The sequence below is a fragment of the Acipenser ruthenus genome, chromosome 1 (assembly GCF_902713425.1).
Source record: "Acipenser ruthenus chromosome 1, fAciRut3.2 maternal haplotype, whole genome shotgun sequence".
NCBI classification, from domain to species: domain Eukaryota; kingdom Metazoa; phylum Chordata; class Actinopteri; order Acipenseriformes; family Acipenseridae; genus Acipenser; species Acipenser ruthenus.
In genome coordinates, this window is record NC_081189.1 from 104,460,761 (window position 1) to 104,749,118 (window position 288,358).

A 288,358-nucleotide genomic window follows, 5' to 3' on the forward strand; every position below is an offset into this window, starting at 1 on the left:
CCCCTACATTTCAGCATTATTGGTTTTAATTAAAAACCAACACAGCACAAGTCTTTCTGACTCGCAATACATTGTTTCCCCTATGCTGTAATTCATTAGACAATTAATTGCAAAAGAAAGAAAGCCAGTCAAGAAGTTATAGGCCATGCGTTAAGCTTAAACAGCCCTGAGCCAGTGATCGTTAATCCATGAAATGGATCACGATACGATTTTTAATGATCATCTTTGACAAAAATTTGAAGTAAAGTTTCATTTAATAAATCTTTCATTTGTCTGTACAAGGCATTTGCTACTGTAATACACCTAACACTTGTTATTGAAAACATTTACTGAAATAAAGTTTTGAAATCAATATAATTTATGGAATTTATCCACAACTTCAAAAGCACTTGATTATAAAGATCTTGTCAGTGCAGACAGACCCGTGGCTCTTACTAACAGTCATAACAATTTAAAGCACTCCATGGTCATCCGCTCTTTCACAACAAAAAGATTGCACAGCTCTAGTTTAGGGGGTCGCCAACTGGTAAAATACTACTTATTAGTTAAAACTGGCAGAAATGTAGGGCAAAACCTTTTCAACTCCTTTATAATGATTACTAATCACAGGTATATTATTAAAATTAGACATCAAAATAAAACAGTCCTTTGGAGATCAAATGTAAGGAGTTAACCTTGAGAAACACACCAAATAAAATTAGAACAGTCTTGATCAAGGTGCTACAAGGGGCTTAACAAACACATAATAATGATTTTCTGTTAAACAGCTCCTGGGCAAATCTTTTGACACTTGAAAGAGAATCATTTTTCCCAATGTTGAATTACACTGAAATCTCTCCTTCAAATGGCATAACATTATTGTTTTTTTCAATATAAATGTGTCCAGCACTAGAAGACAGGCAGTATAGTGCTCCTTCTCAAATGTTGTTGGGAGAAATTATATATATATATATATATATATATATATATATATATATATATATATATATATATATATAATATACACACACACACATTTTTTAAACTACTTAAAAGAAAGAGAAGTGTGCATTTTTCTAATTGGAAATTAAAAGACATTCAGTAGAAATGAAAGTTTGAATATGCAGTAGCAGTTAATAAACAGCTATTTTAAATGCTCTCTCCAGTGGACAAAGCCTGAACTACATTCCTCAGAAACACCAGTAGAATTGCAAGTTCAGTAGCATACAGTAGTGCCTCCAAATGCTTGCACATCCGAGTAGAATGGTCCAATGCACTTGGTTCAATTAATTCTGGCACCTGCATCTACTGTAATGGTAAAAAGCTGTCACTGTCAAGACTGATGGGAAAGGAAGACAGGATGAATTTGCAAGGATCCATACCCTGGGGCACCACTTACTTCACAGTACAATGGTCTCAATTCAAGAAAAGGATACAGACCCAGGGCTCTCTACTGTTAAACAAGAGATTCTAAAAAGACTGCATCATGTTTAACAGTCAAGGAGGGGTGTAATTGGTTTATAAGTTATTTATAGCAACCTTTAAGACAGGCTGCTTAGAAAGCTTGAAAACATTATAAACAGAGTTGATTCAAAGATGCATTGCTTGTGGGTGATGAACAACTTGCAAACTGATTAATATCAGTCTATGACCAGCTTGAGATCTGTTTTAAGCTCAGTCTCGGCCATTAAAAAATATACAGCAAGGTGGCTACTGTACTAGTCGTTCATTACATTTACTTGCTTACCAAAGACGAAACTCAAGATTGACCTTTACTTGAATGTGTGTGTGGCTGACTAACGACCATTTTAAAATAATCAAAAATGAACATCCTACTTAGAATCTGCTATTACATTTTTAAAAGTGTTGTTGTTTTAACTTTAGAATTGTGCCTTATGTTCCATGGACTTCATGACATCTAGACAGGATAAGATATAGTGGAACCTGTAAGTGACTTATAATGCAATTTGTCTTACACTGGAATGATGTATACAATATAACAAAACTGTAAGCTTTATAAATGAAATGTCTAGTTTTGCTGCCCTGGTTTGAGCTAAAGATAACCAACACATTTTCTTTAAATGCAATGTGAGCTGTCAGAACTGTTGCCAAGGCAACAAGAGCTCTCAAATCACGACTCCTCCCCCACATTTGAAAATTCCCGTTGGATTCAAAAGGAATGTGTGCACCCTCTTCTTTGTAAAAGGTGCGAGTCTGTGTGGTTCACTTAAACACAAAACGAAGAGTATGCAGAATAGGAATCTGTATGAGAGTCTACATCACTTTTGATTGTTGGAATACATGAAATCATGACTTTAGTAACACTGTGCCAAGGGTTATGCAAATATTGTTGCCTGGTTCCCCATCTCCGGTACGTGGGCTACTATAGCCTGTTCTATTTTCTGTTAGAGCGGATTTTAAAATAACATGCTCAAACTATAAATCCACAAAATGGAATACATCTAAACACAATGTTGTTTCGAAGAGTTCAGTGGCTACCTCTCAAGTTGGGTGTATTTCTCACGCACTTTACTACGTCAGGCCCATGGTTCTCAACTTGAATAGAGGCACTGTAGGCACTAAACACAAACATATTGCAAGTCACTGCTAAAAGGTTCCAAGGGGTTGTTAATTATAATGCATCTTAAAAGGATTAACTGAATTATCATGCTACATACATACACAGATAGAGTACATACATTTATTTATTTAAATTTTTTTAAAAGTACACTCAAGCACCTCAAACAATGCGATAGACAGTGCTGCAACTGCCCTCCAGTTGAAAAGTACAGCGTGCCTGCGACAGGGTAGCACCAAAGCCCAGGCTGGGTACCGGCAGGAATTAGACCCAGAGACAAAAAGCTGCAGTTTCAAGTGCATATGCACACAATTCTGTAACAAAATAAGACCAAACAGAGAACAAAATAAAAATGGCACAAAATAGGTTTAAACAAAGACTAGTGTAGGCTGGGCATTAGCCTTCACTATCACAGCACAAACGCACACCCACCCCAAAACGCCTCCAGTAAACAATGGATTTTGCTTCCTTTTATACATGTGGCCAGTCTCCAATTAGCATCAATTTCCTAATTGATGCTAATTGGTCTTGATAGCTGGCAGGGATAGATTTAACCCCATCCCTGCCAACCTTACATTCCCACAAACACACTGACTGTATACATTAAGGGCTTTCGCCTTGCCACAGTGCCCATTTTTTTTCCAGTGTCAGTCCTGCTGGTAGTTTTGTGATGCATATCACTGTTCACAGAGATCTGATCTGGTGATTATGATATTTTTTTTAATAATAGATAATGATAATTATCTATGACTAAGCATTTCATTATTACACAACACTAGTATAGTATTGTACATAGTATAGAGAAATGTAATGCAGTTTTAACTACTCCCCCAAAGTTACTCACTGGAGAAAACCAAAGCTTTAAGCCAGATATCTTTTCAAATGAATTCTTAGGGAGTAAGAGTTAATGTGTCCATTCAGGGGTCAGCCATGCCAAATCACAACCAGCCCGCTAAACCTTGAATAAGATGGGCCACTGTGTTAAATGAGTCCTCAGCAACCAGAGTACATCTTGAAAGCAGTGGATGTCCTACATTTACCACTTCATTTCCTCCCACATTAAAGAAACATGAAGCGACTGAATGGGTAGAGCAGAAACAATCCATACCTTGGATGCCTACATAAAAAAGCTGGGACCAGATTACACTGATACAGAAATAAAAAGACTAAAATAAGACACCATTCTTCTATTTAAAACCATAGCCTGTGGCACATTCATTCAAACACCTGATGATATAATGTAAGCTGGCTTCAGGAGCTTTTACTTTCATTGCTTTTAAGTTTCTTGATTCATTTGTGTCAGCATACTGTAAGTGGCTCAATTGAAGAAGTATACATCACATGGCACACTGATTCTATTTCACCACGACTCCAGCAGATTCAAGCACAGCAGGTGATGAGAAGGCAGCAAGTGCCTGGGAGAGGTGCTTGAGATACAAATCACAGTGCTTTATTGTACGATGTTGAGTTCAGCTCAATTATCTGTAGTTTCACCCTCTCCATACAGTAGCGAATTTTTTTCTTACAAATTTAATCTGCCCCCATGACCCAAAAAAAGGTTCCCAATGTGATTAAATATATTCAGTATCAGAATTTGGGGATATGTGAAGACAGCGTTCAACCCTTTATTCATGTTTATTTTCTTCCCATACAGTAAATGAGGCTGTGTGGTCCAGTGGTTAAAGAACAGGGCTTGTAACTAAGAGATCCCCGGTTCAAATCCCACCTCAGCCACTGACTCACTGTGTGACCGTGAGCAAGTCACTTAACCTCCTTGTGCTCCGTCTTTCGGGTGAGATGTAATTATAAGTGACTCTGCAGCTGATGCATAGTTCACACACCCTAGTCTCTGTAAGTCGCCTTGGATAAAGGTGTCTGCCAAATAAAGGTATTTTTAAATGCTCCCACGCCCAGCTGAGCCTCTTCAATGGCATTTTGATTTTGTCACCTGTATTCTCAAAATTCAAGGAACTGGACAGCCCTGCATTGACCTTCCCAATGAGGCCATCATCCCACTTCAAATAAAATATGTTTTTCTGACAGCTGCATTTACTTTGTTTTGAGGGAATTTGGGTAGTGACATCCTTTGACGGTTTGGATTTTATGATAAAGTACTGCAATTGGTCAAAACAGTGAAAAAATATAGGTCTAAAACAATGATTTAAAGTGGAATCATTGGTTTAAAAAACAGGTCACAAAGCCTTCTATACTGTTTGATTGAATAGCTGAAGCAGATCAGGGAAAGAAGTCAAATAAGCCACTTTTCCCCTTAGCTCCTCAATTATCAAATTTGAAGCCACTACAGTGCGACGTTTTGATGCTTCTAAAACAAACGTGCACAACCAAACTTATCACTGGCCGCATAGCAAATTACTGTTCATTTTATTTAGTACTGCACGTACGCATCAGAAACAAAGATATACAAAACAATTAAAAACAAAGCATTAATATCGTACTCATACTATATAGACACGCATTACATAATAATGCAAAGCAAAATAAATATCTACTTGCTGAAGCGGTTTTTGTTTTAGCAGACAAGTTGTTCAGTTGTAGCAGCCAGGCAGCAATGTAGCAAAAGTCACAGGGCAGTGACGTCACTTCCCTAGCAACAAGCCTCCTATGTTGGGAATGGGTCCTTTCAAAGCAGCAGGTTTGTGCATTTGAGAAAAGAGAGGAAGACTCATGAAATGAGTTGGAGCTGAAGTTGATGAGAAGCAATTACCCTCCACAGTGCTAATTAAAACGGTGTGCTGTTTTTTATGCGAAAAATGAGAGAAAGCAAGTCAACAAAGTTTTAAAACAATATTTTCGATATACATTATTCATAAGTAAAATGGAATGAATACACTGGGCCGCAGTCAGACGATAAACAGGCCGCAAGCTGCCTTTTTGTTGCACGGTACATCCTTCCCCAGACCAGGACTTGGCCTATTTGAGAAATCTCTATTTTTTTATAGAATAATGTATATGATTTTTGTGGCCCGTTGATGTTCAAATCAATTACTTCCCTCTCTGTTCAGAGAAAATAAATAAATAAATAAATTAAAAAAATCACAAAACACTTGCTTTCTTGATCATTCTTCTGCTGTTCTAATATGAAAGGACAGAAGACATTACAGTAACATTTATTATAACATCTACAACGAGACTGGAGTCTGAACCAAACTGGAATACTAAATTAGCAGGTCAACTACGAACACTAAAACGCAAGCATACTTATTTATATTCCAGTTCGACATTAAGGGAGGGCACAGTAGTCTTAACCCCATATTTAATCCAGCATACCTGCTGGTATTTACACTGCAGAAACACTCAAATTGCTTGCTTCAGTTAATTGCTCACAGTACACTAAGAGTGCATATATATATATATATATATATTATATATATATATATATATAAAACACAAGTCAATAACTGTACTGCTCCTTACAAAAAACATTTAAAAAGGCAATACGTTACATATAGTGTGAACATCTGAAATTAACTGCAACTCAAATTTCCTCATTTAAATATTTATGGATATATTCTTTTAGACACAAACATAGGCCTACAACACATTGTAAATGTAAACCGGAATGATCGACTGTTTTATGCTGTAAGTGCAAAAACTATAACAAATACAGAAAAGTTCACATTGCATACTACACCCAGAGTGCTGCAAAATGCATGATAGCATATCTCTGTATGAAGCAACAGTCTGTGCAATATAATGTTCCTGATAACGTGGGTTAGCACAGACCATTAAAACCACCCACCAACAAGCTAGCATTTGTTTAAGTTGTTTATTTTACTTTCCCCAAACAGAGATCACAAGGTTAGTCGCCTCATTTGCCATGTGGTTGCAATTACTCCTATCACAGTAATTGATTTGCAGTAGCACACTCCATTAATAATATTTCTCTTGGGCCACAAAAAAACAGAAGTAGCTCTGTAATGACTTCCAGGTCAGGGGCTGCAATGCAACAATAAATTTGCCATAATCAACCATTGCTTCAACATAGTATAGTGCAGGCCTGATTCTGTGTTGATTTGGGTATTTTACAATGAACTGTATCGATCCTTGTAGAAATGGTCTACAATGTATGAGTTTTGAGGCAATGGGAATCGGCATCACAGCTTCAAAAACACTTCTAAAGCATCAGAAAGCAACCGAGCCATGTGCAATTAGTGTTAACTGGAACAGTCTTTAGTGAATTAAAAACAAAAAGGGTCTCAACAAGGAACTGGAAACAGGCCAAAAAAAACCCAAAATAACAAATCATTCCACCCAGGAATGTAAAATTACAAATCATTCCACCCAGGAATGTAAAATTACAAATCATTCCACCCAGGAATGTAAAATTACAAATCATTCCACCCAGGAATGTAAAATTACAAATCATTCCACCCAGGAATGTAAAATTACAAATCATTCCACCCAGGAATGTAAAATTACAAATCATTCCACCCAGGAATGTAAAATTACAAAATCATTCCACCCAGGAATGTAAAATTACAAATCATTCCACCCAGTAATGTAAAATTACAAATCATTCCACCCAGGAATGTAAAATTACAATCAGTCCACGCAGGAATGTAAAATTGACCCTTTATTTCCCTCTGAAACTAACTTAAGAACTACCATGTGCAATCAATAAGATGACTCTGAAGACACCGATACCATGTATAGGACTGAAGGAATTTCTGTTCTGTGAAACACTGGATACCTTTCACAAAAAATATTTTAATTAAAACAAATTCACTTCAAAATAGACTGGTTTAATATAGATTTTAGTTAAGTTATGTTGTATATTCCCCTTCCTAAATTGTTCACCAGAAAGCCCTGCTACAGTATATCTGCATGAGGGCTAGACACTAATAGTCTTTCCTATTCGTATACTGCATGCAGACAGAAGGAAGTCATTGATCTGCTTACACAACAGATTTATCAATAAAACCTCACTCTACTTCACATGTAGCAAATCACTCATCTCCTTTGCATGTCTTGTTAGCTGTCTGATTCTGTACTGTAGTCTTTTACTAGCTTATATCGAGTTTGACCCATCGACAGCAGCAGTAGGCTTCAAAACAAATGCAACCAATGTACATTTTCACAAAACCCTGTACAATTGACCTACACCCCGAGTCAATCCTGGCTAAGAACTAAAACTATCAAAATGGGCTTTTTAACTGACAATCATTGATTGTTTTCAAATATTTTCATATGCTTGGCATTTGGATCCCATATGTACTGTTCATTTTCAGTATCATCTTTGATTTTCCAAGTTGTAGGTCATAAAAAAGGAATTCTGCATTTCCTGTCCTAACATTCAGCCTTCAGTGTTCAAGCAATTATGATTTATTGTCAGTTTGATGCTTACATTTTGTATGTGAAACAATGTACATCAATTATGCATAGCTCCAACCTGGAACATCACGACTACACTAAAGGTATAGAGTCCAATTTAACACAAATTGTGAAGTGGGCACGTGGTGCTGTGAAATGGCAATAACAAGGCCTAAACCGTTTTCTGCCAGTTACTGGCCAATTAATACCACTACTGGGGTCTATTTCTGCACCCTTCAAGCAGTTACATTTAATGAGAAAGTGTTTACATGGTCTAACTGTATTGGCTTGTGAGCCGTCACACTTTGTCATAAGGTAAGGTTGGTCCCTGAAGGAAAATAATTTATTGCATACAGTTAATGGTTTCTATGGTGACAGAAAAAGTGAATGTAAACCCAACTTTTACTTTTTCAGATGTATTATGTTGCATTTTGTATGACTACAAATAACCTCTTTGCCTACCGTGGTTTGATCAAGAGTTGTTTTCATCTGTGCTCTGTGACTTCTACTATGGCAGTTTCTTTATTATACTGTACTTTCGGAATCATATTTTTAGTGGGGGTGGGGGGGAGCACTGTACTTAAAAAAATAAAACACTTAGTTTTTTTGTTAAATCTGTGCCATTTTATAGAGTCTTTTTATGGCCACACTGCTATTTTGTACGTGTCTTATGCAGAGGTGAAAGTAACTAATTTCTCACCGGTACTGTATTATTGTTCAGTCCCATCCTCCACCTCACCCCCCATCTTGACTTAAATATAGATCAGGTATTAGTATTACCATTTTAAAGTGATAAACAGTCAGAATGATCAAACAAATAATCCATAACATTGTTTTTATTTTTGAATGGAGCTAACACAACCTAAACAAATACTCTGCTAATATCTTGATGAGCACACCGATGCAATTTTGTACTTTTAACTTGTTACGATTTAACAAGCTTACTGTTTCTGACCGGGTCAATAAATGAAGGTTGTTTTTGCTCTACTTGTTTCCTCAGAATATGAACCAAACTACGGGCGAAATGTTTACTTCCGAGTGGTGTTACCTTGTATAGTTCGTTTTGATTTCCGAAGCATCTCATGGTTGTTTTTCTGTTTATATTTTTCCTTTTTACTGCAAGTTCTTTTGCTTAAATAAAAGCTAAAATGATGTAGCCTAAACAATCGTTTTGATAAGTCGAACTATAAAATGACCTTGACAAAATGTTTTGGCTTACTTTCACCTCCATTTATTTTTATAAGGTCTTCAAATGTTAGTCATTGGAGGCCACAAAAAAGGCACAATTTCAGAATCAAATGGTGTAAGAGTTATTCAAAAAGCAACCCTGCTAAAAACCTGTGTTACAGAGATTTCAATATTTTAAATAATAAAAACCCTGAGAATCACTAGCATCTGCAGACACAGGCTCTCACTGATCAAAGACCAAGATAGTGGTATCCCATCAGTAAAAAAACAAAAGCAACTGATGAGCCTGTTGAATAATTCAGAACCAGCACTGAACTGCCATTATACAACAGCAATAATAATAATAATAATAATAATAATAATAATAATAATAATAATACTTTATAAAGTGCCTTCATGACAAGTCATCATAAAGCGCTGTACACAAGAACACAAAATAAAATACAAGAAAAATATCAAAACATTAAATCTAAAAAAGTCAGTGGACCACAAATTGCATCTAGGGGTACAAATAGACAAAAGGTCAGCTATGTAAGGGGGAGACACACCCTTCAAAGCTTTAAAAGTCAATAGCGAGATTTTAAAATCTCGCTTTTTCCAGAACAGTGGTAATATGATCACCAGATCGAGACCGAGTCAGAACCCTGGCTGCTAAGTTTTTTGCAGGGCATTACAGTAGTCAAGTCTGGATGAGACAAAGGCATGGACCAGTTTCTCTGCAGCAGGCACAGAGAGAACAGGGCGTAGCCAGGCGACATTCAAAAGATAAAAAAAGGACATCTTGGTGATATTATGTACATGAGGCTCAAAAGTTAAGCTAGGGTCAAAAATGACCCCCAAATTTTTCATTTTAGAGCAAAACTCAGTCTGTACGCCATTGATAGGCATGCTTAAAATGTTAGATTTACGCATTCGGTACGGAGAACCTAGTAACATGACCTCAGTCTTATCACAGTTCAATTGCAAAAAATTTTGTTGCATCCAAAGTTTAATATCAGTTATACAATTAGTAAGCACGGAAACAGCCACTTCAATTTCAGGTTTAGTTTGCGAGTAAATCTGAGTGTCATCCGCGTAGAGGTGAAATTTCACACCACGATGTCTAAGAATTTGACCAGGGGGGATATCTATCTATCTATATATCTATCGGGGAGCCCCCATGAGGAAACTGTCCCAGTAAAGAACCTAAACACACCCAGAGAGAGAAAATGCTTTCTCTCAGAGAAATATGACCTAAACCAACTAAGGACAGTGCCAGAAATGCCAAATAAGCTCTCTAACTGAGCAAGTAGAACTGTATATGCACACTGTACCTCTTCATAAATAATTAAATCAGCAATGACATTTCCCTTTACTCCATAAACCCGCAGAACTGTAGCATGCACCATCCACAAAAGACTGGTTGATATTACTTTACACTAGACTGAGAGCCATTTAAGAAGAAAAATAAATATTAGGCACTAAACTGAATTACAATTTAATTGTGAAAACATTCAATACAAGATCAAGGAATGCTTTTAAAATGTTAATCGTTGAGCAAATAGGATAACTTTTTATGGAGCTTTGATGGAATATACAATGAGCAAATACAGTAAGCAAAACCTTGAATGATACTCTACATAATAAAGGAATTGGCCTATTGAAACACATTTTTCTAGCCCCTTTCTATAGTATTATTTAATTAAATAAAAAAACACATTTCAAAAAGGTGTTTATTTGACAAATGTGTGTATGCACAGTGTGTGTATATCAATCAATACTGTATTTATATAGTGTATACATAAAGTATATCAACGCACTGTACAGGACAAAACAGAAGAAAATCAAAATACAATTCATATGTATAGAAATTAAGGAAAAACAGACTTTAGAATTCAGTTAAAAAAGCAAATATAAAAACAGAACAAAATCTAAACAGAAGGACAGCGATATGTTTATTATGGCCAAGATAACTGCACTCAAATCATTGAAAACTGCTTTTAGAATTCTGGTTGAAATTGGATCCAACAAGCAAGTGGAAGAATTAATTTGCATTACCAATTTATTGAGATCTTGTACTGTAGTCTGAGGGAAAGATTCCATAGCAAAACTAATCTGATTACACTGCATATTCAAAAGGACAGCCATCCGTGGAAATGTGATTCCTAATATTAATAATTTTATTTTGAAAGTAATTCAGAAATTCCTCACGTTTAAAAGTTGAGGATTGATGTTGCTTCCAGATTTCATAGTAATATATTTCATAGCTTTCCAGTTTATGACCTTCTCTTTTCATTTAGCAAAAATCTGGATTTACCCAAGGTGAGGGAAGCTTTAGGGAGTTTTAACTGGGGCCACTTTGTCAAAGAAAGTTATTATTATTATTATTATTATTTATTTCTTAGCAGACGCCCTTATCCAGGGCGACTTACAATCGTAAACAAATACATTTCAAGTATCACAGTACAAGTAATAATACAATAAGAGCAAGATAAATACAATGACTTTGGTTCAAGCAAGTACAAGTGTGACAAAATACAATTCAGTAATACAGCAGATAACAGTGTCAGTGATAGTTACATCAGGATATGATTAAATACAAAATACTACAGATTAAACACTTGGCAGATTACAGTACTCTGAAGTACAGGATTAAATGCAGTAAAATAGGGGGCAGATAAGAGCAAGTAAAGCGCATTTAAGGAAGGGTGATAAGTGTCCCAGGTGAAAAACAGAGGAGTTCTACAGGTGCTGTCTGAAGAGGTGAGTCTTAAGAAGGCGCCGGAATGTGGTCAGGGACTGGGCAGTCCTGACATTTCAAGTGTCTGCTACCTCATCAGTTGACTGCGAGTTCGTAGCTGTAGGCAGTATTAATCTTAGCATATGAGACAGTGAGAAGGTCCTTTAAAATGCTGAACAGGGAATCTAAGAGCCTTAAAAATTCCACTAACTTTGGATCAGAGTCACTATCAATATGTAGATTAAAATATCCAAGTATAATAACTATCATATTTAGCAGAGAGCATAGCAAGGAAATCAGCAAATTCTGTGATAAAAACTAGGTTGGATTTGGGTGGTCGGTGACTGACCTTTTAAAGTTAAGGTTAGTACTAATGATTGAAAAGAGGAATAGCTTTCAGTAATGTTGCCGGTACAGTGGTATCGGCGCTATGCTTTATTATTATTATTTGTTTATTTAGCAGAAGGCGACTTACAGAAGGCGACTGTATTTGCTTTATCGAAGGCGACTTACAAAGAGTATGGTGTGTGAACTATGCATCAGCTGCAGAGTCACTTACAATTACGTCTCACCCAAAAGACGGAGCACAAGGAGGTTAAGTGACTTGCTCAGGGTCACACAATGAGTCAGTGGCTGAGGTGGGATTTGAACCAGGGACCTCCTGGTTACAAGCCCTTTTCTTTAACCACTGGACCACACAGCCAGCCTAGTAGTTCACTGCTTTTGTGTGAGAGGTCCCAGGTTCGCACCCGCCCTCCGCCTGTGTGTGGATTGCCTCGCCCTGTGTGATGCACCTGCCTGCGTTAACCGAGATCGCTACAATACTATGTGTTGTACTGTCATGTGTGTTTATATATATTTTTTCTCTTGAAAACTGTAACCTGGCTGCTGTTCTCATAAGGACGCCGTTGTAAACAAGCTTAGTATAGCTCATATGGTTTTTCTGAATAAATAATTAAAAAAATAATTTTAAAATAAAAGAAACAGTCGACTCAATATAACTTTAAAAAGGGACACCACGTGACCAAAAATAAAAATCGAAAATGAAGAGCCCTATCCATCATATAAAACTTGCTTGAGTCATTTCATCAGCTTCTTCACTGAACACCAAAAGGAGCATCTGCTGACTGCAGCAACGTACTTTAAAAAAAAGCTACTGTAGCTTGTTTCTCCTCAAGTCCTGGAGGATATTCAGTTGAAAATTTGTTGTGATTTGTTTCATAATGACGTTTGAGGGTGCTCGCCTTTTACAGACTACAGTGTGTAAGCGATTTGTTGCAGATGAGACACATGTTTAACACTGTTTACTCATCCTCCCATTCTGGCTTGAAGCATCATTGCCATGGTCTCCACGAAACGAACAAGCGCTTAATTCAAAATTATGAACTGCACATCCGGCTTTCACTTGAAGTGATGCAAATACGTATGCGCCAGTGCGCGGTGTCGAAGGTCATCAAGTGACAAAATGTCCTTGCAGTGAACATGCAGGCTCAAAGAAACTGAAGACAGAGAAGGGGAGAGAAGAAAGAATAATAAAATACAAATTAATACAGAAGTAAAATAATAAACTTGTGTTTATTTTTACTTTCTTTTCATTCAGTTCATTCGAGCCGCAAATTGTGCGTCACCCAGCATTTCACTGGGAGCCACATGTGGCTCGCGAGCCGTGGTTTGGCCACCTCTGTATTATTGCATTGACTAAAACTGCTTTCAATGGACTGCTCATTTGAATAAATGCCTCTTCATGTATGAAGTTGTCTTTCAAGAGAAGCAATCTCTCTTCCACCTTTCTACAGGATGTGCAAGCAGTTAACAGAGCAGCTGGTTACTGTGCAGTGAAAGTTGATCAGAGCTGAAATCCAGCTCGGGTGCTAACCAGCAGTATACCCCATTCCACACAAATACCTCCCTGAAGAGGGAGTTCTGAGGCAGTCAGGCATGAAACTGTCTGGATCTGTCCTGCAGGCACAGAGGCCACAGGGCTACAGGACAATCTGGAGTGGATTAAAAAGACCATAGAGTATTAGACCTTAATAAATGACTTCACAGCAAACACTTCCCCTCGGTCTTACTATAAATCGTGGAATGTAGAAGAATCATATTACTTACGAAACAGTATTATACAGTATTGTGGGAGATCGTATATTGTGATCCATGAACAAAAGCAGTGAACTACTACTAAAAATGGCACGGTCGATGTCATGAATGGGGTTTGCCTGTGATGTGTCATGGAATACAGAAGGTAAAATATGCACTCATACTGGCTGAAAGAGCCCAAGCAGTCTACTGTATAATGATGAATGATGTGAAACAGTATACTGTTGGTAAAATGATATGCTCTCCATTTAATTTAGGTTTTGTATATCAAATTAGTCCATCAACAATACTTTAATTTTATTACACATAATGCAAGTTGTAGTCCTTCAAATATATACCGTGACCAGATCATCACGTTGTATTGTGACCTTAACAGTACAAGCAAAACGGCAACATTAATTTCCTCTCCGAATGCTACAGAGCTAAAGTAAAAGTACAATAAACAATGAGGTCTATGATCCATTCAAGTAGCTGACACACTGCTAGACACCATTAACCTTCCACATTACACTATGGCCATACTGGTAAAAGTGATAAATGGAGCACTGCAATTAACATCCTTGAGATTGACAGGAGTTTCCCTGTTACGTATAAAGAAAAAGGGCGTCATAAAATGTGTATTTATTGGTTGGAAGACACCAGGTCTTCAGACATATTATGTCATTTATTTACATTCATTAAAATGAATGTAATGCATCTGCAAAGCAGCTCAGATACAGAACTGCTAAAGGGGTGGCATTTAACAAGCTCAGCACTCTACATCACAGCATGAACCATTTTACATCCCCCAAGCCTGCACGATTCTGGTGAACACTATTCTGAGGTCTGCTCCTAGAATGCCATCCAGTTGCTCAACAGTAGATTGAACTGGATATATACAGTCATTGAAAGTCTCCCGGCAGTGTCTATACATCAAAATACTCAGCAGGAAATGTAACCAATTCAATCCAATAAAGGCAAACAAAACATTGTACAGCCTGCAACGTCAAAGAATCATCACATCTCAAGTCCCTGTCACACAAACTACCAACTTTTCTTCAGCTGAAATATCAATTGTCAAATTTAGCTACACTATAGCATTACCTATTTTATTCATTGCTACTGCTTCTGTTATAGAAACATCATTCCTCTCCTATCTAAAGATAGAAAATCATCTCTACAATCACATAGCATTTTTTAACACACAGACAAGCAGTGGGCGTGCTCTTCTTTTCCTGCTCGTGTTAACCAGCATCCGATTTGCTGGTCCCATCCTACCAGCGACTCAGCTTTGAAAATGCTTTGCAAGTACGCACCTTTGTGCATTCGATGTAAACAAACAAAAAAGCGTGCCACCTTGAATCCATAGCAGGACGACTGGCTTGTATTCCTGGCAAACAGCCTGTAGATACATTGCGCACATTGAAAAAAACTGACTGTATACAGTTTGCGCTTCTTTGGGGTTTCAAAATGAACTGTTATACAATGAATATTTAACAAATATCCAATAACGTTTAAAAAAAAAAAAAACCTATCAGTGATATTAAACGGAATTTTGGAGTAACAATCAGCTTCCTATAGCGGGTGTGCATGTTGTGGTAAGTAAATCAATGTATTATTATTATTATTATTATTATTATTATTATTGTTGTTTTAAGCAGGGATTTCCACATTGTGTGTTTCACAGATAGTGAAGGTTAGGTGGTACAGTACTAACAAGATGCAATGCAAGATGCTGCTGCTGTCACTGAATAAAAAAATATGTTTTTCATAAACTTGTGTCTAGTTTATATAGATTATATTCCAAAGTACTGTAATCTGTTTGGAATAAATATTTTAATAACAACCCTGTAGTAGGTTAAACTTGCTTTTAGGTTTGTTGCGAATGTTTTTTTTTTTCCACCCCTGACGCTACCAAGGCGTAATTACCCCAAGCATTCAATTGTTGTGCACAAGCCTTTACTTAACAGCAATGATATTAAAATAATCACATCAGGGGGAGAGGAATGGAGCAAAAATGTATGTGGGTGGTACAATCATCGATATTTATTCAAACGATGGGATTGTGTGCTTAATTAATCGATTGCTATTTGGAGGCTTAACTGACAGCCCTACTATAATATATGGTTTCTGTTAAGAGAAAGAAAACAGAAAAAAAAAAAAACACAGTGCCGCCTGACGAACCTTCAAAGTTTTAAAACTACCTTTGAATTGCTGACTAGTGAACGAACCTTCGAACACAGCCTCAATGATCCCTTTATGACAGAGACGTTCCCAGTGTGTGTTTACAGAAAAGCTGTTATCAATATCTAACACACAGGGAGGTTCAACACTTCTACAAGCCGATAGTGTATTAGGTCAACAGATTGACCTTTCTGAGTTTGGCAAAGGCTAAATGAAAAGTACAAACTCTGCATGTGAATGCTGTAAATAGTAAACTGAAGCATCACAGCACCAATCTACCCAGTCCCTTTGTTCTCATGCTCATTGTGCTCATCTCCAGAAAGACACAGCTTCTCCAGTCTCTGACATGTTTCCTCATTTCAAGCTTTAGGGAAAACCTGGACTGACTTTCAATTTTTCAATGGTATTCAATTTTCTTTAACACTGTTTAGCCTCACTTGAGTCTTGAGATACTGTAAAATGGGATTCCAAGCAATGTTAAACATTAAGACATAAAATACACTCGCTGTGTGCACACTAGCAGGTTTTTGAGTTGCGTTGCAATCGCACATTAAATGTCACTCATTCAATCTTTTTATTTGTATAATGCATATTAAACAAAAGTTGTTGTATTAAAATCCAACCAAATCGTTATAGGTAGCAACTCTAGGGTTTATTATCCAAAGCACTGGGGCAGTTTTAGTGCTTCAATAAAATAGGTACTGAATACCTAGTGTACAAGACAATGTAAGAGAAGTGCTATGGTAGAACATGTTTGAAACAAAATATACGCTAACACTAATCATTTTAATTTCGAAAAAACTGAGCACCGTCCGTCCCTCCCCCCTCTCCAGCTCATGTTAACCAGAGGCAAATTTCTTCATTCGCCATCTTGACAGCAAAGCGCTGTATAGCGTAAGCTGTACTGAAAGAAATGTCTTGAAACCCCTCTGCTGTTTGGGATTTTTTTAACTCAAGATAGATAATACAGGTTTGCCAAACCCCACACAGCCAGCTTCTATCATCTGGAAAAATAAAACTGCAGTTCAAAGACTACTGCTGCTTTAAATGACAGTTTAATACATTAAACAGCTTAGAATCTACAGCGACTGAAATGTAGAAGAATGTGTTTTGAGCTTTTATTTCTATATTGGTAGGACCACAAGTAACTTAAAGCCAGTAAGATATATTTACACCAAGACAAACCAGAATCTCACAACAAATATACATGCACAGGTCTATCAAATTGGGAAAAGAGGCTCCCAATATATATCATTCGATAAATCAAGTTCCAGTATCTTGAAAAATAATGTCACCAAGGTCAACTATCCACAGGCAATAACCAGTGCAGAGGTTAATAATGGAATTTAAAAGTGACGTCCATTTGAGCCAGCAATGTGTTCTAAAAACTTACAGTATTCAAATGTCAACTGTGAGAAAGGAAAAGAGTGGTGCCCCAGGTTGCTGCTCAGAGAAATATAAATCAGTTTGGGGAATTAGTAACTTGGCCCTGCTGCTCTTCCTGTACCCTGCTGAGTGCCTACTGTCTGACTAGGATTGTTGCCGGTAATAGAAGTCTTTTAAGGATACCAGCACATCTCAAAATACGGAGAAAAATATGCCTTTGATTGCTGTCTAGATTCATTCATAAATAAACTGTCTGACATGAAACATTGTTTGTAGGAAAAAATACACTCGCCTTCCTGCCATGTATGCAATAACTCTGAATGACCTGTAATACATAAAATAAAGACAATTACTCTCCCTGTTTACAGGTAAGAACATAAGACAAACGAGAGGAGGCCATTCAGCCCATCTTGCTCGTTTGGTTGTTAATAGCTTATTGATCCCAGAATCTCATCAAGCAGCTTCTTGAAGGATCACAGGGTGTCAGCTTCAACAACATTACTGGGGAGTTGGTTCCAGACCCTCACAATTCTCTGTATAAAAAAATGCCTCCTATTTTCTGTTCTGAATGCCCCTTTATCTAATCTCCATTTGTGAGCCCTGGTCCTTGTTTCTTTTTTCAGGTCAAAAAAGTCCACTGGGTCGACACTGTCTATACCTTTTAGGATTCTGAATGTTTGAATCAGATCGCCGCGTAGTCTTCTTTGTTCAACTGAGATTTAATAGATTCAATTCTTTTAGCCTGTTTGCATACGACATGCCTTTTAAACCCTGGATAATTTTGGTTGCTCTTCTTTGCACTCTTTCTGGAGCAGCAATATCCTTTTTGTAACGAGGTAACCAGAACTGAACACAATATTCTAGGTAGATCATTGCAAGACAAAATACAAATATGAGGGAGTCTATTTCTGCTGCTGAGCATCTGGCAATAACTACGTTTTTTTGGCAAGTTAGATTTTGGAGGGGTAGGCTCCATGATCCTATCTGGTACTGTAGCTCTCTAAAGGCCAATCTCTGGGAGGACTGTTATCAGATGATTTCTGTATTTGATGTCTAATCTGTGGACACTAAAGATTTCTTGGTACTCTATCGAAAAAGACAAGGCTGTTTAGCACCTGTGTCTCCTGGCTTAATTCCAACAAAAATACATTCTGCATAAATGCCCCGTGCATAGGCAGAGAACATGCGCTAGAACTAATCTTATTGATTTTACTGATTTTACTGTACTTTAAAATTGCTCGTATCTCTAATGTGATACTTTGTATTGTGATATTTTGTAACAACTGTAAGTCAACTGGGTAAGGGTGTCTAAGAAATAAATAACAACAGCAATATGTCAAGTTCTAGTTCTTTCAGATATGTTAGGCACCAGTCTATACACCATTGAACAATTCTCAGGGAGCAATCTCTCCAAGTTCATAAAAGAATGTGATCCTCAAGGGCCAGTAAACCATGGTGAATCATGGTGAGCTTAGGGCCACTACCCATGAGATCACCCTTCTCAATTTAATTGAGCGCAATATGACTCTTGACAGTCTAAGAGGCAGCCCATTGTAACAGCTTTGCCATTCTGAAAAAAAATGTGGTTATTTTTAGCTGCTATCTACGTTAATTTGTCTGTTGATTGAATGCAAAATTAATTCACTTTATGCTTTTCATGAATTTGACAATGTTTGTTTTAGCGCTGTTTTAATTATTTCTGCTTTTCAATAACATTAATAAACAAGTTAAATATAAAAAAAGGAGAACATTACGTGTATTCATTCCAATATGTAGTCAGAAACAGAAAAGCACAAGCAATACAGTAAAGGTATTGAGAAAATAAATGTGTCCGGGGAGCAGCCCAAAGAGCTGTCTATCTAATTGATGATTGGTGTATGGAGTATTGCAGTAGTGACAGGCAACTTGGAAGGTACGATCTCCAATGGGTGACCTTGACTTCGATTGCGTCTCCTGCTTGAAACTCAAAAAACTTTTGTTTGGTTAAGGCTGCTACACACCAGACGTGATGCATTTTTCATTGGGCAACAAGATACTTTCACAGCAACATGACCATACACACCAGAAGCGACACAGAGGTTTGAAAACTTCCAGATCTATACAACTATTACAAATTGCTATTGACAAAACTATGATCAAGACTGGTACATATTCGTCAACATGATGTGGAAATTATGAGTGTCTTCTCAGACGCTATTTCAACATATATGGCAATAAATCATACATACCAGGCTTATCCAGTTCCTTCGAAATGGACTCCCATTAATTGTCTTTCAAATCTGTATCTTTATGATTGCGATGACCTTTGTCATAAAGCTCTGGGTATTTTTTCAACATTCTGGATACTGCTTCACCTTGCTGGACCACGTGCATTGAAGCTGTTCTCTGATTGGTTAATTCCAGGTTGTCACACGACAAATCGCAAAAATAGGATTCAATTCTATTTATTTTGTGTCGCCCTGGTGCCACTCCTGCGTCACCTGTCGTGTCGCGTGTGGTGTGAAAGATACTTATCGTCGTATCGCATCCAATGTGTAGAGGCCTTTACTATGCAGTGGTTTGATTGTAAAGCAGGCCCCATCTGAACACAAAGAGGTTTGAAAGCAGCAAGACCTTGGGAGGTTTTTACCAATGCTCCATTACAGGAACAGTACGAGACACATATCTCAATCATTCAATTTTCACAGTGAAAGTAATGCTTTACAGTGCTGCTAAATGTAACTGTATAACATTCAATTCATCGGTACACATGTGATTATATAAAGTGGAAGGTATGTATTCATTAAACATCAAAAAGGATGTCAATGATTGATACAGTATATGCTTTTGATTCAATTAGCTGTACTAAGCATCCATAAAGAAGTCAGTATCAGTTTCATTGTGTTTGTTTTTTTGCCAAAGCCCTCCCACTAAAACTGGCAACAGAAATAGCTTGATGGACCAAACTATGCATTTTTATCCAAAAGGGCTATAAATAATTACTTGCAGTAAATGCTTGTCAAGAAAGACAGGCATTCTCATAGAGGCAGCTAATTGGATTCATTAAAATCAAACCAGCCACGACACTGCGCAAACTAAATTATGAATGTAATTTAATTATGAAGCGGTAATGTTCTCTTTATTACTGCTGTACTGTAAACTTTGTTGCACAGCCCACGTGATGGTGCATTTAATCTGTTTAATTTTTTAGACCATGGAACCCGAACCCCACCCCTTTCATACACAGTCTTGCTGCACCAGATCCTAATGCAAATATCCTACTGCCTTCCTTCCCTTCATTTGCATGCTGCTGTGCAAGCCTGTCTAATCCCAGAGCACCATCCTTAGTGCACTACAGTAATAACATGCCCTATGCCAAGACAAAAGCTTTCAGTCAATAAAGTTTAAATGCAAAATCAATGCTTACAGAATTAATTTTACTGGTTGAAATATTCAAAACTACTTGTGATTCCCAAGAATTCAGGCATGGATCTCATCTCAGTAACCAATTAAAGCACAGGCAACCTTGCCTTTTCCTTCCAGTCATGCATGGATTGCTGTTGTACACAGGTAGTTCATATACCAGTAAATGTCAATAAACATGTAGATGTCGATTTAAAACATACATCTGCATCTCCGGTTTATTCAGCGGTCATTAGATGCTTTTTGATGTTATTTATATTGATGCTTCAATTGTATTCTACCACACACTCCCATGAAAATCCTTCATTTGCCACAGCTCCACTTCAGCAATAGAGCCCAAAGAAGAGGGCTTTACCGCCTGGTAAGGCTTTCCTCATGCAGAGCCCTTTTATGAGGAGGGTCCTATTGCTACGAGAAAATGGCTGTGTTAAAAAAAAAATAAAAAAAAGTTTCAGTTTTTCCATTTCTCTTTTGTTTCTTGATTCTCTGTAGCACTAGTTGAATTTTACTCAATATTCCATGAGTAATGCAGTTTGCTCAGAATTCAATGCATGCTCTAGTAGCCTTCAGGCTTCTTTATTTCAGTTGAAATGGTTAATTTTATCTACAATTTAAAAAAAAAGGACCTAGACAATGACTTTTACGGTGCTTTGGAAAAAGTACTAAAGCTTTTTTTTTTTTTTTAATATCTAGTAGCCTATATGTGTTAACACTGATCGTGCTGTTTGTTCAGTATCTTGTTCACAGTGTGTTTATAAAGTTTATTCAAATCCTCATTGAAAGTAATCTGCAATCTGCATCCAGTTGTTTGATTTCCACAACTTGTCATTCAATCCGGTAACTGGTTGCTTTTGCTGTTCTGATTACTGTATTGCCGCTGACAGCAAACACTATTCTCTTTTTTTTTTTTTAAACTTTATTTGCAATTTAAATAGATACATTCAAAGGGTGGTATGTATTTTCACATAGATTATTTTGGAGCAGATCTTAAAAACATAGTTTGAAAGAAAACATTTGTGTTCCTATACCAGAGATCAGGGACCTCATACTGACCGACTAGATTAGAATTAAACTGGATTTGCTTGCCTCCTGTGCTCACCACTTTGAATGCTGGTTCTAAATCACGATTTTATACAAGTAATTTGCTGTCAGACAAACATCCAAAAACATACAGTATTTTATTAAAATCAACACTTACAGTAAACTGAAGACTTTTCTTTGGGGGTATAAATGTTTTTTGAAAATATATTGCTCCCTCCTAACATCTACTATACATATGTACTTGTTAAACAGGGTCATTTCTAGTTAACTTTACTGTAGTACAATTTAATTCTGACATTAATAATCAAAGCTCAGTAGATCCCAAACACTGTGCTTTTGTTGACTCATCAGTCTCCTGCACCCCTAATGACATGAAGAATCAATCAAGATAACAACTGATGCAGGTCCTGTACCAGTGAACACGTGGGTTATTAAGGAATCTTCCAAATCTTTTCTTCTGTGAAACTACGATTTCCAAGGTTTCAAGCCGACTATACTAAAATATATATTATGTATATATATATATATATATATATATATATATATATATATATATATATATATATATATATATATATATATATATAGGTTGTACGGAGATATGCAAATAAAGCATTACAAGAGACAATCAAATCGCGTGAAAGTTGCCTAACGGCTTCTACATTCACAGCGTTTTAAAAGTCAAAATACAGTAGCTGCATACATGTTTCGCCCTTTTTGGGGCTCATCAGTACAGCGCAACTGTATTTTGACTTCAGAAAGGCTCAGGAGTCTAGGGGCTCCCGAGTGGCGCATCCAGTAAAAGCACTCGCTAGAGTGCAGGATGCGCTCTATAGCCTGGACGTCGCTGGTTCGAGTCCAGGCTATTCCACAGCCGACCGTGGACGGGCGCTCCCAGGGGGCGGCGCTCAATTGGCAGAGCGTCGTCCGGGGGGAGGGAGGGTTAAGTCGGCCAGGGTGTCCTCGGCTCACCGCGCACCAGCGACCACTGTAATCTGGCCGGACGCCTGCGGGCTTGCCTGTAAGCTGCCCAGAGCTGCGTTGTCCTCTGACGCTGTAGCTCTGAGGCGGCTGCACGGTGAGTCGGCAGAGTGTAAAGAAGCGGGCGGCTGACGGCACACGCTTCGGAGGACAGCGTGTGTTCATCTTCGCCCCTCCCGAGTCAGAGCAGGGGTGGTAGCGGTGAGCTGAGCCTCAAAATATTTGGGCATTTCAAATTAGGGAGAAAATAATAAAAAACTCATTGCCAACGACTAAATAAATTAAAAAAAAAAAAAAAAAAAAAAAGAAAGGCTCAGGAGAGTAAGTAAAAACAAGTAGCTTTCGAGTTAAGGTGAGTGAAAGCAATAAATTCAAAAACAAATGGGTTGTAGGGAGATATGCAAATAAAGCATTACAAGAGCCAATCAAATAACAAATATAAAATGACATTTTTTTTGGTATCATGATAAAGCGTAGAAGATGACAATGACCTACACACTCCCATATACTGTAGAAATAAAATATTTCTAATACTCTCAATACCTCGTGCTAAAAAAATGTCCCAACAAAAGTCATGACTAAGAGGATATCTGCATATCATAAGAACATAAGAAATTCTAGAACGAAAAACAGCCATTAGGCCCACCTATGCTCGCTCGCTTGCAAGCTTGGTCCGTTAACACTCAGGAGAGGGAAAAAATAAAAATAAAAAAACTAACCATTTAGTTAGTAGGGGAAATGAAACCTCTGGGAATCCATGGCTAAACGGACTGCCCTTCCTCCAGACGGGTAGCTAAAGGTCTTATTATGGTGACAGAGAGGGTTATACAGTATTGTTCATAACAGCATCCAGTCTATTCTTGAAGGATCCGATAGTCTGCTTCAACAACTCTGTCTGGCAGCCTGTTCTAATGGTTCATCCTTAATATTTTAAAGTGCGTCATAAAGACATACATACATGTGCCTTCACTACCTTGCACTGTGCATCCCCAACAGGTGGTGAATAAAGATTGATGCAATCTTCATAAAAAATAGCTGTTAGCTATTAGCTGTAATTGGAAAAATTCAATTACAGCACCTCCGACAAAGCACCTGTGCTGTATCTTCATATTACTTTAACTATTACAAATTGCATTTAATGAGTCTGATTAATAATGAATATTTAAATACTAGTTTACAACTACCAATCAATGTACTGTATCAACAGCTGCTGCAAACCAAGACAGCCATTATCCTTGTACTGTTCACTGGGAGCTTGCTGATGAGTAAAAGCCTATTTGGACTGATTAACAAAAAAAGAAACATAATTTAGTTTATTTGGTCAACGCTTTTAATTATGGGAATATAGGACTCAGCTAGTTTCATCATGGATAAGTAGGTAAAAATGTGAGCCGGATTAATTGCAGTGGATCTCAGTCTGTGGTCCGCAGACCACTGGTGGTCCGCCAGCTCCCTTCAGGTGGTCCGTGTTAGGGTTACATAATTATGGAATGGAAGCGTTGTGTTGCACTAACAAAGCTATGGTTGGGTTGGAGGCATGAAGCTAAGCATCGTGCCTTCAACCAACAAAGCCGTATGTCATTGCAACACAACGCACAAGCCCTGGCCTGTTATCCCGCTTATAAAACAGATACAATTTAAAAAAAAATGTGTTTTCCTTTTTCAAAAAAACAAATTGTATTATATATCCTTCTGCTTTGGAGAAAAATAGTCGCTCCAAACAAGGTTCTATTTGTAGTAAATATTAAACTGGAGGTTTTCATCGTTTCCATTTATTGTAATTAATTAAAATGAATGAAGCCCCCGTGCTGGTCTCAATCACTCCGTAAACAGAGCTAACATAACCTGCAATGTTAGCCTTGTTAGGGACCAAGCATTTCAAAATGCCAATCATGTATTTTGGTTGATAATGAAAAGATACAGAAAAGGAGGCAAAAGACAAAGTTCACTATGCAGGCATTACTACCGCTGACCCGGAGAAGCCAACAATACAAAAATACATGACTGGCATTTTTAAACGCTTGGTCACTAACAGGCTATTCATTGCACTATTTACAGAGCGACTGAGACCAGCACGGAGGCTAACATAACAAAATTGAGTACCCCTGACCATCCGAATTATGCATTGAAGCATAGAATTATCTTAACAGACCCTTTACATTTTCAAGACAAACTGTTTTAAGTCAATTATCATTTCTTTATGTTTCATCAAATCAATAAAAACACCAGCTGCCCAAGAATTTTTGTTTTCTTCGACTTCATTAAGTTGTTTACTTAATCTTCACCCCACCCCATCTTAAACTCACCCCAACTACTGAGTGGCAGCAAATTCTAGATTTCTATTGGAAACTTGACTACAATTACAGTAGGCTTGTTCGCAGGATTTAAAGCTACATTATAGTTAGTGAGAATTTACCCAGAAGAACTGTCTGTGACCATAAGGATTTTGGTGTGGAAGACAGCAAAGTAAAGAAGGTGACTGGAGATGCAACCAATCAAACTGCAGTATGAATGTAAATGCATGCAGCAAGAGACTGTACAAGTGAGCGGGAGTTTTAATTTCTATTGAAGAGTCGTGATTAAGAAGACTGGACTGGACCATATCAGGTGATATAAACTACTCCAAAAGAAAATCGGTAAGTTTTTTTTAATTGGTATTATCATTCAGTCCATTTTTTGTCATATTATTGTACTGTAAGGTGATATATAGTACATAATAGCTATACTTCTGCACCAAAAAAAACATATTCCTTTTGTTGTGATATCGTAAAGATATGTACCCAGGTGCTTGTGAGAGATATTGGGGGATCATGCATAGAGGCTGTACACCTTTAAGAAGAAAGGTGTGATGGGATATCAGCTGAAGACTTGTCAACTGACATACAAATGCTTAAGTGTACAGGTGCTCGATTATTACACTGCGGTTCCATGCAACAGTTATGATGGTGACCTAACATGTGCGAGTACTGTTGTGTAAATAAAATGGTTAAAATGAACAGTTGCATTCAAAAAATGCAGAACAGCAAAAAACAAAACTAGATAACTTAACAAAATGCCCTGAAAACTTAACATAAAGAAAACAATTTAAATGAAGCAATACTCTCAATAATTAAGCTAAAAAGGAAGTGAAAAGGTTACCTTTTCTTTTTTTTGTGATTTCCATATAAACCTACGTTATCTTTCCCCAGTCAAATCGTCAGAGTGCCTAAATAAGCACGGTAATTTACCATAATAATAAATCATGAAAAAGAAAATGCAGAACATAAAAAAGCACAACCAGATATAGTCAACAAAAGACAACACATTATTTAAATTATCTGTCGTATTATATATATTTTTTAATTTAGTAGTCGCCAATTAGTTTTATGTTGTTTTCTCCCCAATTTAATAGTGTCCACTATCACCCACGCGCTGACTTGGGAGAGGCGAAGACGAACACGCGTTGTCCTCCGAAGCGTGTGCCATCAGCCGACCGCTTTTTTTCACACTGCAGACTCACCATGCAGCCACCCAGAGCTACAGCTCTGGGCAGCTTACAGGCAAGCCCGCAGGCACTCGGCCAGACTACAGGGGTCGCTGGTGCGCGGTGAGCCAAGAACACCCTGGCCGCCCTAACCCTCCCTCCCCCGGCTGGCGCTCGGCCAATTTTGCGCCGCCCCTGGGAGCTCCCGTCCTCGGTTGGCAAAGGAATAGCCTGGACTCGAATCGGGAGCCCCAATCTTATTATATATTTAAGATAAGGCAAATTTATTTTTCTGTTAAAAGTGCTCCCAGCTATAATGTTCTGCCACCCAGCTGTATAGAATTCCTGGGGAGAACCATGCACTAAGAAATTTATTATTATCAGAAGATACCTGGCACCATGGCAAAGTGTTGAGAGCAAACTACATTTAGGGGCATACTGTCTATTGCTCTGTCACAAACCATACTGATAATACACTGTAGGACCTATACCATTTAAAAAAAAACAAAAAAACAGAGATGTATCCTCAGATTTGCACATATAGAAATGTTCAATGGTCACAGCAACTCATAAAATCTCATGGATACCGCTTTCATCACACTGTTTAACTGGTATAAAATGGATTTGCTGTTGTGTTGATTTTTCTGGAAGGGGCATAAAATAGATGAGAATTGTTTCAAAAGAGTTTTGTTTTCTTCTGTCACTGGGCCATGTAAGTTAATAACACTACTTCCATACTAAAATATGTTCCAGGCTTCAACAGACACTGTCAGCTAGTAGCACCCATGTTCAAGTTGGAAAATGCTGAAGCCAGAAGCGGTGAGGCTTATTTATTAAAAGAACAACTCCTTGGCTTTTGTACAGTATATGAATACTGATTCCCAATTTATGAGGAAAACCCTTTTCTTTTCATGGTAGAATGAATGTGATCATTGTAGATGATGACCCAAAGAAAGATCCACTTCGAAGGTACAGAATACAAACAAACTAAACTAAGCTTGAAATCGTTTACCACTGGATGTCAAGGAAACCATGATTTTGCACAAATGATTCCTCAGTCGCATGTGTTCCGCTGTATTATAGCTTTACCCCAATCTTCTTGTACCACACACAGCAGCACTCATTGTTGAAATGTACTGCACCTGCCGAAACACTAGATGGAGCCTGTGCTGCCTTTTATTCTTTTAACAGTCAAGCAGAAAGGTCACCTTAGTTGGATTTTGAAGAGTCCAAATTAAGCGCTAATCCATCATTTTAATTGTGTTGTTTGCTTCGGGCCATATTACAATTATTATTTCCCTAGTGTGCACAGAAAAGATCATGGATAAACCTCATTTTAAATAGTGATGTTTCTCGTGTTTTCAAGATGTAAAGAAACCCTGCTCACAGTACTGGCTTTCATAATAACACCTTGGGGTTTTTTAAACAGATCTATAACCAGAAGTTCAAAGCACCAGCCATTTTGTTGCCCCGGCTATTTACTTTATTCAAGAGAACACGAAACACCTAAACTTTACAAGAGCTGAGCTGCAGGGATACCTAACTGCCTTCATTTGTATTCAGACATGCTTTTAAGTGTGGTTGCTCAGGGATTACTGGTTCTTCATGTTACTGTACTTCTTTCCTGATAATTTCTGAAGTCATGTTGAAAATACTATGCCGAAAACTACCAAACACTCGAAAAAATACGACACGCGAACAGGAATTTCAAGAACCTTTACTGTCATTTAAAAAGCATGCTTTTAAGGCATAGTGAACTCTGTCACACATATAGTGATTTTCAACAAGTCGATCAATAAGATTGGTATTATTATTATTATTATTGCATGGATCCATTTGGGCAAGCAGTGGGATTCCATTTCTAACTACCATGGTGGTTTTAAACAGAGCTGTTACACTTGAGACAAAGGTACAGTAAAAAAAAAATTATATATATATATATATATATATATATATATATATATATATATATATATATATATATATACTAGCACTGGCACCTGAAAGCCAAAGTTAATAGGCTTCTTTCACAGCCACCCTTTTCACTAAGGGGTTCACCAACACTGCTGAAGAACAACTGACAGATGGCAGATTAAATCATCTTAAAACCTTTCTAAGATACCCTTCCTTAATCATTAACCTCCCATTGTGGAGGCACAGCGCATAGATATGCATTCCAGAATGCACCTTTAGATGCAGACTGTTTCTCTATTGTATCATTAGCCTCATACTCTGTACTGTAGGCCAGATCCTAAACTAGTTTAGGAGGTTATGTTCTACATAAAGCAAAAGAAACAACTTAAAACAAAAAGACACTGAAACTACTCTTTAAAAAATCTCTCAGTTGAAGCTCATTAAGATAGTTCTGTAGAACAGCTTCAAACTTTTAAATGGCTTCCTCTTGGGAATGTTTTCAATGTTTCCTTCCTGGGGTTAATTGCATTTACTGTGATTCAGGATAGACCATATAGTGGCAAATAGGACCAATGACTGGCTTTTAATCATCTCAGTCATAATGGCCAGCAGCTGATTCTCAGAAAAAAAGAAAACTAGATTTCACTAAGCAAGGTCCCAAAATACATTCATGAGTTATATAATAAGCAAAGAAGGACTTCCCGCTAGGAAGTTTGAGTAAAAAGTACTACTGTACACTCATGTTATCAAATTACATTTTTGCCACTACACCTAGACCTGTATATTTATGGTGCCATCATAAACTACCAACTTAAGAGTGTAGGTAAGGAGGTCACATTGTCAAATTATTTGAATACAATGAGGCAGGCTGTTCAGTGCTGGCAATTAGGATTCTCTGTAGACTTTATCTACTGTAATTGTAGGTATTTGTGGAAACGTTATGGAAATCTGCTTTATTTGTCATACCATGCTGTATTCGGCTTTATGGCCAAAATAACTGTACCAAGCATGGTTTATACCAACTGCAGTACATGTTTGAATGGCTTGCCCTCCAAATGCACACATCTTTATCAACCCTGTGATTTGTAAGAGACCCATATTGTTCTTTATAAGAGATCAATAACTCAAATTGCATTTCCCGCCTGCAGCACACCTGCAACAATGACCATTCACATACAACAGTGCTATAAAAGGAATTTGGTAAGCCAACAGATTGCTAGACCATGGCACCTCAGCATTTACCAACAATGAGAAAAGTACACACAAGATTCCCGAATACACATCCTTGTTTACTGTACGACAGCAGATGTTAAATAACAGGGTTATTATCTTTCCTTGTGTAGTTCTGCTGTCATATCAGGCTGTCATACATAAGCAATAAACAAAGTAATAAAAGTCAATGGGGTAGCGAGGGGGGTGACATCCTTAACTCATGACTTGTGCGGAACCATACCTAATCCTAATTGTTTCATGGTGGTAGCAAGATACATGCTACATACAATCAAGTGCTGCTAAGTATTACCTTCTTTTAGGTCATGAATAATGATTTTAATCTGAGTATTCAAGTATTTAAAGTACTCTAAGTCACCCATACCAGTAAGTTAAAAGGCAGATAGATAATGCAGTTTCTCAATACCAGCTTTCCACATTGATACCAGTGATTCTCCTGACCTGCGTGGGCTGCTTCCCACACAAGCACCCGCCTTGTTGTTATATTAACAGTAGCAGGCATATTTTACTGGGTTTTTTTGGGGGGGGTTTGTGGGTTTTTTTAGGATTTAATGGCAGTAGTCTCATTTCAAGTACTATCGCCCTCAGTTAACACAGCACACACCTCTCTTGACTACTGGTTGTGTTACTTTAGCATGTAATTACTCGGAAAGAAAAAAAGGAAATTGCAAAAAAAAAAAAAAAAAAAAAAGCAGCTAGTAACTAGCATCCTTGAATTAGGCCTGAAAATAATTTAGGGACTCTAAGCAGCTCTCTGATAAAATAATAATAATAATAATAATAATAATAATAATAATAATAATAATAATAATAATGTATAAATATAAGAATGCATGGCAGAATACTGACTACACTTATACAGCATGGTGAGGTTATTTCCCTTTTTTCTCCCGAATGTATGTAATATTTTAATTGTCTGCAATTTTCCATCTGATTTTGGGACGTTTGAACATAGTCCCAGTTTGCCTGAAGAACAAGTGCATACTGAAAATATGTCCACACTTATAATCAGATGAAAAATAGCAGACATGAGATCTGCATCTCTTGGAATCTGGACAAACGTATTTTAGTTGAATAAATATATACTGATTGATATAATAATGCGTAATTCACCGATGACATGTCTACATTCTCTCCCTTAAGTGCACTATTCAATTAAAACTATGACGAAACACAAATACTATATGTATATGTGTGTCAAAATATATATATATATATATATATATATATATATATATATATATATATATATATATATATGAGCCTGTGAACTACCCCTATCACAATTTCGTTCACTTGTAAAAGCTGCTGAGTAACAATAACGATGTGTCAAATTCCGCTAATTGTGCTGTAATTGTCAAAACAGAGTGGTTCAGCTTCTGTTGTCTTTACTGTCGAACCCCACCCTCCTTACAGCCTGCAATATATTCAGCTCTGCACCACAGACCACATGGCACAGGATCCGCTACTGTCTGAAATTAACTAATCTCTTACACAACCAATCTCTACTTAATTCCGCCTTTTTTACAACAAAGCTGTGCAGGAAAGCCCACTTATCTAACTAAAAGGGTTAGGTAAGTGGGGGAAAAAAAGGTAAAAGCTGCAAACACTAAACCAAACACCTCCATCCGAGTTTGACGTACGCTGTGGAATGCTGAACTTGTAAGATTGACAGGTTTACTGTAGTCCTTAATCAAAGCACGTTTAGCGCAATATGATCCGCACACATTACAAAGTGAACGTTAATTGAGGTTGACAAGGGAAGCGCTGAAATCTGTCGTGTACCTGGCTGCAACAATTGAATTACCACATCTTAAAAGATATGATCCACCCAACACACACAAAAAAAAAAAAAAAAAATTGCTTTGACTGTGAAAGCATGGGGGAAAAAAATAAAAACAATAATGTGGAGTCAAGAATTGGATAGTCTGCATTATGCAAACCTAAATTACACACAAATGACTTAAGTTAAAGAAACAACTGTGAAACGTATGCACTTTAAAAATACACGGAGTGCTAAAACGAATCGCTATTACTACAGTAATAATAATAACAAACTACATTTAAATAACCCTACTTTGTTACATTGACTTACCAATGGTGGTCTACGCGCTCTTCATTTGTGCGACGGAGATAACCTTTTGCAAAGGAGATTATATTTCCTTTACCGTACGGCCACGTATGTTTCTGTCTGAAAAAAATCTTCGATATGAAAGCACACCTCAGCCCAGGATGCTTCCTATATATTTTCGAGTCCAAGATGAAGACTAGATTGTTGTCAATTGCCAATGATATGACACTTAAATGGGTCTCCGTGTGTGATTGTTTACGTTCTGTAAAGTTTAACACTAATTTAACGAATGCTAAAATGCAACAGTCACATACGTGGATGTATGTATGGACAGCTCCTCGCTCTGAAACACTCTCTGCAAACCGGTACTCAGCACTCCGCCCACACACAGCGTCAGCTATCTACAGACAGCGCAATGCTTTACAGAATGCATCAAGCCTTGTGCTTTAAAGATCCAGCGCTGCATAGAAAAACGAGGCCACAGCCATCAAGCACACCTGACTTGACAATATATAACAACTAAGTGGTTTAGGCCACCCCACTAGAGGGAGTATATCTGTATTCTATCTAAAATATATGAAGAATTGAGTAAGAGTTCAAAGGTGATTCAATACAACTGCAGAACAAAATAAGTTGTGTACAAGGGTTGAATTGTTTTCATTATTTCTGAATTCAAAATAACAGTACCAATTTCCCCTAGAAGGCAATGTCTGCAGTTTGTATCATAGTGTTTGGTTTAATAGAATATAATAAAAAATAGTTTTTCTTGAAATCTAACTCAGAAAAAATAAAGAACAGCAAATGGCAGTTCATTAATAAAGTATGCAGGAGCCCACTGTTTTGTCTTTTAATTGGGCAGCTTTTTACAAATCATTACAGACCAGATGTGCCATATGCGCTGTCTTTTTTTTTTTAATAAGCTTTTATACTGCCCTTTGATGGTAAAAATACCATTACCGCTTAAAACATTAAAAAGCAGACAATTACATTTACTTCATATTGCAATACGTCAGTCTGGACAGCACAGATCCAGTGTCGAGTCTGCAAGGTGTTCAGATTGTTCTGGAGGGCTGTGGTCATTCCACAGTATTACTGCCTTAAACAGATCCAGTGTCGAGTCTGCAAGGTGTTCAGATTGTTCTGGAGGGCTGTGGTCATTCCACAGTATTACTGCCTTAATATTTCCGCAGGGGATGTGAAGAAGGATGTCTGCAGCAAAGTCTGTTCTCCGGAATGACCCATAGCGTCATCACGTTGGAGACTGATCCATGGAAAACATTTCGTTTTGCAGCTTTTGCAGCCTCATAAATGCTGTCATAATATTAGTTGTCAACCAAATGTACTGTAATTGAGCGTTTATCATTTCAAGTACATGTCGCATGTCGGTGACTCAGAGCCCTTAACACTTTCACTGTACTTTTAGAGATTAAATAATATGTATTATATAACATATTATGAAATGAAAACTAATGAATAATATCATTTTGTGATATATATATATATATATATATATATATATATATATATATATATATATATATGTGTATATATATATATATATATATATATATATATATATATATATATATATATATATATATATATATATATAGTAAAACAACACATTTGGTGCAGGAGCACGTTTGCTCTGGAACAGCCCATGTTTGTGTCCCATACCAGGCAATTCTTGTCACAATACAATACAGTTCTTGATTGATTGTGATGGATTTAAACAATTTTTGTAAACTAGGGTTGTTTAGATACATTTTCCTCATTTTTTTAACCTAAGCCTGCTTTTTAAGTTGTCTCTGAATGACCCTGAAATGAGTGTGTGTGTGTGTGTGTGTGTGTGTGTGTGTGTCTGCGCACGTCTTGTGTCTGAATGACCCTGTAATAGATGTGTGTAAATGAGTGTGTGTGTGTGTGTGTGTGTGTGTGTGTGTCTGCGCACGTGTTGTGTCTGAATGACCCTGTAATAGATGTGTGTAAATGAGTGTGTGTGTGTGTGTCTGCGCACGTGTTTTTATCCAGGGATTTATACTCTCCTCCTGTCTTTTACTTGACTGGTTCTGTTAAACTACATTTGTTTCTTCTTGCAAACAAATTCCTGCTATCTTTATCTACAGACACTCAAAAGGCTTTCTCAAATTGTATCTGAATAGGCATTATTTGTTTACTCTTGTTGTATTTATGAAGATAAAACTTGATGTCACGTTTGGAACAAAACCTGTTGATTTCAAACATGCTAATACTAACATTAAACTACAATGTTATAATGAGCCACACAGACCATAAACAAGCCAGGGAGGCCAAAGTACTGGGGATGAAGATGGGACACAAATGTATTATCCCAAAACTGTATTACCTGACAGTAACTTTCATACATCGATACTGATTTACAGTTGATGTAAGATTTTTTTTTTTTTTTTTACCATTTTCTGTTCAATCTTAAATTCTTATGGTTTTGGATAAATAATGTTACCATAGCAATGGACTTCAATTCAGGTGGCAATTCCATTGATATGGATGATGGGTCACACAGCCCCAGCAATAAAGCAATGTAAATTGTAATGGTTGGGAAGAGCTGGAAATGACCATTTGCAAGCTCAAGTGACCATTTGTTATAACTATGACCTTGTAGCAACTATTCAGCCCATTTAGTCAATTATGTTTCTAACTGTAGAAAATGATCACTATCACAATGGCCCCATATTCCCAAAGAAACCCACAACCGTCTAGATTAGTTTAATGAACTTCTTATAGTCCACCAAAACATTCTTCAAATAATAAACGAGTTAAGTAAGCAAGAACACACAACATAGAGGACTCTTTTCAGGGCTGAGCTCTTGGGATTGCATGGCCTCATACTGGAGGGAGTCTGATTCACTTTTCTTTAGGTGCATCCAAAACTTTAGTGCTCTTTTCTTTATATTTATGAGTGTTGGGTAACAGCCTAATTCTGCCCTGCATGCATGATTTGGTGTTTTTCTTTGCACCTGTAGGATGTTTTTGTAGAGTTCAGCATGCAGGGTTTCGATTGGGTGTTTGTCCCATTTAGTGTAGTCCTGTTGACTGAGTGGACCCCATATCTCACTACCATACAGCGCAATGGGCTGGATGACACTGTCAATTAATTTTAGCCATATTTTGATAGGAATATTTATTTTATAGAATCTTCTTTTGATGGCATAGAAAGCTCTTCTGGCTTTTTCCTTTAGTGCATTCACTGCTAGGTTAAAGCTCCCTGACGCACTGATAGTCAGGCCCAGGTAAGTGTAGTCTGAGGTGTGTTCTAGTGTAGTGTTGTTTAGGGTGAAGTGGTATCTGTTTCCCTGAGTTCTGGCCTTTTTTTGAAAATTCATTATTTTGGTCATTTTAAAGTTTACTGCCAAGGCCCAGATCTGACAGTACTGCTCCAGCAGTGCCAGATTCCGCTGCAGCCCCTGCTCTGTGGGCGACAGCAGGACCAGGTCATCTGCATAGAGCAGGAACTTGACTTCGGTGTCGTGTAGAGTAAGGCCGGGGTCTGCAGACTACTCCAACATCGTAGCCAACTCGTTAATATAAATATTGAACAGTGTTGGACTCAGACTGCAGCCCTGCCTCACCCCCTGCCCCTGAGTGAAGAAATCAGTTCTTTTGTTGCCAATTTTGACTGCACATTTATTTTCTGTGTACATTGATTTTATTATATCATAGATTTTACCCCCTACACCACTTTGAATAATTCTGTAATATAAACCTTCATGCCAAATAGAATCAAATGCTTTTTTAAAGTCAATGAAGCAGGCGAAAATTTTGCCTTTATTTTTTTGGTGTACGTTTGTTTATTAGGGTGTGTAGGGTGTAAATATGATCTGTTGTGCGGTGATCTGGTAGGAATCCAATTTGACTCTTACTCAGGACATTGTGTTCGGTAAGGAAGGCCAGTATCCGGGCGTTAATGATACTGCAGAATACCTTCCCCAGGTTACTGCTCACACAGATGCCTCAGTAGTTGTTGGGGTCGACTTTGTCTCCACTCTTGTGAATTGGGGATATAAGCCCTTGGTTCCAGATGTCAGGGAAGTAACCAGTACTTATTACCATGTTGAACAACTTAAGCATTGCCTCCTGTAATTTAGGGCTGCTGTGTTTGAGCATCTCAGTGCTGATGCTGTCAGGGCCGCAGGCTTTTCTGGTTTTCAGTGCCTGCAGCTTCTTAGTTAATTCTTGTAGGGTGATTGGAACATCAATTGTGTTTTGGTTATCTTTAATTGATTGTTCAAGTAATTTCAATTTTTCTCTAGTTTCATTTTGTTTATCTGTTGGATCTTTTTGTTGAATATCTTTATAAAGGTTTTCAAAATAATTTTTCCAAACTGTTCCATTTTGTATCGTCAATTCTTGTTGTTTTGTTGGGTTTAAATTGTTCCACATTTCCCAGAACTGATTTTGGTCAACATATTTTTCAATGTCTGTGAGGGTTTTGTTTGTGTGTTTTTGTTTTTTCTGTTTGAGGGTGTGTTTGTAGTGTTTTAGAGTCTAAGATTGATGGTGTTTTTGATTAGATATTTTTCTTAGATTTGTTCGTATTGATTTACATTCATCATCAAACCATGACTGTGTGTGTTTTTGTTTCCGATTGATCTTCTTTTTGGTCTTTTTAATATTTGCCATTATGGCTGCTTTTTCAAATATCTGATTGATGTCATTAACAGACAGATTTAGTCCTGTCATATTAGGTTGGTACAGAGTGTTGAGTAAAGTGTTAATGGTGTTAGTCATTTCAGTGGAACTGATTGCTTTGATATATTCCTCAGTGCTGTTTGGAGTCCATCTGTATTCAAATTGTACAGCTTACTGGGCTGTGTCTGTGTGTTGCTTGCCTGACTTCCTCTTTTCAGGAACACAGTGATTTGATTGTGGTCCGATAGGGGAGTTTGTTGCCTGACAGTGAATGCACTTAGAAAGGAGGGGTCCATGTCAGTGATGGCATAGTCGACTACACTAGTCCAAAGAGCTGAGCAATACGTGAACCTCCCTAAAGAGTCCCCTCTGATCCTGCCATTAACGATGTACAGACCTAGGGCTTGACAGAGATACACTAATTCTCTCCCATTTTTGTTCACGGCACGGTCAGGGTTGTTTCTCTGGATTGTGGTGGGTGTGAGGTACAGAGGGGCCTGTCCAAATACATGGCTGTTTCCCCGGGTGTTTATACAGTCAGGCTCTGAGCCTGTCCTGGCATTGAAATCCCCACAGAGCAGCACATTCCCCTGGGCCTGGAAATGGCCGATCTCTGTGTGGAGGGTGTTAAAATACTCTTCGTTGTAATAGGGGGATTCAGAAGGGGGGGTGTATGCTGCACACAGGTATATGTCTTTTTGACATTGGGCTATTCCCTTGTTAATTTTGAGCCATGTGTGTGTTTGGCCCTGTTTGACGGGGCTGATGTAGCTGGCCAGCTCCTCTCTGTACCACACTATAATCCCCCGAGTCCCTGCCGCGCCGGACTGTGCTCAGTTTAATAGAGGGCACTATCGCCTCCCTGTAGCCTGAGGGGCAGTGTGTGAGCGCGTCTGCACGGCACCATGTCTCCAACAGAACTATCACATCTACATCCTTTGTATTTTTAATAAATTCAGGGTCTGTGCTCTTCAGCCCAAAAGCAGAGGAATACAGGCCCTGAATGTTCCAACAGCTAACAGTAAATTAACTCATGTAATCCAACCAATATTATTCTTAATGAAATAAAATGTCTAACAATAACACAACCTTTTATCATTTTAAGTTTCCTTTAAACAGTAAAGTACAAATATAGTAATTATTTTAATAGTACTAATAAATATATATATATATATATATATATATATATATATATATATATATATATATATATATATTTATTTTTACTTTATTTATTTATTTGTAGTTATTTACATGTAGAATTTTTCTTCCCTACCCGAGTGTTGTAGGTCTCAGTTCAGCAACCTAGAGCAGAGGATGCTGAGGAGCTGTTTGATCTCTCCCAGTTCGGTGGGGGCTGGGGGGGTGGGCTGGGACAGAGTTGCAGCATAGCTGAGTTGCTGCTGGTGGTTGCTGAGCCTGGCGGTAGTGGGACGAGTGGGGGGCCGGATGGCGGGCGGCTGTACGGTGCTGCGGGGGCGGGATGTGTGCGCTGCAGTGCGGGGGGGGCTGCATGCTACGCTGGCCTCTGCTGGCACTCTCTCTGTCTCTGTGTCTCTCTCTCTCTCTCTCTGATCTGATGAAGTGCCAAGTAACAGATGCAGTGAACATAGTGGGGTGGGCAGATGTTAAAATAAATAAATAAAAAAATACACCACACATGCAGACACATAAATACCCACACAGGCAGCTCTCTGTAATGACACAGAAATCAAGCAAATTTATAATGCTAATTAAATGTTTTTTTACAAATAGATGAAGCACCTACAGTAACTGTTCTCAACATTATGTTAACAAGCATACACATAACACATGGCTGTGGACACATCAGTTTCTGTAATGACAGAAAAGTGTGGCTTGTGCATTTCCTAACACTATTTTCCTGTGATAGATTATGCAAAAGGTACAGAATAACACTGCATTTGTTTTGAGTCATCTTTATTTTCTCAAGTCAAAATGGGTGCTTTAAATTGATTGCAATACATTTGTTTAGAGGTTGCCAGTTTCCCTATTCATACTGCTCCTAATTATCCACCTAGTTGCTTTAATTTTGAATGGGCATTTTAATCTTGTCATGTCTCTGTTTTGGCCCAGGGAAATGCAGCAGCGAGGTCAATGACATTACTTTGAGAGGAATCCTCTGGCTGATTAATGTGCAAGAGGATAAATTATCAAAACAACTGTGATTTTGTAGCAAGAGAAAGTAAAGAATCATACAAAAAGTAGGAGAGTGTACATATTAAAAGTGTATTCACATCACCTCCAGGAGGCCCCATCCCTCCTAGGATTTGACAAACTAGAATTGTTTTTTTACTCTGCTAGCAGAGTCGCATGCCTTAAAATAACTGCAGTACAATTTTTTTCTTTATCATCACGTCCTGTATTCTTAACAGATCCCTAATGCACAATGGTATATTATCTATTCCTCGGGGTGGATGTCTTGACAGACAAGCTATTTTCAAATAGCTTTTCATCTCTAAATACTGACATTCTCACTAGGCTACAAATTCAGTTGTCACTGTCTCGGCATTAATCTAGCAAGAGGTGAGGCATTCCACTCCTTGAACGGCCTCAAAATTCACCCACTATGCAGGTTATTTTTTATATTACAAATCATGAAGCCACTCTCAGGCAATCAAAAGGCCAGATCTCAGATCATACCTGTACATATTATTTTGCCACAAGGGTCTTGTCTTGTGCACAAAAGACTTTACTGACACAAATATAATGGAAATAACTAAGTATGGTTTTCATTTTGAATGAAATATGATTTATAACAAGTTAATATGTCCAGTTGACCCTGTCTCTTATGGTAAAACAGTGTCTTCTCTTTTCACACTTTGGGTGACAGGACTCAAACTGCTCACCTCTTGTCATAAAGGGCACTGAAACGAGTATGCAAGTCTTTTCAGAGAAATTCAGTTTTGTTAAGCTTGTAAAACTTAAAGGAGCAGTATTTAGATCTGCTGGCACTTAAACCAACTAAACACAATAGAACCCCATTTTTATTTAAATGCAATGGGGTAATTTTTGTGGATGATGGAATAATGCCTTCTTGCAACTCTATTTCAAGCAACTCATATACAGTCAATATAGAACAATCAATTGACGTGGAATCTGTGATACGGAATCAACACATGAAGACCAAAGCAACTTCAAAATAGGGGCTATGGAGTTAGTTAAGCAAATTCAAAAATCAGCCTTGAACCACAAAGTGATGTGCCAGTATACAGTGTCTTGTACTTGTCTTGTATGTAAATCACCAAAGCTGATTTATATGCCAACAGGCACATATAAACAGGTTTTCTTTCAATACGTTTGTGAACAAAAACATAAAAACATTTGCTTGATCACAGTCCAATGATGTGTTTTTTTCCAAGTCTATAGAGACTTTTCACCAGTGCCGTGTCGCAGTTCTGCATATAACAGGGAATATCAAATAGCCATACCCATAAAAAACAAACTTTTCATATACATGGATTTTATTTGAAAGAATCCAAGCAAAATAATATAACAGAGATATGTAAATCAGCTGGCATGAATCAATTACATTTCAACTATGTCAGATTTATGCAAACAAGGCTAATCAGCAACAAAAGTAAGAAATACATTCCAGTTTAATTACATCTATAAAACATATTTTTTTAAAATGTTTGTTTTTATAAACATCAAAAGTGCAGCTTTCCTTCCTTTGGACTTTAGACATTATTGACATTCCCTCTTTAGAGGGATGAAGCTTCTGCCCTGTTTAGCAGCTCAGAGACAATGAAGAATGATAGTTGAACAAGGTCCAACAGTCTTCAAGATTTTTCTATGGCAATTGCTGTGAACCATGACAAATAGTACATTGTCACATCCCTTCCAAAACCCAACTTCTTTTTACACATGTAAGCAGGAAAAACTTACATTTTTATTATCACAATAAATTTAACATACAATAATTTGGTTCAAATTGAATGCATTTACAATTGAACAAGTTGGGGATTTGGATGTTAATAATTGCAACATGTTCTCTGTAAGAATTGTTTCTGACTGTATTGTATGTATTTACATTATAATAGATCTAGTGAGACTAAAATGGGAGTTTGACTGTGGACTGAATGAAAATAAAAGACCCAAAACATAGAACTGTTTATATATTCATTATTTTGGAAAAGAAGAAAGTCTAAGATGACAGAATAGACAAGACATCCATTAGTATACTGTACAATTAAAATGCCAGGATTATGTAAAAAATGCTCTTTTTAGAAATTGTTAATATTGCACAGTCTGCGTCAATTAGATGACATACCCAAAATCTACTGTTTGGAAAGCTCCAATAAGCTTAGTAACTAAGTAGGACACAATGTCTACTATTAAGCTGAATACAATAAGCGAAGACATATTACCCACTGTCATTCTTTCCAATGTCACAGCCTCCTGTTAAGAACTGTAGTCCACCTACTGCACAAAACCAAATGTTCCCAAACCCTTATTTTCAAATCCCAGCCCCTACTCCTCTTCAGCGGTTCAAATGTAAATCTCATATTTCATGGGAATAGGTGAATTCTTTGTATCCATGCAGTAACTCCAATGTGCCACAGCCCCACCTTGAAAAAGAACCACCTCTTGGAGGGTAATTGGGTATTTTGGTTTTCACTTGTCAATGGGCTGAGGCCACCAGAACTTATTTCAATAAGCCCCTTTCTAGGCACCGTTGGGCTCTAATGGACGACTGGAGCTGAACCAGTGGCTAAAACCCCCAAGTACTGTATCTCACTGACCATGGAGCTGCCTTTTCTCTTTCCCCAGTTATTTTGTTCACAATGCTGCCCTATATGAATAGTATAATAAATCCCAGCTGTGTGCCTAATCACTGCCCTGAATTATATGTAGTGAGCCATGCAAACTCCTGACATAATTCTTCATGACTCATCAGGCATTCTTCACTGTATATTTTCCAATTCTGAGTTTCTAATACTACATCACTTGATTGCTAATGATTACAAATTGGCTGTTTTACAAAACAAAAAACTTTGGTGTTGGTAGGAGCAGTTAGATTAATGTATTAAAGAGGCCCCATCAATGCCAAATTGTTCTTTTCTAGTATCAGAGAAATGAAAATGGCAACAGATCCCTGCAACACAACATAAATTACTTATGCAACTATGGTCATTTAAGACTGGCTTGAATGGGTCATATTCACAAGGCATTTACCCCAGTGCTTACATGTTAACACCAGTTGTTTAATTGGACATCTCTAGTAGTTTGTTTTTCCCTGTCACAAAAAATGGTGTAAACTTGCAGGGGTGAATGTCTTGTGAACATTCTACAGTGGGTTATAAAGGGCCACGCATTGGGCATTACCAAGACATAGAAAACAACCAAGCAGCTCCTTCAAATACTGGTTGACATCAACAATACACAGTGCTTTTCAACCAAACTCCAATTAACAAAAGACATATACTATTTATAATGTCGCATAAAGTGCAAAAAATACTCTCTCTTACAGAGCACGTGATAAATATATACTAAATTAACACATTCAAAACTGCTACACATGTAATGCATCAGCCATTAGCAGCTGGATGACATACGAGTGCTGTTAGAGGTATTAGCAGGGCCTGTAGTCTGCATCAGCAGTATTTGTGGGGTGATTCTCAGGTTGACTTCTAGGGCAAAACACATCTAAAGACAGTCAGGCAAATAAGATATGTCAAAAGCTAACCAGTCCCCCATCTCGGGGCTCCTACATTCTTTTCCTAAAACCTTTTGCAATGTAAGGTGCCAGCCTTCCTCTTCTTCCTGAATTCAATCTGTTGTAGCATCACAGCGTCTGTCCAAGCCTGTACAATACATAACCAAACATAAGATTTAGTGGTCAAAACCAGCATGTTTCTGATATGAACCTCCTGCTTTAAAACTAAGAGTCTAACAAGAAACTGAGATTGGAACTGTTGCACCACCCCATTCCAGATCTTAACAAGGGCAAAGTGTTGTTTTTCCTGTTAGTAGAGAAGATGCAATTTCTCTAGAAACTTGCGATGCAGGCATCCTACAGTATGTTAGCCTCCATCGGAGCAGTGAAGTCCTAGGGATAATAAATGGCCTAAGGATAACTCTTCCCTTATGTAAAGTTAGTGTAACAAATCTGTACTGCTTTGCTGTGTTCATTTTCTATCTGGTACATACTTTAATTATTTCACGTGTCTTACAACTGTATGATTACTCAAAGCTTTACTACACTTTTACAATAGTACTGTATACTGTTTTACAAAAACATATACAGTAATATGCTTTGTGGAACCATACAAAGGTTTTCTGGTTTTGTGAGGTCTGATTTTGTACTGTAACCATGCGAGTTGTCGTAAGTAAACCAGCAACACAGAAATTGGTTTTAATGGAGAAGCAGGTGATTACAGGCAACGATAAGATAGAAAACTGAAAATTATTAAAACAGTAAACTAAACTAACATAAATAACACCAGATTTAACCAGGTAAACGAACTGCCAAAACAATCAAAACTCTATGGCAATCAATTGTTGCAAGAAATTCTATATACCTTCGTATTTATTTTTTTTTTCAATTGACAGCCCTTAATAGAAAGAAATTTGCATAAAGTTTTTTTTTTTATCATTTTGAAACACTGAGCAGGCGTAGGGACATTAAAATTGAAATTTACAATAAATTAGCCATCTTTTTAATATATCTGCATCCTTCAGAACCTATTATCTTTGTCTGTGCTCACTTGCCTAATTTTAGTTGTATTATTCTTTAATGCAGTCATAGTCCTGAACAGAATACCAGAGCTTTCAAGGTGAGGAGGAAAGGTGCAATGGGGTCATAATTAGGGCCCTGTGTTTTCATCTAGTCATCAATACAGCCTCCACAGTAAAGCCACATAATGAGCAGTCATTAAACAATCATCCCATTACATTACTTTAACCATTTGAAATGCTCATCCCATTACTGCAAAGCACGTAATTGCATATTAATAACCAGAACGCTGTAGATAGCTACTGACATTTATTTAATCTTTACATCCCTGTGAATACGTATTACAGGATTTTAAAAGGACGTTTTTTTTTTTCAATATTATTTCAGAGAACTCACAAGTATAAATACATTATTTATAGGTTTTAATTTATCAGTACACTTTTACGCAAATCATTTGTTTAAAAAATGTATTACATATCCTTGATATCTGGATCTCACTGGGCACAAATATGTAGTTCATCAGCAGAAGGGGAGATCTTTTTTTTAATGGATTTCCTGTTTCTGGCACAGATCCCTGAACATTATAGTTAATATAACATTTTATTGGAATCTAGGCATTTCATAGATTATGTAACATATATAAACTGTGTTTTTTTTAATGTATTAGTTTTGCTTTGTTCTTTGAATACAATGTAAAAAAAGGTTGTTCATAAGGAGCCCATAAGTGTTGCTTTTGTTTGCATGAAACACAAAAAAATCCATTCTCAGTTCTTGTGCATTATATTTTGCTGTTAATCTTAAGCATAGTCACTTGGTTAAGCTGGTCTTTCATGGATTGACGTTGCTCTGTGAAAATGTGTCCATATGAAGAAACACTTCTTTCTGCATCCACAGAATGGGTAACAACTGACAAATATCTTTTAGCCTTTCTTGCTAAATTGGGAAATAGTTATTTGGCATTTCTCCAAAATTCAGTCAAAGGTTATCATCATAACCCCTTTTCCCTGAATTATAAATGTAACCATTACCTAATGGGTAATTACCTCCTAAAGACCCTGAAACCTGAACATTCTATACCAAAGCTCCTCAGTCGAGCCTGTGACACAGTCATGCCCGCCCCCGAGGGTATAACGGACTGCGCACACAGATCTCAGCGACATTTCTCCTTCAAGTCTGCTGCAATCATGGATGCAGTGACCTTGAAGGTTAATGGTTACATTTCTATTTCAGGGAACCAGGTTTATGATCATAATCATAATTTATACTGTTTGAGCAAATGGACACTACTTGCAGTTGTTTTTTCTCCATAAACCTATACATTTAGCCACTGTGTAAATTAGGGATTTAGGGAAGCTCCCTAATAAAATCTCAAAACAATAATTGAGTGAATATAGCACTTGTTACAGCTGTGTATTTAAAACAGGATTAATTTATCTGACTTTTTACATATCCACCCTTACTCTGGAGCCACTGCCGACGGAACTTTAATACTTCAAATGTTATTGTGATTTTTTTTGACATTTCCCTTGCTTTCCTATGTTGTTTGAATCATCCTGAGAGTCTGGATTCTGTTTCTGCAATATTAAGTTATCATTGTTTTTCCATATCTGTTATTACCAAGCTGAGGCTTACTTTGAGCTTGCTGGAGATCCTAACTGCCTGCAATGAACAGTCAACGTATATATTGAGAGAGAGAAGGAGGGGCCAGCAGAGCTGAAAGGTCACACTGTCACCTGGTTTACATGGAATAAGGGTGTTCAGTACAGGCACTTAGAATTCTACGGACAAGCTTAAAGCAAGCTCAGACCCAAGTAAAGACAGAAGAAAATCCCATTAACTCATTACAGTGCAAAATTCAGAAGTACTGTAGTAAGGAAAATGTACAAAAAAATTATTAAAACGACATCTGAAGCTTCTTACTCTTTGACTGGTTGCCATCAGGATTTCCTAGAAGATAAAACTCGTCTCCAGCATTTTCTTGGTCATGGTTTGTATCATGAATATTTCATCCAGTAGATAAAAGGTCCCTGACAAAAGTGCTAACCACCTAAACCCCTTGTGCTGAAAATTTAAAATGAATGTTGCGAGGCGCCAGCTGTTGCTAAGCAGCCCAGCACACAAGGATACATTCCAAGTTAATTATTTAGTAATTCATATAATTTCATAGTTTTAGATTAAAGTGTAAACATCTGCCCTCACTATAGTACTTCTTGTAACTGGGGTCACAAAAAGCACTTTCAATGAGGGAATCTGATAACAGCAAAAGCAACATACAATATAGTTCAAATTCAATCCTTTGGATCCATAATGGAAGTGTTTCTAGGAGATGAGCATGGTAGGTATTGTAGTTAGTTTTGAATTGTTCCTTTAGTGTTTGCTTTATTAATGCAAGTCATCGGGTCTTCAATACAGTATGGTTGTGAACTGTAAAATTCCAGTCTTTCTAGTGTCTTAAAAGAAATGTTTTGTGTGTCCATAAGCCAAAACCTTACAGTTAGAACAAGAACCTGTTAATTCTTATTACAAGTGCATCCTGTCAGAGGCATGGTTGTTTCCACAGAGCTCTACTTTCAAGTAAAGCTCTTCTCGTAAAGTATTCAATCCAGATAGCTCTTCTGGGTAACTTGGAAGCCAATGCAATAGACTCAAACACCTCAACTGTTTTATAACCTATCAAGAAAACCAGTTATTCATTTCCTATAGGGCTTGGAGATGCCTGTGCCCAATGGGAAGGATATGATAGTCAGGCCTTCCCTGCCCAAGATAAAGATAGGAACTACATTTGACACATGTCCTTATGACAAACAATTGGAATACCAAGCAACATAACTCACAGGAGTAAGTTCTATTCAAACAAGTATGTTACTCTGAAAGCAGTTTTCAGCACAAAGGCCTACCTGCAGCTCTTCCAGTTGCCTTTTTAAATTGTCATGCTTTTCCATAGCTTTTTCCAAGCTAGTGTTTAATTCACGGAGTTCAAATTGTCTCACTATGCAGACAAAAATAAGACAATAAATAATTACATTGACAGAATGTAAACTTGAAGGTGTAGAAAAAATGCACAGTGCCATATGGAGTGGCTGTACTGTCATGTTTCTGTTTGGAAATGGCTCCTGAAACACTGCAGAAGCATATGCAAATATATGGGAAGACACTATCATTTGATCTGCTGTTTTATTGCGGATGGATTTGATTATCTCTATACATTAATGGTGCAGGTGGCAGTACTCGAGCTTCAGATAATTCCCCCAAAAAAGGAGAGTTACTATATGATGCCTGATCTTCCACAACTAACACTCATTCATAAAAAAACCCCTCTTGGTCACAACAATTAATACAATTTATATTTGGCTTGAGGAGTTTGGGGGGGGGGGGGGGAGAAAGAAGAAAAGAAGAACAGGAAATATGAAGTCAGTATCTTAGATGGTTCATAAGCTTTTGTAAAAGCAGTGGTGACACATACAAAAGCCCCACCCCATGGGCATATTTAATGAGACCTTTAGTAGGCAACACCCTGACTCTGATGGCACATTACCAGGTGATATGATCCACTCCATGGGACCTTGTTGCTGAAGAATGAAATAACCTATACAAGAATCAACCCCAGCTTCACACAAGCACCATGGCTGTGGTGTCATCTCAGCTTCCATTTCCACATACTCACACGTCATCTGTCTGAACATGAACTCCTGCAGGAAGCCGGGGTCCAGTGAGGTGAAGCTGTACTGGGAAGCAAGTCCACAAAGCTGGTCCTGCTCTGCCACTGCAGCTTCCTCTTCATCATCTTCCTCCTCCAGGTCTTTGTCCCTCGCTTCCAGCATCTCCTCAACCTCCTGCTGCTGCTGCTCCTTACACAGCCCCACAGTCTCCTTCTCAAACTCCTCTGTGGACAAAAAAGGATGGATTCATAGGAAATGCTGCCTTCTAATTGTATTGATAAAGTGTGATTATAAAGTGTTACACATTATACACCCCTGCCTAATCCTAGCAGCACCCCATGGGCTGAGATAAAGTATATACAGGGATATTAAAATACAAAATGAATGGACACAGGAGAAACCCAAAGCATCACAGAAGCTTAAGTTAGTTTAATTCTGTGATGTAATTACCCATTAGCAGAGCAAATGTCCTTAGGGGAAAAGTCTTCTACAGTTCTGAAATGATGTGTTAAAACAGGACAGTGTAACTGACAGAGGAGCACCCACAAGTCCCCAAGCAATAAGCTTATCACTAGATTCTGTCAGAAATGCCCTTGGATGTAGAAATGTTGGCTGAGGACTGCTAGTGTAGTACTCAGTAGAGTATCTCTTATGTATGTAAAATAAATAATAAATGATGCGATGCAAAACAAACATTTTTATGTACAGTAATTGTAACTCTGAATCAAGCAATGCTTAACCAACCAGTGATTTCCCGTTGATAGACAGGCTTTGCAGCCTCTAAAATGCTTTCACCCTGAAGACACTACTGTGTTGAAATGAAGCTAGAAATACAGCAGTAACAGACCTCCAGGAGGAAGGCAAGCCAAGGAAACTGAGAGATGTATTTAACCCAGTGGAATATATATATTTTAGAGATTCCTTGATCCTAGATGCACTTATTGTTTGTTATGGGAAGAAATCTTACATAATTTATGAAAAATAGAACCTTAAGACTTTTAATCCTAAACTGCATGGAAGCCAGTATAACATGTAATAATTCAGTTGCAATAGAATTGTGAAAAAAAAGAAAAATGGTTTTAAGAACACGCACACATTTAGCTGCCCTACTGGCATAATGTAATTCGGAACTGTAGTAATTCAGCAGTGAAATGCTGCCATCTGTTGGTAACCTAATGGCATAGCATCCTTTATAAGCCTACATACAGAGCTGTCACAATCAGTAATGAATGCAGTTCACTTGGACTGACATAAGGTAGAAAGATGATTGCTGACATTCAATGCATGAGTCAGAAGTGTGTCCTTTAGTGACATGTATACAAAATTAGATAGTTTTTGTTTGTTAAAGACCACAAGTGACACTTAGTCACTCCCAAAGAGTTGGCAACAAGTCTGAAATACAGTTACAACTAACCCACACTGCCAGCTATATTGTGAATGCCAAAGCAAGATCATTGAAACAAGTCATGTTACTCAAAGCTAAATTCAAAGGAAATATAATGCAATGAGAAGTGACTGCAGCAATGCCAAGGGTGGTTTAGACAGTAGGGAAAAACAAGGGGAGGTCTGTGAAAAGTATAATCCCCTGCTCCACTCTGCTGAAATCAGCCAGGTCCTAGCTGCTTACTCCACAAAAACACTGGGGATTGTTTATAACCTATTTAAATGAATGGCTTGTATGTAAGCTATAGTCAGCACCGCCTAATCGGGATACTGATAATCGGGATATCTGCTTAAACGTAAACTGTATTTAACATGTAATCATAATGTGATGTGATTTCATTAGTTTTCTTTTAGAAACAAAAAAGTGTGACTAAGGTCGTCTCAAATGCCTCTCGCTTAATTGGGACAACCGCTTATTCGGGATATTTTTACTTCTCCCGATGCAGCACAGACTGTATTTACAAAGATATGCTTGTCTGTCAGATTCTGAGGATATACAAATGCAGGATGACCACTCCCCTTTAAAATACTGTATGTGAAGAGACGAGGTATTTGCTACAACAAGGTCCAAGTCAGGTAAAGCAGTAATGGAATGTTTAGTGATTAGTGATTACTTACATATTAAAACAGGAAAACCAGACAACTATAGCTGGCATGATTACTATATAGACGTTTTTCAATCGTATTACATATGCTGTTCTGTATTTTTCGATAGTAAATTCTCACACCCTTTGCCACTTTCAAATGTACAGTAAGTTTATGACTTTTTTTCAGTTTGCTTTGAGCTGAACTGTTTATTGATATGCAATTGCCATATTCTACCAGTAATAAAACTGCTTGGCCGAGTGCTTTGGAATTAATACACACATTTACTTACAGTAACTCTTGCTTTCAACAACAGGCTAATGGGTTCTACTTTCTAAACTCCTGCTCAGGTGACATCGTCCTGAAATAAGGAATTTAAAAAGTTGTAGATATAACCAGACCCTGAGGAAGGCAAACTAGACAGCCGCCTAGGGTGGCAAATTTACCGGCACAGCAAAAAAACAAAAAATGAAATTAAAGAATCTGCATTATGTGCAAAGCAACCCTCAGGTGAAGTTTAGCACCACAGTAACTAGCATCACACTGAAGAATCCTATCCAGCATGCTCTTTCACGTGGCATGGGGTGATCGGTAGTACATTTCGTTCGTTCTATTCTATACTAGACTAGAGGAAATGGCTTTATGACTGACTTAACGTCATCCGTCATGAAGTTTCAAGTAGTAAGACACAAGATGGGCATTGAACATCTAGTCAAAACTTGTTAAATGTACAAAAAGCCAGATTTAAAAAGATAGATCAGAATGATTAAACAAATAATCCATAATATTGTTTATTTTGTTTTTGAATGGCGCAAACACAGCCTAAAACATTACTCTATTAACTTGGAGCACACTGATACAATTTTGTACTTAAAAAAATAATAATAATACAATAGCAAAACTGGAACTATTAACAATTTTACTGTTTCCGATCAGGACAAAAAATGAAGGCTGAAAACTGTGACAATCCAAGTTTTCCCAGGACGTCTGATAGCCCTAATGTAGTTGCCCGAGACATTTTTTGTTTTTTGCTCTACTTGCTTCCTCAGAATATTAACTAAACTACACATGGAATATTTACTTCCTCGTCAGGTTACTGTACCTTGCATAGTTTGCTTCCTATGTGCAAAAGGACTGATGCAATACCTTTTACTTGACTAACTAAACAATAATTAACCACAAGCTTTCAAGACCTCAAAGGTATCTTCTTCATGTGAAAGTAGAGACCTTTGAGGTCTTGGAAGCTTGAGATTAATAATTGTTTAGTTAGTCCTTCTCATGTTTTTTTATTTGTCTGAAAATCAGCTGAAATTTCACTTCCGCCTACACAGCTGATGTACCAGTAAAAGACGTTCTACAGCAGATTGGTATGTGTGAATTCATTACAAACAAATGACCTATCAAACAAATGCAATCCAAATACAGCAAAAGAGCTGTCTCCATGGCTACGCTCTAGGGAAAGACAGACCACCTATTCCAGGTACTCCACAGCTGTTATTAGCAAGAGCGTGTATAAACCATTCACATAGAAAGACTTGTTCACTTGTTCGTTCTGTACCTGTATGTGTGATTCAGGTGCATTCTGCTGGCATTCAGTCTATTCCAGGTACTCCACAGACCTGTGTAGGGACAAGGTCACCTCCATATGGGAATTATATCAAGGGACACCCTGACAGCCAAAGCTCCTACACTAACCACTCATACTTGGTGAGCACTGTTCATATGTGACTCTGTAACATGTTTTATTTATTCTTACAAACATTCTGTCTGTGTCAAGCAAGCAAGATGAAAAGGGGCCATTACCTGTCAGATTCTGTAAATGCTGCTTCCCCAGGAGATGCTCCTTCTTATTATGCAGAGAGCTGAAATACTGATTGCACGTCCTGCAGTACAAGTCACTGGTGTCACCCCCTTATTTGAGAGATAAAACATAAAGGGAGATAATATAATGATGTGCCTTGTTGGATTGTTATGAAAATTGTGCATACTTCATTATGGCAAGGGAATGGAAGAAGCACTGTTAGAGACTAGAGGCAAGCACAAATTGAAATTTTGTTATTTTTCATTGCAGTTCAACAACTGCACAATTCAGAAAGGCATGGACGGGACATGTGTGTATATATTCATGCTAGGACAAATATCCAAATATTCAAACAAATATTTTTTGACATGCATTCGGATACAAAAATCAGACATTCATATATGGTAGAAATGACAAAAACACCTTGCACTTATTTACCACCTCTCCAGAAGTTGCGTGACAATTTAAAAAATGGCAAATAAAAGAGTTCTGTGTGATATGTGAGATTTTATGTATATATATATATAAAACACAGGATCAACAGCAGCTCTTGAGCCTCTATTTAAACGTTTTAGACAGCAAAAACTAAACAAACCAGATTATGCGCGTGCACGCATAGTGATCTCTATGGAAAGCCATCTGGGACAAAAAACGCGCTGTGCTGCTTTAGAGCAAGTCAGAATCTCATGGGACAGAAAAAAGGCAAACACATCATTCTGAAAGGCCTCGCTTAAACAGCGCCCAACTTGCTGGAAATGTTGTGTAGTGATTTTTATATAGATTTTATATATATTTTTTGTTGTGACTTTTTGTTATGTGGAATGTAATAAACGAGAACCAAAATGGTGAGCTTTATCCCCTTAATAATAATAATAATAATATTTATTTCTTAGCAGACGCCCTTATCCAGGGCGACTTACAATTGTTACAAGATATCACATTATACATTATTTCACATTATACAGATGTCACATTATACAGATGTCACATTATTTTACATACAATTACCCATTTATACAGTTGGGTTTTTACTGGAGCAATCTAGGTAAAATACCTTGCTCAAGGGTACAGCAGCAGTGTCCCCCACTGGGGATTGAACCCACAACCCTCCGGTCAAGTGTCCAGAGCCCTAACCACTACTCCACACTGCTGCCCTTCATTTTACAATGCCATTTCCACATTTGTTTTAATTGAAGTGTTTAAAGTTGAATTTCAGTTTTCGTTTGCTTGTTCAGCTACAAAAAGGCACAAGTAAACCTCATGCTATTACTTTATGAAATCTTGTCTATGGCCACTGTTTACTGTGAAGAAATGGCAATGACAAGGAATAAAAAACAAAAGTAAAAAATAAATTAAATGTGGTGTCAACTTTATGTACTATTTATTTCAGGAATAAACAACTTGAACTGCTATTTGGCATCCTTTGTTTTGTAGCTAATTCACTGGGGTAAAGTAAGGCAGCTAACCGCTAAGAAAAGGTGCCTATAATATTCAACAAACTGTTTTATAACTTATTAATGCATTTCCTTATTTATCTGTATGGCTTTATATTGAAGTGTTAACATGTCCACTGAGTTTAAGAATTTAATGTTAAAATATAAGTAACTGAATTAATTTGCAGAGTCAATGTGATACCTCGAAAAAATGTGCTGAGCCGATAAAGAACCTTGTAGAACACATGAGTGATTGTACAGTAGTTCAAAGTAACATTGCAGTTAAAACTGAAGGCTCTTTATTAATGCCTACCCCATTACCATTATATATTGTACAGTATTTATCAAGATTACTCATGACTTCAAGGTAATGTTGCATTTTACCCCCTGAAAATACATTTCATTCTCTCAGTGTTCAAATTAAAGGTAAGTTACTCCCAAACCCCAAACCTTATCTGGAGTGCTGACAGTAAGTGAGTAATCATGCCTGTTGAGATTTTTCCTCTTACTTACATCCATATGTGGCAGAGCAACAATCTCATTTTCAAACTCAGCATCCACCATTTCAACACCTGCAAAAAGTTAAATAAATGTTATTTTTAGAATAGGTAAAATGAATACCCCACATTAAATTAACACCTATTTTGCTAAGTAAGGCAGACACCTTGAAATGTTTCAGTTTAGTATATTACTAATAGTTATTTAGAAATTCCATAAACTACAACCCAGTATTAAGCAGCCGATGAGTCGGAGTCATTTATAGTCTGATTCATAAAGTAGGAAGCCAAGATTGTCTGGACTTGAGCACTTCACAACGCGATTAGAACTATAATTGAGAAAATTCTCCCAAGAACCAACCCTCCTGAAAATGCAATTCAAACTTACCTCAGAGGAGCTTCACTTTATGAAGAGCTTTTCTTTTCAGAAAGGCCTTGTACGCCTCGGAGTTCTGATAGGCCTTCAGCTCCTCGATGAAGCGCTGCTTGTCTTTCTCTGCGGCATCATTGTACTTCTGCAGATCGGCAGGCAAAAACAAACACAGGTATTAACAGCATTGCTTTTCTCAACTGAATTCAATCTTTTACCAAATCTAACTACATTGGATTACTGGCCCTTCCATGTGTAAAGGGGGGTGCTGGGATAAACCGAAGCTGACAACTTTGTCGCTATGTCAATGACAAACAAATATGCTTGGCTACAGATACTATTCTTGAGCAGAACTGCGGGCATGGATTTAAGACAAATAAAACAACCACACTGACACAAGTCATTTAGTCAGGTCACTAAGTTTGCATTACCTGTTTTTCGTCCTGGGATAGTTGAGACCACAGAGTGCCCAACATCTTGGTGATTTCAATAAAGGGAATATCAGTGTTCGGCCTTCAGATGGACTTTCATTGACAAATATTACATATCTAGCAGGGAGGATGAGAAGAGAAATGAGGTACAGAGAATGGAGAATCAATATTCAGGGTGTAAATTAAGTCATTGGAAAGATGCAAAGTCCCAACTGTGTAGCAGATGCAAAGAACATTTATTTGAGTATTAGCCTGTGGAACTATAGCAGGGAAGCTATTCCAGCCATTTTGATGCTGAGGTTTAGATACCAACAAAAAAATTATAATAATTTAAATGATACAATAATTTAAACTATCACATTTCCCCTGATTAGCAGTAATATTGGATAACCTAATGTTGAGTTTTATAAAGTAGTTTAAGATTAATACCAGTCAAGCCACAGATTGTTTCAGTCTTTGTGGGCCCCATCTCTTGGCCTTACTCAGTCACAGAGGCAATATGGGCTTAAATGTTCTTATTGATGCCAGGAACTGGAATTATTTGTTGAAAGTGATGTAAAAGTTATAACACAACATTACAAAGTGGTCTAGCCCTTTTTCCTTCAAAAGTGTATTTCTTACCCTGTAGTAGGAGGGCGAGGAGCAGAAAATTCCTTGGTCGGTTTTCTTTTCTTTCCTTTCGGCCAACCACCTTTCCTTTTCTAAGAAAACAGATAACTATTTACTAAAGGTTGTGACAAGAAGGCTACAACTAATAGCTAATGGAGGAAGACCTATTAGTGGAAGTACTGCACTATATTCTGAAAAAAAACTTTCAAAACTAGAATACCTTTATTATCTGTCTGGAAAATGATAAAACAAAAAATTGAAAGGTAGTGTATACACTATCAACAATCAATGACTCATCATGTCATTAGTATAGTGATACGTGGACAAATTAACCAAGGGAGGAAGGAATAGAGGGATTCTCTACAGGGTTGTACCATGAGAGAAGTGAAAAAATATATACACAGTAGTTATGCATATGACATGCCATTAAGGATTACTTTTTAAAGGAATGTTTTTAGCAATAGGGAATCGGATATTCAGACAGCAGGGTTTATAAAATGTTAAATGACTACAGAGTACCTTCGGCTCCTCTGTGTCAGGGTCCTTTGACTCCAGTTGCCCATCCAGGATTATATTTTGTAGGGGCTCCAGTGTGGCATTTAAAGGGTGTATAGGAAGCAGCTGCACTCCTGGTGCTAAGGGCGGTACCCTATCCTCACACTGCAAAGACGGGGAGAGCTCTTTTAATGTAAGAAACAAAAATCATCACTATTCATGATAAATGGGAGTTTCCTTGGTTTTATTTAAGGCATGTGAAATGCACAATTAATAGGCTGATTAGCTGGTAAGCATTGCTGGAAGGTGGGACCACAGATGAATGTAAGGTTATTCATGCCATTGTCGATATGCTGAAACTACACAGCAGGCTTTTGCTTAGATTTGTATTTGGGTTTTTTCAGTTTAAGCACCATTTCAAAATGCAGTATTTTCATAATCCATAATTTCCCATGATCCTTGAATTGTTTTCAGGAGAGGAATGGAACTCAGGTGATGAACAGAATTCATGCGAGGAATGACACAGTTCTAACTGTATAAATGTAGTGTGAAACAACTTTTCTGAAAATGATGAGCAGGCAATTTGTTATTCGGAGCAATATTCTTTGACTTGACTTCAAGACCTATGATCAGGAATCAGAAGATGGGTCAGACCAAGCCAGGTTTGCATGTTGTTCCAGTCAAATTGATTAATTTGCATCTCAAATGAAATACTGTAGGTGGTAGCCATAAGTCACCCTAAGAAATGTGATCTGTAGAGCTGATTCTGGATCGACCCATACAGGGTAAGTTAAGCAATTTTCAATATCACTCATTACCTACTATAATTAATGAATTTCTATGCTTTCTTAAGGCAGTCCATATACTGCATGAATAAATTAAATCACCAAGACCTTATAAATGGATTTAAACATCATCTATATTTATTTCCATTAGATGGCAGTATTTCCATAAGATGGCTTATGGAAATACTGCATTTTGAAATGGTGCTTAAACTGCAATAATATTTTATTCCATTGTCTCACCTTCTGCCTGGAGTTCCAGGTTCACATCTGAGTTTAGCTGTCCCACGTAGGACTCCATACTTCCACTGGCATCAGTAGCCACACACACAATTCTGAAAACATTTAAAAGCAATGAAGTACAGTCCAAATTCAAGCCTGGGTGGACAACAGAATGGCCCTTTATTAAGAAGGTACTCACGCAGCATCATTTTTGGTGTGAGATTTGCAGAACTGAGAATGTTTGTTACCATATGGGCCATGCAGATGTGGAGCGTCACATAGAGAGCGAGTCATACCAGAGGAAGGTCAAGGCAGTGGAGCAATCGCAGCAAATTACCAAATTTACAGTGAACACAGCTCCAAAGGTGGATAACATGACACAACTTGAGGCAAAGGTATGAATGAATAACTTCTTTAACATTTTGTTTTTCCCAAATTATTTTCTTCTTGTACAGAAGATATTGGCAAAGACATTTGACTGGTACTTTTCCCATTTGTTACACTGGAAGACTAACCACAGAAACAGCTTTTTGTTCTGACTGTAAAAGTATTCTTTTTTTATACTTTGTTTTCAGGCACGACGAGCTGAGATCAAAGTTGCTGTGACGATGGTAAATCACAATGTCCCCCTTGCAGTTGCTGACCACTTCAGCCCACTGATGAAAGAGTGTTTTAAGGATTCAGATGTGGCACAGAGATATGGTGCTGCAAGGACCAAGACTACTTGTATTATCAACAGGGCTATAGCACCATACCTTCATGATGAGCTGGTCAAAAAGATGAGAAACAGGCCATACACCTTGTCAACTGATGGATCAAATGATACAGGTACATCTCATTTTAGAGAAAAGAAGGACTTTTAATGATTTTCATTAATCCTAGTTTTTGATTAACTGAAGCACAATAACTGTAATGATTGTATTTATCCACAGTTTATTTTTTTTATCAATTCATTTTTTTAGGAAGGGAAAAGATGAACCCATTGACTGTGAAGCTGTTTGATGTAGACAGGGTGGAACACATGTTCCTAGATATGTGCATCACAACTGGTACTAATGCTGCCACAGCAGAGACCATTTTTGAAAAAATGGACAGTGTCCTCAAGAAGGATAACATCCCATGGCAAAACTGTGTAGGTCTGTCAGTGGACAATGCCAATGTGAACATGGGTGTCTGTAACTCTATCAAATCAAGGATATTAAGCATAAACCCGACTGTTTATGTCCACGGTTGTCCTTGCCACATAGTTCACAACAATGCCAGTGCTGCTGGGACTCATTATATTGAGGTTTGTACCGACACTTTATACTGATGATATGCATTAAGTTTCAATTCCTTCAAGTTTCACTGTATCATTTAGAGGATTCAAATCAGTGTAAACAATCTAGTTAGAACCTGATAATTATAGAGTGATCATTTTCTGATAAAACAAAAATAACTATGCACAAGAAAATACAATAATTTAAAAAGATATGTAGATAGAAATCTTTGGCTGAAATTAAATTTCCTATTTCAGTTGTCAGACTTTGATGTGGAGGATGTGGTTGTAGATATTGGATACTGGTTCAAAGCGAGCACAAAGAGAAAATGTAGACTGGATGGCAAGAGTTTTTCATAATATAATAAGCCTTTTTGAAATGATAACAATAAATCATGAAAAGTCTGTCTATACCAGCACACAGTTTCAGGCAATAGAAAAAAGTTTTTTCCTAGTTGTATAAAATGCCACTATCACAGCATTTTAATTTTTCTTTTTTTTTTTTCAGAATTCTGTGTGTTTTGTGATACTGAGTACATGGCTGTCATAGACCATGTTTCGACATGGTGGCTGAGTCTGGAGACGGCAGTAGTCTGCATTCTATGGCTGTATCGAGCACTTGTCAGCTGATTCAAGTCTAACAGTGAGTACTGATTAGGCTTGCCACCCATTCTAGTTTTGCCTGGATTGTTCTCTTTTTAAGGCTGCTGTCCTGGGAAATCTCTAAGACTTCCCGGGACATTAAATATTAAATATACTTAAAAGTATACTTTTTGTTTTTTTTTTGTACAAAATGACTCTGGTGGCAGGTGACAACCCTAGCTCATCCACCTAGATATTTAAAATGCCAGTTGCATCGTGCTATAATGCTTGATATATCTTTGTCTCTGTCATTTACAGTTGAGAAACAAGCCTGCTTTAAGAGGCTTAGGAAGCATTTTGAAGATCCAATGACAGAGGTACACCTCTTATTCTACCAGGCCACACTGCCTGTCTTCACAGAGTTTAATTTACTCTTTCAGCGCCAAGAGCCATCTGTGTATCTTCTCCATGGACAGGTAAATATATAATATTCTTCACTTCTTTCCACAACATTATAATTAAAGTTGTATAATTAAATAATGATTTGTTTTGAACATTTTACCATTGTATTATTATTAATATAGTTTGTGATTTTTTTTTTTTCCAGATGAGGTCTTATGTTTAGAAACTCATGTCCAAGTTTGTTACCACAACTGCAATAAAAAATGCTGATGTGTGTGAAGTTGAGTATAAAGACAAACAGAACCAGGTGGCAGGTATGTGCTAAAAATAGAAATCTATGTAAAAATAATTTTAAAGATGTGGAATTCAAAGGTAGGTATTAAAAATATTTGAAAAGATTAATTTCTAGGAATGTTTACTGTTGATGTTAATTACTCTTTTGGATAATCTTAAACTTTGTAAAACAACGTCAAACTGAATCTGACTATATCAAAATAAAAACTTGCATTGCATAAAGCAATAAACACTAAAGGGAACAACATATTTATTCGAAGTTTTGTTATTAACTAGATCACAAGCTTAATGTTGGCTGGACAACAAGAACAACCCTCAACCGTCTGCATGAAGCTGGTGAGATCAGTCAGTACCAGGCAGACAACTTCCACAAGGCTGTGAGGGCATTCTTTGTTGCAGCTGTTGACTATGCCTTTAAGAAGCTGCCCTTCAAGGAGCCAGTCCTTGAACATTCACAGTTCATTGACTTTCAACAGAAGATGGACTGTGATGTGAATGATGTCCTATACTTTGTGTACAGGTATGCTTCTTAGATTCATGGTAATGTATTTACTAAAGATAGCAACACAGGAAACAGATACAATGTTTTAAAAAAATGATAAAACATGTGAAAGAAACGGAAAAGTAAAGGTTTTTTAATTATATAATGTCTTTCAATCTAAATATTTCAGGTTTAGTCATCTGCTTCCGTATGGAGATCCGAAAGAACAGGACAAGTTGAGTTATGAGTTCCTGGACTATCAACTTATGGAGGAAAAGGACATTCCCAGAAGCATTTGGGAGCAGGCGGTGAGCAGAGTCAGTGAGCAGGAGGTGTACCACAGGATGGATAAGGTGTGGGCACACATGGCCACAATCAAGAGTCCAGTAACAGGAATGCCTAAACTACCCAGGCTGAGCAAGGTGGCACAACAGATTCTAACCCTGCCACACTAATGCTGATGCAGAAAGAGTTTTTTCAATGACTGGACTAAACAAGACTGACACACGGAATGCTCTGGCCTTGGAAGGCACACTGTCCTCTATAATGACAATAAAGATGTCCGGTATGGAGCCCAACTGCTTCAAATATGAGCCCCCAGCAGAAGTAATCAAGGCCTCCAAGTCAGCTGCTTCCAGCTACAACCGTGAACATGCAGCAGCTTCAAATGCTGGCTCAGAACGCACCTAAGGTAATGATTTTCCATCTTTTTTAAAAAAAAATGTCTATTTGTTTTGCAACTAAGTCACTCACAGCACTTCACCGCGCGCTAAAATTGTACTTTTTCAAAAGTCTCACTCAAACAGTTTCGTGAAAGTTGGCAGCCCTGTGTATATTATTAATACATCTACCTACCTACCTATGCTGGCCATCGACATTTTGCACTGACACCGTCACATGTATACCATCTACCAAAGCAGCAGGTGCGGCAGAACCACCGTCCTCGACGTCGTTAGTACAAGCCCAAAGCCAGCCCCTCCCCTCAGACTGTGCTGTCACAAAGGTGATGAATGATAGCGAGGTCGAACCCAGTAACCGGTATAGCTGTGACCACAGCCATTATGTGTTGTCAAAGCTCTATATAACACTGTCCAGGTTCACCACGAAACGGCCATTTTTCTGTCTGCACAAAAACACATGAAACACAGTCAAGTGTCGGTGCACACAGGGCGAAACAATCAATCGCAGATTTCAGTGTACGCGCGCAACAACCGAATTTGTGATGCAATTGTTACCAGAGATTCACTGGACAGAAAAAAGTACGGTAATCCCTGCAAACATATTTCACATCCTATTACTGCATCTTGGGACTTGGCAATATTTATGTCATGACGATCCAAAGTAAGGCGAACTATTTTGTAAACCAATTTGCATCATCATTCACAGCATGCGAATTCAAAAGGGTTGGTGGACCAGTAATAGCTGCTCAAACATAATATGTTTTGGTTTTTCGTGATTAATAAAATATAGTATGGCATTTGCAGCTTATTTAAAAAAAATAAAAACGTAATAAATCAGCAGTTCATCATACATTTAAACTTGTCATGTATTTAACGATTTGTGACCAGTCAGTTTTTGGTCTGACATTCACTTTGTTTTAATTGGTTTCTGTAATGGTATTGAATACTCTGGTAAATATACTGTCAGATCACACAGTCGCAAAGGTGTCCGTTGCGTAACACAAACAAGCAAAGATTGATTAGCCATGCCTTGTGTATTGCTCTGGAAATGTTTCACGCTGGTTTAGAGATGACATAAACTTCCTTTCTATCCAAACCAATCATAAAGACAACAATTTATGACGTTTAAAGATCGACGTCTACCTTGACCATTCATGTAAAAGGCTTGCGACTTAGCGTGGGAAAATGTAATAAATCACCAATCAGAATAGAGCAGAGGAGGGTTTATGTTGATGAGGGTTAGTCTGCTGAATGCTGAGCTTGCTTTATCACTGCAGAGTTTGAAAGCTATGGAAGCTGTTTATGGAGCACCGGTGGTGTTTTAAAGTGGATGAAAAACGTATTGCATCGATTTCTTAATTTTCTGCTAGCGTAAGTATAGAATATGTTTACATTGCTAGATACATAATAATTTAGTTGTAAGATTGACTTAGGGTGTCGAATCATATTTCTAAAATTACAAATTACAAACGTTCACTTTATTTTGACGACGTGTGATTAACACTACCAATGGTCTGCCTGTGTTTTTTTCTTAAGTTAAATTCGGTATTAGATACACCCACATCACTCGTAGGGCTCTGAATCATTTCAAAGTTATTCTTCAGTAAGGTTTTCCAAACCATGTTTCGTTTTCTCACTGGTCGTGTGCAGACAAGCACAGTATTGATTGTTGGCAATGGCATGGAAGTATGAAGATGTTTTGTGAATACGTGTTTTAATTCCTGATTTTTCACACAATGAGAAATATTGTTTTCTAGTGTCAGTCATTTTAATCAATAGTAATATTATTGTTAATGTTGTCTTATGAAGTGAAATCTGTAGTCATGGCTTGTCTATCTGTTAGTTAGGTAAGGGTTGCTTTGAGCATGTTTCAGCACGAGAATCACCACCGTTTGCATCAATAACTTATTTTTAGGGTTAACTCGGAGTAAGCAAGGACAGGTTGGTGCAATCCAGAATGATTTAGTGCTGTAGGCTGTAAAAAAAAAAAAGTAGCTGTAGCTTATTCGGGCGTGGTAGCCTAGGGGCTGATTGAAAAACTGCCCAGTGATTTAAAAAAAAAGAAAGAAAGAAAATCAGTTCAAGGCACTTGTCTCTTCTTATTTACATACAGAATAAATTATGGAAAATCTGGGGTTTTGGGGTTGGCTGGCTGTTACGGGAAGGCACCCGTTTAGATGAGTTTTTACTGTTAATGTGTTGATGCCCTGCAACGACTCAATTTGTTCTAAAGAGATCAGACTACGGGACTACTAAAAATGCTAACCTGAATCTATGTATTAAACTGTTGAAAGAAATCTGAAGGGAAAACGATTATTTAACCAATTCAGACCAGATTTAGCATGGGCTGGATCATTGCCATCATTTATGTATAGTCCCATAATTTATAGGTAATTAAATCTACTGTTGGTTATCCAAAAACAACATATAACCAGGAGCTGTTGTTTACTATTCCATACAATATTAAAAACAAAAGTTATTCAGATTTCAACAAATGAATATCCCTGCCATTGGAGCAGGAACAGCCTAGGAAATTAATGTATACAAACACATTAAAGAAGAAATGGGACCGTGTTCTGTATGCCTTGAAGTTAAGACTGAATAATGTCTACAAAACACCTACTCGACCACACACACACAGAACACCCACCCTTTGTACTGTACAGTAAATCTCTTCACCTATTACTAATCTAATGCTTTGGATGTCTGCTTGTTTTTTTTTTTAGCTGAGATGGACGTCAATCCCCCATCCCTGGTCCCACAGCCCCTGCCTGCACCGCCTCCTCCCGCGCCACCTCAGCCTCAGCCGGGCAGGTCTCCGCCTCAGCCGAGCAGGGCCCAGTTGAATGTGGGTAGTGCCTTCGCGGCTGCTGCTGCCGCTGCCATGCGGGATGAGAAAATGAAAAGTGGAACGTCTGCTGCCGGCGACTTCCTCTCACGATCCTCCGAAGGCATCTCTTCGGTGAGCGGGGCCCTGCCAGGAGAAGCTGGTAAGATGGATTTGCCTGGAAATACTGTGCCAGCACACCATCATCCACAGTTAGTACGCAACCTTTAGCTTGTTACAGTTGAGCAACTGCTGGTACAAATTAAATGGTCAGTTAGTTAGTTATTTTAAAGTAGCCATACTGTAGATATTTTCTTATTTTAGTTTATATGCGCAATTGCGAATGATGCTCTCGGTTCTTGCAAAGTTTTATGTTTAGTAATGCATGCTTCTCCCTACCATGGGGCCGGCTTTATGCAGTGTGTGTCTGATGATAGTGATCGGATCTTCTTTTATTTGACTTGCTGACTTCAAGTCGGTTGATTTATTGGTTGTCTTGCTATTGTGCTATTAAATGTCCTTTCAGAAAGGTTGTGTCCTATTGTCATACAGTATGTCATTGAGATGCATACTAAAACTGTCCCAGGACTTCATCATTTAAAGTAACTGGACTAACTTTCACAAAGAGTTTCTCTCTCAAACGCAAAACATTTACGTACAAAAAGAAACAAATATGACTTGCAAAAAACACAGACCTAGCTAAATGAATACATTTCTGTACAGCATTTCAGTGGCAGACATACAGTACGGTTCCTGTGAATGCAGAAGTGTTTTTACCTGGCTTTTGTAGTTTTAAGAATTTGCAACACTGGCAGAAAAAAAAAATAAAGATCTGATAATAAATAACAAATGTGCTCTGTATATAAAATAGTCATTATAAGACCCTCCAGGCTTGGCCCCTGCAGTATGTGTGATTATTTTTTATGATGGCACATCCAGGAACACTGGTGTTTTCAAGCACATGAGTCAAGCAGCTAAACAGAGTAACAGCCTTGAATGACCTGAAGAGGAGAGAAAATCCTGTTGCTTGAATTTAATAAAAAATAAAAGGTCACATTCATGTCTGAACTGAAAGCATCAATTCTGTTAGAATGCAATTTTCTTTGGTCCCTTTTAAAAGTCCTTTAATTTGGCTGTGTTAGTCACTTTTTAATCAAGTCCATTTATCTTGCTACCACACTATACATTAGCTTTACATTAACTTGTGACCCTAATGTGAAACTATAGCATGGTAGCATTATACTGTAAATAGACCACCAGAGATCAATCTCTCTCTCTGTGTGTGGAAAACTTAATCAACAGAATTACTTGTTTATCATTAGAAGTGATAAGACTTTTTTATTTTATTTAAGGACTGGTTACTGCCCCCTGTAGGTTACACTTGTATACTGTATCTGAAGCCTGAAAGTGGTTATGTACTATACATCAAACTTTGAATACTGCTCCTTGGTTTGCAGATTTTTCTGAAAGGTAACCCTTGAGTTCCTGCACAGAACTGTATTCTAAACCTCTAGTGTTATTTCTGGAGGGACTTTGATTCCTTGTACTTTAATTATAGGCATGTAGTATGAGTCATAATGGTGTGGAAACAATGAGGCGTGCATTCCTCTTGCCCTATAGTCACAGTCATGGGAAGCAGTGACTATGAACTGCAGCACTGCACAGAAATACAAGTGCAGTTTGGGCTATTTTTGGGGAAAGAGTAAAATTTCCATTTTAAGTGTTGCAGAATTTTTGACACATAAGATTCGCTTAAATCATTAAGTGCCATTGTCCTCATTTGATGACAGGCTACTTTGTCATTTTTTTGGAGCATTTTAAACTGTCATCAGCCTGTTATTTTAATTTTCTCTTTAACTATAGTGTTCTGACTTGCTCTAATTCTGTGTATCGCAAAAGTTACGTTTAAATGTTATGTATCAAATTGCATCAATAAGAGAAAATATTTGGCACTTAATGGGTTAAGGTTACAAAAGTTATCATTTATAATGCCAGACTTGCTAACTGCCCACCCATAAGAAAGAATAGATTTCCTCCAAACTATTATTATACTGCCACACTATTACAGTACTTTCAGACTATTACTTGCAAGGAAAACTTACATAAATCTCTCCCGTTTTCTCAGATCAGAAAGCAGCAGTACAATGAGGTGTAAAATCACATACTGTACACTGTGATTAAAGAGTAAGTAGCGGGCTTCCAAAAAACATAGCGTTACATGTCCCCACATGTTGCTACAACTGTTGAAATAACATACCTGTCATTTTTCATTAAGTGCTCTGGCTTTTCTGTTCCTTACCACATCATGGATCGTTATTACTGTGTTACCTGTTTGAGAATGTGGGCATTAATCTGTCTCATTCGTGTACTTCCTTTATTCTCTAGTAGAAGCAGGAGGAGGCTATACAGGAGGATGTAAGATAAAATAATCTCCTACAGTGATTTGTTCATGTACTGGCTTACAGATTTCCACACAGACAACAGTTACATCAAGAATAATCACAGAGATTCGGTTATTCAAAGTTTAATGAATCATTAGTACTTTTTCGGTTTATTAATCCTTAAACGGCTCGAGCGATCTCAGATCCACAGCAACCTAGCATGAAGACATTCCGGGCAGTCTGGTGGCTTTGCAATATGGTTACAACACCCACCTCTGGGCAGTCCAAGGCACCCAATTACACTAATGCATACACTATAACATTATCTCCAACGATGATAATAGTAATAGTAATAATAATAATAATAATAATAATAATAATAGTAATAGTCTTTAACCTAATAACACCATGCTTCAGTATAGGTGAGATATAATACCCAAAATTATGCTTACCCCCTTAGAGAAGTAGGCCTATATCTTGAAATATAAATCAGGACAAAGAAAGGACAAGTCATCCGAACAAGAGGTTCCGAGTACAACAAACAGCAGTCAGCTTTGCAAAGTGGCCTTCAAAGGATGGATCCGTTAAACCTGTGTTAACAAACTCAACTGATGAATAAAATGTAGTTTATGCCTTTCTTTTATAGAATTTTTTCTCTCGCTTCGTGTGTCAGAAGGCTTAATTAAGCCTAAACATCTGGTTCGTTAGACAGCCTTATCTGTAAAATTAATTCTTTTTAATAAAATAATTATATACAATACCATGCTGGCTTTTCTTCTAATACAATTATATGTGATGTTTTCTCCAAAACTAATAATTGTATCTTCCTGTACCATGAAACTCCTCTCACTTTAAGGTAAGAATATAGAAGCGAGGGACCCTTAAGTTAAAGCAACTGTTCTGTCAGTAAGTTTTGCCTCGGTTGTTAAAACATAGTTTCTTGTTGATAAGCTTATGTCAGGGTGAAACTCTCCATCTTGAGCTAGAGGTAGTCGGTTACAGGCACATTCAGGGGACCCTATAGGGTTATCTAATTATGTTGGCATTTTGAGTATGTCTTAAGCTAACACAGAGTTTTTTGGCAATAATATTTATACTTGTAGCTTTTGAACCTATCCTAAACTAGTACAGAGCTTTACAATAATATTCTTGCCTTTCAATGGTCTCTGAACCATAGTACCCACTGATTTCCCACCCCCCACCCCCCACCCCCCAAATCTCAGTCCTCTCAGCAAGGCTGGAAACCTTTGTCTGGCTCTGCTTTGAAAGGCTCCTTTGAAAGCAATCGCAGGGTCAGGAATCCAGCGCTGTGCATCGCAAGTGTGGGTTACAGTCTCACATACTTCATACCTGCAGAATACTTGAACTCTGGTAACAGTTTTCCTATCTTTGCATTCTAGTTTCTATTTGATGTGCTACATCACATCCCATACATTCAGTTCTCTTCATGTTGTCTTTTTATAACATTCAAATGAAAAAAAAGGATAATCCTTGTCATTATGGACACATTGAAACATTATTCCACAGTGCTTTACCAGATGTGATCAGGCGGGACATGGTTTAGGTTCTGCTAGTGGCAGCCCAGTTCTACACCTCCTGACATCTGGGTGTATGCAAATATGTCATCATTTTCAGGGAAAGTTTCCCACGGTGGGTAATAGTCCTGCACTGATAATATACAGTCAACCTCGGTTAACTCGACACCTTCACTTCATTCGACAGTCTTAGTCCTGAATTTTCTACATATAAAGCATATGCATCCTGCATCTTGTAATTTTTTATTTCGACACCATGCTTTACTTGTAACTCAGCACTTATTACTGGTACCAAAGGGATAAAAACTATTAAAGACTAGTGGGTCAATCTGTGTCAAATCAACCAAAATCCAGGAATATCCCCACCTCAAGATTTAGATTTTGCTTATATTTTGTGTAGTGGAAGATACAGGTCGGGTATGAAACCAGGCCAAATATTTAAGCTCAGTGATGATTTGCTGAGATACACCCTCTTTTGTGGGGGTGGGTGGAGTGATTTTGAGGATCTAAAAATGATATTTAGAATGTCGGTAGCCCTATGAATGCTTCTGATAGCCACGTAGGTCTTCTGTAGAGTTCATGCAAAATAAGTACCACCTCTTTAGTATTTCTGTGTTGCTGGGGGCCTTAAAATTGAAAAAATGGGTTCTTGTAAAGTTCTGAAACAAGCATTCATGGGTTATAGATGAGAGTTTGAAGAACTTGTGGTGAAATAATTGACTTGGTAATCTGTTCAATAAGTATCTGTCCAGGTGGGGCACTATATAAAGACTTTAATCAGACGACAGCAAGTCACAATCCATCACAAGACTCATTCAGAAACATGAAAAAGAAAAATAACTACCCCCCCCCCCCACACACACACACACAAAAGGGGGGTGGTGTACCTCTGCAAATCTTCATCATTGAGCTTAAATATGTGGCCTTGTTTCATACCTGACCTGTATCTTCCATTACACAAAATATGAGCAAAATCTAAATCTTGAAATGGGAAGCTCTGGTTGAGTTGACACGGATAACTCAACACTGTCGTTTCATGTGACTGACCTCAGACTGGAATCGGATCGTTCTTTCGTTCATTCATTCATTCTCAACTACCAAGTGCAGCTGCTTACAGTGTCAGTTCACAGTGAGTGAGAAGCGGAACATTTGTTTGCATTCAATTGGCTTCAAAGCTCGGGTTATTCAGGATACAAGCTTGTCGGCAGAACTTTCAAAGCATGTGTTTTTGCATGCAAAATAATTGACGTTTTGATTTCTGTGTGAAATTGTAAGTCTATTATTTTTTTTGTTCACCAAGTTAATTCTGTGTAATGGTACATTCGTTAACTTTTGCTATTTAAGCTGTCAAATTAGACAGTACAAGCCAATACCTAAAAGTATAGTCAACAGTTTGTGGTTGGATTGTTTTTGTAAAAATAATGCTGAAGTTATTTTATGCATTCTTATTTCAATCAAACATGAGTTGTACCGAGTTTGTACAGTACTGTATACTGTAATTTATTAATTTACTGCAGTTCTTTCAACTGTTTTCATAGGGATTTAACTAAAAGTAAACTTGTAAATGCTGTAAACGTGTGAGTTCTGTTACTTATATGTATGTTAACACCATGGCCCATGTGCACCTATGGTTAATTGAGGTTGACCTATAGTTTTAGTTCATGCATTTCAATTTGATCACAGAGGGCAATTTTGTTAGGTATCCCTTTCATCCAAAATATCTGAGTGCGCCAGCATTCACTATTTTTCATACTGGACGTTTCCCAGACCCCCTGAGAAATGAAGTTCGTTCTATCGATGGGATATATACGTTAGCAACATAAGCCTTCCATTCAAAAGGAGCCAGCACCGTATACAAAAGAGAAGGGGTTTGAGGATCACTTGTCAATCAATCAATCAATCTTTATTTTATATAGCGCCTCATAGTGGACCACCATCACAAAGCACTTTACAAAAAAAAAAAAAAAAAAAAAAAAAAAGTTATTTAAATAACAGAGATCAGGCTTAAATAGTTTTGGAGAGAAAGGGAGATTGGAGATAGGTCAGTAATTAGTGTGGAGTAGTGGTTAGGACACTGGACTCCTGACCGAAGGGATGTGGGTCCAATCCCAAGTGGGGGACACTGCTGCTGTACCCTTGAGCAAGGTACTTTACCTAGATTGCTCCAGTAAAAACCCAACTGTATAAATGGGTAATTGTATGTAAAACTAATGTGTAAAAAATAATGTAATTGTATGTAAAAAATAATGTGATATCTTGTAACAATTGTAGGTCGCCCTGGATAAGGGCGTCTGCTAAGAAATAATAATAATAATAATAATTAGATAAGTCGGGTCGATGGAGAGTTTTTTGAGTACCGGCGTAACTCGGGCAAACTTGAGGGTAGCAGGAACCGAGCCTGAATCCAGGGACAGGTTGAGAGTGTACATAATGGAAGGAGCAGGATCAGAAGCACAGAGACAGACAAGATTAGTCAGCAAGGGGTACAGGGGGCATGTGCCAGTAGTTGATTTCAACAGTAGGCCCGAGACATCAGTAATGGAGAGATGAGAGAAGGCGGAGAGAGCAGGAGGGGTAACCGGGGGCGAGTCAAGGTGGTCAAGTAGTAAACTGGGTTTGTGGTGGGAGAGCGTAGAATAGATGTTGTCAATTTTGTTTCCGAAAGAAAGAGGAGAAATCATGACAGGTAAGAGAGGAGGATGAACGGGAGTTGGATCTGTCGGTGGCTGGATGTAGGATTTGGTCGATGGTCTTAAAGAGAACATTGAGATCTACTTCACCCTGGCAGCAGCGAGCGCACGCCTGTAGCTCACGAGATGGTGGGTCCAGATCTCTCTGTGAACCGTTAGTTCAGACAACCTCCACTTGCGCTCAAGCTTGCGGCAGGCAGACTTAAGCAATCGGACGTTGCACAAAGCGCAACGCAAGAGAGCGCCACTGCATTCAATGTTAATTTGTTTTAATGTTTTTTATACGATGTACTGCTCAAGGAAAAGCTTTAGTTAACATGTTTTCTTTTGAAATGCTTTTATATCAATTAGCATTACAGTTCCCCTTTTAAGTATGTTATGACACAGATTCTACTGTATACACGATTGGTTATTGTGCCCTGTTTTCCAATGCTCCCCCAAGCGGCTGAGCGCAATTATCTAGTCAGGTTTTGTCTGCCATACGCCAAGTTGCCAGAAGGTGTTTGTAGAGAAGAAACAGACAGGGAAATCGCAGGCGTTGTGGCTGATTTTCTTTCATATAGGTAATGAATGCATATAACATTTTCTTTAGTGTGTGTTTTGTTGTGTTTTGTTTATTGTAAGCTTTTTATATTCACCGAAAGCAGACAACAAATGACAAAACCTGGCTGTTTGTTTTGGCTGTGCTCTCCTAACTAGATTCCTTTTTTATTCGTAATGAGCCTCTGGTTAAATTGATTTGTTACCTCTGGTTTCTTTCAAACAAAACCCAATACGATCCCACAATCCCCCCCCCAGACCTTTGATGCACAGCAAGAATTTTCGAGGCTGGCCAGGTTTGTGGGTGAAAAAGCACTGAAACGCTCTTCTGATTTCGGTGGCTAACCGTGACCCGCCAAAGCCTGTAACACCAGGCAGTGAAAACGAGGCATTGGATGTAACCTTGTGTGGATAGGAGTGGGTTACAGTAAACGTGGAACAGGTGTATCATGATCTTCTTATAAGTGGAAAGTCCTTGCATTGTGGAGATGACTTTTCAACTCAGGAGGGCAACATAATTAAACATTCATCAAATCAATTTGTTTCCTGAGCTGATAACCTTTTTGTGGAATGTCAGGAAAGTAATGGATCCCATCAAAAGTTTCCTGCCTGTTACCCTTGACTTTTCAGAACAAAGTTTGGAGGCTTCTCTCTTTATTCAGAATCTGTCTCCCTCAGCTTGATTAATGAAGGTAAATGACTGTGGTGAAAGTTATTATAGATGACAAGAATTCTGTGGAGTTGTAGATTTGGCCTGAGATCGGTTCTTTGTTTACCAGAGCATGCTTGATTAGCATTGCTTTGAGGTATGGATTGACATTAAATCTTTTGTCTCTAATTTAGGTTTATGTATGGCACTGTCCTAAAGCACATTAATCCTCAAAGACTTACCATCTGTTTTCTTCAATTTGGTTATGGCAGTATTGTAGACTACCTTAGGCATATCATTATGCAGCAGCACCAACATGTTTCTGTTTCATCAATAGTGTGTTGGAGGAATTTGTCTTCAGGATTTTAATAAATGTCGGAGTAAAAAGGTTTGTTTCGTATTGTACAAACGAAAAAAAAATTCTACACTCGGAGAATGCAAAACGATTCAAGATATTACAGGCTTGATGTTACTGTTCTGTTTTAGAATTCCTGTTTATAGATGTTTTTGTTTTTAATGAAGGTGTTGCTAAAACTCCCTGCCACTCACTGGAGAGCAGCTCAGAAAGCCATCATTACGCTGAAAGTTGTGTTTTTTCTGGGGCCCACGAATCCAGTCCTCGGGGTCTGGAACCCTTCTGGTCTTTGTTACACCAGTACCCATTTGTATTCTTTACATTCTGAAGTGTGCTCCAGGTGAACGCTTCAGAACATCAGTAAACCAAGAGCAAGATTCAGGCAGGATATAAATCGCTTCTTCACAGAGGACTGCCACCCAGTTCACAAGTGCTTTAGAGAGAGAAGAGACACTATCTGCACGATATCAAAACACACAACACATTCACATATCACATAGGAAGGGCTCAGATCATTGAAGTTTAACATTCAGTTGTCTTGCCCTGATAACAAAATAGTAAATAACTAAATAAATAAAGGAACAAAACAAGTTACCAGCCCGTACTGGATTATGATACATGTTCACTTCAACAAGGAATTACACAAGAACGGCAGTCTGTTTGCAGTGAAGAAAAAACATAAATCAACCAACCCAGGCCTTCAGGACAAATCGAGTTGTTTTTCCTTAACATTTCAAACTGACTACATAGAGTTAGTTTCTGACTAAAAAGAGTTAGTTTCTGCCACATCCCTTCAGACCATGACGGCTTGCAGACATCCATTCTACTTTTCATAGTCCGAGGAATGTAGGACTGAAATAGCCGTATGAAATGCAGAGAGTTATAATTCAGTTTGAAAGTTTTTAATTGTATCCGGGTTTGGTAATCTCCGACAATACGCAACAATGTGTAGTTCACACAGTAAATAACAACAGGGTTACAGTCCCAAATAATAAACATGATTATCCGTCCCACAATATACTAACATGTTCACCAGTCCTGGGTGCATGCACAAGTGCTCGTGGTGGGTGATGCAGTTTATTTCGTGACAGTGGTGAAGTGCAGTTCCGGCTTTGTGCTGGCCCAAGGCGACAGCTCCGGAATCGTGTTAGTTGTCTGGTGATTCACAAACAAGACATTTACTAACAGACAGAACAAAACAAACAAAAACACTCACGATATTGGTCACAATCCTTTTGGGGTCTCTCACTGTCCTTCTAGGTTTAAAAAACACAAACCAAGCGAAGGAGTAGATTGTGATTCTCTGTCCCCTTTTATGCTATCACGCATGACCCCTTGGTAAATGAGTGCAGCTGTCTCTACTGTCTGCAGCTGCTACATCGTTTCCCTTTCGGGTCAATACATTTCTGCAACGGAGTCTCGCCTTCTTCCAGACTGACTGACTTCCCGGCCCAGGGAAAGAACTGTCAGGCCAGCCCATCCAAAGAACTGTACTTTCTCTGCTTAGCGCCCTCACAGGTCAGGAGGGAGATTTACAACCAAAACTCATTGTATTTCTGTCACACCGTATCATCATCTAATGGTTCCCTTGTACAGGTTGCACTATCCACTGTGCATGTAATGTCCCTATTGATCTCCACTTATTCTGTACTGCCTCACTGTGCATGCTTGATTGGTCTCTGCCATGGAATTGATTCTTCTACTGGAAGTTCAGGTACGTCATTGCATTGTGTTATCACTAAGGTACTGTGTCCTGATGAGACAGATTTAAGCAAGACTGAACATTGTATAGAGATTAAAACAAATTATAGAACACACTCTTACAGCCCAGTTTGCAACTCCATACATTAGTAACATGCATCCCCTTGACACATCTGTAAACTCAATTAGAGCTATCAGTATGACAATTATGTTTAACAGTATGTACAGAACATTATAGAATAAGAATTGGCAATGAATAGTATAATGAGCATATAAAAAGTGATATTTAAAACCTAGACCTAGGTGCAGCGTTCCCTCTAAAACTAAAACATGCATTTTTTGCAATAACTGGCAACAGCCTTCACACTCTGTTTACTAACTTTCTCAAGTTATACAAATCAACCTTAAATCGAGACTCCAACATCTCGAGGTAAGCCTATCATTTTGAAAGCATTCTTAAAAAGCATTAACATAAGCATAGTTGCATCTGTCTTGCAGCTGATTCTCTGATTTCACTCTGTAAATGCACGTCACATTCGTGCAGAGCTCGCTTCTGCACCAGTGAATCTACTGGTACAGTTTTACAGGCATGCAGTGTAATTGCAAGAGTAGCCAATCACCTTCGGGATAACGTTTTTTTAATTGTAGACATGAAATACACTTAAAAATAAAAATCAAGAATTCAGCATGGAACACACTGCCCAATGCGACCATCGCATCTCAATGGCCGATTTTAAATCGCTGGAAGGGACGCACAATTTGTAACTTTTTTTTTTTCTGATGTTTGACCTGCCCTGAATGCATAAAGTACAGCAGCATTGGGGCAAATCAATGACAATATGCAAAAACATAAGGCTATGACACAATTGTGGCTACAAGGTGATTGATCGTGAAAACCACATATGACTGGAGACATGCATACATTCTCTATTAAAAAAAAAAGAAAAATAGTAATAATATATATATATATATATATATATATATATATATATATATATATATATATATATATATATATATAATACATACACACACTGCTGTGCAAAAGTCTTAGACATTTTGTTTTTCTACTCTGATACATTGAGCATCAACAATTTACTCAAAGCCCCCACTAGTGTTTTCTACTATTAGAACAACCTTGACTTGCATAAAGAAGGAAAACATTGAGCGAAATAGCTAGCATCACTCGATTTTCAAGGTGTGATATTCGAAGCATAATCAACAAGTACAGAGAAACCTCCTCTGTAATTGACAAACCCAGAACTGGAAGACCCCAAAAGCTGTCTAACAAGGATGAGCAATACTTGAAGATAATATCCTTAAGGAAAAGAAAGAAGACAAGCATTGAATTGACAACAGAACTGGCAGAAGGCACAGGTGTCGTTGTCCATCAAATCAACAGTACGAAGGTCACTCTTAAAATCAGGACTTGAAGGATGTGTTGTAGTAAGAGTACTAGTGTGGGTATGAGTATCTGTGGCAGGGTGAAAGCCCTGCCAGTGTGTGTGTGTGTTGGTTGTTGCGGAATATTGGGGTGGCAGGGAGGGGGTCGCATTTTTCCCTGTCAAAACACATGGGAATGTGGCTGGAGCCAACAAGTTAAAAAGAAAAGTAATTTGACTCAAGCCACTGGTGTATAAAATAGGTGTTCACGGGTGATGATGAGAATTCAGGTCGTGTTTGTGATGTTCGTAATTTAAATACAGTATTGTTGGTGTTTAGGGGAGTTCACAGCCATGTTTTAATGGAAATGGCTGCTCAGCCTGAAACCACACGGTGTTGTAGATAAAGTGTTCATCTTGTTTTGTTTGAACCTTTTCTTTGGCCACTGTGCCTATTTGTTTGTTCCTGTGTTTTGTTTTGTTTTGTTTTGTTTGTTTTATTATTTATAGTTGAAGTGCGCAGAAGCTTTCATGTCTCCGAGTCTCCTTCCTGGTAGAAACAGCCTTGCCAGTGACGCTACCCTGTCACAGTATCACATGCAACCTTTTTGGATGTCTTAGGAAATGCATTGCAGTTTAAATCGGGCCGTCTGATTTCTGAAGTGCCTAAAATTAACTTGTGTTTGACCTATTTGAATTGTGCTTTTTCTGTTGAATTTATTTATTTATTTATTTATTTATTTATTTATTTATTTGTAGAAAAAGCAGAGGAAGAAATAAACTTCAAAGAACAGGAAGAGAAGGCTAAGGCTGGAGACTCAAAGGCCCAGGCTGCGGTAAGACCTGTCTTATTTTCTTTGTTCTTTTAACTCTTGATACTTATGTATTTTAAACCTAATGTCTTATCACAGAGTTTATTTGCATTTAAATCCGGTTTTATTTTACTTGAAAGACCCCATTGATGTACGATTAACGACCATGTGCTTTTTAAAACTGTTCTTTTGACTGCAGACACCCGTTTCCTGGTGCAGTTAATGAGATCATATTGCAGTCTTGCTGAATCATTTTTGCTGTGTTGAGAGACATGTTGGGTTTGTAAAATGAAAAAAAAAAATAAATATTGTAGTTACCCGAATCCATAATATGTTACAGAAGCTAGACCAGCAGCGAGCTCAGTCTGACCCAGAAATGTACGGTTTGTGAGACTTGTTTTGGCGTTTGGTATTTGGACTCTGGTCTTTCTGGAAGAAATTCCTGGCTGCAAAACATTACTCATCTGCCAAGGCTGAACAAGTGTAAGTGCTTCAGACAGCGACTGTAATGGCTACTTCAGCGGATACGACTTGTTAACTGTGTGCTTTAACAAAAGTGTTTCAAATGATAGAATTGCTCCTCTCTGATTTATTCCTGTATTAAAGTGTGCACACACTGTGTCAGAAATGGTTAGAGCCAGACTAAGAAAAACTGCTGCTGTTATAACTTAAATGCATATTATTGTTTGCTGTATTTCCTTCATGTTACAGAAGATTGCTATTTAGGGCAAGCCAGCTCATTTTCTAAAATGCATTTTGCTATAAGGCAGTAGGGCCTACTTGAGCAACCAGTAAACATTTTGTTAACCCTCTGTCAATTTGTGAAGCCTAATAGCTACTGTTCCTACAACTCATACCAAAATAAAATACCAGCAATAATACCAAGACATCTATTTTCTTATTGTACAATATAGAAAAAAAAGCATGTTAACATGTTCTAATATGAATTTCTGGATGTATTTCTACATTCTCTACAGTAAGTACCCCCTTAAACCAAAGAAACAAGAAATACTTCCTCTATTTGTTTGGAAAAAGCACTGTGATTTTTATCATACATATTTGTTTGGAAATATCAGTGTCAAAAACTGCACTGAAAAAGAAGCAGGAAACTCTAGTGGTTTGAACTAAAGATTAGGAGCTAGGAGATCATGTGTTCCATTCCCAGTCGCTGATAATTCTCTGTCACATTTCAACTGACAAAGCCAAGGGATAACCACAAGGGCCATTTTGGTCCAGGTCTTTGGTCCAACCAAATTGTAGATTTGTTTTATTTACCTATTAAACCTTCATCCATGTTCTAAGGTTGTTCATTACTCAACCGAATGAGTTGGGTCTAGGCTGAAAAATAGAACCAGTAGGAAATACTTGTTTTTGTTTTATTATTGCAGAAATTTACAAGGTAGGTACATCAGAGGGCTTGTGTGAGGTTTAGCAGGTGTTTCTTCTGTTCATGTAGTGCACGTTTCGGAGAGGTGTGTTATAGTATGGTGCTGTATGCAACCAGAGTAGTCGGTTCCTGCTGTTAGTATGTTTTATTTTGTTTTTATTGTCACAGGTTGGCAAGTGTTACTTGAAGTTAGCTGAGCAGCAGGATGAGGAGTTGAACAACTGCAATGCTGTGAGCTGGCTGCTTCTCGCAGCAAAGCAAGGCCGGCGAGAGGCTGTTAAACTGTTAAAAAGATGCTTTGTGGAAAGAAAAGGTTTGTGGGCACTGAAAAAAAAAACACAAATGGCTTTACAATCGAGACATGATCTGCTTAAGAAGCTTTTCCTAGTATACGTTGGTGTTCAGCTGAATTGAAACATTTAACCACATTAACAGTTTAAACAGTAAACAACCATTTAAAAGGTTTAAATATGTAATCTAGTAGATTTGCAGCCTATTTACTACAACCTGTAAGTACTATGTATGGAAAGTGTTGATACTATTGACTGTCAGCACGTACATAGAGCGAACTCTGATTTGTCATTTAAATAGAAAACACGGTGCTTGCAAGCTGTAGTGTTTGTGCTTTGTTTAAAAAATGCATGCATCTGCTATTGTATTACTGTTCTTAGGCATCACCACCGAGAATGAAGAGGAAGTAAAGAAGCTGTGTTCAGAGTCTGAGTTTGAACGCACTGTGAGGAAAGCAGCGCTGGTCATGTACTGGAGATTGAACCCCCAGAGGAAAAAGAAGGTAGCCGTGTCTGAAATGCTGGAAAACGTTGAGCAAGTCAGTGTTGATGGTACGTGTGCGTGTGAGTCACATGCCGACTGTAAAAATATAAATATGTAAATTAGCAGAATCTATTAGACTGTGATTGCAATTTAGTACCTTTAGCCAGATATTTGTGTGTATAGATCTAATGTCATGCAGTCCCCAGACATTGCGTCTCAGGGACTGGGGGACCTGCAATTACTGCTAACTGTAAAGTAATTACTGCAGTGTTTAAGACAGTCTGTAGTGGAGTGTACTACATACAGATTATGTAGCGTCATCTAGTGGATGAATGGATAAAAGATTGTAATAGTGAAAGTAAAAAATTTCTTTCATTTCATGCATAATGTTATTGTTTAGAACTGTATAGTTGCTTTTTAATGCACTAAGGCTTCAAAAATGTTTTCATATTTCACTTCATAATTTGAAATTCAAACATATCATACAAAAGATCTTGGATAACTGTTTTTATTTCTAGATATCCACATTTCCTAAGCTGTAATCATAGCAGCCTGAATTTGAGCATATTACATTGAAAGGGTGAGGGATTGGATTGAATAGATACCACTGTGTTTAGATGGAAGATATTGGGGGACTGAAATCTAAAGGAGAGAAATTAGCTACTTTTGTAGGATGGCATTGCCACTAAAGGGAGTGTCGTCTTGTGCAGACGGTGTCGATGGAGCCTCTAAACCAGGGCCTCTACCTGCATCTCTGCAGAAGCAGAGAAGAGTCCTGGAGCGGCTGGTTAGTAGTGAACGTAAGTATTTTTACATTTCATGTGTGTGGTGTTTTGGTTTTTTTTGGCTCTCATGTCATTGCCCTTGGAATTGCAAACATCCCCACATCTACTAACTTAAATGTATAGGATTTGCAAAAGAGGCATATACAAGCAACACCTGTACATTTAGGGGCGCACATCCTGCCAAATCTAGAGTTGCACAGCAAGCTGATCCCATGCATGTTCTCTCGGTTTGTTACCTTTCCATTTTCCTTTCTGTAAGGGATCCGTAGATCATGGTATGCAGTTAAAATGTTTATATTGTGATCTCGGCAGTAAGAAAGAAATGCATTTGTTGTTTGATATATTTCAGCTAGCAAGTATGTTGCTGTAGATGATTTTGTTGAAATTACAAAAAAATATGCGAAGGGCATTATCCCGTCGAACCTATTCACAAGCAGCGATGACGAAGACGACGAACTTGCGGGGAAGAATCCAGAAGACCTGCCCCTAAGGCAGAAGGTATGATCAGTTTTACAAGATAATGCACTGCTTCGTGTTCACTAGCAACAGCTTTTCTTCCCAAAAATAGTGTTCTTTAATACAAAAACTGCTTTATGTTCATGATCTTTGTGGAAACTTTAAAACACTAACAATATGTGTCAAATATGTGTCGTCATAAGGCCTACATACCAAGCAGGGCTCCAGACAAACTTTTTGCCTTAGGAGCCAATGGGTTCTAGGCCAAGAATTGTGGGTGCCAAATCCAATTGTTGGGCGCCACTTTTAAGAGCAAGTTAATTGCGTCCATATTCAACTGCTTAAAATACAAGAAAAACACGAATGCTACAAAAACAGAAATGTAATGTTTGTACTAATTGGTTTGTTGCCTCATTGTTCATCTATGCTTCCTGACACTGACTTGCTCTGCCTTGCCTGTCCTCCATGTGATCTGCTGTTCTGACACTGCTCCTGTCCTCAGAGTGATCTGCTGTTCTCTAACACTGCCCCTGTCCTCCGTGTGATCTGCTGTTCTGACACTGCCCCTGTCCTCCGTGTGATTTGCTGTTCTTTAACACTGCCCTTGTCCTCCGTGTGATCTGCTGTTCTCTAACACTGCCCCTGTCCTCCATGTGATCTGCTGTTCTCTAACACTGCCTGTCCTCCGTGTGATCTGCTGTTCTGGCACTGCCCCTGTCCTCCGTGTGATCTGCTGTTCTGACACTGCCCCTGTCCTCCGTGTGATCTGCTGTTCTGACACTGCCCCTGTCCTCCGTGTGATCTGCTGTTCTGACACTGCCCCTGTCCTCCGTGTGATCTGCTGTTCTGACATTGCCCCTGCCCTCCGTGTGATCTGCTGTTCTGACACTGCCCCTGTCCTCCGTGCGATCTGCTGTTCTGACACTGCCCCTGTCCTCCGTGTGATCTGCTGTTCTGACATTGCCCCTGCCCTCCGTGTGATCTGCTGTTCTGACACTGCCCCTGTCCTCCGTGCGATCTGCTGTTCTCTAACACTGCCCCTGTCCGCCGTGTGATCTGCTGTTCTGACACTGCCCCTGTCCTCCGTGTGATCTGCTGTTCTGACACTGCCCCTGTCCTCCGTGTGATCTGCTGTTCTGACACTGCCCCTGTCCTCCGTGTGATCTGCTGTGATCTGGCTAAGAGAACACCCCTCGGAAGCAAGCAAATTGTTGTCTAAGATAGAGTTGACCACCGGACACAATATGCCAAGGCCAATCATGATGTGAATCAATAAATACAAATGTATGTATTACTTATGTCATGACGCATGTGCATCAACATATGAAATGAACAGAATAAATAAGAGAAAAGCAGTAGGCAAGCATATGTTAATAAACAATATTAATAAACTGACAAACTAAAGTTAAAAAACTAACTGACCAGCTAAATTAACAAAGCACCCCTACGCATGTTAAAAATGCATCAGCAGCTCAAACAGTAATTCTGAATACGAGAATTCCTTTGAACAGAATGGTTATTAACATAGCACCCCTACACATGTTAAATGCAGCAGCAGCTCTAGATTACTCTTGCGATGAGAAGTCAATTTTGAAAAGATTGAATAAACTATTTGAATTTGAGTTTGATGATGAGTTATCAGGTTACAAAACAGTACTGTATCAGTTTTGAATTTGTTAGCAACAACTCACTATCGATGCCAAAAAGGTGTTTTTAAGGGAAGTTCCAGTTCCTTCAGATGCAGCATTTACAATGGGAAAATTCCATTTCACTCACAAGATAATTCCCTGAACTGAGGTGTAGAGACTACTGTACTACTAAAAATATGGGTAAAAAAATTCCTTTCAGATGGTAAATTACAAACAAAAATACAAACCCGTGCAGGCAGAAAATGTCTGACAAAATAAGACTTATTAGAACGTCTCTTTATAAAGTAAATCATCTACCTAAGTATTTATCGATAAGCAATCAATGACAGGTAATTTTATATATAAATACCGGCAAACATAACACATTCTAAATAATATTACTAATGTCATGGCATATTAGTAAGGCATATGTGAGCAAGAACATAAATAAAATAACAGATTCAAAACTAATAGTCCTACTTTCCATGTCTACAGTGAAAATAAACTCTAAATCAGGATCCTCGCCCCCACTGGAGTAATCACAATCACTCCCATTCTCCAAAACTAACTGGATTGCACCCTGTGCATTTACCTTAGATCTCTGTTTTCACTCGTAACTACAATCTCATCTGGGTTCAAAGTTCATCGAGCCTTCCCTTCAGACCATGTGGCTTTTTAGCCTATTGGTACACACAGGTCACATTTCAGCGCCTTTTTAAATGATGCACTTGGAAAACCAAACAGGCAGTGCTGTGAAAGGGTGGGGCCCAAAATATTCAGGACTGACCTTGAAAGGGTTAAAAGGAGTGCACTGGCATCATAGTGCATCATGCTTATTGTAAATACACTATATATATATATATATATATATATATATATATATATATATATATATATATATATATATATATATATATATATATATATATACATACAGTACTGTGCAAAAGTTTTAGGCAGGTGTGAAAAAATGCTGTAAAGTAAGAATGCTTTCAAAAATAGACATGTTAATAGATTATATTTATCAATTAACTAAATGCAAAGTGAGTGAACAGAAGAAAAATCTAAATCAAATCCATATTTGGTGTGACCACCCTTTGCCTTCAAAACAGCATCAGTTCTTCTAGGTACACTTGCACAAAGTCAGGGATTTTGTAGGCATATAGTCAGGTGTATGATTAAACAATTATACCAAACAGGTGCTAATGATCATCAATTCAATATGTAGGTTGAAACACAATCATTAACTGAAACAGAAACAGCTGTGTAAACAGCCAAACTCAGCTAACAAGGTGAGGTTGCTGAAGACAGTTTACTGTCAAAAGTTATACACCATGGCAAGACTGAGCACAGCAACAAGACACAAGGTAGTTATACTGCATCAGCAAGGTCTCTCCCAGGCAGAAATTTCAAGGCAGACAGGGGTTTCCAGATGTGCTGTCCAAGCTCTTTTGAAGAAGCACAAAGAAACGGGCAACGTTGAGGACCGTAGACGCAGTGGTCGGCCAAGGAAACTTACTGCAGCAGATGAAAGACACATCATGCTTACTTCCCTTCGCAATCGGAAGATGTCCAGCAGTGCCATCAGCTCAGAATTGGCAGAAAACAGTGGGACCCTGGTACACCCATCTACTGTCCGGAGAAGTCTGGTCAGAAGTGGCCTTCATGGAAGACTTGTGGCCAAAAAGCCATACCTCCGACGTGGAAACAAGGCCAAGCGACTCAACTATGCACGAAAACACAGGAACTGGGGTGCAGAAAAATGGCAGCAGGTGCTCTGGACTGATGAGTCAAAATTTGAAATATTTGGCTGTAGCAGAAGGCAGTTTGTTCGCCGAAGGGCTGGAGAGCGGTACACGAATGAGTGTCTGCAGGCAACAGTGAAGCATGGTGGAGGTTCCTTGCAAGTTTGGGGCTGCATTTCTTCAAATGGAGTTGGGGATTTGGTCAGAATTAATGGTCTCCTCAATGCTGAGAAGTACAGGCAGATACTTATCCATCATGCAATACCATCAGGGAGGCATCTGATTGGCCCCAAATTTATTCTGCAGCATGACAACGACCCCAAACATACAGCGAAAGTCATTAAGAACTATCTTCAGTGTAAAGAAGAACAAGGAGTCCTGGAAGTGATGGTATGGCCCCCACAGAGCCCTGATCTCAACATCATCGAGTCTGTCTGGGATTACATGAAGAGAGAGAAGCAACTGAGGCTGCCTAAATCCACAGAAGAACTTTGGTTAGTTCTCCAAGATGTTTGGGCTAACCTGCCTGTCGAGTTCCTTCAAAAACTGTGTGCAAGTGTACCTAGAAGAATTGATGCTGTTTTGAAGGCAAAGGGTGGTCACACCAAATATTGATTTGATGTAGCTTTTTCTTCTGTTCACTCACTTTGCATTTTGTTAATTTGATAAATATAAACTATTAACATGTCTATTTTTGAAAGTATTCTTACTTTACAGCATTTTTTCACACCTGCCTAAAACTTTTGCACAGTACTGTGTGTGTGTGTATATATATATATATATATATATATATATATATATATATTTTAAAGTGGTAGATTGTACTTTTGGTGTTCTCGCTAGTCTCTTTAAAAGCTAGCGAGAGGCAGTATTTTGGTGTTACAGGTGCCAATGATGCCCAACCCAAAACCCACATTTTAGTCACAGTCTGGAGCTCTGCCAAGGTTGTTAAATGAAGTATGTGCAGACATTGATATATTTCATAAAATTTGTCTTCACTTATTGTTAAATTTGTATTTAATATTCCTTAATACATGAAATGGCAATTTAAATGACTTACCTCTGCTCCTAACATTACTTTTTTTTTTTTTTTTTTGTAGATTGTAAAATATCCACTTCATGCCATAATGGAGGCGAAAGAGCATCTTATTGACATAGCCTCCAAAGCTGGCATGCACTGGCTGAGTACCATCATACCCACCCATCACATCAACGCGTTGATTTTCTTTTTTATCATCAGCAATTTAACCATCGACTTTTTCGCCTTTGTTATCCCTCTGGTCATCTTCTACCTGTCCTTCATTTCCATGCTAATCTGCACTCTGAAGGTCTTCCAGAACAGCAAGGCCTGGGATAACTTCAGAACGCTGACTGATTTACTGATCCGTTTCGAACCCAACCTCGACGTTGAGCAGGCTGAGACCAACTTTGGCTGGAACCATTTGGAACCGTACTTCCATTTCATGCTTTCGGTCTTCTTTGTGATATTTTCTTTCCCCATTTCCAGCAAAGAATGGATCCCATGCTCTGAGCTTGCCACCATCGCCATCTTTTTCACACTCGCAAGTTATATGAGTCTTAGCTCTTTCGTGGAAACCTACACGAGAAGAGCTCTGCTGATCGAAGTGGCCTCCTCTGTATGTGCCATGATGAGTGATCTTCCAGAAAGCTGGGCTTTCCTCCGGTTCTTTGGAAAAACCTTTGTGTCAGTTCCTTTGGGCAATTTCATTATTCTAAACCTGAGCATCCCGTGCATGCTTTACATGTACCTTTTCTATCTGTTCTTCAGAATGGCCCAGTTAAGGCAATTTAAAGGCACTTATTGTTTCCTGGTTCCCTATATGGTGTGCTTCATGTGGTGTGAGTTTTCTGTGGTGCTGCTGCAGAATTCCACCGGCATTGGCCTCATCCGCACCTCCGTTGGGTATTTCCTCTTCCTGTTTGCTTTGCCAATCCTAACGCTGGGGATTGCCACCATGTTCGTTATCCAGTTTATTAAATGGTTTATCTCTCTGGAGTTTATCAAGATCGTTGTGACCTTGGTTCTGTGTGCCATTCCCATTTTCCTCCGTATGTGGACGAAGACCAGCATTTCCGTGGTAGACATGGTCAAATCCCTGACCAGAAGCTCTATCGTTAAACTTATTTTGGTGTGGATCTCTGCTATCATGCTGTTCTGTTGGATCTACGTGTACAGGTCTGAAGGGATGAAGGTATACAACTCAACCTTGACCTGGCAACAATACGGTTTCCTGTGCGGGCCACGTGCTTGGAAGGACGCCAACATGGCACGCACTCAGATCCTGTGCAGCCATCTGGAGGGTCACAGAGTTACCTGGACTGGGAGGTTTAAGTATGTGCGAGTTACAGAGATCGAGAACAGTGCAGAGTCTGCCATCAACCTGCTGCCCCTGATCATTGGAGATTGGATGAGATGCTTGTACGGTGAAAGCTATCCAACTTGTGACCCCCAGAATGTCACACTAGAGGAGGATGAGCTCTGTCGACTCAAGTTCCTTACAAAACACGAGTGCCACCTCAAAAGATTTGATCGCTACAAATTTGAAATAACTGTGGGCATGCCCTATAAAAATAAGACTATGGAGGAGGATGACGCCACCAAAGACATAGTCCTGAAGGCCAGCAATGAGTTTAAGAGAGTGCTGCTGACTCTGGGACAAGGGAGCCTTGTGGAGTTCAGCACTATCCTCGAGGGTTGGCTTGGCAGTAAATGGCCGGTGTTTGAACTCAAAGCCATCCGTTGCTTGAACTGCATGTCCACACTGGTTCCAGTTGGCAGGCAGTTCAAAATAGAGTACAACTGGAGGAGCACAGTGAAGACTGCATTCAAATTTGCGTTTGATTTCTTCTTTGATCCTTTCTTATCTGCAAAAGCATAGTATAATGGTAATGTATGCAGATTAAGGTACTACAGTGAGTTATTTCAACACCTATATATTTCAAACTACTTTATATATAAGTATGGCATGGTTTTGCAACTTTACATGGAGTTCATACTTTTTATTATCATTTACAAGTTGAGTATGTTAACAGTGTCTAGTGTGGGACATCAGATTATTAAAGTAGTTATCAGTTGCTGTATTTGGAATCAAGCTATAGTATAGATAAATTTAGAGAAAGGGAGAGCACATTCTTTAATGATATAAAATGTTCTTAAATACGCACAATATTACTCGCATTGTTATAGCTTTGAAACTGCACTTATTAAAGAGACACTCTTTAGTTTTAATTACTACTGTTTTCTACCAGTGATGTGAAAGAGTTTACCATGCAGTACTGCAAAACTGTATTTACTGTTGTTATATATATATATATATATATATATATATATATATATATATATATATATATATATATATAAACGGTTGGAGCTTCTTGGTGAAAGACTTTCTAAAAGACAAGGCGACAGAGAACTTTAACTTCCTGTTGTCACAGATGTAAAATGCACACTATAATGTTGTCCTTTCACAGCTTGATATTATAGACCTATATAGTAAATGGTGCACAATGGTGAAGATTTATGGAATAACAGATAAAACCTAGTGGTTAGTAGTAATTTCCCCCTAGGTGTATAAGTAGATGTGGCGTGCATACCAAAGTTTAAGAACTAAAGTGTAGGACATAATTTGTGTGCTGCATGCAGATATTATATAAATAAAGATTTATACTGGGCTAGCTATATTAATATTTACAGTACTATAATATATTTTTTTGTGTGAGGACATCAAAAGACATGAAGCTATACATTAAAAATAGTGTATCCTTTTTCTGAAAGAGCTGCTAAAACGAACATGACACACGAGTAATTCGGACCTGCATGTTTCTCAGCAACTACTTAATGTACTTAGACATTCACGCGTTGCGCTTATAAAAGAACATGCGTGGACCTTGTTTTCAGCTTTATGTATCTAAAATTACTTTACTCTGCCAAAGTGCAGTAAATGTCAGCTTTGCTAAAATAACACTAAGGTGGTGAATAACTAGCAAGTAACTGTTGCCTTGAGCACCATCCAAAATACTAATATGTATTTCTAAAGGATGCTAATACAGTATTGTTTGCCACAATAAAAAGTGGATCTCTGGGATTGATAATTAATCATTCTGAAATTGAACTTGCTCAGTTGTAATGGTAACATTTTCATACGTATGTTCCCATCAAGAAAAGTAGCACACATAAAATGTGATCGGTGTAAAGGGGTAGTGCAAGAAAGTAAGGCTTGCAAAGTGAGGTTTTAAGATAATATTGCTATAGGTTGTTGTACACTGTTGTTGTTGTTGTTGTTGCTGTTGTACACTGTGTTTTTATTTTTATTATTATCATTTATAATAGGCAGTGCAATGTAAAATAAAGGTAGCCCTTTTGATTTGTCATCATGGGAAAAAATAGGCCCAGGTAATGCATTCAAAGACTTCACAATTCATCATGTACATCTTCAAGATCCTGTTTCCACTTCTACTTGTTTTTTTGAAGTACTTGGGATGGGGGTGGGTGTACTAGTGTATGGATTGATCTAGATACAGTAAGTGGGATTCAGTTGTATGTTTAATGATCACTTTTTGCAATGCTGAAGTGCCTTTTCTTTTTTACTGCCTTATACCGTAGGTGAATTAATGCTAAACTTGCCTTATGATGTGCTTTTATTGACCTTGCTGTTTCTCACCACTGTGACTAATAAATATGTGTATCCATGAACTGGTTGTGTTTTTATTCAACAACTGACTTTGTTATTTTGGAGGTGTGCTACCACAGTTTTTGTACATTCTCTTGTTTGCCTGTGTGTTTGTTACTATGAAAGCTTGTGAGGCTTAGGTAGAACACAGTGTTGGAATCATCTGAAAGTATGTGTGTGTGTAGCTTCACAATGCTGAGGGAACAAAACAGGCCACCTTACACAAAAAGACCAGCTAATAAATAGATCTATGAACATTCTCTTGAAGAGCACATGTGTGTGCATTGTTATCTTCGGTAAGCTCCCATCCAGTTGAAATCCCCTATTCTTACCCGAGTGACTGTTGGTAGAGGTAGAGGGGTGTTGTCGAGGCCACTGAAGGCAGACTGCACTCTGACCTTCACCACTCTTACCTATTCATCACTGTTGTCTTTCACTTGTTAATCTCTGATAGTCTTGGAGTCCTTAAGGCTGAGGAATTAAATGTAATGGTTCAAGGACGTAATGAAAACTAAATAACAAGAAGGTTAATTACATTTTTATTTATTTATTCGTTTTTTGTTATGTACTTTTAGAGAGAGTAGGTGCTTATTAACCGTTTGCAAGTAAAAGTTGGGGGTAATATGAATAAGGGCGGACAGTAAAGACTGGGCGCTATATCAAGCATATGTGGAACTACATAAAATGTAATACACATGGCAAAAAAAGGAGTGTGGCAACCGGCAAGTTCATTTCTGCAAATATTGCTATGGGATTCCATTAAAAACTTTCATTAAAAAAAAAAAAAAATGATTTTTTTTTTTCATTTTACATTTATAATCTATTTAGCCACTCATAATAATTGTATTTGTATTGAACATTTTCAGAATGATACACGGAGAAAGGTTTTACAGTCATGCTAGCTGTGGTTCATTAAATAGTTCTTCAGTTTCATACAGTGCATCCGTTTTACAAAGCAGACCCGAAATAAATTAATCACTGAGAACAAGGTTGCTGTTTGTTACTTGTTTCCATTTTGGAGATTTCATGTTTTTATTTTAAAGAATAGACTTGCATGTAGTAAGGCAGAATTACAATTTCAAATGTAATGTTCTGTATAGGGCAGGGTAAACAACAATCCCTGTTCACACCACTTGGTGGCACTCAAATCTTAAATGGTTAAATCAACGTGTCAATTAAAATGGATGCTGTGGGTTTTTTTTTTTTCTTTTTATAGATAAAACAGCGTGGGGGTGGAGGTTGGTGCTGGAACATAGAATGTACAATGTCTCAACATTAACGCATTCCATGAGCCAGTACCAACATTGTATGCATGTATAATTCATAGTAAACATCCATTTAAAAGGACGGACGGTTAAGGAGGATACAGAGGGAAACTGTAAGTCATATTGAACATGTAAAGCCAGAGGTCACATGTGTCGGATTGTTGTATTGCTCTGCTGCGGTGATGAATTTTTTTTAATTTTTTTTTTCCCCCAAAGAATCTGTGTAAAGTGGTGAAGACACTATACTTTTATAGGTTTTAGGAATTAATATGTGAACAGCCATACTGTAGACAAGATTCTAATGGTTTTATTAACAAGAGAATCTCATTCTGAATTTTTTTTTTGTAATCAATTATTTTCTTGTACCTAATTTTAAATGTTGCCTCACCACTATAACTGACTAACTGATCATGAGACTGAAGAATCCCTGATGTCAAATTCATACAAAAAGAGAAATCTAAAGGTTGGACTACAAATATTAATACAATAGTCTTACTAAAGATAGGATGTTGGTTCTTTCCATGATACAACAGTTACTGTAGATGTGCTTCAAATATCAGTAGGCCTCTGTGGCGGGGTACCCCGCCCCTTTGTGTCTTTTAGTGTTTTATGTGTTTGCTGGTGGTTGTTGTGGTTGTTTGTTTGTGTGTGTGTGTATAGATAGATAAATATATAAATGCTGGTGCACGGTGTATAAATGGGGCATGTATATTTGTATTTAGGCACGGGGAGTGCACAAAGTAGTTCATGTGCAGACTATGCCGAGATTCAGTTGAGTGATTGATTAGCAATCGAGTCTTGGTACAGCTGCATAAGTCAGTGTTTCACACATGAGGTTGGGTGTTTGCAGTGGAGAGAGAGGAGAAGAATTGAAATCTGAAGAAATAAACAATTGCTACTCGTGCTGGAAGGACCACACGGTACTTGTTTAGGGTTTGTCCACTGTTTGTTTTGGCCAGTCTTTTGTGTTTTGTTAAATCTTTTATTTTCAATAAACTGGCGCAACAGTGCATTCACTCACCAAACCGTGTCCTGTCTCTTCCGGGTCTGATGTCACCACCCGAGCTCCGTGACATCCTCAAAAAAGTGATTGGAATATCCTGCAATGTACCTTTTTAAAACCCACTGTTCATTTCAAAAGCAACAGTACAAACGGGCATATTTAATCGCATTTCACACCCAGATACAAAAGAAGACTAGAGTCAGTTAACATCATATACATTATGATGTTAACTGACTCTAGACATTATGTATGCTTGCACATTTCAGACATCCATTGAAACTTTTAAAGGCAGACTTGTTGTCTTAAGATAAGAAACAGCCACATCAAACATATACCCAAGAAATGCATTTTACAGCTGTTGATAAAGATTAGATTTCAATGTATTGGTGATTAATAGATTATATGTGTTGCACAGAGGTCTCTGTCTTACAGTACCTATAGTAAGTGTTCACCCTCCTTGGACGTTTTCACAGTTGGTTGTGTTACAACCTATAATCTTGATGCATTTAAATGTGATTTTTTTTCCTTTGATTTACACAACCTACTCAACACTTTCAATGTGTGAAGAAATTTTGGGGGGGAAACAAATCAATTAAAAATAAAAACCTGAAAAGTCTTCATTAGGTAAGTACTCACCCCCTTTGCTATGACACTACTAAATAAACTCAGGTGCAACCAATTGCCTTCAGAATTCACACAATAAGTTAAATGGAGTCCATCTGTGTGCAATAAAAGTGGTTCACGTGATTTCCGATTAAATACACGTATCTCTGTAAGGTCCCACAGTTGGACAGTGGATTCAAAGCAAAGTTACTACCATGACGACCAAGGAGCTTTCAAAACAACTCCGGGATAAAGTTGTGGAAAGGTACCGATCGGGAGGGGTATAAAAAGATTTCAAAGGCATTGAATATCCCTTGGAGCACAATCAAGTCAATCATTAAGAAGTGGAAGGTATATGGCAGCACCCAGAATCTGCTTAGAGCAGGCCGTCCTCCCAAACTGAGCAGCCGGGTAAGAAGGGCATTGGTCAGAGAAACCAGCAAGAGGCCAATGACAACTCTGAAAGACCTACAGCGTTCCATGGCTGAGATGGAAGAAACTGTCCATGTGTCAACAATAGCTCAGGTACTCCACACATCTGGCCTGTATGGAAGAGTGGCAAGAAGGAAGACATTTCTGAAAAAAGCCCATGTAAAATCCCGCTTGGAATTTACAAAAAGGCATGTGGGAGACTGAAAAGATGTGGCAAAAGATTCTGTGGTCCGATTAAACAAAAATTGAACTATTTGGCCCAAATGCAAAGCGTTATGTCTGGCGCAAACCCAGGTAACACCATCCCTACTGGGAAGCATGGTGGTGGCAGCAACATGCTATGGGGATGCTTTTCATCGGCAGGGACTGGGAAGCTTGTCAGGGTAGAGGGCAAAATGGATGGAGCTAAATACAAGCAAATCCTTGAGGAAAATCTGCTTCAGTCTGAAAAAGACCTAAGACTGGGACGGAGATTTACCTTTCAGCAGGACAATGACCCCAAGCACACAGCCAAAGCGACACTGGAGTGGCTTAAAAACAAGAAAGTGAATGTCCTAGAGTGGCCCAGTCAAAGCCCGGACTGGAATCTGATTGAGAATCTGTGGCAAGACTTGAAGATTGCTGTCCACCAATGATCCCCATCTAACTTGACAGAGCTTGAACAATTTTGCCAAGAAGAATGGGTGAATATTGCATGATCCAGATGTGCAAACCTGACTTACCCCAAAAGACTCACAGCTGTAATTGCTGCCAAAGGTGGTTCTACCAAGTATTGACTCAGGGGGGTGAATACTTATCTCACCAAGACATTTCAGTTTTTTTTATTTTTCATTAATTGTTGTTTCACAATAAAAATTATCTTGCCTCTTCAAAGTGTTGGGTAGGTTGTGTAAATCAAAGGACAAAAAATCCTATTTAAATGCATCAAGATTTCAGGTTGTAACACACAAACTGGTTGCACCAAAGCCTACAGAACTTTACCTATATGGTAACAATATCCTGGGAGACAGTCAGCATGGTTTTAGGAAAGGGAGATCGTGTCTAACTAACCTACTTGACTTTTTTGAGGATGCAACATTGAAAATGGATCATTGCAAAGCATACAACATGGTTTATTTAGATTTCCAGAAAGCTTTTGACAAAGTCCCGCATAAAAGATTAATTCTCAAACTGAACGCAGTAGGGATTCAAGGAATGCATGCACATGGATTAGGGAGTGGTTAACATGTAGAAAACAGAAACTACTGATTAGAGGAGAGACCTCAAAATGGAGCGAGGTAACCAGTGGTGTACCACAGGGATCAGTATTAGGTCCTTTGCTATTCCTAATCTACATTAATGATTTAGATTCTGGTATAGTAAGCAAACTTGGTAAATTTGCAGACGACACAAAAATAGGAGTGGCGGCAAACTGTTGTAGCAGCAAAGGTCATTCAAAATGATCTAGACAGCATTCAGAACTGGGCAGACACATGGCAAATGAAATTTAATAGAGAAAAGTGTAAAGTATTGCATGCAGGCAATAAAAATGTGCATTATAAATATCATATGGGACATAGTGAAATTGAAGAAGGGAACTATGAAAAAGACCTAGGAGTTTATGTTGACTCAGAAATGTCTTCATCTAGACAATGTGGGGAAGCTATAAAAAAGGCCAACAAGATGCTCGGATATATTGTGAGGTGTTGAATTTAAATCAAGGGAAGTAATGTTAAAACTTTACAATGCATTAGTAAGACCTCACCTAGATATTGTGTGGTCACATCGTTACAAAAAGGATATTGCTGCTCTAGAAAGAGTGCAAAGAAGAGCGACTAGAATTATCCTGGGTTTAAATGGCATGTCATATGCAGACAGGCTAAAAGAATTGAATCTATTCAGTCTTGAACAAAGAAGACTACGTGGCGATCTGATTCAAACATTCAAAATCCTAAAAGGTATAGACAATGTCGACCCAGGGGACGACTTTGACCTGTTGCTTTATCTCGACAGCAAATCCTCTACAGTTAGCTGACATAAAACTGCCTTGTGTTTCATTGACTTCATGCAGGTGTTATATGATTTTTAATATTATGTATAACATTGTCATGTGTCACTGGGATACTTCATGTTGCTGAGCAATGCAATATGGACTACTGACACAAGTGGCACTGCTGCCAGCATCTCTGTTATTGTTTACTGCTTGACAGAGCAACTGTATCTCTCTAGGAGGCCTTGGGATAATATTGCTAATGGCAGAACACTTTTTTTTTTTATAGGGACACTCAACATCTTGTCAATTAAGGTAGTGTTGTAAGACCATGGCAGAACACACAAAATGGACAAATACTGAATTGTAATCTAAATATTCCTATTTGGGACCCTATATCAACTAACGTAGCACAAACAGGAATGGACTGCAGTCTTTTCCGGGTCTGTACAAACCCCAGCACAATTTTATTCTTAGTTGAAATCTACATTTACTAAGACAAATAAATGGGCTACACATCCTCAAAACTGTGGGATACAATTTTGTTGAAATCTTTATTTGAAAACTCATATTAACATATTTATAATCTTTTATTTGACAGATTTTGTACTAAAAATTACAAGAACAAAACACAAAAAGAAAAACAAAAAAAAAATAACATGAACAAAAACAGGAAGAAAGTTTCAAACATAAATCAGTGGTTTTACAAGCTTTTATATGGGATAACAAAAGGGAAAAGGTCTGAGACCTGAGAGAACAATTCATTCTCTCATTGCCAGTCACCACATTGCAGTTGCTGCATACCAATTTATTTTGGACAATACCACATAGAATACAAGTTGCAACATAAATTAAGGAGGCAACTGGTCAGGACGTTGTAATATTACTTTGAGTAACACTAAAGACACAGCCTGGAGTTACACTACTATATCTGGCAATAGCATCAATGATTCACATGTGCAGATTATGAAATCATTTTATATCTTATTGTGTATACTGGAGCTCTTCAAGCAATCTTGAGGGAGGTTCGTTTTTAAATTTAAGTTAATTGGCAAAATATTTCAAAACCACATGGATGAAGGTCAATGGTTTTAATATGATTGTACTGTCTTGCGCTATGTACAACTTACCATATTCCTAAAAATGTATTTCATTTTGTTACAGAAAAAAAAATCTCATTAGGTTACTGTAAAGACAATAAACAATATATACATATAGTTAAATTCACCCTTTTGTATTTATTTATTTTTTTTGAGTACAGTATTAATAAACATTCCTCATTCTCTTTTTTCTTGTTACAACATTTTTAGGCATTACAAATTTACATCGTAATACTGAACAATGGTAAACATGCTTCTGTGTTTCAAAACACAAAAAGTATATCAATGGTTAATGGTAGTCTGTGCTGAGTGTGTATTCTCCAAGCCATTGTACAGCATGTTCTTATGAGTCAAAGAAAGGCAGCCAAAAGTCTAAAAACAGATCTATCATGCAGCTTCGTCTTGCGATTGTTCTTGTTGCAAAGTGGGACGGCTTATCTGTCTTAATATTGTGTTTTGACCTTTAAAATACAACCACTGATCTTGCCTTATTTAAAAGCTTTTGTGAAGGCTGTGTGTTAAGAGTGCAATATTACTGTTGAATATTCAATTACGGTTCATTTACTGTTAAGACTAGTGTCATTACTTCCTGCTTAAAAACTTCATTTACATACATTTGTATCTAAGACATACATTCACACTTTAATCCATACAGCACCAACATGTGTTACCTCCTGCATTAAGACAATCCTCTTCCTGTGAGATATTGCAGACACTTTAATGTCTCAGCATTGTCATGATATAATAAAAAAAAGCCTGATGGTAATTGTCCTAAAGGAGATGGGAATGGATGTAAAGTACCAAAGGAAACTTTAATCAGTTTTAATAAATTAGGCGTTTTATGAAAACAATGGTACTGTATACCATAATAGCAGCTGGAATCTGCATGTTCCAAGACTGATCTTGGGACTTTCAATTTCTCTAGCAGCTGTTGAGCACTGGCATACAGCAATCTAAAGGCTGGACTACACATATTAATACAGTAGTCTAACTAAAGATAGGATGTTGGTTCTCTCCATCGTACAACAGTTAATGTAGATATGCTTCAGAGGATGTCAGTAGGCCTCTAAAAAAGGGATTTGGAGATCCTGCTGTGTACCTTTCATCTTGCTGCATCCACTGTTTATTTCAAAGTATCAGTACGATCACATTTCACACCCAGATACAAAAGAAGACGAGGAGGCAGAACCTAGTTCAGTTAACATCGTATAAAGATGGTACAGTATGTAATGTAGAAAGCACACTGGTAAATGAAGGGCCAAATAGTGAATACTAACTCTTTGTTTTTTCCACTCCATTTCAAAACATCAGCAATAGGTGCAGATTTTGTTGCATACATACTGTACCTAAAAGATGTAGAGACAACTTTACAGGCTGCATTAAGGAGCAATTGTGGTCGATACAACTATTTTGAAATGAAGGTCATCTGCTTTTCTGATTCTCAATTCAAATATTCAGAGTACTAAAACTGGATTTGCATTTACATACTGATATTTACTCCCACACAAAGTCTGTGACTGTGTACTGTGTACAGTACTTTGAAGATTTCCATATTCAATTTCTGTTTGTCATGCTTTGTGTTCCACTGTATACAATGCAGAATCATGTACTATGATGTGAATAGACCAGCAAGAGTTCTTCATTCACACCAGGGTAATTGTCCTAGACTAGTTTACTTTGGTGCAAAGCGTGATTAAATATGGGCCCCTGCCATTTGATAGCAAAATATACAAAAAAAAAATGTCAACTTATACTTACAGAATAAAAAAACTAAGGACATTAAAAAGAGCTGTGACTAGGACTTTAAAACAATAACCACAAACATGAAAAAGATGCATTTATTTGTAACATTATTATTATTATTATTATTATTATCGTCACCATTATCATCAATATCATCTGTTCAGCACAACCCTGTTGGCTTTAAAAAGCCCATAACTACCAATAGCAATACACACTAGTGATGAACCACAATCCACAATTCCAACACAACGATAACACACCCTTGAGAAAGGTTATCGGCAGGTACAGTACAGTGCTCAAAAAACCAGAGCACGACAGGAGAGAGAGAGAGGAAGAGGGAGAGAGAGAGAGGGAGAGAGGGAGAGAGAGAGAGAGAGAGAGAGAGAGAGAGAGAGAGAGATTCCGAACATGATCCACACATTTAGATACCTAATGCATCTCTGAGCTGACTTTATCCTGAAATATGTACAGATTGTTTGTCGCTGCGATGGCAATTATGTTCTCTGCCGGGTGCCAGGCTGTATGCAAGATCTTCTTGGTAAAGTCTAAGCTGTCCACGCTAATATCGTCCTTCCTGCGCTTTCCTCCAGTGCAGACACGCCGGGGCTTCAGCACAGCTCTGGGCTTGCTGCTCTCCCGGGAGGCCTCCAGGGTCACATCTCGCTTCGTGTTGCGGTCAAACATCCTGAAGAAATTGTTGTAGGCGCCCGTCATAATTACACTGCAGGGAGGGGAATAAAAAAAAGTGAACAGGTTTTTTTTTTTTAATTGCAGAATAAGTTAAAATCTCCAAAGACTAATTCAGACATACAGACCAAACATAAGACACTGAGGGATTTCTACCAAATGTCCTTGTGGAACATTGAAGCATACTTCAAATGAGTGTCCTGTGAAAAACATCTGAAATATTTTGGCATCGACTAACATTGACAAAAAAACAAAACAAGCGTGAGAGTATCTGTCAGGGCAAGGTAATTCCGGTCTCAGAGTGTCATTTCATTCCATTAGGTATAAATAGTAAGGAGCAAGTTACATTTTCATCTAATGAACCCCTCTATATTGCCAGCAATACAAACCTGATTCACAGTACAATAGCTGTTTAATAGATGCTGCTGGCACCAACATAGAAAATATGCTTTCATTGATCTACTGTTATGCACATGTCTATGGCCGACAACTATAACTGAAGAGAAGCTACTTTCCTCAGATAGAAAAGCTCCTAGCACAGATGGTCTCACAGATCTCGGTGTGATTTTTCCTTTAAGCCTGTGGCAGTCATGGATGGTTAATGAAAGTTAATGGTTACATTTCTATTTCAGGTAACCAGGGTTATGATAATAACCTAACGTTCCCCTTCAAGTACGAAATGTAACCATTACCGAATGGGTGAGTGTACCAAAGCCGTTGCAAGGGCAATATTGTAGAATGACTAGAATGCTACAAGGCTAAGCCGAGAGGCTGCCGTGTGCGTGTGCCGTGTGCGGTAACCTCTGTATTGGTACAGGTCCACCGGTTCGCAGTCCCCGCAGGTAGCAAAGTACAGGGACTTGTACAAGCCACTGGCAAAACCACTCAGTCAGTACCACACACGAGACTGAGGCAAGCCTGCTTGTTAGACTGGTACTAAAAGCCTTTGTAATGTCACAAAACGGCATCAAGATACTGTGGAAGAGATTGCAAGCAACCACAACCGAAGCAAGTACCGTGGTCCTGCGTAGTGCTGCTGAGCCCAGCAGCTGCTCTCACTACACGTTTGTGCTGTAGGACCATGTTGCAGACAGGGCTGCGTGTAGTCTCTGTAAAACTCAACAAAACACAGTAATAAAACAATTACATAAATAACATAAAACGTCTCGGATTTTAGCTAAAAGCCAAAACGAGAAATAAAATAACTCCAGCCGCAGTTATGCAGCCTGGGGGAGAGCACAAAGTCAGTCGACTTATGTTGCTGGATCCTTGGCTTCACGTGGGGCACAAGGCCACAGTGGGAGTAACAAACAACAGGCTATAGTGCACAATATATGCATAATTAGAAAAAGTATTACAGAAATAATGTAATATCACAAAAACACAATAATTAGCAAAAAAATTACAGTCAGAAGCAACAAATACTTCTCTGAACCAGGTTCTCCGATTAGGTCAGTCTTGAAAGCAAAAATGGCACAGAGATCTGTGAGCGCAGTACTTTTGAACACGGTTTCGGTACTTTTTTTTAATAGGCAGAACCTTGACTTAAGAATGAACCGATTTGTTATGAAAATGCGTATATGGTGCCCGACCAGTCTAATTTCGGTGCCTGGGCACCAATGAAGCGATCTATTTTTCTTGTGGAAATCAAATTAGTCTTTCCATTGAATAGCCTCTAGGACCGGTTCCCTATATACCAGTTTTAGTGGTACACTCTGATAACTGGCGTGTAATGTTTAAATGTTTGCAGAGTCAAGAGTCCACCACACATCTCCAGCACAATCATCTGATTTCAGCCAGCCATCCTTCTGATGCAATGACATTCAGGACTCATATTACAAACTACAGTACTACAGTACACAGGTTTAAAGCCTATTTAGGTATCGGTCAGTGTAGAGATCCAGGTTTGGAATAAACAACTTCCTCTGCTTTTAAGATTTAATATATATTATTACAAAAGCAAGTAAGTGCTACACATTTATTAAAAAAAATAAAAAAATGGTAAGTAATGTTCCAAACTATTTATTTATGTATCTATTGCTTGTTTTTTTTCTCACAACTTACAGTACCAGAACAGCTCTTTTTTTTTTATCTGATGAGATCAAATGTGGCAGGTCCAAGAAAAAAAAGATACTGTTGAACAAGAATTTTGCAAGCAAGAAATGTTTGCTAATTTTGCGTTTATTAAAAATCTGCAAAATTAATGTGCCATGAAATATATTATTCATACATGTGCCGTATTTTAAAAGTAGAAGCGCAAACATTTATGCAACAAAAATAGACCTTGAAGGCCATTAGTGAAATTAAGTTGCCGCAAAATAATCCTGTTTTACAGTATTCAGAATGTAGTGTAAAATTAAATTGTCCAGAACAAGTCGGAAGATAGTGTTTAACACATTCAAAAACAATTCTAATTGTACTGATACTGACAGTTCTTAAATTGGTGAGTTTGTGTGATTTGTATTTTTACAGAATGCAGAGCTCCAGAAAAAACAGGATGTGATATACTGTACAGGGCATTGTGGTGATTGAAGTTCTGCACTGGTGATGACTTCATAATTGAAAGGAATAGAAAAAAAACATGCATGATAAAAGTAGCCAAAAAAATAACCAAACCACAAAAGACAACATTTACCCGCTAGATGCTTTCAAAACAAGCAAAATTTGGCTGGAAAACCACCAATCTGGCAGCACTGATCAAGGGGAGTAGCCTTAAAGTCACACGTTACCTACTGAACGTTACCTCAAGTTCAATGTACAAATAAAACAGGAATTTGTATCATCTGTTTTAGAAAAATCTATATTTTAATTAGCATTCTGGTACTTTAGAATTTAGGATTACACCGCTGCTAGGGGGCAGGGCACGACTGCATCAGGCTTGTTGAGCAGCTTTGGTATATCAATATTCAGGTTTCTGGTCTTTAACAGGTAAAAACCCATATGGTAATGATTACATGTCGTACTTGAAAGGGAATCTCCTGTTATTCTTCACATGGAAGCCTTTTGACTTCACACAGTATACAGTAGTTAGAAATCACTACTCAATCTCTCAAGTTCTGAATGCATTTGCATATAATAACTTGTCATCACCACTCTTACCAATGTGGAAAAAAAATACAATGTTATAGGATTATAGTACGGCTAATGTCTGCACATGGTGGAATATAGGCAGGAGCAGGTGAATGGACTGAGCTGAAAACCGAGGCAAAGCGTGCGCTCTGATTGGCTGAAAGATCCTGAGCAGTCTAATGCATGTTAAAAAGACTGCACGTGTGCTCGTAATGTATTGAGAGTTTTTAATATATCTGAGGTATTTTTTACCACTTTTTTATTTTTTATAAGACAATATTAAAATGCACATCTCGTTTTGTATACAAATCTTGATTGTTTTCCTATAGGGATTAAGCACATAATGTGTAACAAACTATCAAAAACAGGAACAAATAGATCACTGCAAACTACACCACATCCAATGTAACATGTACAAACACTGGAGCACAGGTTCCTTCTTATATATCCAAATTCTGATACTCCTAATATTGTTTTAAAAACCTACATAATTTGACATTAACAGTTAATAATCTATGAAAACTGAATTCCGACTGTACATAACCTGCAAAGATGATTCAGAGGTCTTGTTTGTTGTTATGCAAAAAACAAACAAACAAGAGACTCTGTTTTAAGTTATGGAATTCATTATCTCAGCCTCCCCTCTGCCCAGCTCCCAAATGGGCCAGCATCTTTTTATTGCCATAGATACTGCATTCATTTCCTCTGTGGAACAGTGCTTGCTTAATCCTAGCAAATATTCATATATTAAAAGAGGTCCAATGCAGCCCTTTGGGGGGGGGGGGGGGGGGGGCTAATTTAGGCTTCTGAGAGTGATCTTAATGATTTATACTCACTATGAACAATTTGGGCCACTGAGCAACTAAATAAAGATTTTTCAACAGCAAAAGCGTGAGGTTGCCAAGACAGATAAACTAGAGCCTGCTCAGACATGTTATGAGAAGTAATTATTTTTAATAAGACTGTGTCATTTCACATGGATTTGGCTCCGGGGCACTGTATGCACGCTAAATTTGTGGTCGAACATTTAAACAACTGCAGGTCGAACAAAAGCACTCATTAATAATGGCAGATCTTTCACCAATGGAATGAACTAGGCCTTGGTTAACATTCAAGATGTTTATTTTAAAGAAAAGACGACGACTCAGAAAATCCATTTTTATTCAGCCAACTCTACTGTTTATTATTATTCAACAATACCGGCTCCATTGAGATCGAAGGCGATTTCGAGTTATGAAAGGGAACCGAATCACTTTGGTGCCACTGTAAATTAAGGCTCTATAAGATGTCAATTTTACTGACACGTGGCGGCCAAATATGACATATTTACTATGGAAGATGTTTAACCTTCACAAATTATATTTGCAGAAATTAACTAACTTTTTTTTTAATATTGTTGAAAAGATGTCGTTCAAAAAAAAAAAAGTATGAAAATGTCACAATAGTTGGTACATGTTTTTGTAGCATTGCACATCACTAAAGCATGTTTGTATTGACAAAAAATAAATTTAAATAAATTTGAAAATATTGTGTTTAAGTTTCTTTTCGTATATATGTTAGGACCCCAACCCAAAAAACGCCCCCATCTAGATCGGGTCGACCCCATTGGGTTGGAGTTAATTAACATTTTTAGAACCCCATCACGATGCAGAACATTCACTTAGGACCGAAGTTGTGAATATTGTCATTTTAAGTAGGGGTTTGGCCCCTTAGTGTTTTTAGGTCTCTATGAAATCCATCTTCCAGTGATATAATGTATTATATATTTATCAGGCAGCAGCTGGGCTGCAAAGATATCAACTGCTATTTTATTTTATTGCTGCCCAAACCTAACGCGCATCAATAGTTTCATCATGATGAACCATGTACCATTTCATGGCCGGATTTTAGTGGTTTTTCTAGAACAAACTAAAGGATGTTTTCACTCTTCTCCCTGGGGTTATAAGGGGAGCAATTGTTAGAAACGTCCCTCTGTCGCAGACGTACTGATGAATGTGTATTCCACTGAGTAACATGCAGCCGTGACTGCAGCAGTTTACAGAAAGAGCAAAGTGAGCTGTTTTCTGTCAGTTATATAATCTATAAGCTAAGGGCTAGCATTTTTGTATTGTTTTGATGTAGATTTTTGCATCTTCAGCACATCATGGTTTACCAATAGGTCTTAGAAATACTGCACACCTATGTGCTTGTCAGTGGATGATAAATATACCAGAAGCCAGCTTTTTATTGTTGCAGATGTGTCACATTTACAATGTTTTTCTTTATTTTGTTTGTTCTTTTGGAAAGCCTCGTCAATGTACTCACACAATTACCTAAAAGCTGCACTAGAGCTAAACGTTTCATTACCAGTTTTCATACTGTGTCCAGTTCTGTTGCACTTGACAAGGCACTGACAAGTCACAGACACGGGCAAGCAGGATAATCCTAGGACTCTATCTCTACAGCCTAAAGACGAGCAAGAGGGGATTTCACTGAAGCTTGTAAAATCCCAAATGACATACAAAAATTACTTCAAACTATAGAACGAGAGGATACAAATGGGAGCAGAGTAAAATACATTTTTTGTTGTTGTTGTTTTTAGACTGTTATAAATGCATGGATGGAATAGCTTCCCAAGTGTAGTACAGTAGTAACATACAAAATACTAAGATCACTAAAACACAATTAGATTCAGCCCTATTGAATTAGATCCCGATTGGCCAATTAACCTTGTCCCGTTCTCAATTTCTTATGTTAAACAGAATTAGTACTGTAAAAAATGTTATTTAGTATAGGCTGTACCTTCTGGAAATGCATATCACAGTACTAAGCTATTCATGACTAGGGGCCAAGATAAACAAATACCTAAACTATTTAACTTTTTACTTTCAGATGAAGGCATAACCAAAATTAAAAGGTCCACCCATTGTATGTAGTATAATGGGCAATTAAAGAGCCTGGCAGCTGGAACATGATGTTTGTGAGACTAGCTTCAAGATGACTACTGTAGGTCTAACTCACAAACTATGTGTTGTAGTCTGTTTAAGGATGAAGATCTCAGACTTAGTAAAAGCATGTAAAAAGAGGGCCGGAGCTATGCAGTAAAACAAAGCACAGTGGCTGGAGATTCAAGGGTAAGACAACAACTGAGTGCATATTTCAGCATACCAAAAGCAAGGAGAATAGTTTGAGGATTATGGAGACACCAGCTGGGACTTCATTACACCAATATAGAGATTCATTTAAAATTGATAATCACACATTCAGTGGGTAAAATGTATAAAACTTTTCTCAATGTGACAAAAAAGTGTTTGATCTGCCACCCCTGCTTTCCTTTTCATCAAGACTAAGCTGCTCTGTCCATTTTGCTTTTGCAACCAAATGTAAAATGTTTCATTCAAATCTAGACCTACCTGAACCCTTTGCTCTTAAAAAAAAAAGAAAAAACATACGTCTGTGTTTATCGATGTTGGGAAGTGATGATTTAAAAAATAAGTCTGACAGTGACAGACACTGGTGCTGTGTGGAAAACCATTTCAATCTTCTTTAAACATAAACACATTCCAGTGTGGAGATATAGATATATATGCGCATTTATTTGAAACCTACAGCAATGCATCAAATACACCTACTTACAAAAAGTGATTTCTCATGATAGGCAAACCTGTCCATGTTGCTTTGCATCTCCTCGGGTACAAAATGCTTGATCTTTCTGTCTGACAATCAATATGTCTGAATTCTACTTAAGTGTTTCCATTAAAAAGTTTCCCTAAGTCTTCCCTGGAGAAACTGAGAAGTATGACCTAATATGTTTGTAGACAAAAAAGGGACAATGCCTCAGTTTGCCGAAAAAAAAAAAAAAAAAAAAAAAGAATTGTATATTGTACAGTACCGGGATAGAGTGCATTGAAATTACTTCATAAATGTTTTGGCTATGTGGCCGTCTATGTGGCCACCATTGACTGGGTCATCACATATTTACAAATCTGGGTTGACTGACCAAGTTTGATTTTCACTCATTAGGCTTGTGCTATCTCAGTTTAAACTAAACGTATTTGTATAGTGCCATGTAGAATCTCAGTCTACTACACAGTATGTGTTTTTGCTGCTCGATGGAGGGCATGTGTTACCAGTGGACTTGAATCAGTATTGGTTACATGTATCAAACAGACTACTGGGACCTAAATCTCAGGTATGCGATTCAGATACTCTCAATAAACTTGATTGTCCTTATATAAATATCAATATCTTGTGTATAGCTACATGTACAAGTGCAGCATACATTCTGTGAGTACATACGACCGTCCAAGACAGCGCAGGTTGCATTTAGAATAGAAATCGGAATAATGGCATTAAGAGTAGTTTAGATGATATTGGCCATGTACTGCATTTCCGACCTCAATGTTTAATTTAGACTTGGACAAGCATTGACTGAATCACACCAGTCTAGCTGGTGGTAACCCTGACTAAGCAATACAAAGGCACCAAAGGTAACCAAAAAGATTCATATATGTTTGCCAGTCTATTCCAGTTTACCACCTACGCTACTACCATCTACTAAAAAATAAATAAAGTAAATAAAAAATAGCTTTTGGGAGTGAATTGCATCATATATGTTGCCTACACATCCCTGTCTGTGTGCACGTGGCAGGGCAAAAGCCCTGTTGTTTGAATAGTGTGTGGGAATGTAAGATTGGCAGGGGTGGGGTTAATTCTGTCCCTATCAAACAATCACAGGTGTGGCCATTCCCCAATTAGGTAACGGAGTGCTAATCGGGGCATGGCCATATGTATAAAAAGGAAGAGAAATCCTTTGTGTGGGGAGATGGAGTTTGGCGAGTGTAATTGTGCGAAACCGCGTTTTGTTTGTATCTGGTCAGCTGATTTGTTCCTGTGTTTGTTTGTTAATAAATGTGCACACAAGGGGCTCCCGAGTGGCGCATCCGGTAAAGGATGGAGTGCAGGATGCGCTCTATAGCCTAGACGTCACCGGTTCGAGTCCAGGCTATTCCACAGCCGACCGTGAACGGGAGCTCCCAGGGGGTGGCGCAGAATTGGCCGAGCATCGCCCGGGGGAGGGAGGGTTAGGTCGGCCAGGATGTCCTCGGCTCACCGCGCACCAGTGACCCCTGTAGCCTGGCCGGGTGCCTGCGGGCTTGCCTGTAAGCTCCCGAGAGCTGCGTTGTCCTCCGACGCTGTAGCTCTTGGGTGGCTGCATGGTGAGTCCGCAGTGTGAAAAAAAGCGGTCGGCTGACGGCACACGCTTCGGAGGACAGCATGTGTTCGTCTTCGCCCTCCCGAGTCAGGGGTGGTAGCGGTGAGCTGAGCCTAAAAAAATAATTGGCAACGACTAAATTTAAAAAAAAATAAATGTGCACACGAGTCTCATTCAGAATCTCCTTCCTGCCACAGCTTGGGCCTGACATTATCCTGTCACGTGCAGATTGTAAATCTGCCCAAAGTACACTGACATGATGTGTTCCTTCTCAGATTGTGTTTATCCTATCTTAATTAGTGTCTTGGCATCAATCATACTCAAGTCTGAGCATGCATACATTTATTCAATAAGGAGCCTTTCTTACAGCTGCCTGTACTAAGAGTAATGAAGGGTCATGCTAGAAACTAGTTTCTGCATATCTTTTCCAATGAATTTGAAAATACTTTCATATATTTCAAATTGCTATTCATTTGAAATGCAACCATGGCTGGGTTATACTCTATATTTTAAATGGACCTTGTAATGCTTCAATGTACAGTAGCCTAAACCGATTTCATTTTCTGTAAAAACTATATTCTATTTATGGTAGTGTCTTACAGATGTAAAATAATTAAACTAGTCATTCATGCTTCATTTCTCATAAAAAAGGCCCGCTACTGCTTTGCTTTCACATATGAATTCATATATGAATGCATCTATATCCTAAATAGATTAGAAATTGAAAAATGTATACCCCTCCTGAACTACACACACTATCAAATCTCAATGGCCTTGTCTCACACACTGCTGCTATATGTTTTATGGAGAGATTTCCCTTTTATCAAATACATAAATTGTTCCCAATGTCAGTGTCCCCTTTGGAAATTCATGATTAGATTTGTTATCTGGATGGTCGACTGAAAACATTGTGTTGTTGCAGAGCAGTAATAGAACATCCCCTGGCCTTCACATCATTCTCAAAGCACACTCCACATATCTGCTGTCCCTTTATGGCAAAATGGCTTGGTGTAACAAAGGGAAATCACAGTAATTGGATGCTAGAATCTGTGGGTTTAAAAGGACATTGGTTTAGCTGTGAAGTATAGTGAACAACTCTTCTCACTTAGCCAGGGATATGAAAAAGGCTGCCCCGCAGCTGCTAAAATGCTAAAACGAGGGCACATTTATTCATACCTCTTACAATTACAGTTTGCACAAATTGACACAGGATTTGGTCCTACTTTAAGAGACCATTATGAGACAGAGAGAGAGGAAAACGTACATAAATAGGGTTCATTCTATTGAGGAAGGGGGTGTATTAATGTGAGCTCTACATATGTTCAAGATATTCCACTATTTGCATCTAACTGTACACATTTCCTACTTTTACATACAAAATTCAACTGTGTTGCATTTTCCTCCCCAAACAGAAGGCATATTGTTATTTCTCAGTATTACGTTTTTCGAGTTATTTAAGAACAATAGCTTAATGTAGTTTTAAGAATCAAAAATTACAATTTTGTAAAAAAAAAAAAAAAAAAAAAAAAAAGAAATATTCTCTACAACAGGCATTAACTTGGCCTGTTTGACAAAAACTTCTTCTGGATGACTGACAAAGTTAATGCCACAGTGTTAACGGATGTGTCTTATTTAATTCAGTATCATACAGCATATCATGCCATGCAACTGATTTGTTTATAATCAAATGCTATTATTTTATAATGATCATATGACTTACCTATCTGTACCATTCCAAGCACATTCAAACTTGTCAAAGATGCAGTCATTCTCATACAAAGAACAAAGCTTGCTCCGGAGGTAATCATGAACCTAGAAAAGATGAATGTCTTCATGTTAGTATACTTTACAGGTTGTTACACAGCTTTCAGCCTTAAAATAGAATAATAATAATAATAAAAAAAAACTGTTTACCAATGGTTAGACAGTTCTGGTACTGTAGATGATTTCTCTCTTGCATTTGTTAATTTAGATTTGTTGGACATGTTTTGCAGCCACCTTGGGCCAAAGTGAAGGGGTTCATTAGATTAGGCCCAAGGAGTTTAATAACCAAAAAATATAAAGTTGGCATCTAAAATGGTGGCAACAATTGATTTACAAAATCATACAAGTCTCCCGCTCACAGAGATGCATAACAAGCAGTAACCCTTTCAATAATGTGTATGGTTGTCATTGGGACTTCCTTGCATTTATATGGGATGCACATGTCAGAAAGTTTATTGGTAAAACACAATTTAAATAAATTCATATACAAAGACTATTCTACAGCACCAGTAGTAGATTTCTTATTTCATTCATTAGTCTAGCACACTTATTACCTGTTCTTTAATACAAATATCTCAACTTATAGTCTATTTTTTCTACATCTCTCTTATTATGAAGGAGGGAGCATCATGTTCATCCCGTAGAATCCTGTTTATATTAGTTGAGCACAGCTTTTTCAAGGCTGGCTTGCACAATTTCCCTAATGACAAAATGACAGACTGACGGATATAATGGTAGGGGAGACCTCTGCATCTCTTAAAGGCCCTTGAGAACACTATCCAGCCGTGCCCTGTAACCTTGAAGCACCCCCGTGAACCTTCTTTTATTTGTGCAGAACAGAAGGGTATAATTTAATGAAAGTGTTTCAATTCCCACTGCTAAAAAACGCTCATTTGCAGCTGCCTGTGCAACAACATGCACTCAGCAATGCAAAAACACAAAACTGGAAACCTTATCGACCTCAACAAGATTTTGATAGGCAAACGCCAAATTATGATTAATACTGTACATACTTTCATGATTTTCACAGGATTTTATTAATATTAGATGCAAAGCTGTTAAGTTTTTGTTTCAGAAATCCTTATTTGCTCTATTAAAAATATCCCAATGGAACAGGTAGCTGCAGAGTACATTGATCTAAATGTTAAAATATCTGGTTATGCTGAGAAGGTTTAAGATTTTTATTTGAAATTGCTGGACAAAAGTCTCAAAACAAAGCTGTAGCTGCATTAAGTGCATTTTTTGTTAAGAGTTAGATTAGTATGTATAGCAGAAGTCATAAATACTTACTGCATTATTTAACAATGAAAGCAATTGGTAAATTGCAAAATAGCACAGTAGAAATGATGCTAAAGCAGATCCAAATGCAGTATAACTCATAATGGCATGGACAAAAGTGGTTAAAGCAAAGTGCAGTGTACTGTAAGTGGTATAACTCTCAGAGGAATATGCCAGCATCCAAGTGTAGTAAAGAATATACTGTTATAGAATGATGAACGTCTGTATGCGAGGGAGGCTGAAAGCCGGTATTTGTTTTCTGTTCATGACCTTCACAATCTTTTTTGGGTCCATTTTCATTTTCATTGAAGAGGGAAAGCATTGATGAGCAGATGCCAGTAAGTGGCCGATGGTAATACCAACGCTTTTAACTGATTTTGCAGTTCAGTGGAATTCCGAGAGGCACTCGAGGTTGTTTTTATAATGACAGTAGCAATATTGACCATAAAGTAAGGTAAAAACTCAATATGGTACAGCTGTCATGAATTGGTTTTGCCTATGATGTGTTGTGGAACATGTGCTTTGACAGGCTGAGATCCTCAGCAGTTTACAATGTGATAAAGCATGGTAGATTCTACTAGTTTACCATTTGACCACCTCCATTAAAACTGCAGTGCCCAACATTCATGTTCAATTTACACCAAAATAACCACATTTAGTCTTTCTCAACTTCAAAAAACCTACTGGGCACAATTGTACTTTGTCAGCCAAATAGAAACACTTCTGTCACTATTCCTAGCAGGATGAGGTATTAAGTTATATCTGCTGCAAAATGGAAATGACCAAATATATTACCGGATTCTGCCGAGTCAATGCCCCAGTTTGAACGATCGTCCACCCCCCCAAACTTTCAGTTTTTAATAACCATACGCAAATAATGCTTCAGGGGAAATATCGCGACTCATGTGAAAAAGTTGAATGTTTCATTTGTGGCAATTGAAACACAGTTCTAAAATTCCCAAGTAGACACCATAGATTCAACAATCCCATGCTTCTAAAGTACAGAATGTAGAAGTATGTAAGTACTGTACAAACATCCAGCTTACATAAGCAATATAGCCCATAGACTGCTTTTTTTATTGATCGCACAGAACAACAATTTTTTTTTTTAATTAATTCAATAAGTATATGCATGCAACAACACGGGATTGATTTTAAATTGAGTTTTAATTTTGACAGACTCATGAGGAATACTAAACAGTAACAGTATGCATTAACATTTTCAACATGTTCAAAAAGCTATTAAAATAGAATAGGTTGCAACTTCAGTTAACTGCGACAATGCTGAAAACGTGTACAGTAGGCTCTAATCACATAAGATTTGTTTAAAGAACGTATTTTTTTAAATCTGTTTTTATTAATAAAGTTTGATACCTATGACACTGGTCTTTACTGTTGCTGAAATCATCAATATCTCAGACTAGTTTCTTAAATATCAAACTTGATTTTATTCATAAAAAACTTAAATGCATCACAGTCCTGTCCCCCTGCCTATTAGTTTACCTCTCTCAAGTTGTGTTGTGGTATTTTAATGTGGAGGAATGTTCATTGGGGGATGTGGTGGGGTGCCCCACCCCTGTGCGTATTTTATGTTTATATGTAGTGGTGCACAAAGTGCGGGTTATGTAGCACGGGTGATTTAAAATGTATATTTGTATTTAGGCACGAGGATTGCACAATCACTTCACGTGCAGAGTAAAGTGTGTATTAGTATGTGGGCATGGGGACTGCACGTGCCGGGATTCAAGTGAATGATTAATTAGCAATTGAGTCCCAGCACAGCTGTATATATAGAGGCACGAATCACTCTCAGTGTTGGTGTGTTCAGGGAGGAAGAACGGGAGAGAGAAGGAGAAAAATTATTAAAATGATAACAATTTCTACGCGTGTTGGAGTGGAAACAGCACGGTGCTTGTTTTGCATTACAAAAGTGTTTTGTTTTGTTTGTTTAAACCATTTATTTATTATTAAATCTATGCATCGGCACATTTCACTCACCATTCTGAGTCCTGTATTTCCTGGCCTGATGTCACCACTCGAGCCATCGTGTTACATATGGTGTCTCAGAAGTGTGGAACGGCACCTTCACTACGCAGCCCATGAACAGTATTGGGGGTACACAGTTTTTGAAGGATTTTTTTTTTTTTTTTGTGTGTGTTTTGGAAGGATGGAGGTGGATACAGTTGCCCCAAAAGAGTGGTACTGTTGCAAGTACTGTGGGAAGGAGAAGGTCCAAGATTGGTGTGGGCTATGTACACGGCATAGGAGACTACCTGTTGCTCCCGCCACCACCACTAGAGGAGCTGAAGCTACCTCCCAAGGAGCAACTCCTGCCTGAGTTTGCAAAGCCTGCATCGCCTAGGGCTGCTGAGTCTGCTCGTCATCGCCTGGGGAGGCCTGCTCACCATCGCCTGGGGAGGCTAGTTCGTCATCGCCTGGGGAGGCTAGTTCGTCATCGCCTGGGGAGGCTAGTTCGTCATCGCCTGGGGAGGCTAGTTCGTCATCGCCTGGGGAGGCTAGTTCGTCATCGCCTGAGGAGGCTAGTTCGTCATCGCCTGGGGAGGCTAGTTCGTCATCGCCTGGGGAGGCTAGTTCGTCTTCACCTGTGGAGGCTAGTTCGTCATCGCCTGGGGAGGCTAGTTTGTCATCGCCTGGGGAGGCTAGTTCGTCTTCGCCTGGGGAGGCTAGTTCGTCTTCGCCTGGGGAGGCTAGTTCGTCATCGCCTGGGGAGGCTAGTTCGTCATCGCCTGGGGAGGCTAGTTCGCCATCGCCTGGGAATGCCGGTTCGCCATTGCCCGGGAAGGCCTGCACAACACCCCCAGGGCTTTGTGGTATTCAGCAGCAGTAGTTGCGCTGCCGGAAATTCTGGGGCTGGAGCCCAAGAGAAGGGAGCTGCCGGCTACAGAGAAGGGGGAGGAGGTGAGGAGACCACCTCCATGCTCAATAGTTGCACTGCCGGAGTACGCAGTGCCGCCACCATGGCCGGAGTGTGCCACCCTGCTGTCAGCCTTGCAGCTGCCAGCATTGCCACTAGCAACATGTCCACTGCCAGAACTGCCTTGGCTGGAGGAGCCAGCCTTGGCGCCGTAAGCCTTTCTGCTGCCAGCGGTACCATGGGAGGTGGACCTTGCCTCAATGTCAGCATTTCCGCTGCCAGCACTGTTCCTAGCAGCATTTTCGCTGCTGGAGTGTGCCACCCCCGTCAGCCTTTCCGCTGCCAGCGGTGCCACTGGAGGAGGACCTTGCCTCCCTGTCAGCATTTCTGCTGACAGCATTGCCAAGAACAGCATTTCCGCTGCCAGGATTGCCCCGGCTGGAGGAGCCAGCCTTGGAGCTGTCAGTATTGCCATGGGCAACATTGTCACCCGTGGGCCCAGTGATGCCTCTGTTCCTGGCCCAGGACCCTGACCAAGACTTTGGGGTTTTTAAGGGGGAAGGTGGACTTTAAGGCCATGTGTGCTGCACACAAGGGGGGGGATATTTAGTTGTAATAATGGAAGCCACGGGCACAATAACTTTTGGAGCCTCAATCTTAACAACAGCTAACTTCAAACTGTTGTCTATCCAGCAGCATATAAGAATGTTTGACATCCATACAAAATGAACAGCAGAAAACCACAGTGATTCCCTACTGCCTACAGAATCAGTCTCTCTTGGGCTCCTCTGCTGCAATGCAGTCCTGCTCAGTCTGCATGGGAAGGTGTTTTTCACCACTGAAGCTAAAAATAGCACACAGTGATTAACCACATTCTGCTTGATGTTCACTGTGTCGACTGCAGCAAGTGCGCCCTCAGCATAAAGCATTTTATACTGATATACACATACATGTAGCAAGTTCAGTTTGTACTTTGCGATCTGTCTTACAAATAAAAAAAATGAAACGTTAAGAATAGTTAATTAATTAGGGCCCAATACAATTTACTGTAAACATGACCTAACCTTGAATTAATCAGATTAGTGAATTATCTGTAGTTAAAACCTACTGTTTAGTAAATATGTTGGTACCCTGATAGATAATACTCACCCTTCAAATATACGTACATGGTTTTAGCAAGCCGTGAAGCGGTAACCTAAAATGTATTGATTCGATGTGACAAGTCTACAGGGTGTTTACATTGAAGGACACTGCAAGACGTTTAGAGTAATCACTTACAAAACCTTCTCTTAGGAAACTGAAGCAATTTGTGGATACGTATGCACCTGTCAATCGAATGTCTACTTTCTAACCACTACAAAGACTTGTGAGATATGCAGCTTTTAGATTACACAAAATGTTTTTTTTTTGGTATTTTCTTTTTGCCAGTATTGCCTTTACTTCACTGTATTGCCTTTACTTCACAGAACGAAGGTTACCTGATATGTTTCAATGGGCTTATTCTCCATGTTCAGGTCCCAGACGTTGACTGTGAGGTAATCTCTTGTTAACAGATAGCGTCCACTGTGGCTAAACTTGACATCAGAGATCGAGGAGATGATTTCAGAGAAGAAGGAGCGATTACTAGGATCTTCAGGCTCTTCGAACACTGCAAGAGGGGAAAAAAGACATGAAAATACATTTATTATTATTATTATTATTATTATTATTATTATTATTATTATTATTATTACGTGTTAATTTTCTTTAAATATTGGATTTTCAACACCTTTGTTTCTGAAAGAAAGACTTTCCCTGTCTTACGGTTACAGTCCATAGATACCGAGTGAAAGACAGCATTCAGCATGATTTCTGCACCTGGGTGTGATCAATAAAGATTAACTAATTCATCCAGTATGGTTTGAAAATGCAAGGCTAAATTATTAAGTTGTCTTGATGTGCAATACGTATTTACATAACAAGAATGCAGAGACCATTATGTGTGTCAACAGGGTATCAAAAAATAAAATTCATCAGCACAGACAGTTCTTCATCAGAGTAATTATTACAGCGTGTACCACTGATTTCACTTCATACCACAAAACAGACAATCATGTTTAATCAAAGCCACATTAGGCTCCAGAAAGCTATTTACTACTGGCAATCCCCAAAGAGCTGTTTCTTTTAGATGATTTGAATGAGACGGGACGAGTAACCCATCTGAGGTGCAATTCCATCACATGAGCACAATTCCACTTAGCCAAGCCTTCCACTATTGATCGTTGTATGCTTCCATTAACTTTTAGTTTGCGTTCTCCTTCCTGTGATGTCTTTTTGCTGTCAGTGCTTTCTGTTAAACCAGGTGAGTCATTCCCTGTGAATCATTCTGTTACCTCTGAGTACACTGTGATGGCCAATCTAACTTCTGCAATTAACGTTCTCTATCCTGCAGGTAAAAATAAGCCAAAACTCAGATAGAGACATTCGCGACTCACCATGGCATGAAACAATTGTAACTTACATGTACCTTTTCCCCTTACCAGTGCTTCCACAACAGAAAAGGATAGGCTTTGAAACCTTATTCATGTACTATATCTAATAAGTGCTGTACCACAATCAAAAAAGGACCCTACAATATCAATAACATTTACATAGCACCTCTCTTTGGAGCTCTACAAATCCCTACAGTGATGGCAAAACAAATGTCTGATTGAAAAGTTACATTTTTGTAAGCTTAAATATTTTCATTAACTTGCTTTGCACTAGGAAGACTGACATATCAAACATTATACCACAGGTGTACTGTAAATTCTAATTATTAAATACAAGGATGTACAAGATTTGAAAATACACACCAATCTTTACACCTTTAAAGGCAGAATACACAGATGATTTCTGTTTCCTGCAAATGTTTCATGAGGACTTTGAGAGACCTCCCCTAGCTAAAAAAAAGCACATCCTTCATCACAGTTCCTCACCCTGCTCTCAGACTAACTGTGCGTCACAACTGAGCCTGTGGATAGACCAGCCACTGTGACTGCTGTTCTGCTCTTTGGGGTTTGACCTGCACTTTACCGAGATTGCTTCTAAATAATAACGTGGATAATTAAACCTTGAAATCGTGATGATCTGATAACCTTGTCTTCATGGCTAATGCCAGTCATTCGTACATTACAAATGTGGGTTGAAAGCAATACCAAAGTTCACTCTAAGACAGTGAAGCAGAGTACTGCACAGTGGGGAATGAGTAACTTCTCATGACCGCAATGTACTCCCAGTTTGAATGGAGTAGATAGGATATGGAAAGAGGGGGTCTGAGGTCTTGATACACTTGCGTTTTAGAAATATACTGCTTTCACTTTTTTCTTTTTTTATTTAAAGTATAACAGAGAGTGCTAACTGTAGGTCATGTCGATATTCAATTGTCTTTGTAATCATCTTTGTCACATTTTACTACGCTGACATTTAAACCAGTTAAAAACATTGACCTTCAAATCAATCTGTGACAAAATAATTTACAGCATATATGTACAGAACAGTACAGTATATTTATTTCCACGGTGGGTCAGAATCAGATTTAGAAACACAACGTTTAGACTGAGAAATATTAGATATGATTTAAAACTTTTTTTGCATGCTTAAAACAATTTCACTGATTCAAGGGCTTGTGGGAGTTTTGGTTCATGGAGTATCTTCTGCATATTGTATCTAGTATTCCATACTTTGAAACACCTTGTACTGCAGTGTTATCATCAACATTTTTATCTGGAGCCAATTCTCAGACACTCATCTGAGGTCCCTCCTAGCTCAGCGGATAATGGATACCCAGTGTTTTGTTACAAGAAGTTGTGTATAAATACATGATTACAAATGTTATTTTCATTTAATTATGAAAATGGTTTGTTGTCTTAATTAAACCAGAAAGCCACCACCACATTTGTTAGTTTGCAATTGTAGCAGCACAAGATGTATGAATTTAAAGCACTCAATTTTAATTGACTTTTGATCAAAAACTAAACTTTGAAATCAAACATGAATTACTTCATAGTGGAATCAATGCTGCATGGTACTTCATAAAATAAATGCAGTAACTTCAATACCACTGGGAAGGTCAATCAATATCTGACATAACACTTGCCTGCGTTGCTTATTTATTGAGGTCCTATTGGGTAGAACTATAGTTTTGCCCAACATCCTTACACTATGATGACAAGAGCCCAATGCAAATGAAGACATCACTGCAACAAACACATTTCAAACAGCAAAGTCCCACTTATTATGGACAATAACCTGAGGGTGTATCTTGTCTGCTCAACTGTGTCCATCATTTAAACTGAATCTCAAATGTGCCTGAAATGATGCATCTTTATGCATCAAAATGTATAACTCCTGCCATGTATTTTCCTTTACATTATTACTTTCTTTTTTTTTATTTGAACAAATTGCCATATATTTTCCAGCATTGTTAATGTGGGGCAGGGCACTTGTCCTCGTCAGCCTCTTCTTCCATTTTACTTGACTTCACTCCAATAAAAATTAGTAATGACATTGCTTTCTGTTTTTTTTACACATTTACATGTTGATGAGTAAGAAATTCCTGCTCAGCTTATTTTATTGCTCATCCGAGACCTTTTTCAATGCAATCCAAGTGCAATAACATAATGCAGATCTAGGTGTTTATTTCAACAGCTTTAACACTGAAAGTGCCCTTGATTAGCTGCATGTGTGATGAAAGTGCTACACTTGCACTCTTTATACCCTGGTACAGACTGAAATGCCTCCCCATTCTTCAGCAATCCTGTCCTCGGGAGTCTTTCATTTGAACTCACAGGGAAATTGTGTGGTGCACTGGAATTGTACAGCAGAAACAGCAGTGACTAGATAGCAAGAAGGTGCTTGCAGAGTGTGGTAAACAATGCTAGTCACGAGGGGTCTCGTTTTATTTTAAGTCTTTTAATTGTAGGATCTCTCTATACAGGAAATCAAAGTATGTATACAGGATTTAGTCGTCAAATCCCCTTTTTGTTCAAAATATTAGAGGGTGGTGGGCAAGAACTTTGACCCTGGTTGACCCTTTCGAACATAAGCGTTACCTCAAGTATAACGTTTGTTCTAAAATTGTTGAATTACCACACAATAAAGTAATTTACAGTACATTCCTCTATTAACATAACATATGCTACAATGTTTCTTCGATGGAACAATGCAGAATGTAGTAACCAAATCAAACAAATCTCATCTTTGTCTGTGGCCCAGTCATATTTTGCAAGAAGGCTTCGGGGTAGATAGTTTTTACTGTGGAAACAACAATTATACAATAGGAACTGTCTTTCTCGTAATGTTCTTTTTTCTGCAAACAAATCAATTTATGTTGGTTTTAAAGCCCATCTGGCAATCTCTTTCAGGATCATGGTATTATTTGGAATACTCATTGGAGCTGTGGGTTCCACTTGACATAGAACACTTGACAAATACATGAGCGCTGGAACCATTTCGGTAATCAGTTTGATAAAGAAAATCCAATATGTAAAATCAAACACATACAGTAATTCCTCATTCCCATGTGCAAATAGCGAGATTAAAAAGGGACAGATTACTTGTCCAAGAGTAGTGATGTGACACTGTAATGCATCCCATGTTTATATAACAGAAAATACTATTAGTAGAAAGCCTTGGAAACAGACAGTGCTCTTTCAAATAACTGTCAGAATGTGCACTTTGGACAAGCACCAGTATTGGTTTATTTCTTTATAACTGAGTTTTTCAGTTAAGAACCTTTTCTGTCATACATTTTGTTTTCCTTTTCGGATATTACATGTTCTCAGAACTAGCCAATATGAGAAAGGAGAGAGCATTTTTTATTATAATTTATTTTGCTAGAAGGGAACATCATTCATACTTTTAACTAACATTTACAATTATTTGCTGAGAATCAGAAAAAAAAGATATATGTATTATTATTATCAATAATGGCATCAAATAGACCCCAGTTATTTTTCCGGTACCCAATGTTAACTGATGGCAATGTTATCTACTGTACAGTATACTTCACTCTATAGTGTCATAGGCTAATGTATTGTACTTCTCTCCAGCCTGTGTGCAACAAATTACAAATTGACCAATTTCTGCAGCTCCAGAGACATTAAAAAGGAAAAATTTAATTTGGCTGGTATTGAAAGACTGAATGGATTATTTGGTGCTGCTGGGATGTTACGCAGTACTGATCAAAAGAATCAAAACTTCTTATTTTGTTGAAAAAGGGAGTGACTGGTCAAAGCTGACAATGAAAGATGACAATACCCATTATAGGAAAAAAAGTCAATAGTAAATGGCAAGTCCTATAGGGATCTCCTGTCACTGATATTTTCAAGTGTCTTACAGTTTTGTGGTAGATTCTAGAGAAAGGAATTAAAGGTCACGGTCTAACTTCTGCAGGTCATCAGAAAAAGAAGATTGTCTTTAAAAGGATTTTTCATTGTTGAGATGTAAAACAGTTAAAATGATAAGGAAAACCGGTTCATTGGGAATGACTAGATTTCCCTATTGGCACGTGATAAGATCTTGACATGAATTGATTGGGGGTCAAACCCAATTAAACCTAGCACCTTCAAAAGACTGATCTGCTTTAGAAATGGCACATCAGCCGAGACCCACAATCAGACACGGCAGACTCAAATTTGCCCTGGTCTAATTTAGTTACCGATGTCCCAAAGGTGCACACTGAGAACGCAAACCAGCTGTCCCTCATCTCATCTTAAAACTGGCCTCATATCTGGCTCAGGCTGATTGCAGACCCAAGTAAATTTAACAAGAATCAATCTTACAAATCAAAGGAAAGTTCACTTTCAAAAAAGTAAAAAGTGTAAATGCAGAGAACATCTTTAAAAAATAGAACATTTCATATCTTAAAATATATGTTTGATTTTTAAGGCATTTTGATTTTAAAATGAATCTGATGTCAATAACATCTTTATCATAATATGTTGTGTATGGTCTTGCGACAGAAAGTGTAAATAGTAATTTAAATGACATTTACTATTGTTAAAATGTTTGTTTTTTTAATCATCTACTCTGCTGTCAATTCTGTTTGCAGATATGACAGAGTTGTAAAACCAAGATATTTAATGGAATAGACTACTACTAATGTTCAGAATACGGTTAAAAAATACAATACGTATATCAGCAGCAGTCTTTTTCACGCCACACAAAATGCTTTGGTTTCTTATACTATTGGGCACTAAAATAGCATAAAAAGCCCCCCCCCCCCCCCCCCAGTCACTATCTTCTCAATTTGTATTTTAAATTTTCCCTTCTTCCCAAATCAGTTTCTCAGCAGAGCCACAAATCCATGCACACTTCTGGGCATAATTAGAGCATGGACCAGGCTTGATAGATTGAGCCACACACTGGCCCTGCAACTGGAAAGCTTAAGAAGGGGCTTCAGATAAGCCAAGTTACCCTGTCTCCTGTATGAGTGTAACCAGTCTTACTGCTCGGTGCGTGTGGTGCACACAGGGGGTACAGTGACATGCCCTGAGGGCACATTGTCTGATGGGACTGAAAACAAGGCTGCCTTGCATTGGTGAGTACAGCTGCAATGGGTAAGAATATTGTATGGCAAGCCAAATTATCATTTAGAGATATCTCTTAATGCATTTCAAGATATATTAAATTGAATTGCAGATATCTCAAATTGACTTCCTGTGAAAATGCTCTATGTTTTGAATGGCCTTCCGGCCCATTTCAAGATATCTCAAACTAGACAGGAAATCAATTTGAGATATCTCAAATTCAATTCGAGATATCTCAAACAGGACAGGAAGTTAATCTGAGATATCTCAAATTCAATTTGAGATATCTCAAACAGGACAGGAAGTCACATTCAATTTGAGATCTCAAATTGAATTTGAGATCTCTCTAAATGATAATTTGGCTTGCCATAACACTAGCTACTGCATATACCCAGCATCAAGGAATTAGCAATAGCAAACAAAATACAGTAAAGATTGAGTCATCCTGATCGTATTGTACATCAAAACCTAATAAGATATTAATCAAATGAAGATCTTTAACCAGGAGCAGTGAACCAGAGAGAGAGGCATTCGTGGGGAATCTCTAGAAGTGCTTACTAGTTATCATTCCACATGCCCAATTACCACTCAACACTCCACACACTAATTAGAATTCATCATCATCATTATCATCATCCGCTGACTTGTAACCAGAGGGCTAGAGACCCCAGTATGTAATGAGCCCCAGATCAAACAGTGTGAGTTGAAACCACAGAACAGGTGGACACTTGCAACTGTCCAATCCCCGCTGGTTTGCAATGATTGGTAAATTTGAATTGCTTAATGGGGAAAGGCACTAGACCACAGCCTTAAGTCTTTATGGTCAACTTGTTTTTATAAGGCTGGCCTTCTGGGTAGATTTATTCAGTATTCAGTTTAAACCCACAACATATTATAGCAGGAAAAAAGATCATATTTTAATATTAGTTGCAAGAGCCTCTCTTAAAATAATTTCACTTTAAGGTGGTTCACTACAGGGTAAACCCTGTTTTGCTATTTTTTGTCCACTGAAATGTATAAAATACCATCAAAAAAGTAATTTTCCAAAACAAAACCATTTTTTTCTATAGGTATGTCTACAAAAATCTTTAAAATCACATAAATCTCAACTTTTAGTATGGGCACCCCCATTTATGTTTTTTCTCTCCTCTGTAAAGCCTGTGGGAGTTTTCATATAGCAATATTTTATAGAATGAGAACCCCCAGTTATTTATTATTTTTTTTGTTTGTTTTTTAACACAGAATGCTTATGACAATGTTTGCAAAGCCCAATGTTTAAAAGGATTTGTTTTTTGGGGTAGAATGAAAGTGTGCTATTTACACTGTTTGATATACAGATTAAATCATTTGCTATACAAGTCATCAATTGTAATGCATCAGAAGGATACCTGATATTTTAAAATAAGATAATTTTGAATTATCACATTCTTTTATTGCATCCCTTTCAAGAATGATTTGTGAGGATGGTGTATCTAATTGTCAGTGCTTTCTCTTAAGCACAGTCAGATCAGGTATATGTGATCTCTCATTTACATATATATATATATATATATATTATATTATTTATTTCTTAGCAGACGCCCTTATCCAGGGCGACTTACAATTGTTACAAGATATCACATTATTTTTACATACAGTTACCCATTTATACAGTTGGGTTTTTACTGGAGCAATCTAGGTAAAAGTACCTTGCTCAAGGGTACAGCAGCAGTGTCCCCCAACTGGGACTGAACCCAAAACCCTCCGGTCAAGAGTCCAGAGCCCTAACCACTACTCCACACTGCTGCCCTAATCTGCCCAGATTTCATATATATATATATATATATATATATATATATATATATATATATATATATATATATATATATATATATATATATATATATGTACAGCAATGATGTTTAATGTGTTGCCTCAAAACACACTCTGTTTGTTTCCAGTGGTTCACTTTACAATACTGAGTCATACCCTGTGTTGAGAGTGTGCGCCTTCTTGCAGCAGCTGTGCATGAGCTCCTCTCTCCAGTGCACTACAGTAATGTAACATTAAGTGGCTATTTTCTAACTCACAGATCTGGAAAATGGAGTTTAATCAATGACTACAAGGACCTATTACACCTTCAGGCACCAAATGTCACTCGCCTGTCTGGGGATCTTCTATTTATCGTTGTCTGAACTGGCCAGTTGGCAGATGTACCTTATGGGGTTCCAGCTAGCGCTGGGCAATTTATTATAATACTGAAAGGCTTAATGGTAAATCATTAAAACCAGATTGTGGGTTTGTTATATGAATACTCGATTACCTGTGTAATAAGAAATATTTAACTATACATCTACATTAAAAAAAAGAAAATCTCCACAGATTTCAAAGAAATTTCTAATTTCTGCTTGGTTCCAGTTTAATTGTGTCTATACACAAGGAATTGCTAGGATTTACTAGTCCCCCAGTAGTAGACACACCACATTATTTTTTTTTCTGATTTTTATTAAGAGAGTAGCTGTTATTTACTTCATGCTAATATTGGGGTCGTCTTTCGCCAAGACAAAAGCACTTGTGTAATTTCCCTGAACTAAATTTCCAAAAGAGCGGTATAGAATGCATTTTAGAGCATTACAGATTTTTGCCCTTTCACTAATGCAGTGGTGTGCTAGATGGGGAGGAGGGGTCTACGATGCAGTTTGAAAGTTTGATTAATTAGCAACGTGTGTCATAAATCTCTGCTGTGTTTTTTGATTGAACCTACTATCCCCTTAGTGGAAGATATTGATCATCAGCATTGAGGATGAAGCTTGAGCCCCAGCTTGTGTAATGGTTCAGATATGAATTAAAGCTGAGATGGCTTCAAGAAAACAAATCCACAGCACACCTTATGACAGATACAGCTCTCTGATAGTGGAAAATAATGGAAACACTATCAACCCTTTGGGTTCATACATATTCTTCCATTGTTCATCATTACTTATCAGCCACCCAGAAGAAAATACATATTCATCTGCAAAGCTTGTGTATTTATTAATTAATCATCAGCTCAGTAAGAGTTATACATTTAGATTTAATACAAAACCACTGAAGTGTGCATGGAATTATTAAGAGAGACAGGAATGAGTATGGAAATAATAGTTACCACAAACCATTTAGGTTAGCCTACTGTACTGTACGCACGCACACACACACATACACACACAGTAGCATGATAAAGGGCTGTCACACATTATCACTGTTGTATTCTTATTTATTATTTACCAAATATTTTATTTTTACATGAAAACAGAAGTTAGTGATAGATATGGAGCATGTCATTCACAGTGTACAGTACAGTGTAACCTGTGTGTTGCATTGGAACTTCACAGCATGTGACATCAGGCATGTTATGTCAGATGCAAACCACATACATTATGGATGTTCCTAGTAGGGTAACAGGGAAACAGCTTGGAGAAAAACATTTCTCAAGCTTCTTCCATTACATCCAGGGGCTACAGCTCAGTTCTGAATGGCCATACTTTAGATTTAAAACTACAAAAAACTTAGCTGCTTCTAACATTATTTACCTCCAGTTGTAAAGACAGCTCTTATTAAGCAACTGAAGCTCTGGTTCAAGTTGAGTGTTGTGACTTACGTTTGGAGTGCTTGTCACACAGCGCGGAGGCCCTCATGTCACATAGCCGGAGTGTCCCTTTACTGCTGCTGTAAACAAAGAGGTTACAGTGGTCGGGGTGGAACTCAGCAGCTGTGATGACTTCCGTCAGCTCCTCCATGTTGGCAGGCTTGATGTCCACAATATCTGAAAGAAACGGTGCTAAGGAAATACATGGACAAGCAACAGCAGCAGCAACTTTATTCTCGTAATGCAGCTGTGGAGGAGTTGGTGTAATCTCTTTTTAAAACTCGTTGGGGTTATACACAAACACTGTTTGGTGGGCAATTCACTGACACACTAGGGAGACAGAAGTTTTATTTGAAAGCACCGCACTGGTGCCCATTTTTATTAGTTTTGAAATATTTTTCTTTTAGCATGCAGAGGCCGCTGTTGTCTGTGGCCTGAGTACCGGCAACGGTACACAGGACCACAGGAATACCAATACCGGTAAACAGTAAAACTAACTGGCACACTCACAGGTTCTCAAACTAATAATGAAAACCAAAGGTGAAAGAAAAAAAGGAAAATAAAACACAGTAATAAAACTTCCACTGCCGCTAAGCCGGTCAGAACGGGCCTCCGACCTACGCTCAGTTATCCTATACACTGGGGTGGCCAGAGTTCCCTGTACAGCTAAACACGTCCCCTCGGATAAGTAATTATTTTTTCTATTTTTCTTTAAATTATTTTAAGGCAGGCTGTCTCCCCCAGCCGGGCTTGCCTCTTCTGTCAGCGTCACTGTATATTCCCAAACACGGCCACCCGAATGCACAACCAAGCACAGTTCTTATGGGCCGAGCAATCTCCCAAGGCCCACCTCTCAGCCACTCAGAGAGAGGGAAAGCCAACACACCCTCTTCCCCACCTCTCCATGAATGACAGGCGGATCTTACGAGACTGCTGCCCTCTTACTGCAGTACAGCGGATGTGCCAGATAGTCAGTCCAGATCTCCCGTTACAGGGTTATACACAAACATTATTTTTAAAACTTGCTGGGGTTATACACAAACATTATTTTTGAAATGCAGGTCATTGTAAAAATCATACTGACAAAAAAAAAAGTTGACCACAACCAGGGTGCAAACCAGATTAACTGTAAGGTCAAAATATAGAGACCTAACACATGAGCATTTTACTTTTAAAATATACAAAATTGTGGATTTGCACATCAATGGTCAGCGATAAATATCATCTTGCACCTATGAAGTGGTAGCTATGAAGAGCGACCAGAATTATCCTGGGTTTAAAAAGCATGTCGTATGCAGACAGGATAAAAGAATTTAATCTATTCAGTCTTGAACAAAGAAGACTACATGGTGATCTGATTCAATTATTATTATTATTATTATTATTATTATTATTTGTTTATTTTTAGCAGACGCCTTTATCCAAGGCGATTTACAGAGACTAGGGTATGTGAACTATGCATCAGCTGCAGAGTCACTTACAACTACGTCCCACCCGAAAGGTTAAGATTAGAAATACCAAGGAGGTTAAGTGACTTGCTCAGGGTCACACAATGAGTCAGTGGCTGAGGTGGGATTTGAACCGGGGACCTTCTAGTTACAAGCCTGTTTCTTTAACCACTGGACCACACAGCCTCCTTTATATTAAATATAAAGCCAGTGAATTAAAAAACAAAAAAAAGGTGTCACTTTGTGTAAAAGGTAACAGCTTTAAGTTGTGATCTACAACAAGCCCTACAGATATACATGAGACTCTCCAAGCTGCAGCTCTAGAGTGACATCTTATTAATTGAGTGTGTGTGTGAATGGTTTTTCACAAGCTCTCCCATATTGATTTACTGTGAATTTGAGATGCACTATGCATAACCTTAGTTTAGAAACCACATCCCACATTTTTGGCAATGGCAATTTAAAGCATTGTTATTTTCATCCTAATGTAACAGGCTGTGTTATGGCGTTATGGATTTCATTTCCTGTTTGGCGAGATGAGATGAGGTTAAAAGCTTTCTGATCACAAATGTAGACGAGCCCGGCTCTTTTGCATTGTGGTTAAGACGCTCGCTTCGGATGTGCTGTTACACATAACCTTAACCTCTTTGTGCTCCGTCTTTCGGGTGAGACGTAGTTGTAAGTGACTCTGCAGCTGATGCTTTAAAGGCTGCTTTACTGGTAGTTTAAGCTTGGGAGAGAATCATTTCTTTTTAAACAAAATAATGTGTTAAAATAAATGTATGTATGTATGTATGTATATATGTATGTATGTATGTATGTATGTATACATGTATGTATGCATGCATGCATGTATGCATGTATGTATGTATGATCTTATATATATGTGTGTGTTGTTGGTGCATAATACCACATGTACAAAGAAATAATTGGTATTGTTGGTACCTTTATAATAGGATCTGCCAAAATATGTAAAGAAAATACAAATGGTAAAAAACACTGCTTCTGACATATGTATTATCTAATAATTTTCTGACAGCTATGAAAATAAATTTTCAGCTCAAAAATCACTTGCAATTGTGATGCAGATACTGTATATTTAAAAAATCTTAGGCTTCACTTTGGGGAGCTTAACTACCCTGCTGAGATCATTACTTGATAATATCTCCTGGGTCTATGGATGCTAATCCCATAGAAACAGAGGGGAGTGAGATTGAGGAGACAGCATTCCATGAAACCACACAGTTAATGAATGCAATTAAAAATAGATCATCCCGAACTGGTGAAACTACATGAGGTTTTATTGTATATATTTTTGGCATATGGATGCTTTCCTGTAAACACAATTCTGCCACTGATCTTGGAAAAACTAAAGTAGCTGTAATGATAGTAAAGCAATGGGTTATAATAGGTCAGTGATTAACTGAGCTTGAGGTTCATGCAGAGGAAGCTTATATGTACTTGCTGGTCAATAAGTTTCTGTTGAGGACATTATGAGTGTATAGATTTGCTATCATAAACCATAAAGGTTTGGCTTAGGATTTAATATGAAAAGGAGAAGCCCCTCAAGTAACAGACATTGATTTATATACAAACAGTAACCCTCTTTGGAGGGTTCTTTTTCCCACAAACTAGGCCTTAACTAAAATCTACTGTAGTCATATTTCAGACGGTTTTTAAAATTATGCAACAAATATTGGAAGTGCCATAAGAAGGGGATACACAATGAGGGATAAATGGACACCTTGTCTTTTACAGATGACTATGCATGCCTTCTTTGAGCACTGCTTTTGACCCATGCACACTATTTCCCCGAAAAAGACCACAGCAATGATTGAAGGCAATCATGTGATACTCTGGATCATTTCCCACAAGTGTAAGCTTCATTGAACTAAAATGCTATTAAATAGACGCACAGCCCTGACATCCGCAGCAGGACACAAAGGTCGGAAAGGAGCTCTCTACACACACGTCTACACAATACATGACTTCACTGATCAATACAATTGATCAAATCAGGTGGAAATTAATAACAAATGATAAGAACAATGTTCTTTGCAGTTGTTTTCCTAAATTATATTGGAGATGCCTGGCAGTCCCTGTAGATATTAAACAGGGTGAAATATTATAATAAACAAAGAGATCAGTGCAAAAGCGAGGGGATTTATTTATTTAATTTTTTTAGAAGAGGCATCTAACGAGGCTGACAGACCCCATGTAAAGAGAAAGATGAAGAGTTACCAAGGAGCCCCAAGGCTATCTTTTGAGTTTCTGTATCACTGCTCACACAAGTAAATCTCTCACTTTCACCATTTTCAAAAGGCATAAGTCAGCTTTCCTTTTGTATTTCAAATGTATTGAATGTTATTGTACCGTGTGTTAATACTGAAGTAATCTTTCCAACAAAGGTAAGGTAAGATTCATGTAATGATTCCATTAGCTATAACCACTTTAAACCAGTTGTCTAGGGAATTTCTAGGAAAGGGTGATCATCCACCCAGGATTTTACACAGTAACCACAGAGAAAGGCTGGATCCCATGATCCATTTGATCCCAAAGTACACTGAACACTAACAGCTCTCATACAAATATATAAAAAAAGAACTGTATTTAGGCTTTTGCCAGTAACCTATGGACAGGGTGCTTCGCTGAAAGTAAGCTTCCCCAGCTTGTCTAAAGAAGAGAGACTATTGTAATAATCACCCAGGGGCTTGTTCTTCTGTAGCCTGCATCCCTGATTTCCACTGGGATTCGGGCTGCTTGGTAATAACCCAGGACACTTCCAATCTCTTTATGCTGCATTAAGATATTCAAATGCCTCCAAAACCCCAAATCAGAAGAAAAGACGCACTGTGTTTCATTCTCTATTTATCATTTTGTTCCAATTCCCTCTAACAAGATAGATAATGATTTGGAGATGGAGGTATCTGGGGTGTTATGTTGTATGCATATGTAATAAGATGGTACGGGTACATATGAAAATGCAGCACTGGTATTTCTATACCAGGGTTTGTTCCATTTGTCCAAGCAGAACTACAGTAACAGTACTTGGACATCACTGTCTACAGATGGGTCCAACTGGAAGTAGAACTACTGTACTGTAGCTATATCCACAGCACTGCATTAAAAAACATATTTGTTAAAAAACAAACAAAACATTTTAGCCTGATCTGCTGATTATTTTCCATATACAAGTAAATCAGAACCATATATCAACCCCTTCAGACACACAACACAATAAGTTGACCTTTCAAGCAGTTTAATCAAATAAGGGTACACGTTATTTCAAAATATAAATGAATCCCCTGTGGGACTCCTGTTGATGGAATGATGGGCCCTATTTGAAAAAGGGTATTCAAGACTTGACTGAAGACTCAGTGGCATCACTATTACCATGACAACACCTCAAGTCTTTTCTGTGCACACTCTGTCAGTGCTTACTGTAAAAGCATAAGGAACCTGTATATTACACACACTATACTGAGAAGCCATGGGTACATCCCTGGTATAACAGTCGACTTTATATAATGTGCAAACCTCTTGTATAATACCTTATCTTGTTTTAATAAGCAAGTACTTTCAGTACCATATTTTTCTTCTTAAAAACTCAACTTTGTTTCTTATTAAAAGCGCACTGATTCTGCCAAAAACATCTTTAAAAAAGGAGCAATAACCAAGGCTTTAAAAACAAACAATCTTATTACATAGTACAAGTATCATCACCACAACCCTTACTGCCATGTTAAAGATATTTTTTGCAAGGTTTTTGTTTCATTTAGTTTATAAACTTTAATTTGGGACGCAGATTTTTTCCAATGAAACAGTGCACATTCAGAGCGCTACGGTGTTCATTTTAGGACTTCCTCAGTCGTCACCGCTCCTCGAGTCAATCGTCACCCCTCCGAGTCAGTCATCAGGCATCAGTCCTCCTTGAGTTTTTTTTTGTTTTGTTTTTTGGGGAGAGTGAGGGGTTGGACGGAGTCGTCTGAATCACCCAATCAAACAAGAGCAAAAAAACTCTCAGTGCTTCCATTGGATGAAACACTGATTGGTGCATGTGTTTTTACCTTTTTACCTCAGCATTTAATATGTAAACTGAAAGCGTTTTAAGCATTTGTGCAACTTCATTATTTGAATTTGTTTGGATTTAAACTGTAAGGCAAATATTCTCAGACATAACATAACGTTTGTTTGTTTATTGTGTAACAGAAAACAATTTTCTGAAGAAAAGCATTAGAAAGTAGACATTTGTAGACAGTGTAATTTAGATTGTTTTCTGTTACATTTTGATGTTGTTTTTTTAAGAATTCATAATATAAAAAGACAATATGAAGACATGATTTTGCTATTATAGAAAAAATGCAAACTTAAGTTTTATTCTGAGTTTCGCCATTCCGGGTTTACTCAGTCTCTACACAAACACACACTTTATTAAATCAAAATCATTAATGACGGGGTAATCAATCAATCAATTTATTTTTATATAGCGCTTTTCACTTGACATCTCAAAGCGCTTCACATAACAACATTTAATTAAATAAAAAAGCACATTGAAACTGTTTAAAAAGCAAACAAAAATAAAATAGTTATGTCTGATGCCATATGCTGAGAAGATTTGCCTTACAATTTAAATCCAAACAAATTCAAATACTGAAATTGCACATCGTAACTTTTAAAGTATTTCTTTAAATGCTTACAGTATACATATTAAATGCTGAAGAAACGTAAAAACACATGCACCAATCAGCTGCTACGCTGACACCTGTTTCATCCAATGGAAGCACTGAAAGTTTTTTTGCTCTTGTTTGATTGGGTGATTCAGACAACTCTGTCCAACCCCTCACTCTCCCTGAAAAAAAACCCCAAAAAACTTAAGTTCAGATGCCTGATGATTGACTTGAGGAGGGGTGAGGACTGACTCAAGGAGGGGTGACGACTGAGGATGTCCCAAAATGGACATCGTAGAACGCTCCCAGTTACCACATCAAATCCTGGTTTGGAAATAATAAAGCATTCTGAAACATTATTTTAAAGAGGTGGACACATCACTTAATTATGAGATGCTGTGCAACGGTGCAGCAAAATTCATATTTAGTGACCTTATATTCATTTTAAATGTACTTTAAATTTGATATGTCAGTCACGCTCATGCAATGGTACTAAACCATATAGATTACAATAGTAGCGCTGCAATGAGTCTGTAATGTTTAAAGTCAACTGTATTGGCTCTGTGAAGCCAAATTACAGGAATAAGCTTCAGGTTGCTAACCACAAAAAAAAGGTAAATCACAATATTAATTAACTACATTGTAGAATCATATTTTCTTTCCACCATAGCAGGAGTTACTGGAACACAATTAGTATGAACTAGAGGTCCTTTAACCCTACAGGTTTACTCCACCCACATTACCATCAAAGACCTGTTAAACTGCTTGGTATTACCAGCAGGCTTACTCTGCTTCATTATTACCAGAGGCTACAACTATTCAAGATCACAGCAGCCTTGTGATAGGTCCATCACTTCATCCAGCGCTCCTCAAGGTGAGGCATGACAGATCTGGAAATGTGATTGATCTTCACAGTTCAGTATATAAAAGTAAGCCTGAATAGCACATCTCAGTCAAATCCCTCCAGTGATGCTAAACAAGTTTCTTGCTTATGTATCAAGCGCCACTGAGGACATCTCATGTTGGGTGTTAAGCATTCAGCTGCAGTGCCCTCGTAGCATGGAAAAATCATGACCAGTATTTCTGAGATATAACAGCTCAACAGATAACCCAAAGCCCTCAGCTAAATAGACTCAATATCAAGATTAAATCATGAGGCTTGACGTAGTGTCACAGTGTAACTGTTTTTGAGTCCTGTCCAAAAGTCTGTCTCTTCAAAGCAAGATGTTTTGTTGCCTCTTGACCCAATTAGTAAATACTTGGTTAAAGGGTCAAAACATTTGTTAAATGCTTAAGAATTCTACTTTTTAATCCCCCAGTAAAATCTGAATCTTATGGATTTACCTCCCTTGGTAATGGCTCCGGCTGGTCATTTTAGATAAGTGTAAAGGATACTGAAGCTCCTGTCGGTGATCCCCAAGTGCCAGAGGTTAATCCTGAGGTCATCAGCAGACATGTAGGTCTCACAATCACTGTTGACGGAGATGGAGTTGACATGGTAGGTGTGAGCGTTAGCGAAGATTCTTCGGGGGCTCACCTCCACCATCAGGTCCATGGGCATCAGGACTGGCACCTACAAAAGAGAACCAATGTGACTCATTTCTGAATTATGAACTCCAATTGCATACAGTGATACTCGCTATGGTTTCCATTACAGCTGACCTGATTGAGAATATTGTGTCAGCCACTTTTGTTTATGAAACACAGCGTGTAGTCGAGCCTGTATGCAGAGAGACCACACATCTACAATGATCACTGTGAAAAGAAATCATTCATTCATTCCTAGAGCTGCCCTGTCAGTTGAAGCAGATTTCTTTCGTTACAAAGAAATGCCAAAGGGAAACACAGAAAGGAAGACTGCCAGAGATCTAACGTGACTGTTCAAGGACACGGACATAAAGAGAGGCACATGTCTAGGGAAAGACTAGTGTATTTGCACTGCCATGACGATCGATTCGTAATGTTTCAATTAAAGCTGGATGCTTGTGGTACAGTATTTGATATTGCACATGGTTAAGGTCTTGTGGTCCCTAATAATGTGGCCAAGTCCTGTACTGTGGAAATGATGCAGAAACATTTAATTGAGCGATACAAATATTAAATGCTGCTATAAGAACTAAAGAAATTAAGAACTTCAATTAGATGTTAAATATTGCGGCTGTCCTGTTTATCATGTTTTCAGGTCGTCCTTGAAAAAGGCCACTGAATAAGATAATCAGATACAGAGTAGAGAATGTAATAGTAACTCTCATCATTGAAATACAGTAATTCCCCAGGTGGCACTGTACCATGTTTCTGTAGAGAAAGACACAGGCTCTCTAAGTAATGAAGCAAATGATTTCAAAGATCCCGATCCCTGTAATTTATGCTTTTCCGATGAATGTTTCTTTTGACAGGAAATAAAAATGATTTTTGAAAATTACAATGACTAAAAAATACTTTCCAAGATAATTGGCCCTTTAGCCTGTGTCCTCAAAAGTCCACAATGGAGTTATGCTGACTGTTGTACTATTACTTTTACAGTAGTATTTAACTACCATGGGTTGCCAGTGAGGTCTGTAAAAACATGAACACAGACCTTCATAATACGACTTTCATATGACCGTCAACAACAGAAGCGGTTTATACTGTAATTGGTCTTGCATTTTATTCGGAACTACTGATAATACTCTCTGGTAATTGGGGAAAAACCTGCATATATATTTTTTAGTTCAGAAATATTTAAAGACACTTTTTATTTCTACTTGATCTCATTTTGTGTAAGTAATATGATACAGAAAATCACAATGAAAAAGGAGGGAAAAAAATAGAAAATGTGGTTAAAAAAAATAATAATAAAAAATAAAAAAATTAAACACTGGTTCTCCACAACAGTGATATTCAGACAGTAAACCCGAGCAGTGTATTCTCTTGGGTCATGGATTCATTTTAGTCAAGCAGCGTGAAATGAAATTTAGGAAACCAATGAGATCTAACTGAACCAAATGTACCCTTTCTCCTTTTCAATCTGGCTCTTTCAAGATAGCACTATTTTCAACAATAGGATATTTATTGTTTAGTCAGACCTCTCAAGTAGAAAGATTCAGACAGTGATAATAGAATGCCCTTTCTAGAGCACTGAATTATTTTTAAAAATATACAAGAGATCATCAGTGTGTCAATTACTGAGGCGAAAGTAACATGAAAAGCATGTTTTACTTCATCGTGCACCCCAATACTCTCTAGTTACTAATCTGATTAAATACATTAACTAGAAAGGTTCTTGTGAACAAAAACAAAGCAACTCTGGTGTCGTACTTCCAGCGGAATGTCATATCAGATTGAATGGTTTGTAAACATGTGAAAAAGATCTGTATCATTAGGCACACAATAGCTGAAAGTAACGTATGAAAATGACTGCGTACAAATATCCTTGACCAACGGTGTGATGACATGGATTGTCAAGAACAGGCCAGAGCTCAGTTACTGCAATGGCAGGGTATTCTTCATTTGATAACAATTTGGTTTGGAAGTTAACAAAATAGCAACTCGATGACGTGTTTTCTTACTTATGTATCGTAAAGCTTATTGCCAAGCACAAATATAAATGTATTTGTATAGAATATACAGTGCTGTAGTGTTTCATTGAGAAAAGAAGAACACTGTAAAAGGACAAGTTTTTTTTTTTTTACATTAAACAGATGTAGAAATGCAATGTATGTGATCATCTTAGCACTAATAGGCGAAAGCAGCAAATGATGTATATACAATCTTAATGTTTATTTTATTGACATAAAGATAGGATAAGATAAGAATTCTAATAGTTTTAACTCTCAAATCCCATTATCCCAAAGTCTTATAAACACACAATAAAACATCATTTAAATCCCGATCTGGCACCTTGCAGCTTATACTTAATATCACTATGATAAATGAATAAATGAAAAATGTGAGAACACAGTCAAATTATGAAATAAAGAAGGCGGCAACAGATTGCAGAATGATATCTTCTTCATTTGATTTGCATTGTAAACCAGGGAGGAGATATAAACGTGGAGGATGACAAAGAAGGTAAATGTTTATTGACATACATTTACATAATACAAACACATTAGTAGAGTATAGCTATGTCATTCATTTAGTATTTTTTTGATTTCCATATTCTGTTAGAAATGTATGCTGAATTTATAAATCAGCACCTAAAAACACCATGTCCTGCTTTCATATGGATGTAAAGTACTAACTGATTAGTATAATGCATATGAATGTTGATAAATCTTTCCAAAAACCGAATGTTGAAGCAATATGTATTTAACAACCTAATAGCTATCTCAGCTGGTACAGTAGGTTCTAAGGAGTGGTTTACTGTAGATATTAGCTTGAACTAAATCAACATGAAAACCATGAAACACCATTAACAACATGGCACCTCTTGTTATTTTGAATGTGTGGTGCTCACTAAAGGATCAAACAACGCTATTTGCCACCTCTGCCAGGGTAACCATCAGGAAGCTCTTGAGAAGCAACCACACTAGCTTACAGTTTTCTGTAATGCAGTATACAGCTGATGAGAACCCCAGTGTAGCCTGGGAATTCAACATGCCACATCCAGGACCAGAGCATAATCACTGCATCTCACCTGCACTTGTGGGGTTGAAGAGAAAAAGGCTTGCCAAATCTGACACCTACTTTCACAGTGCAAGCATGTTAAAGCATCTAAAATATACTGTAGCATTTTGTTACTTACAAACAGTTTGATAGAAATAAAATCCTCTTCTGGAGTAGGATGGATTAGATCCATGAAGTTTAACCATTACATTATTTGAGAAACCAGGGTTAACTTTTGTCAAATACTGTACTTAGCTGACCACTTCTTTTTTAAATAGCTTTTCCCCTTATTGAAAATTGGTTTAGTGGTGAAACACAATGGATCATCATTATTGTATGCTCTCTGTTGTGTAATTAACACTCTATTGAGCATTCTGGACAACAAAAAAGTAATACAAAAACAAAAGAAGAGCACACTGCAAAGTTGTTGAATACCAGTTATGTAAAACATTGAATAGAAATACATATCTGAAACTGGGGCATGATCATTTTCTTCCTTGTATAGAAACAAGCACTGGGTGCTCCAGTGTCCAAGTTCCTCAAAGAAGCAGTCAGCTTACCTGCAGGGATGTCACTGTTGAAAGTCCTTTAAGCCGCCCTTCTTCATCTTTCAGGTTGTATCCCTCCGGCCTCTTATCTCTTTCACTAACTTTCCATAATTTAATAGTTTTATCTAAAGAAAATAGAAAAAAGGTATACTTGCATCAATAATAAGTGATGCAGCCTGTATAATAGGTAACATCAATGGAAGCAAAATAAATTATTTTTGATTGGGGTACCTTTTTTACAAAACAGTTGACAACAGGGCCATCCATTGTTTTCTTTTTCATTTGATCATACGGAAGATGAATGCATAAAATATATATTTACTTTAACTATCCACAGGACACTGTATGATGTCACTGCTGGGTTTTCTCCACCAAAAATCTAATGCGTTTCCTGAGGTAATGGACAGGACACAGGCACTGTTGAAGGTGGTGGCTCCTTTGACCCGGACCTGCTGTTAAAGGTCAGCAGTGTTTTAAGACATATGCAGTTTTACACCAGGCAAAACCAATTCTCAAACGCGCAATTCTTTCTAACAGCGAGCATCAATCCTTTAAAAAAAAAACAAAAAACAGCCTGATCAATCAAACCCTGACTTTTTAACCCTAGTATATGGTGCATCACTGCAGGAAATCACACTGATACTTCTGACCTTACAATACTTGACCCTTATTGACAAGCTCAGTCATCTGAGATCCAACCCTATCTCTAAGTAGCAGTATGTGTCCCCTCTGTGTGTGATGTATAGATTTATTTCGTGCATGAACCCCGGCAGACTTCCGAGACACGGTATGCGAGTTGTTTCTTGCTGTTGCCTTTTTTTCTCTTTAGGTAGTGTGGTAAAAGACAACATTAATTTCTTGTGCCCATCAGTGTATATACTATATCCTGTAAGCATTCTTCTGTCGGTGGTACTTCTTCATATGTTTGAGGTAAAGAAAGGCAGCGATATATACAATGATGCAAACACCACACATTGTACTACAGGCACTGCTGTACAGGGCTGTGAAATCCGTTAGGCAAAATAAGTGCTTGTATTCCAGCACCCACGGTTTTCTACTGAAATCCCGACTGATTTCCCTGCTAACTGGAGGTACCTTTGCATGCACTGTAGATATCTGTGGGAATCTTGTGGACACGCTATTTAAAGAAAATATTATCATGCTGTCCAAACACAATAGCCTTCAAAAGGAGACTCAGACACAACAGGTAAATTGTTGATACAAAATAAAACATCAATATGTGCAAATTTAGCAGAGATTGAGACATATTTAAGGGTGTTTGCTTAGTTTATTTTCGCAAACAAATTTGAAAATTGCACCTTTATAAATGTGGACCATTGTGTTGACCAAAGCCACGAGTCTGGTTCTGAGGGCCCCTTCGTGTCTATGATCTACTGTATATTTGGTGGAGATTTGACATTACTGCAGCTACAGAATAATATAATGTGTGCTATATTTTTAATGCACCTTGCAACTTTGTTTCAAGCACTTTAAACTTGAAAATAAATTTTAAATTATCATGCTTTACAGCCCCAACCTCTGCACTCAGAAATCACACCGAGAGACAAACTCGTCATCAGTGCCACCATTTCCATATCCAATTGCCTGGTCTCCGAACACAACTTAAGATATTGCAGTTGAGTAGCCAATAGCTGTGGACAGACTCGCAGCTATTTCATACATAAATAGGTTTGTATTCCTGTGATAAGCATATAACCTGGCATAAAAATGACCAGTTATAAATCTCTTGGAAGAAAAATAAACCATGAAAGTGAAAATAAAATGAATATCCCATACCTAAGTCTATGTGTAATTACAACATCTCTCACCATTGGTTGATAAAAGGAAGTGAGCAGCATTCTGTTGTGGCAGCCACCTGATTTTGTTAATCTTCTCCTCGATTTCCAGACTCTTCAGGTAATCGAACTCAGGCTCATGGCTCTGAAAGGTGCTATAAACATTGTACTCCCCCTGGCAGTGAGGCTCATTTTTACTCTTGGGAATGAGAAAGGGTAAAATAACAATTACAACCCCAGTCAAAATATATGGCATTAATATTATTAGTTTTATTATATCAAACATTTCAACAAATTACAAACATTTCCAGGAGAAATGCTGTTTCTCATACAAGAACTCCAGAAGCTTTATCAACAACGAATTATGTATCCTACAATTAAGCAAAGTTTTTCACTAGAACTATAAAGAAACACACGATCTTGTAAAGGATTTTACACAAAAACATAACTCTCTTAAAACAGTTGACATGCTAGTTTATTTTTTCTTCAAGCTTTAACAGCAAGCAATAAATGTTCATTTAGTAATCGTGAGAAATTAAGGCATTTAATTCCCAGGCCTTTAATTCAGCAGTATGTTGTTATATTAATAATTTTCACACTATATTGCGTGATTTTTCTGCATGCATCAGCAAAGCACTTGTGTGTTCACCAGAGTAAAGAACAAACATACTACTTTATTAACACATGTGGTATGTATATGTATGTGTGTGTGCTGCACAAAGAAAAAAAGTTACAAACAGTACAACACAAAACTATGTAACACTTAGATAACCAATTGATTCTGATATGTTCTACATGATATTATAACCTGTGAACTGCTGTAAAACACTTTGCCTTCAGCCTGGAGGCTATTATACAAGATACAACAATGGGACAAAGGAGGTTTACAGAAAACTCTGAATATAAAAGTGCCTTCTCATGATTATTAATGTTATGTCTAGGGTTTGATTTGAATAAAAATCTGAGTAGTGCATCATGGATTTATGTTTTAAGTATTGCCTTTGTACTGAATTCATAAAAAAAAAAAAAAATATATATATATATATATATATATATATATATATATATATATATATATATGCAGGAATCATTTCATTGTGATCTTAATGTTTATCCTGCTTACTAGAACATACATAACTATTCTAGGGGCTGTGGTTTCTCTAATCTCTTCAAAATGAAATAAGATTACAGATTTGGATATATAGTCTATATGTAAACACACTAAAAAAAGGGACAGAACCACACATATTGTGTAAGTAAGACTTTATTTTTTAATTTAGTAGTCGCCAATTGATTTTACACCATTTTCCTCCCAATTTGAAATATCCAATTGTATTGTATTTTAGGCTCAACTCACCGCTACCACCCCTGAGCTGACTAGGGAGCGGCAAAGAACACATGCTGTCCTGCGAAGCGTGTGCCGTCAGCCGACTGCTTCATTTCACTCTGCAGGCCCGCCATGCAGCCAACCCAGAACTACAGTGTCGGAGGACAATGCAGCTCTGGGCAGCTTACAGGCAAGCCTGCAGGCGCCTGGCCAGTCTACAGGGGTCGCTGGTGAGCAGTGAGCAGAGGACACCCTGGCCGACCTAAACCCTCCCCGTCCTGGGCGGCGCCGGCCAATTGTGCGCTGCCCCCTGGGAACTCCTGTCCAAGGTCGGCAGTGGAATCGGCTGGACTTGAACCGGCGACCTCTAGGCTATAGGGCGCATCCTACACTCCACACGGAGTGTCTTTACCAGATGCGCCACTCGAAAGCAAGTCTGACATTTTTAACACATCGATGAAAACATGTTGCCCGAACCACAGTCTGGAATGCTTGGTCTTATACCTTTCTGACAAAATATGCAACTTGTTCTAAAATAAGGTTGTGATAGAGAGAGAAAGGATCGATGCTGTAAATCTCCCTCCCGATTAGAAAGGGCACTGTGTAAGGGGGAAGGTATGCTGCCTCCTAGATCTACCACCTCGGTGGTAGGTGGAAACCGGAAGGTGACCATATTAGGAGGGGCGCGTAGCTGCAAGTACTCAGGACGATTCCATTGCAGTCAGCTGCGGGGCAGCCCTCTATTGGAGAAACCATGGCGACGCGTTGACTGCAGGGAGGAGTTTGCTGGGTACAAAGGGGAAGCAGCTACGTCAAAACCTCCCCTTGCGCTGAGTTAAAAAGTGATCGGCCGGAGCCGATGTTTGTTTTTGTGATTACGTGTTTTGTTTTTGTGTGTTAACAGAGGAGCAGGAGGACGGGAGGCTGTAGCCAGCGAGCCAGCACATACCCCAGAGCACGGCCCTTCACAGCACAGTGCATGCTCCACAAACCCTGGAAGAGAAGAGCACATTTTCGTGCACGGAGGACTGTGGTTATTGGAGTGTGTTTTGTTTACTTTTGTTTTAGCTGGACGCTGTTGAGTTTTGCCCCATTACCATCGCTGGTACTGGGGCTTATTATTATTATTATTATTATTATTATTATTATTATTATTATTATTATTATTAATTATTTTTCCAAGTGGATTTATTTTATGATCTTTTTGTTTGTTAATTATTAAAACCTTTTTGTTATTGGGAAAATTCAGGTCTGGACATTCACTTTCTACTGCACCACACCATTCAGCGTGTCACAGGTACAATATTCATTGTTACCCCAATAACCATTAAAAGGAAGATCTAACTTTTTTTCTATACTAATACATCGTCAAGCAATATCAAATTCCAGCATTTCAACAAAGTTAATTATGGTGCTTTTAAAATGTGAATTACTCTTGCTAATTGCTTTCTAATGACAGTCTTGCTCTGAGGTAGGTTATACACTGTCTAAATAAGTAGTACCATAGAACTATTTAGGGCCTTGTGTTAAAATGGTACCAGCAATAGACCTACTTGACCTATTCCTGGCTGGCTGAATGCCTGACTTGTCTTTTGTGAGATGAATACATCTCTCTTGCTGCAAATTAATTAAAATACAATTAATTGAAATAAAAACAATAGCATCTTGGATCTCCTTGTGAATGCTATGATATGTCTTTAAGTAAACATCCTTCAGTTATATCTGAACTAAACTGGAATTGATGCTTATTAAACCTGACACCAGTATTATGATACTCTATATTTAACAAATCGTGCTTTCCCTTTACAGAGGATGAGATTGATGCACCTATATTCTTGTTAATTTAATGTGTGCAGGATCACCAGTGAAAATCAAGGACTACACATTCTGAGAGTCAATTACTTTATTGGTCACTTCTCGGAAAGGGTGAGGGACTTCAGCCAATCAAAAGAAGATGGAGCAGCCATTTGCGTTTATATTTTGACGGTCTGTGTTTTGCTTTGTAGACATTATGGTCATGGCTATAACAAGGAAACCAATATAACCATGTGGCAGCCATTTCAATTAATTGACTATTCTTCAAAGGTAGTTTACCAAGCAATGGACAAATAATGCTATAGCCAACAGTGACTTCAATAAGTCAAAAAAATGAATTTGAGTTCAGAAATTGAAAATGGGTAAATGGGTGTTCTATATAAAAAATTGCATTTGTAATAGAATTCAGTGCCTACCTCAGGTTCCCTCTGGAAAATAACAACACGCCCCCCCTTGTCCCCAGTCGCCAGCAGCTCCCCCGTCTGGTTGAACTCAACTGTGGATATGATATCAGCTGAAAAACAAACAGGAGGAAAAAAACACATATGAGATGCATGTCTCAATTCAACCCAACTGTATAAATTGTATGTAAAAATAATGTGATATCATGTAACAATTGTAAGTCGCCCTGGATAAGGGCATCTGCTAATAAATAAATAATAATAATAATATATATTGCAATGTATAACCATACTGAATACATTCAAATTTAAATGCAAGTACGGGAGGGGGGTAAGTTTGTCTTGTTATTAGGGCATGGATCATTTAAGAATCTAATTAAAAGCGTGTTTACACATGCGTTTGTATGTGTTTATGAGTTTTATGTTTGTGACTATCTGATAGATGGGTGATAAAACAGCATTGTGTGATGGGTCACAGCATTCTGTGGAAGGGTGCAACCGAGAAGGGTTTGTCGCGATTACTAAAACAAATACGGATCAAAATCACTGCCCCACCCAGTCTCCAAAATACACATCTTTGAACATTTACTTAGCTGATACAAGGGTAACAGGGAGAACATAAAATGAACAGTAGTACACATTAACAAGTTACTAAACAGATATCCTATGTATAGTACAGAATTCAAAGCACAGTCTGCCGCCTATTAGATTCAGAATATCCAATTGTCAAAATGCTGAAAATGAATATTAATAGTGCTTCTGATGGCAGGAAGCTTTACAAGACGGACTTGTCTGGGCAGCCCCTGTTCTCAATCAAGCAGGGCTTTAATGTATTTCTACATGATTTCCTTGTGGAACATTCTACATCTCATCCATCACTTCTCCCGGAGCAGGTACTTTCTTTCTCCTCCCGTTACTCTGGAGAACTGTTATAGCAGTGCAGCACCCAGCAGTGTGCCAGAAGATCCCCGCTCCAGGAATAGTAAATGCACCGTGCTGGAAAACAGTTATCTCCCTTTCCAAGTGACTCTGTGCAGTAAATTGGCAGTGTCCATTGACCCTGGTTTCCTTGTGCAGAAAATACATTCTGCATCGCCTGCAGCACCACTAAGCTCAAGACCTGACCTGGATTTTCTCTGTACATTTTGTATTTCTATTTTGCTGTGAGGAAAAATAAATAACTGCTTTGAAAGCAAACAGATATTTTTCTAAAATGCCTGGACTGTTTTACGAAATCACATGCACGCTTAAACATCCAAACTACAACCTGAAACCAAATAATGTTTTGTAGTCAGCCAAAAGCAAACAAAGTAAGACAAAAAGTTTTAAAATGTGTAAAAGTGTTGAATTTATGTTAAAACAAATAAACAAACCTACAGAACACAACATTTAAAAGAATGTTGATTATTATTTGTCAATTTTCATGGCAGTTGTAAATGTCTTGCAGCCTTGAGGTTTTGTACTTTATAAAGTGACAGACAGCCTTCAGGAAGGAAAGGAAATGGACAAAGTCCATTTAGAAAAAGCCTTCCTATGGAAAAAAAACACAAACAACAACAACAACAACAACAACAACAACAACAACAACAACAATACCCCAACTTTCTTTCAGAGTTATAAATCAATTGCTGCTTTACACAGGTTCGTCAGAGCAGCTTGTCTTTGAAAATGCTTCCTAGAGTACAAGAGAAGTAATTATAAAAGGTACGAGTAAGCAACAGCAGACCGAGCTGGTCAGGGACATCCCTGGTTCTATTAAGCACAGCAGCTCTTGTTCCAGGAGATAGCAGGCGAACATCTACCCTGGAAAACCACCCACAGACTGGAGTAGCCGCAGGGCTTAAACTACATCACACCACAAGAATGTCACCTGCAAAAAAACCTGATTCAACTTTAGTGTGAAGAGAGGGAATTCAGAGACCGACATTCACAAATCCCAGTTACAGCAAACGCAAGCATTCTGCACTTCGAGAAAGGCATTTTCTACTGAAGGATTAGCTGTTACTGCTGGTGTATACTCTTGGTAAGCAGGTGCACCCCAGTATCTCACAGTAGCCTACATCCCATATCTCCAACTCATTCAAGTTTCCAGGTAAGCAAAATGTGTGGTTTTGCAGGCTAATACGCTTTTCCTGTTACAACCATATATGAGTATTAGGGCCACCTTTATGGCCTTAATTGTTGTAGCCAATTAGGTGGCCAATTAGGCATTTATAACACAGGCCATGCAAAAAGTACCTTCTGTGCTTGCCACCTGCACTCCCACATGTTCATCAGTTTTATTTGAATGGTGTGTGAGCTTGTATACATTTACAGTATTCTAAAAATTAAGACACTAGATTTGTATTCTATGACCCAAAAGACACTCTTATACTCTCATAATCCAGTGTTACTCATCTCATTGTTCCACTGGCAATTATAATACATGTGAAGATTTATTTAGAGATGACTAGATGTGTTTAGTCCATTACCATTTCCTCACTGAACTCCTTGAGCACAGAAAACAGCCAGCGCTAACAAGTCTCATGTCTTCCTAATGGAAACGTTTAATGCTACAAAAATAAGTTATAGTGGCTAACAAAGCATTGTAGTATCAACATGTGGGAAAAGAGCAACTAAGTAGTGGTATGAGCCATTGCCCAAACGCAATACATTACTGTAGCAAGTGTTGTTTGCATTAAAGTAGGTCTCCCAAAGCAGATCAACCACTGAGTAATCATAGACCCCTGTAATGGGTTTCCATGGAGACTAACAGAACTTCACTTAACATGCATCTTTTATTTGGAATGGATGTCATCAATCTAATGGACATAATGGTTTTGTTGCACACATACACCTATAATTAAACACTTGGGATCACTAATACACAGTGGTGGGAACCCACCAATATTACACTATCAAAACAAATAAAATAAATAACAATAATGCTATCATCCTAGCACAACCCCCTCCTCCCCAAGAACAATACAAAATACATAAATCAGCCTGGTTCAAATGATGCTGTCAAACTATTACAAGGTCTATATATTATTAATAAGAATTAAACATCTCCAGTCTGTTTCATTGCCATCTTTAAAACTGAGTGATAACCAATACGTAAGAAAATGGTTTAGAAAAAGCGTGGTTATTAATTTGTTAACATTACATAAAAACCATACCAAAACAAAAGTAGTTTACAAGGCTTCTGAACCTATGTACTGAAAAGTTACCAGATATTAAATTAAAAAACAATCTTTTCACATATTTCCTCCCTAAAGCAGCTAAGAAACTGAAGCTAGACCGCTAAAGCAGATTTCTGGTTGGGCCCCTCAAGTCCACGTTGTTTTTTCCTATTTATTACATACAAACCTGCTTAATCATGGGTTATCAATATAGTTGAATCCCTATGGCATGAACTTGACCCAGAAGAACTGCACACTGTTTGAGACTTTAAGGATAAAGGTCCTCAAACATACAAAAGATCTTCTAACATCTAGGTTACATTGGTGTCCCAACTATTCTAGTTCCATGAAATAGCTCAACCAGATTTAAAATATGGCCACAGTGGTGCTGTGGTCATATTATTTTGGCTGGACAGTGTGTATTAAAATACACTGTTCAAGTGTACATGAATTCCCTCTATCGAATTAAAACACCCACTCCTACTTTCTTTCAAAATATCTAACAAACTGAGCCAGCTGGCTACAGTAATGAGGGGAACTGGGCGATGTCTGGGATTCATTGGGGAAGAGAGGGAGCCAAGCTGTAATAATTAGAAACAATGTGCAGTTGTTTAATGGCAACTCATAAGGTTCAATTATCACCCTCTGCAGGAGGGAGCCTTCAACATCTGGTGGATGCATGTATTCTACTGGGGCGTCATTTCAAAAGGAGCTGGGAGGACGGGTGGGTCTGAAATCAATTACAATCCCTATGATGAGCATCTTTGGTTTAGATGCAAATTAAAAAGCCATAAAAAGACAATAAGATCAGAGAAGAATATTATCACCCCACATCCGCAACCTGTTATTGCAATTATACTTACAACAACTAACATACATCCATTCATGTGTACCGACAGCTCTGCATAAATGCAATAGCAGTTAATGACCATTCAAGTTTAAAAACATCAATAATAGGGGCTCCCAAGTGGTGCGCATCCAGTAAAGGTGCTCCGCATGGAGTGCAGGATGCGCCATATAGCCTGGAGATCGCAGGTTCAAATCCAGGCTATGTCATTGCCGACCATGACCGGGGGTTCCTAGCGGGCAGCGCATAATTGTCCGAGCGCCGCATGGGTAGGGAGGGCTTAGGTTGGCAGGGCAATCCACGGTTCACCGCGCATCAGCGACCCCTATGGCTCATAGGGAGCCTGCGGGTCTGCAGTGGAGCCATTCAGATCTGTGTTGTCCTCCGGCACTATAGGTCTGGTGGCTTCGCTGTGGATCCGCAGTGTGAAAAATGACGGATTGGCAGGAACACATTTCGGAGGATATGTGTTTCAGCCTCCGTTTCCCGAGTCGACGGGGGGTTGCAGAGGTCAACCGGGATAAAAAATAATACTTGGGCATTCCAAGTTGGGGAGAAAACCAGGGTAAAAAAACATTGGCAACGACAATTAAAAAAAAAACATCAATAATTTCATTTTAACTCTTTCACCAAAGAAAGAAGACAACTGCTATACAAAACATTCACTTGAAAACAACACAGAAGACCAATACAAAAGGGCTGCTGAGGATCCATTATTTTATTTATCTATTTAAAAAAGCCAGGAAAGAAATACAGAATTTGTTTTTTAAATAATTCATAAGCAAGTAGGTATTTGTCGCCATGTGTTTTATTATAAAAAAATATAATAAATACAACATATTGAAAACAACACAGCAGTTTTGAAGCACAGCATCATGCAATGCTCTCTGAGATACATCCAGCATGGAAATCATTGTAGACACTGCAGTGCAATACCCATGATTGTACTTTACTGCAGTAAAGTAAAAATCCAATACATTGGAAAGTGCATGAACCCATTCTAAATAACTTAAATCCTTTTTTTATGTTGACAATGTGAAAAAAATGAATGTCCATTTCAAGAAGATTAACCAATCACCAGTAATTATTATTATTTTTTTTCATTCTCGGTTTTCCCTTTTTTTAATCTTGCCTCGAAGGCTGGTGTTTATTTCTCCAGCTCTAAAAAACCTGTTTTAACATTTACTCAGTGACTATCCAGTTTATCTCATATGGATTGTGGGCGTTCTTAGCCCTGAGTCAGATAATTATTCAAAACACCCCTGGCCTAACAGATAACCTTTAATACAATTCTGTGCTTTTTCTTGCTTTCTACTCCGTTATTTATTTTTATGTTTGAAGCTCAAAAAGACAGGACTAAATACTATGGACCTAAAGGTCAGTTGGTCTGCTAGTACTGTACTTGAGGATACCGTTCTATTTTGGTTCCTGCTCCTCCCCTCTCCCCTTAAAAAGCTGAAGAACAGAAGCAGACCATGAGAATTTGCTCCAAGCAGCCGAGCGGAGATGTGAACTGACTTGGCTGCCATGCACTAATTTGATGTGACAATGCATTTTCATTTTCATGATTTTAAAAATTAATACCCCAAAACCCTATAAGCTTCCCATGATCCGTCCAAAACTAAATCCCCCAGAGCTTGGTAAAAAATCTGCCTCAATAAAGCTTGAAGATATTCCGCATACCCTATACTAAGCAGTGCACTTGTGATAATTCCATTTTCATTAGTGTTTTTTGGTCTCAATGCCCATTAGCTTGGTTCCCTGGAGCTTCCCTATGAATAATTAGATTAAGGGGTAAAAATCTCTTATCAACCACAGAGGGGGGTGATGTGAGTTTATGAAAGACACATATTTAATCCAGATGCTAACACGGCAAGACCATGTAAAGATAATTTATACAGCAAAATAAATGCCATCATGTTGATAACGTACACAAAATAATAAATACGTAATTAGGCCGGACTGCCACCAAAAAACAAGAAGTGATATCTGCAATGAAAATGGTTTTGAGTTGTTTTGAAAATGTCACAGATGTTGCATTCATCCGTGAACAAATATAATTTGAGATTCAGCTGCTGTCAACTTGTAGATGATTTGACGTGGATCATTTAAGTGAATAATATGTTATTAACTTACACATAAACCCTTCAGATAGCTACTAGCTCTGTATATCCACCCCAGAACCTGAGTCTATATGGGAAAATTAGGAGAATTGGATCTGTATCTGGGGAAGCTTAAAAAAAAAGATCTATGTCATTACTGGTCTTAATTTCAGCTGACTTCAGAGAAAAAGTCATTATTTCTATCAAAAGTAATGATCAGTGGGGGTTATGCATGCCTTTTGTAAGAATCACATTTTAATGTGTGTTTTAGGTGGAAGTGTGAGGGATGGGGTATATAGAAGTATAGCCAGAGAAACGAGATCAGAATTAAATGTTATATAAATGTTTCCCCTCACCAATGAAAAGTCTCAAATCATTCTCTCCAACATTCTATCCAAGTTTGCATAAACAATATTGTCATACAGCTAAAGGCTGTTCTAATTTAAAGTAGGTAAGAAAAAGACTGCAATTTTGTGGCGCTGCACGGTCCAGTGACTCTCAAAAAAAAACCCAATGATGGTTGTAAATCCATGAGGTTGAAGAGTGAAGCCTTCCTTTTAATGATGGTCAACAGAACTAATCAGTTTACTAATCTAGGGTCTTATCTCTTCTACTCTCCCTATGGGAACCTATCGGTATATAATCAGTACTCCCTTCCCTCCTCTTGTAGCACTCTTGTCAACAATGAAAAATGCAGAAAAAGGAGTGCAGGGAGCATTTCCATTACTGAGGATGTCATAGAACAGAGCAGGCAAACACCCAGTCAGTTTATCTGGATATAATCACTCGACCCCAACTAAAAAAAAACAAAAAAAAACATAAAACAATCAGTTGTTAAAGAAAATGCTCAAGCACTTTAATAATGCCAATGCAAAATAATTTAACTCACATTGATATGATAGGAGGGGTCAACAGTTTTGGTGGTGGGGCAGGGGGAATCCACTGGACATGCATGTATGCATGCACAGCTATCTATCTATCTATAATAATTTTAGAAAATTTGCAAACCACCAAATGGTCATATTTTGGTTGCATTAATAAAAACTACAGTACAGTCCCTCTACAGAAAATATAAAAATAATGACACCTGCAAGTACATATAGTGTATATAATACAGTAAAAGCAAAATGCTATAAATGCAAACAATTAACACACATGCCTGAGATTACACTGTATAAGAATAGGTTAAAATGTTGCAGGGATGCCTACTGCGTGCAGAAAAGGAAACATTAAATTGCACCAATAGCCTGTATGGTTGATCACATTGTGAAAATAAAAATCAGCATGTAGAAAACTGTACAAGATTGCTATCCACAAAATTCATCCATAACTTTAAACACTCAATTATAAATCTACAATATCGCCGGTAATACCATGCACTTTATCCATGTATGTACACAACTAAAAAGCGTACACTTTGTAAATATGCCTACAGCATGTAGAGGTAATGGAAAACCAGGATAAAACAATGTCACATACTTGGAACTTGCAGTACAAAGCTGTATTACTTTAACCCCTTAAGGCTCATGTCTGCATCACATCTGATACAACGCTTAGCCAACCCTCAATATTATTATTTTTTTTTTTAATCCAGCCTCGCAAGCCATCCCTTTTCAAATGCAGTACATTATGTGTTGCTAGACAGAAAAAAAAAATAGCGTTTTGTACAAGAAACTGAATCCAGTTACTTGTGCTTGGACATTTAAAGAAAGAACAAAATGTACAGTTCATCCACCAATCAAATTTGTTGAACATATCAGAGCGTTCATCTTTTTATGTCAATATCCCACTTGGTAATAAAGTAATTAGCAATTCCTTGGTGTTTTCAATGTCTTTCTTTTACCCTGCCGTGAGTGGCATTTTTTTTCTTCTTTCTAATGCACAGAGCTGGCCAGAATTTAATGAATACATATACCGGTACTTCACTATTAATTAGCAGGGTGGTTTAAATGCAATATATACTAAACACACTGGGATATTGTGTGGAGGACGGCAGACCGCATGGGTGGTTCTCTCACCAAATCAGGTTAGCGGGAGTGACATTTTAGAAGGGGGTGTTTTAGCGAGGGAATTCTGTAGTACTTTGACACAATCAAACTGCAAAGCATGTCGATTGGTTCTGCAGTTTAGCGTATTGTGTATATTCTATACTAAGCTTTACACATATAATAAAGCAGCATGACAGGCATTGGTGATGCAACCCCATACTTCAGGGTTGACAGGAGGCAAAACGATGCAGACGGATACTGGGGTGTGAGCATGTTCCAATATCTTTCAAGCTCTCAAGATCAGATATATTTTGGAAACTTCTCTGGGTTTCTGTGGAGACCACCCAAAATGACCACCACAGTACAAACAAATGCAAGTGCTGTAAAGTAAGCTGTAATTACACTGTCATAAGACCTTTTTCCATCCAACTTTTAAGTTCGGTAAAACTTATGCGAATAAGAAAATATATACGCGACAAACGCCATGGAAAACGGTTTAAGTCGACTTTTAAGAAGTTTTTACTCACATGACAAGCTCGCTCGCTACAGGTGGTTTTATTTTTTTCGCAGTGACATTTTATTCGACACTTGCATGGAAAGCTGTAACGCACGTATTTCTGGTCCTAGCGCCCTTCTGCACCATTCCAGTGACGTCACATTGTTTAATGAGAAAAGCAAGTTGGCAGACGTGGAGCAAAGAATAATTATTTACATAACATAATTATTTTGTCAATTACTGAACGAATATGACGCTGTCTCTGCACTTTTTAACTTCAAAGTTTCTTCCCATTCATTTCAATAAAAAAAAAAATACCAAAAAAAATAAAATAAAGTATATATGTGTGTGTGAGTTGTTTGAATGTGTATTAGGTTATTAAACTGTACTTTTGAAATCATGAATTTGTTTTCTACAAACAAGTAGTCTGCTCCCTGACTATTTTAGGGAATTCTACTGAATCATATTATACGTTAATTCAAATCATGTGATGAATACTATCCATATATGGACTGTATCGGGGGTTCTCCAAATATAAACCAATCAGAAATATTAGTTTTTTTGGTTTTTTTTATCGTGTCACTGCCAAAAATGGGCTGATTTGCCTGACAATCACACAAGCAAATCTTATTGAATGCTTCGCCTTTTGCTAAAGATATTAATTTAAAATAAATGACTCAGTATAATTTCAGATGTACGCAATAATAACAAAAACTGAGAAATACTGTCGGAATTTGTTAATCTTTTTATTCTTTATTCAGTAATTATTTTCTACCATTTTAAAAGTGGGCATTTGATTGGCTGATTTGGCGCTAGTAGTCTCCTCAAGTCTCCACTGAATGTTTAACTGTCTTTCTTTTCTTAAGAGCGTCCATTTTATATATATATACACACATACACACACACACACACACACACACACACACACAGTATACACACATGTACTTTTTAAATGGCTTTATAATACAACTGTTTTTTTTTTCTTTCTGCTTATGCAGTTTAGTAGTATGCATCCTAGCAGCCTACACTGTGCTACGCAAAATTGAAAGACTTCTAACAAAAGAGCAGAAATAGAAGAAGCAACCTTTAAACTAGTGGGGAAGTATGTGAAAACAATTCTGCAGGTTTTATACCTTTACCTTTGTAAGTACCTTTTACGCATGCAACACTTATTAACATCATTTTTGACACTCACTGCAGGTTCAGTTTTCCCATACGGGATGTACATTTTATTGTTGGTTTTGTGAACTGCATATGTGGAACAGGGCCAAGGTTCATTGATTATTATTTTTTTTTTTAAGAGCTTAACTTGGTAGAATATACTCGCTACACTAGCGAGCGATTAAAAAAAAATGTATGGAAAAATCATCTAGCAAGTATATTTCTTGCAAATAACGTGAACACGTAGCGACACATGCAAATTAGGCTATGACATCACAGGGAATTCCATTTGACTCGCTAGAATTTGCAGTGGATGGAAAACCATTTTTTTGTCCTTATGTCGCTACTATTTTTGTAGCAATTTTACTGAGTAACTTATAAACTCGCTCGATAAATGGATGGAAAGCGCACTGCCACACGGGGCCTAATGAAGCATTTTACATTCTACAGACAAACTTCACAACTTAATTTATCCCTCATGTAAGTCCACCAAAGCACAACTGCAAAGTTAATTGCGCCGATTATAAGATATCATGTAGTACAAAAAAAATAGCTGTCCAATTTTATAGTTTCCTTTTACATAAATGTGTCCGCTCCAGGATCTTGTCTTAAGTAACCACGATACATTGAATGTTGCACACGAATATGAGTTTGCCAGTTGGGGTCCGTAATAAGACTGCACAAACACAATCTTATTGTTGCAAAAATAAAATGTCCATGTCTGGCTCACCCCATAGCAGGTGTAGTTAAATCAGGGGTGAAATTCTCAACAAAAAATTGCAGCCACACCTATGGTATGGTCCCCCCCCCCCCCCCCCCATTTAAAAAAAATTGAGAGAATTTGAATGCCAGTGAATAAATACTTGTAAAATGTATAGATACAGGTATACAATACATGTTTTAATACAAAATAAACCTTCAAAAATAACCTTTAAAATATAACCGATTCACCATAAAACAAGGAAGCTGAAAATACTGAAAGCTTTGTAACCTCTGCATGTATCACTCAGTCATTTACTGTCACTTAAATTAAGCCTTAATTAAGAAATATTACACTACGCAGTAACGCTATACAGAGGGAGTTTTGTTTCAAGAAATCAAAAAAAGGTGTGATATAAAATAAATGGTATAAAATAATCTTTGCTATGAAAAAATGATACAAAAATGTTTAGGTTAAACAATACACAATAGGGGCTGAAATACCCCTCTACTTAAAAGGATATACTTGACTTGGCCATTTTAATCTCCATAGTATTCTCTGACAACATCCCCATACTTTCCAGATTTTTTTTTTTTTTTTACTTATTACTTATCGTATAATAATATATGCTGTGTGCTTCTCTGTTGTGTTTCTGTCTAGATTCATTACCATGAGCTACTCCAAAAATATATAGCTTTTGAAAAGACTTCCCAAAGCTGAACAAGATGAAATGTGATTAAATTATGTCAGTGTTACACATACTGTACACCTTCTTCAATTGATTTTTCATCATGGCGTGGTCATCTTACCAGGCACATTTTCTGGCAGTCTGCTTCAAGAATCTTTTCAGGAGAATTTTTTTAAAACAGATTTGCTTGTCAGCATGGCAGATACTTAAATTAAGACTCTACATTATGCATCAGCATGAAACCATTTAAAAATGTGACATGTTTAGTTTATTAAGAAGAGAAATGTTTAGCTGCTACAGCCTGCATCAACATTCGTTTGAAGAAGTGAAATAAAGATGTACATTAATCTAATGCTTTCAGATACACAAACGAAAATATTTTGTAAAATTTTACATTGAGATCAACAATAATGATTACCTATAGTATTAACAGCTGCTCGTAATTTTTAAAATATTTCACACAAAGAAAAAAAGTTCCAGCGAGACTATAACTGGCATTTTTTCTTTCGTGGAATTGTCAATCAACTTCTGAATCATTAACCAGCTGGATTTATGAAGTTTAATTTAACACAACAAAACTTCACGTGGCTAGCGTGGACACAAGCATGACTAGAATTTCCATCTTCATGGCAGTAACATTCAAAAACTCAGTAACTTAGTTTTTAAATTTATCGTGTACATTAAGACAATAATCATATATATTTTTTTCTCTATAGAGCTGTTCCCAGAATGGGACAGCACCAGAACATATCAATAAGAGAAGGAGGAGCTAGTTTGCATTTGTCACAGGTTGGATCCAGTTCAGGGTAAATTCTGGCCAGTTTGACCCTTGACAAGTGGAGGCAATGTAAAACTTTGAATTGAATGAGCCCATGTCGAGCATTAACCAAAGAGGAATGCACACGGGCAAGAATGGATTCCCAAATGCCATCTGTGAGGTTGAATCGTAAATCCTGCTCCCACACGGTTTTCAGTGTAGACAGTGAAGGGTAATGCAGAGACAGTATAATGTTATACATTTTAGATATAACACCCCTAGAGTCAGGGCTGAATTCTAGTATGGTATCTATAGTGGATTTGGGAAGCATTAGAGGAAACTGAACCACTTTATTCTGTATAAGTTCCGAATTTGCAATTAGCAAAAAGTGTGTTTGTGGTAGGTTAAATTTTAGGAAAAGCTGATTTTGAGAATATTTTAATGATTGTTTAGTTGCTGTGACGAGACTGCTGCCACCTGGAACACTAGCGAACTGTGTAAAAGTGTCAAAGTAGATAGAATGCTTGCTCATTGACTGAAAAACAGATCAAAGAAGTTCTGGTACTGAGTACCGGCAGAATTTCACGCCCGAGTTGAATGGATTTTGGTGTAACAACTGACATCAGGTTTTTAACACATAGCATTTGTTAAGTTGTACGTATATCAAAAATTGTTAGAATCTCATCCAATTCTAATGTGTTACGTCTCATTGGTTAACATGTACATAATTGGGACTTGCTTATCTATGCTTAACAGTTTTTTTTATTTATTTACTTTATCTAAGAAACATTGCTGTGCCAGAGAACCTTACCAGAAAAGAAAGTGTAAAACACCAAAATAAATAGATATGTTTTAATAGTTTCATTTTAGTTTTTTCTACCATAACCACCAATTATGAACAAGCTCAGATTGAGTTCAATCATACTTTCCATTGGGTTTTGATTCCCGTTTTAATTTTAACCCTAAAAGACACTTTACACTTACACTAGGCTTGCTTAACGTATATCAAAAGTATACAAAAACACATGCATGTCTTGGTTAAATGCTTGCATATTAATTGCCTTCTCATTAAATTAGCATGACAGATACTGTAGTTGCAGGGTGATGTTAATACTTTCCTTCAAGGAAAAGAGTGAGAGAGAGAGAGAGAGAGAGAGAGAGAGAGAGAGAGAGAGAGAGAGAGAGAGAGAGAGAGAGAAAACATGTTTGAGCCTCTTAGCATGATCAGTTTGTCAAACCAAAGCACAAGCCATTTCTCAAACTTGAGTTTGTGGCAATAATTAGACTATTGACTTTACTACAGCTTTACTGTACATAAGTATTTAAAAATGTGTATGTAAAGTCACCCTTTGTCCAACAAAAATGCAGTTAGTCATACTCCCCCTGTCTATATGCACTAGAGCAAATACCAGCTTTGAAAAATGAGAAGGATTTACTGTACAATACCACTCTTTAAATGATAATAAAAAAAAATTATAATAATAAAAAAAACAACAACAACATGAACCTGGAACAAAAATAAATAAGCCTTCTATAGCCTGCACATATTTGTTCCTTCCTTCATTACAGTTTGGATAATACTGCACAAGGCTATTATTATTATATACTGTTAAGGAATATTTACTATTATCAAATAAATTATAATATTTGATCAAGTGGAAGAGAAATCCTATATTACTGGTACATACAGTACAGCTAACCATACACTACGGGAGTATTCCTGGAATACTGTTTCTTAATTGTTATTACTATTTTTGATATTAATTCATTGAAAATATGTGTCCACATTGTGCAATGTAAACTGTTCTTTTCTAATAAATGAGCTGCTTTCTCTAAAAAAAAATAGAGGGAATAAAATAAAACCGCTTGGATAACTTCTGTGCTCTTTTCCGTTATTTTAGTTTGTTTGTTTGTTTTTGAGTTGTGTGCTCTTTGAACTTCATAATTTCAATAGCTAGCAATTTCTAGTATTCAGGATTTCTTATTGTAACAAGGCAGCTGGGTAGGCTGGTTGAGATATTATTGTATCAAGTGAGTGGATTATATAATAAATATGTTTGGTTGAGAGTGCTACATTATAGAAAAAAAAACATCAGTAGATAGCTACTTTGTGTGATAGGTGATGATAGGCTATTTGATATGATTTAATCTAACTTGTTTCCTCCAGGCTGTAGTAGGTTACAGACTCCAACATCACTATAAGATGAAAAAAAAAAACAAACACATCAAATCTAATAGCTGTCATCACCCATCGGATGTATTTCTGCAGCTGTTATTGTAGCTACGCTGTGTTGTGAACTGGGTTGCAAGTTAGGTGTGAGGTAGTGAGGTGCACTAATGATCTTTTATTTACTTGAAGTGGCAACTGTGGAATAAAGCATAAAAACCGAGGCTTTAATCAGCCTTGAAACTCGAGTCAACTTTCAGACAGCCTTTACAGCAATTACAGCAGCTGACAGTGACATTTTGCCAAGTTATTCTAATTTTGTTGATTGAATTTCCTGTAATTGGCAAATTGGTTGAAAATCTAAAAAAATAAATGTTGCTTGAAAGATTGCCTGAAAGACTGCCTTTAGTTTGGACATGCTCTTGAGTTCACAATGTACTGTTGGTTGCCTTGGGGAGCAAGCCTGGTTGTTTTCAGACACTCCATTCCGTGTAAAGGAAGGTGCTTGAGGGAGCATGACTAGAGCACTGATGTCAATACTGCTGCTCTTCATTCACAACTGACATTCTCCAAGTCTGCCATTTTATGTATCCGGGTGTTTGATTGTTTTTAAAATTGGAAACCACATTTTTGGCCAGGAGGATAACAGTATGAACCACAAAGCTCCTACAGTACCTACACTCCCCCTGCATCATCCCTCTTGCTGATATTTTTCAGAAAACCAAACAGTATTGATGATTTTATCTGTAAACCCACAGTACAAAAGAAAAAAAAACTTTTACTTTTAACATCATGCTGACACAGCAGCCCTTCTTCACAGTGAAACATAATGAACTGCAAGTAGATATACCGTGCCGGTACTATACAATCAAAAGCTCGCAGCATGCTCATCATAAAGGCTGTCTAACTGCAAAGCCCCTATTAAAAGGATGAGACTGTCAAGTCTAGTCTCGCTATATAGAAAAGCAAACTGTGACTCCTGAAGTCTTACACCTGCTTCTTAACCTTTACAGCTTTCTTGAGGATGTTCTGGGCTTGCAGTATACCATTTCTACATCAAATGGAAGGGCCTTTGCTTCCAAACTCTACACACTACTGGACATGGCTAGAGAACTCCACTATCAATCATAATGTGACAAGTGAGTGCAAGTTTTCTTACAGTGCTAATGGTGTAAACTTGTGTTACTTTAATCAAAATGGTTGTGGATTCCCTGTGGACTACTTTCTTACTATCATTACCAAAATATTGTGATAAATTGCAGGTCAATTTTTTAAAGATATTAAAGCTCATAACAGCAATAAATGTATGCCTGGTCAGTCCTTTAGTAAGGCAGTTACTGATTGGCTGAAGAGTTTCTTTTAGCTATTCAATACCTGTCCAGTATAGGACTGACCCATTCAACATAATTGCCGAATGTAAAATCACCTTCAGTGTAACTTGCAAACTGCTTGGCTTCCAAAGATAGCGCTGTGATGTCGGAACACAGGACCTGGATGGGATTCAACATCCTGGTGTGTGGAGTCCAGGAGAGGGTTGTTAATCCACTTTTAAACACTGCTCTGGCTTGGCTCAGAGCTCAGCTCGGCTTGCAGGCTTTCAGATGTGTTCAGAGCCAAGGCTTAGCGTGAACAGCCCTAGAAGAGGGGGCATGGTCTGAGTTACAGTGCACAGTCTTTCAAAACAAGGTGGTTACAAGTCATGCAGTTTACACCGTTTTTTTTTTTGTATCAAATGCAAGAATCCAAATCAGGGAATGCAGATATATTATCAATTATAAAAACTGATATGAGACTACGGGTTTGGGAGTGAAATGGTGTGTGACTTTTGTTCTATATATCAAAATGTTGTGTCGACATTTGTGCCTGATACAGAAAAAAAAGAGACAGAAATGCCAAAGACATCTTATAAATTCACACAATAGGTGATGGCAAAATTGTTCTTAAATACAACATTTACAACAATTTTTTGTTTTTGCAAAATTTTCTACAGCTTTTTATGGTATATAACTCATGACATGAATGAGAAAGTGATTTGTGATTCCCTCCCTCACATCCAAGGTGATTGCCAGAATTCAGTAATATATTGTACAAATCCATCTCCATGGGGTACACCATTGGATTTCAGATGTTAGTTTACAGTACCACAAAAAGAAGGTCACAGTAAACAAAGGCTAAGTACCTTAAAAACATCAACTAAAATATATATATCTATTATTCCCACATCCAAACTCCTTATGTTACCCATTAAGCAAACGATTTATGTCACGTTTTGTGCAGTCTGTCAAATGCTGCGTGGCTGGGCTTTACTAGGTAACCACACGATAGAATTCATTTCCAACACAACTAACAACCAATAATCACCTCTGCTGATAAACTGGCATTTTGTGCAGCCTGTCAAATGCTGCGTGGGCGGTCTTAACGGGATGTAGTTCAGTTACAAAACAGCAACGGGTGAAACTGCTATGCAATGGGAGTCTTATTTACATCCCTGTATATATATAACTGTGAATATATATAAAAAAACACTTGCATCATTTGACCATATGTCTTGCTTCTGATAAAACTGTCCATACAGTAACCATTCCATATTAGTCTCTCTGTCTCCAATTTAACAGTACTCAGCAAAAACAAAGAGAGGCATATGTTTTAGACACACATCACTAATTCATATTACAGTGCCATTGCTGTTTCTCTACTCAGCTGAATCAGATGTTTATAGCACGGCAAGTCATGTAGTTGGCAACAGTGACATCTTGACAAACACACACAACCACTTTTACTGCATATCAAAAGTGATTGTAGACGCGTTTTGTCCAATTAAAATATAAGTTATTTAGATACAACAGCGTAGCTACAAGGTGGAACTGCATTAATAAGCATACAGTACTACAATGCAACTGCACCTTTGTGTATTTCGTTTCCATGCACCACTCAACCGGGATTGAAAACCTTGCTGCTCCCATGTGACGAGATAACCCCCACCCCTGGCTGTATTTTGGTTTGCTGTATATGGTGTGGGTTATGCAGCACTGGTGATTTAAAATGTATGTTGGTATGTGGGCACGGGGAAGTCACAATTAGTTAATGTGCAGACTGTGCCAGGATTCAATTGACAAGTGGGCATAAATATTGAATCCGTGAGCTGGTTTCTCCGTGCTTTAATATTTGAATTTTTTTGTAATAAAAAGCTCAAGAGAATTGTTTGGATGATAGGAAGCAGAAGCAATAGCTTCCATCGTTTCGGTTTTGTAAACAAATGAATGGGACCTTAGCTGCAAGGCTTGCTGGGAAAGAACAGTCAACATCGGTCGAAAACTCGTATTGTTTGAAAACTGAGTTGTTGTTTTTTTTAACCTCAGCCAGCAATGGGAATGAGAACTCGCATCAGCTCAGACTGGTGGTCATGGAAACGAGTTAATAGTCTACCAGAACAAAGTTGGGACGGATGCCAGACCATGGAGGGAAAGCTGACCTGTAGCACAGAAGCAGAAGTTTAAACTTCAAGTACAAAATACAATAAAATTTTCTCTAGCTATTTAAGTGGCATGAATCCATTTTTGAATCTGTGTGGCCACATTTTAACTCCGCCACTGCAGACAAGATTCATCCTCTTCCATGCACACCAATATTCATTGTATCTGTGCTGAAGTCATCAAAATTGAAGTCCCCTGCAATGCAATTACCCTTTTTCCCCCCCAATGTTCATTTAATTTTTCACTGAAGCATCCACACTCAGAAAGGGTTCAAGTGTTATTTTCTTACCTGTATGTTTTCTATTCCTCAAGTAATTGTCTCTTGTTTATGCAGGGAAACTGATTTCCTTATGGGGCTGGCTGGCTGAAACCACCCTCACGACGCCCAGCGCATTTTAATGCAACAATTTAAAAATGAGACACGCCTGACTTTCACGACAAGCTATTTGCTGCTGCCTGCTTGCATATCATTAAACAGTTATTATAGGCCTGGTCTCAGGTTGCTGCTGTTGAATTGACAGTGCTAACTGCATCAAATGAAATACCAGCAATATTAAATTGCAGGTCTAATTTATTATAATGCAATCCATTCTAGGTGCTTTCACACTCAGACTGCAAGACTCCTCCAGCTATTTGTATTTTTTTTACAACAAAACAGTAATACATTTTTGCAGATAGATGTCACACACACACAGAAAGTATGACACATTGATATCGGTCCCTTTTGACTTGGAGAGTTGACAAAGAAGCCAAAGACGAAGACCAGCAACACACACAGACATTCATAGGAGGGAGGACTGCTGAATGCATGTATTCCATGCTTCCCTGAGAACTGAACCCTAGCAGTGCAAAGCCTGCATGATCTGCCAATAACTGCATGCCTAGCGGAGAATCCAATATCCACGGTTTACCATCATTCCCCCGATCCACCTAAGCTGTAACAACCCTCTTGTGAAATAGATACCAAACACTGACCAGAAGTATAAACTGCCAACAAAGCCGAATGAAGCACACACTCACCACAGTCCTGTCAACTCACCCTTATTTGCCCAGACTCAGGCATGCATTCATTGCACGAGGCAAGCTCACATACTTGACCATCTATGATAGCTTTGCGTGCGATAAGCCCTCCCGGCAAAAAAAAAAAAAAAAAAAAAATAATATTGATGCACATTTCAAGATTCTTGGACAACATATTTTCATATAATCCTAAGCAACGTTGGAAAAAGGCATATTTTCTCTAAACGATGCAGAACTGATTTTAATGGTGGCACATGGGAGCAAGAATGATGTTTGTGGTAAGCACGAGAGATCACAGAAACACCAAAAAGCCAGAGACGCTCAGAAAACCATTGCTTCAGTTAATAACACCTTTCATTTCCAAAAGAAAAACAGAGATCAAGAAATTTACATATGCAAAGATCTTTACATTTTATGACTAGTTCATCAAATCTGCTGTAGACATGTTCCCAGACTCACAAATTGCAAAGTCTAAAATCTGCAGAAAAGTCTAAAAGTCCCTCAAATAGTGAAAGGCGTTTCTATTACAATATCAGCATCAACAACATTGCTTTAGAATTTCAGATTGATTAATAATATGTGATTATATACAGCAATAGCTTGTGCATTTAAAATTAGAGACAGTTGACAATTAAATGTTACTGACAATAGTAGTGATTCACCAACATATGTGCAGTGTAATGAATAATTCCATTCAGGCCACTAGAGCCCCTTTCACACTGGCATGCTCTACCTGGGTCAGAACCTACCTGGGTCTGGATCCTGTTTCATGCGGGTTGGCTACACGATTTCACACTGCTGTTGATAAAGCAGGGTTGACCTGGGTGACAGATGCAAGTAAACAATGCGTGTATCAATGCCCCGGAAGCAGCTGGTTACGAACTCTTCCATCCAAGCTTCTCTAGATTGAACCATCGGCCCACATGTTGATTAGAGCAAATGTTTCTTCATCCCTGCTGCAATCAGGCGCACGCTGTGTCTCAAGCAACAAAAAATATGGCTAAACAGAATAAACAAAAATAAATCCTTGCGTAAGTGAAACCTTCACGCAGGCATGGCTGTTTGTTATTTCGTCGGCTTGAGAACAGCCGTCATGCATTTCGTCTTGCTCAACCCGGGTCAAAGCATGTGGCCCCTACGTGGAATTGTGACCCGGGTAGCCAGGACCTGGGTAGTAGTGCCAGTGTGAAAGGGGCTTAAGATTTCAGTTTACAAAAGCTCCCTTATTTTGAAAATTCAATGTTGGCAGGCATGTCTCCAGTGTATCCACCATCAAACACAGACCAGAAGGTATTTAGTCTACTATAGTAGAACAACTGGTCTATAGTAGTCACTGAATTCCACTGAAGTTACTGCCATAGTAATACGTTATTCAGTGATCTAATACAGGCTGCATTTTGTAACTTGTAATTTGAAAAGCTTGTTTATAAAACCCTATTTAGCAGGCATGTCACTTAATTCCCCAAATGATAACTACACATCTGCTATGCAGGGGGGGGGGGGGGGGGGGGACTGTAATTGATATTGTGAAGAACTAAACATTTACTGCACAAAACAAATTACTTACTGTACACATAATCATGAAAAAAGCATGTTTGTGGGCAATGGGTATTCCTGTAGGAATTGCTTGTAATTTAGGAAGGTGGCACATGGCTGACTTATGATAGCATGAATCAGTCACTTGCTTTCAGTTAGCAAATTAAGCAGAATTAATGGCCTAAAAGTAAATTAAAAATTCCCTGCATCTATTATAACGTGCACTACCTTAGGCACCTTTGAATAAGTTTAAAATCTTCAAAAGGAGGAGGATATAATAAAGACAGACTCACCCTGTCAATACTGTGTGAGTGCATCAGTAGCTATTTAGGGACATCAGCAGTTTCCCTTTATTAAATCATTGCTGTTTAAAATCATCATGGAGAAGCAGATTAAGGTAAGAAAAGAGATTAGGGTAAGAACATAAGAATATAAGAACATAAGAAAGTTTACAAACGAGAGAAGGCCATTCGGCCCATCTTGCTTGTTTGGTTGTTAGTAGCTTATTGATCCATTCTCGATGTTGCATCCTCAAAAAAAATCAAGAGGTTAGACACGATCTCCCTTTCCTAAAACCATGCTGACTGTCTCCCAGGATATTGTTACCATATAGGTAATTTTCCATTTTGGATCTTATTATAGTTTCCATAAGTTTACATATAATAGAAGTCAGGCTTATTGGTCTGTAGTTACCTGGTTCAGTTTTGTCTCCCTTTTTGTGGATCGGTATTACGTTTGCAATTCTCCAGTCTGTCGGTACAACCCCTGTGTCAAGAGACTGTTGCATGATCTTGGTTAGCGGTTTGTAAATAACTCCTTTCATTTCTTTGAGTACTATTGGGAGGATCTCATCCCGCCCGGGGGATTTGTTTATCATAAGAGCGCCTAGTCCCTTTAACACTTCTGCCTCGGTTATGCTAAAGTTATTTAAAACTGGATAGGAACAGGTCAACATGTGGGGCATGTTGTCCGTGTCCTCCTTTGTAAAAACCTGTGAAAAGTAATCATTTAATATATTTGCTATTTTTTTTCTTCGTCTATAATTTTGCTATTTGTATCTCTTAGACATTTAACCTCCTCTTTGAATGTTCTCTTGCTGTTATAATATTGGAAAAACATTTTGGAATTGGTTTTAGCCCCCTTAGCAATATTGATTTCTATCTCTCTCTCTTGGCCTTTCTAACTTACTTTTTGACTTGCGTTTGCAGTTCCAAGTACTCTTTCTGTGTACTTTGTTTTTGGTCCCTTTTAAACGCTTTGTAGTCTTTTTTCGCTGAATATTTTTTTTAATTGATCTATTAAACCATTTTGGCCATTTTGTTTTAGATTTAGATTTGTCTACTTTTGGGATGTAATTATTTTGCGCCTCTAGTACTACATTTTTTAAAAAAACAGCCATCCTTTTTCTGTGGATGTTTTCTCTATTTTACTCCTATCTAGTTCTGTTTCATACCTTCATAGTTTGCTTTTCTAAAATTGTAAACCTTAGCTTTAGTCATTACTTTTTTCGGTTTTAAAAATCACTTCAAATGAGACCATGTTGTGGTCTGAGTTTGCCAATGGCTTTCTGACCTCTGTTTTAGTAATTCTGTATTTGTCATTTGAAAAGACTAAATCAAGGGATGCCTCCGCTCTAGTCGGTGCCTTGACAAACTGCATTAGGAAGCAGTCATTTGTCATTTCCACCATTTCAATTTTGTCAGTCATGCTCCCCACCGGGTTTTCCCATTTTATATGGGGGAAGTTGAACTGTTGCCAGGCCATCAATCTGCCCTGCAGAATTAAAGGGGGGGGGGGGGTTAACTCGTCTTTGCTTTGCCTTGTACGCCCCCAACTGAGTCTAATCAGTTTTATTATCCATGCCTATTTTAGAATGACAAGGTCCATAACCTTCTAGCAATTCCCTTATTCATTAACACTTCTAACATGGACCGTGATATCTTCAGATACTAAAAGCTGAGCTCACATCACTTCCCAAATGGAGCTAACTGTAGAAAGGACTATGCAGGTACAATGAGGGGAACTAATTTGGGCTAGAAAAACATTACAGACTTTTAATGATTAACAACCATCTCCCTTATACACCGATTCATAATTAAAAGTACATATTCTCTAAATAGCTCTAAACACCTGCAGTTATGTTTTCCTGTTTAAACTCTCTCCTGTGCTGTAAAATAATACTTTATTAAATTTACATTGTGTAAAGTGAAATTAACTTAAGTATGTAAAAAGTAAACTATAGGCCTTGTGGATTGGCAGGAACACATTTTGAAGGACGCGTGTTTCAGTCTCCTTTCACCGAGGTTGCAGCGGTAAAACGGGATAAAAATAATAATTTTGGGGAAAAACCATTGGCGATGAATAAAAAACAAAATTTAAAAACAAAAACAAGCTTATACCTAACTGTATCTGTTAAAAATCCAACTCTTATCATTGGTTCTACGTTCTACTCCAGTGACTATGTTGGAAACACCAGGTTGGTCTGGTATCCCATTGCCATCCTTGCACTGCATGTCCCTTGGTTTACCTGTGTGACCTCCATTACTCACTTAGTTTGTGAGATACAGAGCATGTAGGAGACAGAAGGAAAGCATTGTTTTAATATGTGGAGCCTCACTTCGCAAGCTTGTATCTTTGGGTGACCATCACTAGTAAATATTCATTATTATTACTTATCAGGGCACAGATTTTTAAAAGCCCAGGTAAACCAATGCTCTCGAATATGTTTAAAATATAAAAGCTGGTATTATGTAAAGGAGGAGGGAGGGTCATAGACTTAGGTGCCTTTGTCACACAATGTTTATACACCAGAGCTGTATTGACCTCACTCACATTCTCACTGGCTGACCAACCGGAGGTTAAATCAGTAAGCTTGGGTTCTATTCCAATCACATTAAGTACTATAGCTCTGTATCTGAATCAGTGATGTAACCAATCAGAGGATTACATGGCACCAACTGCTCTGAGATGTAGTAAACAACCAGTCATAATACCTCTCTCACGCAACACTATGCTAACTGCAGTTTAACAAGAACCCAGTTCAACATTCTAAACTGTTAAAGATGCCAATCATGATGAAATTAAGATTCATATTATATTAATATGTAATATACACACACATTTCAATCAAACATACGGCCGATTGAAACTGCAGTTATATATCCCACCAGGAATAAAGACTAGGAGTCTACAAATAGGAACAATGTATGCAGTGTGGATAAAAATGTTGGAGTTGAATTCAACACTAAGCAATTTTCTGTGCAGCAGATCAAAGAATGTTACTAAAAAGCCTGCATGTTCCTAAAAAATAGAGCAGTAGGATATTTTTCATTTTATTTTCACCCAATCTACTTTAAGGAGATTCAATCATTCAATTATGTATATATGTTTCATTACAAAGCATTAATACATGTAATCAAAATCAAGCCATTACCTTTTAATTTATTGTTTAATCATTTAGTGAGGGGAGCTTGCATGGTAAGTATGAGTAATGTTGAATGGTATGAATAATTTAATCAAAATGTGCTCTATTGTTTGCTTTGGGCTCAATTATATTTTCATAACAAAATGGTCCTAACAAGGTACAATAAGGGGGGCTACAATATTTGAGGAATAATTGTTCTAAAAATAAAATGTATCTTTCCTGCTTTTGTTCCATCTAAAAGGTGATTTATAAGTAAATATGTTCAGGGAAACCTATCCTTTGTGTTATAATCTTATTTCACTACCATAAGACATTGTTAATTCTCTCTCTGGTAAAACCTACAAGAGGACTGTTCTGATCTTTCTAAAAAAATACAAAATAAAAAATAAAACCAAATCACCAAAAGCAATGTTGTTTGCTCACAGTGTTTTGGAAAGGATTGGTTGGGAGGAGTGTGTTTTTTCTTTCTTTCCTTGGTCAACCCTGCCTGCTCTGCAGTAGTCTATATACAGCTTACCTGTCTGCAAAGTAGGTGAAAGCTAAATAAGTTACCATAGATACATGTCCTGCAGAGAGCAGCGGAGGTAGTTGCTGTCAGCAGTGTATAGGGCAAAGATTTAGTTATCCCAAGTCATTACCATATACAGGAAAAGGGAAATCAATAGGGTCAGTATATGCTACCAGGATGGCCCAGTGGTTTTATTTGCTTGAGGAGGTGTACTTGATCAATCTTCCATGATAACTTGCCAGAATAGCTGACTTCTTTTTTTATTAATTTGTGTAAACTTAATAACGAAATCACTTTCAAATCAATGGAACATGCGAGGGAACAGTCCTGTTGATCAAATTAATTTATCCAATTTCCATAAGAAGTATTTTTTTTGCACATCCCTATTAATTTCATGCATAGGTAAAATTGTTGAGGAAACATCCTTTTTTTACCATAGGAGTAAATATAAATAGCCCATTGCAATAAATGGTTTCAGAGGGCAACAATAATACATTCTGCATATACTGGAAAAGGCTGTGCTTTAGTGGCTTAAGCTCAATTTAAAAATAAATGAGGAGACAAACACAATAGTAAAAGGAAGAAGTAAAGACATTCCCCAGTCAACAAAATAAATGCAAATTTAGAAACAGAAGCTCTAAATACGATAATGCAAAGTTGAAAACAAAAGCTTTGTATTTAACCACCATTATTGGTACAATATTTAGCTGGGCTCCAGTAAACCGAAACAAAACACCAGCATTTGGTACCAAATGACAACAAGGAAGGTAAACGTCCTGAAGGAATTCAAGTAGTTTAAAAGGCTATTAACCTTTGCCATCGGACAAACAAGCCTGTTACCCACACCTCTTCCTCCCGAGCAATCGTTTCTATCACAGGATCTGAAAACTTGCAGGAAAACAACTGCTGTTCAGTTCAGTCGCTGACAATCGGAATTAAACAGCAACCACTAGTGTGTGCTGAGGCCCTTAGCCAAATAGCATCCTTCTCATTGCTTTAGCACTTCTGATGCCCATGAGCTGTCAGAACTTCACAGCAAATATAGCAGTCCCTAAAGGTAAGGGCTACACAGTAAACTCATCTAATCGTAAAAGGATGAGAACTCGGATATGCCACAATTTTAAACATGCAAGAGCAGAGTTTTTTTTTCATGATCTAATTACAGGTTTATCTGTCTTGTATCTATTCCCACTCGACTCTATGGCGTTGATGTTCAAATGGATTTTGCGTTCCATACTTTACTTGCTGCTGGCATCTGTCTCCTCTTTATCAGGAACTGTGATACCCAGTGGTGAACCCATGTCCCCTAGGTCATTATTGTTTTCCCCAACTAAAGAATGTGATTTCATACCTCTCTGAAAGCCAGCATATCTAAGATTACACCTCTTGCTAATTTATTACAGTAAAATGTGTGGTATGCCCTCCTAGCTAAAACAATAGAATGCTTTTCATTAGCTATTGGAACATCACCACTTACCTCAATCATTGTGTATCTGAACATCCATTTTGATGTGTATTTTAAGCTAGTTCTGCTCTTTGTGAATACAGTTTGAAGAGGTTACTCGCAGAGCATAGGCTATCAAGCAGTTGTACCTGTAATGGTTATTCTATGATACCATGCTTTTGTATGAAGGGCAAATATATATTTTTTCAAATTAAAACAAATACATGCTTTCCCTCTGCATGACAGAAAAGTATTTCAAGTGGGATTTGTGCATATAGTCCCCAGTGCCATCCTGTGGTGGCCCAAACATGCATTTCCATCAGTGAATTTGCACCACTCCTATCAATGTACTTATAATAAAGAACAGTACTTGTTATTAAAAAAGAAACAACATTATATTGTATAGGGGTTGGACACAGAAACATACTAAAAATAGACACTTGTGTAAAAGGGTTGTCCTTCTCAGAACTGATCGTTTGTATTCTGCAACTCAATAAGGTTTTCTAATGGCAACCAAATTTTACAATCTGAATACCTAATTTTTCTACGGACCATGAATTTGTAGCTCATTGTTAGGGATAGAGACTCATTCTCATTGTATACATGTGGTTCTGAGTACACTTTTGCAATTTATAAAACACAGCTACATTATGCCAACACTGTTTAAATTAACCCTAATGCTTAGTGAAGACTATAAAAAATGTCGGCTCTGGAACAACAGTGGTCAAGTAGTGCGTGCAAAGACAAAGCCGGCTTTACAGATTGCATTAAAAGGTCATCTAGATTAACCGACACAGCTGACAAACTGGCAGTCTGCACACAACAGTTCTTTTGTTTGTTACCATCACGGTGTACTGTGGGAGAAATTCATAGTTGTAATTGAATCTACTTTATAAAATGACATTTCAAATCATAAACTATGAGACTTGAGATGCTGTGGTGTTCATTAAGTTTGTCTGTCCCCTGCCTCCCCCCCCCCCCCCCTTAAAATTCTCTAGATCTACTTCAAAAAGGACTAGTTATTAGTAACAGAGGGTCAGAAAGATTTAAATTGGGGAATAGTTGAGATTACCTGCTGTTCTGACCTGCCAGTCTGGTCTAAACAAACTAAGCTGAGCATTTATAATGCACTTGGAGTACTTTCTTTACAAACAATACTTTCATTAAGGCTGAAGTTATTGGTTAACATCTCTTAGCCTCATATTTCTTTCTATTTTGTTCATAGTTGTTTTTTTATATATATATATATATATATATATATATATATATATATATATATATATATATATATATATATATATATATATGAAAAATCGAATAATGGAATTGTACGATTAATTTTATAAGAAATATTAAAATTTGAGAAAGACTAAAACCCCAGTTTTATATTTAAATATTATACCACAAGGGAGGTGTTGTCCTGTATATTATGAAATTAATATTATCTAATATTTTGTATATTACCAACATAGTGGGGGGGGGGGGGGTGCCTGGGATACTGTGGTATTAATGTTAAATATTATATCTTCATAAATACAGTATGCACTATGGTACATAAGTTAGCAGAAACTAAATATTTTACATTTAGGGCCCTGTTAGCGACAAGTTCAAAAACAATGGCTGTTGCCCCTGTATTTGGTGCTAAATATGGCCCGCAGTCACCTAAAACATGTCCTTATTGCAATAGGAAGCAAAAAAAAGTTTCTGCAAATACTTCGCCCTCTGTGTCACGTGGACAATCCCTTGCACAAAACAAGGTCTAGTCTTCTATCAAGCTTCTGTAGACATCCCTGCACATGGAAACAGCACTGATTGTTTCACACTGTACCTGAAGTGTTTACACAATGTGTCTGCTGTAGCACACCAATTCACATGAAAGTGCTGTCCTAATCTGATACCGTAGCAAGCAAATGACTGCATCAAACCCTGCCACTGTGTGGGACTGCCTGATACATAGAAAGATTTATATAATAAATGCAATGACGAAAAAATGAAGTGTGTGCACAGGGTCACCTTGCCATAATCGTAACACATGCCACAAGCATCAGTTTTGCATTCTTTCTGCTTCAGTGCAACTCTGAGACTCCAAGCTCTGGTGTTCGCAGGCTGATATTAAATGGTCAGACAAGCACATCTGAATGGAAAACACTTGTGTAAAATCTGCATCGCTGGAGATGTGGTCATCTGACTCTCAATTCTGTTTTTAACAAACGTGCCTTGAAAGGACAGGACAGAGCGGGCAAGTCAATGGAAAGCATGTTTAGATGTATGTCATTTACACAGCTGTTAGAATTTTTGTTTGGCGTTCACTTTGTCTGCAGATGGATGCAGCAGTGTGGAGTAGTGGTTAGGGCTCTGGACACTTGACCGGAGGGTTGTGGGTTCAATCCCAAGTGGGGGACACTGCTGCTGTACCCTTGAGCAAGGTGCTTTACCTAGATTGCTCCAGTAAAAACCCAACTGTATAAATGGGTAATTGTATGTAAAAATAATGTGATATCTTGTAACAATTGTAAGTCGCCCTGGATCAGAGCGTCTGCTAAGAAATAAATAATAATAATAATAATAATAATAATAATAATAATAATAATAATAATAATAATAATAAAATCAACTATACAGCACTTAAAATTATTCAAGCCATTTGATGGAGGAACTGGCTATGAAATCAGCAGAAAGTTATATATTATTTTCAATTAAGATTGTTTCACTGCTTGTAAATTGAGATTTTCACTTCAATAAGGCACTAATTATTTGGAAGAGGATAGGGTCATCTGGCACTACTATGGAAATTAGGCATTAATTGGGCACAAAGGCTCTCTTTCTTGGGGTTAATTAATTAATTAATTAATTAATTAATTAATTAATTAATTAATAAATAAATAAATAAATAAATAAATAAATAAATAAATAAACTCTCACCCCTCAAGGAAAACCCTTGCCAGTTCCATGATTGTTCCATGATAAAAACAATCAGCGAACGACACTCTGGAATACAAATTGAATAGCTGATTCCAGGCTATTATGCATGATTTGCTGGCATAACTCTACTCCATGTTTCGCATGGGTGTTTGCTCTGACATAATTTATTAGATATTATACATGACAGCCTAGAGTCAGCTTCTATACTTATCAGGTACATATTTTAGATGTGTGTGTGCTGTCTCAGCGGGGTTACAGTCAATTCCTGTCTTTTTTTTAAATTCCAATTCCTTTTTAATCAATTGCAACACATCATTGATCAAAATTGCAATTAGCAGTATTCTGTTAAAATGAGCTTCTCATAGTGGCAACAAATTACTTATATTGAAGGCACTGGTAGTCAATTAAATTGTTCAACTGCTTTCATTTGAAGCCAATCACAACAATTATTACCGTACATGTCTCTAAAATAGCAATCCCAATTGCAATTCAAAGGAATTGCAATTGGGAATTGATTTTGAAAAGGAAATGGATTTGAAAAGCAGGAATTGACCCCAACCTCGTGTCTCAGTGCTTGAACATGGGGTTATCCACCATGTGGTAGACATTATAAGTGTGACCTGAAACACCTCTGTGAATTGCAAGCCCTGCTGGATGCAAAACAACAATGATGTCAAAACAGCTTGTGTTTTGTTCTCTTTGAACCCTGGTGACCAAAGCTCAGTGCAGCAATGCAAAGGACCCTGCAGATACAGCAGCAAATAAACATGTACATGCAAACAGGCACAGAGAGTAATATAAAACATATAAACACATATAATAAAATAAACACATATAACCTTACCTCAGGAAAAAACAGTCCAAATAGCATCTCCATAGTACCCAGGAGCATTTGGGTTTAAATATGAATGCTGAAATATGAGGTCTTACAGAATGTACTGTACACTCAGGGGTATTAAGCAAGAAACACATTTAAGGCATACGGTGCTGTAGTATATCAGATAATAACCTCAATAGAAGAGAGAAAAGCCCATTAAAAATAAATAGTGTTATTGTCTGCAATGCATAAAAAAATGAATGCCTTTCAGGAGAAAACTAATGAAAACCCCCAGGTCACCAATACACTTGGGTAATATGTATAGTTCTTAAGCACCACCTCATCGTGCACAGATGGATTTATAATGAATTACTGCTTCTTTGGAGTTAGTTATTGCAGCAAGAGGAACTTTACATCATGACTTATTTAAAAAGCTAAGAATTGGAAATACAAACCAGGGTTGGGGTCAATTCCTGTTTTTCAATTCCAATTCCAATTCCAATTCCTTTGAAGGAATTCGAATTTATATTTTAGAGGCATAATTGTTGTGATTGTTCAACTGCTTTCATTTGAAGCCAATTTAATTGACTAACAGTGACTTCAGTTTAAGTAGTTTGTTGCCACTGCGAGACACTCATTTAATAAATAATCCTAACTGCAATTTGGATTAATGATGTGCTAAAATTGATTAAAAGGGATTTGGAATTTAAATTGGGAATTGATTTTAAAAAAAAGGAATTGGAATTGAAAAACAGAAATTGACCCAACCTTGCCACAAATGAAGCCCTTTACAAGATTATTTGGGGGTTTACTCAAGTATGGATTCTAAGACAGCTGTTTTGAAATCAGTCACGTGGGCTCTTCTCTCGGTGCAACCTTAGTTGCCAAGCATTACCGCATCTGCTTGTTCTCGGAAGGACCTCAAACCTGCAGCTCAGGGCTGGTTAAATGCAATGTTTCTTGCCCTCTGCCCAACCATAGGAGATCCATTAACATGAATCATCAATGACAGAATGGCAAAACAAAAATCTTATAATGATCCCGGGATAATTTACACATGCCCTGTCACTACAATTGTATCAATCAAGTGCAAGTGGCTCGGTGTGATGTAACCCAGTCCAATCTGCACATTTTGTGACTATAAATATAGTTTAAAGTTATTTGTCTTCATAATTGTTTTGTTACAATCCATTAAAATCTGACAAAAGTTTAATCTAATGCATTAAAACTTCAGCGGTGTCAGCACACTGTTACCTCTGCTCAGCCATCTTACACGATTACAATGCAGTTCAGTATACTGAACAGTGAATACTGCAATATATGTATTTCCCTAAAGTAAAATAGCCTTTTTATCATAAAGTAGGTAAACTCTATATGATCGTTACACAAACACTATTTTCAGCCTTGCGTTGGATGTCAGCTACAGTATAAGTAGGGGTCTACCTAAATCCCACCCCCTACTGTACAGTAGGGGGTGGGACAAAGTCAGTGCTGCATTGTTTTGATTTAGGTTGCAGCATTAGAGGTAAAATACCAGAAATGAACAACAAAGCAAAAAAAGCAAAGTATATTACGTCTGATGATCGTTTCAAGATATTTCCCAAAGAAACTGTGCATGCAGATGGAGGTCATTGTTTTGCACATCTTCTAATGTGTCTTTGGAGAAAATATGATCCATCGCTATTTAGCTTCGGAATCACACATTAAACAAAAGGCTACTACAGAGGGTGCTGAACAGAACGTAAAATAAACAGCTTTCAGAAAACAAACTGGAAAGTCAGCGCAGACAAAAAGTATTTCTGTCGGTTGTAGCCAAGTTAACTCAGTACCACAGGTATGATCTAGCACAGCCACCTCGCTTCAAACAACCTGCTGCTTACTTTTTAAACGCAGTTAGAATTTTAGACCCGAATAGGCACGTTTTCTTTGTTTTGACTAGGTACTATTAAAATAAATTATTAGATGGGACAAATAACATGGACAACCAACCTGCTGCATATATTGCCTTTATTAAAAGTATGCCAGATGCCCTTGGGTAACCAAGTTTTGGAACTGTTTCTAATCGATTTCCACATCAGTATAACTTGGTAAAGCTTTGCCTTACGCTTCCAACCAATTCAGTGGATACAGAACGTGCAATCTCAATGTATGGGCAAGTCCACACCAGACAGAGAATGTCGGCAGCAACTGCTGGGGGATGTTGCATGCTTGCCTTTAACAAATGACAGTGCTCTGTTTTAGTAAGGAAGTACCACTATTTTTAGGCTTTTATAGTGCTCTGAAATACTGTCTACTTAGGTTTATTTAATGTTTAAACATGTCCGCGAAATCCTAATTTTATTCCATAACCTACCCGCGAAAAATACGTACATCTACCGCAATTTAATTAGACCCCGAAACTGAACCAGAGATTTCCAAGGATTTACAGACTAGCAATTAGCCTGGGCTTTGACTCTGGCAAACATGTTTCATACACCACTTACCTCAGCCAGTGCTCATTAAGGAGCAGGGAGACAACATCATCGGGGACCTGCAATGGAGCTCTCTCACAAGCCTAAATAAGCACCTTCAACTCTTACCTCTGCTCATCTTCATAAAATAATATGCTTGTACCTAAAAAGGCTGCATGAACGTTACATAAACATCTTAGTTACATGTACTGTAATATGCAAGTTGAATCAGCAGTGGGGATGCTGTAATAATACAGCGAGGAAAAATGCAGCTGGCATGCGGGTGGACAACAGAAACTAAAACATTTATATAAAAAAATAAACATAACAGCCACATAGCCAAAGTTATATACAATTTAAAAGTTTTGTATAGCTTAACAAGGAAGGGGTAGTGCCTTCAACGCTCTTTGGTGCTAAACCTTTTTTCCAAAAAAAAGAAAGTCATTTGAGTTTCTGCAAGTCAATTGACTGCAGTCTTGTAAGTACAGTTACAAGAACAACAATGTGCAGCTGACTGGTTACTTGTACAGTGGTGACCCCGTGCACGGGGGCTCTTAAATCACTGGGGTGTTCAGGCTCCAAATGGAATTCAATCACCCCTCAAATCAATACTGTGCTGTGTGGCCTACATGTGCAGCATTATAACCACTAAAAGCTTCTGTTAAACTGCTGACCAGCAATCTTTGCAGACAATATATATTCAAACACCACTCTGTTTCCTTAAAAAGCTGATCTGCAGAAACAGTTTCGGTAATATATTACAAATATGCCAGGAGATCTGTTGTAATTTATGTCAAAGGGTTTTCCATGACAGGCCCCATCCCTCTATGCAGGGGCCATTGCTTTCTGTAGGGAGTAGGTGTCAAGAACCTTGTGGTATGGAGCCCAAATAGACGTTTCAAGACTGGGTTGATATAGATTTATGGTTAAATACTTGAATACTTTCACGGATATCCGCGTGCTGAAGGTGCAGCGTTTTGCACAGCAGAGTCCTATCAATATGACGTGAACCCACAGCAGTACTGTAATAGTCCATGTGCTGAGCACCTGTCTCTTTCATCAAGTCAGACCTGGAAGACCTCTTCATCAACGCAGCCTTACCTGCTCCATCACTAGAAATAAACCTTTCATCGCAGAAAAACAACAAGCAGTGCAGTATTGAATACCACAGGTCTGAAGACTGAGTTGTATGAATAATTCATGCAGGCTGGTGAACTGTGTGACATGGTTTGCACTGCAGGAATTCATTAAAAAAGGAACCCATTCCCTTGACATCCATTTTTATTAACTGAATTTGTTACAGATATAATATCGGAGACTGCCACCTTATTATCCACATCCACAAGCTTATATAGTTGTATTGGATTAGGTTTGGATAGGAGCACCCTAAGCTATTCACTGTTTATATATACTGATATTACAAAATAATGGTTCTAATGCTATCAGCAAACACATTCACATTTTGAACGTGAAACTACTTACAATTAGTAAACTCTGTACCTATTTTTTTTTCCCCCAGCCAAACATGATCTATTCCATCGTGGTGCTTTCATAAAGATTTCCGTTTCCATTACAAAAGCCCAAATGTATAAGGGCAGAACAAAAAAGAAAAGAAAAAAAGAATTTGCATGATGTACTCTTAGGTTGCTCAGAGTGAACTGCTGATGCTCCAATGTAAAATAAAAAACACACAACACACATCCCCAAATCATCTGTTACCATGGCACAGCTGAGCATAACTGTGAACACATGAGACTAAACTGGTCTGAATGTTTCAGTTTTATTCATGCCAGCAGAGAAAGATGGGGTCCACTGCACAAACAAGAATCCTAGGGAGGGAGGCTAGAACTACTATGGAAACAGACAAAACAGTAATGATGGATTACTATCTCAGTGAGAAGGAAGAAATCAGCATCAAATATCCAGGGATATTAGGACCTGACCAGATGGTAAAGCAGATCTTAAAGCTATGTTATTTCTATTTGGTAAGTTATTGTAGCTAAATTTGAGCTGTTACTAATATCTTTGTGTTGGTATTATTTTAATAAGCCGGCGATAATACAGCAAAAGGACATTCAGACATCCACTATGCTACCCAGTATACTGTTTGCCTTTGAGAAGGTTAACTGCAATGCTGTTTGGATGGCCATTATCCTTCTTCCCAAAAATCACTACAGCCAACAATGACCTGAATCTGTTTTTACACATATGTACTACAACACTGTAACCTTTGTTTAAAGCAGAATGTTCATGTCATCAATGATCTGGGAAGTCATTACAGTAAATGGCTTTTTATTGTATTTCGAACACACTCACTCATGACCTTTATGACTTTTTTTTTTTTGCTGACTCACTGCATCATTAGTAATCTGCTCAGACCCACAACTGCAGACATGCAGACATATTAAATTGTACAATCTAGATTTTTTTTCCCTCTCCTGTCTTGACACATAATTAAACTGTATACTATTTCTTCTTATTAAAATGTTACCAGTATTAACTGAAATATAAATCAAAATTATACTGTTTCATGTTCAAAAACCTGCAAAACTGCAGAGGACAAAACAGCTGACCCAGGACTCTTAATCTGCAGTTGTCACCGGAACTTCGGAAGAGACACCAGATTTCAACTTTATTACTAGAAATAGACAATGTGCTTGCCTTTTAATTAACCTTTTGACAGCTTTTATCCTTTTTCACAAAGATAAAAAAAGAAAAAAACTAAGGCAACCCGTATAAACCTGGGATGAATCCACCAAAAAATAAACCAACAGAACTGAAAGAGCTGTCTCCAGGCCATCTAATCAGAAATGTCATCACAGAGAACTGATAAGAAGGCACCTAAAACTTTCTATTAGAGTACAGTACGTTTAAGCTCACTGTTTTCCAAAGGTTAAGCCTACCGCTTCAATCAGATTTGATGCAGAGATGCACATGCACAGGGATTGGTCTCATGTAATATCTAAGAGCAATGTATTAATGTTCAGCAGTGTAACAAATGGAAGGGCCAGTATTGGAATGGACTCTCCCATGTGAAAAAAAAAACTGCTATACTATTCTACATTACTGCCAAAAGAATACTATAGATCCCAAGATCACATATTTACAAATATAAAACAGTACATAGACTATTGATTGGTTACATAACTGAATACCCTCAGTGAGGAAGAGCTGTTATGCCATTGCTTGTACTGTATAGTTATATAATTATTATTATTATTATTTGTTTATTTAGCAGACGCCTTTATCCAAGGCGACTTACAGAGACTCGGGTGTGTGAACTATGCATCAGCTGCAAAGTCACTTACAATTACGTCTCACCCGAAAAACGGAGCACAAGGAGGTTAAGTGACTCTCTCAGGGTCACACAATGAGTCAGTGGCTGAGGTGGGATTTGAACCGGGGACCTCCTGATTACAAGCCCTTTTCTTTAACCACTGGACCACACAGCCTCCATATAACCCAACAATATACAATAGCTCATAGATAACTGGTATTGTATGCACAATACAGGAATAGACACAGTAGCTTTTAGTTTTTCATGTCCTATTAACTTTCACACAAGTCCCAAATGAAAAAGAATTACTCAGTCTCACTGTTGGTTAACTTTGCTATTTTCAGGTATTGGTCAGGTAGAGAGGCTTTTTATTTTCTTAAGACTACTCTTGCAACCTATTTAACTTGTATTAATAATTGCTAAAACAAAAAGTACAATACAACCATAGGTAAAAACACAAACAAATCACAGAAATGCATCCTTTCATCCTTTTGAGCACTCATTAAATCTAATGTTCTTCATTAAAGTTATCCAAGTAACCAAGGACAGCTCATTCCAGAAGGCTATACTCAATTAGGCTAATACATTCTTCATAGGGGTGTATGGACTACGATTGCACACTACTGCCAACTGGTACATGCCAAAAACCACCAACGCCACTAAACAAATAAACAAATAAATAAATAAAAAGACAGACAGACAGACAGACAGACAGACAGAAAGCAATGAAACAGTTAACCATGTCACAATAACAACTTTGCAACACTACCTTCAGTCACATAGTTGTGGTCTCGTAGAAAGCTGTGGTTGATTTTCCGGGTGTCAATGTCCTCGCCCATTTACAGCAGGATTACTCAGCATGCCCATCCGCAGTGGACTGATTGAATCCGTAAGCTTCCTCACAGGAGCACCATCCATGCTGCCACTGCCTAGCAGAGGCGGAGAATAGGCAGGGGTTCGGAGCGCAGCATAATGAGAGCCAAAAAGAGCGATGTGGCACAGATTTGGAAATTAAGAGCAAATTTTAAAAAAGGACTGGCAGGTAAGAGGACAACACCACAGACAAACACTCACACACACACAAAAACACACACACACACACACGCACGCACACACAAACACAAAAGCTCAGCTTAAAAAGCAAAGGGAGGGGGTAAGTAAAAATAAATAAAACCCCAGCGGGAGGTGGTCCCTTGTGTTTTCTTGTGGAGCTGCCGCAGCACTCCTCCCCGCAGTTAGAAGAACAAACCAGTCCTTTAGTCAGGTACTCCTCAAACAAGCCCCCATGCAGTGCCGACTCGGTGCATTCACTGCTCAGGAATCTCAATAGATTCCTGCTGGATGGGATGCAGATAATAATGAGCGTGCCTGCTTACTTGCGTGCTGCTGCAGTAAGAGACAGTGTGTGTGCCTGTGTGTGCGTGTGTGTGTGAGTGTGCGTGTTTGTGTGTGTGAGTGAAAGAGAGAGAGAGAGAAAGAGAGAGAGGGAGGGAGAGGGAGTGTTTGAACAGATACTGCTGTTGCCTGCCACAGCCACACTACTGTCATATGTCTGTGCTGCATCAGCGTTGGCTCCTCCCAACTAAATCAGCCTCTAGCCATGATCTGCATTTCGAGAGACTGCAGGTGATTAAAGCTAGTCTCTGGGATATACAAGCAGCTGAGGAGTAGGAATCTGCACAGCTCTGGTTTGAGAGATACACTTACCTAATGTCCTCTCATGAACAGCAGAGCTGCTTATGACAGAGTCATCACCTAACCTAAAACATTATTTATGTATTTATTTATAATTAAATTGACTTTGCGCTATCAATCTGCATATGGTGAAGCAAGCTGAAGGAGTGAATGGTTTACAATCTGAAAATATGTGATTATTCAGGGTAGGTTTGCCTTGTAGAGCAGACACTCAAAGATGCCCCCATGTAAGGTAATTGGACATAAAACCAACTAAGCCCCCATGTGTCACAGAAAGGTGTTGGATAACAGACAAGGTGTCCGCATAAAGGAATGGAACATCAATCAATCAATCAATCAATATTTATTTTATATAGCACCTTTCATAGTGGACCACCATCACAAAGCACTTGTCTATGGTACACTTCCAACTCCCTCACACATGAATATGCTACTGGATTTTAAAGCTGTCTACAATCATGTTCAATTTTAAACTAAAATATGCAGAGTCATTATGAAATATGCCACACCACCAAATAAAAAGGCTTATACAGGTTTTCTCTGCAGTCATTGGATACTGGATTAGTATTTTACTGGTCATTGGTTAACAAGTCAGTTCTTGGCCTAATCTTCCAGCTATTGCCCTTCCCTCAAACATTTCATAAGTATTCATTTAGAACATAACATAAGAACATTTACAAATGAGAGGAGGTCATTCGGCCCATCTTGCTTGTTTTGTTGTTAGTAGCTTACTGATCCCAGAATCTCATCAAGCAGCTTCTTGAAGAATCCCAGGGTGTCAGCTTCAACAACATTACTGGGGAGTTGGTTTGAGACTCCCACGATTCTCTGTGTAAAAAAGTGCCTATTTTCTGTTCTGAATGCCCCTTTATCTATTTAGTAAACTCTCAGTTGTTTAGACAAACCTATTCCACAGTATCTTTTCCAAAGGCTTTAAATAATTGCCACTGTGCACTGGTTGTCAAAAACAGTACTGTGGAATGCTGAGCTTTCCCAAAGTCTTAATAGCAATGACTTTGAAAAGTATAAAGCTGTTTTTAAAAACAGTATGGTACCCACTAAACTTAGTATTAATTTCAAAAGGAAACATCTGCTTAGATACACATACACCAGGTTTAACAGTGTTTTTTTTTTTTTTTAAGGGTTTCTAATAAAAATACATTTAAGTGTATCTTACTTGTCATGGATTCAAAGTCGTAGGTCTTTGATCCACCTGTATTAAAGATTCTTACGTCTTAAATGGGTACTTTTTTTTTTTTTAGTTACCAACAAAAGAACTTCCCTGCCAATTTGAGTTTTTATTTTATTCACAACATTAACAACACTAATATTATACAATATACAGGTTTCTCATACTGTGAACGGCAGCACAGGACAGACGTCAGCCATTGCTTGTCACAGTTTATGCTTTGATGTAACAAAGACCATTTTTTATATATCTAATACATTATCTGTCATTCCATTCTTTAAAACCTTTTTTTAACAGTGTTAACAGAAAGGAGCGTGTCTGCTGAATGCATCTAATAGTAAGCTGTGCTGTTCTATTCATGTGATTGTGCTGAAAATAATTTGCTGCCATTTTAAAACCAACAACCCATTTTGTTAAAATCACAACAGTGTGAGCATCCTAGATTTCAGAACTGTGAATGGGTAATGCAAACAGTACTGCATTATTGCCAATAACCTGGAGGTCGCTCTAGTTACTGCTTCAATAGCATGTACTGTACAATTGATTTTTCTCTCAGTTTCTTTGCAGGCTCAGGCACTGTGCTGTTTGTAATCTGAAGTAAGGATTACTGATGAGGTGGTTTATTTGTTTTTCTGTTGATGACAGAAGGCTGTCCTGTGTGTCGATAGACTTGGCTTGAGGTGAAGTGAACTTGGAAACTACCTAGAAAGGAGGGGAGCAGCTCTTCAACGGCTGACAGCTCTGGGAACCCACAGACATTACTTCCTCCCCCACTCAGCTTGTCATGTTCCATGCAGTTCCCAGGATACGATTCTAATTAAGCAAAAATGCGTACTGTTATTTAATATTGTAGCGTTTTCAGGGTTCAAAGGGATGGAGGCTGAAGCAGGCGTAATTTTCAAAAGGCTTAACACTAGAACCGCCACGGTAGTCATTTTGACGGGTTTGGATTTAAAATGCAAACGAATCTGCGTTTGTGAATGCAATGCGGTTGTCCTTTTATTTATTTTTTGTATTATTTTTTTTAAAACGGACAACCGCATTGCATTGACAGCACACAGATTTGTTTACATTTTAAATCTCATTAATCCCGCGGCGGTTCTAGTGTTAAGACGAATTTATTTGACCCCAGCCTTTGGCCCGCCCCCACATAAGCACGGGACCACAGCCGCACTTTCGTACCCAAACATCCATCCACTAACCCTCCCCTTCCTCTGGGGCAGTCACAATATGTTCTATAGAGGTCCTTTACAGAAAGTGATTTTCATGATTTTAAAAGTACAAAAAACAAAGTGTAAAGTAAGTTACACCAGTGCTTATGGAAGAAAACTTTCAATATATCTTTCTTACTATTCAATCTGTCACTCACAGCTGTAAATACAACACTGAAACTCTTAGTTTCAGAAACAAGTATTTACAGACTGAAGGACTGACTCTGCCAAGAACTAGTTATACATGCAGATATACCGTAACTAACAAAAATAAAATCAGAAATTTTTCTAGGCCATCTCAATTCAACATCCACTAAATTCTATTCTAGTCTATATTTGTTCAGAAGAAAATGACATTCAAACCCTTCTTCTAGAGCCAAGTGTGAAGTGTTTTTCTCAGCTGCTTCCCTGAATATGCCTTTTTGCTACACAGAGCAGTCATATGCCATGTTTTCAGGAATCCTGGCAAATATGTCATCGCTTTGCACATACTCACCTAGCTTCACTACACACGGACGTGTCACTGCACACGAGCAAAGGTGTCTTTTTAATAATCTCTGAAGGCCAAAGAAACACAGGTGCCTGCTCTTACTCCATGGCTCCAGTGGGAAAGGCAACAACAAGTTCACTGCCTCAGAATTCCAGAATTTTAATCTTGGCCCCACATTCAGCAGAGCTGGCAGGGGGATTAGCCACCAGTCAGTGCTGCAGATTCATTTGTATGCTGCCAAACAGGACATACAAGTGTGCATCAGTTTGAAAGCATGCACATTTTAGAAGTATCTTGCGCAAAACTCAGGATTGTGTAGAATAGAATATAAAAACGTAGAATAGTTGGTCGGGATTCTGTATTCCATATTCAGCAAGTGCACAATAAGAAGCAGTGTTAAAAATGGAACATATTTTGCCTGGGATCACACAAATAGGATGTAGAATAAAACATGCACCCCCCCCCCCCCCCCACAGTTTTTATAAAGCACGGACAAAACTAAAAATATTCAATGGGAGAAAGCTTCATAAATAAATATTTTTCAGAAATATTAGATTCATAAGTAAAACCATTTTGGTTTTCGAAATGCTCATTGCTTTATTTAACACATAAACCAGATGCATGTTAAGGCATCTGCAAAGTATAATGATGATAATAACAGATGAACTGCTCCTCTGGCAGATCCAAGTGATAGATACAGTACAGGGTGTGAAGGAATGAGCTATTCCTCATTCAAAGAAGAGCTGCATTTTCATGAGAGGTAATGAGAAAAAGCAAGTATCCGACACAAGGTCAAATAAATGTGCTTACTTGGTTTGCATTTCTGTTGGCTTCCTTTTAATGAAGAAACATATGAATACTATGAAATATTACAAAGTACCTGATTTCACTCTAATCTGAAGAGCTCAGAGCCCTGCATGCCAATTTATCTTTGTCTACCACCTTACTAAAAAGGTCGTAGCAGCAGGGAAGAAAATACCTTATAAAACCTTCCAAATTGAACTGAAACATTTTTTTTTATCTTTATGACCTGAAGATTCCATTTTTTTTTTTAAATCACTAAGCTACAGTGGATGCAAGTAACCTAGCAACCAGTTACAAATCAGCAGAACATGCTGGAATTTGGAAGCAGATGTAATTGACTCCGACTCAAAAGGGTTGTATACCTTTTTCTTCAAATATACAGCAGGTTCCGTTTGTTAGCCACTGCTACCTTTCTAAAAAAAGATTTTGGAATTAGCAACAAATGCTTATAGTAATAGAATACCCTTCTTATTTTCCAACAAAAGAATGGAAACCATGTATCCATTATTTAAATACAAAAGCATCTGAACTCCTTTGGGTGGATGTTATTCTGCAATATTGAACCATCATTTTATGCTTGTCACCAAATCTGCCATATCATTTTTCTATACATACTGCTGAAAAATAAATGCATTTGGAGGGGGGCATATATATATTTAGAAAATGATTCAGTGCCGTCAGCCAATCAGCATCCAGCTCTAGTGGGCTCTAACAGACGGTAGATGCCCGTTGGAACATCTCAGCACAACTGTGAATCACATTTAAAATCAAGCCGCGTGTATGCGACCTTCAGCCAAAGCCTTTCTCTCCTGAGAATGCTGCTACACAACCTACTTGGTATACCTACAAACCACTGGGGTCTACAATACTATCCTCGGCTGTATCCTCCAAACAAGACTCAAAACCAAACCAATCAAGCAGTGAATCCTGTTCCTGTCACTATCGCACCAGCCAATCCACTTGTCAGCTCAAATGACGCTCCAATAACAAGCAGTTCAGACTCCATCGTACTCGGACTGTTCAGTAATTACTCTGTTCATTTCTCAGGCAATGTCTAAATTATAAATAGGGATTTAAAACCCTAACAAGGTTAATAAAGATAATTTTCAAAAATCGATTCACCAAATAAAAACGAATTGTTTTTCTGTCTTTGTATGTGCAGTAGGTCATCCTTGTTTTTTATTTAAAAAATGTTCGGGACTATTTTTTTAGAACGTCTTTACTCAGTGGAACGGTACCTGACAAATCAGTACAAGTGTTTTTTTTTGGTTTTTTTTTTTTTCAGAAAACAATGATAAAAATAATTTTCTAATAGCGATAATGCCCTCTTGATGATGGCTCTACAGTGTGATAGTTGACCTTGAATTTCCTTAGCGCTGTCGCCTTCGGCTCTGGAAGCATATCCCCTCGCAGTCAACTATCACACAGTAGAGCCATCATCGATGGGCACGATCGCTTAAATATAACATATGTATAACTTTTTGCTCAACTTCCCACTTATATTATGCATTGAAACACAAAACATTTTGTTTTGTTGGCTGTATAAATAAGCATGTCCATACACTCATGCTTACAGTTTTGGTGGAGTTTGATGCAATTTTATTGTTTTAAGAAATCATCATCATCATCATCATCATCATCATCATCATCATCAGAATTTATTTTTATTTTTACTAATACTAAATATCAATACTAGTTGAATTTTATTTGTTTGGTCACTGCGTGAGTTTTACTTGGGTCATCCCAAAATTTGCCCTGCAAGAATGACTAAACTGTTGCAGGTTGGGAATGCCATGCATTATTAAACACGTTATTATTATTATTTCTTAGCAGACGCCCTTATCCAGGGCAACTTACAATTGTTACAAGATATCACATTATTTTTACATACAATTACCCATTTATACAGTTGGGTTTTTACTGGAGCAATCTAGGTAAAAGTACCTTGTCCAAGGGTACAGCAGCAGTGTCCCTGACCGGGGATTGAACCCACGACCCTCTGGTCAAGAGTCCAGAGCCCTAACCACTACTCCACACTGCTGCCGTTGGCTTATAAACCTTGATTTAGTGATTTTTCACAGGTTACAAAACTTAAAACAATTAAAAAAAAAAAAATAAAGATGTGGCCAGCACTACATCTACAAAGGCAAACTTTGAATATTTATCATCAGCACTGCTGGAAAAGGCAACTTTCAGTGTGGACAAAACTCACACCTCCTGTTGCTGACCTCAAAAGATCATTCACAGGTAGCTCCTCAGTACCTTTCAGACATGTTGCCTGAATACATCCCACCCGTTCTCTACGCTCTTCTACTGCAGGGCTACTGACTCTCCCAAAGGTTCGGCTCAAAACAGTGGGAGGTGGGTCAGTCAGGTACCGTGCTCCCTATTTATGGAATTCTCTGCCGACACATATCAGGGACTCAGCATCCGTACCAAGTTTTAAATCTAGATTAAAACCCTATTTGTTTGACAAGGCATTTTTTATTATTATTTTTTATATATACAATGTTTTGATGCATTTCACCAAAGGCGTTTTATAAATCCCTATTGTATTTCATCAATTTATCAAATATACTAAAGCAAGACCAGAACACTTGCATTGCAAGGTCTTTGTCATTCTACTGTTGAAATAACTGCACCAGCAGCTCAAACTGCAATGACAGCTATCACCGACGACAAGAATAAAAGATTAAAGTAGGCTGCCCCTTAGGCTGTTTCACACAGACATTCAGACCTACATGTGCTCCTGTTTTATTAAAACATATGTTATACTAAATAAATCAAATTCAATTTATATTTACTCAGCTCTTGTACATGTAAACTGATTTCTCATAATTGCACGGTTATTGTTTTTGCATATTGCATGATTTTTGTTTGTACAGTATGTGCAGTAAAGGAGGCAGATATAAGATACCTGAATGTATAGGGATGCAAAAAAATGAAGGAAATAATGCCATCATTTCTATATTTATATAACAGTGTTTAGTTTATTCACTTGTTATTTGCTCCAATGCTGTTACACAACCCAAAGATATGTTTTCCATTTCTAACACTGCATTTCTTGATTTGACTTGCTTGTCAAGGACCACGTCACTGCTCCTTCACTGCTAATACTTACTAAGATCCATCCCTGCAATTTAGAACGTTTGGCTCCAGGGGTGTTCCTGATGATTAAAAACATAAATAAAACCATTTCAAAACTAAACAGGTTGACATTTGTCTTAATTCAAATATGTCAATCCATATCAACTTTTATTTATTTTTTTTTAATTCAAATTATGATTTTATTTCATCAGCCTATCACCTTCTATACATAAAGCAGATTATCCCTTACATTATATGGTTGATCATTATTACAGTCCAACCAAGTACTCGACAGGTGCCAAACTGGTGAGAGAGAGGGTATCAAAATAACAAGGGTGCTTAAAATACAATAAACAACATTTGCATGCCAGCAATTATTTTTCAGTTCAAATTACACCGGTTTTCTACATTTTAACTGATTACGTGTATCTTGCTGATGCTAAAGGGAGAGAGTACAGGTGGTTAAAATTGTATCATTAAAAAGAAAAAGTGGTGGTTGCAGACAAAAGAATGGATGAGCCAGGAATGTATTCATTGGCTTTGAAATCACTTCCAGAAATAGGAGGGAGAACCCACCACCCCCCCTCCCCCTGGTAAATGACAATATTTTATATTCCAAGTTCCTTTGGCATTTTTATTAAAAAACAAACAAACAAAATGCCCTCTTATTACCTCAGATTTTTTTTTTCTTTAGCATTGCCTTTTTGTTTCCTATTATTTGGTCGCCTACCCAGCAGTACAGCTCGCACAATTCTCTTGGTAAATCAGGGTTAAAGGGTTAAGGGAACATTTGGCATGGTGACAAATTGCTGTAATTTCTGGAACAATCTGAAACTCTGTTGGGACACATGGTCCTGGGAGCCCAGTAACTAATGATAACCAATGTTCGTATTCTGAGATGAGTGGTAACAGTAAGAGTAAAGTAAATTCCTTATGAGGCAAATTCAAGTACTTGGTCAATTTCTTGAAAAAATGAAAGAAACATGTTTCGAAAAGAAGTCATGATCTATTTCCTCATCTGCAGACATAAGATTTTTTAATATGTTATTTTAAATTCATATCTTACAATTTTGTTTCATATTTTGTCTATGTGGCTTGGCTTTATACAGGTTTGCCTCAGAATTGGGCTTTTAAAAAGGTATGATTGAAAACAATAGAGATTGCCCATATTCAGATCTTCAGAAATCCTCACCCAAAAAGTATACTATATTATGAAGTTGATTCAGACCTATTTGTATGTCATTAATTCAATGTATTTAGTATTTAATATATAATGCACCTGCTAGGCAGGAATAATGGTGTTTTCAGTTTACTAACCGAGATACTGTACTGACCCTGATAAAAGCCATACTGTATTCGCTACGTGTTTAATAATTCCAGTTGATCTTCATTTTAATACAGGGAGCATTATACACTGTGTGACTAAATCGAGGCTGTTTTACCCTTTTCATAAATGACTGGTGACTGAATGCATCAACCAAATGTCATGAACTCCAGAGGTGGTCTTCATAAGCAGAGGTGGTTCTTCAAAAGCAATCAGCTCCTAAATACTCGGGTTGTTCTGCTGAGGATGTGACCTATTTAAATCCAGCTTTATCTCACTGCGCCAGCAAACAAGATCCTGACTGGTGCAATCAGAGCTGCTTGTATCTGTCAGTTCCCCTGCATCACAGCCACAGCTGCTGCTAAGCGCATAAAATATGGATTACCTGGGATACAAAAATAACTAAACCCTATCTCTGAACATGCACTGTGGTGGCTGTAATAAAAGCATTGGTGTATTGGAAGAGAGGGGAAAGACGTCAAGTGCAACAGCAATTGCAGTGGTACTGTTGTGAGAATTATCATCATCATCATCATCATTTTTTGTGTGTGTTCCAAAGCTTATTTATTTTATTTTAATGGCCAGGCAGTAAGCCTGTTATAGCAGTGATGTCACAATAACAGCTTTGCTAATATTTAAATTCAGAGAGCCCATTAATGTTTTTTTTTTTGGGGGGGGGGGGGGGGGGGGGGGTTGATTTGGCCCTTGCCTGTTAATAGTTAAATTAATACAGGGCAGTTTGTCTGTAATTAGACTTATCCTGAGAAATAGTCATCGTCTAATTAGTATGTACCCTGTACTGTATTTTTTCTAATAAAAGAGCACAACTTGGCTTATTATTTATTTATTTATTTATTATTTTTTTTACGTTTCTGTTGATATAGTTTGCAATGTCACAGTTACTGACTGGCAATGACAAATAACTGCTTAAAACAGCCCATAAGGCATATTCTTAATTTAGTCTCTTCTAATCCAGTATCATCTACTTGGGGGAAATCAGAGCAACAGCAAGAACGGAGTTCAATATCTTCATTTTCACACACTTTTTAAATTTTATGTAATGACGACTGCATTTGTATAATTTCTGTGTTTATACTACTGCTAATTATTACTACAGTTAAAATAAAACAAAAACAAAAAAAGTGTCAGCCTATCTTCATAGATCATTCCTGTTAACTCTGGGATTAGTCTGGTTGCTCTTCTTTGGACTCTCCAGGGTCTCCTTTGGTGACGAGAATTGAACACAGTACTCCAAATGCAGTCTCACCAGCACATTACAACCTCACCATAGCCTCATTGGATTTGTACACTTTTAGTCAAATACCCAAGCATTCTCCCTTTCTGACTGCTTCTCCACACTGCCTAGTTGCTTATAGCAGTAAGTCTATAACACCAAGGTCTATCTCTTGGTGAGCTGTACCAGTACTATACCCTCCCATTTGGTATTTGGATCTTACATTTTTGTGAGTGGCATGTAACAATTTAATTTTTAAATTATTTGCCACATTCCTGCCCAGTTCTTTATGCCATCTAAATCTTTTTGGATTTCCTGGTTGTCTGAAAGCATGTTTGCCACTCCTGCGTTGTCTGCAAATTTGACAAGTTTGCTAGTTATCCCCAGATCTAAGTCGCTGATGTAGAGAAGAATCAACAGGGGTCCAAACACGGCGCCCTGCAGCACCCCATTGAGTTCACGACTCCAGCTCGAGGTTTCCCCACTTCTACCTCTGCATACTTATACATAGTGGCTGCCTGCCAAACTAAACAAAAAACACTTTTCTACCATTTCTTTTCCTCACCATTCTTTAGAATATGAACTTCCACAGATAGATTCCCCTTGTTTCGGGTTTCCCTTCCTCAATGAGACCATGGTTCGATTGAGCAATTGCATATACATAGACCAAAAGAAGCAGGTCTACAGTATGTTAGTATTTTTGTGAACTAAAAGAATATTACCAAATTTAAACAATACAATAACTGTGCATACGCAATATGTTCTTACCAAGATTCGTCACAATTGAATACAAAGTAATTAACATGGGCAATAACAATGCTGTATATAATATATTTATTATTGTACTTGTAACTCATACAAAATGTACATATCTATGCCTCCATTACATCCCCAGTGCCATATATACTTTAGATTATGAGTGTATAAAGTTCTTAATACCGTAATAAACACATAATATTGCTTCACAATTCACACACACAATACTGTATATTTAACTCTAAACCGTAAATATATGTTAAACAGCTAAATTATGTTACCTTCAAACAGTCCAAGAATCAAGTTCGCTTTACAATGAAGGCCAAATTAATGAGTACATCCACTGGCTAACATGATGGATGAGGTTTCCTGTGCAATGCTCAGGAGGATTACATGTAGCACTATGAGGAAAGTAAAGTGAAAATGTCATCTGATAATCAATGGCAAGTGTCATCCAGAATGATCCAGGCTGCGGCAACAGTGTCCAGTACTGAACTTGCAAGTTATCTTCTAGCTGCCTGTCACAGTGTTTGCTCCTGGGTCAGCAGCTGGCTTTGTAATGGGTTTGAAGTATCACGAGACCTGGAATGTAAGTTTCATTCAAAACAGGCCTGTTTTAGCAGAGTGTCAGTGACAGCCTTTTAAACAAAAGTCTTCAAGGCATGAAGATTCATTAAAACAATAAAATAAATCAGAGATCAGCTAACAAGATTTCAATAATGCGATCAGGAGAGATAAATAAATAAGTCTAATTGGAAAAACAATCAAATCCAGGCTATGCAGTACAGTGGCTCTCAAAAGTATTCACCCCCCTTGGACTTTTCCACATTTTATTGTGTTACAACATGTAATCAAAATGGATTTAATTAGGAGTTTTTGCCACTGATCAACACAAAAAAAGTCCATAATGTCAAAGTGAAAAATAAAATCTACAAATTGTTCTAAATGACTTACAAATATAAAACAGAAAATAATTGATTGCATAAGTAGTCACCCCCTTTGCTATGACACACCTAAATAAGCTCTGGTGCAACCAATTGTCTTTAGAAGTCACATAATTAGTTGAATGGAGTCCACCTGTGTGCAATTAAGGTGTTTCACATGATTTCAGGTTAAATACACCTGTCTCTGGGAGGTCCCAGTTGGTTAGTACATTTCCTAACAAAAACTACATCATGAAGACGAAGGAACATTCAAAGCAAATCCGGAATAAGGTTCTTCAAAAGCACCAATCAGGGGTAGGATATAAGAACATTTCCAAGGCATTGAATATCCCCTGGAGCACAGTAAAGTCTATTATTAAGAAATGGAGAGAATATGGCACAACTGTGAATCTGTCTAGAACAGGCTGTCCTCAAAAACTGATTATCCGGGTGAGAAGGGCACTAGTCAGGGAGGCCACCAAGAGGCCTATGGCAACTCTAAAGGAGTTACAATCTTCCACGGCTGAGCTGGGAGACACTGTGCATACAGCAACAATAGCCCGGGTGCTTCACAAAACTGGTCTTTATGGGAGAGTGGTAAAAAGAAAGACATTGTTGAAAAAAACTCACATCAAATCTCGGCTAGAGTTTGCCAGAAGGCATGTGGGAGACTCTGAGACCAAGTGGAAGAAGATTCTATGGTCTGATGAGACCAAAATAGAGCTTTTTGGCCTCAATGCTAAGCGCTATGTTTGGCACAAGCCTAACACCACACATCATCCTGAGAACACCATCCCTACCGTGAAGCATGGTGGTGGCAGCATCATGCTATGGGGATGCTTCTCTGCGTCAGGGCCTGGAAAGCTTGTGAAGATAGAGGGCAAAATGGATGCAGCAAAGTACAGAGAAATCCTGGAGGAAAACCTGCTGAAGTCTGCAAGAGACCTGGGACTTGTGAGAAGATTCACGGATCACGAAAATTACAACCAGACATTAACCAGTCAATACAAACCCCAGTAGTCCAAACTGCCCTATAATCCAAACCAATAAAATCAATTTCAATATCATAATTAATTTTCGTAGCCTCTGTATAATTGTGTATTATTCAAAATAGTTTGATATGGATTTTTGATTAAATGTAAAGCATAAAAAATAAAAATAAAAATAAACATTTGGTATCATACATACTGTATTTCCAATCAAATCACTAATCTTAATAGGGTCCAGTCCCACCTGGATTGGATTAGTGAGAGTATTACTATATGTCCTATTCAAAAATCAACAGGAGTGGGTATTGCTTTGCATTACCTATATATCTCCAGTTCTATCAAACTATACCTACTGTAGCACTGAAGGAAAAAAACAAATCCAGCGCTTTGGTAATGATACTTTCTTAAATCTGTGTCAGACACAGATAATCCTCAGAGATCTAAGAAACTCCCTTGACTTCTTGTAGGAAGACAGTACTTTTCTTGTCTTAAAATATTACTTCCCAACGATTTCATTTTGTGTTTTCTTTGGTGAGCTTTAGCTCTACTACAAAGCTCCTTTTGCTGTCCCCAGTTCAGATTGGCTCAGGGTTGTGTTTAAAATTTCATAAACTCTTTCAAGCTGCTATTACATACAATGCAAAAATACCACTGTAGCAGGACAGCGTCAGGAATGAAAGACTCTGAGACAAGACGCTGCAGTTACAGCACTGCTGCACACGTTTATTAAACAAACAAAACACTGGAACAAACAAACAGAGGCACGGTGGCCAAAATTAAAGGTTTGCACAAAAGACTAACCAGCTGTAGGCTGGCCAATCACCTTCACTACATGTAGTCAAACTAAACAAAGGATTTCTCCTCCCTTATATACATGTGACCACCCCCCAATTAGCACTCAATTACCTAATTGGAAAATGGCCACACCTGTGATTGTTGGACGGATTTAACCCCAAGCCTGCCAACCTTGCATTCCCACACACACTATTTACAGCAGCAGGGCTTCTGCCCTGCTACAACAACTTATAAAAAGGTTTATTACTTGAGAAATGCATGTCTAATTATCAAGTAAAAAGTTTTTTTTTAAACTAGATAATTACCACAGAACTGAATGCATCCTGAGAATTACAAAAGTAGTCGATGGAAAAAAAAAAACTAAAACAAAGGATTATAAAGGCCTGGACACACCAGTGCATCGCGTCGCTTCACCTAGCGTCACTTTTTGATATAATGGATTGCTATGTACCCTCACACACTAGGGTGTTGCATCGCATAGCACCTAGGTGCAGCGCGTCCAGATGTCTCCCATGGCAATTTCTGACGCCCGCTCCTGCAACGCGTCTGCACTCCTGGGTAATGTCAGAAATGAAAAGGCGGAGGCTCATCACTTCGGAGATGGACTTTCCAGGCAAGTTATTTATAGGTCTGTAATTACTTTGGGAAATTGAATGGGGTTTTGTCACGTCATCTGCCTTCACCCGCTTTCATAAAACTATAATCCATAAACACAGCTAAAACTAAAGCCTGTCAAGAAATGTCAAACACGCTGTACTGCAATCCTATGAAATGAGGAATTGAAACATGCATTAAAACTGAATAAATACTATCATGTGATTGCTGATATAAGTAAAAAAATGTTTAAAAAAATCAGTCACTGCTGTGAATCATCGACATCCCGGTCTGATTCATATACTGTGTGTTGATTTGTTGGTTATGTAGGTTAACGTAGACTCCTTCCTTACATCATAGTGTTCTGTACACTTGACATTATTATTATAATGGTTTTTTTTTTAACAAATTATATACAAATACATCCTGGTTCAAATGAATTCTGATAAACCAATTTTCATCTTTTTCCATTTCTGGCACAGAGAGGATCATATACCTATACAATCACATACCTGCGTCAGTAACCGTACAGCAGAGTTATGAAATTGTAAAATTAAAAAAAAACACCACCAACAACTACTATGTTTTCTATGAGATATTTTTTAAGTGTACGAAATACAGTGAGTATATGTTATAGCATTGTAAAATGTCTTATGCATTGACTTAGAAGATTGATCTGTAACCTAGCATATACAATTGATCCAGGAAACCATATTCGCATTGCACAATTAATTAATATGACTGATTATTTTATTTGTATGTGCTTTGTTTTGCTGATTCAGTCTTTGTTAAACCAAAAATATCACTATGAGCTACAAGATGTGCCGGTCAGATCTTTTGCTGCATAATCAGTTGCTGCAAAACTGTGGTCTAGTAATATCATTGACTGTTTACACACATGTATATACAGATAAAACGTTCACACTCACACACACACACACACACGTACAAATACGCATAAACACATACTGTGATTGCACGGTACTAAAGATGATTGAAGATAAAGGTTCTTTATTTTAAAAGACTATCTAAAGTTATCTTTTTAAGAAGTTCAAATGGAAATGTATGTTCAAACTTATGTACAGTACGAATCTCTTCCTCCCCCTTCTCTTCTGTTGATGTCACACTTTGCATGTCTTCCCAAAACATATTTTCTTTGTGCATTAGGTAAGAGCAACATTGGGGGAGGGAGGGTATTTTCACACTAACTGTAATGCTATAAAATACTTTTTTACCCGGGAAAGGGAATTGATGCTTGGGTATAGATTTGCCTGTGTAGCACTGTCTACCACGCGTCCAAAAAAAACGAAGCGACATGCTGGTGTGTCAAGGCCTTAAAAAAGTGCAAGCTGCACAAATAAAGTGTAGACTCTTCACAAAAACCTTCTAATACAACTGAAACCATGCATGTGCTAGTCATGGGCACCAGGGAGATTAATCAATCAATGACTGATTAATTGAGGCTTGCCAATAGAAGCCATGTCAATCAATAACCGATTAAAACGCTGAATCACAGAGGGAGGGCTGTCAAAGTTGTAATGTCATATTGTCACATGATTTTAATGGAAAAGGCTGTGTGTCCAGTATCAGCACTGAGTATTGGAGCAACAGAACCCAAACCAATCAGAACGATCACAAATATACAAAAGTGAGGGAAATTTGAAAAAATGCAATTAAAACAACTTTAATAAATTGCTTGTCATGATACATGTTTGCAAAACATCACCTTAATACAGACAGAAATAGGGTGCTCTCCCCTCCAATACCACAATATTCAATGAGATGTGTGACTAAAATGTGCGTCACGAGCAATGTCAGTACTGTCTGTCAGGCTTTGGAAGTAATAGGACAAGCACACAAAGGATTCTATATGGGTGGTTTCATACTGTGGTGTATAAATCAATTAATTACAAAAGGGCGTAAGAGCAGGTCACTGTGGTAGCTAGCCAGGCTCTTGGGATTAATGTTTGCTGCATCCAGCTAGGAGGTATCCTGGGAAATTAGAAACAGTGCTACAAAACAAATGTATATAATACCGTAACTGTGGCTTAGTGAAAAGACTGAACAAGGAGATATTAAAGTGTGATTGCATTCTTCATCTTCTCCATCACTGTATGGCATTAGAATCCTCCCTTTTAGGTCTCCATGCTACATTCGTGAGTTCGTAAAATTCTTTAACATACACTTCATTATTTTATAATTTGCATTTGATACTGTTGTGTGAATGAAGGGAATGGTATATGAACGGTTATGGTCAATAAGCCATCTGCCAAGGTTCACAATTTTCCTAGATATTAAAAGAGTAAGTAGCGGGGTTGCGAAAAATATAACGTTACACGTCTCCACGTGTTGCTACAACTGTTTAAATAACATACCTGTCATTTTTCTTTTCATTGTTAACATCCTGACAACTTTTTACATGGGTAACTTTAAAGTCTGTTTCAAAATGGCCTAGTCTAGTCCACTGATAGTGTCAGGATTATTGCCCACATTGTCAAATGGGTAACACAGCAATAATAATCCATGATGTGGTACGGAACAGAAAAGCCAGAGCACTTTTTTAATTTTATTTTTTTTAAATCGCTCTTCCTACAGTGATTTAGAGGACAGATCTCAAAACCCCAGTGCACTAGAGCGGCCATTTTGAAAAGCACTTTGAAACAGACTTTAAAGTTAGAAGTGTAAAACGTTGTCAGGATGTTAACAATGAAAATAAATCCCAGGTAAGTTATTTAAACAGTTGTAGCAACACATGGGGATGTATAACACTATATTTTTCAGAACCCTGCTATTTGCTCTTTCAGCGGACAGTTCAATATAGGACTTTATATATATATATATATAGAATACACAAAGATATGTAAGGTGCACATCAACCAGTCAGTCATCACTCGAACTACGGGGTGAAGATGTAGAGCATCGTATATAGCAGAGAAAACACTGCATCAACCACAAACAGAAGAACTTATATATATATATATATATATATATATATATATATATATATATATATATATATAGAGAGAGAGAGAGAGAGAGAGAGAGAGAGAGAGAGAGAGAGAGAGAGAGAGAGAGAGAGAGAGAGAGAGAGAGAGAGAGAGAGAGAGAGAGAGAGAGAGAGAGAGAGAGAGAGAGAGAGAGAGAGAGAGAGAGAGAGAGGATTCATCAACCACAAACAGAAGGACTATAGAGAGAGAGAGAGAGAGAGAGAGAGAGAGAAAAAGAGAGAGGATTTTCAAATTGTACATTGTCATAAACAAATATAAATAATAAAAAGGGACACCTGAATCTGAGAGAGAACATTGCACTTTTTTCAATCTCCAATAATGTATCCAGGCTGTTATTACAAAGAGAGTGCTTCTGGATACATTATTTGGAGACTGAAAATCCTAAGGGGCTAAATGAATGTACGGAGTTGTCCTCATTTTTATGAACTGAATCCATTAATGGTTTATAGAGTAAATAATGAAGACTATCAACAATTAACTTAAATATTCTACATTAGGCTAATGGATGTTTATATATATATATATATATATATATATATATATATATATATATATATATATATATATATATATATATATATATATATATATATATATAGTCTGGATTTACAACTCTTGTGTGCATATAAAAAACTTTTATATTTTGTACTTTGTTTAATTGCTAATTGACTAGATCTTTAAAATAACCTAGTAATGGCTTTGTAAAGTGTTTTGTGTGGTTTGAAAATGTTTTGAAAATGATTTTGTATTGCATGAAGTTTATTTTGAGTTTTAGATTGGATTATCTGTTGATTGATGAACTGTTGAGTTCAGCCGTTGTTTGGGTTGATGAATGGGAAAGTGCTGTGTTTTTTCTGAGATTATATATATAGACACACACACAAACACACACACACACACATTCTGCATTGGTTGAGAAGTACTCGGTCCTACAATGTACACAAACTAAATGAAATACATGCAGTTATAGCTGCAGCACACCTTTCAGTCCTCTTTCCCTGTCTAGCCTCAAACACCTTTGTCTCAGTCACAGTTGCTCTTTAACCTCCCAGGACCAGAGGAGCCTTCCAGTGCACTGCAGGAAAATGATTCCTGGGTCCCAAGGTGGTGAGGGAATGGAGCACTTCAGAGCTGTGTTTAACCTTCGCAACCTTAAGACAGCTGCATGCTCTGGAGATATCAGATTGCAGGTTATATTTCGAGGCTTCAGCCCTCAAAAAAAAAAAAAAAGCTGTCCACTATACAAATATTAACCAGTGACATTGACAGAATCACAGTGAAGGACAAACTGCTGCTTCATCAACTGTTAAAGGTTAACCTTTGCTCTGTTTAAAGATGTTACGTTGTCATACAGGTTTTTAAACATCTTTGTAATCTTTTTTGAAATAAAACTGCATTTGGAAAATAAGAATATGTTGAGGTGTTGCAGAAATAGCCAACAAAGATAGACTAGTATATTCTTGTATCTGAATTATAGAAAGAAACAAAAAATAAACTAGTAAAAGTCTTCAACACATTTCACTTTAATATTACCAATAACATTAACAACTGTTCCCTTTTGCATATCTAAACAACCAGAAAAAAATTTAAAAATAGTCATATTCACTGCAAGATTGGATTTTATAAGCTGTGGATTTAATAGACAAAAAATAGAGAAGCCAAAACGGAACCATATTGTGGAAAAACACTGTACAGTAGATTTATTTTGAAAAAAATTGACCCCACACCACTGTTGATGGTTGTAATTTATTGCGATTCCTTCTGGTAGCCTGATTGACCATAGATATCAAAAAGCAGGATCAGACTTTTGTAAAAAAAAAAAAAAACAAGCCTGATGCCATGTGGCAGCTATCCATGAAACTCTGCAACCCTATCTATGTCCCTGAATGCCATAATAACGACCATAGGTATTAGACTTAACCTAGTCTAACATCCATTTGTAAGCACAGGGCTTCAAATGAAATGCCCCACTTGTGGCAAACCATAACAAACTGCAATAAAAATGCAACTAACTCTATTAATTTTGCTTTGCTGTTTCCAGTCACCACAGGTTCAAAAAGAAATGCAAGAAAGGCTCCTTAGCAAGCAAGGCTTAGCTTAGCAAATGCTACAATACAATAGGAGTCAGTGTGGTCCAGTGGTTAAGGTCCAGGGCTTGTAACCAGAAGGTCACTGGTTCAAATCCCACCTCTGCCACTGACTGACTCACTGTGTGACCCTGAGCAAGTCACTTAACCTCCTTCTGCTCTATCCTGTGGATGAGAAGTTAAATCAATGTCCTATTGTAAATGACTGCACACAGTTCACAGCCTACCTCTATAAAGAGCTTTGTGATGGTGGTCCACTATGAAAGGCGCTATATAAAATTAAAAAGATACTATTATATTATTATAATACAGCAAGCTTCTATCAGACCTTCTATCAGACAGCAGATCAACTGTGAATCAAACATAAAACTGATCCGACTTGCCAATGAAAGCTGAATTCACATCTATTGGAGAGCAAATATTAAACAAAAGACACAATTGCAAATGTTTCTGTCAATTCAAGACCATCCTTATTGAAGACTGCACTGAGGGCGGTCTTGAATTGACAGAAACATTATTTATTTTATTTTATTTTATTTTTATTTAAATGTAACATTTCAGTGGATCATTTTTTGCTGCCGTACTTCATACTGTTCAGTGTGTGGATGTAGTACATTAACTATTGGTGATCTACGCACCTGCACTACACTACCTGCTGAATACCGTTGTCTAAACGCAGTCAAATTGCTACTTGGGCCTAAATCAACAAGCAATTAAATTAATTTCAGGAGTATCCCTTTGAAGCATATTTTCCTTCAATATTTCATTGTTTCCTTGAATGCAAATGCTTTAGGCGTTGTTTACTACATGACAAAAATTATTCATGACATATATTTCTGAAGTCAGCCTGAATATTGATTTTATATGACTTATCTTTTTGTGGTGTAAATTAACAAACGCCTTTTTTGCTTCTTGTTCTCTATCAAAGTTCGTGTTTAAGCTGCCAAAATCCTGGTTTTGAATTAGCTTTGATTTTCAACTGTTACTTAACCACTGTTACAAGAGATACCAAGCATTGTGGATTGGATTTGAAGACCACAACAAATCAATAATGAAAAAGATTCAGAACACGTGGTTTACAATTTTAACAAAAAGTGAGTCACATCAATTTTCTAACAATGACAAGCCACTGTTATGCTTTGACTGACAGTGTTTATTTAGTTTTATTATTCTAGCTGTTATTGTTCTTGTTCCTGTAGCAGCAATGTATTATACGTCACTTCTCCATCACCTCCAAGTAGATGCATCAAACGGATAGCAAAGAACACCTGGATACCTTAACATTTTGTTTATAAACATGCTTTGTTGTTTCGCTCTTAAAAATATACCATGTGTACTATAAATACCCAGTTTACCACTCTGAATCCTTCTCTGCTGTCTGTATAATGGATCTTTATTGTTAATTTGGCACATCTGCAGGTGTCTTAAAATGTGGTTTTACATTAGCGCAATTAAACAGTGCAAAAAACTCCTATCCACATGACACCGTGCCGTCTATGTGTACCGCTTCAAATCATCAGCCTCCTTTAGTGCCAACTTTAATTGTCCCTGCTCCGAATTCATTATCTTTAACTACAGCAGCAGAATCACTTTAAGTGCAACCTAAGTGACACACAATTTGCAGAGAACAGGCTTGAAATGCTCATCAAAAAGAATTACTTTGAGGCAGGAGACATCCGTACCAAAGCACAACTTCTCTGTGTAAAAATCAGACTTGCTATTCATTTTGTTCAATGCTTCATCAGCTATTAAGCGATAATATGCAAGAAAAAGAGAAATACAAAAAGCACACTGTAGAAGACATATCAAACTAACTTCCACAGTTGATTTGGAGGGCAAAATGTGGACAGATCGTTAATTAAAAATATAAATGCCCCCGTACAAAGGGCTTAAGTTACATACCTACCATTGCCTACATCACGTGGAATGGAATCGTATAATAAATGTCCATGTACAGTACAGATTCAACAAAATGAGGGAAAAGGTTCCCAAGATTGACCCTTCAATAGTTCAGACAGCAATACCATACAAAAGTAGACCTACATGAACAACATCAGAAGACATTGACAAAACATTTTTTATGTAGGACGTAAAATAACACCTTGGTCGAACGTTCCAAATTTAATAAAATTCAGGCTAGCAATTGAATATATAAGCTTCATTTCGCCCAAAACATTAAGTAAAATGGTGTTTGTAATCATTCTGAGTGGTTTAATATTAAGTTATTATCATTTATCTCTAAATCTACCTTTACCTGGTATCAAGCTCGTCTACATAAGTCCTGGCACAGAACAGCCTTTCTTGTTTCATTCAAATCATCTGACAATCATGGGGTTTCCATGCGGATCAATTTACACGTGAAATGGCGATGCGTGTGCACGTTTGGGAGAATTACTCGGGTAAATCAGGTTTGTGGCCGAAAAAAACGGCCAAAGTGAGGGATAGGGTAAATCTCATTTACTCGTGTAAATCTCATGTACTCGTGAAAACCACGGCCAGTTTCGCATGGAAACCAGCATTTCACGTGTGAATGTTAATGAGCGTGCTAATCCTTAACTATAAATATTGCAAGGGATCAGGTCAGTTGTTACTGTGGATTCCAAGATGGCAGAAAGTAGTGGTTGATGGGCGATTTTATGGTTAGCAGTGGAGTAGTTCATCTTAATGCTAATGCAGGTGGCCTTTTTTTATTATTGTTTTTTACTGTGTCTGGTCTGTCATGTTGTATATATCTTGTGGGTTTACAGTTCTGTATAAAACCCACTTACCACAAACTGCGTTATGCATTTGTTATAGTATTAAAGCAGCTGTTTGAGAATACCCTTGCTGTAAAAACTACGCTAAAGTTGAACATGAAGAGCAAGTGAGCTCCTTAACTGAATTAATTCCCGTCCTTTTTTTGATCCTAGCTATGTCCAAAGACAATGCGGGTCTGCCCTCCACGTTAATAAATATAGTTTGTGAACTGGATGTCGTAAGCCAGCTCAAATCGCCCAAAACAGCACAACAACATCCAAGTTGTTGATGCCCTCTCAGAACTGACCAAATAAAATTGCAAATGAACGTACTGATTGTTTTATTTGTTTGCATCATTAATATTTAACACAGCAGTAAATCCAACACAACTTAAAAGAAAGGACAGCATCTCTGACAGCACGAGCCTCCCCAAATTGAAAAACAATTTGGTCAAGAGCAGTAAAGCACATTATTAACCAAGCAGGCACAGGGTATTTTGCTTTATTACAGCAGCTTAGATTCACTCGTGTACCTGTTCTCTGCGCATGGAAACCACATTTTCACAAAATGTCACTAGTAATCTTCAAAAACAGCACAAGTACTTTACGCACAGTTAATTTACATATCAATCCCCACCTTTCCCATTCATTTGCATGACGTCGGGTGAAAAGCCCGGTTTACTTGAGTAAAATAAACGGAGCGAAGGAAACCCAGAAAAGCATTTTACACGAGACACTCGCATGGAAACCTCATGAATGTGATCGTTCGATGCTGCCAGTGGCATATAGTGTTCCTTTATATAGACAGAATAAGTGGGTCTGTCAGAGTTCAAAAGTGAGCTGAAAAGCCAAAAAGGTAAAATTATTTGAATAGCATTCTCCAGACAAACTGGAAGCAAGCTCACAACAAGGCTGGCTTGAAGAATGATAATGCAGTATTGGAGTAACAAAACCCACAACCACCATGACTTCTAACATTTCTAAGGGGGGTTTTAAAAAGATATCCAAATGACATTTGAAACAGCTTACTCTTTAAGGAGTACCATGTATTATTTTATTTTTTAAATTGCTCTTCCTGCAGTGATTTAGAGGCCAGATCTGAAACCCCAGTCAGTATACTGCAGATTTTCTACAGGTTTAAGACACATCACCCATCAAGTGTCCCAAATGTGTCAAGAAACTCATTGTACTAATCCAAGTACTGCATGTGTCTTTCAGCAGACAGCCCTGGAAAGAGGGCTGTCTGCTCTACGTTAGCTTCTAACCTAAGATGGTATAACTTTGCAGTATCTGTTCAGATACAAGCCCTGGATGGTAACCCTAACCTTATGCAGCTCCATTCAACCCCTTTCAATTCCTCGGCAGCTGGCATTCTTATTCCTCCTATGTTACCTTCCATCAGCCAGTATAGTATAGATTTTGCACACCAGTTTTTTTTGCCTTGCGAACCACTGGTAGTGAAAGCAAACTTTGTTGCTGTTTATCCCATGGGTGTAATAAAACAGAAACTGCATATTAATAGCACGTATAGTCCAGCACTCTGTTCCTTAATCCTTGGGATATACAGTAGCATTATTAAAATAATTTAAAACATATTTTAATGTGTTAAACTTCATCACAAATCGAAACGTTCCACATTAAGGGAACACCGAATTGGTTTAGACACAAAAGAGGGGCTATTTTATGAGGGCCGCTGTCTCTAAGTAGTTTAATATATTGTCCTTTGGTGTCGGATAACGCTCCCTTGCATCTCTTATTGCTAAAACAAGTCACATGGATAATTAAAACCATGATAATCCATGAAATGTCCTTGTTAACTTTACACCTACTCAGTGATTAAATGCCAGTCCCTCTTATTGGAGCCAACTGAATTTATAAACACGAATTCCACATCTAATTGACAGCTTATGGTGTCACACTAACCACACAGGCAGGGGTTGCACCAATAATAACTTTTGTTGAGGGGGCGGACTACTTTAACGCCTCCTAGAGTATCTCATAATATGCATTTAGATAATAGTGTGTTTCATTTAGCAGCATCACCGGAATACATCATACACCCGTTTAAGTACATTTTCAAATTACCCCAGGTCCATTTTATTCAATCATTCAATATTTATTCACAATATTTTTTTTCCTTATTTACATACCAGATAAATAACAAAAAAATGCGTAGTTATGGACTATTTAGCACCCTATAGTACATGCCAAAAGAAACAAAATAAAGCTGTCAATATTATCAAATCCAAACTAGCATTTTTCAGGTGCATGAAAAATCAACACTTTGTTCATGTCACATTGTATTCTGTGATGTAGCCACATTCAATTTAGAATTATTTTTATTTAAATGAAGCACATGCAAAATAAAATCTATTTAAACCATTTAACCTTTATGAAGCCTGGGATTAAATTCCTTTGAAATCCTTTAAATATTATGGTACAGTATGCAAGTGAAATGGGGGAAAAAACAGCAACATTTAAACAATAAAACCCTTGTCATCACAGTTTTCCTCGTGTCCCCATGGTAACAGAAGTCACTTTAGCTTCACCTTGTTCAATAATGTTCCCTACAAGTATATGTTTAACCCCAGCAACAAGCAATATGCTCTCCACTTGCCAAAAAAGAAACATATTTTTTATTTTATTTTTTTTATAAAATCAAGCAGTAATATTAAAGATCAGCACTTAAACTGCCACGTTGCTCTGAAAACAAACTGCTCTGCTCCAGAGCGACTTGTTTCGATTTGCCCAATGAAAACACAACTCAACTGATCAATGTTTGTGAAACATTTTTCTTCTCATAAGCACTCCATGTGTAATATAACATTTAGCAATAATGTTTCAAATTCAACAGACCTCCACCATGCACTAATGCGTTAGCTAGGACATCAAGTCAAGGAACAAACAACCCACCTGCAATCATTATATCCTTGTGATAAACAACATCTAAACTTGCTAATGCAATGCAGCTTTTAATGGGTTGTTATTTTCTGTATATAGACTGTAATTAAATCCTACAGCAATTAGTCATTTTGATTTTTTTAAAAAGCAGTACAGCTTCATTATCACCTTTGGTTTTTTCAGCTTTTTAAAAAGAAAATAAGAAAATCCAAAAAATGTCACATTTAAATTTTACTCACTTCATTTACAGAATTAACTATAAAATATGCTGCCATATTTTTTTCTTCCACACAGAGAGGCAGAAAACTAAGGGTTGGTTGAAACCAGTATAACAACTGAAGAGATGCATGTGCAGTAGGTAAAATCATGCACAAATATCGCAGAAAATAATGTTAACCACAGCCATTGCCATTCTTCTCTACAGAAACGCAGGCCAAGTGGTCAATTTCAAGGGCATATTTCAAACCTCCAATTCACAGGACACTTCAAATCATTCCAGGTAATTATGGGAGTCTATTTAGGTAGCCTGTGCAAAAGCTTCATGGTGTGCCCAGTTCACAACGGTTTGACACAGTGATGAGTTGTATATCAAAAAGACACTGTTTCAGTATTCTGTTTATCAAGTTTAAAAAATAAAGAAGCCCATTTAAAAACTGCTTCATGCAAGAGCTATTGTACAGGGAGAACTAGACTAAAAAACAATGGATACCTAAAACAGTAAAATAATGGGAAAAGGGGAGGCGGTATTGTATGTGTGTCACACTTCACACGTTTTTACTTGGATCTGGAGAACCGATTATCCAATTGTCCTGAATCTTGGTATCCGTGCTACTTAGCATAAATTACAGAGAATATCACATTCTGAAGATAGAGGGGTGTCTACTAGCCACTCCTCCTTCTGTCTAAATGTCACATTTACATTTTTGCATATGCTGGAGAATAAGTTAGCAAATTCAGATGAAACATTTTATTGCTATACAGTAGCTCTTATTTGGAATTTACAGCCGTTCCGGAGGAGGATGTATGTTTCTAACATAAATGTATATGATGATATCGTAATGTTTATATTACAGGGTGTCGGTTGTAGTGCTTATTTGAAGACATGCCTGCATAGAAATTCATCTTGATTTGTCTATTGATTATCATCTCGAAACCAGGGAAAGGCATTTGCTTCGTGGTGTGCAGGGTGACTCACACAATCGAGAGCACAGGTTTGCATCATGGCTGTGTAAAATGCCATTCTTGGCAGGGGATTCTTCAAGGAGCGTTGCATGTTGGATTTTTCATTAGTGTGCAGGTTTTAAGCATAATCGATAATTATGTTAATGGGTTTTAAAGCCCAGTCTAACTGGGTCACACAGACCACTGCGAGGAGTAAATACAAAATAACCAGGTGTTCATGATTTTTAAATATATAAAAACAGGATGCTTAGAAGACCTTGTTTGAAATCCTATGATGTAACTTAAAAAAGAGGATGGTGAGTAAGTAGATTCAAGAAACTGCACAGAGTCCTTTTTTTTCAGTCAGTTGTTAGGTTTATTGAAATATGCAGGGAGTCTGGTCCCAGGTACAGGACACAGAATACTCGTTCTTACAATTGTTGCATGACATTAAATACCCTTCTGCATAGGTGTCTCTCTCCTCCTCTTTCTCTGACACTTAACCAATAGAAAAGGTACAACTCATTATCCTGTTAACATATATTTCATTTTGTGTGAGTGTGTGTATGTGTGTGTGTGTGTGATCTAGTGCATTCCTCAAACCCCTGGTGCCCCAAAAAGGTCCATACATCTGGTTTTTGTCATCTTCTCTCCGTTTTGCCTTAGACCCTTTAAGTCCTAGTGGTATTATCTCTTACTCTCCCTGTGAACCTTTGGGTCCAACGGCAGTCCCTGGGAGCCTTTTAGCTCCTTTATGCTTTGTATTCCCAAAAGTCTTAGAGCCTAGCCCCTCCTGGTCCATAGCACTGTTATCTTGTTAGCTTGCAGTCAATGTTGGACAAGAAGCTTGTAGAAACAAGGTCTCTTATCAATTGTTAGCAGTACATGCAATTTGAACCAAACAGTCTGCTATCTGCAATATTAGTTTCTTTTCAGAAAAGAACACCAGTATAGCTCTGTCAGTCCACATGTGTAGCAAACTGCTAATCAATTCTCAATCCATGTTTTCCAACATCCTAGTTAGATTAAATATTCCTGATGTTACCGTTCAGACTGACTTGATAAGATCTTCAATTCTCCCTGCCTGGCATACGGTACACTGTACAGTACCAAAGCAACTTCTTTACAAAGAAACATAGAAAATATGTATCATATCATGTACATTGTGTACAATGTGCCTGAAATATGCTGTCAAATTATTATAGTAAAAAAAATGTTTACAAAAAAAAAAAAGATAAATCACTGTCACAAAGACGGCCGGAGTGGGTGGCGTCAGACCAGAAGCAGGAAATAAACAGACAGAGATGTGTGGTTTGGTGAAGCTGAGCGAATGCTTTCGCTCAGCATTTAATAAACAGAACAGAAAATAAAAGGTTGGAACACAAAACAGGACACGGCACTATACGCCAAAATAAAAAGACAAACAAAACGAACTAAACAGTGCACAGACAGACGAACAAAACACGGTGAGCAGATTTAACTATTTACGCTTTTACGATACACAATTTCCTCCGTCTCCAATCCCGTTCTCCACTCACCGAACACCCAACTCTGAGTGAATGAAACGTACATCTATATATACTGTTGTGCTGGGATTCAATTACTAATTAATTATTCACTTGAATCCCAGCACGTGAATTAATTCTGTGCAACCCTGTGCTCATATATTACTTTTAATCAGCACGTGAAGTGATTTGTGCCCTCCTCGTGCCTAAATACAAATCTACACTTTTTAAATACACGTGAAACACAGACCCGTTTATATCCCGTGTACCAATCTATACACCAACATTAACACACACACGCAACATACAACACATAATATGCACACAGGGGCGGGGCACATTGCCACAATCACATAACTAGAATTGCTCCAGTATTGAACTAACCTGTTTAACAGCTGTGCATGGAGGTACTGATACCTCCAAAAATTGATACTGGTTCATAAATAATGAAACACCAAGACTTAACCAACATATGTCTTGTTATAACCAGCCAAAAGGAAAGTATTTTAATTTATTCACACATTTGTATGTCACAGTATCTTGAACATATGGAGACTACCCTAGACACGCCGTGCATCTAACGTGGACTGTATAAACTACAGGCATGAGATGCAATAAGAGAGCCACTTACATCCATTTATTACAGTTCTGTCATGTTACTTTCAAATGCAGCTGCTTTAGTCTAAAGATTGAAATAGCTCTGGTCATCTCAGGTTGCACATTTATACACCAGACCAGTTCTACTGGGTTTTGTCAACTAGTACCTGGTGTAGTTTAAATCATGAAAACAGGAGCTGCAAGACTACACAGGACCCCTTCATCAGGGGAAAGTGGATTTGAGAAGAAACCGTGTAAAACACGTTAATAAAATCCCCACCGAAATGCATCCTGTACTGCCCTCTGCTGGCAATTTAAAAACCCACAGCCTAAAAAAAGAACTGCTACAAAGATTATTATTATTTATTTCTTAGATGACACCCTTATCCAGGGCAACTTACAATTATTACAAGATATCACATTATTTTTACAATCAATTCCACTGTTTTTTACACATTATGTAAAAACTGGTTTTTACTGGAGCAATCTAGGTAAAGTACCTTGCTCAAGGGTAACAGCAGCAGTGTCCCCCACCTGGCCTGGGATTGAACCCACAACTTGCTGCCCTGTCTGCAAGATAGAATGACAATGATATATACTCTTTGTAGAAAAACCACCACAGAGGCCTGGAATGAATACATTTACCAACATGTTTTTTGTTCAGGAAGCCAAAAGTAAGTTTTTTTTTTTTTTTTCTTTGTTGATAACATTTTACAGGAAATGCCTGCTGATCTGACATGATCACCACAGGCAGTGGCGTAACTGGTTTCAAAAGTGTGTGGGGGGAGGGGGGACGACGACAGTTTCTATCTGAAATAATAAAATATGTTACAAGCAAGTATTACAAAACATTGTATCCCTTGTATGTCCAATTAAAAGATCCAAAGACATTCCTGCAATCATTCAAAACAATACATTGTTGGCACAATGTTGTCATGAGTGATGAGTGTGGTAAACATTATTCAGTCGCTTCTGAGTTATGGAATTACGAAGGCATGACTTTAGTCTTCAAAGAGCACGGAAGCTCCACTCAGATCAGAGCCTGGATCCAGGATTGGATCTCTTTAATACAACCGTCCCGAGGCAGTGTTGAACGCTAGAGCAAGTGTGGCACAATGAGAGGGATGAGAATTGCCCTTAAAATATATTTCTAGAAAGATTGAGGTTTCCCCACAATTGACGGCGAGACTCCGTTGCAAGAACGTATTGACCCGGAAGGTAAACAATGTAGCAGTCGCTGATTGTAAGGCAGCTGCATTAGTTTACCAAGGGGTCATGCGTGACAGCATAAAAAGGGGACGGAGACTCGTAATCAGGTCCTTCATTTTTGGTTATTAAGAAGTGACCTGGAAGAACCGGTGTTTTTTTGGTGAAAAATGTGAGTGCTTCTCTTGTTCTGTCTATTTGTTTGTTTGTATTCACTAGACAGCTAACACGTTTCGGAGCTGTCGCCAGAGGCCAGCACAAACCCGGAACAGCACTGCACTGGTATCACTATAAACTGTATTTTACACCACTAGCACTAATTCACGCACTAACTGACTTGTGTATGTGTTTTGTGTGGGTGTATAATAAAAACAGGACTATTATATGCTGGGCAAACCCAGGGGTTATAAATTAAGTAATACAAACTGATAGAAAACACAAAAAATAGCTAATCTTGGCAAACTTTAGGTGGTTGAGGGGTTAACCATTTCATGATCTTTATGGCATGCTGTGATAGAGATCAAATGACTCTTGGTGTTAGATCTCCCTCTCAACCTGTGAGGGCACTGTGTAAAAGGAACAGAGTACCCTTAATTAAATGGCATGACAATTTATTCCGTAGGGTAGGTGGAGGTCGGTCATTTAGGAAAGGGGCGATGCTACGGTACAAACTCAGTGACCCAAACAGTAAACTGTGTGGCATCTGAGGATTGGAGGAGCGGTGCGCTCGTTAACCTAGGGGTCATGAGCAAGGATATAAATAGGGGTCATAGCGGACGTGATCTGTTCCTTTTGTGAATGGTTAGGAAATAACCTAAAAGGAGTCCCTGCATGTAAAAACGGTGAGTGTTCTGTTAGTCTGTCTTGTAAACGTTATTTGTTTGTTTAGTTTGTTAAAAGATTACTAATACGATCTGGAGCTGCAGCCGCAGGCCAGCATTAAACCCGGACACCAGCACTTCACTTTCCACTGAGAACTGTCTTTTCACCACAAGCACTTAAATCCCGCACCGTAGGAACTGTGTCTTTGTGTGGGTGATAAAACTGGACTTTTTGGTTGCGGGTCAAACCCGTGGGATTTTACAAAACCGAAGTGATACACGCCGCTGTAATCACTTCCAGCATTATTATTTACAGGTGTTTTGCCTCAAGGCTCTGGACATTGTAGTAATTTATCAATAAACACCCTTGCACCTGTTAGTAATTGTCTGTGTGATTTGTACCTGTACTGCACTCACCTGTATCCACTCACCACTTTGCCACATGCTTACCATACTGTATGCGGGTTTCAATCTCAAAATTTCCTTCGGCTGTGAGGTCTGGTGTTGAAAAAATTATGGAAAATTCACTGTTTTTCGAAAGAAAACAACAACAAAAAAACGTCCCTGTTTACCACACCTTTTACGCATGCCTTCGGCAATCTTGAAAATGCAGCGTGATTGCCATGTGGTTTTGAACACTGTGTGGCGCTGCAGTGTTCACATTTAAGGAAAGCAAGCAGGAGCAGCCTGAGCAAGTACAAAGCACATCTCGCGAACAAAGCTCGGCTTCATCGGCATCGGACAGTCTCCAGTGAAACGGAAAGTTCCTGTTGAACACCGTGAGTTAAAGAAGATTTCTTCTACAATAGCAGCTAAGGTTTCAAAAGTTGTGGGTGTTGGAGAAATTCCCTCGACTAGTACATCCAATACGGCGTATGTTCCAGGTGTGCCAGACGGTGATTACGTGCTTCAGAACCTCAGACGCCTTTTCTTCAACTACTTTGAAGGAACTACAGGTCCATATTTTGGCAACCTGGCACCCAAGTCACTGTCCCAGAAAAAAACTGCGTCTGAAAAAAAAGAAGTATGTATGACAGGCACTTATGAAGCATGTCCCGGTCGTCAACCCCTAGAGGAATACTTTGATGATCCGGAAAGTACAGTGTACGTTGATCACTCCAGCCTGCTAACTTTGACAAAGAAGATCGAGGATTTCAATAGAATCCTGGTTCAGAAACTTCTGAGCCTGCGGAAGCATTACTTCGTCGCCATGAGTCAAAGCAACTTCTTGAGGTGCCTGATAGAAGATCTGAAAGAGGACCATGCCATCTGTCTGCTCGATTTTGCAGAAAATTATAGTTTTATGATCCAAGACACTGCCCAAGGATTTCATTGGGACAGTTCTCAGGCAGCACTCCATCCATTTGTGTTCTACTTCTGTCGGGATGGTGAACTTAAGCACACAAGTGTTGCAGTGGTGAGTAAGGATTTGCAACACTCCATGTCGACAGTGTATGTATTTCAGAAGGAAGTAATTCCTTTGATCAAGATGGAGGTCCCTGACTTGAAACATATACATTACTTCAGTGACAGAGCTGCTAGGCAATACAAGAATTGCAAAAACTTTGCCAACCTTAGCTTTCATCAGCAAGACTCCGGTATCATTGCAGAATGGCATTACTTTGCCACATCACACAGTGTGTGATGGTGTGGGATGGTGAAGTGATGGTGTGGGAGGTACTATACCTTGGTGCGAAGGGTGCTATATCAAATTAAAGTTATTAAAAGTTCCCTTGAGCAAGGTACTTTACCTAGATTGCTCCAGTATAAACCCAACTGTATAAATGGGTAATTGTATGTAAAAATAATGTGTAAAAAATAATGTGATTGTATGTAAAAATAATGTGTTATCTGCTAATAGATAATAATAATAATAATAATAATAATAATTCCTGCCCCTAGCCAGCTGTATGAATGGCCAAAAGGACACGTAACAAGTGTGCAGGTCATGTTCGTCTTTCAAGAACAGATTGAAGAGAATCTCCCTCTCTTTAATGCCAGGTATGACGAAGCCATCACTGACTCCAGGGAAGCACACCACTTTGTACCCGATACCCCAGGCAAGATAAAGGTCTCATTTACAAGTCAAACAACGGAATTCCATGTGGTTACAGTTGAGGGGTGCATTTGTCCAGGAGGGTCCAGCTCAGCTGCATCTACAGGTCGGTGACTGGATGAAGGTGTTGTATGATAATAAACTGTTCCCTGGAGAAGTTGAGAACGTCTCTGATGATGGAGCACAAGTGAAGGTTATGCATCCTGCCAGACCGAACACCTTCAAGTGACCCTTCCCCGAGGATCTATGAATGGAAGAACATTGCGCAGAAAATCTTGCTCCCTGTTCCAGTTCACGCATGCAATCATTTTAAATTTGATGATTACTGAACATTGTGATGTGTGTTTTCTATAGCAGTTGTTAATCAACCACATTCTGCATGCAACTTTTAAAATGTTTAAGATCCTTTCCTTTTTGCGTAGTTATATACTTGGAGTGAATTAGGTATACAATTTATTTAAATATAAAATTAGTCTCTAGGCACCCTGTTTAAGAACGTCCAAATGTTATTAACTGAGACGTACCATAATAGTGTGGTGGGATCATGTAGAACTCTGATTCCCTTAGACAATAACCGACACGTGTCAGAAATATAAATCAGCAGTTTATTTAAGAAAAAAAATGGGGTGCACAACTAATCTAATATTACAGAAAGGAAAGGCTATTGGTTAGAGATATGCGTCAAATGTACAGTTCATTGATTCCATAGTCAAATGTTTACAACAACCATAACATCATTAGCATACATGGTTAATATACTAATATTAAATGTGGCTTATCACACAAATTGTCTACTTTGCATTAGAATTTCCAATACCCGTTTCTCTTAGTAATCAATCATGTCAATATGCACGAGAATTAATTCATCTTCCCATTCAGAACAGAATCCAACATTCCGTGTACCTAATTTAGCAAATTAGTTTTACCGTGTTAACTTAGTTTAGGACGTGATATACCAAACTAATAATATGTTATCAACCTCAGTTGATTCTATATTCAAATTAACTTAGAAATGGGGCAATGATCAACTTCTGTGCATTTACGAGACAACTCCTTTGAGTTGCACATTTCAACAAACAAGATACATTTCTTACACACTAAAACAGGAAGTTATATTCTATTTCTAGGACAGTTTATCTACTAACTTGATAGCATTTACTACAGTTACTTTCTCGAGTCATAAAGTATTTATTATTATTATGTAATTATTATTTGTTTATTTAGCAGACGCCTTTATCCAAGACGACTTACAGAGACTAGGGTGTGTGAACTATGCATCAGCTGCAGAGTCACTTACAACTACGTCTCACCTGAAAGACGAAGCACAAGGAGGTTAAGTGACTTGCTCAAGGTCACACAATGAGTCAGTGGCTGAGGTGGGATTTGAACCGGGGACCTCCTGGTTACAAGCCCTTTTCTTTAACCACTGGACCACACAGCCTCCATATTAGATATGTTGAATACTTTCCATATAAAGAAGTCAATCTAGGTTGATGAACACTGCAGCTCTGGATCTGAAGTTCCAATGAAGACGGTACTTTGCTGTATGCATTGTATTGCGTAGGCTCGCAATAAACAAATAGTTCTTTTCAAATGGAGATCAGCTTGTTGATCTCCTAGTCTTGCAGCATTATAGTTATTGTTGGCAGTTTTCCAACTGGAAATAGTTCCATTGATCAGACGTAACTCAGTTCAGATAATGCTTAGCAAATTGAAGAGTTATGTAGTGTGTAGAAATGTTCTTGTTGCAATTCTTCTGTACAGATAGTACATGACCTGCTGTCATGTTATCCAGCTGCTGGCTATGCTTCCATTTACTGTTTCAGTCTCTCGTAAGGCAAAGACCTATGGCTCTCTTCAAAGCTGATTTTAGCCACTCTTCAGAACATTGGTTCTTCCTTGCCTTCCGTGAATTCGAGCACTTATGCTCCCATGATTCAGAAACTTTCTTCAGAGCAGTTTAGTTTCCATTTCGTTCCTCCGAACTCCAAGCCACTTCTAGAGGACGGAGCTCACTTCTTTCTCTTGCCTGGAGCGCTGTTCCTTCTGTGGGGCAAACTCAACTATGGGCAAACTCCAGCATGGGCAAACTCCAGCATGGGCAAACTCCTCTCGTTTCTGAAAGTCGCGCGGCTGGTTTTGTTGTCCTGACTTCCACCCTGTGATTGGTTAGTTTGGTTATTTTGGGCTGTGCCCGAGTCCACGTGGGGTGTTTCTCATTGGTTGTTCTCGTTCAGAGACAGCCTACTGTTCTCAATTGGTCCATGGTTTCGCCCCTGTCAGCTGGATTTATGAGATGGACTGGTTCCTGTCTTAGATGTCAAAGCACCCAGAACTGTCTGGCTTGCGACGTCGAAATTGTCATTCAGCGATTGTGAAGATAAGCCATTTGTTCAGCAGTTAATTTATGACTCTTTTTAAAAGCATTCTTTGTCAGTGGGGGAGTTTGTGACCAGAAACCAAGCAGACACAGAGAATGGTTTAAGATTCCCCTCTGTAGATTTAAATTCTGTTACTTTCATACGCAGAATATTATGACCCCCTCTGATGCTACATACTTGTAGTAAGAACTGGGATTTTTAGTTCGATTCCAGTAGTAGACGTGAAATTCTAGTGATGTCAGAAGTTGCTAACCCATCAAATTCCTTAAGTTAACCATGGTAATCTATTTTTTGTGTTTTCTATCAGTTTGTAGTTTTTAAAACGCGACTAATTGAGGTTTTGGTAGTTTCAAATGTGTCACTGTAACAAAGAAATCTAAGTTCCACACGCAAGTTCATAACCCCTCAGCTCCAAGCTAGTTACTTTTTACTCTAGAGCTAACCCCAGACAATGCAAAATGTGAAGAATAATGCTAGTTTGGTTAGGACAATGCTCGAATACATGACAAATGCAATTTCAAAAATCCAAAATACGTGGATACCAAAATGGGTTGCTTGATTGTTGTAGATCTCCTCAACATATGTCCAAAAATATCTTTGGGTGAGTTTTTGGGGCACCCCCACGTGAGTTATTTCGGCCTAAAATTTTAGGGGGTTAATGACCAGTGGGGGGGCTTGAAACCAAAAGTGTCTCACAAAATTAAATAAATAACAAAAGTAAATAAATAATAATATTGATTAGCATTTCTGAACTCCGCGGGCCAGAAAACTGGCAGGTGAATGTTTTTTTTTAGCAAAATCAGAGATGGTCGGGCAACGGCTCTGGTTGAGTTGGTATGGAATGACCCTATTACATTATCTCAAAGAAGTACACCTGACACTTCCCCCAGCCACCATTTTAATATATTCATTCTATTAATAGTTTCAATGGCAATTCAGATTCACACCATGATAGATAAATAGAGTGCATTCCTTTCAAGATATGCAACTAAAGGACACTATTATGCTCACCATGAAAGCAAGAGAAGATGAAAAGCATTCATTTGTACAACATAAAAAGCTTATGCAATTTTTAAATGCATTTTTGTTGTTGTTGTAACAAACAGATTTTGACTACTGAATAAAGGCCTTAACAAAAACTAAAATAGACAAATGGAAAGCCTTACAACTAGGAACAAAGTGGGAAAAAGATGACAAGGATTCTCAAATCAATAATTCCACAATAATTTGTGGAACACAACTGGACCATGATACCAAGCCTGGGGCATCTTATTCTCTGTAGTTAGTTCTGGTATTCACCAGTATTTGAAAAATGTTTACAGGACAAACATTATTTGAACTATTGCTCAATGTCAATTGAATGTACCTGAATATATACAGACCAGTAGCCTTAATATCATGTATGTAAAAAGGAACTCCCAGAATACCAATATTCACTTGACAGAACCACCAACAATTAATACAAAGCAAAGAAAAAATCGTGTAACTTGCATACCTGTGTTAACAGATCGACTGTAGATTGGCGTCGTTTGTTAAAACTGCATAACAAGAAAAGGTACTGTTTCTTACAATCGTAAATTGTGTCTTAATTACACTAAGAAATTAATTATAGAAATAAATGGTCGATACCCTTAAAAGGGTTCATTAAAAACAGTGTAGAATTATTAATTCTCTAAATTGACTGACACCAGCCTAAATTGTTGTGTTTCTGGTAAAAGTAAACTAAGTATTGCACTTTTTATTTATTCATTTTTTTTATTTATCATTGTTGTTATTTATTTTGCAATTATAAATATTAGGTTTTGAAAACTGACTAAACAAGTCAAAGTTACTGACTGCTGGAAAAAAATACAGTCGTATTAAAAAAAGTGTGGAGAATATAACGTGATACCACAATGACGCAACTTTGGCTGACAAAATGTAAAACACTGTTGTCCTACCTTCAGAGACTTTCAGTTCTGTAGTTCCGTTTATTTGAGCCAAACACCACTGTGCTTCTTCCTTGAAAACCCCAACTCCTACATGATTAAAATAACACATAAAATAAAAAACAGATTATAAATGAGCAGCTCGAGGTATATTTGGATAATTTTAAAATAATATTTGCACTACATACCTGACATTTTGTTATTTACTGGAAGTTTCCTCAGTCATTACAAGTTTCAAAATTAGAAACATTACTGACAACTTCAAATATATAAATAAAGATCTATCTGTACAGGAGGATCTTTGTGAACTTCAAGCTTTTGGTTGTTTCACCGTGACTGTTACATTGGTGATGGGCGGAGATTCTGTCTGCGGCCATTGATGCTCCAAATCCAATTGATTTGCAGCGCTGCAAACTAAACCTGGGAAACCAATTACGGAACCTTTCATTACGGTGGTCATAATAAACGAGACGTGTTGCCTTTCATCTCCTAATGTGTTTCTACAGTCGGGTTTGCATACTTTCCCGCGCTACTCGTGAGCAATGGCCATTTGAACTGAAAATTATGTTATATTTGGAACTAAATTTTTTTTTAAAAAAATCCACATTTTACACGTCCACAGAAAAGATGTATTTACTCATGGCAGCTGACACAAACGTACTTTTAAAAAACATATTTTTTTTGTAATTTTCAGTTAAACTTTATGCAACTCGTGAATTATATATACCATAGCTTGTTTAGCTTGACTGTTTCGTACAGTACCATTTGGTCAGAGAGGCTAGATACAAATAATAATAATAATAATAATAATAATAATAATAAACGTAACTGACATCGTCTTTTTAAAAATATTGTATTTATATTTAAAAAATTACAATCTTTACTTTTGGGATCAGTTGATTTTTTTTTTTATTTTTTTTATTTTCTGTACAATACAGTGCTCAGTAGTTTCAATGGGAGGGGTTTTGTAGTTTGTTCTCTTTCTCTCTCTGTAGTTGGTGTTGCTGTTGAGTGGGTTCACCGAGGAAGTGGACTGTGATATGGAAGTATAGTACTGTATAGGGCAGAAATGTTGATTTTTTGTGTTTTATTATCTGTGTTGCAGATCACTTTAGGTAAAGATGAACCGGGCACAATCCAAACGTTTGTCATCCCGCACAGTCACATGGACGTGGGCTGGGTCTACACAGTGCAGGTATTTTTATTTTCTTAATGTTTGGCATAGTGTGTTGTCAGAATTCATGTTCAATTCATGTATCAAGCGGCGGTGTAAAAATTAAAAATGCGTTGATAATTAGGAGAATTTACTGTACTCCACAAGCAAACAACCGTAAAACTGGCATTTTTAAATACTGTAATGTACTAAACATTTTTGTTACAGCTTTTATAAAATAACTATATACTTGTCATATGAGAGATCACGTGAATATAGGAAATCATAACAAACACAAACGTGACTTCCTGTAATACAATGACTGCGCCATTGCCATTTATCTATGTGAGGTTAAGTAACAAAAGTAAATATAATGCAATCGTCTACTAACAAAAATTAATCTATTAACAACAACACAGCATACCTTAAATTGAAATTCAATTTACCGAAGTTGCGGAAGTTCTTTATTTGAGCTGTGTACAAAAAAAAAAAAAACAGCTTCCCCAATTTACGCTAGGGTTCGCAAGATTTTATTTGAGCTGTGTACTTTTGCTCCATTTTATTTAAATACGTTTTTATTTTAATTGTGCAAGCACAAAGTGTCAATCATTCCCCTCGGCCTCACCCACTTCCATCGAGGAAATCGGAGCTTGCTCTTGCTGTCTGTCGGCACGTTCAGCCAATCACAGCTAACTAGTTGGAACCCAAAACTGACACTCAGATGAGTTCTGGATGGGGGCTCCGAGCTTTACACAAGGACCGGGCTTAAGTCAGTTATTTCCAGATTCAAGGGCTGAACATAGTTACTTATTCCCGATTCGAGGCTGAAGTTAGTTATTTATTCGCACAGTTACGCATTGAATATAATGAAACGTAATTACATTTAATTATTTCTCACAATGTATCACACATGGGGATTACATTTATTTGCAGTCCATTGACTTACTTTTAATTTTTAAACGTCCTAGAGTTAGTTTCTGGATTATAACGTTATAAATAATGGTAACACTTTAAAATAAGTGTCTGTTCATATGTAATTCATGATGAATTGCAGACACGGAATTACATTATTAGAATTAGAAGTGTATTCATCATGAATTCCTATTTTATCATGCTGATGAATTAGTTCATACGTAATTCATCATGAATTACAGACACGTTAAAGTGTTACCCACATAAATAAATTTAATCAATATAAAATAGTAATTCATAGTAAATTAAACATAATGTACTTATCCATGATAAGCAATTTATAGTGTTGCAGTAAAGTTAATGGTCAATTACATCATACTGACTCTGTATAGTCTGATCATCCAGAAACTAACTATAGGACATTTAAAAATTAAAATTGAGTTCAAATGGACTGCAAATGAATGCGATCCCCATGTGTGATACATTGTGATAAATTAAATAATTAAATGTAATTACGTTTAATTATATACATCAAACAAATAGAATAAGTCATTAATTATGCAACTAGAGTATAAACAGGTGATGTTGCAAGTAAGTTACCCAAAGGTTTGCAGAAGGCGTTACTGAAGCAACGACGTCAGAGCAACCACGCGCAGCGAGCTCTGGGAAGGCGTTTCTCTAGTAGCTGCGTGTGACGTCGAACGGAGGGCAGCCAGTCGCCGCTTGCTTTGGGATCCGAGAACACGCCCATAGAAACATTAGAGATGACACGCCTATACAAGCTCCCTGAGTGGCAGCAAAGATATTTTATTTAAAAAGATTATCTTTGGTGGCAGTATCAAACCGGCGGCCATGTTGCCTAGGGCCAGAAGTACATTCCCTATAAGGCAACAGATAAAAGCGGAGATACAAACTAGGTGTTTAAACTTGTATTTATAACAGTAATATATTATAACTACAAATACTACGTGAAAATATTGATTTATAAAAACATATTTGTTTTGATTGTTAAATTAAAAAACACGCTGTCATTGAAATTACTGTATTATCCGATTAAGTGTAAATCGGATTTTCCAGTTATATTAAATGAAAAATATGCATTGTCGTAATTGTCATCATCAATGCCTGTTATTATTTTACCTTGTCAGACATAAATCACTTTTGAACATGTGTATAGCCTACTGACTTCACGTTGCCCTCACGATTGACTGGAATATACATACACAAACACCAAATATAGGCTATTTCTAATGATGAATACAAAGCGCGGTTTTACAAAAAAAAAAAAATGAATACGGTTCATTACCATGTTAGAAATTTTATTTAAGGCAATAGAGAAAGAAAATGTAGCAGATTTTAATAGAAGAGTAATAGGAAATTGAACACAATTATTATAGCTATTTTGCAGACAGCTTTATCCAAGGCAATGTACATGGCTTTAAACACATTTTAATAAAACATTCTAACACACTTTGTCGCATTATGAAGTTGCAATTATGTTTTAACACTGTAAATGGACAATTAAAACTATGTACGGTTTATATATATAAAAGCCCTTCTTCAGGTGTGTAAAAAGAAAAGTAAACAGTGCAGTAAACTTTAAACGTAAATGTGTAAAATGTGCATGTGAAATAGAAATGTTAAATTACCAAGCCAAATGCAGACATGCACAAGTTTTAAAAGCCAGTGTGCACATAACATAGAACATGAAAAGGAACACAAACAACCACGGAACTGGAAAGCTGGAACCATAACATTTTTATCAGATACACAGTGGATGAGACATTCTCATTAGGAGCTGTTACTGTGACTTCACAGTCTCTCTGCTTGAGAACCCTCCGTGGCTTCTGCTGCAAACTCTAGAATCAAGCAAACAATACTCATCAAGCAAACAATACTCAGATGCATTAGCTATAGACAGTCTAGAGTCATCATTTTCAGCACAGAGGCTAGATTATAAATTAAAACAACACCTATATTCTTATGTCCTGGAAAGTCAGATTCCGTGGGTACAGCATGATCCCTCAGTCAAACTGTCCAGTTCTGTCAAACAGATCTTCTTTGAAATGCTTGCTGCACAAAACACTGTATGTTGTCGGTTCCCAGAGTTTTTTTGTCAGAAGCCTGTCTATGGAAAAGCGATTCTCCATTGATTTCTTTTAAAAGGGTTACTCTTAATATGTACTAACCTATATGTTTCAATTGACTCAATTGTCTATATCTATCTATCTATCTATCTATCTATATACACACACACACATACTATTGTTCCTTATTATACCTGTATTTAATCCTGCACTTAAACTGCATTAACTTAACTGTATCTGCAACACTTGTAACACGCTTATCTAACCCTGATGTAACTATTGCCATATTATCTGCCCAATTTGTTCTGCCCCTTAATTTAATTTAACCCTTACTTTATCTTGTACTTGCTCTTACTAGGATTGAAGTTATCGTGTATTGTATTTGATTAGGTCTGAGGTTATTATTGTACTTGCTCTTATTTATACTGTAATTCTTTAAAATACTGTATGTACATGTTGTAACAACTGCAAGTCGCCCTGGATAAGGGTGTCTGCTAAGAAATACATAATAATAATAATAATAATAATAATATATTGTTGTAAAAAAAAAAAAAAAGGTCATTCAGGAATTACTGTACCGCTTGAACCGATCTTCATTTTCTAAAACATATATTCAGATACCAGTAAGCAAGTACTATTTATAAAGAACTAAAAATGTAAATAGTAGTAATGTTATTTGTTACCCGTGAATGGTGAGCCCCCTCCTCAACGAGTCTTCGGGGACTTCTTAACCCAACCCTAAGCCATCTCCTCAACGAGTCTTCGGGAACCCGACTTGACACAGTTTAGCTGCACAATCAATATGCATGTCGATGTCGGATAAAGAACGTAATCAAACCATTCATATAACTGGAAAGAGAACAGACGGGTCTAATTAATGGGTTTTTTTTGTTTTGTTTTGTTTTTTTTTTAAAGGAAGAACACTCATAAACTACTTACTTTCACAGACATGGCGCGTAAAATTGGCGCCCTAAAATGTAAATTTTATAACTCAATAATTTAATTAAAATACAAAATATATTACTTGCACATAGTAAAACGACATAAATAAGGTTTGTATTTTATAAGGCATAACACACTGCTAACCGTTAAAAGACACAATATGAAAAAATAAAAATAAAAACGAGACCTCGTACATACTTGAAGATGTGAAATGGTTTTAAAAACTGCACTCATAGATGACTGCACTTATACCTAGGCAAGATGGCGTCTCTCTTTCTCTACCCAAATGACAATGGGTGCGTTCACGGAGATCATTCTGCGCAGATTCTGTACAGAGTCTGACCAATTTAGCCAATGGGTGCGTTCACGGAGATCATTCTTAGAAGATCATTGGCTAAATTGGTCAGATTCTGCAGTCTGCGCAGAATTATCTCCGTGAACGCACCCTATATCTATGCTCCCACAGCTACTTTTCAAAGCTGTGCTGGTCTGTGCTGGATCTGCAGTTATTTTAAGGGTGGAGCTTCGTGACATCGCACAGCATCCCTTGCTGTGAACTGTGTAGATCTGTACAGAACTGCGGAAATCTGTGCTACTTGAACGCACCGTCTTCAACATCGTGAGCAAATTCAACGTATTTAAATGTCAATCCAAAGAGGAGACAAAACAACACATACTATACAACTGTTAGAAAACCAAAGGGAAATGGCATTATGGGATTCTTTCTGACAGCCCAAAACTTCAAATAGTCCTGGTTTGCAACAGTGCCAAATAGCACTCCTTACGTTAATTAAGTAAACAGTCGCCAATCATATTAAATATGTTTCCAGAAAATATCTGTCATCTAGGTTACTATAATAAATGAAATTAAGGGTAAAAATAGCAAAAGGTCCTAACATGTAGTTAAACATGGCCATTAACTGGAAATGGAAAGTGCAGATATTGTAAACAGTAATACTGATAAAAAAATAAAAAAATAAAAAAACACTGTTTACTGGAGTTTTAAAACTCTTTTTAATCTGTGTCTGGGCTCTGCTTTGGAAATCTGGGCAGCCTAGCTAAGGGTTATTGCTATTTCACTTTGATTGACAAGAAAGTATTTTGGACAGTTGTATTTTTTTTACTAATCATATCCCCTGACAGGAAAGCATGCAGGCATATGCAGCGAATGTGTACACCACTGTGACCGAGGAACTACTAAAGGGGAGACAGCGCAAATTTATTGCTGTGGAGCAGGAGTTCTTTAGATTGTGGTGGGATTCTGTTGCTACGGATACACAGAAACTGCAGGTTGGCCTTTCCAGCAAATTCAAAATACAGAAGCTTCCTGTCAATAACAAGTAACAAGTAGTGATGAGCCCAATACATAAACTGCTATTGTCTTCTAAAAACTGTCTAAACATTTCATGAACACCAAATTGTATTCAAGCCAAAACAGCAGACTTTCAGTAACAAAAGTCTTTAAGTTAATGTTGTCTTATACAGTACAGCATCCTGTGAAGTGGTTTTCATTACCCATGACATCTAGTGTTTACTGTACAATATTTTGCTACTAAGTGTAGTTGTGTACCTATTGTATCTCCTGAATTAAGACTTATTTAATACTGAACTGTATCATGTACTTCAGGTACGCAATTTACTTAAAGAAGGACGTCTGGAGTTCATTATAGGTGGTCAGGTGATGCATGATGAAGCAGTGACGGAACTTGATGACCAGATTTTACAGCTCACCGGTAAACTTTGGGCTTAAATATTTTTTTCTTGAAATTCGCTCTGTTTTAGAGTAACCGTACAGTCTCCGAAGAAAGAGTTAACAGGCAGCTTGGTTTACTGCTCTTTTGGGTTTGTCATCACTTTCTAACACTGCCTGACTGAACATCAGTCACTACGAACTGATCAAAGTGTTGTAGGCTAAACAAATCTACAATACAATGTAAAACTGTACACTAAAGTTGACTTTGGGGGACATCTTTAATTGCAGTTTATATCTTTATATCTTTAATAAAAAAATAAAAAATGAATGCAGGTAAAACTGATTTGTACTGTCTCAGGGACTGAGCAACATGCCAGGGCATAAACCATAACTACATTTTAGAGCACCAGGGAACCCCTGTGGATTGCATCTACCACTTATTTGTAGTGCAAATCCCAGGGTAACCAGGAGTGCAGTCTAGGTTGATTGACCCAATGCTTTATAATGCTTTAAAAACAATCTATGGCCTATTCTAGCGGGATAAAGGTTGATCAAAACAACCCCGTAGTGTCTTATGTTTAACCTCATAATCTTTGTTTTTTAAAGTTATTAAATCAATCTATCCATGTGTTCCAGAGGGCCATGGTTTCCTGTATGAGACTTTTGGAGTAAGACCTCAGTACTCTTGGCATGTGGATCCCTTTGGAGCCTCTGCTACCACACCAGTTGTATTTGCACTTGCTGGATTCAATGCTCATCTCATCTCCCGCATTGACTACGACCTCAAAGATGACATGCAGCAGAATAAGGTAAAAATGAGGAGAAAGGCTGTTATATACACATATTGGGCAAAAATAAAACATGCAATATCTGCTGGCTTTGCTGGCCCTCGTATGATTCATTTTGTATGCACATGGCTTCCTTGACATGTATTCTGGATTTGTAAAAGCTGCATCTCCCAGTTTAAGTGACAATGACTCATCTTTAGTAAAGGCTTGCTCAGTTTTCAGGTTTAAAGTGTAGGACTGCATATCTTGTGATGTTTCATAACCAATGCCTTATTAAATTGTACCATAATAAAGTGTAGTGAAAACATAGTAAAGCAGTGGTAAGCATTGTAAAACCCAGGTGTGGTAAAGCATATTTTGTGTTTTTAAAACAGAAGCTGCAATTTGTGTGGAGGGGTTCCCCATCATTAGGCCAACAGCAAGACATCTTCACTCATACAATGGACCAGTTCAGCTATTGCACCCCGTCGTATCTTCCCTTCTCTAACCGGTGGGTCTTCTCTTCTTTTGCTTGAGTCTCTCCCTTTTGGACTTAAAGAAGCCAGCTCAAATCTTGTTGAGTAGTGAAGTAATATTGCAAAATGGAGTGAGATTTGCAAATAACATTACATCCGTTTGTTGTGAGTTACGATTCCAAAAGTATGTCAAAAAAACAGTCTTTAGTTCTTCAAAAATATACTTTTTTATTCAATATATGCAGGGGATCCCCTTTCCAAGCACAGAACAAGAGTTTTTTTCCATAGAAGAATAGGTGCATTACATTTATATAGCAAAGCCCAGACTGGGTTTCTCCTTCCCAGTCCTGGCCGTGTGCCAATCACCTGGGGACTATAATCTGCTGATTTTATGTGCAGTGTAAGCAGTGTCGTGTGTATAAAACCTAGTGCTGAATGCATAAAATCATTCAAGTGCAAAAAATATCGCTGGTTTGAAATGGACACTTATCGTGTTGTCGGTTCTCCCGACATGTGTTTGCGTTCTACAAATCTCCTTCGAGTGCTTGAGCACCTTTAGCTGTACAGTGCTGTTATTTATTGCATGCTATAGGCTTGCATAATGAGTTTAGCTGTACACCCAGACTGTGTGGTTGTCACTAGTAGTACATGCATTTTGGAACGAGCAGTCTGCTATCCAGTGTTAGTCTCTTTTCAGAAAATAACACAAGTGTAGCTCTCGCAAGTCCACATGCTTCACAAACTGCGACTCCATCCTTATTCCATGTTTTCCAACAAATAGAGAACCAAACCTTTCTCTGATCTGCCAGCAGCTTCGCATGGTGTGCGGCCGCTGTGTTGCTATTTCAGATACAGTGTGCATTAACACATTTGTATGCAAATAATCCTGAAAAGACCACACAGAAACAAGTGTGCTACATTTTTCTTCATTTAAAACAAAAATGTAAACACTGAGAAATCTACATGGGAATACCTAAATAATACTGTGGTTCCAATTATTTTAGGTCAGGCTTCTACTGGAATGGAGTGGCCCTCTTTCCCAGCCCACCTGAGGATGGCATTTATCCCAATATGAGTCTCCCTGTGTCCAGTGACAGCCTTCATTTATACGCAAAGACCATGGCAGACAATATCAAAGAGAGAGCAGCCTGGTTCAGAACCAACCATGTTCTCTGGCCATGGGTAAGATATTGTAAAATATGTATTTATATATATATATATATATATATATATATATATATATATATATATATATATATATATATATATATATATATATATATTACACTGCTGTCTGCCCTTTTTTGAAGCGCAAAGACACATTTTCAGAGAGGAATAGAAATGTGAAAATTGCTTTGCAATGGTTTTATTCTTTTCAGAAAATGTGCACTTGCTTCAGAATAGAGCCTTGTGTTTTTTTTTTCATTTAGTCTATTTCTCCTGTTTCGTTCCCAATTTGAACTGTTGAATATCATCTCATCGCTGCAACCCATGCACCCTTTGCTAGATAAGCCTATGGGGATCCCAGGGTATATCAGGATATTGGATCTGGTGAAGTTATTTGTGTTAATTACAAAGCTAAACTTCACTGATCAAATGTGAAACCCTTCATGGCCAGAAATATACCTTTTGAAACCTTTTAAAGCACTGTGCCGCTTGCGTTCTGACAAAAGGCTGTCTCTGTGTTCATTCTTCCTGTGAACTTTAGGAATTCATTTGGGAAGGATATTACACACATAACTAATGCTCGGAGGGGTTTCATACTTTGACATATGAAACTTCTGTTGTGCTTCTGAAAGTGTAATTCTTTGTGGATTTTAGAATTTGTTGAGATGATGTTTTTGGGCTGTTCTTAATTATTACGAAGTTCTTTTTTCTTTGCTGTAATAACAGGGATGTGACAAGCAGTTCTTTAATTCCTCGGTTCAGTTTGAAAACATGGACCCCCTTATGGATCACATTAACAGGCACTCGGATGAGTTGGGGGTCACGGTGCAGTACGCAACCCTGAGTGAATACTTCCAGGCTGTTCACACTGCAAACCTCTCCTGGGAATTGAGGGACAACCAGGACTTCCTACCATACTCCACTGGTGGGTGCTTTTTTCATTTTTGTTCAATAGGTTTCCTACATTTCATATTAGTGTTATCATAAGAAAAACACCCAATTGTAAATAATAATATTTTAAGAGACATTTAAATCACCAAAAATGGAATTACAGCTTTGTATGTACAGTAGGGAGTACATTATGTGTTTATAGTTTTTATTTATTTTTTATGCATATCAATCAAACTCTTTCGCTGCATTTTCTTGAATTAATTTAAAATAAGGACGTCATGTGGCCCTGCTGATTTTGCTGGTAGGTTTGCACAGTTGATCTGAGGCAGTTAAGAAATTTGTGTTAATTAATTTGCCTTACAGGAGTTGTGCAACAACTAAATGATAATGTTGTAATCTCCTTTAGTGAATCCAGTTATTTCTAGTATTATTTGTAATTTTATGTTTTTATGTTGTTCAGAGCCTTTTCAGGCGTGGGCTGGATTTTTTGCCTCTCGGAATGTCCTTAAGGGCGTTGCAAGGAGAGCGAGTTCTCTTCTCTATGCTGGAGAGTCCCTATTCACACAGTATGCAGTGATGTACCCAAGCGGCCCCATCTCCAAAGAGTGGGCTCTGAAGCACCTTCGGGACCTCCGATGGGCAGTCTCGGAGGTAAAGCTGCCTAAACCTCACAAATCTGCAAGGCATAGATTCTCAACCTGCCCCAAATGTGGAATTCATGTTTTGCATTTTTATTTTTTTATCATTCAATACATTTCAATACACATGTTTTCCTAACGTAAAAAATTGATGAAATTGGTGGAAAAAAGCTAAACAAAAATATATATATATTTTTTTAAGAAATCAGACTAGTTAATAAAATGAGGTGTAGTGTATTGTTTTCTGTTTCATTATTAAAAAAAGATATGGGGTATAAAATTCTAACAAAAGGGGAGGGGATGATTATTCAACAATGTTTATGCTTAAATAGCATTTTTTTTATTTCATTGTGAGGTACAACATCATGATGGTATTACAGGAACCGAGTCGCCCAAAGTTCGAAATATGTACCTAGACCATCTGACTCAAGGAATAATGGGCGTTAAGGAGTTAATGGCTGCATTATTCCTTTTATCAAGGAAAAACTCACCATACCCTGGCAACCTGGAAGTCAAGAGCAATAGTGAGTTATAACACATCAAATGAAATAAAAGTATTTCAGATATTTAATTTCCCTCCCTTGAGGTTGTGCTGTTTTTTGGATTGCCGACACAATTCATTGCTTTTATCTCTGGAATTATTATAGGTATAACATAAACCCTTGGGGAATTTGTTGGATAACAGTGCTAGTGACCTCACATTATACGATAGGTTCATACAGCACTGTTAAATAAGGACTGCTTATTATATTGATGCTTGTTACTGTATATACATATTTTTAAATGTGTTCTGCTTTACCAGGCACCTCTCAGGACCTTCAACAACATATCCTAGTGTATAACCCACTGGCTTGGAATATCACTACATTCATCAATGTTACAGTGATGTTCCCAATGGCCAAGGTGTACGATGACAGTGGAAACCGTATTCCAGCACAGGTAACTTGATTGAACAATTACAGCAGTCTTCGAGTGCAGGATTAGGATTTGTAAATGGGCAGAAGTTGGCATGGTCACATTCTCTCCATTTCTGGTTTGGCCCTCTTCAAAATCCTGTCGAGTTTTTTATTAGCATGTAAGAGCATATTCTTGTGTGTGTTTACCAGCATGTCAATGCTTTATAGAAACCGCTTGTTGTGATCATCTTTAGAGAAATGCATTCAGAGGTTGAGAGGTTGAGCAGGTTTTTAAAATTCCAATTTGCCCAGAACAATGTTTGAAGTTTATACTCTTGCATTTTTCTGATAATTGTTATGGGTTGGGATCTTTTGTACCCAGTAAGTGGAAAGAACATTAGTTTTCTTTATGAGCACCTGCATTTAGAGTCGTCAGCATGTCTGTGCCAGTACCACATTCTGAAAATGGATTACAGTCCTATTTGTAATTTCACTAAACCTAAACAAGCAACTGAGTGATACAGCTGCATTTGTCATTTTGTAGTACCGTAGGGCCTTGTTTTTTATTCTGCATGATGGGAAGTTGTTGAGGTGCTGCCATGTGGTGTATTCAAATAAGTATTAGTTTTAAATTGAATATTAGGGAAAGTGAGATTCTCACTTCAAAGTCAAACAGAGTTCATGGACTTGTTGCATGGATAAATGTTGCTGTGATATGTGATATACAAATGTGCTTTTTTTAAATACTATAGATACTAAAATCATCTGAGTCCACTTCCTCATATGATTTATACATTCTTGTGACTTCAAGTGGACTCAGTTACAGAAGATACAGGATTATGCTTGAAACATCACCTTGCAGCAATGAATCAGACTGTTTGCCGACTTATGTTGGAAGAGTAGTGAAGTTTGACCGGCAAATAGTAAACAAGTCAAAGAAGCAGGGTGTGAGACTGCTCCCTGTGATGAATGAATGTTACATGTTGAGGCTGGACCAGGACACTAACTTACTGAACAGCATAACAGACAGGTAAGCTTCCACCTCTTATGCCTTTAGGGTATGATTGAGCTGAAACCAGCAGACAGCTGGATAACAACCTAGATCTGCTCGTGGGTCCTGTTTTAAATCATGTAGATCCAAACTCTGAGAGTATTCACTATGTCATTCTGAATACTTGGTTATCTGAATTCCAACTGCAGAAACCTGGTGTTCCGAGTGCAGGTATTCCAGTGAGCCTAAACCTATGTGCAAATTTCAGCAGTGTTATGAATATGTTAATATGGATCTCAAAAGGAATTGGTTTTATGGTGTCATGTAAATCCTGTATTCCGAATACTGCAGTATCAAATATTATCATTCAGTGAGCACAGAAAACAGGACAGGTTTCCAGCACCTGTAATTTAGCTGTCACCTTGTGCAGTAGCCCTTCATATTTATTCTAGGACAAAGATCATACTGTAATAGCCAAATAGTCATTGTTACCACTGGTGCAAAGATATATTCCAAGATCGCATAGTGTTTGAAAAGAAAGACACATCGTGGAACTGTGGTAGATGCATGTAACAAACACAGCAGGGCAAGATGAATAGTATTTCAACCTCCAGGTATATAAATGACTGTCGTGTTATTTTTTTGCAGAGACACAGGACGGACTGTAAAAGCAACCCAAGATTTCCTTGAATACCATGCTAATGGAGATGTGCAGCAGGGACCCATTTCAGACAATTACATTTTCACCTCAAATGGGCCGGCAGTCTCGGTGTCAAAAGCTGTTGGGATGGAGATTGTGATTGGAAAGCTAGTAACCGAGATAAGGCAGCACTTTTACAGGTATTACAGTAGTTTATACACATCTATTTCAAACATATATTTCAGATAATCAAAAATATGACATACCTGTTCATATGTAAGCTTTTAACTTTTTGTAAGTTCTGCCACAGTAGTTTTTAAATTGAATAATGTCAATTTCAGATTGGTTGTTGTACAGTATTATTGAACAACCTGGCCAAAGTTACCCACTCAAAACCCGACAAAAAGCATGCACTGAATTCATGTTGCTGTTTTATTTATAGAAAAGAGACTGACAAGGACTACAGCTATGTTGTGTACACAAGGCTCTACAATGTGCCTGCAGAGTACGACGGGAAAATGTTGTGTCACAGACTAGAACAGGAGTATAAAGTGGGCCCGCTGGAGCTGAACAGAGAAGCAGTCTTAAGGACCTACACGGATTTAAAAAACGAAAAGACAATCTTTACAGACAACAATGGATACCAGGTGCTTAAGAGACAATACAAGGCTTACATGAACAATACCGTGGCTAGGGTAAGTACAAGAAAAATACATTAAAAACATCTGTTTATAATATACTCTGCATATAACCCTCAAAGGTGCTAGTTCAGATGACAGGTCACTGACTTGATAGGTCAGGTAAGCTGTGTTAAGGCAGTGTTTGGAGAACTTTAAAGAAGTCTTGCCTTAAGTGGTCAATATGGCAGTGATTTACTATATGTTATGTTTTAGCTAAGTTATGCTACACTAGCTCACTGTAGACAAGGAATTAAACTAAAATGTGTTATCTTGAGATCGCAAGATAAATGATCTCAGGATCTTGACAGTACAAACTGCAATGATATTGGGGTTATGTATCATTGCACTACATAGTGTCTCTTAATGGATGAAAATATTCTGCATAACCCACTCTGATGTTTACATACTAGTTTTCAATTGCAGAATTATTATCCCCTGGTGCGGACTGCTTACATTGAAGATGACTCAACAAGAATAGTGCTTCTCAGTGAAAGATCTCATGGAGTCTCTAGTCAAGACAATGGACAAGTGGAGGTTCGAGTCTTTACACTATCATTTGTAACTTTGTATCAGACTACATGTGTTGGACTATTTAATCCATGATATGCACTGCTATCATTCTCTCAAGATTAAGCAAGTGAACTTGAGCCAAATGTTGCATATAATTGCCCTGTTTGTGCATTTCTCCACTAACACATGGACAGCATTTTATTGACCTTTCTTTTTGGGGGGGGGATTTTCCATAATAATTAACACCCTTGCTCATTTTTTCGAAATATCAATGTCTACAGTGTACACAGAACATTGGTGTAATGTCTAATATGAGGATTTCATCATAGAAACACAAAATGCTCCAACAAAACCCATTTTCTATACCCATGTATAGAAAAAGCCTACAGTGTGATTACATGTGTAGTAGTATCGCAGTACAACCAGACTTGCTGCTGTGGAGTAAGGATTCCTTTCTCAGTACGTCATGTGTTGCAGGTTATGCTACACCGAAGGCTATGGAACAACCAGGAGTGGAACCTGGGATATAACCTCACACTAAATGACACCTCCGTTGTGCGTCCGGTCTTTTGGTTAATGCTGGGGTCAAAGCCAGTAACTTCAGCACTGTACCCAAGGAGTGGACTGGCTCTGGAGCACAGGCCTGTTGTCATGCTACTTGATATTCCAGGTCTGTCCCATTAACTTGTGTTTTTCTTAACATTACACAGGGCAACGTGTTGTATTCTGGAAAATATCTTCATGTGAATGTAGAGTGATAAGGTTTTGACCCCTTCCCAGACATATTTTGTAATGTTCTTTTTACTGTTCTAGTTGAGGTTAATAGTGAACATGGGGGTTAAATAGTATACTGTACTATACTTCAATTGTTTGTTTCTATTTATTCTAACTGGCTTCATGTCTTAACTGTTCCAGAAAAGCCCTCTGTGAAGAGTTGGCCCGAGGGACACAGCAGGGTCCACGCGGAGCCTGTCAGCCTCCCACCAAACCTTCACATCCAGAGCCTGAGCATCCCTGGCTGGAGGTACAGTTCCAACCATAGTGAGCAACTGAGAGACATTCAGCAAGGTACCTGTTTCAATTCAATCTTTATATTGTCAAGCATGTTATATTAGATTTAAGGCACGTTTACAAGTAGGCACTAACTTAGTCTAAGTCGTGGAAATCAATTATTACTACTCACAAGCCTCTACATTTTTTTTCTGGATTGGTAACTTTATTGGGTGCTTTTTCTTTTATGAACAAATCATGCTAATTATTTGCTGTAAATAGCATTGAGAATCTAGCCATACTTGTTTTTAGTTTAAAATTGAAGAGGAACATTTTTCTGTAATGTATTGCTATTTAAGGGCAGCAGTGTGGAGTAGTGGTTAGGGCTCTGGACCGGAGGGTCGTGGGTTCAATCCCAGGTGGGGGACACTGCTACTGTACCCTTGAGCAAGGTACTTTACCTAGATTGCTCCAGTAAAAACCCACCTGTATAAATGGGTAATTGTATGTAAAAATAATGTGAAAAAAAAAAAATTAATTGTATGTAAAAATAATTTGATATCTTGTAACAATTGTAAGTCGTCCTGGATAAGGGTGTTTGCCAAGAAATAAATAATAATAATAATAAAATACTGTATGATTACAGAAAAACAGAAACAAGCTGACCCAGATTTTGATCGGGTGCTGCTGAGAATCATGCATTTATATGAGGTTGAAGAAGATCCTGTTCTGTCCCTGCCTGCAGCTATCAATCTGAAGGTATGAAGAAAAGTATATGTCTGAATATATGCACTGTATTTTGAACTCTTCAGAGTTTTGGAGGTAATGTTCATATTTGACAGTTAGATGAACAGATTGGTTCATTGTGTACAGGGGGCACTGAGGTCTTGCTAATTTAAACATTAACTCTACAGGGATGGAAATAAGGTTCCCAATACATAGCAGTTTCACCCATTCCAGGTTTTACTAGGTAACTTTTAGTAAAACCAGGAGTGGATCAAACTGCTATGCAGCGTGAGTCTTATTTCCATCCTTACTTTATCAGTTAAACATTAGGATTTCCAAACTCAGTGTCCATGTGGGTCCATTAACCTTTCTGGCAAGTAGAAATGTAACTTGGTTTGGAGAGAGGTTTTTTGACTCTGTGGGTGCAATATGTATATTTATGGAACTGTTGTAACTCTGCAAATTGCAAACCCTTCACCCTGCTTTTGACAGATTGACCTTTCATTGTTTTGTATAATGAATCACCTGTTTTACATATCTGACTAGGATCTGCTTAGTGGTTTGGGCACAGTGGCCTCTGTGGAAGAGCGTTCCCTCACAGGAACCTGGGATCTCAGTGAGCTGAACAGATGGAAATGGAGAACCTCGCAGAAAGAAGACAAAGGTGGGGTGTTTCAGTATGATTTCATTATGAAATAACTAAAGTGGTGTCATATATACTGTATTCAATGTAAAATAGCCAAACAGCCAGTCAACAAGAATTCTTGATTCTACATAAAACTTTAAACGAAATGGACATAGCAGGCTCTTTAATGTTACATATGTGTGTGAAGCTACAAGAGACAGGAAACTACAAACTAATATGGATGTTCTTCTAGCTGTTATTTGTCAATGAGGGGATGGGATATGAATTTATTAATTTCTTCAAGTTTATGGACCACGGACATCATTCAGAATATTTATTACCACACCTTTAGCCTTGATAGTATTCACATATAGTTTTCTTCCTGCTGGAAGGATGTATACAATAAATTTTTTTTTTTTTTTTTTCTTGCAGAATCAAAAAGCAATTTCAGCCCAGTCACTGAAGACTTTTCAGTAACTATTTACCCAAAGGAGATAAGAACGTTTTTTGTTTATTTCAATCAACAATGAATTGCATTAAAGTAATTGTAGATAACTAAATAATTCAACATAGATCTCAAATGTGAAGTTTTTTTTTTAAAAGGATGTATTTTCATTTCAAAACCATGATATCTGGTACTACTTCAGGTTAAAGCAAGCCTTTAGTTTCTATGCCTTATTCTTTGGTTGTCTGTTAGCACTTGCAATTCCTGGGTCATTTCACCTCTGCAGCGTCTTGGGGTCAAAGCATGTCCATCAATAGGTGAAGCAGCTGGGTAGACAAGGACAGCAATGAAGGTGTTGGAAGGGTGGGGATAATGTCGTTCTCCAGGTGAAATGATAAAAGAATTGCAAGACAGTATGGCTTACAAACAGAGATTTCTTTAAAATGAAAATATATGTTTGCTATAGCTTTCAAAACTGCAAAATTGAAACTTGTATTATGAATGGATGTGCATGACGGAGAAGTTTTATGGAACTATTGTATTTTGTTAGCTACAATTACTTCAATATATTATATATGAAGATCGTATGATTTTTGGGACTCAAAGTAGCCCTTTTTCTTTGCATTCCAATCCTTTTCTATTGAATCATGTTTGTTCTTGTAATGGAGGGTAAGTCACATTTTTTGTAAATAGCTTGCATGTGACTTATAAAGTGGTAACTAGCTACCTTTTAGACCCAATTAAGTGTCAGGGTTATTTTGTGACAAATTATCAGGAAAGAATTCCAGGATTTGCACAGCACAGCTTCAGATTGAAATATATTTGTATAAAAAAGACAGTAGTGTTAAATTATGTATAGGTGTAAAAACAGAAAGAAGAAATGCTGCTTAACACTGCACTGTTCACCAAAACTTGTGTGAGATCTCATGAGATGCCTACATGTGTAACTTTTTTTTTTTTTGTGGTTTATCTTTACAATTCTAAAAGCATTAGCCAAACTGTTGTTAAAAAAAAAAATGTTGTTTGATTTGGAGGTTTTTGATTTGTAATAATGTTAATAGACAAAAAATGTATATCTTGATACCAGAGTCACTATTTATCTTTCTCTTGAACCTACCATGAATAATAATAATAATAATAATAATAATAATAATAATAATAATAATAATAATAATAATAATAATAATAATAGTAATAATAATACAAACACAACCAAAAAACATCCAAACTTAAAACCCTAATACGGGAGCATAACTTTATTTTTCAAGAACAATTCCAACAATTCCTAACCATTTGTGGGATGGTAGTAAAATTCATGAAATAAAATACAGCTCCAGTAAGATGATTCACCAGCAGAGGGGGAAAGAGAGCACATTGTCTTAACAATAGTGCAACCTGCACCATTTATGTGAAAAGAAACTTGTTACAAACTTACAAAGAAGCATGTAAAAACCTTGATAAAGCAGGCCCCTTGTGTGTTTTTTATAACAAGCATACATACAAGTATGTACACTTTATCTGAAAGGAAAATCCTCATTACAGTGACTACAAAACGTACAAGAAACAGCTTAAAAGAATGCTATCCAAAGATTCTCTTCTTAGTTTTACTAACATTACGTCTCATCCAATATTTATTGTGCTGGAGAATAGGCTGGGTCTTCACTTGGTAATTCAGGATATGTAAATATTTGAAATATACAGCTAATTTTAAACTCATGCATCCTGGTGCTGTACTTTTTATATGGATCACATGATCTACCTGCAGCTAGAGTTAGTTTGAACAACAGCACAAGTGATTAGGCATCAGCAGCAATTGCACTAGTCTGAACAGATATAATTTGAACCACACAATCATTATGAAATGTATTCTGATATAGCTATAGAAACGAAACTTCAATATTATAAGTCTGTATTGTTTTTACTCATTATTTATGTAATCTGTCAAGTGTTATTTAATCTGTAGTATTTTGTATTTAATCATATCCTGATGTAACTATCACTGACACTTATCTGCTCTGTTACTGAATTGTATTTTGTCATACTTGTACTTGCTAGAACCAAAGTCATTGCATTTATCTTGCTCTTAATTGTATTATTACTTGAACTGTGATTCTTGAAATGTATTTTTGTTTATGACTGTAAGTCGCCCTGGACAAGGGCGTCTGCTAAGAAATTAATAATAAATAATAATAATAATAATAATAATAATAATAATCTAACAAAAGCTATACACCAGATTTGACAAAATTATATATGGATCATTATCTTATTACCAAATAAACTAAAAGGCTGAAATTCTCATTGACAAAGGCAGTATACATGATTTCAAAGTGCGTAATCCAAATTTTAGTATAATATATATATATATATACACACACACACACAAAGGTACACTGTATGCATTTTACTTTTTTTTAATATGATTCAAAGTATATCACTACAACAGCAGGACTGATGACATTTAAAACACATTGAGGGGCATCTTGTTTCCTGTGGTTAACAAGCGTATATATTTACCGATGATTAGGTGTGCTTAAGTGCCATAACGTCAGTTAGGTGTTGCTCAATAAAGTAAAGCTGCAATGAAGTTGCAAATACATGTACAGGACTGTAAATTTATTTTTGGAATTCACACATTTCGATACTGATGTCTAACTACACCTAAACATGTAGCGCATTCTGCAGCCCGCTGGTGCTAGCTTGTGCATAGAACTCCAGCTGCACTATGTTTTATACACAATGTTTGAAAATGAAGTCCCCTTTTCATTTTCCTCTTGTTCTCAACAAATGTGTCCTTCAACAAAATATTCACAGGTTGTATTTCCTAAATATGGCATGGACAACACACAACCCCTTATTGTTCCAAATCGTATTTATTTTCCGTATTTCAATGGTGAGCTTGTAGCAGTGACATCACAATAACGTCTTTGACAAGCTGTATTCAGACCTCCCCAGAGCAACAGCAATGTTTAATCCATAAAACAAAAGTAAAAAATACTTAATTAAACATAGCGTCATAAGTAAATGGCTAATTATGTGTGGTATTGTGACAGAGAATGAATGAAGCTTGGTTATAAATCTTCCTCCCGACCTGTGAGAGCGTTGTGTAAAGGGAACAGAGTGCCCCGGACTGGATGGCCTGACAAGTCATTCCCAAGGATGGGTGGAAGTCGGCCATCTAGAAAGGGGGCGGAGATCTTTTTAGAGAGTAACAATATCTGATACACAATCAGGTTTTCGTGCTCGACATGGGAGTGTTACAGCAGTTTTAAAAGTCCTGAATGATATTACTATGGGCCTTGATAAAAATCACTGTTGTGCTGCTATTTTTATTGATTTATCTAAGGCTTTTGATACTGTGGATCATCTATTCATTTGAACAAGCTACGGAGCATAGGCTGTGACAGGGTTTCTGCTGCTTGGTTTCAGAACTACCTTTTAAATAGAACGCAATGTGTAAAATCGGATGGATTTATATCACAGCCTTGCTTGGTTACTAAGGGTGTGCCACAAGGTTCGATACTGGGCCCTTCTCTTTTTTCCACTTATTTGAATAATATTGCTAAGGGAATAGATCATTCATATATCCATCTCTATGCTTATATTCAATTGGTCCTACTCTATCTTCAGTGCTATCAGACTTGCAAACAAGTTTCAATCAGATTCAATAATCTTTTTGTGATCTACATTTATTGATTAATGTTGATAAAACTAAATGTATGTTATTTAAAAGGGGACGTGCAAATGTTACCAATCCTGCAGTTCTTGAGCAAGGCTGCAAAATTGGTGCCTTTTGTAAGGCTGACCTTGAGCAAGTGGAAGTTTATAAATATCTGGGTATTTGGCTAGACGGTTCACTTACTTTTAAACTACAATCGAAAGTTCGAGCTAGACTCAGCTTTCTTTACCTAAATAAATCATGCTTCACTCAGCCAGCTGTACTTATTGGTACAGATGTCTGTACTACCCATTTTAGATTATGGAGATGTCATTTATAAAGCTGCTTCTAATGTTGCCCTTAGGAAGCTTGATGCTTTATATCACTCTGCAATAAGATTTGTCACTGGTGCTCCCTATCTCTCTCATCACTGTGATCTCTACACTTTGGTTGGCTGGCCCTCACTTCAAACACGTCGGCTATGTCATTAGTACAGACTCATTTATAAAACCCTAATCGGGAAATCTCTGTTTAAGCGAATTGTTGACTTGTCTCCTATTACAACCTTCGATTCAGCAATTTGATTAGTTTAATTGTCCCTCGTGTTTTTACTGCTGTTGGGCATAACTCATTCCAATATGCAGCTGCTCATGATTGGAATGAGTTACAATCAAGGCTTAAACTCCCTAGTTTTATCTCAGAGGGTGCTTTCTTTTTTAGACTTGAAGCTCTTTTCCCTGTTTCATGTGCTTTTTATTGATTTTGTATTGCTGTAATGTCTCTAACTGTCTATGTATTGGTGTTTGTTGTATTTATGTTGCCTCTTGGCCAGGTCGGCATTTTAAATGAGAACTTGTTCTTAATGTCTTTACCTGGTTAAATAAAGGTTTGAATTGAATTGAATACGGTACATCAAGTCATCGACCCAGAAGGAAAGCGATGTAGCAACTGTGGATTGCAGAAGAAATGGTTGCACTCACTAACCAAGGGGGCGTGACTGACAGTACAAAAGGTGGTCTGTTCCTTTGTTTATGGTTAAGAGAGAACCGCTGAAGGACGAAAGTAAAATAACCGTGAGTGTTTAGTGTTTGTTTGTTTGTTTGTTTTGTCTAATTGTATTGTTTATTATTTATTAGACGGCTAACAGGATCCGGAGCTGTCGCTTAAGGCCAGCACAAAACCGGACAACACTTCACCATTGTTCACAGATAAATTGTATTTTCACCACTTGCATGTTAGTACTCACTGTGGACTTGTGATCGTGTGTGTTTCATACTGTGTATATTATTTTGGGACTGTAACCCATAGTTTAAACAGTGCAATACACATTGCTGTGTATTGCCTGGGATTACTGTTTGTGGTCACAAACGACCTGGGCCGTGCTTAAGTTAAACTTTTTTCTTAATTTTGGACTTAAGAAAAAAGTTAAGAAAAGCTGCTATTCTTGAAAAAAAACAAAACAAGTATTTTCTTAACTTTAAAGTTAAGTATTTTCTTAACTTTAAATGTTCTTAACTTTAAGATATCTAAACGCTCTTAAATAAGTATTACATGTTTGGAGTACACTCATAAAAGAATACTGTATTTAGGAAAAAAAAAATCATATTGTTTTTGTGTAATTAAATTTAAGCAGCAAAAATTAAAGAGCTCGCCAAACTGCAGCTGTACAGTATCCTAATGTGAAAAGTTACACATGATAATAAGATGATGATAAGTAGGACGGGGTGGGGTGCGGGGTGAGTGCAATTTTTCATTATGATTTTTTTTTAACAAAAATCAATGAATAAAATATAAAATACTATATGAAGTGCATCCCCCACCATAAATAACTTCAAATTGCATCGATTTTTTCCGTGCTGCCTTCTGTATGAGTCTTGACAAAGTGAACAGCTCCCCCACCGTCAACAACCGTTAAACCGCCATGGTGTATTTTATGAACGTTCGAATATTTAACTGTTACGACCATTAATATACGACGAAGAGGAGAAGTATAGAAGATTTTTTTGTTCCTGTTGGTAAGACGATAGTGACACAATGTAACAGGATGAGGTGCCCTGTACATTGTTTGTTTACTTTTAGATCGGGGTCCCCCTCTGCCCCTGTGTTATTTTGTATTATTATTATGTTTTATTATTGTATTTATGACGGCGTAGCGCCCTGTTTTGTTTATTTTTAAAACGTGTCCTGGCAGAGGCGAGATCGGTGCTCGTCCTCTGCCAGGAGTAATAATTAATAAACCCGTGCAGATTGTGGCCGAGGGGTAATAGGATGATTTACTAATTAGTTAAACCCCTCGGCCATGATATAAAAAGCCTGCAGCTCTGAGTCTCGGCACTGGAGGTGGGTGTTTGGAGTAGAGAGACGGAGAGCGAGGGGAATTTATTTGAAAGAAAACGAAACTAAATTTACAACATACAGGAACAGTGACAGCGACTGCCCAGCCTGACCTGTATGGTTTGTTTATTATTTACTGTTTATTTTGTGTGCGAGATTTGTGTTTGTTTACTCTTTTATTTTTGCTCGGTGAGCACAGTGTTTTTTTGTTTAAATATTTATTTTTGGTTGCATTAAATAAAACGGCGCCCGCGCCACTGCACCATACCTTTTGTTTTGTTGTGCCTTCTTCTGGTCTGACGTCACCCACTCAGCCATTCCTGTCACACACAATCATATGCTTTTTGTATATTTTGTAAGGCACAATTAAAGTTATCAATTTTATACAACAGGCCTTTGTTCAGTAATTGTAAAAATAATTATGTTTCTTCTTTGCTCCATGTCTGCCAACTTGTTTTTCTCATCAGTGCACTCGCATTAAACAATGTGACGTCACTGGAATGGTGCAGAAGGGCGCTAGGACCAGGAATACGTGCGTTACGGTTTACCATGCAAGTGTCGAATAAAATGTCACTGCGAGTAAAAAATAAAACCACCCGTAGCAAGCTTGTCATGCGAGTAAAAAATAAAACCACCTGTAGCGAGCGAGTTTGTCATGAGAGTAAAAAATAAAACCACCTGTAGCAAGCGAGCTTGTCATGTGAGTAAAAAATAAAACCACCTGTAGCAAGCGAGCTTGTCATGCGAGTAAAAACTTCTAAAAAGTCGACTTAAACCGTTTTCCATGGCGTTTGTCACATATATTTTCCTATTCTTATAAGTTTTACCGAGCTTAAAAGTTGGATGTAAAAAGGCCTATTGACAAATATCCTAATCGTTTAAAAGAGGTTATTATTGCTAAAGGTGCCTCTACTAGCTATAAATTTCATTTTCCTTGTCAGGGTATAAATACTTTTGAATTAGCATTTTTGAATTTTTGCAAAAAAAATTGCTGAAATAAATAATTGTAGTCATCTATTTCTTGTAACTTTTTTCCCTCATCCACAAAAGCAAAAGTTTTGCTACAAAAGATTTTTCCTAAAATTGTTTGTTTGAGAAATTTCTAAAAACAATAAATTTCCATTGGGGTATGTAAACTTTTGACTATAACTGTGTGTTATATACAGTATATTAGTGCTGGGATGAACACAGGATTTTCATGTTCAGATATTTGCTCATAATTTAAATATTCGTTTGGATATTCATTTGTTTTTCAAAAAGTAATAAAAGCCATTATATTGCTCTGAACGCAGTCAGAGACAGCATAGCAGCAGGGGCAGTGGGTGTGGCTCCTGTGCGTGGGACTATTTTACAGCAAGACCTTACAATATGTAACAGAACATTTTGGCGGGGAATTTATTTTGGCTTTGTGATTTTGATCTTTGGATAGCCAAATAATTCTTCTACCAATCAGTGTGGCATACAGTGAGTGATCCCAGCCTCGTTTACCAGACTGGTATGCAGCACAGGTTAAAGAAGCACTGGGCAAGGGAAAGAATGTGTTTAATGTCAAAGTGAATATGAGAATGGCAGTGTGATGAAGCCAATTTGTTTGAAAAAATTAAAAGCAGATCGGACATTTACATCAATGGATTTTGAAAATCTGGAATTTATGATGCGATCAGGAACTCCAAGGCAGTGTAAACTGCCCCTGCTACTGTGGTACCTGTACGACTGTTCTTTTTTATGTTAAGCAGTTTTATGTTCTTTTTTAACAAGTGGTTAATTAAATACTGTAACAACCAAAATAGTTTATCCCAGACTTGTTAGAAAGTCTTAACAAAAGTAGATTTGCTTTGGATTGTTATTGTCGATTCATTGTAGATCCTGCTATTAACCCACCGTGCAGGTATCGCAACGTCCCTAAACAATATGTTAAAATTAATTTGTTCTGCACAGTATAAAAATGAGTTGATTTTGCCAGTGCTTGCTAGTCTATTAACTAGTTTTAAATTTCAAGCATTTTTGTCTCAGCTTTATTGTTAAAGTTCTCACAAGTGGCAATACTGTCCTACAATTACTCAATGATATTGTGAACATTGCACTGTGTTATGTTAGTGAACCAGAGCTACGTTTTAAAACTGAGAGTTAGCAAATGTCTGTTAAAGTGTACTGCAGCTTCTAATCCTTTCCAGTTACTGGTATTTTTATATATGTTATGGCGAATCTGATGCAGTGACATTGTAGATGATATAATGAGTTACTGTAAATGAGATACTGTTTTAGAAGATAGGTTTCATTAAGCAAACATTTGAATGTTTTTTAAATTAAAAGTAGAAATGCAAAACCGTGGCATTTCTTTGTGAACGTGCCAAGTGAAAAACGGCAATTCAAAAACCATCAGTCTACCAAGGTAGCAAATCTGTCGAATTTAATACCAGCCAAAATTTCCTGTTACACGGCTGTAACAGGGCAAGGAGCCATGTACAGTGTTCTGTTTATTTATTTTTAGAACAGGGTTTACTCCTCCGCCCCTGTGCAGTTTATTATTATGATTATTGTTCTGATTTATTATTGTATTTATATGACGGTGAAAGCCGTGTTATTGTTTATTTGCATTTATTAAAAAAAAAATTTTTTATATATGACGGCAAACCGCCGTGTTATGTTATTTATAAATGTGACGGCGTAGCCGAATATTTTGTAATGTTTAATAGCGTGGATGGGAAACCCCATCCACAGTAATTTAAAAACCTCGTGCAGAAGGTGGCCATCTCCCGAATTAATTAAGTATTTAATTGTTTGCTAATCGGGAGATTGTCATCTGCATAAAAGCCTGCAGCTTTCTGCACTCAAGGTGGGTGTTTGAGAGGAGGAGCGAGACAGAAAACGAAACTTAACAATTAAATGTATAGGATCAGTGAAGGCTACTGCCAGCCTGACCTGTATTGTTTGGTATTTTGTGTTTGTTATTTTGTTTTATTTAACTGTTTTATTTTGCTCTGTGTTTTTGTTTAAACTTTTAATTTTATTTTTCTATTTAAATAAATGGTGTCGCCGCGTCTTTCTTTTTGAACTGCAGTACTGCCTGGTGTCGTGTTTTCCCTTCCTGCATCTGGCCTGACGTCACTACTCAGCCACCCTGTCACACGTGGTGTCATCATGGGATCAACCACAGCCTGCGCGGGTACTGCAGTTTTTTTCGATTTTTTTTCATTTTTTGTTATTTCTTGTGGAGGAGTGAGAAGAGGAGGATGGGAAGGAAGAGCTGCAGAAAGCAGCAAAAGCGGCAGCAGAGGCAACAGCAGACGCAGCCACCGGGGGAGGTCTGCCTAACGTGCTTGAGGGGGGAGGAGCGGTGCTTTAAAATTGGCGAGGTCGGGTACGGGTCGCCCTACTACTGCCACTCCCCACCTCAGGAAGAGGAGGTAGGTACTGGGGCTACAGCCACAGGAGGAGGTTGGCTGGGAGGCCCTCCTTCGCAGCATGGCCGTGCAGTACTGTTGCTGCATCTGTGGAGAGTGGGGGCATTTCCCAGCTAACTGTCCCCTCCCACCAGTGGAATACCTGCTGCGCCCATCACCACCAGCAGAGGGAGAGTACCTGCTGGTCCCACCTCCAACGGCAGGAGCAGAGCTGCCTCTGTCTCCACCACTGCCACCAGCAGAGAGAGAGTGCCTGCTGGTCCCATCTCCAACGGCAGGAGCAGAACAGCAAGAGCTGCCTCTGTCTCCACCACCGCCACCAGCAGAGGGAGAGTGCCTGCTGGTCCTGTCTCCACCAGCAGATGGAGCATGCCTGCTGGTTCCCCTGCAGCAGCCAGAAGGGGAGGAGCCCCTGCCGCCTTCGCAGCCAGAAGGGAGGAACCCCTGCAGCCTTTGCAGCCAGAAGGGGAGGAGCCCCTGCCGCCTTCGCAGCCAGAAGGGAAGGAGCCCCTGCCGCTTTTGCCATCAGGAGAGGAGCAGGAGCTACCTCTGCCTCTATCACCACCACTGGGAGAAGAGGGGCTCCTGTTTCCATCTTCATGGCCAGGGGCTCCCCTCCCGCCGTCACCTCACGAGGGTCCGCTGCCGCCGTCACCTCCCCGAGGGTCCGCTGCCGCTGTTGCCTCCCGAGGGACTGCTGCTGCCCTGTCATGCATCGCCTGGGGATGCCAGTTCGCCATCGCCTGGGAATGCCAGTTCGCCATCACCCGGGGATGCCTGCCTTGCACCGCCCGGGGATGCCTGCCTTGCACCGCCCGAGGATGCCTGCCTTGCACCGCCCAAAGATACCTGCCTTGTACCGCCCAGGGATGCCACGCCCGCTCCGCTCAGGGATGCCACATCTGGATCGCCTGGGGCTGCCTGCTGCTCCGCATCACCTGGGGCTGCCTGCTGCTCTGCATCATCTGGGGCTGCTATCTCTTCTGCTTCTCCTAGGGTAGCTGCCTGTCCTGCTTCGCCTGGGGTCGCCAAGGGGCCTGCTACGTCTGGGATCACCGAGGGTCCTGCTTTGCCTGGGGCTGCCGGCTGCTCCGCATCGCCTGACGTCAGTTGTTTTATTTAACTGTTTTATTTTGCTCGTGAGCACAGTGTTTTTGTTTAAACCTTTTTATTTTATTTTTGTATTTAAATAAACAGCACCGCCGCGTCTTTCTTTTTGAACTGCAGTACTGCCTGGGTCAGTGTTTTCCCTTCCTGCATCTGGCCTGACGTTACTACTCAGCCACCCTGTCACAACAGTAAATATATATATATATATATATGTGTGATGGGGATTACATTTTTAAGGGACTAAATACCTACATAGAAGGACCAGAAACTACATTTCCCAACAACCACCAGGAAACCAGGCAGTGCATGACGGGGAAAGTCGGTGACTTTAAAAGGCTGCTAGGTAGGAGAGAGGGGAGAGAGGGAACAGGTGGAACAACCGATAATACGACGGGCGAAATTAAAATAGCAGACGAGAACGGGATGCTGCACTCGGTTCGAGTTTTCAACCTGATAAAGTGGTGAGCGTAAGGAGAACAAATTCAATACCAGACGAGAGTAACTAAAAGCTCACACCATACGGGGCATTTTAAGTGGGGCTATCCACAACAGGATTTATATCCATAGAGAGAGGAACCCTGTAGAAAAGACATAATATAGAATTACGAGCAGAACTCTGACTGTGGCTACAGTACAGTTGATAATTATTCAATTTGAAGAGCTTTGTTTACCTTCACAAAAGGCTGCCTGTGCCAGGCAGTTCTGCAAAGGGCCACCGGGGGCAATAGTAAGTACAAACCTGGGTGTAGTGAAGCCAGAGGGACCTGACTCCACAGCACCATCTGCTGGAAGCTCCACAGCACCTGGAAGAGAGGAAAGGGGACACAGCAACAAACCAACAAAAGGAAAAGGGAAATTGAAGAAAACCACCAAGTACTTACCTGAGTTCCGGTGTAAAGGGTGACCTCCAGAAGGAGTCCATCCATGATGAAAGAACTGTACTGTGTTCATTGAATTAGTTATTAACTGTGAAGAACTTCTGTGTGTTTAGTTTGTTTAATTTTGGAACTATTAAAGAAACTTATTACTTGCAATTACGGTCTTGATCACATTTGTCTGCACTACAATACAGACACCTTAGCCAGGTCCCAAACTATGTGAATGCACTTGTTTCACTATATATATAGATAGATAGATAGATATAGATATATATATATATTAGCTTGCGTGGAGCTGGGGGCTTCTAATTTCCTGTTAATTAGTATCTATTTTCTATTTAAGCCCTGATCACCTGCACCCTTTCTGTCTAGTGTTTCGTTTTTGTAGCAAACGCTCAGACGCCGTCGTTTCGTGCTTCACCGCTAATATCTATTATAAGATATTATCAGTCATTTTCCTACCTGCTCAGGTGATCCTTCTTTTCATTCAGCTTCTCTTTTCGGCTCCAAGAGCTCCAATGTTAGTCTTTCCTGCTCCATCCAGTCTCCACCTCAGCAACAGAGCCATCCAAAGCGCAGCTTCATTACTCAACTTGTCTGCAACTTTATCAGAAAGACTGGTCCTCCGCTAAACTTTCAAGCTCCTTCGACAAGACATCGACATTCCCGTTGTCAGTGATTGCCTTGCTTTAGCTCTATTAAATCCACCACAAAGCTTTGTCTGCGGAATCTCTCTTTACTCCTCGCGTGCAATAAGACGCCCCTCCCCCGCTCCCACAGACCCAGCATAATTTACCGTTCCATCAGAAGATCTTGCCCTGGACCTCCATCAGCTACGTTCAACATTTTAAAAATTTATCCAGCTCATTACAAACACCATTTCAACCAGTGGCGGCTCGTGATTTGACTGGTCACAACATGCTCCAACGACACTGCTGTACTGCAACTTTTCCACCGGCGCCTCACATACCATGGTTACCACAGCAACACCCTCATTGAGTGACTGTGGGGAGTGGTAAGTTGCCATGGTGACCAGGCAGCTTCATCAGGCTCTGCGTGCTCTGTGCCTCAGTACTGCAATCTTCTGGCTTCCTGATGCTGCGCTTTCACAACTGGTGAGGACGAGTTCAACTCGCCGAATCATGAAATCTAAATACTGTGTTAACTTATTCATATACATGACTAACTGTCCTAAAACATGTATTGAATATTTACTATTCAAATCTAAAGGAATAATCAAATGTTGTTCTACACAGACAAGGATTTTAATCAATCTACCCAGCTTCACTCAAGCCAATGGTTTAATTCCAATCATAACCTCTAGATGGCAGTATAATACCACACGTTCTATATATATTTTAAGCTGGTTTGCTATCGCTGTGAAGCTTGGACACTTCAGCTTTTCTATCCATTCCTGCAGTTTGTTGTCACTCTGATGGATTCACGGGAGTTCCCCTCCTGCCTCAATCTTTTGTATACCCATATCAACTGACATTCTTCAGTTTCAACTCTCCGACACATCTTATACAACAATAACAAAGTCTGCATTTTTTATTGGTCTGCATGCGTACCTGTGAACCCCTGTCTAAAAGGCTTTGTCTGACCTGCCTGGCACTTGCAGCATCTGCAACCTCCAACACTGGTGCTTCAAGTTCAGCATCTGCTTCCTTCAAACCCTGTAATCTTTCCTCTGTAAGTTCAACATCCATTACAGAGAGCCATCTGCAAATTAGCGTAGATAAACAAGTCATGAGCGGAGCAACGATAGTTTGCATACACATTTGTGATGTAGTTATTTGCATCACAGATCACACACTACTTGCACGTTGGCAGAATAGGTCCCCTTACGATTTATGTAGAGTTGCCTATTCTGTGTTGTTGCGTGTACTTTAGTGCTGCAGGCAAACAGTGTGCTCTCCGCATGTCTCTAGGTCAGCCTGAACAGTTGGCGAAATTGCTGCATACATTGTGTGTCAGACAGAAAAGACAGGTGACTTATTTGGGGACGTCTCCTCCTCCACTCTGGCCATGTAGAAATTATTATTATTATTATTATTATTATTATTATTATTATTATTATTATTATGTATTTCTTAGCAGACACACTTATCCAGGGCGACTTACAATTGTTACAAAATCACATTAATTCAGTGCGCACTCCATATTTCTTTTATTTCTGTTTTTTTCTCTCTTTTCTTTGCCTGCTTCCCTGGTAGTTTCACCGGTATTTATAGTCAGATTTGCGCACAGTTTAGACCTGGTTTTCACGTGTCTACTGAAACACAAACACTAACGCTGTTGATGGTTTACTAAATCGCTACATTTGTATTTAAATGAGGACACTCCCCAAGTTCAGCCCATGTCAACGCTGACGCTAACTTGCCGAGTGGGCACAAAAACACGTGTTGCTAAATCACATATGTGGGCAAAGTCTGTTTGCCCACACTTGTGCCTGATTCTGTTGCGCTAATTGTTCGCAAAGTGTTTTGCGATTGCCTTAGGGGTTTGCGACCGTTGCTAAATAGGGCTCTTTGTCTCTTGACAATTCTTTTGTTTTCCTCAGCACACTGTGATGTACCTATACCACAGTTTTAAGAACCATAACACAGACATTACCATGGTTCGTGTACTATAGTTTTAAGAACCATAGCACAGTGTGGCAAAGCGCCTGCCCCCGATGTGTATTATATATATATATATATATATATATATATATATATATATATATATATATATATATACAGCTCTGGATTCATGACAAAGCTGCCCGATTCCAGCCTTGCTGAAGCACCCCCAGATCATCACCGATCCTCCACCACATTTCACAGTGGGTGCGAGACACTGTGGCTTGTAGGCCTCTCCAGGTCTCCGTCTAACCATTAGACGACCAGGTGTTGGGCAAAGCTGAAAATAGGACTCATCTGGGGGTGCTTCAGCAAGGCTGGAATCGGGCAGATTTGTCTTTGTGAAGGACGCATGAATCAAGCCAAGTACAAGGTTGTCCTGGAAGAAAACTTGCTTCCTTCTGCTCTGACAATGTTCCCCAACTCTGTGGATTGGTTTTTCCAGCAGGACAATGCTCCATGCCACACAGCCAGGTCAATCAAGGTGTGGATGGAGGACCACCAGATCAAGACCCTGTCATGGCCAGCCCAATCTCCAGACCTGAACCCCATTGAAAACCTCTGGAATGTGATCAAGAGGAAGATGGATGGTCACAAGCCATCAAACAAAGCCGAGCTGCTGGAATTTTTGCACCAGGAGTGGCATAAAGTCACCCAACATCAATGTGAAAGACTGGTGGAGAGCATGCCAAGACGCATGAAAGCTGTGCTTGAAAATCAGGGTTATTCCACCAAATATTGATTTCTGAACTCTTCCTAAGTTAAAACATTAGTAGTATGTTGTTTAAAAATGAATATGAACTTATTTTCTTTGCATTATTCGAGGTCTGACAACACTGCATCTTTTTTGTTATTTTGACCAGTTGTCATTTTCTGCAAATAAATGCTCTAAATGACAATATTTTTATTTGGAATTTGGGAGAAATGTTGTCAGTAGTTTATAGAATAAAACAAAAATGCTCATTTTACCCAAACACATACCTATAAATAGTAAAACCAGAGAAACTGATAATTTTGCAGGGGGGAGGGGGGAGGGGAGGGGGGGGGGGGAGAAGAGAGGAGAGACTGGGCGAATGCTATCGACCAGAGAAAAAGGCACTTATTACAGAAAAACCATATTAGTTAGTGTCTGTTTTTTTGTTTGGCCAACGCGCTCTTTCTTTTCTGTGTTTTGTTCAACTGTTTGTTTTGATTGTTTTAATTAAATAAAACACTGAGCGCCAAATGCACTCTTCCTGGTCTGTGACGTCACCACACACACCACTCAAGCCATTCTTGTAACACACAGACAGTACCATGGTCAGTGTACTAGAGTTTTAAGAACCATAGTAATAACATTGTACAAAGGTACAGGTATGATACCATAGTACTTTCACACTCATACCATGGTTTGTACTTGTTCCAAAATCCATTTTTACAAAATAATAGTTGTAACCATGGTACATTTGTATAGGAGCTTTAAGAGAACACTTCACTTGAGGGAACACCCTTGTGGTGAAACTGATTTTCCCCATTGTAAATGCTCCAGCTAAAGGAACAGGAACTTCGCTTAAAAGAACAGCTTCTTGGCACTGATAGCGATTCGTTCACAACTGATACAGTAATGTTTTGTAAAAAAAAAAAAAAAACAACACCCTGGTAAAGTTGGTTTGAAATTCGATAGTTATGTGATATTCACAACCATGTCACCTAGACTTTTCAAAGCAACTTTATTGGGAAGCTGACCAGTTCTGTATATATTCGTCATTTGTGAAAATCAATACAATATCCCAAATGTGTGTATAGTAAACATGCGTGAATATAAGCTTTATATTGAAAACCATATCACCTAGACTGTTCAAACCAACTTTATTGGGGAGCGGACCAGTTATGAATATATTCACAACCTTTCCTTTACTGTGAATCCTGTAACCAATTTGTGAAAATCCATACAATATCCACAACATAAAAATAGAAAACAATGCACAATTAATTGGGGTTCTTGGTTAGTTAAAGTGTTGATGCTTATCTAATGAGAGATAATAAAACAAATGATCTGTGTGTTTTCTGTGTTCTTTGTGGTTCTTCTCAGGAGGACCTGTTTTCAAATATTTTTTAAGGGCTCTCAGCTTTTAACAGTAACTCATTTCATTGTTAATCATTGTTGCAGATGCATTCTGGGAAATGTGTGTGCAATCATTCCATTTAAAAAATGGGGCTCATTATATTTAATGTGTTCAGTGTTGTTCATCTCTCAAGGCACTCTTATACCCCATGTCTAGATTCCAAGCAGGGTTCAGCACATTCTCTTCATGAATGTCTAATTCTACTGGATACATAAAAAACTAATGTGAGCATTTTATTCATTAAAACATTTCTGTGACGTCACCCTTTGATCTTTTGATTGATTCTTCTAACTGAAAGTGGCTGTGGGGCTTTGATGAGAAGGGGAGTGTGGGGCAGATATATTGTTGATTTTAATGAATCCACAGTTTGTGCAACGAATCCACAAAAAACTAGATTTGTGAACAACCACAGACAACCACAGTTTGAACAACTCAACAGAAAAGTGCATACCATTTTATTACGCAACAATTAGTTAATAGTATTACACATTTCAAACATAATACTTAGAAAAGGCTTTGTGATTTCAATGTAGCATTTATTGTTAAAGTAAATAAAATTACACATTAACATTACAATACAAATACAAATAAGTCCGAATTACAAATTCACTGCCACATAAACATACCCCCTTCTAATTTTTATTTCACATATCTTCTGGGGAGGTTCAAAAATAACAGCAATTTCATCACCCCTTAGTAAATCTTCATTAATTACACAGACGTTAGATGTAAACTCAGTTTTTACATTTCTTTCGTTTAACCATTGTTCAAACAAGCTTACAGCCCACTTACATTTTGCCTGAGTACTTCTCAAAAACCGATTGCTGCCAACAATATTTAGTTCTTCATCAAAATTATCAATAACTTTACTCTCTGTTTCTGGTTCACATTCCTTTTTTCATTTTTATTTTGCAAATGCCATTTTTATGTTCTACATCTAAAACATAGTCCTCGCTACTATCTTCACTTACAACAGACACATTTGTCTGTGTAAGTGGGATTTCAAACTCAAACTCAGAAGACCTCACAACAACATACCCACAATATGAGACATTTTAACTGTTTGAAAGAAGCATAACAAAAGAGCAAAAACCAAATCCAATAACCAAATTAACAATCAATTGAATCTCATTATCAAACAAGTTACAATTAGGAAGAAATGTTTTAAGTGGCATAAACAACTCAAAGTGTTGAATCGGTAAGAAAATAATCCACAGTTACTTGTGCCTAACAGCACTGGAAACAGTGAATTAGTTTTTACACTTATCTTTGTTTATCCCTCACATATTGCACCCCTATATTGACATAAAATACAGTGTAGGCAGAAATACCACATTTACTGTAATTCATACCTGACCAAAAAGTACTTCACATGTACAAAAAATGAAAGGAAAAAGTTTGATTGATGTGCTGCAAAAATGGCAGTGTTAAAAAGATACATTCACAGCTTACTGTATATCATCTTAATAACCTATTTATAAACCCAGCCAAAAGGTACTATTTACACTGTAATTTAAATCTAACGTTATAATGACATTGTTACTGCAGTTCAGATCCTTACATTGCAGTTATAGTAGTCCATTCGTTAATTTAAAAAAGGCAAATAGTTACTGGATTATTTTGTCCAGCACTAAAGCCAGAATCCAAATAGTAATGAAAACAGAATCTAAAGATTAGTGAAATTTAAAACATTGCTTATTGCTCGTTGTGTACATGAGTGGGTTCAGAGGCAGGACAGCAGACAGACATCAGATTCTTCCTCAGGTTGGAATTTCCAAAAATTAATATGGAGGCTATGCCTCCAGTGAAAGCTGAAATAGCAAAAGCCGTGATGGTCTGAATCGAATCAGTGTTTTTGTGAAAAAATCTGTTCAAGAGGACCAGGAAGAGGACAGTGTCACAGAGCAAGTAGACAATGACCAAACAGGTGATCATTCTGGAGATCCTGATTTGGGCCTGTAGAGCTGGGGAAGAGGAGCAAGAAGATAAAGTATTTTCAGAAGAACTGTTTCTTTCCATCTTCTCAATGTGATGGCGCAGATACACCACGATCCGGACGCAGGCGTACACCATGATGCCTGCAGGCAGGTAGAGCAACAGGAACCCATTCAAGATCTGAACCCCAATGGGGATATCATTTGTCGTGTATAGACTGCATGCTGACTTAGAAAGATTTCCGTTGGCTTCTGAAATGTTTGTTTGGTGTAACTGAAAAGCCCAAATGACAGGGAAGGTTACGACAGAGCTGAAGGTGAAAGTGATGACTAGTAAGGTGTAAGTCAGGACTGAGATATTACGCTTCAGTCTGATGAAAAAGGCGTTGGGGACGCTGATGATATTCACCATATAAAAGACACACAGGCAGTTGGTGAACCAAAAGCTGCATGCTCCAGTGACTATGAGAGTATAATTTACACACATGTGAGCTGCATTCCCAATCAGGCATTCCAAGTGAAAGACCCTTATCACAAACCACAGGAAGCCAGTCAGATCCATGAGCAAGTTGGCAACAGCGACACATGAGACTGTAATTTCTCCAGCAAGGAAGGGACCCGGCTTCTCTCTTGCTCCATTCCAAAAGTGCCAGGCATTACTACTGAGGATGAATGCATTCCCAGCAATCCCCAGACCTGCCAATAATCCATTGCCAATCAATTTACCCAAGAAAACGGCCGACATCACTACTGTATGTTAGATGTGTTAAGATCTGCTTTATATCTCTTTTTGTTTCCCTCTCTGTCACTAACTCTTAAGTTTCTGAGTATCCTCTGAACTTGACAATTATAGTTTTAAACTAGGCAAATTTGACATGCTCTTGTGAGATTATTTGCTTGAATATTTTTGCAGCGTCATTGGCAGTGTTGAATATTTATGAACTGGATGAATGGATCAGTGAAAAATAAACAAATCATGGTGTGTAACAGGGTGACGTGGTACATGTGTGGGTAGTCACTGGAAAATACTGACAGACACAGAGCATTGGTGTTGATACGCCGCTCAGGCACACAGATTTCATTTCAACACAGAGCTTTCACTAGGGTACCAGCAATGGTAGACCTGGTGTCACATTTAATAAAGAAATAAAAACAAAAGCTAAAGCTAAAAATAAAAGTTTGCCACACAAAAAGACGAGCACTAGTCCCACTAAAAGGAACGTCCCACTTTGGAACCTACTACTCTATGGTAACCCTATCTATACTGTTTTGGGATCCACATCCCCTAAGCTGACCTACTTCTGTTGTGTTATTTCAGAAGTCCTGGCCTCCCAGTGACTCCGGGCCATTCTGATGGTCCTGGCTGGGCAATCACCTTCACAGGCCCCGTCTTGCAGTTAAAGGGCTCCGTAGTAGTAGTTCCCGCAGAGCGGACGCTTCCCTCCTGATGTAAACAAACACTCACTCAGCGCCCGTCTATACAGCAATGGCCTTGCAGCAGCCCCGAGCTGTAGCGCAGCTGCTTCTTGAGCTCTGCGCAGCATCTCCTGGCACGCCCCCCAGCCAATCCAGACCTCCCGATCTTCTTAGCTCAGGGTGAGCCTGCCACTCAACTGGTTGCTTAGCAACGCGTCTCCAACTGCGCATCGCAGCTGATTTTTCACAGGCACACAGTTGCGCAGGAACCAGCGACCCGGTTCCCTGTCACATGGTGCCTTACCTTTTTCATTTGTAGCTGTGGCAAAGTGGTTAGCAGTGTGCAGGTGCAGGAGTGATGCGGTGAACAATAACAGACAGACAACGATAATCCAGGTGCAAGGATATTTTATTTATAATCCAAAGTCTGATGACAAATGGTAAATAATAATGAATAGTACTACACAATGCTGTGTACTACTCAGTTTAACCCTGGGACCCTGGGTCCCGAAACAATAAACACAGTCTTTAATACACCCACAATATTCAAACACGGTCACCAGTCCAAAGTGAGTGTTGTAGTGCTCATGGTGCAAATACAATTTATCGTGAAAAAAAGTGCAGCGTTATCCGGGTTTTGTGCTGGCCTGTCGCAACAGCTCCGGATCATGTTAGCCGTCTAAATAACAAACAAGTACAATTAGAAACGACAAAAACAAACAAAACACTCACGATTCAAAATATGCTACTCCTTCCGGTTAGCATTAACCATGACAAAAGAACAGATCACTTCGCTACCTCCCCTTTTATACCGTTTATCATGACCCCATTGGTTAATGATTGCAACCGCTCCTCCAATCCATGGCTGCCACATCATTTTCCTTCCGTGTCGATGATTTAGTGTACCACCCCCTTTCTAGATGGCCGACTTCCGCCTAACCCTGGGAATGAATTGTCTGGCCATCCAGTCCAGGGCACTGTGTTCTATTTACACAGCGCCCTCACAGGTCAGGAAGGAGATTTATCACCAAGAATCATTCTGTCACATATCCCACCGCTCAGAGTGGAGCCAAATTATCTATTGGAATCAGATTATTATCCAACCTGACATTTTTCTTGCCTACTGGTTTTCCATAGGTAAATACATTTTTTATGTAATAGTATGTTCAATTTAAAGGATTATCAAGAACTTTTACAAGGAGACTAAAGATGGGAGAAGTTACACCTGAACACTTTCAATTTACCAGGGACTTTGGATGTGATCAAGCTCCACAAAACAACTTTCAACAAGAGCAAATTTATAATCAATCATTCAATCAATACTTATTTTATGTAGTGCCTTTTATAGTGGACCACCATCACAAAGTGCTTTACAGGATAGTGAGGAACAATGCATAATACATTAAATACAGTGCAATACAGGGTGTAACAGGGGAAATCTGTGCTGACTGTCTGGTGCATGCATAGTTCTGCAGGAAGAGGGCAGCAACCCGTAAGATCCGCCTGTCAGTCATGGCAATGGCACGGAGAGCTGGGACAAGTGTGTGTGGTCTCTCTCTCTGAATGGTTGGGAGGCGGGCCTTGGGGGATTATTGGGCCTATAAAATAACGCTCTGCTGTTCCCTCAGGGTGGCCCCTATAGGTCGACCTAGGAAGCTCTATTGCCAGACTGAGAACGAAAACAAAACAAAATAAAATAAAATAAATATAGGGGTAGCGGAGAAACCATGGGCAGGCTCCAAAAGTATAGATCATAGTCTGAGGGAATGGTGGAGTGCAGGATGGAGACCTGGACTGTGTGGGTAGTGACGGTCTAGGAAACGCTGCAGAGTGCAGCACCTTTATTTTGTAGTTTTGTTAGTAGTGTTTTGTTTCCCTTTTTCTTTGTGCCTTTTGTTTTCATTATTATTTTGAGCACTTGTATGTACATTGGACTGTATAGTGGTATTGGTAACCCTGTGGTCCTGAATTCTGTTGTCAGTATTCAGGCCACAGAAAACAGAGCCCTCTGCGGATAAAAATAAATCAGTGCACCTGAGCGGCGTTACAAATAAAATTTTGTCCTGTGTGTCAGTGAATTGCCCATCACTCTTCCACACGTGGTGTTAGAAGCGGGATTCACTGGCACTGCCCATACAGCAGTGCAAGAACCGAGAGAGACAGAATGGATCCCCAACTGTTCGTCGCCATGATGGACCTCCTGCGCCAAACACTAACAGAGGTCATGCAGGTGGGTGCCAGACCTGCGGGACCAGACCCAGGATTACAGTGGCTGACAAAAATGACGGCAGAGGATCGACCCGACACCTACCTGGAGATATTTGAGACTATGGCAATCTCTGCATGGTGGGCTCAAGCACAGTGGGCTAGCCACCTCCTGACACCGCTGACAGGGGAGGCGCATCCGGTGGCGAGGACCTTGGAACTAGTGGCAATGATGGACTACCCCACGCTGAAAGCTGCAATCCTCAGCCGCGTGGGGGCGATTCCGGAGGGCTTCTGCCACAAATTCCGGGAGGAGAGATTCTCTGCGGAGGATCACCCCAGGGCCATCGCTCACCACTTGCAGGATTTTAATAAGACCCCCAAAAACATGTTGCACAGATTTATTAACAGCGACGTGCACCACTGGGACCAGCTGATTCCTCCCCTTCTCTTTGCTATCAGAGAGGTACCTCAGGCTTCTACGGGGTTTTCACCATTCGAGCTGCTGTATAGGCGGAGACTCCGGGGTGTGCTTGATCTGGTCAGAGAGATGTGGGAGGAACAGCAGGATAATTCAACCAATACTGTCCGGTATGTGTTGGACTTGCGAAAACGTCTTGAGTTTGTGGGAAAGTGGGCGCATGACAATTTTCAGCAGGTTCAATGCAGACAGGAGACCCAATATAACAGGGGGGCCCGGTTACGCAAGTTTCAGCCGGGGGATAAAGTGCTTCTACTGTTGCCCATCTTTGAGTCTACACTTCTGGCGAAGTGGCAAGGACCTTATGAGGTTACACGCCGGATTGGGATGGTGGATTATGAGATCTGCCAGCCGAAGCGATGGAGAGAAAAGCACACTTATCATGTGAACCTCTTGAAGCCCTGGTTGCAATAGGAGGCTTTGTCAGTGGTGCAAGCAGATGACATCACAGACAAGGGACCTGATCTTTCTGTGTTGGCGAAGAAAGGGTCGGTACAGATTGCAGATTATCTGACACCAACACAGAAATGTCAGGCTCGGGTACTGGTGGCGGAGTTTCCTGATGTGTTTTCTCCCGTCTCAGGGAAGACTTGAGTAGCCCACCAGTGTGCTTGGCAGCGTTACAAATAAAACTTTGTCTCCTGTGTCAGTGAATTGCCCACCAACCTTCCACACAGGGCATAGTACATTAAATACAAACAGTAAAAAAAAATGCAAATACGTTAAATACAAGACTAGGATGTGAATTCTAAACATTGTGGATGCGTGTGTCATACAGAATCATACGAATAAGATGGAGTGAAAAATCTGAAATAGCAATTTAGACAACAGCTAATAACAGATATCAGGATCAAAGCGCATTGAAAGCAAGAGAGAATATGGCTAGGAGAGAGTTCCAGAGAGTCGGGACCATGAAGCTAAAAGAGCGCTCTCCGAGTGTGGTGCACTTTTGCTTGGGTATAACAAGCAAGCCTGAGTCAGAGGACCTCAGCTTGCATGCAGGGACATAATGGGTCAGCAGGTTGAACCTGTGTGATGAAAGGCCTTGTAGGCAAGCAGGAGAATTTTGAAAGTAATCCTGAACTTTACAGGTAGCCAATGCAGCTGGGCAAGACAGGGGGTAATGTGATCATGTATTTTTACATCTGATAAGGATCCCAGCAGCGGCATTTTGAACCAGCTGCGATCGGTTTATGGCGCATGTAACAGGGCCAGGAGCCCTGCACATGAAAAGGGGGCAGGGCAAAGCCCTGCCATAAATGTATTATTTATTTATAGAACGGGGTACCCCTCCGCCCCTGTACAGTGTATTGTTTTGTATTTGTTTTGTTGTAGTTTTTATTATTATTATTATTATTATTATTATTATTATTATTATTATTATTATTATGGTTGTTGTTATGGTTTATAAATATAGCGACAGAGCCGTGTTTTGTTATTGTTTTGTTTCGCAGCGTGGATGGGAAGCCACATCCACATTAAAAACCTTGTGTAGAAGGTGACCATCTCCCGAGTTAATTAAGTGAATAATCTTTTGCTAATTGGGAGATGGTCATCTGCATAAAAGCCGGCAGCACTCTGCACTTTGGGGTGGGTGTTAGAGAGGAGGAACGAGAGCGAGAGCGAGAGGAGAGAGAAATTTAAAATGAAGCAAAAGAATAGGAATAGTGACAGCAATCTGCCCACCCTGACCTGTTGTATTTTGTGTTCGTGATTTTGTTTTGGTTGAACTATTTATTTTGCTCTGTGAGCACTGTTTTTGTTAAAACCTTTTATTTTATTATTGTTTGAATAAACGGCGCGCAGCGCCATTTGCCCAGCAGTACTGGTGTCTTTGTTTCTTTTCCTGCATCTGGCCTGACGTCACCACAAGGCCATTCCTGTCACAGCGTGTAATGGAAGACCACCATAGAGAATGCATGACAGAGTATCTCTGCATCCAGGAGGGAAAGGTAGGGACGGACCTTTGAGATGTTTCGGAGGTGGTAGGAGGAGGATTTGACTACAGAGGAGAATTGAGCATCAAAGAAGAGGTTACTATCCAGAAGTACACTAAGGCTTCGTACAGTGGGGGAAGGCAGCAGGAGACAGTTTCCGAGGTTCAAGGCAGCAATATTGAGATTCCTGAGTTGAGTTTTCGATCCTACTATAAGTTCAGATTTGTTTGTGTTGAGCTGAATTAAATTGGCAGACATCCAGGCCTCGATGTCTTGGATGCAAGCTGAGAGCCAAACCATCTGCATTGGAGTATGTTGGCGGATGAGGTGAACCAATGGAAGCATATAGATGTTGAAGAGAAGAGGCCCAAGAACAGATCCTTGGGGAACACCACAAGTGACTGGCTTTGCAACACCACTGCATCTAGCATAGAAAACAGACTGCATGCATCCAGATAGGTAAAAGGACACCCAGGAAAGACAGGTTCCAGAGATCCCAGCATACTTCTGAAGGCAGTCAAGAAGAATGCTATGATCTATGGTATCAAAAGCAGCAGTTAGGTCAAGGAGGACAAGGACAGAGGGAGCAGCAGCATCAGCAATAAGCAGAAGATCATTAGAGTTAGATAAGACAGCCGGGTCAAGGGAGGGTTTTTTGAGCACTGACATTACTCGGGTGGTCTTGAGGGCAGCAGGAACCAGGCCTGAAATCAGGGACAGGTTGAGAGTGTGCAGAATGGAAGGAGCAAGGTCAGAAGCACAGACGGACGAGATTTGTTGGCCAAGGGTCCAAGGGGAACAGGGCAGTAGTTGATTTCAACAATAGCAGGAGACATCAGTAAAGTAGAGAGGAGAGAGGGAAGAGAGAGCAGGAGGGGCAATCAGAAGGGTGTCAAGGTGGTCAAGTACTATACTGGGTTTGTGGCAGGGGAGTGTAAAATCAATGGTGTCTATTCTGTTCCAAAAGAAAGAGGAGAAATCATAGCAGGTAAGAGATGATGATGAATGGGAGATGGATTTATTGATGGCTGGGTAACAGCGTTATTGCACTTGCGCTTTGTTTAATACATGACCTCACTACGAACCTTGCTACCTATAGGTGAATAGAATGATTGTCTTATTACACCAGTCCCTTTAAATAATGTGTTGCTATTGGATTTTTATAATAAACAAACTTCTACTGAATTTGTGTGATTTTCTTGGCAACCTTGTTCCTGAGATTTTAGATCTGTTGCCTGAATAACAAGAACCTGAAGGTATCCTATAATTGGTTCTGTGCCTTCTCACACTGAACTGCCGTAGTCGCTCTACATTCTGTGATATTTTGGAATTGAAGGCATGTGTGCTGTTTTTGAACGGTCCCGTATCGGGGAGGTGTTACAAATGGCATCCCTCAAAAAATAACTTACTACAGGTAGTCTTCTGAATGAGTATCCAGGTCCAAATGGTCTAATCATGATAACCTCTTAAACTTATACTGGTAAAGTCACTTGTCCAATCATAGAGAAGGTTTCAAGCATTTTAAGTATAAGTTATTATTTTATTTATATGGATTACAGTATATTTACAGTAGGGACCACACCTGATCTGTGCCACACTAGAAATACTGGGAGGGATTTATTCTCAAAGCTCTTTAATCATGATTTAGAAAGGATGAACACATCCATACAGTTATCAAACTAGAAAACTAGTACTGTGTACTTCAGTACGCATAGTCAACTGCAATGCCTGGTTGGTTATGGTTCACACTGGTCACAAATTGCAAAAAAGTAATATAATATATTCCAGATCTATAGATTTCCGATCCAGATTTTCAATGTTGATTCTGTGAAACAATACAAGACAGAAAAAAAGAAATATTACATTGAATTCCAAGCAGCGCAAGTGTTCCAGACCAAAAAATAACCTTGTGACCAGGTTGGCTGGTGGTTACGTCAGGCCAGGAAAGGAATGGATAGCAACAGCAGACTGGGTTATGAAAAGCGCTGCTTGCGTGTTTTATTAATAATAAATAAAAGTTTTAAACAGAAACAAAAAAAGCTCACCAAGCAAAATAAAGGTTTACACAAAAATAACTCACAAACATGAAACAGACACTCAACAAGTACCGTGCTGGTCAGCGGACATGCTGACAGCGGGGTGGCACACTCCAGCAGCGGAAATGCTGCAATGGGCAACGTTGGCAGCGGCAGTGCTGACAACGGCAATGCTGTCAGCAGACATCCTGACAACGCCAGTTGGTGTCTTGCAGGCATCCCTGGCCAATGGCAGGCTGGCTTCCTCGGGTGATGGCGAACTGGCCTCCCCGGGCGTTGCAGGCTCGGCAGCCCTAGGCAGTGCAGGCTCAGACAGGAGCTGATCCTTGGGAGGCGATGGCAGGAGCAACAGGTAGTCTCCCTGTTACGGTGGAGGTGGGAGCTGCAGGCATTCTCCCTCTGGCGGAGGAGGCGAGAGCAACAAGTGGTCTCCATCTGGTGGTGGAGGTGAGAGCAGCAGGTAGTCTCCCTCTAGCGGTGGAGGTAGGAGCAGCAGGTAGTCTCCCTCTATCACTGGGGACTGGTGCGGCTCTCCATCTGTCGCTGGCATGGACGTGCCTACCGCCTGTGGTGCTGGAGTAGGCGTGGCTCCTCCTGATCAGCCTGGAGATTGCAGGGCCCCTCCCATATCTGCACCCAGGTAGTTGAGTACTTTTTAAACATGCCTTCATACACAAAAACATTTGTCATGGTGCAGCAAGGGTATACTATTGTAATAGCACACCTGCACTGTTTTGGCATTAATATCCTCCACAGAAGTCATTTTCTGTAGATAACTGACCTTGACTTTTATCAAATACCCAGTAAAGAGACCAGTAAGGCAAAAAAAGCATAAATGAGTCTTAACACAGAAAAGTAAAAGGGAGTGTTGTTCTAACAAGACATTTCAATTATTATTATTATTATTATTATTATTATTATTATTATTATTATTATTATTATTATTATTATTATTATTTTAAATATCATCCAGTCTCCTCCTTATATAAGTGCTACAGAGGGAGAATCCGTTCAGATGAATTGCTCCTGGAAAACACATGAGAAAGTTGAGCAAATGCAAGTGGAATGGTGGAAGAATCAATCATTAATTATATCAACAAATCTCATCAAACACAAGAGGAAAGAATGCTTCTTATACACTTGTAATAAAAGCAAACAATACATGTGCTGGGTTGAGAATTGCCAACCTCACCTCAAATCATACAGGAACATACTATTGCAGAGCACAAGTTGAAATACCCAGACTAATAAGAGGAAACGGCAGTGGAGCAGTGCTGTGTGTACACGAAGTGAAGAGTAACAGTAAGTGGAACGACCTGAAGGTTTAAAGAATAATCAGCATCATGCATACCTGCTTACATTTGAATTCATTAATAATGTACACTGTTACAAAAATGAAACATGTCACTGTATTTATGTTTACAGTTTTCAGTTTGGAAGGACAGCACAAATGCTATAGCAAAAGACAATCTGTTACTACACTAGGTTCAGCCAGTAACATGCTTTGACCACAAGACACTGCTGAGGTGAAATGACCCGTGGAGTGCAAGCACAAAAAATAACCTGAGAATAAGGCATAGAAACGGAGATGTTTTAAAACAAAATACATGTGTGCTATTGTAGCACCCCTGACTCATAAGGCTAGTACTACAGAAAGAGCACAGATTGTTATAGCTGACTGCGCCACTGAGGGAATTGCGCTGCCAGAAATAGTTATTTAAAACAAAAATGTGATTCACCCGCCAAATGGTGGTAAGCGGGCCGAGCTGTAACACCCTGCTCGTTAAATCAAGGAGGGGCGCACAACACCACCAATAAAAACTAATTTAAATTAAAAACATGGTTCTTTAATTCAGGAGAGAGGCAGTGAGAGATGAAGAGAAACAATGTAGGTATCACATTCAGCAAGTTTATTACACACACACACACACACACACACACACACACACACACACACACACACACACACACACACAGACACACACGCACACACACAGATAAAATAGATATGAGGGCACATTAATACAAATGGTTATTACCAGGCTATTGTTAGATCTTGCCTGAATCTTAATTTACAGTAAATTTATAGTTAGATCAAATCCCAAAAGAGCAGTCTTAAATTAATCAAAAGAAAAACATACAATAAGTAACATAAAATATACAAACAATTTCAAACAGCAATGAAAACTCAAAATACCGTCTGTGCAAATAGTCAAATACATATATAAACACCACACACATGTGAAATCAATAATAATTACCCCCAACAACAGCACCTGCACATCCGGGAAGGATAACCAATTAATTTAACAATACAGCAAGTTAAGCAACCCACTTTCCCCCTGAAAAGATTCAGAGACAAACCCAAATATCTCATACTTGCCAACATTTGGAAACTGTTCAGCAGGGGGGGTGGGGTTGTGGGGTGGGGGATTGTGGGTAATTAGTATTGTCATAAGCATCATACACATGGATAAATATCGGGACATTCTTCCTATGCATTGGGACGCGGGACATTTGCTAGAAAATCGGGACTGTCCCAACCATATAGGGACTGTTGACATGTATGATATGTTAATACAAATACGTACATTATAATAAAACAATAAGCAGCTGCGTACACACCGATCACAAATTACAATGCACTAAAACAAAAACGGAGGTGAACTCTCGACCCAGTACAAGCAGAGCTTTTCCTTACATAGCTAAAAGTTATTATTGCCCTGCCTTGTCCTGTCCTGTCCTGCCCTGCCTTGCTCTGCCCTGCCCTGCCCTGCCCTGCCCTGCCCTGTCCTGTCCTGTCCTGCCCTGTCCTGCCCTGCCTTGTCCTGCCCTGTCCTGCCCTGCCCTGCCTTGCCCTGCCCTGCCCTGCCTTGCCCTGCCCTGCCTTGTCCTGCCCTGCCTTGTCCTGCCCTGTCCTGCCCTGTCCTGCCCTGCCTTGTCCTGCCCTGCCCTGCCCTGCCCTGTCCTGCCCTGCCTTGTCCTGCCCTGCCCTGCCCTGCCCTGCCCTGCCTTGTCCTGTCCTGCCCTGCCTTGCACTGCCCTGCCCTGCCCTGCCCTGTCCTGCCCTGTCCTGCCCTGCCTTGCCCTGCCTTGCCCTGCCCTGCCTTGTCCTGTCCTGCCCTGCCTTGCTCTGCCCTGTCCTGCCCTGTCCTGCCCTGCCTTGTTCTGCCCTGCCTTGTCCTGTCCTGCCCGGCCTGGCTCTGCCCTGCCCTGTCCTGCCCTGTCCTGCCCTGCCTTGTCCTGCCCTGTCCTGCCCTGCCCTGTCCTGCCCTGCCTTGTCCTGCCCTGCCCTGTCCTGCCCTGCCTTGCTCTGCCCTGCCTTGCCTTGCTTTGCCTTTTCCTGCCCTGCCCTGTCCTGCCTACCCTGGTTCGATAGTTTCCCTCAGGTCAAGGGGGCCCCCTTCCACTCCACTTCACAGCAACCACAGGACATTTAAACACAGTGGCGAAATTAGGAAGGGCAGACCATTGGAGGAGCAGGTTGTAAACCAGCCAATGACATCACTTGGCTTTGGTTCACCATGACAAATAGGGCTGGAGACAAAAGTCGCTCTTGCTGGGCAATTAATGCGCTCGGGGGAGGGGGGAGACACGGAACCGACCAAAAAAAAGGAAACACAGGCATCAGCATACATATATATATATATACATATATATATATATAGTTTTGTAACTAAAAAAGCGCAAACTCATAATCTGAAACAATTTGACAGAAATAATTGAACAAATGATTAAATTGTATGTCTCTCCAGTCTATGTCCATGCTGTCAGTTGTATATACTTAAAGTGTCACTTTTACATCTTTATCACAGGCTCCTTGGGTTCAGGCACTGTTGTAGGTGTTGTTCTCGCAGTGTTGTTTGTGCTGATTATAATTGCCCTTCTGTGGAATTGGAAAATACTGATGTCAAAAGGAGAAGGTAATAATTCACACTGTTAACAGCTGCAATGTACAGTGGAGGGGATCTAAAATGTCACCGTTTTAGTAACACAAACATAATAGTTACAACAATGAGTATGCATGTATGGAAAAACTATTTGCACTCAAATGTAACATTTGGTTTGCCAATGTCAGTGGTACACATAGTTGGTAAAAACAAGATTTGCGAGAAATGACATACACTTCTGAAATGAATGCTCAAGTTCATTTCAGAGTGGGACTGATTAAAACTGAAACAAAAAGGTTCTGCCTCATTCTGAGACAAGAGATCTGGGTACCTTGGCACTACCTCTGCTGTACTTTTAAACCACAGCTACATGCAAACTAGGTGCATGCAAGTCATTGCTTTTTTTTTACTGTGTGCTACCAAATAAATCTAAATACATGTGCAGGCTTTATTTTGATGCAAATGTTGACTTCATCTGTATGCACTTGTTATATATTGTGGGCTCGCAAATTTGTGAAATCATTTTAACCAGACACAAATCCTTTCTATTGTGAAATATAAAAAATAACCAAATCACTTATTTTAATAAGCTGACTATTCCATATCAAACGTTTTTAAAGTATTGCTAAAATATGTGTACTTGTATAGTTCAAGCTTCAGTACATTTACAGTACATAGCTAAAATATGATCAGAATTTTTTTTTCAGTGTAAGTAGCTTCAGATGTAATTGTAATAATGTTTGACCTGCTCTATACTATTTTATTGTGTTTGCAATTATTCAGATTGTTTCTGGGCTCTGTTGGTCCAATGTTGAAATGTTCTATTCTTTCTATACATCTACCTTTACTTGTCTAGACTTATCTATCTAATCCCAAGTGCAGATACTGAACAGCCTGTTTAGAATTAAATATAAGAGCACCAGAGCACAGAATGCATTTCAATATACTTACTCATAATAAAAAGAGATTTCAATAGTGTAATGTCTTTTAATTTAAGCCCGAGATGAAGGGGATACTGCTGCAGTTTATGAAAGCATTTTAGAGATGAAGGCAATGAAGGAGCCACAGGAGCCACAGGACATAGAGTCGAATTCCTCCTCCTCCCGGGGGTCCACACAATGGGTGAGTCACACACCTCTGTAAGTTCAATTCTGAACATCTATCCTACAGAACTAGACCTGACTTTACAAATGAAGTAGGCTTCCTGTTGCTAGAATGCAAACAGCTTCATTACATTTTGGCTAAAACATAAACAGAGAATTGGGGTCAGATTTAACTGTATTATGCTTGTGTTATGCTTAACAGCTGATTGATTACTGCCCATATATTTTTTTAGGCTGAGATTGAGGTCTATGAATCATGTGACTATGTTGCTGTGAAGAGAAATGAATAGGTGGATGACAGATGAGGGCCATGGTCGGACTGTCAACACTTCCCACTTGCATAGACAAAACAGCCAAAGGAGAACTTGTATCTAATTAAAACAGATTAATGGTTCTTTCTATAGGATTTCAACAGCCTGTGAATGATATGTATGGACACTGAAAACCAAATATTGGGATTTCAAGAGTCCTTAATAAATGAAATTCATTAAATGAATATTACATTAAGCAGTAAGAAACAAGCCACAAACCAACACAAAGTACCAGTACATTATTCAGTGCACTTGGTGTTGGAGTGACACATGGGACCAAAACTACAGTTGGTAAAAAAAAAAAAAAAGTTAAACTTGTAATAAAATGCATTTGAAAATAAAGCCATACAAAAATGATGCTGTCTTTATCTCCTCTCATGTAAATGTGATGTGTAATGAACATAGAAGCCAAATTTCTTGTAAATTGTATGAACAGATGGGCTTCCACTATGTGCCTACTTTGAATTTGAACAGTTCTTAATTATCTGTTAATTATTGAAATGGACAGATCTGACATGAAATTATGTGTACCTTCTTTTTTATTTTTCTTGTGGCTGCCAGGTTCCTAAATGCAGTGTAACAGGTAGTGCGTCAATAAGGCAAACGTTTGCTGTATTTATTTTTAAATGCTAAGAAAATATTAATATTTACACTGTTCTTTCAGAAATGGGAATTACAGGGAACTGCACATTACAATGGGCACATCTATCAGAAAAACAGCATTAACCATAGCACCTCATTGTGACATGAACAACCACAATCTGACCACATCATGCTGTGCATGCTGCGGAGCTAAACTGCATGGTAGTACTATTCTTCTGCTGGTTTGTGGCTTTTAAAGGCCACAAACCTACACAATTATTAAGTTTTAATGCACTTGGTATGGGATAGGCACATGAGAGCAAAACTACAGTTAGTAAAAAAATAAATAATGGCAACAAATAAAATGTATTTGAAAATAAAAAAATAAAAATTATATATATATATATATATATATATATATATATATATATTGTACCCTATAACATGTAGTGATTTTGCCCCAAGATTATTCTTTTAAGCAGATTGCTTGATTCTTACAAGCAGATTAATTTACATTGGTTAGTATAGGAATGATTTTGTCCCAGTGGTTTTGATCATTGATTCTTATAAACGGAGTGCACTGTGTTACATATATATATATATATATATATATATATATATATATATATATATATATATATATACAGTGCCTTGCGAAAGTATTCGGCCCTCTTGAACTTTGCGACCTTTTGCCACATTTCAGGCTTCAAACATAAAGATATGAAACTGTAATTTTTTGTGAAGAATCAACAACAAGTGGGACACAATCATGAAGTGGAACGAAATTTATTGGATATTTCAAACTTTTTTAACAAATAAAAAACTGAAAAATTGGGCGTGCAAAATTATTCAGCCCCCTTAAGTTAATACTTTGTAGCGCCACCTTTTGCTGCGATTACAGCTGTAAGTCGCTTGGGGTATGTCTCTATCAGTTTTGCACATCGAGAGACTGAAATTTTTGCCCATTCCGCCTTGCAAAACAGCTCGAGCTCAGTGAGGTTGGATGAAGAGCATTTGTGAACAGCAGTTTTCAGTTCTTTCCACAGATTCTCGATTGGATTCAGGTCTGGACTTTGACTTGGCCATTCTAACACCTGGATATGTTTATTTGTGAACCATTCCATTGTAGATTTTGCTTTATGTTTTGGATCATTGTCTTGTTGGAAGACAAATCTCCGTCCCAGTCTCAGGTCTTTTGCAGACTCCATCAGGTTTTCTTCCAGAATGGTCCTGTATTTGGCTCCATCCATCTTCCCATCAATTTTAACCATCTTCCCTGTCCCTGCTGAAGAAAAGCAGGCCCAAACCATGATGCTGCCACCACCATGTTTGACAGTGGGGATGGTGTGTTCAGGGTGATGAGCTGTGTTGCTTTTACGCCAAACATAAAGTTTTGCATTGTTGCCAAAAAGTTCGATTTTGGTTTCATCTGACCAGAGCACCTTCTTCCACATGTTTGGTGTGTCTCCCAGGTGGCTTGTGGCAAACTGTAAACAACACTTTTTATGGATATCTTTAAGAAATGGCTTTCTTCTTGCCACTCTTCCATAAAGGCCAGATTTGTGCAGTATACGACTGATTGTTGTCCTATGGACAGAGTCTCCCACCTCAGCTGTAGATCTCTGCAGTTCATCCAGAGTGATCATGGGCCTCTTGGCTGCATCTCTGATCAGTCTTCTCCTTGTATGAGCTGAAAGTTTAGAGGGACGGCCAGGTCTTGGTAGATTTGCAGTGGTCTGATACTCCTTCCATTTCAATATTATCGCTTGCACAGTGCTCCTTGGGATGTTTAAAGCTTGGGAAATCTTTTTGTATCCAAATCCGGCTTTAAACTTCTCCACAACAGTATCTCGGACCTGCCTGGTGTGTTCCTTGTTCTTCATGATGCTCTCTGCGCTTTAAACGGACCTCTGAGACTATCACAGTGCAGGTGCATTTATACGGAGACTTGATTACACACAGGTGGATTCTATTTATCATCATTAGTCATTTAGGTCAACATTGGATCATTCAGAGATCCTCACTGAACTTCTGGAGAGAGTTTGCTGCACTGAAAGTAAAGGGGCTGAATAATTTTTCACGCCCAATTTTTCAGTTTTTTATTTGTTAAAAAAGTTTGAAATATCCAATAAATTTCGTTCCACTTCATGATTGTGTCCCACTTGTTGTTGATTCTTCACAAAAAATTACAGTTTCATATCTTTATGTTTGAAGCCTGAAATGTGGCAAAAGGTCGCAAAGTTCAAGGGGGCCGAATACTTTCGCAAGGCACTGTATATACTGTATGTATACAGTACTGTGCAAAAGTTTTAGGCAGGTGTGAAAAAATGCTGTAAAGTAAGAATGCTTTCAAAAATAGACATGTTAATTTTGAAGGAACTCAGCAGGTAGGTTGGCCCAAACATCTTGGAGAACTAACCACAGTTCTTCTGTGGATTTAGGCAGCCTCAGTTGCTTCTCTCTCTTCATGTAATCCCAGACAGACTCGATGATGTTGAGATCAGGGCTCTGTGGGGGCCATACCATCACTTCCAGGACTCCTTGTTCTTCTTTACGCTGAAGATAGTTCTTAATGACTTTCGCTGTATGTTTGGGGTCGTTGTCATGCTGCAGAATAAATTTGGGGCCAATCAGATGCCTCCCTGATGGTATTGCATGAAGGATAAGTATCTGCTTGTACTTCTCAGCATTGAGGAGACCATTAATTCTGACCATATCCCCAACTCCATTTGCAGAAATGCAGCCCCAAACTTGCAAGGAACCTCCACCATGCTTCACTGTTGCCTGCAGAAACTCATTTGTGTACCGCTCTCCAGCCCTTCGGCAAACAAACTGCCTTCTGCTACAGCCAAATATTTCAAATTTTGACTCATCAGTCCAGAGCACCTGCTGCCATTTTTCTGCACCCCAGTTCCTGTGTTTTCGTGCATAGTTGAGTCGCTTGGCCTTGTTTCCACGTCGGAGGTATGGCTTGTTGGCTGCAAGTCTTCCATGAAGGCCACTTCTGACCAGACTTCTCCGGACAGTAGATGGGTGTACCAGGGTCCCACTGTTTTCTGCCAATTCTGAGCTGATGGCACTGCTGGACATCTTCCGATTGTGAAGGGAAGTAGGCATGATGTGTCTTTCATCTGCTGCAGTAAGTTTCCTTGGCCGACCACTGCGTCTACGGTCCTCAACGTTGCCCGTTTCTTTGTGCTTCTTCTAAAGAGCTTGGACAGCACATCTGGAAACCCCTGTCTGCCTTGAAATTTCTGCCTGGGAGAGACCTTGCTGATGCAGTATAACTACCTTGTGTCTTGTTGCTGTGCTCAGTCTTGCCATGGTGTATGACCTTTGACAGTAAACTGTCTTCAGCAACCTCACCTTGTTAGCTGAGTTTGGCTGTTCCTCACCCAGTTTTATTCCTCTTACACAGCTGTTTCTGTTTCAGTTAATGATTGTGTTTCAACCTACATATTGAATTGATGATCATTAGCACCTGTTTGGTATAATTGTTTAATCATACACCTGACTATATGCCTACAAAATCCCTGACTTTGTGCAAGTGTACCTAGAAGAATTTATGCTGTTTTGAAGGAAAAGGGTGGTCACAATAAATATGGATTTGATTTAGATTTTTCTTCTGTTCACTTACTTTGCATTTAGTTAATTGATAAATATAATCTATTAACATGTCTACTTTTGAAAGCATTCTTACTTTACAGCATTTTTTCACACCTGCCTAAAACTTTTGCACAGTACTGTATATTGTGATGATTTGCTTCTTGTCACAGGTTTTCCTCAAACAGACACTTGACAACCAGATGCAAGAAAACACTGTAGCATGTGTTTATTATTTTTAAACACTGAAAAGAAAATAAAGGAAACAAAACCTAACCCAGTCTCGTGTCCTAACTAAACAGATGGTTCCCTAACTAATGACGGGGCAGGCTAAGCCTGTTACCTTGTCTCCAAAACCAAATCGTAATCCTATACGTCGTTGACCAGCTCTCACAATAATAATAATATTTTTCCTCATTCACTCTCCCACTCTCCAACCCAACTCCTACCATCACACTCAGTGTAACACAAACACGCACACCTTTTTAACCATTGTCAATTACCCCATGTAATTGACTTCACCTGCAATTAGTCCTGACTCTAATAACCTCTACTGGGTCCTAATGCCCAATGTATGGTCTTTGCACACCAACCATTCCATATTTTTAATTTGTTTGATCACCATCCAGTTAGTTTATGTGGTCCTTCCTCATTCTGTTTGGTTTTTTAACCAATTCCTCACACTACCCCCCCTTTTGCACAATCCCGTGGGATCGAGCATACCAACCAGGCAGACCTGCAAAATTAACAAGTATAATTTTCCAACCAAGGTCCGAGGACTCTTAAACGCTGCTTGGACATGTAGATTCCGTCCTGTACCCAACCTCACAGTTTAACCTCACCCTGTTGTGCAAACAAACTAATCTCTGTTTGTGGGTACCTTGAAAAAAAATCTGCATTAATGTGCTCTTTGCCCTTTCTGTACTTGAGCTCAAAACAATACGGTTGCAAAGAAAAGAACCAACAGGTCACCCTTGCATTCCCGTCTTTGTTGTGGTAGAGCCATTTTAGGGGTGCATGGTCCGTTACTAAAGTAAATTTTCTACCCCATAAGTAATAGCGCAGAGCCTCTACTGCCCACTTAATGGCCATACACTCATTCTCTACAGTGGCATATTTGACTTCCCTGGGCAACAACTTCCTGCTTAAAAACAAGACTGTGTGTTCCTTTCCATTCCTTTCTTGTGACAACACAGCCCCTAAACCTACAGCGGAAGCATCAGTCTGCAAAATGAAGGGTTTATTAAAATCTGGGCTGATCAACACTGGCTCCTTACAAATGGCTGTTTTTAAATCTTTAAATGCCCTTTCCGTTTCCGAGTTCCAGACAATTTTGTTTGACTTTGTTCCTTTTGTCAATTCTGTCAGGGGAACGGCTCGAGTAGCGAAATCTTTCATGAATGGCAAGGGCAAGGTGCTGTGGAGGATGTGCTGTGCTGTGCTGTGATGGATGTGCTGTGCCGTGCTGTGAAGGATGTGCTGTGAAGGACGTGCCGTGCTGTGCTGTGAAGGATGTGCTGTGCTGTGAAGGATGTGCTGCGCCGTGCTGTGCTGTGAAGGATGTGCTGTGCTGTGAAGGATGTGCTGTGCCGTGCTGTGCTGTAATGGATGTGCTGTGCCGTGCTGTGAAGGATGTGCTGTGAAGGATGTGCTGTGCCGTGCTGTGCTGTGAAGGATGTGCTGTGCCGTGCTGTGCTGTGCTGTGCTGTGAAGGATGTGCTGTGCTGTGCTGTGCTGTGCTGTGAAGAATGTGCTGTGCTGTGCTGTGCTGTGGAGGATGTGCTCAGGAGTGTATGCTGGCTCCGTGGCTGCAGCTTCTGGTCTCTCACTCCTCCTCTACAATATACAAACAAAACACATAACAAAAACAAGACTCTGGCCATATGTTACGTTTCAGTGTAAGGGCCGTAATCACATATCTGCGTCCCCTTTGTGCTACCAGAACTCCTCCCTGCGATCAGCCCGGTGCCCTGGTTTATCCAATCTCTGCCGGTTCCACAGCTGATTGCAATAGAGTTGTTCCGTGTACATGCAGACACAGGCTCCCCCAAAGATGGCCGACTTCCGGTTTCCGCCTACCGTCGAGTCCGCCATTCTAGGGGGAAACATACCACCAACCTTACACAGTGCCTTTTCTGGTCGGGAGGGAGATTTACAGCTCAAATACCTTCGCTCTCTGTCATAATATATAATACTATAATAAAATAATCTTGCAATAAAAACATCTTCTCCCTACAATAAAGCAATACAACAAGCAATACAGCAATATTGAGATGGCTCTTTTGTACAGCGGTATCGGCGCTATGCTTTAGTGCGAGAGGTCCCGGGTTCACGCCCGCCCTCTGCCTGTGTGTGGATTGCTTCGCCCTGTGTGATGTGCCTGTCTGCATTAACCGAGATCACTACAATATTTAATGGACTAGTTTAACATTTCGGGAAATAGTATTCAGTTGTAGTACACAGGAGCTCGGTCTGACATGTCTTTTGCACACTTTGGACCCACAATTGCCAGGTTTCTGATGTCAAGCAAGATAACTTTGTTGTAATTATGTAATGTGAACTCACCCCCTTCAATGTAATACGTTTCATAAGCATAAGAATTGTAGATTAAATGAGTAGGGGCTACAACACAGCCCTGATTACTAAAATGATTAGCTGTGCACAGCATTTATCTGGTACATGACTGCAGCCAGCTCTTTGTACATTATGACAAGCTTGCAGCAATAGACAACACCCAGAGGGAGACAAGCCATGGAGGCTGTGTGGTCCAGTGGTTAAAGAAAAGGGCTTGCAACCAGGAGGTCCCCGGTTCAAATCCCACCTCAGCCACTGACTCATTGTGTGACCCTGAGCAAGTCACTTCGACTCATTGTGTGACCCTGAGCAAGTCACTTCACCTCCTTGTGCTCTGTCTTTCGGGTGAGACGTAATTGTAAGTGACTCTGCAGCTGAACCTAGTCTCTGTAAGTTGCCTTGGATAAAGGCGTCTGCTAAATAAACAATAGTGTTAATGTAGGAGGTCCCAGTGCATTGAGAGAGGGTTCAGGGTAGCTGAGGTTAAGAAAAAACATAACAAATTCATATAAAGATATGGTGCCTCTTAACTACACTGTAATAGTAATTGCATTGTAAATACACTATCACATCCTACTTACGATATAAGAATAATTGTTATTGTTCATATTGTAGCGTTTTCGGTCCTAGTGAGGTGATGGAATCACTCAAGGGCACAAATGAATTTCAGGGCTGGTAAAACCTGTATTTATTTAGAAGTAAGGAGGTGACAGGAAAGTAGTCAGGTGGGGTCGGGGGCGGACATTTGGTGAACACACTCTCTCTCTCCCTAAAGCACTCCTCCGCGGCCTCAATACCTCTCACTGTTGTCCGCCGGTCTGGTTCTGTCTCTATCCTTTGATTCCGTGGAAACCCTCTTGCTGTCTGTGGCTTCCTCAGGCAAGCTTGGAGCTGACAATTTATTTTACACCCTCTAACCTCACGATTTATCTTCCGTCAAACTAATTCTAGTCATGCTGTCTCCATTATCTGTCGTCCAACAACCCCCCCCCCCCGTGACAACGTGGATCCCCCTTTATCACTTCGTAGGCCCTGCCCCAGTCGACCCCGGTTGGCTGGTTCCCCATCGTTTGATTATCCCTTCACCAATAGTGCAGCTCTCCGGGAGTCACCCCACTGCTGGGATGTCTCTTCCTCGCGGAGTCTGCAAGCTCCCACAGGGCGTTACACTATGAAGAAAGTGAACCGCTCTAGACTGTTGTTAAAGAAGTTAATAACAAGACTATTTGGACTTTACCATGAATACTTTGCAGTACAAGATCCGGCTTCTCAGAACATTACAAATAGTGTGTCCATTTGGGCAATATCATTAAAATCAAAAGAGCTTAGTCTTAGCACTGTCATAGCTTTTTGCATTGATATTACATTTTTCTTCAGAACAATGGCGAAGTTCCATTTGTTGCATTCCAAAGTTCAAGCAACAGGTTTTTAGATGTGGGTGCATTATATGCAAGTGCCCTTTTACCTACTAAATTCCATGGAATGAATCACTAATGTGTAACATGGGTGTTTTTTGTATGACTTTCACTGATTTATTATTTGTTTGATTTTGTATTCACTTGTTTGTTCGAGCTGAGATTTATTTCACAATTAGATTTTTAGTTTGTTTGAATTATTTGTATGAATATCTGCAGCACGTTTCTTTTTGAGCACTTTCTTTTTGGTTGTTTACATTTCTTTGCATGTTTTAAATGATGATATGGCAGGTGCGGCTATTAGCTACAATTCCACATGAATTGGTAAAAGGGAAACAAGTCTAGCCCCTCAAATCAAGTCATTCTCCGACGCTAATGCAGTGTTTGTCTGCCTACCTGCTCTTAAGGTTGCTTGCCCCCAGTGAAGTGAATGTTGCTGTGCTGTCACTGTACAAAGACGTTGCAGACTAGTCCTCACTTTGTGCACCACTTGAATCCTTGAAGGACTTTTAAACTGAGCTGCCCAGACAAAGACTTGCGTGATTAGCGAGAATGGGGTCTATTCATAAAGGGTTAACGCCTGTCGAAATGAGAAAACAGGAGTTCATGAGTATTATTCAAATGTCCTCCTATAGTGCTTTTTGTTTAGGTGTTTTTTTTTTTTTTTTGGTCCTGCAGTTAAGAATGGGAATCTTATGTGTGCGTGTGGAAATGTGTTTACCAGCGTTGCCAAACAAAACCAAAATACATTTTTTTTCTAAATTATGGCACTGTCGGTGGATTCTGTTTTTCTTTTTGCAACAGCTACCGATGGAACATTAATAATACTGATGATGTCATCAAAAAGAGGCAGATTTTTGTTCTTAAACGACTGTATACCCATTCATAAAGTGTTTTGCGACAGTCGCCCGTTTGCTCAGATCATTTTATGAATAGCAATATGGATGACTTTTGTTAGTTTTAAACAAAATGTGTTTTATTACAGCAGTCGGCAAGTACTTTTATGAATTGGTGCCCAATGTGTTTTTTTTTATTTGTTTAAACGGTGCATCGTGTATGTTGTATTGTAAAAACAAACGACTCGAACAATGTGTTACAGTAAACTAACAGGACGCTTTATTGTGTGTTTTTCTAACTCCAGCATCGTATCTCACTGCCGTAAACCAGCACGCCCACTCACCTACGGCAACACCAACAATCCACACCGCACGACACCCACACACACACACCCATCATGAACAGTAACAAACACAGCACAACCAAACACAGGTCTGACGGACCCTGGTGTGAGAAGGGGGTGCATGATGGCGAGCCTGGGATGGGCGCAGCCTATCCAATGGCAATTGTAGCTCTTGCCCCAACATTAGAAGCGCTGGCGAAACCTCTGTGGTAGTATGCTGGGTCGCTCTGTAATGCAGGAGGGTCTGAAGAAGAGCTGTTTGGAATGTGCAGCCTTGGTCCAGATGCGCTCGGATACCGTTCTTGAGGGTTTGATTAAACCGCTCGACCCCCCCGTTGGCCTGTGGGTGGTAGACAGCTGTGCGGATGTGCTTGATCCCCTTATTCTTGAGGAAAGTGGAGAACTCGGCAGAGACGAACTGTGGCCCATTATCAGTGGTAATGGCCCGAGGCAGCCCCCAGCAGGCGATGACGGTGTCTAAGTTGTTGATTATGGTTTGGGAGGTGACTGAGCCCACTGGGAAGACTTCCGGCTGTCCGGTTTTCCCGCTGAGCAGGCAGACAGTACAGTCCCTGACCATCACCTCAACATCGTGGTCAAAACCAGGCCACCAAACGAGGTCCCGACATCGCTGCTTCAATCTGACGATGCCCAGGTGTCCCTCGTGTGCCATAGCCAGCACTCGTGCCCGCAGAGCACTCGGCACTACTGTGCAGTGACCCTGGCCCACACAAGTGTCATTCCAGCACGACAGCTCCTCCTTGACCCGGGCGAATGGTGCTAGCTCGTCAGGCACCCGGGTAGGCCAGCCACCTGTGATGTAGGAGCGCAGGGCACGGAATAGGGGGTCCTCCGCCGATGCCTGCTGGAGCTCAAGGCGGGAAACTACAGCCTGGAGAGGAGTGTGCAACAGCTGAATCAGGTCATCTTCCGTGTCTGCCAGCTGGCCGGCAGGGTCAGGAGCGATGACGGCTCTGGAGAGAAGGTCTGCTACCACGTTGTCACGGCCCGGGGTGAACTGGAGCTTGAAGTTGTACTGTTGCAGACGACCTGCCCACATGTACAGCCGGAGCGGTCTGTGTCCTGTGCCTGAGGTGGACATCAAGACTGTGAGAGCCTGGTGGTCCATGCGGAGCGTGAATGCCCGGCCATAGAGGTACATGTGCCAGCGTTCACATGCCCAGACACACGCCAGCGCCTCACGCTCCCCAACCGAGTACTTCTGTTCGGTAGGGCTCAATGCTCGAGAGGTGAAAGCAATAGGCATCTCTGCCCCATCCTGGAGTTGAGAGAGGACAGCACCCAGCGCCGAGGCAGAGGCGTCACAGGTGACCAAGGTTGGGCTTGCGAGGTCAAAGTGTGCCAGGATGGGTGCAGTGGTGAGCTGGCGCTTCAGCAGGCGCACAACCTCCCGGCAGTCCACAGTCCAGGTCCAGGGAGCCTCCTTCTTAAGCAGCTGATGCAGGGGCGATGTTGTGGCTGAGTACTGCGGCAGGAAGCGGAGGTAGTACGCAGTCATTCCCAGGAAGGAGGCGAGCTGTGCAGCCGATGTGGGCTCCGGAATGCGGTGGATCGCGTCCACATTAGACTGCAATGGGAAGATGCTGTGTGCCGACAGCCGGAACCCCACAAATTCGATTTCCGGCACGGAAAAGACGCACTTCTCCTCGTAGAGCGTGAGGTTGTGCTTGGCCAGCATGCGGAACACCTGGCAGAGGCGCTCATCATGGGTAGAGGCGTTGGGGCCGTGCACCACAATGTCGTCAAGATAGAGAGACACGCCCGGGACGCCGGTGAAGACGGAGGACATGATCTTTTGAAAGCAGCTGGGTGCCGAGCTCAGACCGAAGGGCATGCGGGTGTAGCGGAAAACACCAGCATGTGTAAGAAAAGCAGTGAGGTCCCTGCTGCTAGGGTGTAAGGGAACCTGGAGGTAGCCTTGGCGTAAGTCCAGTTTACTGAAAACTGTGGAACCGTAAAAGTGGGTGGTGAGCTCCTCCACTGTTGGAAGCGGGTATTTGTCTGGGATGATGGCCATGTTCACAGCTCTCAGATCCACACAGATGCGGAGCCCCCCCGACTTCTTCTTTGCTATCACCAGGTTTGATATCCAGGGTGAAGCGCTGATGGGCTCAATAATCCCAGAATCCAGTAGGGCCTTCAGCTCAGCCGACACTTGATCCCGCAGGGCGAGGGGAATGCGGCGCAGTGGCTGGATCACTGGGGTCACCGCAGGGTCGACCTTGGGTTGGTGAGTGAAGGCTGAGAGGCAGCCCAAGCCATCAAACAGCGCCGGCCACTGGCGTTGCTGGGGGGAGGCAACCAGTAGTTGTCGGTCAATAAGAAACCGAGCCCCATGAAGAGGTCAAGACCCAGGAGGTTGGCCCCCTTGCGTGTGACGTGGAATGGGAAGGCCGGCAGAGCCCTGGTGCCATAGCGCACTGGCAGCTGGAGGGAGCCCAGGACTTCGATTCTAGTATGTCCATAGCCACTCAGAGCGGTGGAGGGGCGCTGAAGGGGCAGGTGCGAGAAAAACTGTTTGTAGGTGTCGAAATTAAGCAGAGACACCTTGGCCCCAGTGTCCAAGAGCAGGGGAAGGCAGACATCCCTGAGGTATACGGCACAAGTCTTAAAGCCAGTAGGGTTGGAGAGCACAGTGTGGATTGTAGCTGGTACTGGTGCTGCTGCTGGGGTGGACCGACACCACCTGGCAAAGTGGTTCAATTTATTACAGTTTCTGCAGGTTTTCCCCAATGCTGGGCAGTCAGGGGCTCTGGACTCATGCCTGTTGGACCCACACTTTCCACAATGCTGCCTAAAACGAACAGGAAGTTGCTGTGCTTGTTGGACAGGGAGACCAGGTTCTGTGTCCTGTTACAGTAAGGCAGGCTGAACTTTCTGCACTGTAAGTTCAGTAGTTGTAGCAACAGAGTGAGCCCCAGTAATTTTAGCAGCACAGGCAACAGCAGACTCTACTTGGCACGCTAATTGAATGGCTTTAGCCAAAGTTAACTCATCAGATTCGAGTAACAGTCTCTCACGCACTTGCGCACTGGAGGTTTTCTCAAAAAGTAAGTCCCGAATCATTTCGTCATACAGTGCTCCAAATTTACATGGTAGCGCCAATTCACGCAATGCAGCTGTATATTGGAGAATGGACTCATCTGGCCGCTGGCCCCACTGTCTGAAGTTGAAACGCCGGAGGAGGACGCTCTGTGTGGCGGCAAAATGCCCCTGGAGTGCAGCGACAGCTTCAGCGTATGTGTCAGCCGGTCCCAAAGTTGAAAAGACGTGCTGCGGGCATCGCTCACATCAGCCAGACCGAGAGCAAGCAGGTACGTCTGGAAAGACGAAAGCCAGCGAGTCCAGGGAACAGGCGGCTCGCCAAGTAGAGCCAGGAAGACCGGCGGGGGTGAAAGCGAAACTTCAGCCATCCTTGTCGCCAATGTTGTATTGTAAAAACAAACGACTCGAACAACGTGTACAGTAAACTAACACGACGCTTTATCGTGTGTTTTTCTAACTCCAGCATCGTATCTCACTGCCGTAAACCAGCACGCCCACTCACCTACGGCAACACCAACAATCCACACCACACGACACCCACACACACACCCATCATGAACAGTAACAAACACAGCACAACAATACACAACAGTGTAGCTTTTAATTTTCTTTAAAAACTGTGTATTGTACAGCTGTCTATTGAACATCCCCCGGAGCACCGTTAAATCCATTATTAAAAAATGGAAAGAATATGGCACAACCGTGACTCTGCCTAGAGTCCACCAAAACTCAGTGACCAGGTAAGGAGGGCATTAGTCAGAGAAGCAACCAAGTGGCCAATGGTAACTCTGAAGGAGCTGGAGAGATCCACAACTGAGATGGGAGAAACCGTCCATGGACAACTATAACCCGGACGCTCCACAAAGCTGGGCTTTATGGAAGAGTGGCGAGAAGAAAGCCATTGCTGAAAAAAAACCCATATCAAATCATGTTTGGATTTTGCCAAAAGGCATGTGGGAGACACAGCAAACATGTGGAAAAAGGTTCTCTGATCTGATGAAACCAAAATTGAACTTTTTGGCTTTAGCGCAAAACGCTATGTGTGGCTCAAAGCCAACACTGCTCATCACCCTGAGAACACCATCCCCACGGTGAAGCATGGTGGTGGCAGCATCATGTTATGGGGATGCTTTTCATCGGCTGGGACTGGGAAACTGGTCAGGATTGAGGGCAAGATGGAGCCAAATACAGGGAAATTCTAGAGGAAAACCTGTTTCAGTCTGCAAGAGACCTAGGACTGGGGCAGAGGTTCACCTTCCAGCAGGACAATGACCCTAAACACACAGCCAAAGCTACACTGGAGTGGTTTAAAAACAAGAACCTGAATGTCTTAGAAGGGCCCAGTCAAAGCCCAGACCTCAATCCGATTGAGAATCTGTGGCAAGACTTGAAAATTGCTGTTCACCAATGGTCCCCATCCAACTTGACAGAGCTTGAGCAATTTTGCTAAGAAGAATGGGCAAAAATTGCAGGATCCAGATGTGCAAAGCTGGTAGAGACTTACCCAAAAAGACTCACAGCTGTAATTGCTGCCAAAGGTGCTTCTACCAAGTATTGACTCAGGGGGGTGAATACTTATGCAACCAACAAATGTCTTTTTTTTGTTTAATTAACTTTTGTGTCACAATAAAAAATATTTTGCACCTTCAAAGTGTTACGTATGTTGTGTAAATCAAATGGTAAAAATCCCAATTAAATCCATTTTAATTCCAGGTTGTAACACTACAAAATGTGGAAAAGTCCAAGGGGGGTGAATACTTATGCAAGGCACTTTATATTGTAGTGCTTTTCATTGAGCTGGCGTGGTCAGACTACCAAAGCTATACCCCCTTCCCCAGTTACAAATGCATGGATACAAAAGAAAGTAATGGTAAGATACATACCCATTCAACACACTACTAACACACCCCCTGGTTAACCAACTGATATTTATACACAAGGTGGAGCTAATATGATTCAGTCCATTAACACTTTTAATACTTTGTTTAACCAATCTGTGAGTCAGGGAACAAGTGCCTATACTTCATAGTTAACACAAAGTTTAAGAAATATTTAACTGCAGTTTCTTATCTTAATTGCAGTTTCTGTACACATTTGATAGTCCTCTATTGAAAATTGAATCATAATGTTTCAGTTAAGTAGGTGGCATCAACTGTAATGGGCTGTATTTGAACCCTATCATGAGGGTCAGTTTACCACAGTTTTCCCGCTTCTTGCTTTTCCACCTGGTAATTCTAACAATATCCAGCTATGCTCTTTTCTTATAGCAAGAATGAGAGTGTGTTTATTTTAATACAGATGTGGGGAGATTGACATTGATATAGATAGATAGATATTGGTCACCATGGAAAGCAATGTGTAAAAGGAGGTGATAAAGAACCTTACTGTTAGGAAGAGTGGTTCTGTTAAATGAAATCATTTTATGAGTTATGTCATTTTTCTCGCATTTTACCATCGACTTCTGTTTCAGCTAAAGACCCCAGAAACTGAGTTGAGTCAGCAGGAAATAAACCCTGATGTGAGAACATAGCCTTAAAGTCTCACACCACATAAAATTGAACTTCCCCTCAATGCAGCAACACATCTTGTTGAATAATTCTAAACTACAACACTTTGACCACACAATATGAATAGGAAATAGGACACAATGCATTACGCACATATAACTGAGAAACTGTTTGGTTTCTGCATCAGCTACTGTATGCAATGTCAAAAGCTGTTTTTCAGACATTTTGTATAAATTGAAGTCAGGCTTATTGGTCTGTAGTTACCTGGTTCGGTTTTGTCTCCCTTTTTGTGGATCGGTTTTAAAGTCAACGTAGTTCTGATCTGGTACCTGGCTCTGACTAGGACAGACCAGTGCTGGCCATTCTAGGCCTATCTAAAAGGGAGGGGCCAGCTTCCATTCATAGATACAGTGAGATTGGGAATGCGCTTTTCAGCATATGAAATGATTTGTAAAAAAAAAAAAAAATTACAGTCTCCATGTCAGTAATCAATATGTTCCAACTATATTTACCTAAGATTCTTAACAGGTTCATGCAAACAACCCTTCCATTATAAAATGTAGTAATCAAAAGTAAATAGTAAGATGGGCCAACTGAAAATACATATGGTTTTGAATGGCTAAAGAGAAGAAAAGTATCTGTGAGACCACTCCTTAGTGACACAGGGCAAGCATGCCCTTTTATTCACAAAGGCCAGTTGTCAGGACAATAGCACAGGCTATTGACAAAGTAAATACTGAAACCAGAGACCAAAGTGTTTGTTTTTGCTGCCGGTAGGTGTATATAGGTCCCCCCATTTCTCTGCACCATCTCCATTAACAGTCTGTTTGCTGCATTATTTGAATATCAGGTCAGCAATACAGAAAAAAAAACTGCAAAGATGTCTCAGCTGGAAACCGCAATGGCAATCATCATGAAAACCTTTGACAAGTACTCGGGTGCAGACGGCAACAAGGGGTCTCTTAACAAATCAGAGCTCAAGACACTTATGGAAACTGAGTTTCCAGCTTTTCTCAAGGTAAGATAAAGCATTTTTGTTTGTTAATTACCATTCATTTCTCATTCAGTTTTAGGTAGACGTGCAGCAACTACATGTACTTTTAAACTGCTCTTCATACCTAGCTGAATGGATGATACATCCAAAATAAACTTAAAAAATACCAGGTTAATAACAAGACAAGGAATGGTACCAATAATAAGTAGATCAAACATTATGCAAATTCAACCCAAATAAACAGTCAAAAATGATAATTATATATAGATAGATGATAGATAGATAGATAGATAGATAGATAGATAGATAGATAGATAGATAGATAGATAGATAGATAGATAGATGTTAGTTTATGACCACTTCTGTAGGTGGTGTCTAGTGCAGTGCATGAAAGTTTCTTGATGTATACCACAGGAATGATTCTTAATGGATACCACAGAAATAACACCTGAATATCTGATGCACTTCCTCTGAGGTTCTGAAGAAATTCATGTTGAATTCGGCCCTGTTAATTCATGTGGATTTAATTTGTGGTATTCATTCCATGTTCCATTGTCACAAATGATGTATAAGGCATGGATTTGTGCACACATGAACACTTGTCACAATCCCCTGGTGGGTGAGTCAGAGGGGATGAATTTGTGAAGAATACACAGTGAATTCATTAGGAAGGGTTGGAGGGGAAACCAGTTCAAAAAGATCTTCCTGGTATTTCAGTTTTTAAAGAGTAATATTCAAGAGAAATAACACACAGTATAATAAAATCTGTCAAATTAAACAGACAAATACTGTATACTGCTTCTTTGTATTTTATGTTGTAAAACCAGGTAACTACAGACCATTAAGCCTGACTTCTATTATATGTAAACTTATGGAAACTATAATAAAATCCAAAATGGAAAATGACCTATATGGTAACAATATCCTGGAGGACGGTCAGCATGGTCTTAGGAAAGGGAGATCATGTCTATCTAACCTGCTTTATTTTTTTGAGGATGCAACATCGACAACGGATAATTGCAAAGCATACGACATGGTTTATTTAGGATTTCCAGAAAGCTTTTGACAAAGTTCCGCATAAAAGATTAATTCTCAAACTGAACGCAGTAGGGATTCAAGGAAATGCATGCACATGGATTAGGGAGTTGTTAACATGTAGAAAACAAAAAGTACTGATTAGAGGAGAAACCTCAAAATGGAGCGAGGTAACCAGTGGAGTACCACAGGGATCAGTATTAGGTCCTCTGCTATTCCTAATCTACATTCATGATTTAGATTCTGGTATAGTAAGCAAACTCGTTAAATTTGCAGATGACACAAAAATAGTAGGAGTGGCAAACACTGTTGCAGCAGCAAAGGTCATTCAAAATGATCTAGACAGCATTCAGAACTGGGCAGATACATGGCAAATTACATTTAATAGAGAAAAGTGTAAAGTACTGCACTCAGGCAATAAAAATGTTCATTATAAATATCATATGGGAGATACTGAAATTGAAGAAGGAATCTTTGAAAAAGAACTAGGAGTTTATGTTGACTCAGAAATGTCTTCACCTAGACAATGTGGGGAAGCTATAAAAAAGGCCAACAAGATGCTCGGATATATTGTGAGAAGTGTTGAATTTAAATCAAGGGAAGTAACAATGCATTAGTAAGACCTCACCTAGAATATTGTGTTCAGTTGTGGTCACATTACAAAAAGGATATTGCTGCTCTAGAAAGAGTGCAAAGAAGAGCAACCAGAATTATCCCGGGTTTAAAAGGCATGTCGTATGCAGACAGGCTAAAAGAATTGAATCTATTCAGTCTTGAACAAAGAAGACTACGCGGTGATCTGATTCAAGCATTCAAAATCCTAAAAGGTATAGACAAAGTCGACCCAGGGGACTTTTTTGACCTGAAAAAAGAAACAAGGACCAGGGGTCACAAATGGAGATTAGATAAAGGGGCATTCAGAACAGAAAATAGGAGGCACTTTTTTACACAGAGAATTGTGAGGGTCTGGAACCAACTCCCCAGTAATGTTGTTGAAGCTGACACCCTGGGATCCTTCAAGAAGCTGCTTGATGAGATTCTGGGATCAATAAGCTACTAACAACCAAACGAGCAAGATGGGCTGAATGGCCTCCTCTCGTTTGTAAACTTTCTTATGTTCTTATGTAAAATAGCCAGAATTACACAAATAGCTTTTTATTATTTCCTCTTAATTTCATAACAATTATTTTCTTTTGCACTTGTTTAAAGGTGTGTATTACCTGTACTAACTACTTAAATTATCCCTCCTATTGCAGAGTGCTAAGAACCAGGATGAGGTTGATAACCTGATGAAGAACTTGGATCAGAATGGAGATTCTGAAGTGGACTTCGAGGAGTTTATCATCCTAATTGCTGCTTTAACCTGTGCCTGCCACGACTACAGTAGTAAAAAATAACTGTAACCTGATGTAATCACAGTAGAGTTTTCATCAATACTGTTCTCTTTCTAGAAGCATTGTTTGTATTGGTCATTACAATAAGCTTTAAAAATGACAGCTCGTCCAACTTTTTACTAATAAACACAGCAAATACATTTTAAATTGAAAGCATTGCTTCTCTTTCTTTTTTTCTACACGGTGGTTAAGGTACCAGTTCAACAATCAAGACCAATCACTGACCTTTCAATTCAATGTGTCAGTCAGACAAACAAGATAAAAAAAAAAAAAAAAAAAAAAATTCTTACTGTCATTTTAGAGTAACGTGCAGCAATGTACATATTATGAGGATGATGAAGAGGGGTGCATGGAATGCATCGTAGGGGTGCGCGATAATACTGATATACCGGTATATTGCGATATTTATCAGGCAATACAATAACCGGTATTTGAACAACAATACCGGTATTTTTGGTTAAACTCATTCAGGGAAACGTCTACTGGAAAATGTTGTCTATTATCTCGCGAGATAATGACTTCCCGCGAGAACTCGTAATGTTATCAGTGCTAACACAAAAGAATCCTTCAAAGCAAAGTCACATGTGTGGAATCATGTCCTAATAAAACAATCTAAAAAGGATGGCTGCATCGCATCAAACATTGAGGTACGTTGTTTATACAAGGCTGAAGTAAAATATGCTGCTGGTACCAACACCCTTATATACTGCGGTGTAGTCCTACATATAATTACCACAACACCAATTAAAATATAGATTTTTTTAAAACAAATTATACAAATTCACATTTTATTTGTACGTTGAACTTGAGGTAACATCTAATAGGTAATGCATGCATCTCGCATGTGACTTTTAGGCTACTCCACCTTGATCAGTGCTGCCAGATTGGTGGTTTTCCAGACAAATTTGGCTTGTTTTGAAAGCATCTAGCGGGTAAATGTTGTCTTTGGTGGTTTGGTTATTTTTGTCATGCATATTTTGTTCTGTTCATTTTGATTATGAGGTCATCTCCAGGCAGCGCAGAACTTCAGTCACCACGATGCCCTGTATAGTATATCACGTCCTCTTCCCATCCCTGTATTTTTCCTGGGGATATGCATCCAATAAAATTACAAATTACACAAACACTCAGTTATTTTTTATTCGTCACCAATTTAAGAACCGTATCAGTGCAATTGTAATTATTTTTAGATTGATTTTTAAAGACTATCTGCAGACAGTTCTGGACAATGTAATTTTACACAATATTCTGAATATCTTTTTTTCCTGGACCTGCCTCATTAGATCTCATCAGATAAAAAAAACAAAAAAAAAAACCCAGTGGTTCTGGTACTGTAAGTTAGAACATAAGAACATAAGAAAGTTGACAAACGAGAGGAGGCCAGTCAGCCCATCTTGCTCGTTTGGTTGTTAGTAGCTTATTGATCCCAGAATATCATCAAGCAGCTTCTTGAAGGATCCCAGGGTGTCAGCTTCAATAACATTACTGGGGAGTTGGTTCCATACCCTCACAATTCTCTGTGTAAAAGAAGTGCCTCCTATTTTCTGTTCTGTATGCCCCTTTATCTAATCTCCATTTGTGACCCCTGGTCCTTGTTTCTTTTTTCAGGTCAAAAAAGTCCCCTGGGTCGACTTTTTCTATACCTTTTAGGATTTTGAATGCTTGAATCAGATCACCACGTAGTCTTCTTTGTTCAAGACTGAATAGATTCAATTCTTTTAGCCTGTCTGCATACGACATGCCTTTTAAACCCGGGATAATCTAGTAAGGTCGTGAGAAATAAACAAAGTTGTGAGAAATAAACAAGCAAAGTAGATACATAAATAAATAGTTTATAACATTACTTACCAGTATTTTTTATTTTATTTTCAATAAATGTGTAGCACTTATTTATGATTTTGTAATATATATTAAATCTTAAAAGTCAGTCATTAATTCCAAACCCTGGGTCTCTACACTGACCGATAAATAAAGCAGCTTTAAACCCGTGTTTATGGCCACAGTCATAGGATGCACTTTTGAAAAACTTGTTTAATATAAAATTAAAATAAATATATTATTTATAATGGTAATAATTTTAAAATTATATTTAAAATCAATGTTTATAGAGAATTTTAAATAGCTTTCAAACTTGGACTGTTTTTTTTCAAATTGGGAGCACATGCAGAGGATCCATATGAGAGTTTAATTTGTCACATTGCATTCTAAAACTTTAAATTCCATAAAAATGACTAAAACCACAGTTTATATACAGTATGTAGATTTGTTTTGGTAGCAAAAAAATCAACATCAGCACGGCAAAATATCTTCAGTATGGCAATATATTGCAATACAGATCCTCAGTCCCAATACCCACCCCTAATGCATCAATGTTGTGCATGATTAGTTTTTTTTTTTTTTTTAATTTGGTGCTGTAACATGGGTGTACTCTTACGTGTGTGTATCCGCTGAGAGAACAAGAGAGACACAGAGGGTATGATGTTGCAATCCCTGCACAGGTGTCCAGGTTTTATTAAGTAAAAGTGGTTGCAGTGGTTGTTTGCCGCCACTAGGGTACCTGCAATAGTAGCCCTAGTGTGAAAGGCAATGGATACAGGGCAGGTTGCTGCTCTCGCTATACAGGGAGGCCCCACACTAGGAACCCTCTTCCTACCATGAACTAAATAAGCCATGGAGGGAGTAAAAACCCCTAAATTAAACCCCTGACCTAAATCTACGATCCCGGTTGCACACGCAGTGATCGTTCGTAGCTTACCCTGGTTCCACACACAGTGGTGAGGGTTCTTCAGTTTTAGTTCAGTCACCCTGGTTAAACATGCAGAGATGAGGCTTTCTACTGGTAACAGCACTGCACTGCACTGCACTGCACTGCACAGCACAGCCCAGCCCAGCCCAGCCCAGCCCAGCCCAGCCCAGCCCAGCACAAACAACAAACAAATAAGAACCACAGTTGTCTTTCTAGCCACTTTTTAAAGGTAGGTGATCAGAGGTAATTGATAGTCAATTCTTTAATTGGCACCTGGCCACCTGCTGCCCATTCCTTTCAATTAGGCAGGGAGGTAAGTTTAACCTCTCAGCCATGCTGTATCCAACACTTTCCAATTATACAATCTAAACACCTTTTTATTTTTTTTAAAATCCAAACCAAATCCCACCAAACCATATTTATAATTAAACAAAACTAGATTATACAAGGGCAGGCCTCAGCCCTACCACAGGCACGTTTACCGGCAATGTGCAACAGACAAGAGAGCAAATGCACATTGTGTCACATTGACCTTGAATATCAAAGCTTTTCCGACCGTCGGGGGGGGGGACTTTTGTGGCGGGATCTAAAATGGCCAGGAAGGATGAGAGCAGTCACAAAACCCCAATTCCGACAGTATGAGGAATGTTATGCAAATGAAGTGGGTACCTAATTAACATACCCCCTGTGCAAAAATCTACAGGGCTGATGTGGTCGGATTGAGTATTTTCCATCTAAAGTGGTTCGGCCTGTTTCAAAGAGTCCTAATGGAGATGGGAACCTATTTCAAACAGGCTCTGTCTGAAAAAGGGTCTGATGTGGGTGCAGTGACTCTGACTGCTTTGGTGATGGAGCCTAATGCATTGCTAGAGATTGCTGCAGTTTTAGAGGATGAAAGGGATAATGTAGCTGCTATGCCAAAATGAAAAATAAATACAGAAATGAATAAATAAACACATATAGAAAGGACATAAAATATCCTTCATAACCGGAACTATAATTTAATACAGTATACATTAAAAGATTAGGCTACAAATAGGAGCTCTCTAACTTTCCTTTTTTTTCTCTTTGTCCTGATGTACTTGGTTTATTATTGTGTTCTATTAAATCTTCTCTCACCATATCTCCTGAAACACACCCCTGTTTTGTTTTACTCCTGCTAACACAAAAGAATCCTTCAAAGCAAAGTCACATGTGTTGAATCATTTCCTAATAAAACAATCTAAAAAGGATGGCTGCACAGCATCAAACATTGTGGTATGTTGTTTATGCAAGGCTGAAGTAAAATATGCTGCCGGTACCAACACCCTTATATACTGCGGTGTACTCCTACATCTAATTACCAGAACACCAATTAAAATATAGATTTTTCTAAAACAAATTATACAAATTCACATTTTATTTGTACGTTGAACTTGAGGTAACATCTAATAGGTAATGCATGCATCTCGCATGTGACTTTTAGGCTACTCCCCCTTGATCAGTGCTGCCAGATTGGTGGTTTTCCAGACAAATTTGGCTTGTTTTGAAAGCATCTAGCGGGTAAATGTTGTCTTTGGTGGTTTGGTTATTTTTGTCATGCATGTTTTGTTCTGTTCATTTTGATTATGAGGTCATCTCCAGGCAGCGCAGAACTTCAGTCACCACGATGCCCTGTATAGTATATCACGTCCTCTTCCCATCCCTGTATTTTTCCTGGGGATATGCATCCAATAAAATTACAAATTACACAAACACTCAGTTATTTTTTATTCATCACCAATTTAAGAACCGTATCAGTGCAATTGTAATTATTTTTAGATTGATTTTTAAATACTATCTGCAGACAGTTCTGGACAATGTAATTTTACACAATATTCTGAATATCTTTTTTTCCTGGACCTGCCTCATTAGATCTCATCAGATAAAAAAAACAAAAAAAAAAACCCAGTGGTTCTGGTACTGTAAATTAGAACATAAGAACATAAGAAAGTTGACAAACGAGAGGAGGCCAGTCAGCCCATCTTGCTTGTTTGGTTGTTAGTAGCTTATTGATCCCAGAATCTCATCAAGCAGCTTCTTGAAGGATCCCAGGGTGTCAGCTTCAATAACATTACTGGGGCGTTGGTTCCATACCCTCACAATTCTCTGTGTAAAAAAAGTGCCTCCTATTTTCTGTTCTGAATGCCCCTTTATCTAATCTCCATTTGTGACCCCTGGTCCTTGTTTCTTTTTTCAGGTCAAAAAATTCCCCTGGGTCGACTTTTTCTATACCTTTTTGGATTTTGAATGCTTGAATCAGATCACCACGTAGTCTTCTTTGTTCAAGACTGAATAGATTCAATTCTTTTAGCCTGTCTGCATACGACATGCCTTTTAAACCCGGGATAATCTAGTAAAGTCGTGAGAAATAAACAAAGTTGTAAGAAATAAACAAGCAAAGCAGATACATAAATACATAGTTTATAACATTACTTACCAGTATTTTTGTTTTATTTTCAATAAATGTGTAGCACTTATTTATGTCTACAGGTAACCAGGGACAAAGGCAGATAGATAAGTTCCTGCTTTTAGTAATTGTAACGAACTACATTTGGTGACATTGTAAGGTGGTGTTTGAATTGGCTGAGTTAGTGTGTGATTAGTACCAGGTGAGTGGCTAAATTGATTAGCAGTTGATTTTGCTATTTGATTGGTTTCCACACAGTTTAGTTGGTTCTTTTGCCAAGCAGGTGTAACATTTAATCAAGCAGCTTATTTTGGCGCCAGCAAGAAGCCCCAGCAAACTGAAGAGCCTCAACAAAAGAGCCGGGAGTCTAGCTGTGGGAGTCCAGCAAGGGGAGGCCTGCACTGAGACGCTGGTCGAATAGTTCCGAACCTAACAGCGCTCTGGAAGAAGCCATCTACTAGTCAGGTCTGTATCCTCCACCCCACTGCTCCTACTGTGCCTTTTGTCTTGCTTGTCCTGCTATGACTGTCTCTCACATCCCTGTTCTGTCCCCCCGTCCTCGTCCTCTGCCCTCCCTCCGCTGCTGCTCCTCCAACCCCTCTAACCTCATTTCTCTGCCTCTCCCCCCCTCCCGCACACTCTCTGGTGCACTCTGGAACTGTCACTCTTCTGCTAACAAAGCTGCTTTCATCTCTGCCTTTGCCTCCCACCTCTCGCTCGATTTCCTTGCTCTTACTGAAACCTGGCTGTCCCCTGATAACACTGTTACTCCTGCTGCCCTGTCCTCTCTCTACGTCCTGTCCCATACCCCGCGTCTCACTGGACGGGGAGGTGGGACGGGTCTTCTCCTCTCTCCCTCCTTACTCTTTTCTGTCCCCTCCGATCTCTCCTCACTCTTTGTCAATACCTTTGAATTTCATGCAGTCCAACTAACCTCTCCCTGTCAACTCCTGCTCATTGTACTGTATCGCCCCCCTGGGCCTCTCGCTCACTTTCTGGATGAACGCGACTATCTACTCTCCTCACTCCCCTCTCTGTCTACCCCAACTGTCCTGTTAGGTGACTTCAACATCCATCTCTCCAACCCTCTCCTTCACTCCTTCGACTTCTGTCTCTCTCCATCCCCTCCTACCCACAAAGCTGGCCGTCAACTGGACCTCACCTTCTCCAGGGCCTGCTGCCCCTCCACCCTCTCTGTCACCCCCCTGGACCTCTCTGATCACTATTTCATCTCTTTTTCTCTGTCTCTCCCCCCTCTCCCTGCTCCTCCTACCCCCACTGTCACCTCTCGCCGTAACCTCCGCTCTCTCTCCCCCTCTGTCCTTGCCTCCACTGCTCTCTCTCACCTCCCTCCTATCGACTCCTTTTCACAACTCTCCGTAGACTCTGCTACCTCCACCCTCTTCTCCTCACTCACCTCCTCCCTCGACTCCCTCTGTCCCCTCACCTCCCGACCTGCTCGCCCCTCCCCTCCCCATCGCTAGCTCTCCTCTGTGCTCCGCTCGGCAAGAATCACACTGCGATCTGCTGAAAAGAAATGGAAGAGAACCAAACTCACTGCTGCCCTAGACCTTTACCGCACTCTCCTATCCTCCTTCTCCTCTACTCTCTCCTCTGCTAAATGTGCTTATTTCCAATCTGTAATCGAAGCCTCCACTAACAATCCACGTAAACTATTCTCTACCTTCTCCTCCCTCCTAAACCCTCCCCCCCTCCTCCTCCCTCCTCTATCTCCCCTGACGACTTTGCCTCCTTCTTCTCTTCTAAAATCTCAGATATCCGCAAACTCTTTAACACCTCTCCCTCCCCCGCACCCCCTCCTGCTCCAACCCCTACACCCACTACATCCCCTACTAACTCACCCTCCTTCTCCACCTTCTTGCCCCTCTCAGACTCTGACCTCTCCTCCCTGCTCCAGGGTCACAAACCCACCACGTGTGCCTTGGACCCCCTCCCCACTCACCTCTTTCAAGCTGCTGCTCCTGCTCTACTCCCCTTCATCTCCTCACTCCTCAACACCTCTCTACTTTCTGGCATCTTTCCCTCTGCCTTCAAAAAAGCCTCTATCACTCCCCTCCTCAAAAAACCTACCCTCGACCCCACCTCCCTCCAGAGCTACCGTCCTGTCTCCCTCCTACCCTTCCTCTCCAAAACCCTCGAGCGGACTGTACACCGCCAGCTCTCTGCTTTCCTGTCCAACCACTCTCTGCTTGACCCTCTCCAATCTGGCTTCCGCTCTGCTCACTCCACTGAAACCGCCCTCCTGTCTGTCACCAACTCACTTAAGTGTGCCCGAGCTGCCTCTCTCTCCTCTGTCCTAATTCTCCTCGACCTCTCTGCTGACTTTGACACTATTGATCACTCTATTCTACTATCATCTCTTGCTGACCGGGGATCTCTGGCACTGCTCTGGCCTGGTTCTCCTCCTACCTCTCCAACCGCACTTACCAGGTAACCTGGCGAGGAGCAACCTCCACACCTCACCCTCTCTTAACTGGAGTCCCCCAAGGGTCAGTCTTGGGTCCTCTCCTGTTCTCTCTCTACACCCGCTCCCTGGGCCCCCTCATCGCATCCTATGGTTTCTCATACCATTTCTATGCTGATGATGCTCAGATTTTCCTCTCCTTCCCCACCTCTGACTCCACCATCTCCTCCCGTATCTCTACCTGTCTGTCTGCTATTTCCTCCTGGATGAAACTCAACCTCTCTAAATCTGACCTCCTTTTCTTTCCCTCCTCCTCCCCCTCCTCTGATCTCTCCATCTCTGTTCCTCTGGAATCTACCACACTCTCTCCCTCTTCCTCCGCTAAGAACCTTGGAGTCACCCTGGACTCCTGCCTCTCTTATTCCCAGCACATCTCCACTCTGGCACGCTGTGACAGAGCGGTTGCAGTTGACGTCCCAGACCAGGAAGAAGCAATACAAAAAACAAAGGTAGGGGAAACGAGACGCGTTTGCGCTCGGGTTTTAATAATAAATCAAACAATGAACAAAACACTATAACAAACAAAAGGGCTCGATGGCCAAAAATACATAAAGAAACAAATACCGAGTGGTACAGCGGTAGCAGTTGCTTCGGATGTATGATCTCGTTCTAAACCGTCCTCCCGTCTCTAACTCAAAGGAAAATCTCTCCCCATTACCCTGGAGCTCGTTCTTTTAAGCTGTGGCTGGAGCCTTAATTAATTATCAATAAAACAATTACCTTATTGAGGCTCCAGCCACATTCACACAGGTTTTTTAAATTAATAAACAAAACGAACAATAAAAAAAAACACGGCTTTCCTACCGTCAAATACAAATATAATAATAATAATATGAAATATACAAATAATAATACAGGGACGAGGTGTACCCTATCACACACGCCCCCCCTTGTGCGTAGCACACATGGCCTCAATGGCCACCTCCCCCCTCAGTCTCAACGTCCCGGAAGAGGGGGAAGCACAGTGTCCATGGGGGTGGCCATGGTGGGAGGTCCGGCACCCCCCAACTCTTCGTGGCCGGCAGCTCCCTCTTCCAGGGCTCCCGCCACACACTATCCTGCCGCAAACGTGCGGCTGGGGAAGCTGGTCTCCTGACCTCCCCCCCCTTCTTCATGGCCGGCATTTCCCCTCCGTGGGGCTCTGACCACACGATCTCCGGCAGCGAAACTGCTGCGAGGGGAACTGGTCTCCTGACCTCCCCCCCCTTCTTCATGGCCGGCAGCTCCCCTCCGTGGGGCTCCGGCCACAGTATAGCAACCCCAGGCGAAGCAGGACCCTCAACGACCCCAGGCGAAGCAGGATCCCTGGCGACCCCAGGCGAAGCAGGATCCCTGGCGACCCCCGGCGAAGCAGGATCCCTGGCGACCCCCGGCGAAGGCAGCAGCAGCGGACCCTCGGGAGGCAGAGGCAGCTCCTGCTCCTCTCCCTCGGGTGGTGGTGGTGGAGGCAGAGGCAGCTCCTGCTCCTCTCCCTCGGGTGGTGGAGGCAGAGGCAGCTCCTGCTCCTCTCCCTCGGGTGGTGGCGGTGGAGGCAGAGGCAGCTCCTGCTCCTCTCCCTCGGGTGGTGGAGGCAGAGGCAGCTCCTGCTCCTCTCCCTCGGGTGGTGACGGTGGAGGCAGAGGCAGCTCCTGCTCCTCTCCCTCGGGTGGTGGCGGTGGAGGCAGAGGCAGCTCCTGCTCCTCTCCCTCGGGTGGTGGCGGTGGAGGCAGAGGCAGCTCCTGCTCCTCTCCCTCGGGTGGTGGCGGTGGAGGCAGAGGCAGCTCCTGCTCCTCTCCCTCGGGTGGTGGCGGTGGAGGCAGAGGCAGCTCCTGCTCCTCTCCCTCGGGTGGTGGCGGTGGAGGCAGAGGCAGCTCCTGCTCCTCTCCCTCGGGTGGTGGCGGTGGAGGCAGCTCCTGCTCCTCTCCCTCGGGTGGTGGAGGCAGAGGCAGCTCCTGCTCCTCTCCCTCGGGTGGTGGTGGTGGTGGAGGCAGAGGCAGCTCCTGCTCCTCTCCCTCCGGTGGCACTGCTGGCTCCTTCGCCAGCGGGGTTAGGGCTGGTGGCGGGCGTCTCCGCTGGGCTCCCTTCAGCAGCAAAAACAGCGGCTGCTGTGGAGCCTGAGCTTCACGCCCTCGTCCCTCCCAAAAAAAAATAGGGGTTTGGGCCTTCAGCTCCTCCCCTCCGGACACAGGACGCACCGACTCCTCCCTCTCGGGCCGTGGACGCACCGACTCCTCCCTCTCGGGCCGTGGACGCACCGACTCCTCCCTCTCGGGCCGTGGACGCACTGACTCCTCCCTTTTGGGACGTGGACGCACCGACTCCTCCCTCTTGGGACGTGGACGCACCGACTCCTCCCTCTTGGGACGTGGACGTTCGGGCTCCTCCCACTCAGGCGCAGGACGTTCAGGCTCCTCCCACTCAGGCGCAGGACGTTCGGGCTCCTCCCACTCAGGCGCAGGACGTTCGGGCTCCTCCCACTCAGGCGCAGGACGTTCGGGCTCCTCCCACTCAGGCGCAGGACGTTCGGGCTCCTCCCACTCAGGCGCAGGACGTTCGGGCTCCTCCCACTCAGGCGCAGGACGTTCGGGCTCCTCCCACTCAGGCGCAGGACGTTCGGGCTCCTCCCACTCAGGCGCAGGACGTTCGGGCTCCTCCTCCCCTGGCTCCTGCTCTGGGCAGTCCTCGTCCTCATGCCCATAAGCAATGCACATGGTGCACCACCTTGGCTCCCTCTGCTTCCTCCTTACTTTTCCCCCTCTCTGCCTCCTTCTGCTCACCTTCCTCCTTTGGGCTGGTTCCTCCTCCTCTTCCTGGAAGGGGCAGACAGCCACCGTGTGCCCATACACCCCGCAGGCAAGGCACCAACCTTGGTCCTCCAACCTGCCGAGGAGATCCTCCAGCTCACTGCAGCCGTCTCTCCAGTTCCAGCCTTCCATTTTTTTTTTTTTTTTTTTTTTTTTTTTTTTATTTACTTTTCCACAAAAAAAACAATTTTCGAAAAAAATAATAAAAAAAACGCCCTTTGTATTCCTGGTCCGGCTCCTGGAGGCGTTTATCCCACGCAGGACACCATATGTGACAGAGCGGTTGCAGTTGACGTCCCAGACCAGGAAGAAGCAATACAAAAAACAAAGGTAGGGGAAACGAGACGCGTTTGCGCTCGGGTTTTAATAATAAATCAAACAATGAACAAAACACTATAACAAACAAAAGGGCTCGATGGCCAAAAATACATAAAGAAACAAATACCGAGTGGTACAGCGGTAGCAGTTGCTTCGGATGTATGATCTCGTTCTAAACCGTCCTCCCGTCTCTAACTCAAAGGAAAATCTCTCCCCATTACCCTGGAGCTCGTTCTTTTAAGCTGTGGCTGGAGCCTTAATTAATTATCAATAAAACAATTACCTTATTGAGGCTCCAGCCACATTCACACAGGTTTTTTAAATTAATAAACAAAACGAACAATAAAAAAAAACACGGCTTTCCTACCGTCAAATACAAATATAATAATAATAATAATATGAAATATACAAATAATAATACAGGGACGAGGTGTACCCTATCACACACGCACTTGCCGATTCTTCCTGAGCAACATCCGAAGAATCCAACCCTTCCTCACCAACTATGCTACCCAGCTCCTGGTCCAGGCCCTGGTACTCTCCCGCCTAGACTACTGCAACTCCCTCCTGGCTGGCCTCCCTGCGTCCGCCACCCGTCCGCTCCAGCTCATCCAGAACTCTGCTGCCCGCCTGGTGTTCTCTCTACCTCGCTTCGCCCACGCTACTCCACTACTCCGCTCACTCCACTGGCTCCCGATCACCGCTCGCATCCAGTTCAAGACTCTTGTACTCGCCTACAGATGCCTTGACCAGACTGCACCCAGCTACCTCCAGACCCTCATCTCTCCCTACACCCCCACTTGACCTCTCCGCTACGCCTGCACTAGAAGACTGGCTCTACCTCCGCTACGCTCCCCTGCCTCCCGAGCCCGCTCCTTCTCCACCCTTGCTCCGCAGTGGTGGAACGACCTTCCTACAGATGTCAGGACTGCCCAGTCCCTGACCACATTCCGGCGCCTCCTTAAGACTCACCTCTTCAAACAGCACCTGTAGAACTCCTCTGTTGTATCCTGGGACACTATCACCCTTCATTTAAATATGCTTTATTTTGCTCTTATCTGCCCCCTATTTTACTGCATTTAATCCTGTACTTCAGAATATTGTAATCTGCCAAGTGTTTAACCTGTAGTATTTTGTACTTAATCATATCCTGATGTAACTATCATTATTTAATCATATCCTGATGTAACTTTCACTATTATCTGCTGTATTATTGAATTGTGGTTTGTCACACTTGAAAAAAATATATATATTGTGATGATGTGTATGTACCAAACAGTAATTTGGAGGCTTTAGGACCATGGGGGGTAGCCACACACTTTGTTGAAACAAATGTAACAAGTGCTTTATTGTATAATTAATGGGCAAATGCTGATCAGATGGAAGTGATCAGGTCGGGGTTAAAAAGGGTTTCAGTTTGTGTGTTCAGGGAGAAGGGTTGAAGTGGTGAAAGGGAAAAGGCTGAAGAGTGAAAAAGCGTGTTGGACAAAAGATTTTCTGTTAACGAAACAAAGGTACGGGTATTTTTGACAACGAAGTTCTGGACGGTGATTTGTATTAGGTGATTCTTGGAATTAGTTTAAACAGGGGAACAGGCTTACCCTGCCCTGCATTAGTTAGCACTACTGTTAATCAGTTTAGTTAGCGCCTGAAGAAGGGCTAGGTTTTGTTTTGTGTTTTTGTTTTGTTTGAAATATCAGTTTGCTAAATAAACGTACGCCACGGCGTTTAAAGAGCACTACCCTTGTTTTGTGTGTAATTAAAGTGACAGACACCTGTTGGAAAGAACAGCACAGTCTCCGGCTGAAAGGATCAAAGTACATCACAATATATTGTATTTCTTGCTCTTATTGTATGACTTGTATTGTAACACTTGAATGTATTTGTATTTGCTTGCGATTGTAAGTCGCCCTGGATAAGGGTGTCTGCTAAGAAATAAATAATAATAATAATATTTATGATTTTGTAATATATATTAAATCTTAAGTCAGTCATTTATTCCAAACCCTGGGTCTCTACGCTTTAAACCCGTGTTTATGGCCACAGTCATAGGATGCACTTTTGAAAAACATGTTTAATATAAAATGAAAATAAATATATTATTTATAATGGTAGTAATTTTAAAATTATATTTAAAATCCATGTTTTTAGAGAATCTTAAATAGCTTTCAAACCTGGAATGT

The 288,358-nt window shown here is 38.9% G+C and overlaps 5 protein-coding genes and 3 long non-coding RNA genes across 17 annotated transcripts in view; 4 read left to right on the forward strand and 4 right to left on the reverse strand.

Annotated features, from left to right (window-relative positions):
• Positions 1-32,032, reverse strand: part of LOC117421080 (janus kinase and microtubule-interacting protein 1-like) — a 99,317-nt gene extending 67,285 nt beyond the window's left edge. The window contains exon 1 of one of the 2 annotated variants that reach the window (XM_059032923.1): positions 31,568-32,032. The gene's annotated coding sequence lies outside the window, so the exon portion shown is untranslated. The remainder of the gene's footprint in view (positions 1-31,567) is intronic. The other variant, XM_034034994.3, reaches the window with a different exon arrangement.
• Positions 32,033-40,442: 8,410 nt separating this feature from the next.
• Positions 40,443-59,567, reverse strand: LOC131739380 (uncharacterized). 4 transcript variants are annotated; one of them, XR_009330498.1, is made up of 10 exons: positions 59,112-59,567; positions 55,257-55,348; positions 54,256-54,396; positions 53,749-53,828; positions 53,128-53,244; positions 52,715-52,841; positions 52,343-52,401; positions 50,399-50,506; positions 46,573-46,791; positions 40,443-42,036 (listed from the first exon to the last, which is right to left on the reverse strand). It is a non-coding gene; the product is annotated as an uncharacterized LOC131739380 (long non-coding RNA). The 4 variants fall into 4 exon arrangements; XR_009330497.1 differs by having other exon boundaries at positions 59,108-59,567; XR_009330499.1 differs by lacking the exon at positions 59,112-59,567 and adding an exon at positions 45,806-45,897 and having other exon boundaries at positions 55,257-56,207.
• Positions 58,925-85,293, forward strand: LOC117421108 (wolframin-like). 2 transcript variants are annotated; one of them, XM_034035049.3, is made up of 8 exons: positions 58,925-58,943; positions 61,659-61,922; positions 73,752-73,828; positions 75,360-75,504; positions 75,863-76,033; positions 76,676-76,765; positions 77,100-77,248; positions 81,680-85,293. In XM_034035049.3, exons 2-8 carry the CDS (start codon positions 61,664-61,666, stop codon positions 83,477-83,479), a joined length of 2,691 nt encoding a protein of 896 aa, XP_033890940.2. In that variant the 5' UTR covers positions 58,925-58,943; positions 61,659-61,663; the 3' UTR covers positions 83,480-85,293. The 2 variants fall into 2 exon arrangements, with proteins under 2 accessions (XP_033890940.2, XP_033890941.2); XM_034035050.3 differs by lacking the exon at positions 58,925-58,943 and adding an exon at positions 60,171-60,303.
• Positions 85,294-91,070: 5,777 nt separating this feature from the next.
• On the reverse strand, positions 91,071-208,851 carry LOC117420687 (serine/threonine-protein phosphatase 2A 55 kDa regulatory subunit B gamma isoform). 4 transcript variants are annotated; one of them, XM_034034219.3, is made up of 10 exons: positions 208,599-208,851; positions 208,423-208,500; positions 136,011-136,108; positions 132,486-132,651; positions 130,669-130,781; positions 126,917-127,094; positions 119,419-119,583; positions 109,731-109,900; positions 104,056-104,147; positions 91,071-94,106 (listed from the first exon to the last, which is right to left on the reverse strand). In XM_034034219.3, exons 1-10 carry the CDS (start codon positions 208,603-208,605, stop codon positions 93,815-93,817), a joined length of 1,359 nt encoding a protein of 452 aa, XP_033890110.1. In that variant the 5' UTR covers positions 208,606-208,851; the 3' UTR covers positions 91,071-93,814. The 4 variants fall into 4 exon arrangements, with proteins under 4 accessions (XP_033890110.1, XP_058888981.1, XP_033890111.1 ...); XM_059032998.1 differs by lacking the exon at positions 208,599-208,851 and adding an exon at positions 151,489-151,697; XM_034034220.3 differs by lacking the exons at positions 208,423-208,500; positions 208,599-208,851 and adding exons at positions 151,489-151,697; positions 171,703-172,443.
• A 33-nt stretch (positions 208,852-208,884) lies between these two features.
• Positions 208,885-228,182, forward strand: man2b2 (mannosidase, alpha, class 2B, member 2). 2 transcript variants are annotated; one of them, XM_059032985.1, is made up of 20 exons: positions 208,885-208,945; positions 209,516-209,605; positions 214,648-214,794; positions 215,132-215,237; positions 215,834-216,006; positions 216,360-216,475; positions 217,445-217,622; positions 218,334-218,532; positions 218,959-219,149; positions 219,492-219,660; positions 219,939-220,075; positions 220,785-221,062; positions 221,672-221,863; positions 222,106-222,358; positions 222,767-222,877; positions 223,331-223,523; positions 223,769-223,921; positions 224,490-224,602; positions 225,116-225,233; positions 225,627-228,180. In XM_059032985.1, the coding sequence occupies exons 2-20, from the start codon at positions 209,576-209,578 to the stop codon at positions 225,722-225,724; spliced, it is 2,955 nt and encodes a 984-aa protein (XP_058888968.1). In that variant the 5' UTR covers positions 208,885-208,945; positions 209,516-209,575; the 3' UTR covers positions 225,725-228,180. The 2 variants fall into 2 exon arrangements, with proteins under 2 accessions (XP_058888968.1, XP_058888963.1); XM_059032980.1 differs by having other exon boundaries at positions 208,942-209,067; positions 225,627-228,182.
• Positions 211,787-213,990, reverse strand: LOC117420688 (uncharacterized). Its single transcript, XR_004547394.3, has 3 exons — positions 213,703-213,990; positions 213,246-213,411; positions 211,787-212,334 (listed from the first exon to the last, which is right to left on the reverse strand). It is a non-coding gene; the product is annotated as an uncharacterized LOC117420688 (long non-coding RNA).
• Positions 228,183-252,916: 24,734 nt separating the features above from the next.
• On the forward strand, positions 252,917-257,390 carry LOC131739385 (uncharacterized). The gene is made up of 4 exons (XR_009330501.1): positions 252,917-253,063; positions 255,577-255,684; positions 256,649-256,773; positions 256,988-257,390. It is a non-coding gene; the product is annotated as an uncharacterized LOC131739385 (long non-coding RNA).
• Positions 257,391-272,776: 15,386 nt separating this feature from the next.
• Positions 272,777-275,568, forward strand: LOC117420604 (protein S100-P-like). The gene is made up of 2 exons (XM_034034093.2): positions 272,777-273,010; positions 275,278-275,568. Exons 1-2 carry the CDS (start codon positions 272,873-272,875, stop codon positions 275,416-275,418), a joined length of 279 nt encoding a protein of 92 aa, XP_033889984.1. The 5' UTR covers positions 272,777-272,872; the 3' UTR covers positions 275,419-275,568.
• Positions 275,569-288,358: the final 12,790 nt, after the last annotated feature.

Coding starts and splice junctions, on each gene's coding strand:
- LOC117421108 (XM_034035049.3), top strand. CDS start 61,664: ATGGACGTCAATCCCCCATCCCTGGTCCCACAGCCCCTGCCTGCACCG. Junction 76,766..77,099: donor GCGGCTGGTTAGTAGTGAAC/GTAAGTATTTTT, acceptor GATATATTTCAG/CTAGCAAGTATGTTGCTGTA. Junction 77,249..81,679: donor ACCTGCCCCTAAGGCAGAAG/GTATGATCAGTT, acceptor TTTTTTTTGTAG/ATTGTAAAATATCCACTTCA.
- LOC117420687 (XM_034034219.3), bottom strand. Junction 130,782..132,485: donor CTTCCTTTTATCAACCAATG/GTGAGAGATGTT, acceptor TATTTTCTTTAG/ATAAAACTATTAAATTATGG. Junction 109,901..119,418: donor GTGTGACAAGCACTCCAAAC/GTAAGTCACAAC, acceptor CCCCTCTTGCAG/TGTTCGAAGAGCCTGAAGAT.
- man2b2 (XM_059032980.1), top strand. CDS start 208,975: ATGTTATATTTGGAACTAAATTTTTTTTTAAAAAAATCCACATTTTAC. Junction 218,533..218,958: donor CTTCCTACCATACTCCACTG/GTGGGTGCTTTT, acceptor TATGTTGTTCAG/AGCCTTTTCAGGCGTGGGCT. Junction 222,359..222,766: donor TGAACAATACCGTGGCTAGG/GTAAGTACAAGA, acceptor TTTCAATTGCAG/AATTATTATCCCCTGGTGCG.
- LOC117420604 (XM_034034093.2), top strand. CDS start 272,873: ATGTCTCAGCTGGAAACCGCAATGGCAATCATCATGAAAACCTTTGAC. Junction 273,011..275,277: donor AGTTTCCAGCTTTTCTCAAG/GTAAGATAAAGC, acceptor CTCCTATTGCAG/AGTGCTAAGAACCAGGATGA.